General features: G+C 49.8%; 2 protein-coding genes and 2 long non-coding RNA genes across 4 annotated transcripts; 2 read left to right on the top strand and 2 right to left on the bottom strand.

Annotated features, from left to right (window-relative positions):
• Nucleotides 1-9,103: 9,103 nt before the first annotated feature.
• Nucleotides 9,104-28,994, bottom strand: LOC147575603 (uncharacterized). The gene is made up of 4 exons (XR_015242548.1): nt 27,671-28,994; nt 25,691-25,777; nt 15,930-16,082; nt 9,104-9,323 (listed from the first exon to the last, which is right to left on the bottom strand). It is a non-coding gene; the product is annotated as an uncharacterized LOC147575603 (long non-coding RNA).
• Nucleotides 28,995-31,322: 2,328 nt separating this feature from the next.
• Nucleotides 31,323-90,937, top strand: ST8SIA5 (ST8 alpha-N-acetyl-neuraminide alpha-2,8-sialyltransferase 5). The gene is given in 10 exon segments (XM_086682890.1): nt 31,323-32,286; nt 48,935-49,042; nt 63,521-63,613; nt 74,998-75,084; nt 78,754-78,775; nt 78,777-78,857; nt 78,859-78,900; nt 82,823-82,935; nt 83,731-83,823; nt 85,186-90,937. Coding segments are annotated over 10 exon segments (1,239 nt in total). The 5' UTR covers nt 31,323-32,155; the 3' UTR covers nt 85,655-90,937.
• A 17,687-nt stretch (nt 90,938-108,624) lies between these two features.
• Nucleotides 108,625-274,863, top strand: LOXHD1 (lipoxygenase homology PLAT domains 1). The gene is made up of 41 exons (XM_086682857.1): nt 108,625-108,820; nt 109,091-109,205; nt 115,948-116,028; nt 117,919-118,103; nt 140,078-140,176; nt 146,681-146,829; nt 162,779-162,902; nt 165,387-165,637; nt 174,072-174,207; nt 174,767-174,927; nt 175,912-175,998; nt 176,393-176,528; nt 188,849-189,003; nt 190,891-191,051; nt 195,629-195,705; nt 196,592-196,788; nt 199,170-199,362; nt 202,917-203,077; nt 205,439-205,913; nt 206,366-206,520; nt 208,444-208,577; nt 217,523-217,692; nt 218,491-218,595; nt 221,169-221,297; nt 222,458-222,622; nt 226,567-226,748; nt 230,908-231,024; nt 231,973-232,135; nt 235,823-235,977; nt 239,856-240,065; nt 240,172-240,307; nt 242,213-242,421; nt 243,279-243,464; nt 246,266-246,393; nt 252,682-252,799; nt 253,521-253,695; nt 255,312-255,497; nt 260,832-261,002; nt 266,123-266,255; nt 267,573-267,731; nt 272,689-274,863. Exons 1-41 carry the CDS (start codon nt 108,625-108,627, stop codon nt 273,167-273,169), a joined length of 6,906 nt encoding a protein of 2,301 aa, XP_086538983.1. The 3' UTR covers nt 273,170-274,863.
• Nucleotides 118,687-131,904, bottom strand: LOC147575602 (uncharacterized). The gene is made up of 3 exons (XR_015242743.1): nt 131,768-131,904; nt 130,702-130,795; nt 118,687-119,106 (listed from the first exon to the last, which is right to left on the bottom strand). It is a non-coding gene; the product is annotated as an uncharacterized LOC147575602 (long non-coding RNA).
• Nucleotides 274,864-285,911: the final 11,048 nt, after the last annotated feature.

Genomic DNA, 285,911 nt, shown 5'->3' with positions numbered 1-285,911 from the left:
GTGGGTTCAGACAAATGCGTAACCAGGTGAGTGCCTTCTGCTAAAACAAGCAACTTCCAAACTAGGAGGAGGGTGATGGGGATGTAAAAACAAATAATAATAATAATAATAGCTCCAACAATAGAAATAAAGGATAGAAATAGAAACATCAAAATTTGGGATAAATGGGAGGCACATATCTCAAAAACTACATACAGTGAAAATAGATTCTAAATCTCCACTTACGTGACAAAAGTGGTCAGATATGAATATGCTGTTTACAAAAAAAATCTGAAAGAAGAGTGCAGAAATATTGAACTTAAAAAGATAGCAAAAGATGTGCTAGGCATGTTCTAATACCAAGAACATTGATGTAGCTGCATTAATATAAAAAAAAAGCCGTAAGATTACCAGATAAAACAGTTTCAAAGCTACATGCACTTAGTAACATAGACAAAATATATATTGCAGAAAATGTCAGAACTGCATACAGAATTTTAAAAATCCAGTTGTGGGGCCCCCGGGTGGCTCAGTCAGTTGAGCGTCTGACTTTGGCTCAGGTCATGATCTCACAGCTTATGGGTTTGGGCTCCACGTCAGGCTCTGTGCTAACAGCTCAGAGCCTGGAGCCTGCTTTCTGATTTTCTCTCTCTCTCTCTCTCTCTCTCTCTCTGCCCCTCCCCCACTCACACTCTATCTCTCCTTCAAAAATAAATAAACATTAAAAAAAATTTTAAAGAATCCAGTTGTAATAAATAGTAGCACACCTGTCTTTGTAAGGAATAGAAGAAGTATATTCAAACGTTAGAAATGTACAGAATTAAATAACATTAAAAGCATGATTTAATGAATAGATACAGAACACTCTGTCAAATGTGCAGAATACACATTCCTTTTGAGCACAGGTGGGACCTGTCATAAAAACTGACCAAATTCTAGAGCCATAAATTTCAAATCTCAAAGGGTTGAAACAGGGAAATACGTTCTCTGACCACAATGTAATTAAGCTAGAAGCCAGTGCAAAAAATTCTATGTCTGGAAATTAAGAAACCTACTTCTAAATAACTCCCGAGTGTGAGAAGAAATTGTATTGGGCATTATTAGGAAGTATTTAGAATTGAATGATAATGAAAACACAATACAGCAAAATTTTGGGGATGCAACTAGAGTTAATATATATATATATATGTGTATATATATGTATATATATGTATATATGTATATATTTATATTATATATAAATATAATACGCACACACATATATACACACATATATATGCGTATATGTGTGTATAAATATGTGCGTATAAATATATATGCACACACATATATACACACATATATACATATATATGTGTATATATATAGAGAGAGAGAGAGAGAGAGAAAGAGAGAGAGAGAGAGAGAAGGGGAGGGGCAGAGAGAGAGGGAGACACAGATTCTGAAGCAGGCTCCAGGCTCCAAGCTGTCAGCACAGAGCCCAATGCAGGGCTGGAACCCATGAACTGTGAGGTCATGACCTGAGCTGAAGTCGGATGCTTCACTGACTGAGCCACCCAGGCGCCTCTAGAGTAATTAATATTTAGAGGGAGGTTTGCAGCCTCAAAGATGTACATTAGAAAAGCTAGGCTGAAAATGGATGAGACAAACATCCATATGAAGTTGGAGTAAGACTAGCATCCTAAGTCAAAAAAATAAGAGTTGAAATAAAAATATGAGGGCGTCATCAGTATGTTTTCATCCCACCCTACACCCTCTTCAGCTTCCTAACTTATCCTTCAGATTTCAGTTTGGCCATCCTTTTCTCTAGGACAGTGGTTCTCTAAGTGTGCACTCTGGGTATCTGTCAGAACTGGCACTGAACCAAGACTCTTGGGGTGAGGCCTCTGAGGCTCTACAAACATTAATCTGTTTTTTATGGAGTCCTCCAGAAGATTCTGATGGCTGTTTGAGAACCACTGTTCGAACCACTATTCAAACTTGAGTTTGTAGCAGGATCCCCTGGAGGGCTGATTGAGTAGATCTGGGATGGGATTTCTAACAAGTTCCCACAGGATATTAATGCTGTTCTTTGAGAGGCTGCTGTTCTAGGGGCTCTTTAAAAATTACTTAAGAGATTCTGATAGATTAGTGTGGGCGGTGGCCTGGGCTTGACAATCTTTTAAAATCTTCCCGCAGTTTCTAATGTGCAGCCAAGGTTAAGGGCCACTTCTCCAGGAAAACCCCAACAATCCCTGTCCTCCTAAGCTTTGGGCATGTCTCTGTCTCAGGAGCAATCCCGGCATCCTATGCTGCCCTGCCCTGGAGCAAGTATCCTGCTGCCCAGAACAGACAACTAGCAGCTTACCTGTCCTCTCACCAGAAGGTAAACCTCTTGTAGGCAAGGACCTTGCCTCCTTTGCTCTTTGACCCTCCATGCTTTGAAAGGCACTCAGTAAATATTCGTTGAATAATGACACGTGAAACACCTCTATTAGTAGTGCTCACAAGCAGTGGGGACAACACTCTCTTTCGACATCAGTAGAAACACAAAGGCCTGTGTTCTGTGGTTTGGGAGGAGGTTTCTGGAGGGAGAAAAACCGGAACGGGAGCTGAATGAGAGATGCTTCCTGTCACTTGGAATTGAGCACAGTCTGGCCAGCTCCCGTGGCAGTGGTTAAGAGCGTGGACTCTGGGGCTAGATTGGGTTCAAATCCTGTGTCCTCTCCACCACTTGCTACCTGTGTGATCTTGGCAAAGTTATGTAAGTATTCTATACTCCAGTTGCCCCTCGTGCAAAATGAGGATGATTGGAGTACTTTACTTCTGGGTTTGTCATTTTTGAGGATTAAGTAAAATACATGTAAAGCTATCAGAGTAATACCCAGCACTTAATAAGTACTATCATTTCACTCCCTTTCAATTTGCAGAAGTGATCGAAACGATCTGATTATTAAATCTCAGGTTAGAATAAATGGTTCTCATTTGCCAAACCCCTAATTAAGCCTAAATATTAAAATTTTTTCCTCCTGAAGGGACCTCAGATGTAAGCAAAATAAAAGTAGTGAAGCAACATAAGCTGATAACATTGTGAAACCAAAGGCATGAAAGTATTTGCTGCCTGAACTCATGTATTTCACTCAGTTTGAGTTTCTGGTTTGAAACCATTTTGGTTTTCAACAGAATGCTCTTTAGTATATTTTCTAATTAGATATATTTGGATATAATGTTACTACATTTTTTTGTTTTGTTTTGTGACTCACACCAGGCCTACATTGTGTTGCCTTTATTAATTTGGCAATAACCCCGCCAATTTCTTTGCGGTTCTCCTCAGAGCTTAGAGGTAAGATTACTGTAAGCTCTGAAGAAGGTTAAAGATATTAAAACATATCTCCTGTATTAGGGTATTGAATTTATTAGGGATATATAGAAAATAGACTTTTATATAACTTTTTTATCCCCAAAGAGTTATATCCTATAATCCCATGAGGAACAGATGGCAGAAATCTTCTCTCTCTCTCTCTCTCTCTCTCTCTCTCTCTCTATTTTCCAAAGGGAAAGTAGACTACAGAATATTAATATTCACCAAAGGTCAGACAGGACTCCAAATCGATTTCCAACCCAACACCTTTCCCTCGGGCCCTGCTGTCCTGGGAGGAGCAGTAACCATCCTACATAAAGCTCGAGAGGAGGTAGTGGCACGTGGGTGCCAAAGGACATTGTGAATTCACCCATTTCATCCAAAGCCACAAACTCCTAATCCATCGGTCCCCGGCCCTGGCTGCACATCTGGTCACTTGGGGAGCTTTTAAAAATTAACCTGTGCCTGGGCCCCCATCTGACCAGTGAAGTCAGTTCCTGGGGAATGGCGATCCAGCATGGGCACTTCTTAAAAGCTCCAGATGGGGGGTGGGTGGAGAGATTCCAAGGTGCAGCCAGGGCTAAGAACCATCGTGCCTGCAAGTAGGGTCCATATCTGGAATGAAGGGGTAGGTGAGTGGACCTGTAGGAGTATAGGAAGTTGCCGCTCACTGAGGCCCAGGCACCTGCTGTAGGGAAGGTTAATTATTCCAGAGGCTCCCTTGTACATGAGAGAGCACTAGCTGTGATGGAAAGCCTGCTGCAGTCAGCAATAGGAGTAGCAGAAGCACACGCAGAAGCTCCAATTCCTTTTCCTTCTTCCCCTTTCCTCCACTCCGTCTTCCCCTCGCACCCCAGCGTAACTGTGCACCCCAGGGGGTGCCAGCTCCTGGGCGCTTGTGCTAAGTTAGGAAGCTACCCTGGCTTTTGGCCCTTTGAGGGAGTATTGCTGCCGGGCCTTGGGGTGGTCAGGATGGTTTTCCCCACCCAGACTTAAGACAGCCTTCCAAGCGGGGAGAGGACAGTGGGTTTCTGATGGCGATCCGGTACAGGACAGCCAAAGGTGTGTCAAGAGCTCAGTTCCCAAGCATGTCCAAAGAACCTGCACTCCAGAGTGCCCGCAGGAGCCAGTGACTGGTACCTGGGACCTCTCAGACGCCAGTACCTCTTGGGTCTGGGTGTGGGGGAAGCTCACCACATACCTGAGGCTGAATTTCCTATCTGTTCCGTGAGTGGGAGCTGGATGGAGACACAAACAGGATCATATTTATTTAGACGAAATAAACACAAATGCCAGAGTTTATGAACAGACTTATTCCTGCTACGCATGCTGCCAAACAGAAAGGAATTCGCCTTCCTCCAGTCTCTAACAATAGCTAACATTTACTGACCCCTTACTACAAGCCAGGCACTGGTTAGCTCGCTTAATCAGCACACTGACCCTGTGAGGAAGGCACTGTTGTCTCCATTACACAATGGAGACATTGAGGAGGTGCCCAGAGTCACAAGCCAGTAGGTGGGGAAAACGACATTCGAGTTCAGAGCTCCTGGTTCCAGCATCTTACTCAGATTGCTGGCTGTGTTTTCACCTGCACCTTCACCGTCCTCAAGATAGCCTCTCAGGCGAGTGCATTTCACCCACTATCCATCAAGGAGACTGGGGCACTGAGAGGTAAACTTGCCCAACCCATCACAGCTATAAATGGGGGGGCTCAACATCTGTCTGGTGATAAATGCCAATTCTGACTCACCACGTTGCCCCTTTCTGTCTTCCCTCCCTTCCAGAGGGAGTAATGACAGAGCCAGGCCTAGCCTGGCCTAGCAAGGCAGGCACACGTGCATCTGAAATGTAACCAATGATGTTGTAATGTGACAAGTGCTAAAATAAAGTCAAGTGTGAAGTGTTAGGGATGGTGGGGGTAGGGTAACGACACTGCCTCGGAGGAGGGAGAGCAAAGTTCTGGCAGAAAACCGAAGGAAGTAGGAAATTTTCAGGTGTCTTGACTCATCCCAAGGGAAGGTATTAGCATGAGAAAAGGTCCAAGAGACCAGAGAACCTGTACTCAAGGGTAGATCCACATTTTTTTTAATGTTTATTTTTTATTTTTGAGAGACAACGCGAGTGGGAGAGGGGCAGAGAGAGAGGGAGACACAGATTCCAAAGCAGGCTCCAGGCTCTGAGCTGTCAGCCCGATGTGGAGCTCGAACTCACGAACCGCGAGATTGTGACCTGAGCTGGAGTCACTTAACTGACTGAGCCACTCAGGCGCCCCAGGGTGGATACACATTCTGTAGAACTTGAAAATTATGCAACTTTGAGGTCCCTCTTTGGGAAATACAGTATTAGGAATAGAAGGTTAGATGTGAAAGTAGATATTTACTGAGAATGAAAAAGATTATAGCAGTTCAAAATTTGAAAAGCTATGTTGCAGGTCTGCAGGACCACCCTCAGGCTCAGTGTTAAGCTAGAAGGACTCAGAAAAGCAGTTATGTTCCTAGTGGTGGTTTATTACGGTGAGAGGATGCAGATTAAAACCAGCAAAGGGGAGAGGCAGAGAGGGTGGAGTCCAGGAGAGACCAGATGCAGGCTTTGTTCTCTCCCGGGGGAGCTGCATGGGCAGCACTTAATTCTCCCACCCATGATGTGCATCAGCTTATGCAAAGTGTCCTGAGGCTTGGGTCTAGGGTTTTACTGGGGGGAGGTGTCAGTCACAGGGGCATGCAGCTCCCGGGCAGCTGACCTTAGCCGCTCAGTCTCCAGCCCCCCAGAGGTCAAACTGATAGAGTATTGCCCAGGGCTTTGGACATATAAGAGCAGGCATTCACTCTCAGTCTCACTGTTAGCATAAACTACCTGTTCAAACTGATAGAATGTGGCCCAAGGCCTCAGGTATTTAAAAACAACCGCCTATCAGGATATTCCAAGAGCTCAGAAATTCTCTCTCCGGAGGCCTTGAAGGGTTGAGAATCTTTTCTTTGGAATGTGCAGTCTGAATCTGTTGAGTTAACCCTTTACTGCACACTGACAAATACCACAAAGTCCAGAAAAAATTAAAAAGAAAAATTTTTCAATGTTTATTATTTTTGAGAGCGAGAGACAGAGAACAAGCAGGGGAGGGGCCGAGAGAGAGGGAGACACAGAATCTGAAGCAGGCTCCAGGCTCCGAGCTCTCAGCACAGAGCCCGACGCGGGGCTTGAACTCACAGACTAAGAGATCATGACCTGAGCTGAAGTCAGCCGCTTAACTGACTGAGCCACCCAGGCGCCCCGGGAAAAGATGCTTTTATTAATTGCTTGACATAGTTCTATAAAACAGTGTTCCTACATTACTGCATATTCTTGTCTTTTCATATTTTGTAATATTTTCTATAGAGAGAACAGAAAGTTCAGTTTTCTAGCAGTTGATCAGAATTTATTGCTGATAGTTAAGATGCATAAAGACGCAGCTTCACAAACAGATGCACCCATTGTTTGTAGTCCACTCACTATTGTTTGTGTTTGAAAAACACCAGAATTCTGATACACTTGATTTTTCACAATTCCCATTAAAAAAAATCATGCATTTATGATTGTAAATGTTGCATTACTTACAAATGTTACAAATGCATATGACTAGGTAAACACATTACTAGGGCCCTTGCAGGGCCTTTCAAGGGGTCCCAGGAACTTAAGTTTCTTCAGCTTCATGGTAAAGCCTCCTCTGGGTTAAAGAATTAGTCACTCGCAGCCTAGCCTATGCCCAAAGCAGTGCTGAGTTTTATGGGAGCACCAGAGAAGGGACTGTGCTGATTCCTGCGTATAAGTGTGCATGGTCCTGTTAGGGAGCCAAGTAGAACACTGCACAAATAAGGAACATGGACCCAATCTCAAAACTGACATCCTGGCCTAGGAGAATTTAGGAAGTGCTTTATTCTGGGCTGAATTTACAAAGTACCACTGAGTGGGTGGCTTACAGACAACAGACAAGTATTTCTCACTGTTCTGGAGGCCAGAAGTCTGAGTTGGGTCCGGCTGTGGGCCTGCTTCCGGATTGCAGTCAACTAACTTCATTGTAGCATGTGCTGAAGAGAGAAAGCTCTGGTCTCTTCATCCCCTTATAAAGACCCTCATCCCATTTTTGAAGGCCCCACCCTCATGACCTAATTGCTTCCCAAAGGCCCCACCTCCCAATACCATCACACTGGGGGTTAGGTTTCAACACAGGAATTCTGGGAGGACACAAACATTTAGTCTGTAGCAGGAGGTCTGCAAAGTTTTCTCCTTGAGGTCCCCTGCCCTAGGGTCCCACTCTTCAGATTTAGCTATGACCCAGGACCACTTAGGATCCAAGGGCAGAGGGGGGGCTAACCGAATAAAGTGACAAGCCAGCCAACTGCTTTATGATGAACAGAATGAATTTTGTGAAGTTCAAATCTCCATGCCTACTTCACTTAGCAAATGTGGTGGTTTTTTACCAAAATTATTTAGTAAGCCGTACTGAAACTTACTCAGTGTCCACTTGACCACTGGTTTGTTTGTATTTAATGGGTAAATGAAACAAATTATGGAAACCAAAGTCTACTATTATGATCAAGCTATCAACAACAACAACAAAAACCCCAAGGTTGACATATAAATTAGTGAATAAAAATAAGGTGCGTATACATTTTTTTTTAAGTTTTTATGTGAATTCCAATTAGTTAATATACAGTGTAATGTTAGTTTCAGGTGGACAATATAGTAATTCAGCACCTTCCATACATCACAACAGGTGCACTCTTAATCCCCATCACCTGTTTAACCCATCCCCCCAGCCACCTCTCCTCTGGTGACCATCCGTTTGTTCTCTGAAGTTAAGAGTCTGTTTCTTGATTTGCCTGTCCGCACCCCCCCCCCCGCCCCGCCCCTGCCGCCACCTTTCCCTTTCTCTTTGCTCATTTGTTTTGTTCTGTTTTGTTTTCCACATATAAGTGAAATCACATGGTATTTGTCTTTCTCTGACTTATTTTTCTGACTTACATTATACCCTCCAGCTCCATCCACATCATTGTAAATGGCAAGATTTCATTCTTTTTTATGGCTGAGTAATATTCCAGTGTGTGTGTGTGTGTGTGTGTGTGTGTGTGTGTGTGTGTGTGTGTACACACATACATACACATACCACATCTTGATCCATTCATCAGTCGATGGACACCGGGCTGCTTCCATATCTTCGCTATTGTACATGATGCTGCTATAAACGTTGGGGTGCAGTAAAGTGCGTATATTTTTTTAAATTTTTTTTTACGTTTATTTATTTTTGAGACAGAGAGAGAGCATGAACGGGGGAGGGTCAGAGAGCGAGGGAGACACAGAATCCGAAACAGGCTCCAGGCTCTGAGCTGTCAGCACAGAGCCCGATGCAGGGCTCAAACTCACAGACTGCGAGATCATGACCCGAGCCGAAGTCAGTCGCCCAACCAACTGAGCCACCCAGCGCCCCAAGTGCGTATATTTTTAAATAAACTAGGTTTAGACTGATAATTAGGTGGAAAACTACAACATATTACCAAGTTGGCTACAACGAAAGTGTTTTATTTTTTTTTTTTAATTTTTTTTCAACGTTTTTTATTTATTTTTGGGACAGAGAGAGAGCATGAACGGGGGAGGGGCAGAGAGAGAGGGAGACACAGAATGGGAAACAGGCTCCAGGCTCTGAGCCATCAGCCCAGAGCCTGACGCGGGGCTCGAACTCACGGACCGCGAGATCGTGACCTGGCTGAAGTCGGACGCTTAACCGACTGCGCCACCCAGGCGCCCCAACGAAAGTGTTTTAAAGGTGCCTCACGAGGCAGTGTGGAGACCTGAGTCGTGGAATGGATGGCTCTTCAGAAACAGCATCGGCCTGTGCTTTCTGGGGGAGGGGCAGTCGTGGAAAAGGAGAGAGGCAGCTATAACCCTCAGGGTCGGGCTGGGCAGCAGGGATGCTTCTTGGCTCACGAAGCCTGCTCACCTGAGAACTCCCACGAGGGATCGGCGACAACCCCTGTAATTTGAGCAAGCGAGTTATTAGGAAAAACATGGAGGAGGTCGGTCCATCTGAAATCAGCACTGGTAACTGAAGGCCCAGCTGCCGCCCAGCACGACGTGTCACCGAACAGCAGCTACAATGGGAGCATCCGAGGGTCTGAGAGCCTCATCCTGTCACCCTCACCCTGCAGGTTCTGATGACACTAATAGGTGACATTCACTGTAGCTTCAAAGCCCGTTTACATATATTCTCTTACTTAACCACCCAGCACCAGAGAACGATGTACCACACGTTATGGAAAGAAAGATGCCTTACAATTTATGATGGTCATTCTCTACCTTAGCTACATACTTGAAACAAACTGGAGGGGAGTTAAAAATCTGTGATGGCCACGCCGCACCCCAGGCCAGTCGGAGCTCAGGGGCTAGGAGCCAGGCAGAGTGGTAGCCGCATGGAGAGCTGCTCTCTGCTCTAACAGTAACTGGGCCTTGGCCTGTGTGAGGGGTGGAAAGGGCCTCTGGCCTCTGGACAAGCTCTGCCTCACTGCCCAGGAACGGCTGGCCCCGCAGAGGGAGGCACATGGAGCCTGAGGCCGGAGGGCACGAGGCAAGCAGCTTTGAAGGGCTTTCTGGTGAACGGAGACTTACTTAATGAAGCAGGAACTCAGCCTGCTGTCCAGCTGCCCCAAATTATCTGAATTTAGAAAAGAACACACGATTACGACAAGTGCTGTGTTTTATTTTAGGTCCGGCAAACCCAAAATCATGGGTAGAAGGAGAAAAAGTAGAGGCCCCATTCAGAGTGTACCTCCTCCAAGAATTCGAGAGATTTCTCATTTGTCTCCCTGTCAAGGATCATTTCACGATTCAGAGTAGCTGTCTCTCTTTTATAAGCTGTCTCCACTGTTTACCAAATGGCTGTGCATGTTTTGGTCTATTCCTGGACTTTCGATTCTGTTCTTTTAGTAATCTATTCATTCAAGTATCACTACCATACTGGTTTTTTTTTCCAAATGTTTATTCATTTTTGGGAGAGAGTGAGAGCGGGGGAGGGGCAGAGAGAGGGGGAGAGAGGATCTGAAGCGGGCTCTGCGCTGACAGCGGAGAGCCCGATGTGGGGCTCGAACTCCCAAACTGCTAGTTCATCACCTGAGCTGAAGTTGACACTCAACCAACTGAGCCACCCAGGTGCCCCCCTACCATACTGTTTTCATTATGGAGCGTTTGTAATGCATTGTAATATCTGGTTACACCCTCGTACTGTGCTGCTTTTTTTTTCAGAACGGGAGAAAAAAGTTTAATCCAAGTCACAAGTTTATCTACTCTAGATTTCATCTTTCATGTCCATGGTTTGCCCCCTGGTCCCTCTTCTCTTTCCTTCATCTTTGGTGAAACTTTGTTTCAAATGACATCTCCTAAGTAGAGGAAGAGGTGGAATGGGGGTGGGGCCCTGGGAGCACGGCCGCAGAAACCTACGCTTTGAAGAGGGTCTAAAAATCACTGATTTCTGTACTTAACACTGCATGACAATCTGCTAGAAATGGCAAAGCAGTTCTGAACAACTGCCATTAGTATCATTTTTATATTGACAACTCATTACATTTTTTTTCTCTTCTCCCTGTGTAAACACTGCAATCTATTGACTATTAATCGTAGTCTCTTAGCTGATGTCTCCATCTCTCTTTCCTGCACACCCACACACAGACACACACAGACACACATTTCAGGGCACAGACCCAGATCTTGCCCCATACTCCTCAGGAATAGTGCTAGGTATGGCATGATTTTAGGGCAACATGCCCGTAAGACCTTCTTCGTCTCGTTATTAATGCTTCTCATTTCTCTTACGAGAGAAAAATGTTTTCATGGCATAAAAGAAACTGGCAAGCATTCTTGTGAATGAGCTTTGCTTTCAAGCACAGATGATTTTTTTTTTTTTTTCCTCTTTTGGACAGCTACCAAGCAAAAAGATGAGAAAACCACGGAGGCCGCCTAGGGTGGCAAGGTCATAGGAAAGGGAGGGTGGGTATACAGAAGACTCCCAGGACTTCACAATTTTGTTGTGACCTCGCGTCATTATTTTTCTACCCGCATGTGTACAGAGAGAACTGTGGAGCCAGAAAGGTAGGGTTCAGCCTGGAATTATGAGACTTTCATTTTTCCTTGTTGGTAAACTGGCCTGTTCAGCTATCATTCTACCGTATGCAAGGTGCTGTGGAGAATACAGAGATTTAAAACCTCACGGTCTTTATGATTTCTTGGAGAAATAGGCAACAACCTCACAGAAATGCACGCGGAAGGCAAATGGGCTGAAAGATAACACAGGTGAAAATCTGTATGACCCTGGGTATGACGATGACTTTTTACCTACAACCTCGAAGGCGCAATCCACGAAAGAAATCGTTGACAAGCTGCACTTAATTCAAATGAAAAACTCCTGCTCTGCAAAAGACATTGTAAAGAAAAGGAGGAGCCGAGACACAAACAGGGATGAAATATTTGCAAAAGACATCTCTGATAAAGGATCGTTACTCTAAATATACGAAGACCTCTTAAAACTCAACAAGAAGAAAACAACTCGATTTAAAAATGGGCAAAGGGCCTCATCAAAGGAGACATACGGATGGCAAGTAAACATACGAAAAGATGCTCCAGATCATATGTCATGATGGAACTGCAAATTAAAACAACCTATTAGAATGGCCCAAATCCAAAACACTAACAACACCCAATGGTGGCGAGGATGTCGAACAAGAAGAAGTCTCATTCGTTGCTGGCACAGCCGTGCTGGAACACAGCTTGGCAACTTCTCACAAAATGAAACATCCTCTTATACCAGATGATCCAGGAACCCTGCTTCTTGGTATTTACCCAGAGGAGCAGAAAACTTGTGTCCACACGAAAACCTGCACACAGATGTTTATAGCAGCTTGAGTTATAATTGCCGAAACTTGGAATCAATAAAGACGTGGAAGGATAAACTGTGCACATCCAGACAATGGAATGTTTACTCAGCACTGACAAGAGATGAGTTACCGTGCCGTGAAAAGACACGGAGGAAACGTAGATGCATGTTTCTACGTGAAAAAAAGCCAATCTGAAAAGGCTACATCCTGTGCGGTTCCAACTCTATGACATTCTGCAAAAGGCAAAAGTATGGAGACAGTAGAAAGACCAGGGGTTGGTAAGGATAGGGGTGAGGGAGGAGACATAAATAGGTAGAGCACAGGAATGTTAGGGCAGTGAGACTACGCTGTATGATACTCAAGGGTGGAGACATGTCATTATACATTTGTCCCAAACCATCTACTGGACAACACCATGTGAACTGTTGTGTCATGAACTATGGACTGGATGATAATGATGTGCCTGTGCAGGGACGGGGACACACTTCCCTGCTCCGGGAGGGGGTGTTGATGGTGGAGGAGGCTGTACATGTGGGGAGGGGGTAGGCGGGGGGGGTGAATGGGAACTCTCTGTACTTTCTGCTCAAGTGAGCTGTGAGCCTAAAACTGCCAACTGAAAAATACAGTTGTGTTTGTCGTTGTTGATTTTTAAAGGCAGTGTCCTCAAACACTGTGAACCTCATCGGCTTAACAAAACTGCATGGAAATGCCAACTATCAACAGTTGCCTCTAAACAAAGGAATTCCTGGTGAAGAAAACATGAGTCCCAGACCTAACTGTAATACCTGAAATTGTGAAACTGACAGAAGAAAACAGGGAGAACATCTTTAAGCTCTTGTTAGGCAGGGAGTTTTTAGTCAACACCCTAAACACCCACTAGGAAAAAAGATACATTGAACTTCATTAAAATAAAGTTCTGGTTTTTTGTTTTTTGTTTTTTTTTGAAACACACCGTTGAAAGGATGAAAAGATGAGTTACAGACTGGGAGAAGATACTTGCAAAAAACACACGTGTATCTGGAAGAACAAATACAATATATATGTATGTGTAAACATTTAATCAAGAATGAGAAAACAACCCAATTATCAAATGGGCAAAATATCTGAACAGAAATTTCACCAAAGAATAGACACAGGTGGCAACTAATGTATACATTACCACGGATGTAGAGGGCGAATAAATCAATGGGGGAGGACAGATGGCCCATGGAGAAGAATTCCAAGTAATTTATACTCTACCCTAAGAGATGTGGGGCATAACTCTCCACTAAGTATGGCTGCACTTACTGACTTCTTTCCAAAGGGTCTAGTATGGAGGGGGGTGGGGGGGAGTAACTTTGCAGTGGAGAAGGCTGACCAACACTACCTCAGCCGGGTGACCAAGGTCAAAATCAACAGTGATTAGTTATGTTGATGATATGTGCTCTTGACACGCTATGATGAAAATGGCACTTTGCCTCCGTGGTCTTCTTGCCAAAAACCAATGAGCTCAGTCCAATCACAAGAAAAACAGCAGATGAACCCCACTGAAGGGCATTCTACAAAACGCCCGAGCCGTACTCCTCAAAACTGTCATCACAAACAAGGAAAGTCCGAGAAACTGTCACAGCCCAGAGGAGCCTAAGGACACTTGACAACTAAATGTAATATGGCATTCGGGATGGGATCCTAGAGCAGAAGAGGGATTTTAGGTAAAAGCTAAGGACATATTAAAAAATGCTAGACTCTAGTTAGTAACACCATATCAATATCGGTTCATTAATTGTGACCATAATTAGTGCACCACACTAATGTAATCTGTTCACCATAGGGGAAACTGAGTGTGGGCTATAGAGGAAGTCTCTGTCCTACCTTTGCAATGTTTCTTTAAATCTAAAGCTTTTCTGGGGCGCCTGGGTGGCAATTTTGGTTAAGCTTCCGGCTCAGGTCATGACCTCATGGTTCGTGAGTTCGAGTCCCACGTCGGGCTCTGTGCTGACAGCTCAGAGCCTGGAGCCTGCTTTGGATTCTGTGTCTCCCTCTCTCTCTGCCCCTCCCCTGCTCACACTCTGTCTCTCTGTCTCTCAAGAATAATAAATGAACATTAATAAACATTTTAATCTAAAGCTGTTCTAAGAATAGTTTATTCTTAAAATGCTATTTATAATATCAGAAAAAATAATTAGGAAGAAATTTAACAAAAGACACGGGAGGCCTTTATGCTGAAAACTACAGAACATGGCTGCAGCTCAAGGTATGAATACATGGAGAGGTATTCTATGTTCATAGATTGGAAGACTTAATTTGGTCCAGATGTCATATTGTTAAGATGATATCCCAATTATCATCCCATTAGGCTTTTTGCAGAAACTGATAAGCTTATTCTTAAATGTACATGAAATTGCAGAAGGACCTAGAATAAGAAAAACAGTCTTAAAGATTGAAGTTGGAAAATTTATACTGCCAGATTTCAAGACATATAAAATTATAATAGGTAAGACAATATGGTATTGGCATATGGATCACTAAATAGATAAATGGAATAGAATATCAAATCTGGAAGTAAACCCATATAGTATAACTTGCTTTTTAACAGAAACGCTAAATGAATTTAACAGGCAAAAAGAATGTCTTTTCTGTAAATGGTGTTGGAATACTGAATGTCCTTATGGAGCAGAAGTGGACCTTGACCTCTGCCTCATGCCATGCCGGAAAATGAATTTGAAGTAGGCCATAAATTTAAGTGCAAAAGGTGAACCTGTAAAGCTTCTATAGAAAACATTCTTAGAACACAAAAGTCTCCAATCATAACAAAAAAATGGATAGATTGGACGTCATTAAAATTAAAAATTTCTACTAACCAAAAACAACATTAAGAATTGAAAACACAGACCGAACTCCAGGAGGAAATATTTACAAGCCACTTATATCTGACAAAGAATGTGTACCCAGAATATATTTTGAAAGCCTCCTACAAATCAATAATAAAAGACAACAGTATAATGAAAAGAACCAAAGACCTATGTAGGTTCTTCATAAAGGAAGATATGAAAAAACTATCCATTTTTCTTCCCCTTCCTCCTACTCCTCCTACACCTTCTTTAGCCATTGGTACCAGATAAGTGTGTGTGTGTGGGGGGGGGGGGGTGGGAACGAGGGTAGAATCGTTCACTCAGTGTATTAGAGTTCTCCAGAGAAACAGAACCAATCGGGTGTGTGTGTGTGTGTGTGCATATAAAGAGAGAGAGTGTGTTTAAGGAATAGATTCTCGTGATAGTGGGGGTTGGTGAGTCCTAAGTTTGCAGGGCAGGCCGGCAGGCTGGAGATCCAGGGAAGAGATCTGGTTGCAGTTCTAGTCTAAAGGCAGTCCAGAAGCAGAATTTCCTCTTCCTCGGGGAAGGTGGATCTTTTTTCTCCTAGGGCCTTCAACTGATTGAACGAGGCCCACCCATATTATGAAGAGTAATCTGCTTTATTCAAAGCCTACTGATTTAAATGTTAATCTCATCTGAAAAACACCTTCACTGAAATATGTAGAATAGTGTTATACCAAATACCAGGTACTGGCCCCAGCCAAGTTGACCCATAAAACTGACCATCACATTCGGCCAAAAGCAACGGAACATAACTTCCCTAGGTATGCCCATCGGTGATACAGCAAGGAAGCCGCTATCTCACCATCGCCATCTGACAGGCGTGGCAGCTTGCACACACAGAGGGAGAAGCCATGAACTCACCCTGCAGGTAGGCATGAAGGAGTGTGGGAAAGCTTTTCAGGGGTCGTGACAACTGAACTGAGTCTTGAAGGTTTGTTGCTGTATTCGGAGCTCCTGGAACAGTGCTTGGCACATAGCAGGTGCTCCATAAATATTTGTGAATGAGGTTGGAAGCTGTAGAAAGAGACGTAGAGTAGGACAGTGATAATCTTTGCCTGGCTAAAGAGTTGACTGCAGTGGAGAGTGCCTGGTGGGTTGTTGTTGTTGTTGTTGTTGTTGTTGTTTTGAAGTCTATTTATCTATTTTAAGAGAGAGTTGGTGGTGGGGTGGGGGGCGGGGCGGGTAGAGAATCCCAAGCAGGCTCCGCACTGTAAGTGTAGAGCCCAATGCGGGGCTTGGATTCACAAACCGCGAGATCATGACCTGAGCCGAAATCACGAGTTGGACGCTTAACCAGCTGAGGCACCCAGGCGCCCCTGATGGGTTCTAAACAGTATGGCAGTGTGGAGAACAGACTCTAGAGGCTGGGGGGAAGTTGGAAGGGGACAGTCCAGGGTCTACTACATTAGACCAGGCACAACATATTATGAATAGGCAGTTGACTAAGGCATCGACAGGCCTAATTGGTGAGGGATGGAGAAGAGAGAGATTTAGGGGCCAGGACTGAATGCCGGAGAGGCTCCGGGCATGGACCCAGCTCAGGAAGGACCCTCACACATTCTTATTTTACAGATGAGGAGTCTGAGACCCAGAGAGGGGATGCAACTTGCCCATGGTCACACAGCATGCTGACAGAATGTATTAGGCCAGAACCCAGGTCCTATCTCTGGTCAGGTGCTCCTTCCATGCCAGATGGCCTGTGTCCTGCTCTCTCTTGCTCCCCTAGCCCACCTCGCCCGCAGGAAAGTTTCCAATGTCATCCCGGCCTCTGCAGTGGGAGGTGAGTCCCCAGGCCTCCTCGCTCAGCACTGCCTCCGCCTGCAGAAAAGGCCATGGTGCCGCTGATGGGCTGGAGAGTCTGGGGGATGGTGATGGGGCAGCGGTCACCCGAGGCTTCTTCTGGGCACAGTCCTTACCCTGGAGCAGCTGCCTGTGATGCATGGCTGAGGCTGACCCTGAGAGGTTGTTATTTTAGGTAATTCACGTTGGAGGGAGGAAGTGACTGAAGAAAATGTGAAAATGAGTAGCTATTGCAAGATGTGTGTGACAAGTGAAACGGGGAACATAAAGACAGACGAAGAGGCACCTCTGTTATTTTTGCTCCTTTTTATAGCAACCTGTAAGGCAGACTTCTCACACTGAGTAGGAACCCTTAGCCCCTGAGCAGTTTCCTGGCCCCAGCCCTCATCAGCCCCGATGGGAGCGGTGGAGGACGGTGGATGCGGCTGGGGCCGCGAGAACCCGCGTGAGCCCCCGGAGCAGCACCCCAATTCCACGCCCTCCCGGCAGGGCGGGAACCAAGGTTTTGTGCGGGAGGGGTTGGTGGCCCCTCCCCCTGCATCTATTGAAGGGTGGGGCTACCTCCGTCAGCCCCTAAACCCAGGGGCGTGTGCACTCAGCCTGCTCCTTATAAGCAGCCAGGAACTCGAAGGGGACGTTTCCAGAAGAATATGGACACGGTCCCCTCAACGTGGGGAAATACTGACATTCTCTCCCAGGTCATTTTGCCTCTTTGCAGAGGTGGGTGGTGCGCCTGGTGCCCTCGGGCCACTGTGAAGTCAGGACAGGGACTGGCACAAGTGTCAGGGGGCGCTGAGGGAGCCAAAGGATGCCGAGCTTTCTTCGGGGGGAATCGCTCTCTGTTCTGAGGCCCGTCAGCTGCTGGGGGGACCACTGCCCCTGCAGCATCCCGAGGCGGCCTGCTTGGGGCCTCTGACCTCCCCTGGGAGTCTCCTTTGGAGTGAAGCATGGATGCTGTGGTTAAAGACACAGTTTCTAGATGAAATGGGTAGTTGTTAGGGCCTCTCGTCGGTTTATTCCTGTTGATTGTAGGATTCAGGGGAAAGAGAAGGTCTGCTCCGGCCAGGGCAACGGTCACCTCTGTTTGCAGCTGGAGCTGCTTCAGAGGAGCGACAAGGGTATCTAAACAGGGGAGAGGGAAGGGGGAAGCGAGCCAAGGGTGGGAGGAGTGTCTCAGGAAAGTGACTGAATTCTTGGAATAACTGCCATGAGGCATATGCCAAAGAGAGGAAAAAAGGCCTTGTCCAGGAGTGTGGGGGGCTCAGCTGGGCCAGAAGCCACAGCCTACAGAGGTGTGTGTCAGCGTGATTGTGTGATTTTCTCCAGCGGCAGGCCAGCCTGGAAACAGAAGTAGATGGTGAAATCATCACTGGCTGTGGATTGGCCAGGGAGGTACAGTGGTAGGACCGTCCTCCCTCTTTTTCCCTCTTATTTGGGACAGGAGGTAAGCAGTGACTAGGTGAGCTTCTGTGACTGGGTTCAAGCTGATGGGATGGGAGAGGAAGGTGTTGGTTGGGGAGGCTCTCCTTCTCCATTGTGCTGTCTGGAATGGAGACGCCGTGGCTGGAGCTCTAACGGCCATCTTGGACAAGGAGACAATGTGCTTAAAAAACAACAACAACAAAAAACAGCAAGAGAAGAGGAGCACAGGTCCCTGAGGCACTTAGACCTACCATCCCACCTGTGCGCTAACTACTTCTGGATTTCTTTTATGTGAGAGAGAAAATACACTAATGATTTTAAGAACTGTTATTCGGGGTTTTCTATGATATACCACTGAAACTAATCCTAATAGAAACAGACCAAGCATGAGGAAATTGTGGGTAATTATAAGAATGTCAGTAAAGGGATCACCCGTGGGGTCTTAAAGGAGCAGGAAAGGACAGGAAGCCGGGGGTGGCCGATACACTGGAGAATGGGGACTCCAGCCCTTGGCACACTAGCACAGCAGAGTAGGCTACTGTGGGCAGAAGATCTTTAAGAATGAAAACCCAAGGGGCACCTGGGTGGCTAAGTCGGTTAAGTGTCCATCTTCAGCTCAGGTCATGATCTTGTGGTTTGTGACTTTGAGCCCCGCGTCGAGTTCCATGGCGACAGCTCCAAGCTTGGAGCCAGCTTCCGATTCTGTGTCTCCCTCTCTCTCTGCCCCTTCCCCACTCACACTCTGTCTCTGTCTCTCTCTCTCTCTCTCAAGTAAACATTAAAATTTTTAAAAAATTTCTTTAAAAAAAAAAAAATGAGGGGCTCCTGGGTGGCGCAGTTGGTTAAGCGTCCGACTTCAGCCAGGTCACGATCTCGCGGTCCGTGAGTTCGAGCCCTGCGTCAGGCTCTGGGCTGATGGCTCAGAGCCTGGAGCCTGTTTCCGACTCTGTGTCTCCCTCTCTCTCTGCCCCTCCCCCGTTCATGCTCTGTCTCTCTCTGTCCCAAAAAAATAAATAAACGTTAAAAAAAAAAATTAAAAAAAAAAAAAATGAATGGACAACCAGGGGCTCCTGGGTGACTCAGTCGATTAAGCATCTGACTTTGGCTCGGGTCATGATCTCACGGTTCATGAGTTCAAGCCCCGCATCGGGCTCTGTGCTGACAGCTCAGAGCCTAGAGTCTGCTTTGGATTCTGTGTCTAACCTCTCTCTCTGCCCCTCCTCTGCTCGTTCTCTCTCTCTGTCTCTCTCTCTCTCAAAAATAAATAAACATCAAAAAAAAAATTTTTTTTTTTAATTGAAAACGGGAAGTTGTGGTTAGAAAGTAGAATTTCTGATTTTATGGTTTCAGAGCTGGTTGACAAGTTGCGGTCACAGTAAGCACTAACATTGCCTGAATGCTTCCTATGCAGCTGACTGCCTTTTAAAGTAGGTGATAGTGGGCTCAATCTCAATCCCTAGCATAACTCTGGAAGGGAGTTTCTTTTATTAACCTATTTCATAAAGAAAGAAACTGAGGCTCACAGAGGCCAAGACACTTCTCCAAGGGAGCAAAACGTAACTGGCTGGGTCAACATTAGAACGCAGGAAGCCTGACCCCAGAGCCCAAGCTCTCGGCCACGCCGCTCTTGTGCCTGGCCCGCGCCGGGGCCACCGTGCAAGTGCAGAGAGATGGAGGCCCGTGAGGCTGGCTGCTGGTTGCATCCTCCGGCTGGCCACCCAAACCCTCAGCCTGGTGGCCGGCGGCGAGGCGGAGGGGAAGGCAGCCAGCCTCAGTGCCAAACACTGAGTTTACAGACCGGGCTGAGAAGAGGGTGGGACCTTGTGATGAGAGCCTTGAAAGGGTGTGAAGGGCTCAGTCGGGGCCACCCAGGAGCAGACTGACCCTGCCTTGGGCCCTGTGGTTCCGTGGCACCGGAGAGAACATGAGAATCGAGGGAACCAGCACCCTGCAGAGTGACATCAACACAGAAGCTGAAGGGTGGGCTCTAGGACCCGATGGCCTGGGTCCGGATCCCATCTGCTCCTCTTACTAGCTCTGTCACCTTGGATGGCGCATCTGTGCCCTCCTGTGTACAGGCAGGCTTGAGAATAGCTCCTCCCCTTCATCTACTGTCACTCAAGGGAGATTAAATGACTTACCGGCAGGGAAATACCACGAGCAGTGCCCATAACATGGCGAGTGCCTGTGCTGTTGACTTTGCCGTTCCACAGCCTCTGCAGAGAGCAGGTGAGGAGCTGTGACAGGACGGGGCCAGATGAGGAGAGGCTTCTAGAGTGGACAAGGAGAAGCCACAGGGCTTAGCCAGCTGCCTCCAGTGGAGGCTCTCATCCTTGTCCTCTGTACGTCACTTTGGACACATCCCTAGGCCTCCTCTCCTAGGGTTACCTGCTTGTCAGTCTTACGTCTCTAATATAAGGAAAGACCTGGCCCCTTCTAAATAAATGCCTCAACACCTTAGGGAGGGGAGAGGAATGCTCCTCTGAGCCCCCCAACCATTTGTAGCCAGGTATCACCCAGTGCCTTCCCCAGGGTCATTATCCGAGTCGTGTTTGTTGGGTAATGGCATGAATTGCCCCAGCGTTGCCAGCACGGCCGGGATGGGGCCTGACTTTGGTTCACTGTCCTCATCTTCCCGCCAGGTGCCCCGTTTGCCAGCTCCAGGCCCCGCCCCTGTCCTGGCTGCAGACGCTGCCTTGACCCTGACTGGCCCACACTCTGTCTGGTCCTGGAGGGTCCCACGCGCTCTTGGCACAGCCAGCCATTTGCTCCTCCGTGTCTGCGGTTATTATTAGGCACCCCTGGAACTCACTCCTGCTGAGGCAGTTTCTATTAGCAGGTGCCGTAAGGTTGGCATTTGTGTGTCTGTTTAGGAAACCTTCTGGCGAGGCTGAGATGACTATGAGGGTGACGGGGAATCTGTTGAAGAACCAGGCACCTCCGGGCCAGACGAGCCTCTGGGTGGCTGTGGGCCCGGAGGCACGTGCGATCCGCCTCCCCGGTCTCAGCTCCTCTGGGTCACGAGGGCTACGGCGCTAGGTCGTGCGCCGGCCCAGACTCAGAGCTCCGAGTCTAGCCTTCGCTGTGTCGCCGACCCACTATGCAGCCCTGGGCAAGTCATTTGGCCTCAGTGTGCCTCTTGGCACTAATCTGTGAAATAGAAATAACGAGTGTTGCCTCACAGGGCCCAACAAAAAGAATACAAATGAAAACGCAGTGACGGTCACATGGGCCACCGTGCGCGCAGTGCCCGGCATACTGCAGTACTGTGGTCTGACCCACCGGCCAGTGCTTGGGTAGGTGTTAGAGGGTTTCCGCCTCTTGCTTGGATTCACAAAACTGCTGATCAGAGGACCTACGATCTAGATCTTGGTAGATGTGGCTCCAAAAGTCATGCTATTGCCACTGTGCCAGAAGGCAAAACTGCCCCAACATATCACTACCACCACCACCTGCTCCCCGGGTTTCTGAGAGGCCGGGGGAGTGAGGCAAGCAGAAGAGAAGACAAGGATAGGACAGAGTTGAGAAGGAAAGAACCGGACAGGGCACATGAGACTGAGGGGAGCTCGAGGCGGGTTCTGGGGACCAGCAGTTTCCTCCTTTCCTTTTTCTTAGCGGTAGTGACACGGGTGTCTTCACTTTGTGATAATCCGTGGAGCTGTGTGCCACGATTTGCGTACTTTTCGGTACATATGTTAGACTTCTTAAAAAGGTCAAAAAGAAAATAGGAACCTTGCAGCATATAGTTATTGAGAACAAATGTATTTTTAAAGTTCATACCCGATTACTTATGCAGCTCTAATCTGCATCTATTCAAATGACATTAAAAGTTATGTTGAAGAATCTGGAGATACTCTGGTAAAATTCTCGAGAGTCTGGACCAATGTATAGATCCCAGAACTGAAATTCTGGGAATTGTTGCCCCCTCCTTGTGGCTGACTGGTTCCTGACATGGAACCCGCCACTGGTCACGGGTCCCCCCTCCCTGGATCTTCAAAGACTTTTTTGAATGGAGCCACTCTCCCAGCCTCACGTTGTTTACCTCTGAATATCTGTTATGTCACAGGAAAAAAAAAAAAATGTGTATATGAAGCTTTGTTACTTGAGGGATTTCTGTACCGGATTGTAACTCATTCTCCTCCCCGCCCTGTCACGTGAAAGACACGATGACTTTCCTTTGTCTTCCTTGGACCTCGCGGTTCACCATGGAGCTGATGGGAGCCCAGGCTTAGGCGGGTCCAAAGCTGGGAAGCCTCACCACCACTGGGTCACTCACCACCCTGAAAAACGCCATTAACTGCTTCAAAATTAGGCCCTATGTGAAAGCTGGATGGATAACCCAAGTCGAGTGATTTTAGGGGATCAGGGAGTCTCCCAATGGCCTCTTTCACGTTCATGGTGTCTGAAATTCCATCTGTATTTGTTAATTCATAAAAGCATACATCTATGAGAATGCCTACTTAAATACAAAATGATTCTAGGTGGGGGAACCATATTATAGTGCCCCTCACATTAGCGTGAAGTAATTTGTCTTAGAAGTAGAAACTGAGTTAGAGACTGTAGAGATGAATGGGCCCTTGCGGGATCATTTAGCTCACTGGTTTTCAAACTATGCTTTGGCAAAGCCCCTGCGCTGCCATTCAGGCCGAGAAGGGCAGGACGGAAGGATGGAGGGAAGGATGGCAGGCACGGAGCACCGTTTTTGCTTTGAAGCTAGGTTTCCACGCTGGAGAAAGTTTTAGAAAAACCACAACTGTCTTTTATTTTATAGGTTCAAAGTCCATGGTTACCAATAGGTTAATCTAGCCTAAATTCAGGTGGCCAGTTAGTGTTACAGCCAGATCTAGAATTCAGGTTTCTGACCCTTAAGGCTGTGCTGTCCCACCATTTCACACTTCCTTATGTTAGTTTCAGATGTGTGTTAAGGAGATGGGACAGTGAGACTTGAGATGGGTAAGTTTCGGGAGGAGGAGAGTGGAGGGGGCGGATCCGGGTCTGGTGGATGCTGTTATGGGCAGCAGACATTTCTGGGCTCTTGGAGTAGTCAGTGCTGCCGGGGGAAGACGGAGGCCGCTGATGACACCTGACCACCTTCAGAGACATGTTGAGACTCAACATCTGTGAAATCTCTATCTCCGGCCATTGTAAATAATGCTGTTTATCTTAGAGTTATACAGCTTTATAGCTTACAACATGCTTTTACATTTTTATACTTAATCTCACAAACTCCTACCTAGATACCATGTTTTCCAGTTTACATGTGAGGACGCTAGTGGGTTAGAGAAGGCAGATATCTTTCCTGAGCTCCTAGGGCTGTGACCTGAAGCATGTCTCTTCTGACTCCCCATCCTGAGCTCCTTCCTGCTGTCCTGCAGCCCCCTCCCACCACCATGCTGGCAGCTGCTTTCTCCAGCATGTCACAGCCTTTGCAGCCAAACACCAAGTCATTGAGACATAAACATAATCTGTTTCCACACTTGTCATTTGGCTGACCTGTTGCCTGGCTTCTTTCTTTTACTAATAGCTTGGTGATTATAGTCAGAGATGCTAGCTAGCATCAGTGAACCTGTAAGGTGTGTGTGTGTGTGTGTGTGTGTGTGTGTGTGTGTGTGTGTGTGTGTGTGTTTGGGGAGATGGACAGGACACAGGGCCACAGGTGATGCTCTTCATGGTTCTAAAACAACATTTTTGGGACATCAGAAGGGCACATCTTCTCACTGTCTTGTTTGTCGTCAACACTACTCAATCACAGCGACAGTGCTCCATCAAAAGGAGGAAAGGAAACGTAAGTGGAAAAAAATGCTGCTCTTGATTGGTGCACGTGGGGGTTGACTCTCCAACATCATTCCATCTCCATCTGTGTAAGCAGCCATGTGGTTTCCGGAATTGACCCTGGCTCCTGGGGAGGGTTCTCAGTAGACTAAACCAAGTAGGAGAATACCATCCTCTCATCAGTGATTGGCTCAGGGACCTAATGTAAGCCAATCAGCACATGGCATCCCTCTGGTGATTATTACTGGTCTAGTTTGGAGGGGTTTCTTCTCTCTCTCTTTCCTACTATCTTCCCAATTACTGATGGCAGCTATCATATGACCATGAGGACACTCTTACAAAGAAGCCTATTCTTTTTTTTTTTTTTTTTTAATTTTTTTTTTCAACGTTTGTTTATTTTTGGGACAGAGAGAGACAGAGCATGAACGGGGGAGGGGCAGAGAGAGACGGAGACACAGAATCGGAAACAGGCTCCAGGCTCTGAGCCATCAGCCCAGAGCCTGACGCGGGGCTCGAACTCACGCACGCGGGGCTCGAACTCACGGACCGTGAGATCGTGACCTGGCTGAAGTCAGACGCTTAACCGACTGCGCCACCCAGGCGCCCCAAAGAAGCCTATTCTTTAGATGGCAGAGTAGAGGATAGGAAGAATCTGGGTTCTAAAAATATTGTTTACCCAATTGTAGATCCTTGCCCCACCTCCAGTTTTTCTGGTATGTGGGATAATAAATTTCTCTGTGGCCTTTGTTACTTTGGTCAAAAGATCTTAACTAACACAATGACCTCTAGGACACAAGAATTTATTGTCTCCAGAAGTGAGATAGAGTCTCACCAAGCAACCCATCTATGTGTTCAGTAGTCCCTGGTGACCAGGGGCATGTATTTATGGAGCAGATGGTCAAAGTGAGAGGGCACTTTATGCATGGAAATGTCATCCTAGGATCTCCAGGCTGTACTTCAAGGGTAATTGAGTCTGTGCAAACGTGTTGATGGTGGATGACAGATTAACATGTTATAATTAACAGGCCTTTGTAGACATAATGCCTGAACATGGGGGGATGGCTTCCACAGTGACTCCTTAGTTCAGTGGGTAAGACTTTTTGCATGGGGCTCTGCAAATCACATAGTATGGACCCGGGGCAGCAAACTGTAGCCTGTGACCACCTCTGGTCACACTCATTTGTTTCTATATCGTTGATACGTTCACACTACAACAGCAGAGTCATGTGCAAAAGAAACTGTATGGCCCACAAAGCCTACAGAATTTACTGTCTGGTCCTTTCAGAAAAAGTTTCCTGACCCCTGGCATACACACTGTCTACTTGGCCTATGAGTGGTGGCAAACCCACAACACGGCTGGGCTCGGACTGTCACACTGGTGACCACACTTGTGAACGATGATCTGTTTCCAGGGCGTTCCGGCAGACTCCATCAACTCTGTTGTTTTTCCAATGTAAGTACTGACATTGTTGGCTGACGAGAAATTTCCTTTAAAACAAATCCTGTTTCCACTAACTGCTACTTATAATATCGGGTATGTATTTCTCTAGAAAACCACTCCCCGTTCGACTGCACTGAAAACATCTGAGGATGTGGTCAAGGTGATGGTCACCTGTGGGTTTCTTTACCTTGCTCTGAGTGTAGTTCTCATAGGACATCACCTTTATTACAGGCACAGATGATCCTTCGGGTTAAGCTTCTCTCCATCGGGAACACTAGGATATAAATGGAAGCTATCAGAGCCTTTCCCAAAGGCAGGGTTTTCAGAGGGAGGAGGAAGAGAGCATTTCTGCACCGGGAATCTGTGGAGCAGAGGGAACCCCAGAAAGTGGCAAAAAGAGTGGCCTAGAGACCAGCTCTGCGACTGCAGCGCGTGCAGTGGACGGGCGCTGACCACGCCTACCCGATTTCCATGACTACCAAACGAGTAGGAGGAAAAAGCGCTGAGTACAGAGACAGCTTTCATAAGGCAGTAATCCTGTGCCTCTACCCTCTGCCGGCTCCCCCTCTCTCTGCAAGGGGGCAGAGAATTCCTTCTCAAGCCGGTACCAGTACCGCAATGAGACAGAAATGGTGGGGCGGCCTGCCCAGGGCGGGTACGTGAGCCTGCGGCAGCGGGGAGGGGTCTGATGGCGGCCGGGGAAAAGAGAGGCTGTCACGTCCATGCCTTTTCAGGCGTTTCTCCCTCAAACTGCTCTCTACAGACCGGGAGGCTGGATTTAACTAACATGCAAATCGGGTCATATTATTCCCGTTCTTAAAGTCTTGCAATAGTTCCACCGATAAAATCCCAACTCCCATGCTGTGGCTCCTGCCCACTCACCCGGCCTCACCTCTCCAGCCACACTGAGCGGACGGGGCCGTGTCCCCCACTGCCAGGCTTTGTCCACATTGCTCCTCTTGCCCTACTCCTTGGCTCATCATCCTTCCGCCTCACAATTCACGGCAAGCACCACCTCTTTTGGACCCCTTCTTTGCCTTTCCTCCCGCTCCTCCACGCCCCACCCTGCCACCCCAGTTGGGTTAGAGGCATACTTCTACTAAGAGCTCTGTCTTCTTCACTGCCACATATATTCCTTCAAGAGCACAGACTGTGAATTACTGATTCTTATTTCCCTGGCACGTCACGTGATACCACATTGTGGACACTCCCACCACATCCACTGAAAGCCTGGAGCTTTTAGAACCTCGGACAGACGTGAAATGACACACACTTTGCTGTGGCCATGGCGTTGGGATTGGGAATCTCCTCTGGTGTTTTAGAAATGGATGATCAGGGGCTCCTGGATGACTCAGTTAAGCGTCCGACTTCAGCTCAGGTCATGATCTCTCGGTTTGTGAGTTCGAGCCCCGTGTCGGGCTCTGTGCTCACAGCTCAGAGCCTGGAGCCTGCTTTGAGTCTCTGTCTCCCTCTCTCTCTCTGCTCCCCTCCCCCCCATAAAATAAACATTAAAAAAAATTAGAAATGGATGATCATAGTGGGGCACTCACTCCTTTTTGCTTTTCAGGTGTCTAAGGAACACTAAACATTTATAAGCAGCTGTATTCACAGGGCATCCTCTTGAAATTTTAGTATTCTACAGACCCCCAAGGTGTCGAGGAGCCTGCACTGGGCTGGAAGTAGAAAACATTGTCTCAGCTGAATTTGTCAGAGCTCCTCGAAGGGTGGAACCTGAGCCCAGTGTTTCTACCCCAGGGCTTGGCCTTTAAGGTGAGCAAAGAAGATACCGTGTCATCTAAACGCGCTCGGAGTGACCTCATTATAAATAGGATAGCTGTTTCCGGCTACCTGTGGGAGCGTGACATTCCCAAGAGGGGAATGGGTCTTTCTGCTCTGCGATCCAGGAGCCGTTGTGGATTAATAACAAGAAGCATGTCTCCACCTGTGGGGTGGGTAAATCGGGGCAGGTGCCGGAGAGGAATCCCCGGGAGGTGGTGCTAAGACCAGAGGAAGTGCCCTCTCAAGGCTGGAGACGTGAAGGCCAAAATGTGACTTCATAGCCTTGTTCAGGATCACTTAATAAGTTATTTCGAAGACCCCTCGTACTTTGTGAGGGAACTGAACAAGGGGGTTTAAATTCTAGTTCTATTCTGTAATAATAACCTACTGAGAGCACGACGGAAGAAGCGGGATCCGGTGTCTGCATTTGGATCACGCGATGGCAAGCCCCGTCTCTCTAGAGTATGAGGTTATCACCGGGCATTTCTGCTCAGTGGCTGCAAGACAACTTCATCACAGACAAAGTGTCCCCAAACCAGGAATCAGCCTCTTGGAGCCTGTCTTGTTCACACAAATATAAAGAGGCACAAGAACAGCGTGTACTTATCACAAACTCCTTGAACACATGGTTGGAATGTCACTTACATAATCTGGCAGGCTGTGGTTGTGCCGTTACAGTACACACCCCAGCTTCCTTAAACCAGGAGGAATCTCTAAGGTCTTTTTTAAAAAGGAATCTTTTCATTTTCTATGGGAGACGATGCTCACAGCATGAGTAATGCCCATCAGTTATCAGTAATTTAGCAGATTGTGCCAGTGTTGACATTTGTTCTTGGCTTAATTGTGCGTGCGTGTGTGTTTTCAACAATGATGCAGCTGTCCCCGTTCCTGGCAATTAGGATATAAAAATGGTGTTCGCTGAATCTGGCATGGCGATCAGCTATCCATGTGTTTACTCTTTTGTTTGCGAGGCCTTCTGAGTGTTTGCTGCAATTCCACAACCAGAATATAAATTCGGCTTAAAATGGAACCTGGATCCATATTAATAGCCGCAACGGGCTGCAGACGTCCGTGTTTCGCGATCTTTGCTGACTCCACAGACTATGCTTGTGTTTGTGTGTACATTAAAGGTAATTCCCGACTTGATATAAAGATGGTGAGATCTCAGGCACCGTTAGGATTAGACGAGCCATGTCATCAGAGGCGCACTGGACGACTGCTGATCTCCTTGCCGGCTATCAAGTGGCCAAAGTCAGCATCAGCCTTCACTGCTGATCCCTGCAGGTGACGGGGCCGTTGAGAAGAGCCAGTACCCAGGGTTAAGTAGTTACTTTCTCTTGACTATTTTGGCTCTTGGCTCAGTGTTTTTTGCTTTTTGGGTTTTGTTTTTGGTTTTGGTTTTTTGCTGTTAGATTAGCTAGTTAATGCTATTGTCAGCTAGGGTGGGGCCCAATTGCTATTAGGTCATGGCAGGTTTGAATAATATACCTATGAAAAAAAAATAACCTGGCCCTTCAGGAAGCCGTTTGCCAATAATCACTAAAGTGGAACCTTCTGTGATCTAGCAGTTTCACTTCTGAATAGTGATACCCAATAGATATGCATGCATACAGTCACGAAAAGCATACACTGGAAAATTCCTGGAGACAGCTATCCAGGGGTCCATCCACAGTAGAACGGATAAGTAAGCCATGCTCCAGGCCAGCCATGACATTCTCTACAGAAATAAGATGGAACCAACTAGAAGTGTATCCACAAACTAAATGATAGCACACAAAGTACTTGCTTTCTAACACCGTGAAACAAGAGACCACAAACTTAGTGGATGAAAACAACACACACTTACCAGCTCACAGCTGCCGAGAAATCTGGCTTCTCGGCAGAGGGCCTCACAGGCTGGGGCTCAGACCGTCTTCCTAATTTTCATTCAGGTTGTTGGCAGAACTCAGGGCCTTTTTTTGTGATCGGAGGACTGAGGTCCCCCATTTCCTTGGGGCCTGTCAGCCGGGAGCCATTCTCAGCTCTCAGAGGCCGCCCGTACCTCCTGTCATGCGGACTCCTCTGTCCGCAAAGCCAACGATGAAGAACTTCCCTCGCGTCCATCTGTCTCATACTTCAAAGCTCTTTCGCCAGGAAGAGCTTAGTCCCTTTTAAGGGCTCATGTGATCAGGCCCACTGAGAATAGTCTCCCCTATCTTGAAGCCAACTGATTTGGGCCTTAATGACATCACAAAATCTCTTCACAGCAGCACCTAGATTCACGTTTGATTGAGTAACTGGGAGAAAGTGTGAATTAGGAGAGGATGAGGAATCTCCGGGGGCATCTTAGAATTCTGCCCACCTCGCCCGACAACATGGATGAATCTTCTAGCCAACGGCGAGCGGAAGAAGTCAGACACGAAAGAATATATAATGTATGATTCTATTTGTAGAAAATGCAAGAATAGGACGTACTGATCTTTGGGGTTAAAAGTCAGAATAGTGGTGGCTCTTGAGTACATTGTCACTGGAAAAGAGCAGAAGAGGGGTCTTGTGGGGGGGGGCGGCGATAATATTTTTGTTTCTTGATCTGTGTGCTGCTTACACGGGTGTGTTCAGCTCGTGAAATCTCAGCAAGCTGTGCATTTTTAGCATCGTTTAGATTTCTTATTTTAAAATAGATTCATTTTGTTTTTCCAAGGAACTGTGCATTAAAAGACAACTATCAGAGCGGGTACATGATAGGGGTGGGGAACAAGCAGAAGAAAGGAAACAAGAGGGTCTTGCCTGGAGTGGTGATGGTACCTTACGAGCTGCACAGGTGAGGACCAACCAAGTGGAACATCCGTACTCTATCAGCTTGGATGCATGCGCAGGACCCTCTGCCTCATTTGTGTGGCCTAGTGCAAAGCAAAGTGCGGGGTCTCCTAGTTCAAAAATTATTAAGAAGTTAAAGACGGCAAGAATGGAGCGTTGGGTGAGGGGTGAGGCGGTGGGGGAGGCCCTGGTCTGCCTCCCAGGAAGCCTGTGTGGGAGAAAATGTCACATCTCCCATTCCAAAGACTTCCTGCTAGATGAGCTACTTTGGGCATCTAGAACTTGGATCCTTTGGACTGTAAAGTGGGTTAGCTAGAGGCTGGGAGGCGCTAATTCAATTGATATGCGCAAGAGCAAGCACTTGTAAGACACCAAATAAATACAGGCGCGATTATAATAATGGGCCATCTAAATGGTTATGCGTTATTTCTTTAATTGGTTAAAAAGCCTACCTATGACCTCATAGCTAAATATCTGGTGCATAAACTCTTTACAGAGAGCACAGGGTCCGCTTCCACCTTGTCAATTAACACGCATTCCAAGTTATTGATGAATCCCCGATCACGAGATTTACCCCCGTGTTCCTTGCTCTTTCCGGCTGGAAGAACGAAGTAGCAAAGGGTAAGGCCGGAGCAGGGGAGTCCTCATCAAAGTTCTATTTGCTGGCTGCGGTTGGAGTCAGTCCCGTCGAGAGCTGAGTCCTTGCCCTGACTCCAGAACCTCCCTAGCGGCTAGAGGGCCCTGAGAAGCGGCGCCCTGAAATCATCCAGCGAGGTGAACGCCGCTGGCACGTGACACCCCGGGCCTCGAGAGACCGCGGTGTCAGGATGGCAGGGCTGTCGCCCAGCCCGCAGGGCGGGGTGTGATTGGGAAAAGAGGAGCGCATTTAGGGGATTGGATTTCTGAAGAGGCACGACTCTGGCATTGCATTTCTGTTTATTTTCCCTGGCGTGCACTCTGAAGCACAGACCTTTCCAGACTTACTGACTTACTAAAGCTTCTGGCGACCGTGGTACCCTAAGGCGGCTGCCTGCCTGACCTAGGCTTTACGAGCGGTTCTAAGGATGAGACAGGGTCCCTGTGTCTTGGTAACAACAAGGTCTTTGACGACCGGCCGCGGGCTGCAGCCTGGGGGGGAGGGAGGAGGCCTGTGGCCGGGGTGTAGAGCCTCGGAATTTTCTCCCGGCAGGAGCTGGGTGCCCGGAGCGCAGGCGGCAGCCCCGCAGGCCATCAGCATGCAGGAGCCGCGCGCGCCGTCCTTGAAGGGCTGCCCGCTGACCTTGCTCCGCTTTCTCCGGAGAAATCTCCCGGGCGCGAGGACGCGGCCACCGCGGTGACTCAGTGCCCCTGCGCGCCGCGAGCAAATGCTCCCTTCCAGCATGCCCAGCTCCGCCGCGGCTTCCCCTTCCTGCCCTCTTTTTTAATTCCACGATTCAAACCCGGCGTTTTCCGCTCCACCCCTCCCCCTCTCCACCGCCCTCCCGTCATTCGCCAGACTGTCCGGGTGTTTTGTCCCCCACCTCCCATCTGCAGAGCCGAAGGCCAACCTTCGCGCTCCCTCGCTGCGGGCCGAGAGTCGGACGGGGCCCGCCGGGGCAGGGAGCCGCGCTGGGCGGCCGCTACCCGAGCCTGGCCGGAGGGGGCGGTGCGCCGCGCTCGTGGGTGCCCGGGCGGACGGCGCGCGGGCCCCGCTCCCCATTGGTCGTCACCTCGGCGGGAGGGGCCGCCCCAGGCCCGGGGCACCTGGAGTCGCCTCTCCGCAGGGAAATCGGCGGCTGCCCGGCACGGGCGTCCAGAGGTAAAGGCGTCCGGAGGGAGGGCCCGGGGCTGCGGCCGAGCTCTCCGCGGCCAGCCCTGCCCTGCCCGCCGCCCTGGCGCCGGCCACGCTCGGATGCCCCCTGTGCCCGCCCCGCCGGGCGGAAACTTTGCCTGGCCACGTCCCCTGCCCGCCTAACAGCGCCGAGAGGCTCCCGGTCGGCGGCGCGCCCTCCGGGGCCGCGAAGCCCCGCGCGTGATTGCGGGGCCCGCCAGGCGCCCGGCGCCCGCCGCGCCCCGCCGTGCGCGAGCGGCCGCCAGGATGCGCTACGCCGACCCCTCGGCGAACCGGGATTTGTTGGGGAACCGAACTTTACTCTTCATCTTCATCTGCGCCTTCGCCTTGGTGACCTTGCTGCAACAGATCTTGTATGGCAGAAACTACATCAAGAGGTAAGAAAGTCTGAGCGCGGGCGGGGGGTGCACGGAGCCCGCGGGCGAACCCCCGGGTGGCGGCCACAGAGTCGGCCCGGGCTGAGTGACCGTGGCTCCGCACTTGGCTTCCAGCACTGCCGCGTTAGGTTTGGGTCGTGGCTCTCCGAAGCGCATCTCATCTCCCAGCGGGAGGAGAGCGCCTGCCCAGCGTGGGCCAGAGGGGTGCGACAACTTTGTTCTCTTGTGACAATGGGGGGCAGGTTGGAATTCCGAGCCGCCGAGCTGCCGATAAATCCATCTGAATGCCCCGAGGAGCCACGGGGTCAGATCGGAGTCGTCCACATCTACAGTGCCCTGGCCATTTGGTTGGAGGGGAGGCTCCCAGGAGCGGAGGACTCAAAACCCAATAGGATCACCCCGTGAATCCTGAACTTTTGGTAGGGCTTCCAGGTGGAAAGCATTCCCCCTCCCCGCAGGAGTGCAGGGTAAGGTGGGGAGAGAGAGGTGGGCGGGACGGTGCCACAGGGATAGGGAATTTTAATCACCCAGTAACCGCTGGGTGTGTGAAACTCACAACCCGATCCCTTCTGAGACAAATTGTTCTTTCTCCACCTTACAGGAAGGTCAGAGCTGCGGCAGAAGTTAGCTCTCCCCTCGTTGGCTCGCTTCCCACCCCACCCCGTCCACGCGCGAACTCCCGTTCAGAGAAAGAGAGCAGTGGGAGGGTGTCACGGCCTCGGTCGCTGTGTGTGCGAAATGCCAGCCGTTTCCTTCTGCTGGGGGGCGGGTGGGGGGGGGGGGGGAGACGCTTCGGGTTACTCTAGCTGGTTTCAGAGCTGCGGGAGAGTGCTGACCCTAGGATACTCCCACATCAGAGCCTCTTTTGGAAATAGCCTACCTCTCCTTAGGGCTGCAGGTCTTGGCTGCCGGTGCCTCCCCACATTCGCTCACTGCCCCTCCCCCCAGGCCGATGGAAAACAAGAGGCCTCTCCAGCTGCATACACGTCTTGTCTTCTCCAGACTTCCAAATATTAAAACTGTTGTTCTCTTTTCGTCGTTTGGGTTCCACATCAGTCACTTGTGCCTCTAGTTCGTGCCCCTGGTTTGGGTGAGGGTTGCTGCTGGGTTTCCTTCCAGAAGCAGGAAAGCCAGGCAGTTAGGCTATTTCCCCTTCCACGTCCCAGAGCTGGGGAGTCTGAGGTCCCTTGTCCAGGACGTTTGTGGACATTTGGCCTCTGCTCCTGACCTCCCCAGGCAGCACTGTTGCCTGGTTAAAAGCAGCTGCTGAGCTTTGCATGGTGCTGGGGGCTTTGAAGGACAGTTTCAGAGTTTCCTGGCTTGCCCCGGTTTGCCTCCTCTTCCGGCCACAGCTGCCCCTGCAAGATAACCCTACACAAGGGCCGCTGGGCCCCAAACGGCCTCCACCTGCACTTGCGATGCAGCGGGGTGGCTCTGGGTTCCTGCACCCTGCTGGTACCTGCAGCACCACTGGGGCTGCTGGGATCCCTGCTGCCTTGTCAACAGTGGGAAAACATCAGCGCCCAGGGGAAACGCCAGCTCAACTACTAACTGGTTGCTCTGGCAAGCCCTCCCGGGTGTCGGTGTCGGGTGGGGGTGCTAGCTGCCTCCCATCCCTCCCTCACACAGAGATCCTGACTCCCTAAATCTCAGCTGCCACCTCCCAGGCTGCACTCCATCGACTTGGGCTCATCCAGTCAGGCATACAGAACCTGCACATACCTGATCCTGGAAGGATGCTGTGAGGGTCTGTGAAGATGATTCCGCGGTCCTGGTGTTCAGGGGCTTTGAGGTCTCTTTGGGGAAACAAAAGGACCACAAAGGAGATAGATAAGTAGTCAGTGTTAATTCAATTGCTGGAGGAAGGAAGTTCCAGTGGACTGGAGTAGTTAGGGAAGACTGCCTGGAGGAGGTAGAAATTAAGCGGGCCCTTGAAGGAAGCAGAAGATTTAGGTGGGTGTGTTCGGGGCGTGGGGGGGGGGGGTGGAAGGGCTAGTGCACATTCCAGAACTGAAGAGGGTGCGAGCAAAGGCACCACACCCTTCTACATCTCCCGTGCCTGGACTACCCACCTACCTGTTTACCTGTCTCGTTTGTTACACATCTCATTGTGATGAACTGACCTGATGTGATTATTGGTCTGTGTCCTGTCTGGAAAACACTCCACACTTGAGTGTTCCCCAGACAGAGGTCTTGAGACAGCCTCATGAGAATCACTCACGGGGCCACTGAAATGCAGATTCTTGGGCTCAGAATCTGAGCCTCTGGGGATGGAGCCAGTACCTGCTTTTTTCATAGGCTCCCCAGCTGACTCGTAGCAAGTTCCCCCTGCCGCTCTAGATCCACAGTTCTCTGCGGGGAGAGGAGCGTTACCCCCAGGCAGTATCTGGGCACATTTTTGGTTGTCACACTGGGAGAGAGTGCTACTGGCATGTTAAGGGTGGGGGCCAGGGATGCTGCTAAAGATCTGACAGTGCATCACCTGCCTCCCACAAGAAGGCATCGCCCAGCCCCAACTACCAGTGCTGAAGCGGAGAAACCCTGCTCTAGACTGAAAGCCCCAGGAGGCAGGGATTCGCTCTGTTTTGTTCCCACCTGCACCCTGAGCACCAGATATGGTTGCCTGGCACACAGCAAGCTCTCGATAAATACTGGATAATGAGGAAATGATTGAAAGTGGTGTGTGTGCGCCCAGGGTAATCGGAAGACGAAGTGAAGAAATGGGTCCAGCTGGTAGAAGGCGGAGTGTGGACAAGGAGGACCGGATGTAACGTTGGGCGAGAAGCTTCAGTAGGTGCTTTGTGGATTGGGAAGGACAGTTTGAACTTGGTTCATTCAGTTGTAGGGAGCCACATGGGGTCTTTGAGTAGAGTAGTGATATGATAAAAGCCACTAGGGAGGAAGGTTTTCTGGGTTTTGTAAGGAGAGGTTAGCAATGGGGAGAGACTGGGAGGCCATTGTCACAACCTGGTCAAAAGCGAGGAGAATCTGGTGTAGGGGCAGATCCCCTTTAGACCTCGGGGATTCCTGAAGGCTGCTGCCCTTTGCGTCTGGGCTGGACTGGGTTGATGATGTATTCAGCAAAGCCTCCATTGTTAACCACCTCACAAAGAGCTCACGGGCACAAAGATAGCAGACTTTTTCAGTGAGAGTCAGGGACAGGTTTCACTAGAAGGGAGCGGGGGATGTGAGTGGATATGTGTTCTTTCTTTGGACGCCTGGCCTCTCAATGTGCTGTGCAGTGGTCACTTCTGGGAGTTCCCAGTCAGGACTCTGGGGACCCATCTTGCAAACACCTCTGGTGGTCAGGAGGGGAGAAGGGGGGCAGTGCAGAGGGCCCAGGGGGCATAGTGTCTCTAAGGAGACTCTGTGGATTGGGAAGAAACAACATGAGACGCAACTGCGAAGTTTGTCCTTGATGTTCTTGGCTTCCTCGTGTCTGGTCTTGGTTGAACAAGTACTTAGTGAAGATTTGCTGTATGCTAAACAGTGCACTAAATTCTGAGGACAGTGGTGTGCAAGACGAACACAGCCCAGGGGCTCTGGGGAGCGTGCAGTCTCTTGGGAAGACGGAAAGGCACATGATACATGCATAAGCCAAACTGGAGGTGTGAGCAAAGGACTCCAAAAATGAGTAGGGGGCCATAGTGGATCAGGATAGTTTCAAGGTACATGGAGGCATATGAAGGGAGTCTGAAAGAGAAATGACTACAGGCATAGGGGGAGGTGGAAGGAAGGGGGATGAAACCCAGCTTGGATAAGGACTGCAAAGTGCAGAGGGAAGCGAAGTAATTCTGCATAACTAGAATGTCACAGCTGTATAGTGGGGGGCGGGGTGCAAGGTGAGGCAGGCAGGGCTTGATTATGGAGAGTCAAGTAGGAGATGTGTGAGAAAAGCATGTTTGGAGGAAGGAGGGTAACAGATTTGAGTCTGGATCTGTTAAGACACTACAAGAGATCCACCTAGAGCAATCCTGCAGCTCCTTGGGAATGAACTCCAGAACTGGGGGTGGGGTGGGGGGGGCGGTCGGGGTGGGGGGTGGAGAGCCAGGCTAGCAATGGAGCTGGTGCAGTCACCATCGAAATCAGCATTTTCCCACCCTTTATCATTGTTATCCACAGTAAGAAATAGGCCAGAGATCTCGAACACACCCATATACACATCCATCTGAAACAAACATTTTGTGAAACAGTATTTGGCCTTATGATAAGAAATATGCTTTTGGGGCCCCTGGGTGGCTCAGTCGGTTAAGCGTCCGACTTCGGCTCAGGTCACGATCTCCCGGTTTGTGAGTTTAAGCCCCTCATCGGGCTCTGTGCTGACAGCTCAGAGCCTGGAGCCTGCTTCAGATGCTGTGTCTCCCTCTCTCTGCATCCCTCCCCCACTTGTACTCTGTCTCTTAAAAATAAATAAACGTTAAAAATTAAAAAAAAAAAAAAGAAAGAAAGAAATACGCTTTGGGCGCCTGAATGGCTTAGTTGGTTGAGCATCCAACTTCGGCTCAGGTCATGATCTCACAGTGAGTTCAAGCCCCACCTCGGGTCTCGCTGCTGTCAGCACAGAGCCTGCTTCTGATCCTCTGTCTCTCTCTGCCATCCCTCTGCTTGTGCTCTCTCTCCCTCCCTCAAAAATAAACAGTTAAAAAAAGAAAAGAAAAGAAATATGCTTTAATATTTTTTATTCCGCTTCACTTTAAAAAACAAATTCAGCCTTAAAAAGGAAGGGAAATCCGATGCATGCTACAGCGTGGATGAATCTTGAAGACATTCTGCTAAAATAACCAGGCGCAAAATGACAAATATGGTATGTTTCCCCTACATGAGGCACCTAGAGTAGTCAATTCATAGACATGGAAAGTAGAATGGCGGTTGCTAGAGGCTGGAGGTGGGGTGGCAATTAGTGTCTAATGGGTACAGAGTTTCAGTTTGGGAAGATGAAAAAGTTTTGGAGATGGAGGGGGGTGATGGTTACCCAACAGATTGGGTACACTTAATACCCTTGAACTGTAGACTTAAAAATGGCTACAATGGTAAATTTCTGTTGCGTATATTTTACCACAATCCAAAAACTTAAAAAATTCTAGGGGCAAACCACCCACACGATCTTATAACCTGTTGGTTTGAAACCCTTCGTTGGAAAAACACTGGTCCCTGTGATGAGGTTGGATGAGGTCACCCAGGAGAGAACAGAATGAAAGATGATGAAGGTCGGGGCACAAAGGAGAGCCTTGAGGTATGCCGGCACCTAAGGGTCTGGAGAGGAGAGCTGGCTCTGGAAACAGGCTGCATAGAGTAGAGGGGAACAGGTGTTAAGGAAACCAAGGGATACTGGTGCCAGGCAAGGAGCAGTCACCTGTGACACACGCAGCAGAGGGATCAGGTAGGATACCGCCCACTTGGATTTGGGGAGGATGGGTCAAACAAAAGAAGGAGTTTCTAGAATCAGGGGCATGAAAATTGTACCCTCTTCCTTTAAGCCCTCCACTGCCTCCATGCTCCTTTGTTAGTGAAGCTTTTACTTCACATAAACTTGCATCCCTAGAGTGCTGGGGACTTCTAGGACTTACACCTTAACAGAGGGTCAGGGAAAGGGCAATAGTTGTTTTTGTTGTTGTCGTTGTTGTTTCTTTTTTAGGTAGAAAGAAAGGTCATTGCAGATTTTTGTACAATCTGGTCTCAACCTGCCTTTTTTTTTTCACTTTAATTTTTTAATTTTTATTTTTTTAAGGTTTATGTATTTTGAGAGAGGGAGGGAGGGAGGGAGAGAGAGAGAGAGAGAGAGAGAATGAGAATGCAAGTGAGCAGGGGAGGGGCAGAGAGAAAGGGAGAGAGAATCCCAAGCAGGCTCTGCATTGTCAGTGCAGAGCCAGACTTGGGACTGGATCCCATGAACCCTGGGATCATGACCTGGACTGAAATCAAAGTCAGACCCTTAACCGACTGAGCCACCCAGGTGCCCCATAAAAACATAATTTTAAAAATTATATTTTCTAAGCACTTGTAGCTAGTATATAGAAATAAATTTGATTTTTTTGGTATACTGATTATATAATCAGCAACCTGGATAATGTATACATAAGGACAATAATTTATCTGTAGAGTCTTCTGGAATTTCTACATAGACTTTTTCTCTTTTATCCCAACCCTATACCTTAATTAGTTTTCTTGTCTTATTGAGTTGGCTAGGACCTTTGCTGTAATGTTCAATAAAAATGTCATAGTGAATATCCTGGCCTTAATCCTCATTTTTTCCTTCTTTTTAAACTTTGTTTTTAAATAGCTTTATCAAAATATAATTTGCCCACTTAAAGCGTACAGTTAAATGACTTGGGGTATATTCACACCATTGTGTGTCCATCACCGCCATCAACGTTAGAATATTTTCATTACCCCAAAAAGAAACCCAGGACTCCTTCACCATCATGACCCCTGGTACTCTCATCTCTCCCAGCTGTAGGGATATATACACACTCTAGTGTATTTCCTGTCTCTATAGGTTTGTCTCTTCTGGGCATTTCATACAAATGGCATCATATGCTATGTGTCCAATATGACTGGCGTCTTTCATTAAGCTTGATGTTTTCAAAGGTCATCCATGTTATGATATGCGTCAAGTACTTCATTTCTTTTTGTTTATCTTTTTGTTACTCAATAGGATTCCATTTATAAATAGGCCACATTTTGTCCGTTCTTCAGTGGTAGAGATTCGGTTCTTGTTTTTGCTGTTATGAATAATGCTGTGATGAGCATTTGTGTGCAGGTTTTTGTGTGGACATCCATTTCCATTTCTCTTGGGTATATACTGGCAAGTGCAATTGCTGGGTCATGTGGTAACACTATGTTACGCCATTTGAGGAATTGCCAGACTCTTTTCCAAAGTGGTTACACCATTTTATACTCCCTCCAAGCAGTGCATGAGCACTCCAATTTTTCCACAGTTTTTAAAACACTCATTATTGTCTATCCTTTTGGTCATAGCCATCTCAATGGGTTTGAAGCGGTATTTCGTTGTGGGTTTGATTTCGTATTTCCTTGATGACTAATGATGTGGAACAGACTTTCAAGTACTTCCTGGCCAATTGTATATTTTCTTTGGAGAAATGTCTATTCAGATCTGTTGCCCATTTTCAAATTGGATGAGTTGTCCTTTTATGATTGTGAGAGTTCTTTGTAGATTCTAAATATAAGTCCCTTATCAAATATATAATTTCTAAAACATTTCTCTCATTCTGGGGGTTGGCTTTTTTACTTCCTTTAAGCGTGAAAGTTTTTAATTCTGGTGAATTCTGATTCATGTATATGTATTTTGCTGTTGGTCTCTTGTGCTTTAGATACCGTATCTAAGAAGTCACTGCCCATGCCCGCTGACCAGCGTCACAAAGATTTACCCCTGTGTTTTCTTCTAAGAGTTTTATAATTTTAGCTCTTAGGTTGAAGTCTTTGCTCCACTTGAGTTGAGTTTTGTGTATGGTGTGACCAAATCTAACCTTAAGGGGAATGATGGTTCAAGTGTCTGCAGTGAGTATATCTGCTTAGTGTTTTGGTTTTTTTATAGATAAGCTCTAAGAGATTAAGACGACTCCGTTGTAGAATATGCCAACACATTTTGCTTACTTGTTTTATGGTATTTGGATATTCATTTTAGCAGATGATTTTTCTACCTTGGTTGGGTGATATATAGGTTTTTCTTGCCTTCAATCTTTTGATGTGATAAATTCCATTAGTAGATGTTAAACTTATAATTTTAGGGATAAACCCAGCTTGTTGATAGTGTATTATTTATTTTCTGTGACGTGAGGTTTTGTTGAGTAAAATTTTTATTTAAGATATTGTATCTTATGTTATTGAATGCTACTGGTGTGTAATTTTCGCTTATAATGCTGCCTTTGTCTTGTCTTAAAACCAGTCTTGTAAAAGGAGTTGGGGGATATTCCCTCTTCATTCTGTGGAATGATTTATGCAGGTTTGAGATCATCTGTTCTTTGAAAGCTTGGTAGAACTCGCCTGCACAGCCATCCACACCTAATGTTTTCCTTGTGGGAAGGCCATAAGTTACTAATTCCATTCCTTTAATGGTTAAAGATGATTTGGGTTTTCTATTTTTTCCATCACACAGGAGCAGAGGTTGGGTCTACTTTGTCCTGCCTTTCGTGGAGAAAACTCCCCTGTACGCTCTCTTCCCTCCAGCCTTGCTCTCTCCTGTGTCGGGAGGGTGCAGATCTGGGCTGCCTGCATGTGGCTGGTGCAGGCCTGAGACCTGAGGATATGAAACTGGGTCAAGGAAAAGCACAGCCTGACTCTGTGCTGTATCTGAAGTGTGTGTTTGAAGCCTCTCCTCGAGGAGCCACCCCTCCTTCTGTTCGGCTGCCCTGAGAAGCAGGCACAGCCCAGGAGATGGGACCACAGGGGCTGGAGGGTCTACCCAGGGGCTGGTTCTGGAGGGGAAGGGTGCCTAGTGGGGACCTGGTGGAGATGGACGGTCCCCCAGAGAGGAGAAAGATGCCAAGCTGACTGCCACCGGGGTGTGTGCTGTCCTTATCATTTCTCTGGTCATGACCTTATCATTTCTCTGGTCAGAGCAAGCTTGTCTTGAGCACCTGCTGCAGGGCTGGGACTCGGGTAAGGCAAGCCAGGCACCCAGGGGACAGAACTCATGAAGGCCTCCTCTTTGGGGTCTACCCTGCCCTTGCACGAGCCTGGGATCAGGGGCTGACTGCAATTTTGCACCCCGGGAGTCTTGCTTGCCTCAGTGCCGTCCCGCGTCTGACCTGCTGTGTGCCCCTTCCGCTCTTGGTCGGGGTGTCAGCTCCCCGTCCCTTCCCCAGAGGTCCCCCAGAGGCACAGTGCTGTTCTCTCACTCTTCTCCCTACCCTTTTCTCTGGCCAGTTCTTTTCTTTTTGACATCTGTACTTTTTCAGGGAAATTTTACCTCTTAGAGGACTTGGCATCTCTTCTTTGACTTATCCAGGCCCACTCACTTCTCATCTAAGACCCTCTCATCCAAAACATCTCTAGTTTAGCCCTTCACCCTGTGTGTAAGGACCCCCGCCCCTTCCCCACCACACACAGGGGAAGGATTCATTAGCTAATGATATTATTAACATTCCTTAAGGGTTTATGAGCCAGGCTCTGACCTTAGGAGATAATCCTAAAGGAGGATTATTTCATTTAATCCTTACAGCAGTCCTGCTAAATAGAGACAGTCACCCTCATTTAATACTCAGAGAGGGTGAGTAACTTGTATGAGGTCACAAAGCTTGTAAGACCCTTAAAAGAGGTGTTTTTTTTTTTTTAATTTTAATGTTTATTTATTTTTGATAGAGGGAGACACAGAATCTGAAGCAGGCTCCAGACTCTGAGCTGTCAGCACAGAGCCCAACGTGGGGCTCGAACTCACAAACCATGAGATCATGACTTGAGCCGAAGTCAGACACTTAACTGACTGAGCCACCCAGGTGCCCCTAAAAGAGATGTTTTACCCATCTCCCAATTCCCAGGACCCAGCACAGTGCCTGACATTGATCATTGAGTGAATGGATACATACAAAGGGAACCTCTAAACTTTTCCTAAAAACAGACAAACGTCAACTAAATGTGCACTCGGCTTTGAACCAGGGGGAGGAGGGGATGTTACCGAAGACTTATTAGATATGATACATGTTCTTAAGGAACTTACAGCACACTTAAAGAGACAGACATCAAAAATATGTAAACTGTATAAATAAGCCTGTAACTGTGTGGCATAGACGACAAATTTCGTAGGTTTCAAAGGTGAGAGCAGTTGGGATGATGAGTAGCCGGGTGGGACCTGATGTGGGCTTTGGAGAGCCAGTGCGCTCCAGGGGGGTGATTCAGGGGGCAGGCTGGGGTGTTGAGGCTGCAGGAGCAGGTGATGGAAACCACCGAAGGCTTTTGAATTTCTTTTATTCCCTAGTGCTCTGTGAGCCGGGGGGCCTCTCTGGTCTCTGCTGAGTCCTCTGCAGTGTGAGTGGATGGCCAAGAGGGCTGCTCTCTCTCTCCCGGCTCTGATGAGGTGGGCCGGCCCTTCCGGACAGAGGCTTGGGCCGGGCTTTGCCAATCCGGTTTGCAAGGGGCCCACGGGTCCTGCAGAGCCCCTGGATGGTGGGGGATGGAAACGAGGCTGGTAAGCCAGGAGATGGCGTGTGGGACACCGCACAGCGAGGGTGCCAAGCTTATTGGGAGAATGAAATGCATCCGTGCTCACCCCAGCCTGAGAGTGTATGCGATTTGTGCTGCTTCTGTTGAGTCTCTGAGCAAAGGAACCTAAGCCTCCGCCTCCACCCCCCGCCCAACCCCAGCTCACCATTCTTCCCCCTCCATTCTTCCCCAGCCCATCAGGCTGAGGATCAGTATTTCTGGGATCACCACTGCTGTTTCCCCAGAAATAAACCACAACCTTCCAAAAGAAGGCTTAAAGGAGGCGGGACTCGCCTAGTGTTTTCTCTTTCTTCCCTGTCAGGCTGGGCTGCTGTCCTGACACAGGTTCATGACTCTGGGTCCAGTGCATGTAGAGCTGATGTTCCCACAGCTCCCACCCAGTGCCCTCCAGCTGGTGGGGTGGGGGCATTCTGCACATCAGTCTCACTCAGCCTCGCGTTGGGTTGGTTGATTAAGTGCTTGCCTTCTCGCTTCATTCGTTCATTCGTTCATTCATTCATTAGTTTGTTCGTTCATTCAGCAAGCATAACTTCCGTGCCCTTTCTATACCAGACCTTTGGTGTCCAATATAATAGCCACTAGCCACGTGTGGCTGTGGAACACCGGAAATGAGACAGATCTAAACTAAGGTGTGTTCTGTGTAAGTATAAAATACACGCTAGATTTCAGATTTCAAAGACAATATGAAAAAAGATGTAACATATCCCACTAATTTTTAAATTGATTATATGTTGAAATGACAATTTTTTTGATATATTAGATTAAATACAAATATATTGTTAAAATTAATTTCACTTTTTTTTTTTTTTTTTTTACTTCGTAGAAACCTTTTTATTTTGAGAATTGTAGACCCACATACAGGTGTAAGAAATAGTCCGGAGAGAATCTGTATACCCTACTCCTGTTTCTCCAGATGGTAACATCTTGCAAAATTATAGTACCGATGTCACAACCAGGAAATTAACATTGATACAACCCATCAACCTTATTCAGACTTCACTGGTTTTACACACCACTCATTTGTGTGTCCGTATGTAGTCACTTCTATGGAATTTTATTAGGTGTTTTTATTGTGGCTAGCAGAACATTCTAGATTATGCTTGTGGCTCCTGGTGTATTTCTGTTGGATTGTTCGGCTCGAGATGTAGCAAACAGGTTCCCTTTCAAGGAGCTCATAGGGGGAGAGGGACCAACTACTCATGAAAAGTTCACAAACTCTGTTACGTTCTAACTCTCTCCAGGACAGAGAGACTCCTATGGTCTCAGTCCTTGTGGAAACCTGTGTCTTCAATGGATAAAGGAGACTACCGGTTTGAAACAGGGTGGGGGCTCCAGTCCCCCCACCTGGCTCCCTCTTCCTCACCCCCACCCTCCACCACGTCCCCTCCCTCCTCTGCAGAGTCTCACAGGGTACCCCAGTGCTCCACAGAGCCAAGCTTGGGAATCACTGGACGAGGCTGAGGATTTGAGGGGAGTCTTGAAGAAAGAGGAAGGTCTTGCCCTAGAGGATCAGAGAAGCAACCCTAGTCGGGTCTGGTGGAGCCGCTGTAACAAAGTACCACAAACTGGGCGGCTCCAACCGAAAGTTCTGGAGGCTGGAAGTCTACGATGAAGGTGTCAGCAGGGCTGGTTCTTCTGCGAGCTGTGAGGGGGAACCCGTTCCGTGCCTGTCCCGTAGCTTCTGCGGCCTTGCCTGTCATCTTTGGCCTTCGTCGGCTTATAGGGTCTCCCCCTTCATCTTCACATGGCGCCCCCCCGCCGCGTACGTGTCGCTGTCCGAATTTCCTTTTTTTATTTTTTATTTATTTATTTATTTATTTAAATTTTTTTTTTCAACGTTTATTTATTTTTGGGACAGAGAGAGACAGAGCATGAACGGGGGAGGGGCAGAGAGAGAGACACAGAATCGGAAACAGGCTCCAGGCTCTGAGCCATCAGCCCAGAGCCTGACGCGGGGCTCGAACTCACGGAACGCGAGATCGTGACCTGGCTGAAGTCGGACGCTTAACCGACTGCGCCACCCAGGCGCCCCGAATTTCCTTTTTTTATATGGGGGCCCACCCTACTCCAGTATGACCTCATCCTAATTTAACTAATACCGTCTGTGATTCCCAAGTAAGGTCACCTTCACCGGTAGTGGGGGTCAGGACTTCAACATACGAATTTCGGAGGGACGGATACAACCCGTAGCGGGAGCCAAGGCTGGTGCAGGAATGAAATGACTGGAGAAGTTCAGCCGGACGGGGTTCCCCAGGTTTGGGAGAAGAGTGTGGGCTGCTGACCCCGGAGACACGCGCCCACACAGGATCTGGGACACGTCATCAGAGGGAAAAGACAGAATTAGCGGGAGCTCTCAGAGCGGTTGGACTAAATGCATGGATGAGTGTTTGAGGGGACCCGCCCCCGATGTCTACATCACTCCTCTGCCTTCCAAGGAGCCAGGGGTCCCCACTCTGCTCACTGTGGTGTGCCATTTGGGCCCGGAGTGCCAGAGGACAGCAGGAAGGCTGTGTGTGTGCCCGCAGCTCCTCTCTCACCCCGTGCTCCACTTCCCTTGCCCTCCTGAGGTTCTTCTGAGGGGGATGTTACCACCCGGCCCTTCACAGAGAAGTAGTGAGTCACTGGTGAGTCAGGAGCGGGGACAGGCGAGGGAGCATGGGGAACCTGGCAGTTAGGCCCATTAATCCCACTGAAAAGGCTTCCCGGCTGGCAGGCGTTTCCGCTCTGATCCGGGTGGGAAGGTCCAAGCACCTTCTCGGAGAGGCCTTTTCTGACCAGTTCCTTCTGTGGACCCGGAGCTGGGGGAGGCCTGGGGGGCCTTAGCGCTTGCAGACTCCTGGTGGCCCAGCTGAGCTCTTGGCTCCTCAGAAGATGACATTGGTCTCATCTCCCTCTCAGATGGTTTTGAGGGACCAGAAAGGTGGCGCTGTTTCTCTGAATGGATGCCCCATCACCTGCCACCTGCCCTGTCTCACGCGGGGTCACTCTTGCCAGCCCCAGGAGAAGCCATCACCTCCGGCCTCGGGGCCCCTGCAGGTCTTGGCACTCTCCTGGAACATCCTTCCTCCAGACCCACCTGCTGCCTCATCACCCACTTCCTGTCCTGCCCCATATCGCCTTCTCAGAGACGCCCTGACCCGAAACTCCTTACCCCCTCGGCGCCCTTTATTTATTCCACGGCACCTTTCACCCTCTGACACACTGCACGTCGATGACCTGTTTGCTTATTGTCGTCCTATCCGTCTCTCTCTGGTCGAGGTCCCTCCCTCTGGGGCGGGGCTTTTGTCTTTACTTTGTTCATTGTTGAATCCGAGCCCCCAGCCTGGCAGGGCTGTTCGATAAACATAGAATAATATAATAAATATTTGGAATGTGTCTATGTATGTAATAAAATAAAAATAAAATAGCGTGAAGACAAAGGAAAGGTCTCCTCAGTCAGCTGTGAGGGACAACACAAGCGATTTGCTGGTTAATAATGGAAAAGTGGTTGTCCATTTCATTTCACAAACTTGGTGCGAAAGAGCTCATTTCCTTTTTTTTGTTGTTTTTTTTCCTTTTAATTAAACCTTATCCAGGGGCGCCTGGTTGGCTCACCTGGTTGAGCATCCGACTTCGGCTCAGGTCGTAATCTCACGGTTCGTGAGTTCGAGCCTCGCACTGGGCTCGCTGCTGTCAGCCCAGACCCCGCTCAGATCCTCTGTCCGCCTCTCTCTGACTCTCCCCTGCTCACATTCTCTCTCTCAAAAATGAATAAACATTTATTTCAAAAAAAGAAAAAGCCCACCTTATCCACCAGCTGGTGGGTAACTGAGTCTATCATCATGGAGGTGCCTTCCTTTTACCCCCCGCCCCCACCCCAGGGTTTGTGCGGAACAAACAGTTGGGGGCTCCCTAGCCACCCCAGCCTCGATCAGTCTGCGCACTGCTTTCTGGAGGCTTTTGGAGCCCTAGGTGCAGCTTCCTGGGGTGCCCCGAGCAGTGGGCTTTCTGAGGCCCTGCTGTCTAGAGGGGGAAGTGGTGGGGAAACCCCGGCCACCATAGCAGGCCTCCTGGACTTGAAGCATCTTCTGCCAGCCACCCCTCCTAGACCTGGGGGACCTCCTCCCCTCCTGGTGCCAGCTCAGTTTCTTCAGGGGGCTGGGAAGCTTCAGCCTTCACAACCCACATGGCCCTGAAGTAAGAGGATAAAAAAGCCCAGCTCCCTTCTTGGAGCGGGGGAGGGAATAAATAATTCAACAGATTATCCTCCCATGAAAGTTACATACTGATGTTTTCTGAATGACTTTCTTCTTTTGTGGGTTTTTTTTTTTTTTTTTTTTTTCACATAGAGACAACTCAAGGTTACCTTTGCAATAATAGCAGGTCAGGCATGTGGATTCCTACCGCACGCTCCATCAGTGCGCGAGTGGGCTGAAAGAGGGTAGTCATGGGCTCCGGAAGGGAAGGGTGCTCCCCTGGGCTCCCCGGAGGGGGTGCTGTTGTGGCGGTGAACTTGTGCACTGTGCATGAGGCAAAAGGCTGAGGGGGCTGACCCAGCCCCCGGGACGGAAGACCCTAATGCGTGCTGTGTGCGGCCGGCTCCCGGGACAGGATCCAGAACGTCGGTGGCACAAGGACTAGACTGAGAGTCGGGACTCCTGAGTTCCAGGTCTAGCTTTGCCACCCGCTGGCTGAGAGGTAATTTCTCACCCAGTGCCTCAGTTTCCTCAGCTGTGATGGATGATGCACACTGTCTCCCTTATGCACAGGGGCTTCTGGCGGGGGGGTCCCCCAGACGGCATCCAGCAAGCAACATGGCGTACTTGGTCCGCACAGTGTTTCCACCTTGAATTCATGGGCGGCACTTAAATATTGGGGCGCCCTAGACTCCCAAGGAGGGAGCAGGGTGGGCATGGAGGAGACAGCTTAACTCTGTGATACTCTGGTCCGGGGCTCTGGAGACATCCGAGACAGCTCCCCTCGCCTGAAAGATGGGAACAGAATTCTGAAGATTTGCCGAAGGTCACCGGGCTCATTAGTGGCCGATCCAGGTTGACCAGACGGCAGCTCAGACAACCATCGCTGTCCTGTTCCTGTAGCTTAGAGGCTATGTATTTTAAGGGTTTTTATTAAAAATTTTGTTTCTTCTTTCATTTATCTCTTTTCCCCTGAGTCTCCCCCCTTTTTGCTGTTTGTTTTGTTCTCTGACTTTGAAGTTCAAGCTTTTCTCACAACGCCTGTTCATATTTAAGGGCAAGCCAGTCTCCAGAAGGTTCATTGGAGCCCTGTGAGGAGGGCATTGTCTTGGGACAGTGGTTCTCAGCTGGGAGGATTTTGCCTTGGCGGCGCGGGAGACATTTGTGATCGTCCCAATGGGAGGGTGGAAGATGGGGTGCTCCTGGAATCTAGAGGGTAGACACTGGGGGTGCAGCTCAGCCCCCCTCAATGTACAGGACGGTCCCACACCACAGAATGACCCAGCCCCAAATGACAGCAGCACCAGGTTGAGAGGCCCTGTGCTAGGGCGATCGGGTGACCCAAGCCCTATTTTTCCATGCCCTCCCCCCCACTCCTTTTTTTGACCTGGTCTGGTTCCCTCCGCAAACCCACCGTAGCCACCGGTGAGGCGGGGTGTGGGGCAGGTGGGTTTCAGATTAGCGTGTCCGTGAATCGAGGAGAACTGAGGCACTTCCGTGGGTCAGCTCCCCGTGGCACGGCCTCCTGACAGCCGTGGGGCGGGCAGGCCGATGCCACAGCAGCGTCCATGGGCACCTCATACGAACCTAGGTCCCCGGCCTTTCAGCCCCATTCCGCGCTCCTGCCTTCAGGGGCCTCGGCCCCCCGGTTTGAGAGCCTTCTTGAGTTGTGCACGGGGAAGAGATGCGCTCCTCATAAACGGGGCTCCACTCTCTCAGGTCTGAGGGAGTTAGTTACCCATTTGCTTTCATCTTGCGCGGTGCTGCGGCTGGCCTCTCCTGTCACCTCTCCATGCTCGTGGCCTTGTCTGTTCCTTTGCTATCATTTCAGTCAGGGTTGGGCAGGCAGCGGAAATAACCAGGTGTGTTGACCAGGAGAGCCAGACTTCATTAAAAGCTTTGCAGCGTGCCTGACCCCCGAGGACGGCAAAGTGCTGGCAGGCGGGAGCTCTTCTGGTAGAAGTCTCTAGAAGGTGGGGGTGGAGGGACGCACCACACAGGAGGTAGGAGAGCTCTGTGACCTTGACCTCGCCAAGGCTCAGTTTCCCTGTGTATCCAGCATGTAACCTCAGCTCTGCAGGCAGAGGTGAAGGGGGGGGGGGGTGCTGGATGTAAGTGAGCAGAGCTGTGGTTTGTTACCGTCAGTCATCCTCGTGGGTAGACGTCACCTCTGTCTCCAGCGAGTGCGTGGTCAAGGCGATGTGTCACTTGGTACAAGAGAAAGTGGCTCTGTGGTAGATGGGTTTAACCCGGCATGTGGGCCTTGAGTACCGACTGCCTCGTTTTCTTGCCAGAAGCCTCCAGTTTGGTTGGCAGAGTGGCGACCAGCTGGCCAATTGGACGGGGCTCTTTAATGTCACGGACGACCCAGCAGTGCAGAGCGGCAGTGACTCCAGCTCCAGGTACAGACCCCCGGCGAGTGACCAGGGAGGGGGGAAGCCCATCCTGAGGTGACCTCGTAGCCCCTGCCCCATGCTCCGCCCCAGAGCTACCCTCAGGGAAGAAGCAGGCCCTAAGCTTACTGCCTTTTGGCATCGGCCTTGTCTCCTTTGCCGTGAGGGGTGAGGGCTAGACCCAACCACAAGGTAGGGACCCACTGGCCCCTCTCTGACTGGAGCTGGAAGGGGTGCGGAGTCTGGGTCTTGAGCTTTCATTTGAGGTGGGGGCTTCGGCTCCGTCCCTCCCACAAGGATTTCGGATGTCGCCCTGCAAGTGTGAGCAGGTGTGTGGGTGGCCTCAGGGCTGGGTGTTGGGCGTGGGTTCGGGTCCTCTGACATCCCACTGGGCAGGCGTTTCCTACTGTGCCCCCGGGCGGGGCCGACCTTGACTGGGGAAGAGCCATTCCCATCAAGATGGTGCTGACATTTGACATTCATACGGTCACAGGGATATTTCTACTTGCCCTGCTGCCGTGTTTGGAGTTCAGTCAGTAATGAAGGGCACTCTGTATGTTCCGGAGTTCAGTGTTTGTTGAATCCTCAGGTGGGGCACGCTCATTGCAGGGAAGGCGTCACGGGGAATTCTTCCAGACTGGCCGAACTCTCTCTGCTCAGAGCTGGGTGTGGCTGGAACCCGCCAGCTAAGGGTTTCCAGGGGCCAATTAAGTCGTTTGGTCCCTTCATTTTTGCATTTCTAAGTGCGTGCTAACTCTCAGGTCTGTCTCCCTGGAAAGAGGCCTGAGTTTTGTTGTTGTTCATTTTGACATCAGAACATTAAATGGACCCCACAGAGGAGAAGTAGTGTGTTTTTCAGGGATGACCCCCCCCCCCCCCCCCCAATATGTGTGATTTTGTTCAATGCTCTGAAAAAGTAAAAAAGTGGTGCCAGTGTCAGAAAAACATCAGTCGGGGCAGTGTCCACAGACAGGCCTTAGGACGTGGGGTAGCCTCGGGGACCTGGTCTTATCCTGGCCTTTACTAGTACGGTTCTTTCCATATATGAGTGGTAGGAGCCCTGGCCGGCTGCTGGGCCCCTGGGCTGTCACCCGGTGAGAGCAGGGAGTCAGGGAGTCCAGACTTGCCCCTTCCAAGCACTGAGCCCCCAGTGTTGGTCTTTCCGTTTCCTTTCGTGACTCGCTCGCCTGGATGGCGGGCGGTCTAGGTGTCCACCTTCCTGGGAAGGACTCTGAAGAACCCCCTGGGAGAGGTTTGGCTAGAAGGTGCTAATGAACTGAGCTAGGTGGCACAGGCATTTCCGGGGGGAGGGGAGACTCCAGCAAGAGTTCTGTTTCCTCCTTTTCCGGCTGCTAACAGCCTTTCTCTCTCCTCCTTTCTCTGCATTTTGTTGCTAATTTCTCTGCCTCCCTGCCCCACCTCCTCTCCCCTCCCTTTCTTCCTGCCACACTTTCTTGGTTCCCATTTCCTGCTTCCCTCCCACCTCCTTTCTTAACTACTCCCCCTCCCAGTGACCCAGGCCAGCCTCCCCTCCCCTTTCACCCAGGATCCCCCAGGGTCAGGGTCACTGCTGGCCTCTTCCATTTGGCTTTGGAACTAAGGCACCCTTTGTTCCACATCCTCCCCAGCTAGCTGAGTTGATTTCCTCCTGGAGGGCTGCCATTTGACCCAGAGCCCCCTTGGTCATGGAATAAATGTGATGACCACACATCCCAACTTCTTCTGGGACAATCCCAGGGTCAGATCCCAATTTCTGGTTGACCCCGCAAAGTAGCTACTACGTATGTGAGAAACCACAATACGTACAGTTCCCATGTGTCGGAAATAATGGTTAATGTAATTAGAACTGGACTATATGTTGGAGCTTCTGCCCTTCTGCCGTCCTTAAAATTGGTAGGACAGCTCTTGGCAGGAGATTTGCAGGGCTTGGGGAGGGAGCTCACGCTGCTGTGGAAAGTGCTCTTCCGGGTGAAAACACCGCAGTGAACAGCCCTCCACGCATGGAACGTGTGCTGTGCCTCGTGGTATTATTCACCTAGTGAGTAATTCAGTGCGTATGCCATATTTTGCTCGCTATAGTTGTGTGGTGTGTCGGAGTGTGGTGAAGTGTGTTATTTATTATTAACACGGTTGGAAGGGAAAGTCAGGAGTTACCATATATAACCAGAGGACAAGAAGAGGCAAAAAAAAAAAAAAAAAAAAAAAAAAGCGAATGACTCATAAATTGTATATTCAACCAGGAGCCCAGGAGAAGGAGCAGGTCCAAGCGATCGGTCTGGAAAGCTCCAAATAAGACCACACAGAAAACCCAGGCCAGATAGAGCTCCTAATGGCTGCGGTCAAGTGTTGTCCAAGGAGAAGACCAGGGAAGGCCAGGCCGAATTGGAAAGTGTGTGAGTCGTAAAATATACATCGACATATAGCTTTATTAATTCAAGTGCAGGTCTAAAAGTGTCCAATAGGAGTCCTTAGGGGAACTGCTTTAGGGAGCCGATAGGGATAATTTTTAATCAGCAACTGCTGCTATGTAAGTGGGGTGCTTTGAACAAGCAGGAAGATCTTAGGAGACCGTTCTCATCACGTTCCAGTTACGTGTTTATGTTTCTGTCTCCCTCACTAGACAGTGATTGTGCTTCTCCACCTCTGAATTCTCAGCAGCCAGTGTGTAAGTAGAAGGGGCTCAGTAAACGTTAGTTGAATTACGAAATGAATTAAGCAGGCACGTAGTCAAGGCTATTGGTAAAAAAGCACACTTAGATGTCAGTGTGGCCGAATTCTCCCTTAGAGATGTATTCCTTTGAATCAGTCTGTCTCTGGTACTGGCTTTGAAAATTAATCCCCAGAGGGGCCGCACTTTGAATCACAAACTCGTTCACAGTGTGGAATGATCTGAGAAGAGCAGGTGGTAGGGAAGTCTGGGCATTCTGGGCAGCCGGGTGGGGAAAGGGAGGCTGTGGGAGGGGGAGAGGGGCGGCTAAGAAGTAGAGAAGGCAGTGAAGGCAGGTTGTGTACTTGTGCAGTAACTGACTGAGAAGCCCTCCCAAACACCTCCCACAGAGCATCGTGGCAATTGTGGGACGCGGATGAGGGAGAGCTCTTGTCCTCCATGGCCAGCTCAGTGCTTTGAGCCACCTCGCCCGGCCCAGCCGCCTGCCTTCCCCGTGACCACCCAGAGGGCCGGGGAGGCAGCAGCGCTCTTGGCGGTCACGGTCCTGCAGGGTGGGCAGTTTTGCTTCCACTGCCTCCGCGTGTCCCAGGGAAAGGACCGGGTCAGGGGTGCCGAGGGCCGCTGGGGCAGGAGTCAGTCCTACAGGTGCTGACTGTCAGCCAGGCCTGCGGCCGCAGCATTAAAGGGCTTGGCTCAGCTGCTGCCAGCTGGACCCCAGCCCCACATCAATTCCTTATCATCCTGCCAGTATCCACCTCCCACCCCACCTCCTCCTTGAAGCTTTCCTGGATAGCCTCTCTATATTCTATAAGAAGTATCTGCACAGAGGAATGCTTCTATCATTTCACGCCAGAGAACTCTCCAGCAAGTGCACGTACACAGTTCTGTGTTTGTTCAGGTATCCCCCAAATCCCAAGAACGGTGCGTGCATCTCCAGGGCCCTCCAGACCCTCCAGCTTCAGACACAGCCCACAGGTGCCCTGACTGGCCGGCCTCATCCGCCCATCTCCCAGAGTCTGCACTGCCCTGGCCCTCCTGGTCTGGGTGATACGGCAAGAGCCGGTGTCAAAGACGATTCCAGGAACTTTTCCCTCTGATGTCTAGAGCAGAGCTGGCCCCAGGCCACTGCCCATCCAAGCTGCCCGTTCCTGGGACAGCATTCTTCCTGTGCTGCTGGGCTTCCAGGTTGGGGTGCAGGGGACCTCCCAAGTGGTGGTGGGGGGGGGGGAGGGTAGCACCAGCCACGGGACGAAAGAGCAAAAGCCCCCAAACTGACGTGACGAGAGACTCTGTTCCGCAGAAGAGCGAGCCAGCTGAGTGCCCAGGGCCTGGGCCAGAGCCCTTGGCTCTGGGGTGAGGTCTGTGTGCGTGTCCAGCACGGCCTCTGCAGTCCAGGGTTTGGGGTTGTCATTTTTCAGAGCTGACATTCAATTTTGCATTGTGTTATGCCGTATTCGGCTATTCCCCAATTGTTTCAAGACAGTGTGTAATCAGGTACTACATTTGCGTGGCACGGATGGTGGGTGTGCCAAGAGCTCAGTGTGGAAGTCAGAGGTGCTTCCGTGGGGGGCAGAATCGGGCTTGGATCCTGACAGGCGATGCCCACGGGCAAGTGCTCTGGGGCCTGACGGGGTGCCCGACGCTGTGCCGGGCGCCTGCCCCCCATCCTGCATTTCATCCCCCTCTCCCTTGTTTGAGGTGGGTACTGTCATTGCCCTCATTTTACAGGTGAGGAAACCGAGGCCCTGCAAGTGATGGGGGATGGAGCTGGTCACACCATGTGCCGTGTGACTCCAGACTCCCCGGACTGACAGCCCGTGCTAGACGGAGGGATTGTTCTTTCTGGACTGTGGACAGGTCAACCCGGGTAGGGTCGGGTGTTCGGGTACCTCTCTAGGGTCTCTCAACCGCCCCCCTCCCCGCCATCTCTTTGCCGCCTTTTATCCTCTGTGTCTTTCCCCCACCCCCTTTGTGGTTAGTGCTTTCTTGACTGTTACCCCTGACAAATGCTTCCTCCTACCTGCTCCTGGAGGCTCCACATTTCAAAGAGGAGCCCTTGGGGGCAAGATTAGCCCGAGGGAGGGGCGCCTGGGTGGCTCAGTCGGTTAAGCGTCCGACTTCGGCTCAGGTCATGATCTCGCCATCCGTGGGTTCGAGCCCCGCATCGGGCTCTGTGCTGACAGCTCAGAGCCCGGAACCTGTTTCAGATTCTGTGTCTCCCTCTTTTCTCTGACCCTCCCCTGTTCATGCTCTCTCTCTCTCTCTGTCTCAAAAATAAATAAACATTAAAAAAAAAAAAATTTAAGATTAGCCCGAGGGAAAGAATGTTCGTGCACTGCGCCCTACACACCTGACTCGTGAGTGCAGTCTGGTTTAGCATCAGCCTTTCCGGTCAATTTTTAAGGCTGTGAGAAAGGACAAAAAAATAAATAAAAAGACGGCCGGAGTTTTCTCAGGCTCTATCCAGCTGGGAAGAATTTGGGGGATCAGGTTTAGCAGAATGTTCTGGGCTGGGTGCTGGAAGAGCAAAACAAAGATGGTGCAGCTTTCGCATCTCCTCCCACGTACCTGACGTGGACCTCTGGTGGACAACAGGCAGGAGGCTGTCTGTGGAGGCCAGGTCGTTGGCGTCCTGGGACTCATCAAGTGGTGGTGTCCCGTGTGGTAAAGTCCCCCTGGCCCTCGAGCTTTGTGGCCCTTGGTTGAGTCTGAATGGAGTCTCCTGGGCAAGTGACCACTTGGGTGCATGGGTCTGTGCCCCAGTTCCCTCATCCGTTGAACTGTCACCTTGTTCAGGCACTAGTGGTGGGGTCCCCCGAGAGGACCTTCTGGGTAGATCTGGGCCCCAGCTTCATCCTGACTCATGGCTGAGTATGAGGACTTTCTCTCTGAGCCTTGGTGTCCAGATCAGATGATCGAAGGTGCCTGCCAGGGCCTCCCCCAGGTCTGCTCCCAGAATGCCAAGTAAAAGGGGAGTGGGGTCAGGCTGGAGGACCAAGCATGCACCCGTGATCAGCAGTTTAGGGGGCTCCCGGATAGGAAGGCGCCCGAGGCCGTCCCAGTTTCGCACTCCGCGTAGCCATGCACACGGCCGGCACCTGCTAGGTTGATGGCCTTAAAGACTGTGCTGGGGCGGGGGTGATGGGGCGATGGGGCTCACAGAGGCTGTCCTCCCGCGCAGGCCTCCTTGTACAGATGTAAACCTTCCCCCCCTCACCCTCCACCGGGGCTCCTACAGAGCACTCGGGTCTCTTCCTTCTTCCTCTGGCGGGTCCCTCACACGCAACTGACTGTCCCTCCCAGTTCTGCAGGCTGGTTGTTTGAGATCAGGAGGAGAGCACAGTTCAGGGTCAGTTGCGAGCCCACCCTGCCTTGCACACCGTCATCTTCGTGCTGTGCCCTCGCCTGGTGGGAAGAGGGTGAGAGAGCTCTGTAGGGTCCCTTTTATAAAGGCACTGATGCCATGTGTGAGAGCTGCGCCCTCATGACCTAATGGCCCTCCAGTGACCCCGCCTCCTAATGCCATCACATTGGGGGGTTAGGTTTCAGCACGTGAGTTTGGGGGGGGGGCACACACCTTCAGCCCGTGGCACTCACTCTGCTCGTCACGCAGACTGCCGCGGTGACCGTGTCCAGCACCTCCCACTTCCGTCCTCACCTCAAGCCATGCCAGTGGGGCGTCTGCCTCCCGGCTCCCCTGAATCTGCGCCGGTCAAGGTCACTGATGACCGTCTGGTTGCTAGGGCAGCAAGACCTCATCCATCCTCCTCTTCCTTGGCCTCCATTAGCTCTGGACAGAGCCGACCCTTCTGTCCTGGAAATGTTCTCTGCTCTTGACTTCTGTGGCATTGGGTGTTCTGGGTTTTCCTTGTTCCCACAGACTTCCCTTCTCAGTCTCCTTCCGTGGCCCCTTCTCCCCTGCCACCATCTGAATGTCGGAGCTGACTGCACGCGCCCCTCTGTGCTCTGCCCTCCTCTGAGATCTCACTTCGTCCTTTGTGCCTTGACTCTGGAACATGTATCTCTAACCCTGGCCTCTGCACTGCACTGCTGACTGCCTACTTACGATGTCCTCCCGAATGTCTGAGAGTCCCAGCAGCCTTACCGTGGCCCGGGGGCTTCTGACTTCCGCCCACGCTGTTTATCTTCATCGTTCCCTCCTCTCGAAATGGCTCTGTGATGCAACCAGTTGTCCAAGCGAAACTCCTAGGAGTTACCGTTGATTTCTCTCTTTCTTTGTCGCTGCGTAGATCTTGTCATCAGCTTATCCTTAACCCATTTCCTGCTCTGTCGCCTTCTCCCACGTCTTAGCTGCCACTCTGTGCAATCCCCCTCTTCTCAGGCGGCAACAGTCCCGTCTGTCTGTCGCTTTACAGTCCGTCCTCCCTGCAGCGGCCAGAGGGAACTTTTCCATCAGACCGTGCGATTCCTCTGCTTCAACGCCCGGCTGTATTGAGGGGCCCACAGGCCCAGCCTGACCTGGTGCCGCTCGCCTCTCCGGCCTCATGTCCTCTGCCTGTCCACCCCACCACCCCCACTGCCCTGTCCCTGCAGCCCGCTGGCTTTTTCCATCCTCGGGGTATTTGTGTTTATTCGCCCTTCCCTGTCTGCAATGCTCTTCCTGCGCTCCTGCTGAGGGCTCCATTTCTGTTTGTTCAGAGAGGCCTTCCTTGACCTCCTACCAGCCTTCCAGGGACCCTCCAGCCCCCTGTCCTGTTTTACTTTTATAGAGCTCATTACTACTTGGCACTATGTTGCATTAATATTTCATTTGTCTCCTCTCGTGGAAGTCCAGGAGGGCGGGGGGCGGGGATTGTATCTGGCTTGGTCGTCAGTGCATCCTGGCCTGAAACTGTGCCTGGCGTGTAGCAATGGATCAGTAAATCTTCGGTGAGTGAAAGAGGAGAAGAGCCATCCGTCGAGGGGAGCTGCACAAAGTCCAGTTTACTAAGGGCTGAGCTGGGGAGCGTGCCGGGGGCTGTAGGCACGTTCGAGGCAGAACACAGAAGGCTGCCAGGAAGCTGGCCTCTGATGTGCAAGCAGGTAGCAGCACAGAAGACACGGTGAGGAAAGAGCGTTCTCGACAGAGACAACCCTCCAGTGGGAAAAGAGGACCGATTCACGCCCCTGGTGCCGGGAGGGAGAGAAGGACCCCGAAGGGAGCAGAGGTGGCCAGCTGGGGTGGGGAGGGGAGGGGAAGTACGAGGAGGCCAGTAGGTCTCAGCGTTTAGCTTGGGCCCCCGGGGCATGGTGGTGAGGCGCAGAGGGGCAGTAGGGCGGTGTCCGGGTGGAAGGCCGACCATGCTCGTTTAGACACGTGGAGGTGTGCCGGGTGATTGGGCCGGATTTTAGAGGGGAGCTTTCCAGGGCTCCCTGGTGCAGCGCAGAAAGTAAGGCTCCCGCGCGTGCACTCTTGCGTGGACTGTCGGCACACTGGGTGTGGGGCCCTGCAGACCCACAGGGCGGGGGTGGGGGGGTGGAAAGGAGGAGTGGCAACAGGCTTTTGCCCCTGACCCCCCAGCCCCCACCGCATGCCAGGAACGACCCTCCAGGGAAGCTCGCGCCGACAGTGGATGGATCACGGGACTATCGAGGGTTGTATTCAGAACATCAGGCTTTCTTAGCTCTCCGTTCTGATCCTTCAACCCCCTCTGCAGATTCCCACGGATAAATGAGGAAATGGTGGCCCAGGGAGAGCCAGCGTCCAGCCAGGGGGCCGAGTCAGGTCTCTCTGCCACCCGGGGAGGGGGGAGTGTCTCCTCTGGGCAGCTGTGACCTGCAGTTGACAGCCCAGCTCTTCTTGGTTCTCTCTGCACCTATTTGAGAAGACGCCGCAGTCCTCTGAATTGTCAGGCTGCAGTTTCCAGACTCTGGTTTCTGTGCGTTTGCTCTGACGGGTAGCGCGCTGTCTCGAGATGGCAGCTGTTCTGGCCCCGAAATAGCACGGAGCTCACTGAAGGGGACGGGGTTGCTCGCCGAGAAATCCCCCCCACCCCCCCATAACCGTGGCTTGTCAGAATCAGGGAGAGGGAGTACACTGCAGTCAGTGAAGAACATAGGTTCTGGGCTCCTGAAAGCCTGAGGTCCCCTTTCCAGCACCCCCATTTATGAGCTGAGTGACTTTGGGCAAGTTGCTTTTCCACTTACAGTCTGAATCTTGGGTATAAAAGTGGGGAAACAATGCCTGTCCTCGTAGGGCTGTCGGGAGAATTAAACAAGACAAAGTTAAAGAGTCTAGTCTCAGACTGCCACATACAGTTGTGCAGGATGGGCACTGCACAAAGAACCCAGCTAAGGGGTCAGGCAGGGTTGACATCCAGCTCACTCTCACTTGATAAATCATGTGACTGGCATGTGGCTTAATTCATCTGGAGAAAGAGGTACTTTTTCCTAATTTGCACAGAGGTGCCATACCCTCACTGTATTCCTACCCAGCGTGGAATACATAAACCACTCTGTGGTCCTCTGAAACTCTGTACCAGGTTTGAGAAGAGTGCAGGGGTTCAGATTGCTGAGCTGGGGCCGCTTCCCTGCTCTGGGCTGGTGGAGGCTCTTGAAGGACATAGAGACCTCCTTGGGCTCCTGTCCTCTTGAATACCATCAGCACCCGGGGACGAGGGGCAGTGTTAGATAGAAATCTGAAGGCATGCACCTTATCTTGTTCCAGCCAGGTGCTTGCTGGGGCTCAAGTTCTGGGACCTCCAAGAAAGACCCCACAGTCTAGGGTGCCTGCGTGGCTCAGTCGGTTAAGCATCCGTCTTCGGCTTAGGTCATGATCTCGTGGTTTGTGAGTTTGAGCCCCACATCAGGCTCTGTGCTGGTGGTGCAGAGTCTGCTTGGGATTCTCTCTCTCTCTGTGTCTCTCTGTGTCTCTGTCTCTCTCTCTGCCCCATCCCTACTTGTGCTGTCTCACTCTCAAAATAAATAAATAAGCTTGAAAAAAAAAAAAAAAAGACCCCATGGTCCTGATGAAGCTCCTGAGAGGGTTCAGACCAACAGGAGGGCCCTATGAGGGGCAGGCTCATGGACAAAGGCTGGCAGGGATGCATGAGGGCCCCCGGCCACGCTGACAAGAGGCCTCCTCAGCCTGCAGAACTGGAGCCCGCGTCTGGGTAGGAGGATGGAAACTAACACGCAGGACTGCCGTGGTCACCTCTGAGTTTGTCTTCTCCCTTAGCAGAGGCCATCACCTGCTGGCTGGGCAGCCTGGGCTGCCTGGCCCTTCCCCCCCCACCCCCCATGGTCCCTGAGGGCACAGAGGAGGGGGCAGGATGGAGGCAGCTTGGCGCCCGCCCCAGACTTGACTGCCGGAAGCCAAGTGGCATCTGAGATGAGCTGGTCTGAGCAGCCGTGACTATTCATACCCGTGAGGTGCCGAATGCGATGCCGGGGCCCCTCCCTCTGCGCCGGGCAGAGATCGGCTTTCGAGAATTGGACAAAGAGACAGCGACTGACTCACCCTGAGAGGCCAGTGGAGTCCAGAGAGTTGGAGAGACTGCTTCTCTCAGACTACTGGCAGTTTGACGGGAAGCTCGAACTGTTTCGTGGGAGATCTAGGACTTAAATAAAGGGGCATCTATTAGTGCTTTCCAATAGCGAAAGAGTCATAACCCCATTACAGAAAACTTACAAAAGTACAGAGAAGTGTTTTAACAGTCATTCACAATCCCATTATTCAAAGAAGCCGCCCATCAGTGCTTTGGTAGGGCCCTTCCCTGCGGCCTGTCCACTCACAGATGTATATACCGTTCTTTCGGGAGATCACAGTGCTGTAGCTTGTGTTTCCCGTTCAGCATCATCCTGGGAGCGTCTTCCCACGTCATTACACAAGGAGACGGAAGCCTCACTTGTGACGTCCGCATCAAAGTCTGTGTCCCCGCCAGACAGGGATTACCATGCTTTTTCCAGAACGCAGTCCTTGGGTGTCCCGTCAGAAGCGGAGTCCGGAGGGGGGGCTCTCGGCAGCGGTTGTTATGATCTTGCTTCCTCGAGTGTTAGCTTTAGAGACGGAGATGAAGCAGTGCAGCTCAAAACAGCAAAGCCGGGTAGGATGGAGACAGGAACAGGGCCATTGGCTCCGTCTTCAGACAGGACACCTGGGGCTGTAGACCCCGGTGTGGGGCGCTTTTGACAACTTGGCTGAAGCATCACGTGGGGTGTTTTCGGGGTAGCTGGGGTTCGGTATCGTCACGTATGGCAAGACTCCACGGAAGTGGGAGTCAATGCCACGAAGGAGGAAGACTTTATACTCACAGATCCGTAGACACAGGAGGCACGTCGCACCGTAAAGGCCACATAGGGGACCACCAGGGCTGGTCAGGAGGCAGAGAGGGTGAGAGGGGAAAGTGGGCAAGAGCCTTCACAGGGGTTTCTGGGGAAGAAACAGCTGAGTCAGGGGCACAGGGATTGGTGGACTCTGGGGCCTAAGGGCTGTCCTTAGCTGTGTGGTACCTGGTCCTGGGATGATAAGGGCAGGGGGAAAGAGGCCCTGAATGTGAGAGGAGTGGTGGTGGTGGGTTATGAGCTCTGGATTGGGTTGTTTGCGTAGGAAACGTGCGCTCACGGGAGGTTACCGTCTGGAGGGATTGGCTAGCCCCAGGGTCAACAAGGCCCCGGATATTAAAGCATCCGAAACACATATAGCTTCGGCACGGAGTCTGCCGCAGAATTGGGTGATCAGGGACAGTCCCATGTCCGGGCAGAACACGTCATGGGCTTTATGCGCAGGGTGGCAGGGGAGAGGTTTACCAGTAGCAGCGGAAGGAGGACTCCAGCCGGTCCAGATGGCGGAGAAGCTTCCTGAGGTTCGTCGTGCCTGACTCAGCTCTGCCATCAGCCAGCTGAGGTCCAGAAGCAAGTCGCTGACTCTCTGGCCACTCCTGTCCTTTGATGGCAGGAGAAAGGAGAAAGAACGGAACAAACATTTCTTGGGCTCTTGCTGCGTGCCAGCTACTGTGCCGGGGCTTTCCGTGAAATTCTCATCGCTATCTTACCTCAGCCCTGTCACACGTGCACTGCCCCTTTCTCGTGTGTGGATTTTACAGATGAGGAAACTAAGGCTCACAAAAGCGATGGGCCTAGGGTGGCTTGGGCCGGGGGGCGGGGGGGTGGCAGAGAAAGGACGTGACCCCGTTCTGAAGGCCTGTCCACCTAATAGCCACCAGACACGAGGCGCGAGACCATTTGGAGTCACGGCACTGCCTGGTTCCCTGGATGGGTGAGGCTGGGGGTTCAGGACAGCAGGAGACCGAGTGGAGGCTGGCAGAGGTAAGGCAGAGATGGCCTCATGGAGGCGGCGGAGGGGCTGGCTGATCTTCGCGAGCTTCTTCCTCGTGTCGGTGGATCATTCATCCACAAACTGTGTCTCACTCTGGCTTGGTTAGCGAGTGGGAAACACTGAGGGAGACTTGGGATCATATTGTCGTGCTGGCTGGGGCCTTGGCTACCACCTAGTTTAAACCGATTGTTTTCAGGAGGAGAAAGAAGAGGCCCAGAGAGGGGAAGCGATTTACCAAAGTCACACAGCTGGGTTTAGAGGCATGTCCACGATGTGTCTGTAAGACCCCCAACCCCCTGAGAGCTCTGGGCTAAGTCTCCCCCGAAATAACCCCTGCACCATTTGAATCTGGAGCTTTTCTTAGCAGCAGCCTGAGACCACGGCTTCAGGTGACCCAGTGGATTCCAGAGGACCTAGTGGCCCTGGCTCTGGTTGCAAACAGTGATCTCCGTGGTAAGATGCCACACCTCACTTACTGTTGTGTGACTGGAAAATGACGTGAGTTACAGCCAAGGTCGCAGGCTTTTCTGGTGGCCTCATGCTGACCCCCTGTTCTTAATTGCAGATAACAGAGCCCATTTAGCTAGTGAAAACAGAAAGGGATTATTTAGGGCACGGCTAGCTCGGAATCTTTGGGAAAGCTGAAGAAAGACCGAAGGCTGAGCCTCCCCGAACTGCACCGTGAAACGGGGCCACCGTGAAAGCTGCTGCCCCTGATGTAATCAAGAAGGTGCTGCTAAGCCTGCAGTTTCCAAGAGCCGTGCCCTGTGCCCTTCCGCCACACTCTGCACCCGCAAAACAATGCCTGGAGCCTTGTCATTGTTCACCTCTAACCCAGCTCTGAGTCAGTCTCGTGCAAATGCTTCTGATTGGTTGAACCTAGATTCTATCCAAACCCTAGCTGCAAGGGAGTCTGGGAAATGTAGGTTTTAGCTTTCTGGCCTGTAGTGCAAAAGGTACAGAGGTAGCAAAGACAGAAGTCAGACGCTCAACCGACTGAGCCACCCAGGCGCCCCTGCCCCTGCCCAACCCCTTCTGAGCAACCTCCAGAGAGAGGCCACTCCAGAGAGAGAGAGAGGCCACGAGGAGAGGCCCCGTCCTGCCTCTGGCCGAGCCCAGCAGTGAACTGCTGTGTTTCGTCTGCAGGAACCCTCCCCCCACCCAGGCCCTCTTCCTGCCCTGGGCTGGTGAAACTTCAGGTGCGAGGAGGGTGTTTTTTTTTTTTATTTTTTTTTTCAACATTTATTTATTTTTGGGACAGAGAGAGACAGAGCATGAACAGGGGAGGGGCAGAGAGAGAGGGAGACACAGAATCGGAAACAGGCTCCAGGCTCTGAGCCATCAGCCCAGAGCCTGACGCGGGGCTCGAACTCACGGACCGCGAGATCGTGACCTGGCTGAAGTCGGACGCTTAACCGACTGCGCCACCCAGGCGCCCCAACGAGGAGGGTGTTTTAAAGGTCTCCTCACCCGGTGGCTGCGGGAGGCCACAGGGCCCTTTTCAGGGGCCACCAGCTGTCCTCGGTGGAGCGTGGACAAGAGCAGCCTCAAGTCAACGTGTCGGTTCATGCCCCAGCTTTGCCACCTACCATCTGTGCGACTCTGGGCCAGCGAGTCAACCCCCGGGGCTTCTTCGGGATGCTTGCGATGGTCAGTTGCCTCGTAGGCTGGTTCTAAAGATGAAAAGGGAGCGCATCCAGGGCAAGCGTGTGGCCCGAGGAAAGGGCTCGGCAGGCGCTGGCCAAAATTGGCGTTATTCTGCGTGGAGCTGCGGAAGGGATCCCGAGGTGGCTCTGGCTGGGGGAGCCAGCCAGCCGGTGTTGGAAAGGGCGTGTGCCCCTCTGCGGTGGGACCCGGCCCGAGCCTGACCCTGCCCTACCGCTGGTGTGCCCTGGAGCTCTATCTGTTTAGCCTCAGTGTTCTCAGCTGCCAAATGGGGAGAAAGAAACGTCAGTCTCACCCAGTCACGGTGGGAGCATGAGAGTCAAGGGGGCTAATGAGTGTAGCAAAAGCAGAAGATCTTGGCCGTGTTTGAGGCTGTCCCCGTGTGGCACTTGCCCAAGGGGAGGAGAAAGGGGCAGGAAAGGGCAGGACCGGTTGAAAGTCTGGGTCTCACTGCCCAGACTCCCAGCACTGCCTCCGGCAGGGACCGATCACAGGAAGCTGGAGAAGGACACGGTACTCAGAGCGTCTCCCCCCCCCCCCCCCCCCCCCCCGCTTCCCTTCTCCTTTGCAGCCACTAGTTTGGAACCCAGCCTGCTTCAGAATGCCATGATTTGCCACGATGAGTTCATCCCTCGTAAAGCCTTACACTCCTGGGATAGCGGGGTGCTCTGAGTAGTCAACCACCCGGCGATCAAGCCAGAGGGCCCCCGAGGTCCTGGTGCCCCCTCCCACTAGGTCATCTGCTGGGTGGCATTGATGTGCTGTATGTATTTGACCGGCTAATAGACACACCCCCACCCCCCACGAGAACCCCGCAGTCCCCCAAAGGTCTGGCCGGCTTCTCTGCATAGTAACCTCTGTCCCTGTTGGTTCCCAGGTACTTTGAGTTTTACGAGGGCCCGTTTGAGTATAACTCCACAAGATGCCTGGAGCTGAGACACGAAATCTTGGAAGTGAAGGTGCTGTCCATGTGAGTGTGGCCGGGGTGGGTGGTGGGTGACGGTGCACGTGGGATGGGGCAGGACCAGGGGGCAGGGTGGGGCACGGCCGAAGACAGGAAGGTGGCTGATCTCAGCAGAGCAAGAATTAGGTCCTCCTTCCCGCCCCCCCCCCCCCCCCAGGGCCTCTGGCATTTGGAGAGCAGGGATAAAATTGCATTTAATGAAAAAAAGGCCAGGTTTGCACGTCCCCAGGACTCTGGGGATTCAGTCCCTGTCTCAATTTCCAGTCTCCGTGATATCATCGCCGGGCTCCTCTTGTACAGAAACCGAAGAGGGCACAGGAGCATCTCACCTGAAATCCAGTACTCCGAGCGGAGGCTTTAAGCATGGCCCTTTGCTATTGCCTTTTAAAAATTTTATATTGATTGATTACATTTCTTACCAAATGTTGGTGTTGGAGTGATACAACATTCAAGTAGTCCAAAAAGGTACACAGTGAAGATTCCCCTGCTCAGAGCCCCCCGTTTCTTGTCAGAGGCGACCAGCGTGTCCTTGTGCGTCTTCCCAGAGAGTCTGCGTAAACCAGCCTCGCGCATGGATCTATTTCTTTTTTCTCTTTTTGCACACATCGCGGAAGAACTGTACTTTCTGCTTCGCGCTCAACAATACGGCGCCTATGGCTCTTTTATAAGCCACGGGAGGAGAAGCGCATCCTGTGCGGAACATTTCAGCGCGTGTGCTCACCCCCTCCTTCTCTCCCACACGGGACCACCATGAGTCCATCGTCCCCCCTGAGAGGGACTTTGTTGTGTGAATCACGATACTTAATTTCTTAAAAAAAATTTTTTTAAACGTTTATTTATTTTGGGGACAGAGAGAGACAGAGCATGAACGGGGGAGGGGCAGAGAGAGAGGGAGACACAGAATCGGAGACAGGCTCCAGGCTCTGAGCCATCAGCCCAGAGCCCGACGCGGGGCTCGAACTCACGCACCGCGAGATCGTGACCTGAGCTGAAGTCGGACGCTTAACCGACTGAGCCACCCAGGCACCCCACGATACTTAATTTCAAATAAAATTCCTATGTGTTTGAAAACGGTTCTAGCTGGGTGTGGAAGGAATATGGTTTATTCGGGGTCAGGTGGTGTTGGATGCTCTTGTGGACTCGTGGGCCCCTGCCGTGATCGCTGGGACCACTGTCCATGGCCCACGGGCAGGAGCCATGGCTCCTTTAGCTATTTGACATGATTTCCATGTGGTGTGGAAATCAGGTCAGAGCATGGTCCCCGGGGTCTGGCAGGCCTGGGATCTTACGAGCTCTGCATCTTTATACAAATTACTTAACCTCTCTGAGCCTTTTCTTACCTATAGAAATTGGGACACTATTACCTAGCTTTGAAGGGTTTCCATAAAGACTAGATGAAATAACATGTGAGAGCAGAGAGTCCACATCCATAGTAGCACACAGAGGTGCTCGATAAACAAATAAATGTGTCTCCCTCCCTTTTCTTTCCTTTTTGGAGCCACCACCAGCAGCGGCAGCTTTTCTGGGCTGTCATTCAGAATCCTTAAGCTTAGTAGCTGCAGGAAAGCTCCAAGAAATCCAGCTGGGAATAGCTGCGTTGTTTCTGGTCCCTTTGCAAACCAAGGGTCTACGTAACCCTCTCTAGAGGTCAACGTGTGAGGCAGCTCAGCCTCCCATCAACACCACCCAGCCCTCGGCTGCACACGCACCGTGGTCTCTGCCCTCATGGAGCTCACAGCCCGGCAGGGAAGCAGACATTAATAACTACCCTAGAGAGACAAGGGGATGGCAGGGAGCTTGACTTGGGCTCGGGTGGGGAGGGGGTTGTCAGGCAAAGCTTCTCTGAGGAAGGGATGCCGGTGCTCCCATCGGACGAGCAATAGGAATTAAGTAGGCCAGGAAGGTTCCAGACTGAGGTTCCAGTCTGTGCAAAGGCCCCTGTGCCAGGAGGAAGCCCGCTGTGTCCCAGGCTCTGAAGGGGAGCTTGAATGCCAGTGTGAGAGGGGGACCCGGAAGCCATGTGGCTGGAGGGGCAGATGGGGGCCCGACCTTGTGAGGTCTAGCAGTGTGGTCTGGGATCCAGATTCTATCATCATCTGAGGGCCGTGGGAACCCGTGAGAAAGCTTTAAGCAAGTGGCAGTGCAAGTGCATGTGATGTGCTTGGTTGAGGACTTGGGATTTAGTGGCAAACGTGGCCACCGGGACCTCAGGCGCGAGCCAAATTCATCAGCTCCTAAGCAGAGATCCTTTGTCTTTTCCCAGAATTCAAAGACCTCAGGCCCTTAACCGTGTCATTCTGGAAAGCCAGAGCGCACCTGTTGACAACATTCCTTAGTGTTTTCAAAGGCAAATAATTACTTTTTAAATTACACAACGCAGATAGTCTCTTCATGGTTACTTCGTGGTCTAGACTCGGAGATCTGAGAGACCCATGAGTTGGTCATCCTTCTACATAACTTCCTGTTCCACAGGCCAGGGGCCTAAACAACGGAACTTCATACGCCACAGTTCTGGAGGCTAGAGGTCTGAGAGCGGGGTGCCGACAGGGACGGCTTCTTCGGAGGCCTCTCTCCTTGCCTTGCAGATGGCCGCCTTCTCCGTCTTCACACGGGCTTCCTCCTGTCCCTCCTGTCTGTGTCCTAATTTCCTCTTCTAATGAGGACGTCAGTCATATTGGATTAGGGCCCACCCTAATGACCTCATTTTAGCTTAACTACCTCTGTAAAGACCTTGTCTCCCAAGACTCACATTCTGAGGCCTCAGGGGTTAGGATTTCAACATATGAGTTTTGAGGGAACGATGATTCAGCCCATAACAGTCTCTGTTGCAGCTTCCATTCGGGGACGAAAGTCAAAATGACCCAGGCCCTACACCACAAACGTGGTGGGGTGGGAGGGAGGAACCTCGCGCTTCCGTGATCTGTGCAAACCTTTGTCCCATGTCGTGGATGCGGGTTCGGTGCTCCGCATGTTTAGCTCGAGCTCTCATCCCTGCCCTCGGGCGCCCTCTCTGGTCTCCTGAGCTGAGCAGCCATCCGAGCTGGTGACCCCTGGGCCTCGCACTACCCCATTTCTTCCAGGGCCCTGGATCCCTGTGGTACCCGGGCTCTGAGGGGAGAGGCAAGACAGAGGCTCTTTGCGGGGCATCGGCTTGAGGCTGGTGGGACGGTTGGGAGCAGCGAGCCTGCTGTCTGCCAGCCTGGCTCTGTGAGCCTCAGTGGGCTCTCCAGGGCTGAAATCAGAGAGCCCAGAGGCCGACCTCTGATTCGGATGGTTCTGGCATCACCAGGGCACCCGTGGGCTTTACTGTGCTCTGGCCCAGAGCCACGAGCGGTGCTCGCAGCGGAGACTCTGAGTCATTGGGGAAAGGTTAAATCGCCATCTGTGAACGGAGGGGGCTGGACGGATGGGCCGCGAGGCCCTTTGGGCGTAAGAATGTCAGCTGGCGTTCTGAGGAGACAGGGAGGGGTGTGAGTCATCTGGGAATGATTCCGATCCAGAATTGCTCGGAACGCTGGTAGAAACCAGTCAGCCGGAAAATTCCCACATGGAAAAGGCCTCGGTCCCTGACAATGTCAGACGCAAGAGGAATTACTCCATGGCCATTTATCATGAAACGCATTGTCACGAGGGCTTGTACAAGTTATTTGTTTGCATGTGATCGTTCTAGAGTCTCTTTATTTTAGTTTGGTTTAGTTTTTAATTTTATTTATTTATTTAGAGGTTCTTTATTTTTAAGCCAGATGGGGGTGGTACCTGGGACGTCTCCCCGGGGCCTCTCATGCCACTCCTCCTCCATCTTTCTGGGGCGGGCAACCTTGCACTAAACCCGGGAAGGGAGGCTGGGAGCAAGGGTTCTCCAAGGGCTGAGAGGCCCTTTGGCGCCCAGAGCTCTCTGGGTCCCCCGAGCGAGCGTGACCCTGCACGGGCTTAGGACGTGTTTGTTACATGAATGAGCGGATTGGGCACGTGTATACCCGAGAACTGGGTGGAAACGGGAGGCCATCAAGAAAAGGGGGAGAAAGAAGAAGGAGAACAGAGATGGCCCTTATCGCCTAGTCATTACCCTCATGGAAAATCAAGTAGGATACAAAAGCTGGTGATAATAAAAAGCCAGGTCCCTCCTGCATACCTTCTTCCACCCACCCTGCTCCTTTGACTCTTGGCTGTTTCTTCCTGTAATTACTTCCACACCTATTGGTAATATGCACCTGCTGTTATTTCTTGACCCACCGACCTACCAAGTTTGCACAGCGTGCACTCGCCTCCTGCCTCAGTGGGTGAGGATTCGGCCCCCTTACACCCCCCCCCCCCCCGCCTCCTCCCCTCTCTTCCGGGTTGAGAGATATTGCTATTTTTAGTTCTTCTGTCTATAGATTGCCCGAGGAACCTGTTTCTTGTTCTACCAAATACTGGCAGTGTCTCTTGATCCCGTACTTTGTGAGATGAGGCTATTAAAATTATCCCCTTGGGGCGCCTGAGTGGCGCAGTCGGTTAAGCGGCCGACTTCAGCCAGGTCACGATCTCGCGGTCCGTGAGTTCGAGCCCCGCGTCGGGCTCTGGGCTGATGGCTCAGAGCCTGGAGCCTGTTTCCGATTCTGTGTCTCCCTCTCTCTCTGACCCTCCCCTGTTCATGCTCTGTCTCTCTCTGTCCCAAAAATAAATAAACGTTGAAAAAAAAAATAAAAAAAAAAAAAATTATCCCCTTATTTTGGTTCCAGCCTCTGGCTCCAGTCACCCACGGGTTTACCTTTAAAAGGTCAAGGCTGATAACATTTACATTCGGTTTGTACCCATAATGAGTCGTTTCGGGGTTTTCTCGGTAGGTTGACTCTAAAATTTCAAGATCAGAAAATAGTGATTCTGCTTCCTTCCTTGTACACTCCCCTTCCCCCTTTTTCCTGGAGCTTCTTGTCATTTTTTCCCTCTTGAACTCTTTGTCTCTTTTATGCCCTATTTTGGTTTTTAGCTTGCCTCTCCCATCAGCCAGGCCTTCCCCTCAGCTTTTCCCTTCATCGTCTTGCTCCAGCATGGACAGGCTGCTCTCTTGGTGGGTCACACGCGATTGTCCTGGGAACTTCCCTCCTCTGCCTCCTTGGGTTGGATTCACTTTTGCTTAGAACCCATAGCTGCTGCTTGTTTACTCCTTCATTTTGCTTCCCACTCATCTTCTGGTAATCTCCCAAAAAATGATGCATCAGGGGTAAGGGTTTTGAGTTCTTTGAGTTCTGTGTCTCAATGACCTAATTCTACCTTTATACCTGATTGCTGGTTGGACGGGGTTGGTGTTTTAGGGGCGAGTCGTTTAGAATGCCGACGGCTCTCCCCATCACCTTTGGGCATCCTGGGCTAGAGGAATGTGTTGCTAGTCATTCCTTTGGAGGTGACCCGTTTTCTTTTCTCTGGAGTGTTTCCGGAGCCTGTGGTTCTGAAATGTCCCAGTGGTGTCCTTCGGGATAGACACCTGTGGGGACCTCTTAATTTGGGGCTCATGTCCAAACTCTTAAATGTTCTTTTGGATTTTTAAAAATATTTCCTTCTCTCTATTCTTCTCTACTTCCTTTTTTTTTCTAGTCCCTCTAAGAGTTGTACAGTGGACCTTCTGCATCGCTCATTTGATCTCAGCTTTTCTGTCCCTGCCCATTGTTTCCACTTTCTGAGACGAGTCCTTGACTTCATCTTCCAGCTCTTTGAGCAAACTTGTCTCCCCAAGAGCTCCTTCTTTGTTCTGAGTGCAGTCTATTCCTGTCTTTAAGGATGCCGTGTCTTCTAGACTATCTCTGGAGACACTAAGTAGAATATTTTAAAGTTGTGTTTTGTTCCTCCAGCATTTTTCTCTTTGTATATTTTTTTAAGGGAGGGGGAGAGTCACTGAGGGGGTAGGGGGCGGAGAGAGCGAGAGAGAGAGAGAGAGAGAGAGAGAGAGAGAAAGTCCAGCAGCCTCCATGCTCAATGTGGAGCCTGCCATGGGGCTTGATCCCATGACCCTGGGATCTTGATCTGAGCTGAAATCAAGAGTTGGATGCTCAACAGATTGAGCCACCCAGGTGCCCCCTCTTTGAATATTTTAACTAATGGTTTGTCTTCTGTTTCCATCCAGTTGACCAGGTGATTCTAGGTTATCTATTCATATTTAAATTTAGAACAGTAAAAAGCTGATAGAAACTGACAGCAGGCTTTCCTTAAGAGTTGTTGTTGGAGGGGCGCCTGGGTGGCTCAGTCTCCCTTTGAGCACGTCCCACTCTTGATTTTGGCTCAGGTCATGATCTCACGGTTCGTGGGATCGAGCCCTGCGGCAGGCTCTGCTTTGACAGCACAGAACCTGCTTGGGACTCTCTCTCTCTGTCTCTCTCTGCTCTTCCACTGCTCTCTCTTTCTCTCTCTCAAAATAAATAAACTTAAAAAAATTAAATAATAAAAGAAGAGTCACTGTCGGAGAGGCTGCTCCTTTTGCTGCTAGAATGTCCAGATCTTTTCCCTGGGAGTGACCGCTTTTGGTCTTTTGTTTAGGGACTGACTGACAGTCTGGTTCAATCCCTCCCCTCCCTTTGCTGGACACTAAATATTTGGCTGCTCTGGGGGTGGCTTCGATGGTTCCAGATACAGACTTACAAATGATGCTCATTTCAGCACCGTGCCCCTTCCCCACCCTCCACCCCTCTTTAAAATATCCCATGAGGTTGGACTCTGTCTCTGGGCTGTGTCACCCCTCCTAATGTCCCCCCTCCTCCTTCTACACACTTGTCAAATCTCTCTTCCATTGGACTCCCCCCATCCCAGTCATTCTATTCATCCGGAATATTAGTGGTATCTTGGGAGAAAGGAGATAAGAGCCTGTGATCAACCCCTCATCTTTAAACTCAAGATGATCTCTGCTTTGGTAAAGCAGTTTATAAAATATCGTTATGTACATTATCTCATTTGATCTTCCTGACAACCCTTGAGGTTAGCAGGGCAGAGATCACTGTATCTGTCTTACAGATAAAGCACCTGAGTCTCAGAGAGATTAAATGACTTGTGTCAGGTCACACTGCAAGTTGGGGCAGAGCCAGGATTCAAGGTTGGGTGTTCAGGCCCCAGCCTTGGTCCAGTGTGTGACAGGCATTGGAGGCACATAGAATGGGGCCCAGACACTGGTAACAGTTGGAACTGGGACCCTGGCCTCAGTCTTGCCAGGGCTGTGTTTCTAGAAGGTGTTTGGGACATTGGCCATGTAGGGCACTGCTCTAAGGGCCTGGAGGTTGCAGGGTGCAGGGGAGGGAAGCAGTGGGTGAGCCAGGGTGGGGCTGTGTAATGGCACCCTCGTCTGATGTCACATTAGCCTGAGATGTGACGGTTGCTGTGGGAGCTTTGGAAAAACCAGAAGGAAGGCATCAGGATGGAAGGCTGGGTTCCTTCCAGCTCCTTAAAGCTACCAAGTAAGTTCCCAGCCTTGTGCCTTTGCACTCACTTTTCTCTTTGCCTGGAATACTCCTTCCCCCGGATAATTTGCATGGCTCACTCCTGATCATTTCAGTTCTGTGTGCAAAGTTCGCCTCTTTGGGGAAGGCTTCCCTGACCAACCCTTCTGAAGCGGTCCCTCGTTGGTTCCTTGGCCTTGCTTCATTTTTCTTCATGGCTCTATCAGCTGTTTCCTTTTTCTTAGTGGGCGAAAGAACACTTCACATGAGATCTACCCTGTCAACAAATGCTTAAGTGTTTAATACGGTGTTGTTAAACGTAGGCACTAAGCTGTACAGCAGATCTCTAGAACTTAGGCATCTTAAATAACTGAAACTTTATATACATCGAACAGCAAGCAGCTCACCATGTCCCCTTCCCAAAGTCCCTGGCAACCACCGTTCTCTTCTCTGTTTCCATGAGATTGACTATTTTAGATACATCATGAGCAGAATCATGCTGTATATATCCTCTGTGACTGGCTTCTTTCACTTAGCATAACGTCCTCCAGATTCATCCAGCTTGTCACATGTGACAGATTCCCTTCTTGTAAAAGGCTGAGTAGTATTCCATTGTACGTCTATAACACATGTTCTTTATCTGGTCACTCGTCAGTGGACATTTAGATTGTTTGTCTTGGTTACGTTGACTAAGGCTGCAGTGGACATGGGACTGTATGTAGTTCTTTTAGATCCTGATGGCCATTCCTTTGGATATATACCCAGAAGTGGGACTGCTGGGTCACGTGGTTGTTCTTTTTGTAATTTTTCGAGGCACCTCCGTATCATTTGCCGTGCTGTCTGCACCATGTTACCTTCCCGCCAACACCGTGCGAGGGCTCCTTTTTCTCCACATCCTCGCCAACACTTGCAATCTTTTGTTTTTATTTTTTTGTTTTTTTTTAAAAACATGTTCATTTATTTTTGAGAGAGAGAGAGAGCGAGAGCAGTTGTGAGGGTGTGTGTGAGCCAGGGAGGGGCAGAGAGAGAGAGGGAGACAGAGGATCTGAAGCAGGCTCTGTGCTAACAGCAAGAAGGAACCTGAGGCGGGGCTCGAACTCACGAATCGCAAGATCATGACTTGAGCCGAAGTCAGACGCTTAACTGACTGAGCCACCCAGACACCCCTTTTGTTTTTTTTGATATTAGCCATCCTAACAGGTATGAGATGCTATCTCATTGCAGTTTTGATTTTCGTTTCCCTGATATTTAGTGATGTTGAGCACTTTTTCATATGTCTGTTGGCCATTTGTATGTTTTCTTTGGAGAAATGTCTTTTCAATTCTTGTGCCCATTAAAAATTGTTTTTTAATGTTTTATTTATTTTTGAGGCAGAGAGAGACAGAGCATGAGTGGGGGAGGGGCAGAGAGAGAGAGAGAGAGAGAGAGAGAGATACAGAATCTCAAGCAGGCTCCAGGCTCTGAGCTGTTAGCACAGAGCCTGATGCAGGGCTCGAACCCATGAACCGTGAGATCATGACCTGAGTTGAAGTTGGATGCTTAACCAACTGAGCCAGCCAGGCACCCCATCTTATGCCCATTTTAAAATCAGGTTATTTGGAGGTGCCTGGGTGGCTCAGTCAGTTAAGCGTCTGACTCTTTTTTGTTTTTAATTTTTTTTTTTTAACATTTACTCATTTTTGAGAGACAGGGTGCGAACAGGGAGAGAGAGCGTGAGAGAGAGAGGGAGACACAGAATCTGAAGCAGGCTCCAGGCTCCTAGCTGTTAGCACAGAACCTGAAGTGGGGCTCAAACCCACGAATCGTGAGACCATGACCTGAGCCAAAATCGGACACTCAACTGACTGAGCCACCCAGGCGCCCCAAGCGTCTGACTTTTTTTTTTTAATTTTTATTTTTTATCATTTATTTATTTTTGAGACAGAGGGAGACAGGGCATGAATGGCGGAGGGTCAGAGAGAGGGAGACACAGAATCTGAAACAGGCTCCAGGCTCTGAGCTGTCAGCACAGCTGACAGTGTGTCGAACTCACGGACTGCGAGATCATGACCTGAGCCCAAGTCGGCCGCTCAACCGACTGAGCCACCCAGGCGCCCCAAGCGTCTGACTCTTGACTTTGGCTCAGGTCATGGTCTCACGGTCATGGGATTGAACCCTGCATTGGGCTCTGCACTGAGCGTGGAGGCTTCTTGGGATTCTCTCTCTCCCTCTTTCTCTCTCTCTCTTTCTCTCTCTCTCTCTCTCTCCCTCTGCCCCTCTCCTGCTCGTGCACTCTCCCTGCAAATAAATACACATTGAAAAATAAATAAATAAAATCCGGTTATTTGGCCTTTTGCTATTGAGTTGTAAGAGTTCCTTATGTGTTTTGGATGTTAACCCCTCATCAGATAAATGGCCTGCAAATAGTTTCTCCTGTTCTCTGTGTTGACGTTGTACTCTGTTGTGGTCCTTCGCTGTGCAGACGCTTTTTAGTTGGACGTAGTCCCACTTCTCTATTTTTGCTTTCATCGCTTGTGCTTTTGTTGTCATATGCATATGTACCTGTTTTCCACTTGCCTCCTTCCTGCTATTTAAGCTCCGTGGAAGCAGACAGTTGTCTTGTTCACTGCTGTATCCCCAGTTCCCGCTACAGAGAAGAGTTCAATAAATAATTATAGACTCTCTTGGAACTCAGACTTCTTGGTTCATTCACCAGTTTATTAATACGCTCAACACATATTTACCGCACGTCGGCCGTGTGCCTTCGCCCTGGATTTATGGCGTGAACTCAGGCGTGATCCCCTGCCCCTCCCGTTACTTACTGTCTTGTGGGAAGGATCAGGAGTGAGTAGGGATGGGTTATGGGTTTCACAAAAGGGGAAAAGTCCAGGGGGCTGTGAGCGAGCAGAGTCTAGGCAGTGCAGTTTAACCATAACGATAGCTTACATCTACCAGGTACTTTCCGTGTGGACTTCCTATGCTTAGGCCTTTATTGCATCACCTTATTTAATACTTTTCACAGATCTGGGACAGTGAGTGATAATCTATTATTATGCCCATTATATAGATGAGACTCAGAGAGGTCGAATAACCTGCCCGAGGTCCCATAGTTAGGGGGAATATGAACTCTGAGGCCCAGCTCCTCTTCTGAGTGCAAAATCCACATACTTTGTCGCTATTCTGTATTTCTCCTGTACTCACCGCTCCCCCATCACCCCTCCCCGTACCAGTCATGTATGTGTTCCTTCTGTGGGTGAGGCTTGCCCTGTTTGGGAACAACCCTTTCCCCTCCATTTAAACACAGGGGATCTTGGGGCGCCTGGGTGGCTCAGTCGCTTAAGCGGCCGACTTCAGCTCAAGTCATGACCTCGCGGTCCGTGAGTTCGAGCCCCGCGTCGGGCTCTGTGCTGACCGCTCAGAGCCTGGAGCCTGCTTCGGATTCTGTGTCTCCCTCTCTCTCTGACCCTCCCCCATTCATGCTCTGTCTCTCTCTGTCTCAAAAATAAAGAAACGTTAAAAAAAAATAAAAAAATAAATAAACACAGGGGACCCAGCTCTGCATAATGAAACTGGTTTTTACTTTACAGTTAAGTGAGTGTTTGTCCTGGTTTTGGAATCAAGGACCTCTACGGGAAGCCGGTGAAAGCTTCAGATTCTCCCCAATATATGCACATGGGCAGACAGAAATGGCATCGTGCCTGTAACTCGGAGAGCTCCTGGGTTCCCTTAAGGCTGGTGGCTCTGTTGATAAAGGAGGCCGTGAGGCTTTGGGCTCAGGACGGGCTGGTTTGCATGTGGAAGGCAGGCTTGGAGGAGAGCGGTTCACTCCCTCTAGGAGTGAGCAAGACCCTGGGTGCCCGAGCATCGAGGACACCAAAAATAAGAAACCACAGTTAGCGTAAAGGACCACACCAGGATTGGGCACATGGGGAGCAGGAAGGGGTGATCGCGAATGCCGACGCTCTGCCCAGCTTGGCCCTTTCACGTTCTCTTCTGTCTCTACTCCCAAAGGGTGAAGCAGTCGGAGCTATTCGACAGATGGAAGAGCCTGCAGATGTGCAGATGGGCAATGAATATCTCTGAGGCCAACCAGTTCAAGTATCTGTGACTTGTCTGCCCTCCCCCGCCCTCCCGTTGGTGATGTTCTCCTTCCTGCTGCCCCGTCCTGCAAGGCCCGGCCCCGGGGTCGTCTTTTCCCCGGAGCTGGCCCTGGCTGGGCTTTGGGATCTGGGCAGCGGGGAGGTTCTGACTCAGTACACAGGCCGAGGTGGGCACCCTGCTGGCCACGACCCCTGCATTCCGGCCCCTAGGCCTTGCGGCAGCCCCGTGGGGGGGCTGGGGGGGTGCGGTGTGGCCACTACAGCTCCACCTTGGTTCCAGGTCTCCAGCAGGCTTGAGGGGTGAGGTGCACTGAGCCTTCTTCTATGGCCGCGCCCTGTCACCAGCCCCTCCGGGGGCAGCTTGCTTGCACCAGACGCCTGAGGCCTGCTGTAGATGAGCTTCTAATTACTCCCTGACCCAAAGCGATAGATTATAAACTCCCAGAGAGGCAAGAGCCATAGTTTAAGGTTCCCCTGTCTGCAAGAGATGAGCAGATTAACGTGAACCGTGGATTCATCGCTAAAATTCTGTGAGCTCACGGTGGGATTTTAGTGCAGACAGACCTTACCGAATGGGACTGATGGGACCCCAGGCATGTGGGTATAGACCGGATGCAGGCTAGTCAGGCTGAAGTTTGGATGCAGTCAGGAGCCATCAGCATGCAGGAATCCTACCCCGGGGAGGGGGGGGGGGGGGCTGTGAAAAGCAAATGACACTAAGCATTTTGTCTTTTCCTTATGAGTCATTTGGTCCAGTTTTCTGCAATTCCAGGCCACGTCTAGAGACTGAGTAGTAGTTTTAAGTGGCACATTTTTAGAAATGTGGATGTTTAAAGTGATAACCCCGGAAGAGCAGGTACCAGCAGCTGCAAACCAGAGGCCTCTGTGAGACTGCAGACTCCCAGCTAAGGCCCAACAGGAGGGCAGGAAGACCCCGCCTCGCCTCCACTCCCCCCCCCCCCCCCCCCCCCCCCGCCATCATAAAAGTAGAACATGAACTTGAGGAAAGTGCTGGGAGGCGGGAACAGGTCCAAGGTCTGTGCGGCAAGTGCCACCCCAAATCCAGCCCTTAGCAAGAGGTGTTAGTGTAGGCACTGCCCTGGCAGACGCCCCCCGGGGGTGGGCGGGGCCTGAGCAGGCTGATAAAACACCCAGCGCAGAGGTCAGCGAGGTGCAAGGAGATGTTGTCTGGGCTAGGAGCTGCACAGAAGTGTCCTCCGTGGGAGTCACATATCTAAGGAGATAACGAAGCAGCAGGAAGATGATATGGCAACAGAAAAACAAGGATTAAGTGTGGGAGCCTTCGGCAGGGATCAGCCAGCACTATCCAGCAGAGAGGCTCCGGGCGCGGGGCGGGCATGCTGAGCCCCTTCTCGGGGTGGGGGGTAGGGGCGTAGTTTCAGGTGTGGAAAAGGGAGATGACATCAGGTCTTGCCAGGCTCCAAATGGAAAAGCCTTCAAAGCCAGTCGGTTGCCTCCCTTTGCTCTCATTACAAGCTCATTCAACGATGATGAGATCCTTCATTCAGGTTTGCAAGACCCTGGTATGGTGAAATGGGGAGGGGTGGAGGGAACGTGCTAGAAGGAGTCCTGTAACTGAGGCCTTCCCTCACCCTACTGCCTACAAATGGACGTGTTGGCATTCTGGTTTATAGCTCCGTCACTGGTAAGCTTGGTTAATATGAGAGAGTTTCCATCAGTGGTGAACTCTCCAGCTGGCTGGCAAGATTGAGTTTCTGGACCAGCAAAGCTAAATGGGCCAGTGCTGACTCGTGGCCTCTGCTGGCCGGGTCCCTGGCCTCCCCTCTGAGAAGACTCAGTCAACATTCTGAAACTCATCACTCCACAGGAAGGCCCTCTCCGATCAGCAGCCAGCTGAGTTTCCCCAATGAAATCCCTACGAGAAATAAAGTCATAAAACATAATTTTATAACCTTCCTGGCTTTGGCAACCTGGAGTCGCAGAATTATAGAGGCTCAGAGGGAGAAGAGCCAAGACTACATTCTATGGATGAGGCGGTGGAGGCCCAGAGCCCAGAGCCCCACAGCTGGCAGGAGCGGAGAAGAAACTAGAACCCAGGCCTCCTGACACTGGGTTGGCAGCCCAAGTTTCCATCCCAGACCCTGGATGTGAACTCTCCCATAAGCCCCTCCTCAAACGTTTGTGGTCGTTGTCATCCCGGCTCTGTGGAGGTGTCCCGTCCCTCTTGGGGCCGCCTAGACACTGCACGTGACAGTGCCTGGAGCCAGTGTTGGCGGGAGGAGGCCAGTGTGGACTCAGCATAACACTGCTGCTTTGGGAGAAAACGGAGCCTTGCGGGCTCAACTCCCCACCCCACCACGTGGGAGAGCAGCAGCTTGCCTGCCTCCCGTGTCAGGTCCAGGCCCTGGGCAGCCAGGGTGGGGGGCTCTGGGCCCCCAGGGCAGGGGAGAGCAGTGCCCAGGACCCCGCCCCTCAGCAGGCCTCGGAGAGAGAGTGACCCGGCAGAGCACCAGCTGAGGCAGAGGGAAAACTCAGCCTTCTCCGGCCTGGCCGACTCCCAGGTCGGCCTCAGCAGCCGCCTTCTCCCTTGGAGGGCTTATTTTTATTTTTATTTTTTAGTTTTGCAAAGGCTGCTTGCATCCTCTAAGCTTTAACCCTTCTGTGGCTTGTGTTTGACTGCTCTTGTGAGTGAAAGCCACAGGGCTTTTTTTTTTCTTTCTTTCTTTTCTTTCTTTTCTTTCTTTCTTTCTTTCTTTCTTTCTTTCTTCTTCTTTCTTTCTTTCTTTCTTTCTTTCCTTCCTTCCTTCCTTCCTTCCTTCCTTCCTTCCTTCCTTCCTTCCTTCCTTCCTTCCTTCCTTCCTTCCTTCCTTCCTTCCTTCTTTCTTTCTTTCTTTCTTTCTTTCTTTCTTTCTTTCTTTCTTTCTTTCTTTCTTTCTTTCTTTCTTTCTTTCTTTCTTTCTTTCTTTCATGGACTCCTGAAAACCTCTTTAGGAAGTCAGGCTCCTCTTTCTGCAGGAAGTCACCAACCAGCACCAGCCCACTTCCTGACCTCCCCTGTTCCTCAGACACTTTCTAAATGCTTCTGTTGACCATCGGTGTCTTGGGTTTTTGCCCCCGTGGGATAGGGGTAAACACCTTGTCTAAGGGGCCAAGAACCCTCTGTGTCCCCGGATTTCCATCAAGGCTGGATAAAGAGTGTTTCCAGAAAGTAGTAGAATGCCTGGCAGATCTTGGCAAACGCCTGACTGAGGCATGACTCATCCCACGACTGGCCGGCAGCTGGCTGTCGAACACCCGAACCATCGTGCGACTGACACCGTGCAGGATCCGGAGAGGCAGGGTGCCTGCCATCAAGGGGCTTTCGTTCAAGTGGGGAGGGGGTTGGTGGGTGACGAAGTGGGTGGTAGCTGGGTCTGTGCTCCGGGTCCTCGGAGGCCAGTGAGGTCAGTGGGGTGGGCAGCTGGGAGCTCCCGGAGAGAAAGGCAAGTGTGAGGAGGGGAGGCATGTTGAAGGGGGAGGGGACAACATGAGCAGAGGCGAGGGGGTGGGAGTGAGTGTGGGAAGGGGTGGGGGGGAGAGAACGGCTCACCCCGAGGGGCCGCAGCTCCCTGACCCCTCTGTTCTTCCAGAGGCTTTGCTCTGCCCTGTGTCACCTGTCCCTCCTGCTGTGTCTCCTGCCTGGCAGGTCCACTCTGTCCAGGTGCTGCAAACGCCCCCTCCTTCCTCTTCACGACGCAGAAGAACACGCCCCTGGGGACGAAGCTCAAGTATGAAGTGGACACCAGCGGCAATCTACCACATCAACCAGGAGATCTTCCGCATGTTTCCCAAGGTGCTGCTTGGGGCAGGGCAGTCTGGGCAGGGCAAAGGGGCGACCTCACGTAGCCCTCTGTGGCCACGCCCACGCAGTGTGGCATCACTCTGCTGTGCTCTCTGCACCCGTTGTCCTGGCTCGGGGTGGCTCAGTGGACTGTCCTCCGGGGCTCCCGTCTGGGCAGAGTGAGTGCCAACTGGCTATTATTTGAGCGACTTCTGGCAAGAAAATGGTGTCAAATTTTGGTTATTGCATTGCTTGCAGAGGACATCCCGAAGATATCTGGGAGAGTGATTAGGCATTTGTCCCCCACTGGAGGCAGGCGCAGGAGCAAAACCATTCACGCAAAGGTTTGCATGCACGAGAAATCACGGACCAGTAGAAAGCAAATCGAGAACGATTTGATCTCACGTTGGATGACCTTGGACGGTTCTTATATCTTCCAAGGCCCCAGTCTCCCTGTCCATCACACTGGACTGATTTAGGCTAGGAATAGGTTTGGCTGCTTATAACAGAAAATCTAAGTAAAACAAGATAGACGTGAATTGTTTTCCTTCCGCATAAAAGAAGTCGGGAGGGCTAGTACGGTGGCTCCCTGGTCATGGGGGACCACAGGATAAGTGATCTCATGAATGAACGGCTCAGGGCACTGAAGCTCTGGCTTCACTTGTGGCCTGATCACAGCGTCAGAATCTCAGAGAAAAGGGCCTGGAACCTGCCTTTTCAGCTCATTCTGGTGGTTATTACCATCTGAAGAGGAAGAAGGTTCCACTGGATGTGTTCATAACCACCACCTGGAGAGCAATGGGTCCAAGGCAGGGCTTAGTGAGCCCAGTTTGCAGAAATGCTGAGTCAGGTCTTTCTGGATGAAATCTGAGGGCCTGGGCTGCCCTGCTTCAACGGGAATGCTCATGAAACAAAGCCCACGGGTCCCTGAGTTCTGTTACTTAAACGGAGGGTGCTGATAAGGTTGGGCCTTGTGGGGGCAGTGGGGAGGAGCCCAAGGTGGAGAGGTGTCACACATTCTCTCCCCACGTCACTGGGCTGGAGGATGATGGGGATAAGCCACATTTACCAGGTGGGTCTTTTTTTTTTCTTTTTTTTAATGTTTATTTTTGAGAGAGAGAGAGAGAGAGAGAGAGAGAGAGAGAGAGAGACAGACAGACAGAGTGTGAGGGGGGAGGGGCAGAGAGAGAGGGAGACACAGACTCCGAAGCAGGCTCCAGGCTCTGAGCTGTCAGCACAGAGTCCATCACGGGGCTCGAACTCCCAAACCACGAGATCGTGACCTGAGCCGAAGTCAGATGCCTAAGCGACTGAGCCCCCCAGGCACCCCTACAGCGTGGGTCTTGCAAGGCCTGGAACAGGAGGCTGATGTCCGACAGGTGGACTTACATCTCATGCGGGTCATGCCAGTGGGTGACAGTTCAGTTATGACATATGGGTCCAACAAGGGCCGTGGGTATAGACGGCCGAGGCCCAGGGAGTGAGAGCAGGGCTGCCAAATGTTCTCTGGAAAGGGCCAGAGAGCAAATATTTTAAGCCTTGCAGGCCATATGGTCTCTGTCACAGCCACTCACCTTTATGGTTCCAGCACAAGGCAGCCACGGACCTTCACAAACAAATGAGTGTGGCTGGGCTGCAGGAACACTCTAGTTCCTATCAGACACTGAAACATGAACTTTACATAATTTTTACGTGTCACGAAGTCTTCTTCTTTTGATCCCCACCCCCAACCATTTAAAAATACAAAACCCATGCTTAGCTCGCAGGCTGTACGGAAACAGGCAGAAGGTCCAAGGTGGCCCGCAGGCTGTAATTAGCCACCCCCTGAGTTAGAGCCCGTGACTTAGAAGGATTCATACCCTCAAGGTAAGTACTTCTTTGGGATTGTATAAAATTCAGCTTCTCCACCTCCTCCCCCGACCCTGGAGATTCTGATTCCATGGTTCTGGGAAGGAGCCCAGGAATTTCTATTTCCAGAAAGTACTCCAGGTTGTTTTTGATGTACAGAAGTTTGGGAGACACTGACATAGAACATAAAGGCCTTTGAGGATCTCTCCAAAGATAACTTTGGTTTTTTCCTTTCCCTGGTAAAAGTCGAACAGTGCAGTTTTCCCCAATGGCTGTGAGACACCCTTGTTTTCCCCATCCTGGCCCCTGGGCCTGTCCCTTCAGGGACAATGGGCCTTGAAGGACAGTCTCCCACAGACGGATGCAGCATCTTCTTCAGATTTAGTCTCCTTCCTGAGGACCCACTGTGGTGTGATTGCCCATGACCCCACCGGGAGGCCAAGGTGCCGACCGGGGCCGCTGTCATTCAGGGCTGGCCAGGTGATGTGTGCTGGAAGGGGAGCTGTCCAGTAGGCTCCTGGGGGGACGGATCGTTGGGGACTAATGACAGTAATAATCTGGTCCTCCTGCCGAGATACCTCTGGGCCAAGCATCACCCTGGATAGGCTTTTCATTTACACTAGTGGTTCTCAACCCTGGGGACATTTGGCAACGTTTAGAGACATTTCGGTGGTTATGATTGGGCGTTACCCTTGACATCCGGTGGGGAGAGGCCCAGGGATGCTGCTAAACATTCTGCAGTCCACAGGGCAGCCCCCTCCCCCCCCCCCCAGCAAGGAATGAGCTGGTCCAAAGTGTCAACGGTGCCAGATCGAGAAACTCTGCTTCACGTTGTCTCACTTTTGAAAAGCACGACATACACATGGAATTATCCTAATTTTACAGATGGGAAAACCGAGTTGCTGAGAACTCAAAACACTTGTCTATGGTTCCTTCACCTCATTATCACGCAAAACCAGGGCTGAACCTGGGTCTTTTGCCTAGGGGACCCCATCCTGGTTGGTCCCGGGCTTTCCTGGTTTGACCCAAGGGAAGCCCTGCATCCCGGGCAGAGTTCCCCAGTCCTGGGCACACTGGGGGTTTGGGCACCCTGCCCTTGACTCCAGGTCTGTGCTTCTTTCTGCCTGTGCCATGCATGTGGCTGCTTGGTTCCATCTGCCTTAGGTTTCCTTGGTGGGGGGGTGGGGTGGTGGGTGGATTATGACCCAGAGCAGGGACGGGACAGAATTGGGACCCTTAACCCTCAGGCCAGTGTTTGATTTTTCCTGCTGACGTGCCTGTGGTCCCCTGGAGAGCATGCCCAGGGAGCCTTGTGGGGAGCCGGTGCCCAGACCAAGGTAACCCCAGCAGTCAGGGTGTGACAAGGTCAAAGTGCCGTGAGATGGTCACTCCCAGGGCTCCCGCAAGTGTGACTGTCACTCAGGCTAAGTCCCGGGCTCCTCTGCACTTAGCAGAGATTTCAGGAATTTCCGGCCTCTCGCTGTTCCCCAGTGTGGCCTTGCTTACTCAGCCCTTGGTCTCTTGTCCCTGCTGCTGCCAAGTCCTGCCATGTGTCCCGGTCCATCTGATCTTTGAATCCCAGGCACATGTGCCCCCCTGCAGAGCAGAGGGAGGGTCTGTACCATGTCCTGAGCTGAAAGGGGTGAGAGCCAGGTTTAGGGCCCTGGTCCCAGGCGGCCCTGTCCCCATCTCTGCTGCTGTCACCCCCCAGAACATCTGCATTAACCAATAAAACATGCATACTAGAAGTCATAAAGATGAGCTTCCCAACATTGGCAAAACCAAAGGCAAGCAGGACTAGCCACAACCTGTACTCTCTTCTTTCTGGAAACCTGAGGCATCCCAGAGCTTATTGAAAAAGGTTGTGGAGACCTGGCTTCTGTTCCAGCTCATTCGTGCTGGCCAGTGGGACTGAGAACAAGTCTCCTGGCCTCTCTTCTCATCTGCAAAGTGGAATAATAACCACTTTTCTCCCACATTCCCTGCAAGGCTGGCTCGTAGACCTGATCATGGGTACAGGGGTGAGGGCACCCAAAGAAGGCAGGGAGGGCATTGCCTGTGACAGCCGCGTCCCTGTCTCCCCCAGGACATGCCCTACTACCGGTCCCAGTTTAAGAAGTGTGCAGTGGTGGGCAATGGAGGCATCTTAAAGAACAGCCGCTGTGGGAGAGAGATCAACAGCGCTGACTTTGTCTTCCGGTAAAGAATCCCCCAGGCTCTGCACCTGCTGCTTCTGCCCCCACGGCCCTCCGGCTCTGTGCCCTTCCCTCTTGTGGTGCCCCACCCCCATCCCCCAATGCTGTCCTTCAAGAGATCAGCCTCCACTCCCCAGCCCTGCACACCCTCATGCTCTGGGTTGTTTCTTGCCCTCTCCAGCCCTATCCCTTGGGGCCAGTGGCCAAACCTCTCAGGTCCTCTGTCTCCACGTCTGCGGAATGAGACGTGTGCAAAGAACACCTCTGTTTTCAAAATAATTAATTTTTTTAAAAAGAGCATAGCAGCTATATGAAGGTCTGTGCAGATCTGTGGGTGTGCAGAACCCTCCCCAACTGGGTTCTTCTCTTCCAGAAGCAGGGCTTGGAACAAGGGCGGCCTTGGGGCTGGCACCAATATTGGCTTCGCCCTGGCTTTAACTAAGTCAGAGATGGGTCCTGGTATTTCTTCTTCCTCAGATAGAGCCCCTTCTAGCCTCTTTGGGTATCCTCGCTTACATCTTTAGCCTGGATAAAGAAGATGGGTTGAAAATAAAGGCTTCATGCAGAGGGATTGGGGTTGAGGCTGTCCACCATCATTGTGCCACTCGGGGGAGGGGGGAGGAGTAAACTTGCCTCTCTATGCACAGGCCACAAAGATTCCATCCAGCTGGCTGCCTCTGCCTCCCTCTGCCCATAGGAGCAACATCTCCTCCCTCCCCATGCCCTCCCCCTGCCTGCTCTCCAGCTGTGTCTAGAATGACTGAGCACATACGGCCTGGGTGCCTTGTCTCTTGTGCAGGTGCAACCTACCCCCCATCTCGGAGAAGTACACCATGGATGTGGGAGTGAAGACGGATGTGGTCACTGTGAACCCCAGCATCATCACCGAGAGGTAACTGACCCTCTTCTAGACTTGTGCTGTCCAGTATGGTACCCGCTAGTCACATGTGGTTACTGGCCACTGGAAATGTGGCTATCCAGATTGACATGGGCTGCCTATAAGTGTAAACACACACCCGATTTCAAAGACTTAACATGGAAAGGAGGATGGACCATATCTCATCCATTGTTTGTATCGATTACCTGTTGAAAGAGTCGTATTTTGGGGGCGCCTGGGTGGCTCAGTCGGTTGAGCGTCCGACTTCGGCTCAGGTCACGATCTCGCAGTCCGTGAGTTCGAGCCCCGCGTCGGGCTCTGTGCTGACTGCTCAGAGCCTGGAGCCTGTTTCGGATTCTGTGTCTCCATCTCTCTCTGACCCTCCCCCGTTCATGCTCTGTCTCTCTCTGTCTCAAAAATAAATAAACGTTAAAAAAAATTAAAAAAAAAAAAGAGTAGTATTTTGGGTACAGCAGGTTAAATAAAACATTGTGAGCATTAAATATAATATAAAAATTAACTTCACCCACTCCTTTCTACTTATTTAAATATGATCATTAGAACATTTTAAGTGAGATATGTGGCCTCAGTTCTATTTCTTTTGGACAGCACCGGTCTAGACAGTCTTCACGTAGATGGGCCAGAAAGCTTTCCTGAGTGTGATGGGGGAAGACAGCTCCCTACCCTGGTGTATCCAGGGGGCCCCGGGAGAAGACTCTTAACAAAGATCTCAGTCCCCACCTAGTTCCCCTCCTGGGGTTTGTCTGCCTGGGAGGCCTTGGGGACGGGGGTCAATGGGTTAAAACAACAGCCAAGGGCCTAGTCACATCATCCAGGTCAGACCAGGGGTAAGAGAGGGGACAGCCAGAGACCAGAGGCCGAAGAGTTGGTAAATCAGGCGAGGAAAACACGAGTGAGGGGCTGCGGGGCAGGAAGGAGAGAGCAGGCACACTCATTTGGGGTACTCATTGGGGATCTTGGGAAAGAAAGTACACGCGTCTACCCTGAGGGCCCAGGGAAAGCCTCCACTTCCTCCCTACCTCCCCACCGAGTCCCCCCTTCCCACCCCCACCCCGCCCCCGCCCCCGGATGCTCTCATCCCTTTGGGTTAAGCATTGCCCTCCCTACATGGTCGTCCCTTTGGACTCAGATTGCTTCTACTTAGAAAACAGAAGGCAGGCCATTCATCTTAGGAGGTGAATGAGATGAAAGGAAGCAGGGTGGCCTTGAGTCCCCTGCATTTTCTGGAAAGGCCCCAGGGTGCCGGATGGGGGCAGCAGGGGTGGTGGGGCGGGGGAAGAGGCGCACAGGCACGTTGGGGGTGGGGGTGGGGTGGGGGGAGTGGGCCGACCACCCTTCTGCTCCGGCCCCGCCCAGGTTCCACAAGTTGGAGAAGTGGCGGCGGCCCTTCTACCGGGTGCTGCAGGTGTACGAGAACGCGTCGGTGCTGCTGCCCGCCTTCTACAACACGCGCAACACCGACGTGTCCATCCGCGTCAAGTACGTGCTGGACGACTTCGAGTCGACGCAGGCCGTGTACTACTTCCACCCGCAATACCTGGTCAACGTGTCGCGCTACTGGCTCAGCCTGGGGGTGCGCGCGAAGCGCATCAGCACCGGCCTCATCCTGGCCACCGCGGCGCTCGAGCTCTGCGAGGAGGTGCACCTGTTCGGCTTCTGGGCCTTCCCCATGAACCCCTCGGGCCTCTACATCACCCACCACTACTATGACAACGTCAAGCCCCGCCCCGGCTTCCACGCCATGCCCTCTGAGATCTTCAACTTCCTGCACCTGCACAGCCGAGGCATCCTCCGCGTGCACACGGGCACCTGCACCTGCTGCTGAGGGCGGCACAGGCTGGCCGGACACCCCGGCAAGCAGAACCTCGCTCCTCCTCTCCTTCCTGCACCGGGCAGTGCGTGGGCCAGGAGGCAGGGATGGGGGGGAGGCGCGGGCACAGTCAGCTCTGTGCCAAGCCTCCTGGCCTCAGCCGGGGCCCTATGACCCCACCCTGCCCGTAGGTAGCATGCTGCTGGGCCACACCCCGAGATCAGGGGCCTTGAGGATTGCCAGTGATTAAAGCACATTTGCACTCAATTTTAGCATTCGGGAGAGTGCAGGCTGTAGTGGCCTTGTCGCAGCTAAAGAAAGGCCCTACGGAATGGAAAAGGGGGAGACTGGACGTGTGAGCATGGTCGAGATTTAATTCAGACTTTTGGCTTCCTGAGTTTTATACTGAGGCCTCAGCTGTGAATCGCTGTCTAGAATCTCAGAGCTTACAGAGCAACCCAGCAGCCAGACCTTCCTGTGAAGACAGAGTGGCTCAGGGGGGTCCAGGGTCTTAACCACACCCTTTCAAACACATCCTCACACACATGCACAGTCTTGGTGCCTCCGGGTTCAATCCTGTGTTTGATATTCTGATGAGAAGGACCAGCCATTTGCACTAAGGTTTCCAAGCCAATGTGATTGACTCAATACGTGCTTAGCAATTTGCTTCCTCTCCTGTCTCCTTATTTCCAGCTCTGTTTTAACCAGGAGTTATTTATAAGATCTGTTCCTCTTTATGCTCCAGAATCCTGCAGAATCCTGCTACATTGTGTTTCTGACCTGTGGGCTCCGGGCTGGAAAGCACTGAGATGCAACCGATGAGCTTTGCAGACGGGAGTGCATCATGGCCTCCGACACCAGCATCACTGAGGCTTCTGCTGTGAAGGCAGGACTTGGCACTTTACACAGCCGGGTGGCCTCACGCACACGGACGCTGTGGAGCGCCTGTGCTTTGGGAAGTTAACTGTGCCTGGGCCAAAAGGGGTTAACGTGGCATTTCACATCTGAAGTTCATTCCCTTTGCTCCCCGCAGGGTGTTACCACCACGAGCGTGGCTGTACCTAATAGACACCCACGGTGAATTGCCTTAGAACCTAGCTGCACGGACTCATAGAATGTTAGTTCTGGAGGGACTTAAGACTCCAACCTCTCGCCTTCCCTCCCTCCCTCCCTCCCTCCCTCCCTCCCTCCCTCTCTCCGTTCTTCCCTTCCTCCCTTAGACACTTCCGAAAGCCTATTCTGCTTTGGTCTGGGGTTGGCCTTGGGAAGACGTGATGACAAATCAATTCAGTATTGCTTTCTCCTCGGGCCGGAGGGCAGACCGTATGCAGGCCCGAACCCAGCTGCTGGGTGCTCTGGGGAGGATGAGGGGCTGTGAGGTTTCAGCAGGGAGTGCGGCCTGCCATCTGATGGCCTCCTTGTACAACGCAGAGCAGCACATCCCGCCAGTGAGACACAGAGGGGAGCGTGGGCCTGGTCCCAGGCCTCCAGGCTCCCGGCGCACGGCTCCTTTCTTGGCAAAACCGCTTTGTTTGGGCTTGTGTTCCACGCTGGTGGGTTGTCATGGAGTGCATGCTTCCGCCTCTGTTCTGAGCCCTGATCCTGACCGGGAGACCTCGCGCTGCTTGTCTGTAGGGCAGGGAAGTAGCCACTGAGACTAAGTAGACCCTAGTACGCCATGAACTGGGGAAAACTCCCCAGGGCCGGTGGAGGGCTGCGCTTTCTTGGTCTCTGCCTGTTCCTCCCAAGGTACTTATGGAGGTTTCCAGCCACTTGTTTGTGGCTAATTGAGTGCAGTTCTTGAAACTGTGGAATGTTAAGACTGCAAGACTCCTAAAGACCATTTTGTCCCATTTAAGGGAACAGACCTAGAAGGGGGAGGGGGCCTGGGTCGTGTCTGGGGCTCTACTGAATGGCCAGAGCCCCTGAGTGACACTTCTGTTCCAGGTGGGGCAGGGCTGGGGGGCAGGAGCCGCGGTGAATCAGACATCAGGGTTCCCACCGCTCGAGGGTGCTGCGGGTTGGCATCTGCCCCAGCAGGGCCCTCGTAGGAGCTGGCGATAGGACATAATGATCCACACCCATAGAGGAATCGGGACTCGTGGTCCCATTTCTGCCTGCGGGTCTTAGGGTGAGTTGCTTCCTCTCCCCACAGATCTCACTTTCCTCATCGCTACAACTAGAGGCTTAGGAAAGATCTCTGGGGTCCTTGCAATCTCTAATTTGTTGTTGGAGGTGTTCCTGATGTATGGATCTGAGCCACAAATAGTATTTGTTATTACGATAGTTAACATTTAGTGTGTTCTCATTCTGTGCCAGGCCCTGCACAAAGCACTTTCTTTGCATTATCTCCTGTGATCATCACAAGACCCCGTAGGTAAGAAGGCTCCCATCAGGTGAGGAGGAGGTCAGACACCCAGAGGAGGAAACCACACCCAGGCGTGTGGAACCCCAAAGCCCACGCTCTGGACCTCTGTCTTAGCTGCCTCTCGGCCAGTGTCACAAGGGCTGGAACCAGAGGGATCCTGACGGAGGTGGCGCTGCAGGGTGGACCCTGCTTCAGGGACACATGCTCTGGGAGGCCGTCTTGGGTCCGAAGGCAGTCTCTGCCTGGAGTTGTCCCCCACCCCCACCCACAGTGAACGTGTGCTGTCCTGGCACTGGGGGTGGGGTGGGTTGAGGGCATCTCTACGTCTGCAGGTGAGGAGAGATGCCCAGGAAGAGTGACAACATGTTGACTGACTTGTCCAAGGCCCCATGGCCAGCTAGGGCCTCGTTTGGGACTCACCTGGTCTCCTGACTTCCAGGCCATCCTCCTTCTCCCGCAGTCAGTGTTTGTGGGGAAAACATTTTTTTCAAAGGCTTGGAGAGACCTGGGCATTGATTCAGGAAGCCCCCACCATGCTCCTCGAAGCCCCGACGCCCTCCCACCGTGCAGTGCAGACTAGCAGTTTAAATCCTTATTTAAGGGAAATCGATTCCCCACAAATAAAACAACCCTCGTGTCTTCCTTTGTGCTAAACCCACGGCTCCAGGGTTGAAAGGCAGCAGAAACAAGTAAATGACTCAGTGCTTAGCCAAGCAGAACGGAAGGTAGCTCAAGGTCAGATGCCGCCTTTGAGGCGGTTTAGCAATGCTGTCGAAGCAACTCTGCCCACCAGTCACCTGGTGCCACAGAGAGCAGAGGGCCTCACGGCCCTTGACTTTGCTGACTGTGGGGAGGGGGCAGGGATGGCACTTCCTGACAGTTGAGGGAGGGCGCAGAGCTGGCTTCAGCCAGGCCTTCAACAAATAATTATTGGGCACTCACTTTGCGCCAGGCATCGTGCTAGGTGCTGGGGGATGAACGATCGATCGAAATGATCAAAACGTAGCCCCTGCCCGTCCCCGGGGCTGACAGCCTGGTGGGCGTGTCCAGACACTGAACCAGGATCCCACACGTGTGCTAAAAGCTGGCAAGTCCGAGCTCGGGGACAGTTACCAGGGAAAGAGGACGAGGGTGTGCTGGAGTTAAGCTGGAATTCTGCAGGCTGGTGATTGCCAATGCAGCGGCTGCTTCTCAGGCCTCATCCTTGAAATCCGTGTGACATGTGACAAGGGTGGCTTCGCTGTCCTTTTGAGTCCTCTCCTCCTTTGTTTCCTAACAAACCACTCTCCCCTGACTTCCTTCCTGTCTCTGAATGCTCCTTCTCAGGCCCCTTTGTTGACTCATCTTCTGTGAACCTCAGGGTTCTCTTCTCTCAGCAGGAGAGAAAGCTCATCTATTCCCAGCCTGTCTCTCCCGTCCTTGCGTCTTAGCCCCCTTACCTGCAGGCTGGTTCTCCCTTGGATCTTCGGAAGCATGCTCACCGCGGCCTCCTGAACATCTGTCCCTGCGCTGCATTGCAAACCTCATCATGTCCTCAACTGGCGTAGTTAAAAGGACACCCTGGATTCAAGGTTGCCTCTTATCACTTACTAGCGGCGTGACCCCGAGGGAGCTGCTGAAGTCCCTGGAGGGTCTGATTCATTATCTGAGGAGCGAGGCCAGGACACCAGCCTCTCCAGCTGTGGCGAGGGTCAAGTGAAATAGGGCTGCACAATGCCTAGCACAGAGCCTGGCACAAACTAGACACTCGGTGAGCCCAGCTTCCTCGGCCTCCTCCCTCCCCCAACCCTCCCCCAGTGAATGGCTCTCCTGCACTGGTGGTAGCTCACCCGAAAAACCTGGGTCACGCCTGGCTCCTCCTTCTCTGTCACCTTCCATATCAGCACAGCTGATGGAGAACCACACTCTGCAATGCCTGCCATTCAGTGGCGGCTGCCCGGTGAGTGGTGATGTCCGGCGTGGAATTCAGACGAGATAGCGTCTTAAGTGAGAAAAGAGTGAAAATGAAAATCCGGCACACAACCCCACTTCTGCCCCTCTGTGAAGACGAATATAAGATATAACCCACTATTAAACTAGCAACACAAAAATAATTGCTTGGGAATCGATTACATTTATGAAATCTGTTTTGGCCTTGACACGATCAGAGATTTTTTTTTTCTCTATTTTTGATTGTAGTAAAATACCCATGACATGAAATCTACCATTTGAGCCATTTTTAAGCACACAGTTCAGTAGAGTTAAGTACGTTCACGTTGTTGTGCAACCAGTCTCCAGAACACCTTTCATCTTACAAAACAAACTCTATGCCCGTTAAAGGACAGCCTCCACTTCCCCTCCCCCAGCCCCTGGAAACCACCACCCTATTTTCAGTCTCTGTGAATGAGATTATTCTCGGTATCTTGTATAAGTGGAATCATATGGTATCTTTTTGTGACTGGTTTATTTCATACAGTATCATGTAGGTAGGTACAAGCTGTTCTCAGATGGCATTCGTTGTTTTCAGTGTCTCTGTAATACAATTCTGATTTTCCTTTTGGTCCGGAGCAGTTCTCCTGAGCCCTTGGTCCATCCCTGGCTTCTGATGACCTTGACACCTTTGCTGAGGCTCAGCAGACCCGGTCTGCTTTGCTAGCTGGGCTCAGCTGTCCTGGCCACAGCCAGTCTCCTGAGAGGCAACAGCTCTGCCCATCTTTTTTAAGTCATTAGATGTTTCCCCTGCAGAGTCTCTTCTGTGAACCCTCCTTCTTTTTTCATTTCAACAAGCAGAAAAGGCAGAGGGAGAGCGAGAGAGAAATACACACTTCAGTCAGTGACTTAGCGCTTGGCACAAAAGCCAGAAATCAGTGACTGTCTTTCTTTCCATTCGGGGGACGGTTCCCTTGGCAACTAAGTAACTCATTTCCTTCAATAAAAATGACTTGCTCAGCTTTGGGGTAAAAGTTTTATTTCCTCTAGAATTGTGGTTCTCAGCCTTGTGTGCACATTAGAATCACCCGGGGATCTTTATAAAATAACCCTCACGCCGGGTCCCAGAGATTCGCCCAGAGAATCTGATTCAGTTGGCTTAGGGATAGGGCCTCGATCCTTTCAAAAATCTTACATGACTCTGCGGCACAGTGGTTAAGATCCACTGTCCTAGGGCGGAGGGGCTCTGCCTCGGCTGCACTTTGCAGTCATCTGAGGAGCTTTGAGAAATACTTGTGCCTGGACCCGGTCCGTCCCAGAGGCTCTGATCCAGTTGGTCTGAGGTATGACCCAGGTAGTCAAGTCTTTCAGCCTCTCCCCATGACTCGAATACGCAGCCAAGGTTGAGAACCATATTCTAGAGCAGTTCTTGAACCTGAAGCTGCGTCAGAGTCACTCGGAGAGCTTGGGGGTTCCCGGGCCCCAGCCTGCGGTCTCTGCTTCGGTGAGCTGGCGTGGGGCCTTTCTTGCCGGCTCCCAAGTGATGGTGATGCCGGTCCAGGGATGAGGGGGCCCCATCCTGGTTGGCCTCAGATTTTCCAGGTTTGACCCAAGGGAAGCCCTGCATCCTGGCAGAGTTCCCCAGTCCTGGGCACACTGGGGGGTTTGGGCACCCTGCCCTTGACTCCAGGTCTGTGCTTTCTGCCTGTGCCATGCATGTGGCTGCTTGGTTCCATCTGCCTCAGGTTTCCTGGGGGGTGGGAAGGTGGGGGTGGATTCTGACCCAGAGCAGGGACAGGACAGAACCGGGACCCTTAACCCTCAGGCCAGTGTTTGCTTTTTCCTGCTGACGTGCCTGTGGTCCCCTGGAGAGCATGCCCAGGGAGCCTTGTGGGGAGCCGGTGCCCAGACCAAGGTAACCCCAGCAGTCAGGGTGTGACAAGGTCAAAGTGCTGTGAGATGGTCACTCCCAGGGCTCCCGCGAGTGTGACTGTCACTCAGGGTAAGTCCCGGGCTCTTCTGCCACGCTGCACTCTTTAGCACAGAGTTCCTGGCCCACTGAGGGTGGAAGCTGGGTGCAGTGATCTGTCCCTATCCCCCACCACACCCGTGGAAAGCAGGAAGGTGGTGATGAGGGAACGTTCCGCAGAAATGGTTCATGTGACCCAGGGACTAAGTTCCCTCCCTATTGCGCTGGGCTCTTCCTTCCTTTTCCACCTGCCTTTGGAAAAGGTTCCAGTTGAATCCATCATCTTACCGTCTGGATCCTGCCTCAGTCCCTCCTCCCCACAACTGGAGGCAAGTCCCTTGCCCCTTCCCTCTGGAGACGCCTCCAACGATGTGGTCCCAGCAAGAACTTTATCCGCATAGCAGCTCAGAAGCCCATATTCAACGGCAAAGTTTACAAGACCCACTGAACACCTTGCAGACTTGTTAAAGGAGACTATGATTACTTTCTTACTGAAACAAGGTCAAAGCACACCTCACTTCCCGGGACCACTTACCCAAGCAAGCTCACTCAGCCCTTAGGTAGCTGGGGACTCAGATGAAGGAAAATTGATTTTGAGCCCCTGAAATAGATGCTGTAAAGCTCTGTGTTAAAGACCAAACATTCTGCAAACAGCGGATCCCTTGTGGCGTTCGCTTTAATTTTAAATTCAATTCTAGGGAACTTGATTCCGGTTTCTCATAATAAAGTGAACGAAGAGAATGACAACAGGTGCTAGATGTAGCAAGAAATGGCAGCTAGTAGCCTAACAGTAATGGCATTAAAAAGACCAAAACTCGACACATTTCGGAAAGCAGCAAGTGATCTGAGGCCGGTTAGTGGAGGTGCAAATGTGCTGTGGTAGCCCCGAGGGCCCAGAGCATCTTAGATCTGCTCACCCTGTGATGTCGGCGACCAGACCGGGGGAACGGGAGCAAACAGCCTTCAGTATCCTGTGTTTAAGAAGGCGGAGGAGCAGCTTACCCATTTCGGAATTACTTCCGTTCCCAAACACATACAACACAATCCTAGAAATCTTGGTGCTTAAAAGGTTGGCCCTCAGATCTCTTGAAGTTCGGGTGGGTGCAGTAGTTCATTATCTGAGAATGTAGGGTAAACGAGATAGGCAGACTCACTCTTTTGGACCGGCGTGTTCCCTCTGACTCTTCCCCCAAGGAAAAGAAGGCCGGGGGGGGGGGGGGATGCGCCCCTTCCGCTCCCCCCACCAATCCCTGGAAGGGAGCTTCGCAGCGTGGTAGATGGTCGTTGCCACGACATTCTCTCTCTGCACCTCTGCTTCCGCCGGTGGTGTCCTGGTCACGCTGGGGCCAGGGCGGTCTCTGCAGTGACTCCGGCCCGGAGTCCTTTGTGAATTTAAGAACACGACTCTTTTTCTCCGCCCGCAGATGAGCACTTCTTGCTTTCCAGGCACCGTCGTCCTCGGTTTTCTCACCAGGCCTCCCTGTATTCTTCTGAGAAGGGTGGGGCGGTCAGGGGGCGTCCCGACCTCACTGGGGCCCAGAAGGACGACTGTGGCATGCCCCCGGTCACATGGGATTTGTGGTAGCATTCTGGGGTCGGGCGCCCCAGCTTCCTGAGGGGACAGGGGGGTAGTAGCCATGTCCTGCACTAGCCTCTCAGGCTTCTCTGCTTTCTTCCCGCTGAGGTTGCCAGGCTGATTGGAGTCTGGTCCAGGCCTGGGCTTTACCCCGGGCCTCGCACCCTGCCTCTGTCTGTGGAGGGCTCTTTGTACCATTCATTCCTCTCGAGGTCCTGCGCGCGGGGCGCCCAGAGCCGGAACACCGGGTGGCTGTGCTGTACTTGGCAGAGGGTCGCCTAAGGCCACAGGTCTGAGCAGAGGGGGACTGTGGAGCAGGTCAGCATCAGACCCGTGGCGCCGTAGCTATTTGGGAGGAGGCTGGTGGGGGCCCCAGCGACAGGTCCTCCCAGCCCATCCCGGAGCCAGCCCTCCCACACTCTTCTTCAACGGGACCCTTGACTCTCACCGTGGCCGCCTTCTGAGCATGCCCTCCTGCCCAACGTTGCTTTGGGGGGCAGCTAGTCCTCCCTGGGGGCTCCCACACTTTGCACAAATGTTTTAGGGTGCAACAGGGTCTTCTTGGTCGCCTGCAAATTTCATTTTTGGACCCAACCGCCCTCCCCACAGAAAGCTGTACGTCTTCTTCAAAGCTGTGTTGTTTGAACCGTGAAACGTATGGAGATATATCATTATTATTTTTAACTAACACACTATCTCAATGAGCACACGCCGGGTCGTTTAGTGTTAACAGTGTGGAGTCAGTCCCCTGCCACCCTGCTGCCCGGATGAAGCTTGGGGGTGGGGGCAGACGACGAGGCCAGCAGAGGAAACCTGCCCACCGCCCCGCGGCCGTGCTGGCCCTGCTTCACTTTGCAGGGAGCCCTGCCCAGGGGCTCACGTGAAGGCAGAGGAGTTTGTCCCCGAGGGCTTGGTGGCACCGACGCCACTCCGAGTGGCCTGCCGTGTGTGAAGACAAAGGGGCCACGTGGCCGTGACCTCTGGGGGCTTCTCGGCCCGTGCCTCTCTCGCTGTCCTTTCCCAGGAGCTGAATCACACCGCACGTGCTCCACGGGGCCGTTCCCACCGGAGAAGCAAAGGGAGGCCGAGGTGTCACTTGCTGGGATGCGGAGACGGGCAGGCTGAGGGCAAGGGGGCTGATGCTGAAGGACGTCCCTCTCTGGCCCGCCCGGCTCGCTCCCTCCGCCACCCTGAGGCCTGATGCCTCGGAGGGAGACGCTCCTTGCCGGGTGGAGACGGGGCGACGGGGAGTGCAGTCCGTGCGCAAGGGCAGGGGTTCATCCAGGGGTACGGCCAAAGTACATCCGGCCAAAGTACATCCATCCAAAGTATAGCTGTGTGCGGCCATCCCTGAGGGATTCGGAAGTGATGACTGATCTGTCCTCGGAGTATAATGTATAATCAGGGCACTTTGTATCTGTCACTGTGCTTGCAAGGCCCTCAGTTTCTACCCAATAAAACCAGTCACGTGGTTCATCTAGCAAAGACTGGCTGTGGCGGTGTGTGTGTGTGTGTGTGTGTGTGTGTGTGTGTGTGTGTTTGGAGGCTTGGGCTCATGAGGCACAGCCCAATGCGAAGAGGCCGCCGGGACTTGGGAGGGACCTGTGGCCTCCCTGGGCATATCTTTGGGCGGTCATGTGACCTGTTCCTGTCTGAGCAGGAGAGCAGGTGGGCTCAGAGACCAGATCCAGACCAAGTCGGTGGGGTCCTGAAGCAACACCCCACAGGCCTCAGGAGGACACGGAGAGGGAACCACAGGCTTGTGTCTGCGGAGGGAGAGTCCCGGGGAGGGCTGGAGGGCCGACCGAGCAGGTGGGGTATCAGACACGCTCATACCTGGAAGCTACACAGCCCTACCTCTCTTGAAGCAAAGCAGCCGTCAAGGTCTGGAGTCACATCAAAAGGCATTGGAGCACAAATTACCTTCTTATAAAGTTTTTTTTTAATGTTTATTTATTTTTGAAAGAGAGACAGAGAGCAGGGGAAGGGCAGAGAGAGAGGGAGACAGAGAATCTGAAGCAGGCTCCAGCGCAGAGCCCAGCGTGGGGCTCGAACTCAGGAACCATGAGATCGTGACCTGAGCCGAAATCAAGAGTTGGACGCCTAACTGACTGAACCGTCCAGTTGCCCCTAAAATGTTGTAAAAAGCTCTTTCCATGACAATGTCCATGAGTGTGTTTAAAATAGGATTATATAGGGGTGCCTGGTGGCTCAGTCAGGTAAGTGTCCGACTTTGGCTCGGGTCGTGATCTCACGGTTCATGAGTTCCAGCCCCTCCTCCAGCTCTCTGCTGTCAGCACAGAGCCCACTTCAGATCCTCTGTCTTCCTCTCACTCTGCCTCTCCCCTGCTCACACTCTCTCTCTCTCAAAAATAAATAAGCGTTAAAAATTTTTTTTAAATAAAAATAAAATAGGTTGGGGCGCCTGGGTGGCGCAGTCGGTTAAGCGTCCGACTTCAACCAGGTCACGATCTCACGGTCCGTGAGTTCGAGCCCCGTGTCGGGCTCTGGGCTGATGGCTCAGAGCCTGGAGCCTGTTTCCGATTCTGTGTCTCCCTCTCTCTCTGCCCCTCGCCCGTTCATGCTCTGTCTCTCTCTGTCCCAAAAATAAATAAACGTTGAAAAAAAAAATTAAAAAAAAATAATAAAATAGGAGTGTGTATATATATACGTATATATATACATACACATATATACATATACATATATACATATACATATATATACATATACATACATATGTAAATACATATACCTATATATGTGTGTATATATGTATGTATATATACACACATATATACACATTCTTTTTTTTTTAATTTGTGCACAAACAGCCTGACTGGAGCTCACCTATGGAAAAGACTTCCCCAAATCTGCATCTTGGGGAGGTCCAAAGCCTTCCCTGTGCTTTCCCATTAGAGAAGATGATGTGTAAACCCTCAGAGGCTGGCATTCATTCAGACTCCTGCTTCTGAACATGTTTTGGTTGCATATCCCTTAGCCACCCAGGTACTAGACGTAGACCTTTCCTTGATATCCATGATCATATAATGTATATACAGTGATGCGGGAGGAGAGGAGAAAGCGATGGAAACCCCTTCCAAACAAGCAACCTCAAATGGAATGTTCAGTGCCCTCTCGGCGTCCCCAGGCTAACATGTCCTTGGCCAGCCCAACCGCCTGCCAGCCTCCCAGTGTGGACACTGCACGTGGCCCCAGCCTCAGCCAGCCTCTCTGGCCCCTCCTCTTCTTGTCCCTTCTGTGTCTCCCTGTCCCCAGTTCCTCAACTGTGTCCAGGGGAGAACACGTCTCTGTGCACTTGGTCTCCTACCGAACTGGGATCTCAGGTCACACTTCGCCTTCCTCCTAACAAGAATTTCCATGCCGGCTGCAAGATGTTTAAATGTTTCTTATTACAACTATAAAATGCCAAACACTCAAGCAAGCAACCGTGGAATCTAAGGTTGCTATTTGAGGGTTAGCCCTGAGACCCGGCACTGTATTCTAGTCTATCTTCATAAGAGAAAGAGCTCAGGGTCAGGGAAGCAGCAGTTCAAAATATATTTTTGAGTGAATGAATGAATCAGTCAATCCATCGATGAATCAATCAATCAAATGAATCGGTGAGCTGGGGGACAGAAGTTGAATGTAGTTCATTGATTTATTTAATAAACACTTATCAGACACTCACAATCGGATTTGTTTTTCAGTAAAATCCCTCGGTGTTTGTGAGCAGGGTGGATCGGAGGGGGCAGAAGTGGTTGAGGGTGAGCTTTCCTAATACCCCGGGTAGCCTAAAGTGAAATGTTAGTGGGAACTAACATTTCAGTGACACGGGAAAACCACCAACCTCACCACACTACATCACCTGCTCTGCTTCCAGAATAGGGGTGGTTCATTTTGAGATATCGGACTAGCTGGTTCCCTTGGGTGGGAAATCGGGCACATGTGGTGGTGGGGAGCCACAGGTGGGAACCAGAACAGGGAACCAGAACAGGGAACAGGTGGGAACCAGAGCTTCTAGGACACGCCCTCAAGTTCCTGGGACTTCTTACATGGACTCTTTACACCCTGCTCACCCCAACACACACACTTGTAATTGGCTCATTCCTTCAACATGTCTTGAGGGCCACATTCATACTCCAGTGGGCACTGGGGATGCATGTGACTTCCTTAGAAGGGAGCGCAGACTGGTGGAAGGGAGAACCCTTTGCTGTGTCCACACCCTTTGCTATGAAAGTTTAAAGCCTGGGCCTCTGGGCTCAGCCACTTGTATTGCTTTGCGTGGCCCAATGATGTTAGCAGCTGTGATGCAGGTGGAGGCCTCAAGGGTGCTGGCAGCACCAGACTCACCCCCATGCCCTTCCACCATGGCCCTGAGAAGTGCTCTCCCGGCAGCAGCTGTTCCTTCAGCCTGGCCCCAGGGTGAGCCTCCCCAGCCAAGTTCAGCCAGGCCTGTAGATTGACACAGAGCTGCCAGCTGAGCCCAGGGTAAGTGAGTCACCCCAGCCAAGCCCCAGCCGTGTGACACTTGCACCACTGAGTTTTTTGTGATTGTCTGTTATGTAGCAATAGCTGGCTGATACAGAAATACACGCTACAGTTCTGATGTCAGAGTGAACTAAGGCTTGCGGGAGGAAAGTGCCCAGGGACGTCTTCAGTTTAACTACAATGTTAACTCCCCTAAGCGGGAGGTTGGGACAGATTACAGAGGGCCTCTGATGTCAGCTGGACATGCTAGAATTTAATTTGTGTTGGGGACATTTGTGATTCTTTCCGCAACCTAGCGTCTGAGCGCCCTTCTAAAGTTTGAGGAGAGGACAGCTCCCAATGTAAGAGCTGAACATGCCCCAAACTCACTTTCCCAGCCTCCTTTGCTGCAAAGTATAGGCACATGACTGAGGCTCGGCCAATCAGGTGCACAAGCCCCAGACTCTGAATTGGCAGAAGTCAGCAGAGTCTATTCTGGAAAGGTTGGCATCAGCAGGGGCAGCAGGGGCCAGTGCTGAAGCTTGGTACAAACTGTGTGTCCAGGCCCATCACTGGGGGCAGTAGGGGTCTCCCTGGGTCAGGTATCCTTTCTAGGGAGCAGCTCCTAAGACCTCTCAGAAATTCTGAGACCCCCTTGCCCCGATATTAACTTTTTAAACAAATTTTCTACTTAAACTAGCTAGTGTTAGTTTCTGCTGTTTGCATTCCAGAATCTTCGCTGATAAAATTTGTTTGCACTGAGGTGTAAGTGAAGGTGTTTGAACTGGAAAGTGACATGACCAAAGGCAAGCTTTAAGAGAATTCATTCAGCAGCAGGAGGATGCCCTGGAAGGAGAGTGAGGCTGGGGCAATGAAATCATTCTGTGTGTATGTGCATGCATTTGTGTGCATGTGCAAATGGTCTGTGGGATAAACAGCCCCTTCCCTATAATCAGAGGTTTGGGATTCCTATAATTGCCATGTCTGGTCTTGGTGTTTTTACCAGTACACAAGAAACTGATGGGAATCCAAGTGTCAGCTTTATCATTTAGGGTACAGAATCACCCTATACAGTTTAAAATGTTTTTGTTTTGTTTTGTTTTTTGTTTTTTTTTTAGTACTTATTTATTTTTGAAAGAGAGAGAGAGAGCAGGGAAAGGGCAGACAGAGAGGGAGACACAGAATTGGAAGCAGGCTCCAGGCTCTAAGCCATCAGCACAGAGCCGGACGCGGGGCTCAAACTCACAAACCATGAGATCATGACCTGAGCCGAAGTCAGTCGCTTAGTTGACTGAACCCCCCAGGCGCCCCAAGAACCACCCTATATAGTTTGGACTGGAGGATGCTAAGCCTAGATTGGAGGAAGGGGCCGGCATTGACCTTGGCCCTGCCTGGAAGGAGAGTGGGTCTGCAAACCCGCCCTGAGCCCTGTTTCCCAGCCAACCACACACAGGGTCCTAACACCACAGAGCTTGGGACGAGGCTCAGGTCAGCGGCCAGGCCTGCATGGTGGGCCTTCCCCCGATGGGCTGGCACCTGCACGAGGCAGGACCAGGAAGAGAGGTAGGGGGGAGCCAAAGCGCTGCCTCCTTGTGCCTCTCGTGTTGTGAATCCCCTGCCCCCCGGCCCACCCCCTACCACCATTGGTCCAGTTTTAAATCTCCCAGAATGTCACACAAACGTAATCACGCAGAATGCAGTTTTCTTCTGGCTGGGTCCTTTCACTTGGCTTAATGCTTTCGAGATTCGTCCATACTGTAGCATGTCCAGCACTTCCTGCCTTTTTGTGGTTGAGTAGTACTGGCCAGTTGATGGGCGTGTGAGTTGTTCCAGGTTTGGGCTCTTACGAATAAAAGCTTGTGTGAACATTCACATGCAGCTTTTGTGTGGACATGTATTTTCATTTCTCTTAGGTAAATACCCCGGAGTGGAATTTCTGGGTTATGTGGGAAGTGTCTGGGTAGCTTTATAAAACAGGGCCAACTCTTTTCCAAAGTGGCTGCACCACTTACCACTGCCACCAGCAGCGTGAGGGCTCTAGTCGTTTCATGTCCCCATCAACACGTGGTACTGTTTCAGACCCTGTTCTCTTATCGTGTTTTAATGCCATGGATTTTCTCAAAATATTTTATTTTAAATGTTTTGAAAAAAAGAACAGTCCAATAAGCATTTTATTATTATTTTTTTTTAAATCTAAACCGTCCTGCATGCAAAATGAGCACTTTGTTTTATTTTTTTCTCTGGACGGATAGTATTTGCCATAGCAATCCTAGTAACTTCTCTGTACTCTTTAAGGTCTGTTTCTAAAGAACCCAAAGGTAGAATTAACAACACAGGTCAAACCACATGCTGCCAGCAGGGGGCGCGCATCGTCCACGATTGAACTTCGCTCTTCTTCCCTCACAAGGACTTTGGGCTGATTCCAGGGCGATCCTTCAGCAGAACAGGGGAAGAGGTGAAGTTGATCTTTCCTGGGTGACGACTTTGGGGTCAGAGATGCCTCCTCATGGTGGGGACGCGGGTGGTTCGAGAGAACAATGCTGCCCCAGACTCTGGGGAGGGGTGTGAGTGCTGACTGCTGACTGCTGCCTGGCTGTCCCGCATCTGCCGGGAGCTTCGGAAGTTCCCTGCGCCCAGGCTCCACCGCAAACAGGGACAATCGGCATCTCTGGGGGTGGCACCCAGGCATCGGCATTTAAAAACCCTCCAGGTGACTCCAATGTGCAGATAAGGCTGTGTGTGGCGACGGAAGCTTGCTGAGCCCCTCCCCTTAGCCCAGGTGAACTGATCAAGTTAGTGAGTTCACCTGGGCAGGTATCGGCCCTCTTGCTCTCTAATTTTAGGACATTCCCCCATCTCCCCTCCTCCCCCCTGACGAGAGGGGCTTGTCGAAACTCTGGATCCCCAAGTTTCATCTTCAGAGACTTGGACTCGGTAGGTCTGGGGTAGGGGTGTGGGGTCAGAAATCGGCATTTGGTGAATCCCGCGGGGCTAATCCAGGCATTCTGGAATCCGGCTTTAGGAAACATTGACCTTGACAGAGAGCGTCTCAGAGGGAGAAGACCCACAACAGAGAAGGTGAGGTGGTGGCCGGGGGTCCTGGGCGCTGGGGCTCTGGGCTAAGGGCACAGTCCGTGGACTCAGCTCTGGGCCGAGAGGTGGTGGGACACAGGGGTGACCAAGGAGGAGCTGGTGAAAAGTCGTGTGGTGCTGGGTGACCTGGCATGGTTCCTCCACTGTCTGTTTGCACCTGCCATCCAGCCTCCTGGAGTATCCCAGCTCCCGGATGGAGGGCGGTCCAATCCAAATCCACAGGGGCTGCTGGAGCGCCCCCTGCTGTAGGTCATGAGCGATGCCCTCCAGCCACAGTGTGTCACCCAGGGACCTCTGGCCTGGGGGGGTCCCATCCTTCTTCCCGGATTGGGTTGAAACCTGCTTTTCTGTAATCACCGCCCACAGCCACACGGATTAGTCCAGTGCTTGCTCTACAGGACAGTTGTTCACATTTGTGAGGAAGTGACCTGTTCTCTAGGCCTAATGTGCTCAGAATAGTACCCATTCTGGGACACTCACCCTACCAACATATCATTGAAAGTGACTTCTCTTCAGCCCATACTGTTTTCCTCGGAAACAGAGGGCCTTGTGTTCATGGCTGCTTTATAGATCTGCCTGCAATTTGTGCCTTCATCCACTGAACTGATGCTTACCGAAGCCCGCCGTGTGCCAGGCATATGATAGGTCCAGGACAAGGGGGCGTGATGCCTGCCCCCTCAGAGCTTGTGGCTGGGAGAGGCGGGGGGAGAGACCAACAAGTAAACGGACATCTCTGCCCTATGTTGGAGGACACAGATGATTCAGCGTGTTCACCTGTGGTCTCTGATGTGCTGCTTTGGACTGGGCCCCACGGAAGAACGAGAACACATGGGGCCAGTCCTTGCACAGGGGACCCAAAGGGGGGCTTCTGGAACAATCTGAGATGATATCAAAGCATTGCCTACCCCCCTCCACCCCCCATACACACACACCATGCAAAATAAGAGAGAAACACTCATTAGGAGTCACAGGCATTTAGTAAGCCCCTACTGTGTTCCAGAGGCTTCTGCTTACTGAGCACTTTCTCCAAGTACCCAATATGCCTTCGTGGGTCATTATTCCCCTTCCACTGATGGGGGGCCAGGCCTCCTCTAAGGCCATACAGCCAGGAGGCAGTGAGGCAGTTCTAGCCTCTTGACCTCACACTGCCAAGACAGAGAGATAGGAGTTGCACGTAGACTGGAAATTTCTAGCATTTGGGGATTTACACAGAAAATTTACAACTCAGGTTGTAAGAAATCTTAATAAAATTAAGGCCAAAGTGCTTTAATAAAATCTTAGCAAAATAAAATAAGCAAGGAAGAGGAGTCCAGTGGGCCTAAGGGAAACTTTTCTTGCTGATTGAGGGTGGAGAGGGGTCCCTGGGACTCGGTTCTCTTGCCCCAGCTCAGAATCCCCCCTTGTGGGGCCATGGTTGGGGGAATGTCAGCCAAGTAGAGGGGCTCAGAGGGCTTGTACCATTTCATTTGAAAGTGCAGAGGGCAATGTGGGCCAATGGAGAGTTCCGGTTAAAACAGATGCTGGCTAACCTTGACTGGCCTGTCCAGGCATTGTGGGGGTCACATATGATGCAGCGTGACTCTCCAGCGTCCATGGCTCTGGCCTGGTGGTACCGGTAACTCACACCTCAGAAAATGCTTTGTGGATTATCTGAGTGCTGGTTGGAGAAGCGTCTCTGAAGGGCAGCAGGGTCTCCTCCAGCCAAATGGTCTCTTCCAGAAGCCAGCGGTCACGAGGAGATGGAAGCAGAGAGACGGAACGAGAAGGATCCAGTAAGAACCTTGCCTGCTTTGTAAGGCGAGCAGAGGTCATGAATAATGGAGAGAAACAGAGGCCTCTGAGTCCTGGGAGCTCAGACGATTCCGGGCCGTGCCCTCCTTAGGAAGGGCCCCAAGGCCTGGGGACGTTGTTCACAGCTCTAGCTGTGAGGTTAGGGGATCTCCATGGGGGAGGCCCCCACCTACCCCTGGGATGACCTGGAGAGGCCCCAGGGGGCCCCCTTGCTGTGAGGCCAGGTGGGAGAAGATGCCAAGGGCTTGATGTCACCTGATTCTCCATGAGGGGAGGAGAGGGGCGGGGTAAGGAAGACAGCGTGCCCGCAGTCCCCATGAATAAGAGATGAGGCCCAAGGAGAAACCCCAGGGCAGGTGCACAGGGTGGCAGAGAGAGGGGCCAGGGACAGGAAGGGCAGAGATAGGGCACAGGGGTTCTGCTCAGGGGCCTGAGAGGACAGGGGAGCAGGAGGGGGCTGTAGACACAGGGGACCCAGAGGTGGGCGCCGGAGCTCAGGGAGAAAAGGCCTCGGGGCCAGGAGGGTGCGAGGTGGTGGGTGCCGTCAGCCTGCGAGTGCCAGGAAGGGGCAGCCGGCAAGATGATGCCCCAAAAGAAAAAGAGGAGAAAGAAAGACATCGACTTTCTCGCCCTGTACGAGGAGGAGCTGCTGAACTACGCCTCAGAGGACGACGAGGAGGAGCTGGAGCACGAGTACTACAAGGCCAAAGGTGCGGGCGGCGGGCAGGGCTGCGCGGGGCCCTTTCCTGTGCTTGGAGGAGGAGATGCGGGTTCCAACCCGGCTCCTCCCGCGAAGTTTCCTGCTGGGTCTGTGCTGCGTCGCCGGGAGTGACCGGGCAGGCATCACACGGGGTCGCCCCCTGTACAGAGTCGAGGCCAGCTGCCCTTAGTCATGTCTCAGGGGCACAGAATAGACCCAAACCGCGGTGCCCATGCTCTCCAGTCCTATGCCTCCCAAGAGCCAGGCTCCAACCTGGCCTCCACCCTGTGGTCTGACGGCCCAGAGCCCCTGCTCGGGCTGTGGAGGGGAGAGAGAGGGAGGCCTGACCCCTCACGGCTGGCCTGGCGGGGTGGGGACGGCTGTCACCACAGCGGTGGAGATGGAGCCTGGGGCTCAGCAAGGAGGACGCTTACTGATCTGCACCCCGGGGCTTGCTCTTCCAGTCTCTGCACACCCCCGCCCCCACCGCCGATCGGGGTGGATGGGGCTGCTTTGAAGGGTTCTACCTTCTTGCCAGATAATCAGAGAGGGCAGAATCCGGGGTCCAGAAAGTAATTTTGGCCCGCAGAGGGTTGTCATTGGTTTGGTTTGATGGTGTTCAGGGTTTTTTTTTTTTTTGCCGTTACCATGTTTTCAAAGGTTTGGCCTGTGAACGCCTATAGGCTGTGGACATCCAATTTGTGGACATCACAGTCTCCACTGCTCTCTGTCGCTCAGACTAGGTCCGCTTCGCCCATGGACGCTGCCTGCCTGGCCCCTGAAGGCATTTAAATTCTCCGTGCTTACTCCAAAGTGGCTCACTAGCACCACATTCATTCATTCACTCACCTATTCATTCATTCACCCATCCATCCATTGAGACACCAAATATCCATTGAACGCCTGCCCTGTGCCTGCCCGTGGACTTGCTCACCCTCCCCTTTCTCCCTCTTCCTATCTTAACTTTGAAAGCCCAGCTCGGGTCCCCCTCCTCCATGAAGCCTTCCTTAATCCCAGCCCACCGGGAACTCCTTGATTACATCCACTTCTTCATTGTTCCGCTGCTTCACGCAAGCCTGGAGTGTCGTAGCCTCTTAAGCCTCAGCCACACCGCCCTCCATGAAGGTGGGGCCCTCCTTCCCTTGTCCTCACTCCTCCCCCAGCTGCCAGCACAGATCCAGGCTCAGAGAAGGTGGTCGCTGCATGCAGGCCGTGGCTCAGCTGGGGTCCCTTTCCCAGCAGGATGTCCCGGGTGCCTCCTGGGGTGGAGGTGGGGAGTGGGGGCTGCAGGAAGAAAAGATGTGCCTGGACGAGTGAGGCATTGCCGCCCTCCCCCAGCGCAGGTGCTACAAGCCCACACCAGTTGGGGGGGGGGTGTTTGCAGCTGGATGTGTGTGCAGCACCCTCGGCAAGTACTCTCAGCTCCCCAGTGCACACGGCTGCCTGCCGGGAAGCACATTCTCAAAGCTCCCGGACCTGCCACCCTGTCCACTTCTGTTCAGGGGCTCTGCACGCCTGTGTGACTATCTGGTCCCTCACATGTTTGCTCTTCTTTTTACCCTTCGTGAAGCCATCTTCGTTTGATCTCGAAGATTCCTAAGAACAAGGCAGGTGTGATCAGTCCCAATTCACAGGTTAAGGACTGAGGTCCTGAGAACTTAAGTGACTTGAGCAAAGTCGCAGGCGGGAGAGAGAAGAAGAGTTTAAAATATCCTTTCTCAAGGCGAGTCCCCCCTTGACCTCTCAGTGCCGCCAGACGGAATGGTGCTCTGTGCACCGGGTGCATCGAGAGAACTGTGCTCATACTAACCAGTGTGATCCTCATAACCAGCCGAGGAGCAGGTGGGGTCCTTGTCCTTTTTCTCAGATGGGGAAACTGAGGCGTGGCGAAGTTACATAACTCGCCCGAGATCACAAAGCTACCAAGTCCCAGTCAGAATCTGAATCGAGCTGGTCTGGCTCGTGCTTGCTCTTGTGCAGCTTGACCTTGACTGTGGTACCAGCGCTTGGAGAAGAGCAAGGCGAGGTGGGTGTAACGCTGACATTTCTAAGAGATGTGGGTGCACAGGCCTCCCAGTCAGGTGCAGGACACTGGCAGTAAACGTGGATGCTGCTAATGGTAGTCACATGCTGAACCCTCGTGGTCACTGCTACTCTCTCGCTTCTAGAACAACATGTCTCCCACTCTTTTGAACTCCAGTTCTTGCATTATTGGGAGACTGTTGGGGAGTGGGATGGGGAAGAAGAAGGAGGAAAAGGAGAAAGGCCTCGGTGTCCGTCTCTGTTCTTCAGGTCACCTCCAGGCTACAGTGGAGCTCAGCAACAGCCAGTGGGAGCAGAGCGGCTCCATCAATCCTCTGAGGGAAGGCTGAGCCCCGGCATTGGTCTGTCTCCTGGCTCGGACAGGGCCATGAGGGGAAGAGTGTGACTCATTTCAGAACCTGAGATCCAAGGGACCTTGGGGGCCATCCGGCACACGCTTCCAGCCCTGAGACCCTCTCCTCTTGTGCAGCCCAGACAGGCTTGCCCAGCATCGGTTGCGGTACAATATCCCAAGAAAGCCTCCCTGAGAATTTTTAATGGGGATAATGGCGGGCATGATGATGATGCCTTTGATGCTGGCAATGGAGATGATGATGACCATGATAGGGATGATGGTGATGATGGTGGTGGTGATTATGAGGGCAGTCTACCACTCGAGGAACGCATATCTTTTATCCAACTGTGGAAGAGCGTCTGTAAGATAAGTTCCTCAAAATGCAAGTGATAGAGTCAGTGAAAACGAACACTGAAAATTTTGTTTTATTTGATTCAATCCTGATCACAATCCTTCAAGGAAGAAATTGTTCCTGCTTCAGAGATGAGGCAATGGAGGCTGTGTACAAAATTTGGTTGCTATCACATAGCCAGTAATGGTAGAATTGGGGGTCAGATATTGGTCACTTGAGTTCCATAGTCTATGTTCATTTCATCGATTGACACGTTCATTTGCTCATTCATTCCCCCAGGTAATTATTTATTGTGCACTTCCCACGTGCCAGGCTCTGTGCCAGGAGCAATGCTATGGTGCCATTGATGGTTCTTTGTGCTGAACAGGGAGGGTACTTTGTTCGTTGGGGTCGTCCCCTCTGGAGCCAAACAGAATGTTGTGTTTTCCCCGGGATATGTGTCCTCCGCGAGATCGTTCTTTGGCCATCTGAATTAAGTTTTTTAATTAAAAAATTTTAAATTGGGGAATAATATATATACAGTATAAAACTTTCACAAAGATACAGTTGGGTGACTTTTCAGGTATGTGCGTGCTTGGGTAATTACCATTCAGATCAGGACACGTTCTTGCCAACACTTAGCACTGTCAGTCTTTTTAATTTTAGCCATTCTGGTGGGGATATAGTAGTATCTCATTGTAATTTCAGTTTGCATTTCCCCGACGAACAGTGATGCTGAACACTCTTCCATATGTTTATTGGCCGTTTGGATATCTTCGCCTATGACTTGCCTACTTAAATCTTTGGCCCATTTGTCAATTTTATTGAAATACAGTTTTATTGAACTGTAACTACTTTTTAATAAAATGCATCAATTTTACTTTATTTAAAAAAAATTTTTTAATGTTTATTTATTTTTGAGAGATAGAGAGAGTGAGAGAGACAGAGCTTGAGAGGGGAAGGGCCAGAGAGAGAAGAAGACACAGAATCTGAAACAGGCCCCATGTCTGAGCTGTCAGCACAGAGCCCGATGCAGGGCCTGAACTCATGAACCGCGAGATCATGACCTGAGCTGAAGTCAGATGCTTAACCGGCTGAGCCACCCAGGTGCCCCAAAATGTATCGATTTTAAATGTGCTGTTTGATGGGCATTGACAAATGTACACCTCTGTGTGACCATTAGCCCAATCTATGTATAGAGTGTTTAAAGTATCCCCCAAAGTTCCCTGAGCCCCTCCTCAGTCAATTCTCCATGCTGCAAACTCCAGGCAGCTGTGTTCCGCTTTCTGTTAAAATAGTTTACTCTTTTTAGAGATTCATGCAAATGGCATTATAGTGTGCAGTGTCTTATGTCTGACTTCTTTTGCTCAACATAACCTGCTTGAGATTCACCTATATTGCATATAAGGGTGGTTCACTCCTTTCTGTTGCTGAGTAGGATTCCGTCGTATGGTTATATCACGATTTGTTGATCCGTTCACCTGCGGTTGCATATTTAGGTTGTGTCCAGTTTAGAGCCATTATTATTGCTTCTCGGCCTTTTGGCTAAGATCAAGTGTAGAGCTGTTGTGTACAAAGCTGCTTTGAATGTTTGTACGTGGGTCTTTGAGAAGGCATGTTTTTATTTCTCCCAGGTGAATACCCAAAGTGGAATGTCTGGGTCTTCTTGTAAGTGTGTGTTTATCTTTTAAACAATTTGTTACCCTAATAGTGTGGTATCTGTTTTCCTTATTTATTTGTATGGCTTCTTTATATCTTCTGCTTATGAGTCCTTTGATAGCCATATGCGTTCCAAATATCTTCGCCTTTTCATTCTCATGATGGTCTTAATTTTCACTAAGTCCAATTTATCACATTTTTTTATGGCCAGTGTGCTGTTGAAGGAGCTGTGTGCCCTTGAAATCAGCTTTTGAGGCAGCTTCCTCATCCCTCTCGTGCCCCAGACTCTCCTTTTCGCCAAACCACACGTCTCCAGGCCTCTGTCTTCTCGCAGGTGATGTGGTCCTGGGATTTCCACCATCCTGCTCATTCTTCTGTGGACCCTCAGTTTGGAAAGGCCCTTATGTACCTGCAAAGCTGTGTGGGCAACGCTTCAGGCCCCGGAGTCGTCCAAGGAGGGCTTGTGTACAGATCAGGCACCCTTGTGGTGTAGGCTATGAAGAATTAGGATTTGTTTGTCCCCAGAGACAAGGAGTTGTGCAAATGTACTGCTGCTTCCTTTCTTGTCTTGTAGTGCCTTGATCGAGACCTTCATCAGAACCAGGGACTTCAAGAGAAAAGGCATCGACAACAAACAGCACAAGGTTCTAGGAACCTCAGAGAAGGGAAATCAGTGCCCCTGCTAAGAAGGGACACTGGACAAAGCTCTGCTCGGCTCTGGGATGCCTTGTCTGGAGCCTGTGATGGCAGCGCCCGGGAGCTCACGGGAGACGAGGGCTGGCAATGCAGCTGTGTTCGTAGAGGGCAGAGAGGAGAGTGAGGGGCAGGTGCAGGCTCTGAAGAAGGCCAGGTCTAGGAGGCACATGAGTGCCGTGCTGGAAAGATCACAGACCAGGCCTCCAGAGGCCCTGGGCTGGGCTCTAGTGCTGACACCGAGTGGTATGTGACCTGGGCTTTCCCTGCTGCCTGCAGGCTCCTCACCTGTAAGATGAATGTGTGGCATTAAATGGGAGGTTTGGGTCTTACACGGGAGTTGGTGTGGCTCTGACCATGGCTCAATGGCTTGTGGGCTGGAGCGGGGTTTATAGAATAGACGCCTTTGTGGCTGGATATCCTCTGCACAGCTGGCAGGAGCTGTGACTTCTCCAGGCCCCTGTAGGATTCTGGGTTTTCTCAGAAGCCTGTGATGTGTTCTCTTTTCTCCTCCAGTCTACGAGGTGGTCATAGCCACGGGGGATGTTCGCGGCGCAGGGACAGATGCCAATGTCTTCATCACCATTTTTGGAGAGAATGGGCTCTCTCCCAAGCTCCACCTCACCAGCAAGTGAGTACCAACTTGGCCTTAGTGGGGGTCACGGGCCATCAGTCGGGGTTGGTGCCGTTCTGGAGCCCAGGGAGAAGACCTGTGTGTCCACAGGCATATTAGGTGGCACGGGGCCTCTGTCAACCAGGTCTCTCCCAGTGATCTCCAGCCAATATTCCTTAGCTCCCCTGTTGGCTTTTGTGAGAAGTATCGCCCACTTTGGATCTCTGACTTCCCCAGGAACTTATTAGCTGTCCCTTGCTTTGGGAGAGGACACTCAGGACTAAGAAACCTGGGTCTAGGTCCAGCTTTACCACGTGGTTGCCATGTAACTTTGGCCAAATCTCTTTGCATCCAACGGCCTGGCTTCCTCATCTAGCATCTGGGAGTGAGAATTCCCCTTTTACCAAACTTACAGGGCGGTTGAGAGGAAGAAACAAAAGCATACATTCAAAGGAAGCATGAGCTTAAAGTGCTCTGCACCTGTGTCTCTCCAGGGGCCCAGTGTCACACTAAACCTGCTAACGCACACTCGAGTCAGCCGTATAGGCTAGCATGTGTGCTCGTGTGCGTGTCTGTGTAGACGTGCTCTGTGTATGTGTTTGTGTGTGCACCTGTGTTCCCCATATCATTGTGATCCATTGACAGCAGGGGCTGCTATCTCTTTGTTTTGACCCTGTCCCCCGACCGCACACAGGTGCACACAGATATACCCAGAGCAAAACATGGGAATGCTTTGGCGGAATTCTAGCGTTCTAGAGCTTCCCAGGGGCTGCAGGCGTGGTCTAGGCCCTGGTTTTCAATCTGTGCTGAATGGAACCAGGGATCGGTCCGTTGGTTCTGGGCCCATCGTGCCTCCATCCTTCCTGCAGAGTAGCTCACTGATGGTTGTCTTACCCACCGAGTTTCGGAGTCAGATTTTATTTGTACCGAGAGTTCTATAGCCAAGAAAAGTTTGAAAAACCACTAAATTTATTTCAACTTATTCATGGCAAAACTGAGGCCTAGAGAGGAATGGAGATTAGCTCTGAGCCATGGAGCTCCTAGATGATAAAGCTGGTCCTCAAACCCCAGGTACTTGATGTGGACGTTTTCCTCAAGCGCTGGCCCTGTGGCCCAGAGGGTGCGTGGGAGCTTCCCCTGCAGGCTTCCAGGTCGTCACTTCCAAGGGCGCCGGGGAGGCTATAGAGGGGTGGGGACCACAGGCCAGGACATCCCTGAACTCTGTGCTTCACAGACTGACCTGGCCCCGTGTCCCAGGTTTACCCCGAGCGCGGGCTGTGGTATAAGTGCGATCCCATCGAGGCAGGCATAACGTCCTATTTTGTCCATTTCTGCAGAACGGGGTACGCGCCTTCTTGTACTGCTTACACTGCAGAGTGACTGGCTTGTGGAAGTCTTTCTCACCAGTGATGTGGGCACGGTAAAGGGAAGACATGAAATGTCCATCCTCTTTGCCATGTGACCTCCCCCGAGCACACCGTTCTAGGGAGAAGCCACTAGGCTCTGGGAATGCAGCCAAGCTGGTTTCTAGCATCCCCAGCCTGCCCCTTTGAAACAAAAAGAGCCATTTTCTCCTTTCATGGTCATTTCTCACTGTCTTTCCCACTTTCTTGCACCCAGTGCCCTCACTCTTCCCCCTCGGCCTTTTCATTTGTCAAAACAGCCTCTCGGGAAGGCCCCAGAGTCACCCTTCATGAGCTGGTGTGAAGGTTTGTCCCTGAGTCCCCATTTCCAGGAGTGTGAGATCCAGCCTTCCTTCTCAGTGTGGAAGGTACTACCTCACAGCAGAGGGGCTAAGACACGAGCAGGGCCGGGAGGTCTCCGGGCGTCACACACAGGCCCTCCCGCCAGCCCCGTGGACAGAAGTCAACACCCCTTCCCCCTGCTACTCCGAGGTCTCTCCCGTACCTGTGTGGTGCTCCAGGTGGGACAGCAGGGGCACAGGTCTGGCCAGGACTCCGGGCAGGCTGGCCTGGAGGGCTCTGCAGGAGCCCATGGGGAGTGGGTGGTTTGGGAGATGGTCTCCTTTTGTAGCATCAGCATATGTCCTGGGAGGCTGGAGAGGTGACATGCACAGGGATGCCAGGTGGAGGGGTGATGAGGGGAGTCTGCTTCATCCCTCTGGCCCCTCTCCCAGTTGTTGGCAAACAGCCAGGGCTCAGGAAGTGTCATACCGTCAGGGCGGCCAGAGTGGGACTTTATAGGGAAGGGCAGGTGATCTGGGCCTTGGGTGAGGGAAAGACTCAGATGAGAGGGGCAGGAGGAAGGTAGTTTAGACCACGGGGAACAGCTTGCAGACACATGGAGGCAGCAAGGGGCCAGGAGGGGAGGACAGGCTGTGGCAGGCCTTGCTTGCAAGCTGATCAGCAGAGGCCCGATTTACGATGCGGCCCAGAAGGATGAATCTGGCTGCCGCAAGACCCCAGGGAAATGTCTGCAGAGAGAATTGCAAAGACACAGTCAGTTCTCACCATCTAAGATGCATTCAGTTCAAGACGGAGACCTTGGGCCTGGGAGGGGAGCACCACTTTCCAAGGAATCCCAGGCTGCCTGGGTGACCCAGATGCCAGGGCCGCAGAGGTCACCATGCTCTGTGCTATTTAGATGCAGGTGTTCCAGCCCACCCCTCACCCCCACCCTCGCCCTGGGGTCTGGCTCAGAATCTCTCATCTCGCTGTCTGCTGCTGGTCCCTCCTTGCCACGCTGTGTCACCCAAACCCAACTCGCATGTCAACTGGAACTGAGCTCCTTTTCCTTGCCTTACACACACACACACACACACACACACACACACACACACACGGGCTACAAGGTGTTTTTGAGTGCATCAGACTTCACCAATACTCAGGGCACCAGAGGGAGTTCCCAGCACAGCCAAGCAAATGGCTTAAAATGGAATATTAGACAGACTCCCTCATCTTAAGATTAAACCACTGCCTATCCTGGAATTTCTTCCTGGCTGCTTTCTCCACAGCGTCTGGTCTTGTCCCCTCACCCCACCGTCCTCTCCCGCTTCGCCTACATCCTCTCTTTTCTCCCTTCTGTTCCTGCTCCGTCTTCTGCCTTTTCTCCTGAGCCCCAGGACCTCCCACATGGCTTCTCAGCATGCTTATTTCCCAATACAGAATCATTCTGCTGCAATTATTTGGTGCCTGAGGTTAACATGCTGATTGTGCTTATCCTCTTGGTCTAGTGTCTAAATTCCTCCGTACACACTGGCCCGTCTCTTGGGCAGCAAAGAGTGTGACGTGTTCACTTTGATCCTCTGTTAGCTCCACCCCAACCCCAGACCAAGCTGAGTGTCAACAGCCCTGGGTCCCACAGGAAGGCCCCCATATGCTGGGCGCCCTTCCCGGTGACCCAGGACCACTCCCAGCACTGACTGGGTCACATGTTCAGAATATGGCAAAAGGATGGGATCTCATGCATCTTCTGGAACACGGATCTCCTGTTGAGAATTCGCCAGCTGAGTGTCAGAGAACGCCTGGCATTTTAGCCTGCTGGCCCTGCCAGGCTGGCGGCTAAAATGCCCTGTGCAGCCTGTGAAGCCTCTCCTGGGTAGGGGTCCCCGCTGAATGGGCAGGTACGGACAGGGAGGGGGCTGGGTACTGCATTACGCTTCATTTGCTGAGTGTCCAGGAGCCCCGGTGAAGCCGCAGTCTCCACAAAGAAACGAGCGGTCTGCATTTCTAATGTTTCCTTTGACAGGGGACCCTCCATGCTTTGGTATTTCCACCTCACCTCCAGCTTCTGAAACCCACCGGCATTGCATTCTGACTTCCCAGACGTGGGGATTCGGGAATCTGACCCCAGTGGGCTGAGGTTGGGGTTTGTTTGTGATTATCCTGGCCGCTCCCTGCAAGAAGAGAGTCCGGGTAGGCCTGTCTCCACAGTCCTTCTTTTCGTTCCTCTGAGGACAGGCCCTCACAAGGCCTTCCTCTCGTCTTCCGGAAGATGTTGACACTGCAGACAATCACTCCACATTGTGTGATGCCCTGGAACACTCGGGTGTGGTCCTGAGACCCTCTGCCCCCACTGGTAGTTCTTTCTCTCCTGGTCCCCCTCCTTCCGCTTTGCTTTTCGCAAAGTGTTTTCCATGAGACAGTGAAGCATGGCGGTCAACTATTTAACAAACACGCTAGAACGCATGCGTCCACATTCTCCCTGGCCCTGGGCTCAGGGCCTTTGTGCAGGGCGCAGGGAGCTGTCAGTGCTTCTCCAGAAGGAGCTGTGGTCAGAGGCCCCCCAGGACACCAGCTGCTCTCCTTCCAAATCACCCTCCTCTTCCCCTGCTCATGGGCACTCGCCGTTTTCCAAATTCCAGGTGGCTCAGCAGATGAAGCCTGACAAGCCTCGAACTCATCCCCCAAGGATTCAGCCCAGGCAGCTGCTGGCCTCGGGGCATGGGGGGCTGTGGAGACAGGACCTGTCGCCGTGTGCATAATCACAGATCGAGATGTACTCCCTTTGGCAAACTTAGAAAATACATACACGGACCAGAAAACATAAGCAACACTTCATAATACTCTTACCATCGAGACATGATGTTTTGTATAAATCCTTCTTCTTCATTGTTTTTTTTTTTTTTTCAACATTTATTTTTGGGACAGAGAGAGACAGAGCATGAACGGGGGAGGGGCAGAGAGAGAGGGAGACACAGAATCGGAAACAGGCGCCAGGCTCTGAGCCATCAGCCCAGAGCCCGACGCGGGGCTCAAACTCACGGACCGCGAGATCGTGACCTGGCTGAAGTCGGATGCTTAACCGACTGCACCACCCAGGCGCCCCCTTCTTCATTGTTTTTAAAAGCAGCTGGCCTCCCGTGGTGTTCCTACATTTTCTTTTGCAACTGCTTTTTCTTTTAAGCCCATATCATAAACCTGTTCCTGTTCCATTAACATTATAATGGGAGTTTTTGGTGGCTGCGTAATATTCTACCTCACAGCCTCCCAGGGTGGCTATTTCTTAGGGTATTTATCTGGTGTAGAGACCCTTGTCTATTCTACACATTTATTTCCTGGTCTCATAGGTTGAAAATACCTCTTGTTCACTTCCTTATATCCCACCCACACAAGCCTGATGGTGCTTAGATTTGACGTTCCTGTGTTTTCCACGTCGTTGCACATCTCCTCTTACCCTGCAGCACAACATGGGGTTGTTGTTCATCACTTTTGGAGATAAGATTCTCACAGGTATGTGCAGCAACCCCAGAGAAGGGGCCCTTTCACTCGAGCAAAAAGCCAGAAGTTTCCATCACTTTCTCCTCCTCCCCCTCGGTGCCCAGACCACAACTTGGGGCCTCTTTCCCCCCAACAAGCCTGCCTCAGGGTACATTAAAAATTTTTTTTCTAATGTTTATTTATTTTGAGGGAGAGAGAGACAGAGTGCGAGCAGGGGAGGGGCAGAGAGAGAGGGAGACATAGAATCCGAAGCAAGCTCCAGGCTCCAAGCTCTCAGCACAGAGCCCGACGCGGGGCTCAAACCCACAAGCTGTGAGATCATGACCTGAGCCAAAATCGGATGCTTAACTGACTGAGCCACCCAGGCACCCCTCAGTGTACATTTTCCACTTAATTTCATGAGATCTGCCCTGCTTTTGGAGGACCTTAGGCCTCATGTCTCACGACATGCCCACCTGAAGGAAACTTCTCGGGACAGACTATTTGCTAAAGTGGGTCTGTTTGCAGAGAACCACAGCTTTGGAGTGTGCAGAACTTATAGGCCTTCTGTTACCAAGTCTGAGCCTTGTTGCCTTAGAGGGAAGGCTCTTCCCCTCTGTCTTTATTTGGAAGCACAGTGATGGCCTAGTTATTATATGTGTTTGTCTTCCACACTTTTCTTTCCCGTGGGCTGAGTGCTGGTGACGAGAGCCCTGGCTGGAAGCCCCGGGGGAGGTCGACGGCTCTCCGGCCTCCGGGGGAGGGCGTCGCTGTGTGGGCAGGAAGAGCTGTGAGTGGAACTGGATGGCCGGGTCCGAGCCCACACAGAGGACACAGCAGATGTCCGTGCGAGATTCAGGTTTCTGCTCCCGGAGGACTCCGGGTGAGGCTGCTCCAGCCCTCCTGTGTCTAAGCTGATGCAACCTAGGATGCTCCAGAGTCTGGACCCACCCAGGCAGCTCGTTGAGGAACATCTCAGGTGTACTTGCTTTTGTTCACACCGTCTTTGTGACGCCAGATACGCATTCCCTCACCACCCGCCTCCCTGGTTGCTGGTTTTTTGGTTGAGCGTTTCCTTTCTTGTTGGAATGGCAGGACCATGGGCCACCACCCAAGCTCCACATCCGCTTGGAGCTGCCATTGCAACTCCCCCCAGCAAGAGCAAGGCAGGTGAGGAGAGGCCCGGGGGCCTGCAGACCCAAGAGCACCATGGCGTTCACTATGGCCTCCTTCCTCCTCCGCTGTCCCAACGCAGAGCAGCCAGAGGGCATTGGGTCATGACTTTGGGGATCCAGGTTCTGATCCCAGACCTGCGATCAATTGGCAGTTTCCTTGTTTGTAAAATGGGGCTAATTGTTGCCCACCATACCTGCCTTAGTGATGTGTGGCGAACATCACAGGACAACTTGAGTGTGAAAGCAAGGAACGGGTAGTAACCGACCTTGCCCTCTGTCAGAAAGGAGTCTCAGAATGGGAGTGGTTACTCATAGCACTTCCCAGGACTGGGATGGTGGAGGAAGAAGGGGGATGCCAGCCCTTGGCTCTCCTCCCAGGCTTGTGAGCCAAGTGCAGATTACTAAGTGTGCACGTGTTCGTTGTAGGAGTGAATCTGCCTTTGAGAAAGCCAATGTCGACGTCTTCCGGGTGAGAACCAACAACGTGGGCCTCATCTACAAAATCAGGTCAGAATCTGGCCCCTGACCAGGAAGGAAGTGAGATGAAAACCAGTAGATTAGGAACTGATGTCACTACTGACACTTTCTGGATGTCAATTACTCCCTGGTGTCATTTGAGGGGTGACTGAAGGCCCAGATCTTTCCCACCCATGCTGAGTCATGGCTCCCTAAACTTGCCCATTAGAGATTCACTTCTCTGTGTTGAGACTACTTAAGACAATTTCTCACAAACTTGGGAAATATGCTCTAAGAGGCACTAGCATAGTGGTTAAGAGTGGATTCTGAGTCCAGATTGCCTTGGTTCAAACTTCTGCCTTTCCATTTGCTAGCTGTGGAACTTCGGGCGTTTCCTCTCCAAGCCCCAGTTTCCTCATTTGTAATAACGATTCCTACCACCTAGAGTTAGGGAGGACTCAGCAAGTTAGTGCTCAGACGGTAACTGGCACTCAGCAAGTATTAGAGATGCTGGGTCACATTGCAGGGTGCCTTATGACAGAGAGCTTGCCTCTCTCTGGGGGCGTCTGTGTGAGTGTGCTGGGAAGGATAATTCTATCAGCCTGGTTGCCAAGGAAGAGTCCTCAATTGCCCTCCTTTCCCCCCTCCTTCCTCGCTCCCTACGACCCACACCCATTCAAGTTCGTGCCCATTTGTCAGAATGTCATCATCTGGGGTCTGATTGCACCCAGGCTAGGGCCTGGCTGCCTCAGTCCTAAGTTGTCTTCCTCCCACTAGAAAGTATAGGACCATGCACTGTCTTTCTTGGAAAAAAGGGACAGATGAGGGCCCCGGCACTGGTGTGTGAGGGAAGGGTGTGACAAACAGGGAAGGGGAGGGTCGGGAAGAGGGTTTTGCTGTGGGGAAAGGCAACCGCTATGCTCAGGTCCCACTAGGTGCTGGGCTCTGTGCCAGACAGAGGCACACATCCTCAGGCACGTCATGGGTCATCGGTCCATTGGGGCTGTGTGCTGTGAGCTGTGTCTGTCCCATGAGGGCCTGCAAAGATAAGGCCCCACTGCAGTGCACAGGGAGGTGATGTTTGGCATAAAGTGAGGTTATGCAGGGGTCAAGGTCTGGGGGAGAAACTGACCTCAGAGAAAAAACTGGGATTGCCAAGGATAAGGGGCACTATCAGAAGTGCAGGAAATTTGGGGGGCCAGATTTTGAACAGTGTGGATCAATGCTGCCCGATCCAGTAGCCCCTGGCCACATGTGGCTCCTGAGTGCTTGAAATGTGGCTACTCCAAATTGAGATGCACCGTACATATATGAGCACAATGGAGTTTTGAAAACTTAGTATGATAATATAAAATATTGCACTGATAAATTGTCACACGGTTGCATGTTGAAATGACAAATGGATGAAATAGAATGTATTATTAAAATGAACTTCACCTGTTTTTTTTTTTTTGTTTTGTTTTGTTTTTTTTTTTTTTTTTTTTTTTTGCTTCTAGATATCTAGAAAATCTAAACCTATGTACATGGCTCACACATGCAAGCTCATGTGATATTTCTGTGAGGCAACATCAGTGTAGATGGCTACAGGGTATCCTCTGGGTAGAGAGACTAAGGGGAGTGTCTGGGGGGTCTCTGGGGGTCTGGGGATCAGGGAGAGAAGTGAAGCTCAAGATGGTCCCACTGCAAGCCTGGGCAATCCTGGACTTTCCGCGGAAGGCAATATTACCTTGCAGGTGATGTCACAACGTTAACACTCATTAATAGGCACATCTACCTTGCAAGGTATTCCTATTTTGCAGATGAGGAAACTGAGGCTCGAGGGGGAAAGCGACCGCGACAAAATGAGGGAACCTCTCTTTGGAGTGAGCATTTGGGTATGCCAGTGTGGAAGGGTGTCATCTCTTGCTGCCAATGACATGTGGGTGTCTGCCTCTGCCCCAGGATCGAGCATGACAACACCGGCCTGAACGCCAGCTGGTACCTGGATCGTGTGATCGTGACCGACATGAAGCGGCCTCACCTCCGCTACTACTTCAACTGCAACAACTGGCTGAGCAAGGTGGAAGGTGACCGCCAGTGGTGCCGTGACCTGCTAGCCAGCTTCAACCCCATGGACATGCCCCGAGGTCAGTGCCGAGGCGGGCCTGCCTGCCGTCCTTCCCTGCCTGGGCTGGCCCCCATCCCTGTCTTGCTCTGGGCAGTCCCGTGTCCCCTTTGCCACTTGTCCAGGGTCTTCCAGTCGGCTGGGGCCCAGCTGAAGCCCCATCTTTTCCACATGACCTCCCCAAGAGCAAGCTTATGTGCTCTGGGGACTCAAGGAAATGGGAAATGCAAACGAACCAGGAGGCATGATGGAGGGGTGGGAGCAGCCCTGGGCATATCCTGTGTTTTCAACATTTCTTGTTGATGGGTATCTACCTAGAGTCCTCTCTGAGTTCAAAGGCAGCTGCCTCCGTCTTCCTATCTCTTAGCCCTTCTTCTGATGCCCAGAAGAAGGTGAGCTATGGCCAGGGCAGGGCAGATGGGAATCAGAACTCACAGCTACAGGGGCTCCATCAAGCTGTCCCTACCTCCTCCTGATTCTATGAGGAGGGAAACGACTAATTTCAAGTGCATCTCTGGCCAAAGGCCTTAAATTCGGGCATTTTAGCTCAACAGGAGGCGGGGGAACAAATCATGTAAAAACACACACCGTATCCCGTGGCCTGTTTTAATCACACTCTGTCCCCTAAAGTTCTGACCTCACCTCACCTCATTATTGGACATAGTTGCCTTTCCAAAAACGGAGACATAACACGTGGGCACCACCATCATAGCACCTTGCTTGCAGAGTGTCATAGACTTTTGGAGGTGAAGGCATTTGATAGCCATGTGACTTTGCCGGGGTCGCTCAACAGAGTAACAAAAGGCGGACGCACTCCTTAGATTCTGCCTTCCAGCGTGTGCCCTGTCATCTCCAGGTTCCGTCCTCTCTTGCAGCCCAGCTGGGCAGAAATAAGCATATTCTGTGTCCACTGGGCTTCAGCTCGCCTTTCTCTGTCTACCTCTGATTTCCTACCTTCCAGCTAATCTTGAACTTGCCTTGTTCCTCTGTGGCCCCCACCATAATTCCTTGCAACTTCACTGTTTCTTTAAAAAAAAAAAAAAAAAGAGTTGCTATTGATCTTTCTCTTATGACAAAAGCCAAATTTGACCATTGCAGAAAATTTAGAAAACAGAAATATGCAAACATTAAAAAAAAAAAAAAAGAATACCTGTAATTCCATCATCTGGAGAAACATCACTGGTTACATGTTTGTGCCCCCATTTCTAGTCTTTTCTATGCATAGTTTGAGAGAATGGACTGGTACCACATCCTGTTTTAGAGCATGTTTGTTTCAATGCCATTAAATATGGCTCAACACCCCTGCTTGCAGTGGCTGTGAAGTGTCCTTGTATAGAGGGGCACCATCATCCATTCACTGAATCCCTTATGTTGGACATTGACATCGTGTCCCCCTCTAAAATTTTATTGTTGCTATAAATAATACACCCAAATCTTTGCACAGACAAACGATTCTTTCCTTAGGATAAATTCCTAAATAGAATTTCCAGGTCAAATAGAATGCACATGGTTAAAGCTTTTAATGGGCATTTCCAAAATGCTGTAGAAAGGGTACATCAGTGCACAACCCCACCAGCTATGCAAAAGCACCCACTTTCCTCACCCTCAATTCTTAGTATTGTTTAATTTTCTAATTGGCTAGGAAAGGGGGTTTTACAATGTTCTCTCTTTGGTTATTGGTGAGGCTGGATATTTTTCATGTGTTTATTGTGTTTATTGGTCATTGGTATTGTGTTGTGTGTGTGTGTGTGTGTGTGTGTGTGTGTGTGTGTGCGTGTGTGAATTATCTGCCCATACCCCATGCCTGTCTTTTCAACTGGGGTGAATTTCATAGATTTTCGTCAAAACTTTACGTATCTTTACTTCTTGATCCAGTCTCTTTACTAGGAATAATCCTTAGCAAGTTGTCAAGCTGGCTATCTTCCTGTCTATTCTCCCAGGCTCCCCCTTTTTTTTGGCCTTTTCCCACTATTTAGTTCTTCATGCTACCGTTTGCTTTGGTCACATGAAAATCTAGGGTTCCCCTGTTAGAAGAGCTTATGAGAAGTCACCATTAAGAAAGAATTCATGTGACCCCATAGTTCCCCAGCTTTCCACAAGAATCATCCAGGGTAGTGTTCTTGCCTCTTAAAGGAAGGACAAAGACACCCGCTGACCTTGTCCCTGAATCAGACCGCCTGGGCCCCCTGCCCTTTTATGAGCTGGAGGCACTGGAGTTTTAGTAATTCCAGGCTGGATTCTGAAAGAAGGAATGAAAAAAGGAATCTTCGAATATTCAGAGGACTGCATTGGTAAACAAAAGGTAAACTCTCTTTGCTTTTCACCTGGAATTATACCCACTTGATATGTGGTTGCTGCAGGGGAGCCTCTAATGGTCAAAATGGGGAAGATAATTATTTCTTCATCCATGCAGTTTGACAGATGAAAATACTTTAAGTCGTGGGATGGCGGCTTAAGAAGAGGACTTTTTAGTGCATATTTCATCCTCCAAGGGTTAGTGAGTCATTAGCTGGGTAGCTTTGCTCCTCTCTCCCCACCTCCAGGACCATCTCCTGAAGCTCTGTCTGATAAATAGCTGGAACCTTCTTTTGTTCCTGCTCTTCAAGGAGGGTAGGTGTTCTAGGCTGACCGACTGACCTTTTGGCCAAGGTGATCAGCAGAAAATGGCAGGGGCAGAGGGACTGGACCTTGATCAGGTTTCTAGATGGTTCCTCTATAGGGGATCTCATATATCATGCTTAGTTAGAGACACGGCACCTGTGGTTGCTGGTGAGCTGTCTTTAGGACTGCTGCCCTGGCAAGAACATTACCCTTCCTGCATGACGCAGTGCCTGACGTTTGCCACGGAGGTGACTTTTCCTTCTCTGGGTTCTCTTTAAACATGGGAAAATGCCCCGCATATTCCTAGTACGTCGGGGTGAATGCCTGGTCAGGGCCACCCTTTTCCTTCATGGAGCCCATAGGGTAAAGGTAGCCATGAGAAAAAGCAGGGACAGGAGGTTCCAAAAGAAGGAAGGGGATGATGACTAACTCAGTTAGTGTGGAATGAAGTTGTGTGGGTGGAAGATCCTAGAGCCCAAGTTCAATTTCTCAATTGTTCTCAATTGGTTGGTAAAATCGCTACACCTGGCACCTTAAGAAAACCAGGTAGCAGAGCCAACCCAAACCCTTCACCTTTTGGTTTTCTTTGTATCTGACTGCCAAACCTGGGGGGATCTGTTGCTGGGGACCAGGGAGACAGGCTGTGGTATCCCCTCAACCACTGGAGGCTCCCGAACCCCAGCCATTCACATTCCATCTTTAAGAGTCTTGTCTTATTCAAGTAAGCAATTTTCTTTGTTTACTTATTCTTCTTTAACTCACTTTTGGCAACTTATATATTTACTTGTAGGTTTATTTTTAAAAGAAAGCAGTATCACTATCACAAAAAACTGTTATCAATTCCTGTAAATATCAGCACATGTGAAAACAAATACGTAACATTAGATAACCCTCCTGTATCACCATTAGCATCCTGTGTGCCACCCGTGGTGTGCAAACTGCACCCTGGGAAACACTACCAGCCCTGATCTGTGAGGAAGGGAAAGTAGAAGTGGGGAGGAGGGGAGAAGGGCTGGTAGGGTATCTGGGCTGTCCTCTTCAAGAGTCCTTGGCTTCACTTCATCCCTAGCACACTTCTGGGGGAGGCAAGGTGAAGGATGGCAGGCAGGGGTTAATTGCACAGAGGACTGAACTGAGGGCTCAGAGAGGTGGTGATTCATCTAATACCAACCAGCCAACCACTGATAGAGCTGGGACTAGAGTGCGAGGCTCCTAATTCTTGGAATGGGCTTCCTGTGTCTCCAAGACCAAGGGCAACCAACCTGGCCCCTAAGAGATCAAGGCTTGAAGGATCACAGCTAGGGCTCATGGGGGTTAGTAGGACCAGTCGACTGTCACAGGGATCCTTTCCACAGCGTCCACATCAGTTGCTTCTCCAGCCTTGGTTTGAATCCAGCCTTTCTTGACAGTGGGTGGTTCCCAACCACCCAGCTCAGCCATCCCAGTGCTAAGGGGCACTGGTTTTCAGAAAGCTCTTCCTGCAATTAAAACCCATACACTCTCCCTGGGACTTCTGCTTGTCCATTGCAGTCCTCTGCTAACAAACACCCTGGATGTTTTCATGTCTGCCTTTCAGCCATGTGAAGAAAGGCTGCCCTCCTCTCAGGACTGCATCCCCAGGTTCCTTGGCCTCTCCTCTTGTGGCTTATGCCCAGTCTGCATCCCTGAGTAGCTCTGGTTTGTCAGTGATCCCCAAGAATATACCTCCTAGGCAAGAACCCTATGTTCCGGATTGGCGGGTGGTGGGCGGGGGTGGGGGGGCGGCGGGGGGAGTGGACTCCTCAGAACAAGAGTGCATAGGTCTCCCTGACTCCATTATCCTACTTCTTCTAAAAAATTATTACTATTGCAGTAAGACATAGATAAAATTCACCATCTTAACCATATTTAAGTGCATTATTCAGTGGCATTAAATAAATTAATTATTGGGTATCCATCACCACCATCCATCTCCAGAACTTGCTCCTCTTCCCAAACTAACACTCTGTGCCCATAAAATAGCTCCCCTTTCCCATTTCTTCCAGCCCTGGGCAACCTCTGTTCTTTCTTCTGTCTCTATGAATTTGACGACTTAGGAATCTCATATAAGTAGAATCATACAATATTTGTTCTTTTGTGACCAGCTTATTTTACTTTAGCGTAATGTCTTCAAGCTCCATCCATGTTACAGCATGTGTGGGAATTTCATTTCTGCACAGGGCTAGATGATATTCCATTATATGCGCAGCCCCTATTTTATTTATCCAGCCATCTGTCGATGGACATTTGGGTTTTTTTCCACCTTTTGGCTATTGTAAATAACACTGCTATGAACACTGTGTACAAATTGCTGTTGAAGTTCCTGCTTTAATTTCTTTTGGGTACAGACCCAGCAGTGGAGTTATTGGATCGGGTAGTAATTCTGTGTTTAGCTTTTTTGAGGAATAGCCGTACTGTTTCCTACAGCAGCGACATCATTTTGCATTCCCAGTAACAGTGGACAAGGGTTCCAACTTCTCTACATACTCACCAATACTTGTTATCTTCTGGGTTTTTTAAATAATAACCACAGTTAGTGATGTTGAACATCTCTTCTTGTGCTTATGGGTCATTTGTACATTTTCTTTGGAGAAATGTCCATTCAAGTCCTTTGCCCATTTTAAAGTTGAGTTGTCTGTTTTATTGTTGAGTTGTATGGGTCCATCCAGAATATATTTGGGGGTATTAACCATTTATCAGATGTGATTGATTTACAATTATTTTCTCCCATTCCATGGGTTGCCTTTTCACTCTGTTGAAAGAGTTTTGTTGGTGCACAAAAGCTTTTAATTTTTATGAAGTCCAATTTATTATTTTTTCTGTTGTTGCCTGTGCTTTTGGTGTCATATCCAAGAAATCATCACCAAACCCAATATCATGAAGATTTTGCCCCATGTTTTCTTCTAAGAGTGTTATACTTCTACATCTTACATTTAGGTCATTGGTCCATTTTGAGTTAATTTTTGTGGACATTATAAGAGTCCAATTTCATTTTTTTGCACATGGAGAACCAATTTTCCTAGCATCATTTGTTGTAAAGACTGTCCCTTCCCCCACTGAATGGTTTCACACTCTTGTCAAATATCATTTGGCCATATTCACAAGGGCTTATTTCTGGGTTCTTTATTCTGTTCACTGACCCAAATGTCTGTCCTGAAGTCTACTGCACTGTTTTGATTACTGTAGCTTTGGACGGAGTTTGGAAATCAGGATGTGTAAGACTTCCAACTTTGTTCTTTTCTTTTAAGATTGTTTGGATATTCAGGCTCCCTTGATGTCCTGCTTCTTTTCATCCATCCTACATTTTCATTAACCGTTTTTCACAGTGACAATATATCACATTGACTTTGAGGCCAAAGGGCTCTTATTCCCCCAAAAGAAAAGATGAAAATGCTGTCTCCACCCCAAGTCCTCAGTTCTTGCCCAGGACTTCAAGGCTTCTGGAGAAACATCCTGGATTGTCCTGACTCATTCCCACATGAGTCAGCAGGAGCGGGTATCCCATTCTTGGCTGGCTCCCCTCCACATCTTAGTGGGAAGGTCCAGGAGACACCACACCTCCTGATTAATAGTCGCAGACATACATGCACACTACTAGGGAGCTAGCAGCCATCTCTATGGTCATCTCCCTCTTAGAGTGGGTGTCAGGGGTCCTGGCACCTTCTCGGGTCTGGGGAGGGTTGGCAGCCATTTTTTCAGCATGTCTGCATCGACTATCCCTGGGAACACAGTCTTGGCTCTCGAACCACTCCAGAATTGTAGTGAATTTTCCCTCCTGCCATCTGCCTCTTGGCATCCCCCCATTGCCATGCATGCCTGACTCTCTTCCGAGAGGATTTCCACCTAGAATGGCTGCCCCTCTTGACAACCCAGAACCCAGAGGGGCAGGGTAGCTGCATTGACAGCTATACACTGAGGGCAGCCCCTGGCCAGAATCTCAACACAGTCTCCCAGGCCTCGAAGTGAAGCATCACCATTAGCAGCTGTCATTGGTCATGCCCTTCTGCTCCCCAAGCTGCTCTTAAATGCTGAGTCTGGGGTAAGGATATCACCCTTGCCTTCCAGTTGCTTGGAGTACAGTGAGGACACAGACCATCATAGTATGAGCTACCCTCAAGGGGAGTGGAAGGTATCACATGGTCCACAGCTCCATGTCTCAAGTCATAAGAGTCCTAGGTTCAAATCTCCAAACGCTACCTTCTAGCTATGTGACCTTTGGACAAAATACTTCTGTAGTCTTGTGTCTTCATATGTATACACTGTACAAATCCACAGCACTCCTAGGAGGTAAGGTCTATTATTTCCCCCATTTTCTACCTGCAACAAAGGTCAAGATGAGCATGCATAGAGCACTTCCCACCTCTCCCTGTGTTCCTTAGTCCCATTCTTAGTCCCAGTTCCCATTTGTCAACGTGTTTGCTCAGATCGTGTTGGCTCCAGTGTCTGGCAGGCGGTGTCTCTGAAAGCTGTTCTCTCCAGCACTAATAAACCATGAGGAAGTTTCAAGGGACCCATAGGAAATGGGTCTGAGAATGAGACATTCTCTCCCCACCTGCTCCCAGATTGTGGAGAGAAGCCAGACTGCTGACAGAAGTTTCTGGGGTTTGGGCCCTGTCCCATCAAGCCCCACAAGGACCCAGTAGGACTGCTCTCCCCAGAGCCCCAGAATCCTGCCTGCCTGCTGCCTGGAAGGGGTATCCTTGCTCTCACGCTTCTGTGTCAAGTTGGTTAGAGAGAAAACTGTGGATCTCCTACTAAAACATATCTCAGAGTCAGGAAATGTCAGAGCCAGTGCCTTCCTGGTCCCCCTCCCCCCACCTGCTCTCTTTTATCCTATACTTCAGTCTTCTCTGTGCTACCCAAACCCCACTGCGGGGGAAGCCCCAGCCTCTCTGGAAAGCACTGGCTGCTCCCTCACCTCGGGTGTTCCTCCTCCAAACTCTGGAGAAATTGAAGTCTGTGCCATCCACTGAAGTGGATTTTCAGGGGGTTCCCCCAACCCAACTGCATCAAGGATGTGTAAGGAATCTCAGGGCAGAGAGGAGGAGCTTTTCAGCCTGCTCCTTGAGATGTAGGCATGATCCGGCCAGTTCGTAGCCAGAAGGAGCCACCATAGCTGATGGGGTGGTTGTAGCCCCCAGGGATTTTGAGATGGCTAAATGGCTGAGACACTCTGTATCTCAGGGACTGCTGTTGGCCTCTTTGGGTGCTAACTGCTGACTATGTGTCTATCTGGGCTCTCCAGCCAAGCTCAGGTTTCTCTGGGCATAACACTGGGGTCTACCCACCTGGTGATTTATTTCTCTTGTACCTGCCAACTTGGTCACTGGCACTAAGGGACTTGAGTGAAGATTAGTAAGAAACAGGCATGTGTGTGAGTGTGTGTGTGTGTGTGTGAGAGTGTGTGTGTGTGTGTGTGTGTGTGTGTGTGTGTGTGTAGACACAATCACTTATGAAGGCCAGCGGCAGAGATGAGTGAAAAGAGCTCTACCACGGAGTGGGAGGCAGATAACAGGCTTCTAGTCTTGCCCTTTGGTAACTGTGTGCCTTAGGCAGGTTACTTGTCCTCTCTGGGCTGCTTCCTCATCTGACCAGAAGGCTGGGCTAGACGTTCTCCGAGGTCCTTTGTATCACTGGCTTTCTCTGGTATTCTGCTAGCTAAATGCCTCCTTGTCTCTGTTACCTGGCTCCGGGTCTCCCACTCCCCGAACTCACTCCCTTGATGAACCTTGATGTTGTTACTTCTGGTGTGACATTCATGGGCACGGCACCCAGGTGCAACTGCTGACTGTGCTACAGAGTTGCACAGGCTGAGAGCACAGGGCTGCCCATCCTTCTGGCCCCAGGGAGGCTCAGAACACATCTCTGGGGCTGAAGAGGGCCAGACCTGTTTAAGACAGACCATGCCTGGCCTTCTCACTGCCAATATGATGTCATTTCCTGCTTCCTGGACAAGTAATTGTTCTCATCCCAGCACCAACCCACAAACCCGCCCACCTTAAAAAGCACTGAGATGATCACGTGGCTGAAATTAGTACTGAGCCCACACCACATTGCTTCGGGAAAGTTCTGCCAACTTGGCAATGCGACAGGCCTCTGAAGCCAAGAGCTGAGTTCCAGCTGGCCTGGGGGCTGTTCACACCCCAGGGCTGTCAGAACCCAGGCACAACAGCTCATCGATGTTGCAGACCCAGGCCTCGCAGACAGCGGAGGAGGCCCTGCATTCAGAAGGGCCCTGTCTGAAGTGGGTCCTGTCGCTCCCCATTCTCAGTGGAGCCTGTTCCCTAGGCTTCCTTTGGGACAATCCTTTATCTAAAGGAGCATTTATCTTCTTTGGTGTGTTAATAATAAACATGGCTGCAGCCAATGTTGTGCTGTGTCCCAGAGAGACCGAGGGGCTGGCCGTTGAAGGGAAGGGGGTCCATGAGAAGTTGCAACCACTGGGGAGGTGGGCCTGGAGCGTGCAGGTTGGGGAGTGGTGAATTCCCCCTTTTCTTCCAGATTCCAAGTCTGGGGCTTTTTCTTTCTTCCTTCCTTCCTTCCTTCCTTCCTTCCTTCCTTCCTTCCTTCCTTCCTTTTTTCCTCCTCCCCATCTTCCTTCTTTTTCTCCTCCCCCTTCTTCTTCCTTTCCTTCTCCTTCTTCTCCTTCTCCTCCTCTTCCTCCTCCTTCTCTTTTGCTATAGCAAATAGGACAGCTAATGCTGAGGCTGAAAGCTGCCCATAGGCCAGCTAGAACAGGTAGAAATGGGACTGTGTTTGTCCAGCATAATCACTGTTTCCACGCCCAGTGATTTCATCGGGCAACTGGGTTATAATTTTGTTAGAGCCCACACTGTGCTACACAGTCATTATCACACAGCTCCAGATGTGCACCCAGTCTTGGCAAGACCATGCTGGGCATGGTGCCCACGGTGCATTTGAAGAAGTGATTGGACGAGAAAGGGCTCATGATTAACATTTTAGGGGCATGTGCACATTTCGCTGACCTGTGGTGGATTATGATGGGCCTTCCTGAGAACTGCCTGGTGCCAAAGCAGATGCAGCATGAAAGCAGCCTGGGTGATTGATGCAGAAAGCACCTATCATGAGGGCTCTGTCACACAAGCCAGCAGCCCTGACTTATTTCCACATTCTACAGGATGACACCACAGAGTAATTAAATCATTGATTTTAAAAAATATAGCTCTCTGGCTCAGAAAGCACATGAGACTATATACCTTGAGTTCTAGTTCTCGCTTTGCCACCAGTAGCAATGAGACCCGAGGCAGATCTCAGTTTTGCTCCCATCCTCAGTTTCTTCCTCTATAGAATGGGTGCATTAGGTGGCCTCTGGGGGTCTTTTTAGGATTAGTAGAGTGTCATATCCAAAGAGAGCAGGACGGGTCTGGGGCTAGCCCTCCTCCATGGGGCAGGGGAAATTGGCTTTCGGTGACCTCCCTTCTGCTGCGGACACTTCTTCCTCATTCCACTCCCACCCCAATACTTACTATTCTTCTGCATAGTGTCTGTCTCCCCACTGTGGGCTTGGTCCCTGGACTCCCCCTTCTCTGTGGTCAAAACCTGACCCTGCCACTCTACTGGTTGGGTAAGCATGAGCAGATGTCTTAAGTTCTGTGCCTCTATTTCTTCGTCTGTAAAGTGGGGATAACACTAATTCCCACTCATAAAGTGGTTGGGCTGATTAATTGGGGAAATGTACATAAAGACTGACTGTAGTGCTGGACGTAGAGTAAGCGCTCAGTAAACGAGTATTGTGGTGGTGGTTATGATCCTGATGCTTTACCTTCTTCTTCCCCTACATCCAGGCTTATTCTGACTCTGAGTTGCATAGACTCAAGATTCTGGCCTTTCAGAATCAGATAGGACTTTGGAGCCACTCAGTGCCGGGATCGCCTCTAAAAGGCAGCAGGCTCATCTAGACAACTGGAAACAGGCTGATGACCTTGATTTCAGTTAAAGCCTGCAGGGAGTGCCTCTTTTCCAAACGCTTTTCCTTCTCCCCGATGTGTCCCCTCAACTCAGCTCAAACGCTATCCAAAGCCCTCTGAGCTAGATTTGCTGTGGACGCCAGTTGGGAGTTACTGTTCCTTTGACCTCTAGGGAGGTGATCCTGGGCCCATGGACTCAGAGCTGGACTCAGAGCGAGAGGGCTTTGGGGTGGGGGGAGCTGGGCCAGTCCTGCAGCGCTCTCCTCCTCTGAACTTCCCAGCAGCTCCCCGCCCACCCCATCTGCTCCCACCTAACATTGCAGAAAATCATCTCCGGAAAGAGTGGGAAGAAGAGAACTGTTTCCAATGAGGCCCCAGTGACGAGTATCAGAGAATTTCAGGACCAGAAGGGACCTTATCTGCTCTTCCTCCATTTTGCAGAACACAGAAGCCTTGGAAAGTTAAGCCACCTGCTCTTGGTGCCACAGTGTGGGCAGAGCTAGTGCCCTGGGCTCCAGATGCCACCTTGTGCTCCTCCGATGTCATTCAGTGATTCAATGGGCACTATTTGGGAATCTTCTATGTACCAGATCCTTTGCTCAGGATAAATATGTACAGACCTTTCTCTCTAGGAACTTAGCAACTAGAGGGGAGAGGGTCAAGCCAGGAAATAGTGAGTGCAAAAAGATAGAATGTTCTTATTAGGGACTGACCTGTATCACTAGAAGCATAGAGGAAGGAGGAATCAGTAAGGCTTCATAGAGTAAGTGATGCCCAATTGAGACTTCATAGTTGAGACGGAGTTTGCTAGGCTTTCAACAGAGGGAGGTTTTCAAATAGGTGTTTATAATAACACTCCCCCCATCCCATTTATGGAGAGTACTTTCTCAGAGCTGCATTTTGTGTGCATGAAATCAGAACTTATGATACAGACGTTGCCTTGGGTCTGATCCAGCTGTGGGTGTCCATTCCAGCCACCAATGTTTTCCTGCTGGACCCTTCCCCTGAGCCCCAAGCATCGGCCAGGGTGGTGCAGGGGTGTCAGAGAAGGGGTTCCCACCTACCTGGAGCTGAATGTCTATCAGGTGGCCCCTGCCTTTGTTTTTTCTCTTCCTTCATCCAGTCCTCAACCCTCCCCCTAGCCTCCTAGCTGCCCAGACCAGCAAGCTCAAAGGTTTCTGGTACCAAAGCCAGCTTGAGGGTGTAAGGATGTCCATCATGTGCATGGGTTTTCCTCAAGCTGGCAGTTCTCAACAGCTCCTTCCAGACTATACAGGGCATGAGTTATTCAAATTGAATATTCAATTGAAGTTTAGGTGACTTCAATCTTTAGTTTTCAATTGCAGGGAAAAGAAAAATGGCTGTTCTATAAATTATTAAAAGTACAAATAAGCAAGAGTTTGAAGAAGAATAAAATCTTCCATAATCCCATTACCCCAAAATGATAATAGCTAAAATTTATTGGGCATTCACTCAATGTCAGATATTGTTCTAATCACTATCTATCTGTCTAGCTCATCTTCACAATACCATGACAGATATATTATTATTATTATTATACCCATTTTATGGGTAAAGCAAACTGAGGCACAGAGTGGTTAAGTAATGTGCATACAAGTGAAGGGCCCAAGAATAAACCCAGAACCTTGAACTTAATCCCTGTGTAGGAGAGCCTCGGAGACACTGCTGTTAACATTTTGGTGAATCTCCTTCCTGTGCTTTTTTATGCATGAATGCATTAAACACTACATACTGACGGAAAGTAGTGTTGTATCACAGTCGACTTTGTAACTAGGTTTTTTCACTGAATACTAAAACATTGAATAATCTCCTAAACCATTATTTTAAATGGCCACATGGGTGAATATCATAATTCACCCCAACAATCCCCCATTCTGGATATTTTTAGGTTGTTCTCAATTTTTTTGTTATTAATGATGCTGTGATAGACATCTTTACAGGTCATCTGTGAACACAAGTATTTCCTCATATAAATGAATTGTTAGGCACAGGGACTGAATTGTTAGCTCCGGGATTTGCAGAATGTTAAGCCTTTTGACAGGCAGTACTCACCTGCCCTCCAGGAAGGCTGTGTGGTGTTCTGGTTCCTCCAGCAGCATATGAGAAGTGCATTAGAGGACGATAAGCTCCTGCAGCAGAGTGGAATCTGGGTTGGAAAGGGAAGAAATGGACGAGATTGCTGGGGTGTGCAGGTTGAAGGGGAGGGTCTGCTGTAGAGCCACATGAGGGGGAGCCAAGGGAGACGAGTGACTGAGGGGCGTGTGGAAATAGCTCTGCGGGGCTTGGCAGTGAACTGGATAAGAGGGGCTGAGCGCAGTGAGATAAAAGGAGAAAAAGCCTACCTACTCCATACTCTTTCAATACCTGATCACATCAGGCTTACGTCACAGCTTCCCAAAAAGATGTGCTAGCTGTCTATGATTTGAGGGTAAAACAAAGGACGGAGTATTTTTTCTTGATTACCACCCGGGAGCAACTGTTAATGACTGAGCAATGTTTTTTTGTTTTTGTTTTTTACACTTTATTTATTTTTGAGAGAGAGAGAGAGAGAGAGAGAACAAGTGGGGGACGGGCAGAGAGAGAGGGAGACACAGAATCCAAAGCAGGCTCCAGGCTCCGAGCTGTCAGCACAGAGCCCGGTGCGGGGCTTGAACCCACAAACTGTGACATCATGACCTGAGCCAAAGTCAGTTGCTTAACCAACTGAGCCACCCAGGCACCCCGGCTGAGCAGTGTTTTAATGTCCTTGTGCAACCAGGCTCAGCTGAGTTCACCCCATGGCCTGTGCTTGAGCACGTGTTAAGTGCCAAATAAATGATACAGGCCACAGGAGTTCTGGAATGGAACACCCTGGGCCTGGGAGGTGGGCTTTCAGCTAGACCTTGTGGGGTGGGCGAAAGGACAGATGAGAGTGAACCCTCCTGCCTGGACCTCTTGAGTCCGGGCTTCACCCTTTCTAACTGTGGGAACTTGATGAGGTTTCTTCACCTCTTGCTTCCATTCTCTTCTCAGTAAGCAGTGACCACAGTAGTAATAGGGTCTGTCATCGTGAGGATTACATGAGAAACAGATGTGACCGGCCCACAGTCAGTCCTCAGTAAGCATCAGAGGCTCTTACCAGCTTGCGGCGTGCATGTGTCTACAAGGGCGGCAAGATTGAGGGTATTCTCCAGAAAGCAGAGAAGTTCCAGTCCTACTTGAAGAAGCAGACGAATCTGGGTGAGCGATTCGGGCCTCTGGACCCAAGGGAAGGAAGAGGAAACGTTCTGGGGGCAGCAACAGGGGAGGGAGACTTGAGTCTGGGGACCTGGTTCACTGCTCAGTGGCCAAGAAGCAGTTCCCCACGGGTAGCCTTGCGGCCCATCCTTTGGGTCCGTGGACACTCCTCCCGGCACCGGTGCAGGCAGGCCAGAGGAGCTGGGGCCTTCCATGGCTGGGGGAGAACATTCCCCTCGCCCCCATCCCCAGGGCAGCCCCGCTTCACGTCTCTCGCCTGTTTCCGTGTTCTCCCCTGGCACTTCCCCAGTGCCTGGCTCTGGGTGAGTGGAAGTGATAGGTGCCAGGGAGCAGCCGTGGCCTCGGGTGGGGGCGGGAGGGAATCAGGTGCAGCCAGCCTCCTGCCACCCCTTCCCACTGCTCACCCGCAGGGCAGGGCGAATGAAGCCACTGTCTAAATATTCTAAATATGCACGACCTGAGAATGGGGGGCGAAGGCTAGGGAAAGAAACACCGTGCGGCAATTCAGGATCACTTCATTCATGATTCCCAGCTTCCTAAAAAAGCTTGGGCCACGTGAGCTACTGCGAGGCACAAATCACGTTGGGTGTGGGATGGTCCCTTCCTTGGCAAGCAGGACCGAGGCTTAGTTTCCGGGCATTTGCTTGACTCCTGTCATCGGGAACGTGACAACCAGCTTAGCCCAGCTCAGCGCCGAGATTTGGGGGATCCAGCCCACTCATGGCTGCGCCTCCCCCACGTCGCCCAGGGTGGTTCTCTCAGATGTGTCCTGTCGCTGCCGTGTGCTGACTGTTCCAGACAGAGCGCAGGCGAGGCTGTGGGGGTGGTTGGCGCACCAGGCGCAGGAGGCAGCTCGGGCCTGCCAGTGCCTGCCTTTTCTGGAAGCCCACACAGGCAGCTTCCGGCTGGCCCACAGGGGACACGGTTCCTGTTTAGAGGGAGCAGGCCTGTGCCTCTGCCATGGAGTCTACAGAGGAAATAAGGGGCAAGGCCGGGCTTGTGGATCCTCTGGGCAGGGCAAGCAGGGCACAGACAGCCATATGCTGTGGCCTTGAGGGCCATCTGTCTTTAGGCTGCTGCTAATGCCATCCGTGCAGTACCCCAACTCAATTCTGTTTGGCTCTGAGAGGTACCAAGTAATTACCTTAATCTCTGGTCTATTTCCCTTCTTGTATGTTGTTCAGATCAATGTTCAAACTACTTTGGTGTCTTTGAGCTCACACTGACCTTCAGCAAAAGGCAACTACTCCCTGAAAGGTAGTGTTCCTGGGTTCAGATATGCAGGTTGTGCACTGCACAATTGAGACTATGTAAAGAGACATCTTTCACATCATAGAGGTTGTAGGTTTGTGTATTTATGATGACAGTTATCCAACAGATGGCAGTAAAGTGTCTTGAGGAAGGAAGCCTTTTTCTAATTTGTCGAAAGGCACCCTATGAACTAATGGTAGCTCCCTAAAAGGCCAGACAGAAATCAGTTCTAGGGAGAATGTTAATAGCATTGATTAAACCACAGGCCGACCTCAGAACTGGCTAGGGCAACAATTCCTGTCATCCATCACTAGGTCATGTTGGTCCCACGCTTGCTCGGGAAGCACAGTGAACTTGCTAGCCCCTCCTCCAACTTGACCTTCCCCTCTCTTTTCATCTCTGTTCCTTGCTCACTGTCAGGCAGGCAAGGAGCTGAAGGCACAATACCCGAGGTTGCAGAACTGGTGCTGTCATCTGTCTCCACCTTTAGGAAACCCCAGCCGAACCCGCCCCCCCCCTTCTCCACTGCACTCAGGGGAACATTGAGCTCAGGCCAATGACCCAGCATTGAATGGGCAGGGAAAGCTGGCCCTGCCTACCCACACTGGGCACAGGACATGCTCCTTCTCACCCCCTCCAGCCCAACAGAAAAAGGGCAATAGTTCCCCAATCTTCAGAGCTTTGAGCTGCTTCGCTGGTGAATAGTGTGCTGTGATTACCCTGCGGCAGCATCAAGCCACTCGGATCCTGTTCCAGGCCGCAGCGCGGAGAGTTACCTAAAGTTCCTGCCTAGACACACAGAAGAGGGCCTGAACGCCCAAGGCAGCCTGGGGCAGCTGGTGGCCAACGACAAGTACAGTGGCCGACTGGGTGTAGCTTTGCGAGGATCTGGAGCTAACAAAGACGTTTTACATTTTTTAAGGGCTGTAAAGAACTAAAACAAGAACAACAGCTGATGACACAGGAAAGTTACACGAAGTTCCGAGGTCTGCTGCCCACAAAGTTTATGGCACAAGGCCACGCCCCTTTGCTGACGTAGTTTTTACGTAGCGTCGTAGCTGCTGTGTTTCCCTTCCCGCCTTTTGAGTTTCTCTAGGTGAACCCACATCCGGAGCGAGCGGATGATCCTCGCTCTGATCCAGGGTCGGAAGGTGAGTAGTAGCGTAACATGTGTCGTTCTCTTCCCTTCGTCATCACGCAGCTCTTATCCTCCCCCATCTTCAGGAGAAGGGTGAGTACAGGGCAGGAAGGAATTTTGAGAGAGGGAGACCGCGTTCACCTCGCTGTTATTACCGCGTATTATTACGGTCGTAACACGATTAGTTACTGTTGGTAAACTCTTACTGTGCCTACTTTAGAAGTCAGACTGTCACAGTATGTATGGATAGGAGAAAACCTAGTTTATAAAGCGTTCCGTGTCAGGGTTGCAGGCATCCTCCGGTGGTCTTGGACTGGCCCTGCAGGGAAGTGGCGGTGGGGGGCGTGGGGAAGGCGTGGAAGACTCCTGTATTGTGTGTGGGCTGCTTTCATGATACAGCCGCGGAGTGGAATAGTTGCAACAGAGACCGGGCAGCCTGCAAAGCCTAAAATATTTACCACCTGGCACCTTACGGACAGGTTTTGCCTACCCCTGACATAGAGACTGAGAGGCCATGACATGCTCTAAAAAAGAGCCCTGACTTCAGAGGCAGGAGACCTGGCTTTGAGCCCCTCTTGCATCATTTAGCAGCTGTGTGTCCCCCGGGAAGCCACCTTGCCCTCTGAGCCTCTGTTTCCCCATCTGTAAATGAGAATGTCAACAGTATCTGTCCTGCCTGTATCATGTGGCCGTTGTACGGCTCAGATGTCGTCGAGGACGTGCAGGGACCTCGTGAGCTGCAAGGCCTGGGTGACTGTTGCCTATTATTTGCCCTAGAAGGTGGGCCAGTCCTGGCCCGTCCTCCTTCAAGTCCTTCCTCCCATCCCCGTTCTCTGTCCTGCCTTGTTCCCTTCTGGCCCCTGGGGTGGGAATTTCTACTGGCCTTGGACCTTTCCCTCTGGCCCTGTTGCTCTCGCCAGGGAGGCAGCCACATTTCACATATGGGCATTTTGCTCTCACATGGATCACCAGATCCAAGGGATGAATTCAACACATAAAAACCCACTTGTGACCAGAATTACAAGTTTGTGCTCATTGAAATTCTGATCACGGGGAACTGGGGGGCTCTCGTGACCACTTGGGAGGAAGGCTTGATGCACTGTGCTGACAGTCTGGCAGCCGGGAGAGAATGAAGCCCTGCTTTTATCCCGTCTTGCTCTTTCCACTGTATATGCATTTAATCACAATTTCGGGTTGGCGCTGGGCCCTCGGCCTTGTTTGGAAAATGGCAAATCAGATAGTATGGGGGTTCTGCTTGAAGAGGAAATGTGGACGAAAAGCAGGAGAACAGTAATATAATAAGGCTCATTGTCTGTCTTCGGGACCTTTTACAGAGTGGTTTTGTGAGGTGTGCCTTGCCCGCCCTGCTGCAGCCCTCAGCCCTTCCCCAGTGTGGTCAGAGGTCATCTGGCACATGGCGGGGGGGGGGGGGTGTCTTGCTTCTCACTCAGCCAACTATGTGGAGAACCGGGCCCCATCTTGCCATAGAGAGTTCTGCAGAGGTGAGAGAACAGTCCAGCCTTATTCCAGAACCGATTTCCTACTGCATTCTGTTCAGCTGACTTTCTGACCCCTGGGCTTGGGCCCTTTGTCCACCTCAGCCAGAGAGTTCTGGAAGCTCCTTCCACCCTTGGCTTGTCTCCTACATTGCCTCATTCCAGCCCTGATGACTCCTTCTCTGGACTTCCCTGGGACTGGGATGCTGTGTGTTCCCTAAACCCTGCATAGGGTCCTGCTCCCCAGGCCTGCCTGTACCAGCCTTGGGCACCTCCCCTGTACTTTGAGGGGCCCCCTCCATCTCTTGGCTTCTCTCTCTAGTCTGCAGGCTGCCTTTCCTGGTCAAATGTCATGGAATTGCAGATTGAAAAGGACCCTTAGTGTTCTCACATTCTCTCACCTCTGGCATTTTCTTTACAGCCTCCCTGACAGATGGCTCTCCACCAAAGTGCTTGTCACAAAGTGACTGCTTAGATGTCTCTAGGGATGGGAAACTCACTTCCCCCAAGGGCATCCCATGCCTTTGTTGGATAGCCCCAGGTATTAGAAAACGTTTCTTTCGGTGAGCTAAAATATCTTTCTTTATAATTCAAGTGCTAAGTCTAATTCTGCCTTTTGGAATGATGCAGAATGTCTGCTACTCCTGCCCTGAGTGCTCTCCTACCCCCCCCTCATCCTTTCTCCTGCTGCCCTGTGCCCAGTGCTGTCTGGCGTCCTCTTGCCCTCTGACTGACTGATGCTCAGCGGTGGCCTTTAGCGCCTCCCCCACCCCCCTGGTATCACCAGCCAGGGGGCCCTGGGCATCTTGTTACCCTGCAGAGGGGACTTGTTTCTGTGTGAAGTGAGCCCCAGACTGGACCTGAGAAAGGATGTGAGCCAAAATGAAAGGTTCTCAGAGACCCTGCCAACCAGGAGAGGAGAGAACAACCCCGCAGCCAGGGGCCTCTGCAACTTGAAAGATGATCAGGAGCAGGGGCGGCTGGACATGGCCAAGGCCTTCTTGGTTCTTGGTCTCAGGAGCTTCCGGGGGTGGGGGTGGGGGGTGGGGGTGGGGGGAGGGAACCTGGAAATTGCCTTGTCAGCAAGCTAGCCTAAATATGGCCCAGATTTCAAGCCACTGACCTCGGGGTTGCCTGAATCTGGCCTCTTCTGAAGACCATGGTTCTGCCTCCCATTTCAGGGGGGCTTCATGGGGATCCGGGGGGGGGGTGAGAATCTCGGAGATCTTTGGTTGGGGACAGGATTGGAGGGTCTTCCCTCTCTCGTGATGGGTCTCACCGAGTGAGGTTTGAGGGGAGAATCACTGCCTCCTGGCTCAGGTTCTCAGCAGGTTAAAGATCAGCCTCAGGGCTGTGGCGTATGTCGGGGGTGTCCTCTGTGGGTGCCCTGCCACATTCTGCATCCTGTTGTCTCTAGATGGCAGAGGCGGGGCAGGATTCGAGATGGGGTTGGAGTGAAATTAGGTTTTCTCCTTGTCGCGCCCACCTCTCACTCCTTTGCACTGAGCAACTTCCCTGGGACTTTGAGCTTTAGGAAGTTCGACTCAAGTTGTTTCCGATACACTTAGTGAGGCTCTAGTATGTGCCCAGCACTGTGCTAGGGAACGTGTGTGGGGGGAGCCATATGTGAAAAGGAAGTCCCGCCCCAGACCTCTTGTAAATTCCTGAAAATCTTAGAAGCCTCACCTGCAGGAAACACCAGACTGCACAAGGCAGTCCTTGGTGAACTTGGAAATCATCGGCACAGACAACATAGCAGAACCAAGGAATGCAGGGGAGAAACCCCTAGGCCCGGGGGGCTAGGACATCAGGGAAGCCCCCAAGGAGGCCGTGGGCAGAGGGGCTGGAACTCTGGGCCTCAATTAAAACAGTTCTATTTTGTTTTTATTGAGGTGTAGTTGACATGAAACATTATATTTGTTTCAGGTATACGAAATAGTGATTTGATGTGTGTACATATTGTGAAATAATCACCCAAGTCTAGTTAATAGCCATCACCACGTATAATTACGACTTTTGTGATAAGAACTTTTAACATCTACTCTCTCAGTAACTTCACATATGCAATGCAGTGTTATTAATTATAGTTGCCATGCTGTACATCCCATGTCATGATTTCTTTACCTTATAACTGGGAGTTTGTACCTTTTTTAAAATTTTAATTTATTTTTTTTAAGTTTTTTTTTTTTTTTTTTTTTTTTTTTTTTTTAATCTTGAGAGACACACAGTGTGAGTGGGACGGGGCAGAGAGAGGGAGAGGGAATCCCAAGCAGGCTGCACACTCAGTGCAGAGCCCAATGTGGGGCTTGAACTCATGTAACTGTGAGATCATGGCCTGAGCTAAAACCAAGAGTCAGACACTTAAGCGACTGAGCCACCCAGGTGCCCCGAGTTGGTACATTAAAAAAAAAAATGTTTTTTTAATGTATGTATGTATGTATGTATGTATTTATTTATTTATTTATTTTAAAGGTTTATTTATTTTTGAGAGAGACAGAGACAGAATGCGAGTGGGTTGGGGCAAAGAGAGAGGGAGGCACAGAATCCAAACCAGGCTCCAGGCTCTGAGCTGTCAGCACAGAGCCCGACGCAGGGCTCAAACTCAGGAACTGTGAGATCACAACCTGAGCCGAAGTTGGACGCTCAACCGACTGAGCCACCCAGGCACCCCTCATTTATTTTTGAGAGAGACAGAGCACGATAAGGGAAGGGCAGAGAAAGAGGGAGACACAGAATCTGAAGCAGGCTCCAGGCTCTGAGCTGTTAGCACAGAGCCCAACACGGGGCTCAAACTCACGAACCGTGAGATCATGACCTGAGCCCAAGTCAGACATGTAACCGGCTGAGCCACCTAGGAGCCCCAGAGTTTGTACCTTTTGACTCCCTTCACTCATTTTGCACACCCCCTTATACCTCACCTCTGGTAACCACCAGTCTGTTCTCTGTATCTATGAATTTGGGTTGTTTCTTTTTTATTTTTGTTTTGGGGATTTGGGGGGTGTTTTTGTTGTTTGTTTTTTAGATTCCACATATCAGTGGAATCATGCTATGTTTGACTTTCTGTGACAGGCTTTTTTCACTTAGCAAAATGCCCTCAAGCTCCGTTCATGTTGTTGCAAATGTCAAGATTCTCTTCTTGGAATGCTGTTCGTGGCGGAATAGTATTCCATTGTAACAATTATAACACAACTTCCTCATCTATTCTTCCATGGATGGACACTTAGATTTTTTCCATGTCATGGCTGTCATAAGGAATGCTGCAGTAAACGTGAGGGTACAGATACCTTTTTGAGTTAGTGAAACACCTCTAATTTTTATTAACTTCACGTATTGGGAGTAAGAAATCTGAACAAAATTCTTCTACATAAAAAATAGAAAGTCTTTGAAGGAAGGGAGGAGGGAAAGGAAAATTGCCTTAGCCCTCGGAATTGTTGGGACCCAAAGAAAGTCTAGAGGAGTCTTCCTTCCCATACACACACCAGCGCCTGTCCTTTGCTCCCCATCCTAAGGCGGGCTCCAGCTGGGGAGACCTAGGTGGGCTCAGCATGTTGGTGAAGTTTACAGTGAGCCCATCTCCCCTACAAGGCCTTGGGCAAGGCTGAGGCATTTGTGGGTTACAGTGCATGGGTTTCCGCTCAGCAGTTGGGGGAAAGATAGAAGAAGCGATACAGATCTTTAAGTAAGGTAACCACGAAGCATGCATGCGCTGGCTACTCTTGGTGCCCTAGTCTTTGCATTGGTTATGGCCCTGACAATTTACATATAGATTTGATTTTCACATGCAGAATGTATTTTCCCAGAGTAATTTTTACACTGTGATGTATGTGGAGAACAGATTGGAGAAGGCAGAGTAGATGTGCAGTGGGCCCAGTAAGAAGCATTTCAATACCCAGGGCAGATTGGCTGGTGGTCTGGTTCAGTGTGGCATTTGGGCTGATTCTTGCATCCCAAGGCAGTATGAAAACAGAAGTTCCCTCTATCTCTGATTTATGCTCTGCACACCATTTAGCTTTAGCAGTGACCATTTGACTTTTCTTTTTTTTCCAGCTTTATTGGGATATAACTGACATATAACATTGTGTGAGTTTAAGGTGTGTGATGTGTTGATTTGATACACGTATATACTAGCAATGACCATTTGGAACCAATGTCAGGCAACTTGTTTCTTGCTCTGTTTTTGACAGCGATGGTGACACTTCCTGTATTGCTGGAGGGAAGGGTAGGTGATGTGGTAGCTGCCTTGGGGCCTTTGTTCTTCTTTCTCGAGGTCCTAATGAGCTGGGGCTTTCTCTGTCCTCATTCCCAGGTAACAAGTACGAAGTCAAGGTATACACTGGTGATGTCATTGGTGCAGGGACCGATGCTGATGTCGTCATCAATATCTTCGGAGAGTATGGAGACACGGGTAATGGGTTTGAAATCCTCTCTTCCCTAGCTGTGCCCAGTTCTGCTTCTTAGCTGGGCTTCCCCCCCCCCCCCCCCCGCCCACTCCTGGCAGAGGAAGGCAGCTCCAAGTCTCTTCTGTTGAGCAATAATTCTGCCTGTGGTGTGGTTTGTCACAGCCTTCCCTGGGCAGCAGGGTGCTCATCTTGTAAAATGTATGTGTGTGATGTGTTTTCAGAATAAGGTGTTCTTGGGTTCGGGTCTATTTAAAATTGTCCTTCATCCTAGACAAGAACAGACCCAAGCTTTACTTCCATCAGGGAGCTCAACTGTTACTTTCCTAACCTCCTTAAGCTCCATCTTGAGTTATATTTTGAATGTGGCTGGGCATGGGTTGATTCAGTGCACTGGCTTGATGCAGACCAGAATGGGATCAGGGGATAGAATTAGACTTGGCTTCATGGGTGAAGCAAGAGCTGAGGACACAGACATGGCTGCAGGTGTTGGGAGACCATTCAGGCCAGTAGAACTGGGATGGAGAGTCTCTCCTGCTTCTTCCAATTTTATGAAATAACAGAGGAGTCAGAAAATCTACCGAGGTGTGAACTTTGGACACAATGTATTAAAGAATTCAGAATGCATTGCTGAGCTTATAAGAGGAGAAGAGAAATCTCCAGGTGCCAGAAATGAAGAGGGAGCTCAAAACCAAAGTATTAGCTCTGAATTGGTGCTGTGGCTCTTGGAAGGAGGGACCTTTCATGTTCAGTTATCTACAGGCTAGATTGTCATCCCCATTTGGGGTCAGAAAATGAGATTTCGTCCTGCATGAAGCAAGACAGGCAAAATTAGAACCACATATAAAGCCAGGAGCCCTGAAAGTTCACAGGAACATCTTCAGTGAAAAAATAGGCCAGGAAAAAATTTGCTCAACAGTACAGTAACCTTATCTCTGCAAGAGCTCTAGATTGAAAAGACAGTTGCTGAGAAATCGATACCTCCTGCTTGCATACATGTGGGCTTGACCTCCGATTTTACACTACAGGTGTGATTTGGGAACCCCCACTCCCCCAAAGGACACAAAATTGGTTCCGTGCCAGTAATACCCTTGGGAGTTTACAGAAGCATTGTATAACATTCCCAAAGATAAGGTACTGGAGATGACTTCACCTTCCAAAATTACCAAACACTCAAGGACATAATCCACCATGACGAAACATCAGCGGACACAACAGATTAAATCCTGCAGAATTTCAGATAATAGAGTAATCTGAGAAAAACTACAGTTGAAGAATGTTTAAATGGACTAGAGACATGAACAAAACAACGGAAGAAAATAAAAAGGCCCCATGAAAAATATAGTAAACAGAAATATAGAAAATGAAAATGTAGTTACCAAATATAAACACTTAATGGATGTGCTAGGCAACACAATTAGAAACCACTGAATAGAGATTATAAACTGTGACACAAATAAGCGCAAAATACTCAGATATAGCAGAGGTATAAAGAGTTGGAAAATATAAATGAGAGGTCATGAGATATGTAGGACAGAGTAAGTTGTGATAGATGTTGAACAGGAGTTCCAAATAGAGAATCCATAGAATAAGCAAGAGGATATATTTGAAGAGATAATGGCTGAAACTTTTTCAAAATTGAGCAAAGATATGGATTTTCAGATTAAAGTAACAGAAGGAATCATTGAGCAGCATGAATGAAAACAAATCCACATTTAGATACATTGTGGTAAAACCAAAGGCAAAGGGAAAGATCTTAAAAGTAACCAGATTTGGCAGATTCTCTTCCACAGAAACAATTAGGTTGATAGCAAATTCCTGTCTGCTACCTACACAAGGTCATACGTTCATGGAATAATAGCTTTAGCGTTCTGAGCAAGAATATATATCAACCTAGAACTCTAGATCCAGTTAGGTTATCATTCCAGAGGGAGGGCAAAATTAATGAATTGCCCTGCAAACAAAGAGAAATAGTTACCACTCATAGACTTAAGCAGCCACTGAAGAATATGCTTTAAGAAAAAGGAAATCTGGGGCGCCTGGGTGGCTCAGTCAGTTAAGCATCCGACTTTGGCTCAGGTCATGATCTCGCGGTTTGTGGGTTTGAGCCCCACTTGGGCCCTGTGCTGACAGCTCTGTGCTGTCTCCCTCTCTTTCTCCCCCTCCCCCGCTCGCACTCTGTGCACACTCTCTCTCAAAAATAAACATTAAAAAAAATGAAAAAACATTAAAAAAATAGTAAAAAGAAAAAGGAAATCATGCCCACAAGACAGGTAAAGCAGGGAAGAAAGTGAGCAAAACTATTGATAATTATGTGACAAAGCTAACCAAGCACTGACTATAGTAAACAATTCTAATGACTATCATTAGGGCATGACAAAATGTGGACCCAAAATACTCAAACACAGTAATCTTAAGGAAGGTGGATAATGAAAGTTAAATCATAATTAGGTTCTTGGCCACAGTTCATTCCCCAAGTGATAGGAGAGTAGAGACATTGATGAACTTTAGACCTCAGTGAGTCCAGTATGCATATTAAAATTGTAAAAGTAACCATGCCCCCCCCCAATACAAAATGTGTAACTTCTAAACCAATAGAGGGAATAAAGAGAATAAAGCCTCAATAAAATGCAATAGAAGGCAGGAAATGAGGAAAGGGGAACAAAGAAAAAGAATGGCCAATCATAAAAAAATGTAAATGTATAATAATCACAATAAATACAAATAAACTAAACTCATCAGTGAAAGGATAGTGTTTTCATATTAAATGAAAAGAAAGAAAAATCCAGCTTAAACATGTGATGCCGAAGGGCTGAGAATAAATAAAATTGAATGACATGTGTCAGGAGCATGTCAGTAACACAGAAGATGGTTGTGTAGCCATATTATTATTCGCCAAATTAAACTTTAAGGCAAAAACCACTTTGTGAGAAATAAAAGTATATTGGACAATGACAAAAGGAACAATGAACCTACAAGATGTAATAATTATGAACGCTTATAAATTTTACAGCATATTCCCAAAATATGGGAAACAGAAATTAACTAAATTCTTGAAGAAACTTGACGAATGCATAAGTATAATGGAAGATTTTAATACATCACTCTCAATAACTGATAAGTAAAATGGATAAAAATTTAGTATGGATACAGAAGACTTTAACTACACAGTTAATAAGCTTGATCTACTGAATCTATGTAGATTCCTGTGTCCAACTGGTAGAGAATACACATTCTTTTCAAGCACTTAATGACCGCATACTAAACCACAAAGCAAATCTTAACAAACTGAAATTAAGCAATAAGACAGAGACAAGATTCTTTGATCACAGTCAGTAAAATTAGAAGAAACTCCAACCTCTGAGTCCATTTGGAAACAAATTTTAACTTTCATGAAAAATGATAATCAACTATAAAATTCAGGAGAATGATCAGAACCATGGGAGAGAAAGTTTAATAAAGATGCTGGGTACAAGATTAATAGATAAATCTTAATAGAAACAACAAGCAAACATTTAATTTAAAAATAAATTAATAGCAATATTAAGGTGCCCAATATCACCTTACAATGGAAATTATAAGGTGCCTAAGAAAAACTAACAAAAAGAGCTTTCTGTAAAGAATATAAATATTTACTTGAGGATATACAAGAATATTTAAACGGAGAAATATGCTCGTGGAGGAGAATGGTCTCAAATTCATTAAGAAGTCAAATTTTCCCAGATTAGCCTATGAATGCAATGCAATTTCAGTTACATTTCCAAAAGGCAATATCCCACAGTTTAAGCTGCTAATAAAATTGCCATCCATAAGGGCTAACTATTTCCAAGACTATTTTGAATAAGGAAAATAATATTAACAATATGACTAAGTGAGGGTATTTACTCTGATCTCTAAAAGATACCACAGATCTCTAAAAACTAAAACAGTGTGGTATTGATAGAAGGAGAAACAAACCAGTGAAACAGAATAGAGTCTAGACCCACACAGAGAGGTAGTGTTATAAATCAGAAAGAAAGGATGGAATATTCAATTATTGGTGTGCAAACAATTGTCTTACCATATGAGGAAAGATAAAATTAAATCTTTTTACCTTTCACCATACACAAAAATAACTTCCAGATGGGCTACAGACTTACATGTGTAAAAGCAACACTATGAAATTTTTAGAAGAAACTTTAAGAGCAAGTCTTTTGAATTTCAATTTAGGATGGAGTTTCTTGAACTATTCACTAAAAGCACAAACAACAAAGGAAAATATTTATAAAGTCTACTAAAACAAAAGAAGTGTCTGTATGATAAAAGACACCATAGACAGAGGAGAGGTAATAAAGAATATAAAATATATGAACAGAAAAAATTACAGAAGAGCAGGATCTAAATGGCCAACATATATGGGTATATCTCTCCCCCCACCCAAAAATATAAATGTATATGAACAGTATATATTATAATCTCTCCACATAATCAAGAGAATATAAATTAAAATCACAATGAGATACTATGGTATATATATTGATATAAACTTTTTAAGTATATATGTTAATGATGATTGTGGGGAATGGGACCCCGAATATACTGCTGGTGATAATTGATGTACAAGCATTTTGGAAGGTAATTTTACAATACCTAATACACCAAAGGTGAGCACACCCCAGGATCCAGCGACTCTTTGTAGGTGTCTACTCAGAGCATTTGTCACAGAAATGCAGCGGAAGGCAGTTATGAAAGAGTCCATTTCAGTGCTGTTTACAATAGCAAAAAACCAGGCACAACCAAAATGTCTATCAGCAGAAGAAACATTAATAGTATTTTCTTTATTCAATGACTTTTATATAGCAGTTCCACAAATGACCTCAAGCTACCAGCATCAACAGGGTAATCTCAAAAGCATAATATCAACTGAAAGGAAAGTCAGTTGCACAGGGTATGTTGACGACGATGGTAGGATGATTAGAGAGCGATAGCAACAGCCTCCATCACTAACATAACACTTTCCATGGGTGGGTGTCACCACCAGTGTTTAGTGTGTACCAGTTCAGTTCATCCTCACAGCAGGACCCTGTGTGGTGGTGCCATTATCCCCACTGTATAGATGAGGAACCTGAGACAGAGAGATATGGACTGCGATGTTATTTATGTAAATTCTAAAACATGCAAAAATAGCACGTTTTCTTTATGAATACCTCCGTGTGCAAACAAAAATTCACGGGGACGATACATATCGCTTGTGGATAGTGTTTATTTAGGGGAGGGAGAAGGCGGGGGAAGGCAGGATGGCCAGTGAGACTGTAGACTTACCAGTTATCTCTTCAAGACAGAGAAAGGTCTAAAGCAAATTAGACAAAGTGTTAGCATCTGTTCTGCCTCTGAAATCTGGGCAGTGGGTGTACAGATGTCTTCCTTTTTTTTAATGTTTTTAAAATTATTTATTTTTGAGAGAGAGAGAGGGAGCATGAGTGGGGGAGGGGGAGAGAGAGGGAGACAGAAGATCCGAAGCAGGCTCTGCACTGACAACAGTGAGCCCGAGGTGGGTCTCAAACTCAGGACCTGAGCCGAAGTTGGAGGCTCAACCAGCTGAGCCACCCAGGCACCCCTCTACAGATGTTTTATACTACTTTCTGTACGGTTTTGAGTTTTTGCCATTTAAAACATAGAAAGATTTAAAGAATTAAATTTTAGCAGAGAAGGTGAATGGATGGCATCAGCACGGAGCTGGTGCTTAGGTGGGGCCATAAGGGTTAATATGTAAGCTTGGGAACATAATAATGGAAAATTGAAAAGCAGAAAGAACAGGTTAGAATGGATCCTAATGACGTGCTTATCACCCAGTGTGACTTCCGACGTGTAATTTCAGTTCTCCAAGCTTGTTTCTTCATCCACAAGACAGAATTAATAATACCCCCTCGCAGATTGTGGTGACAAATAGAAAGAAAAGAAAAAAAAAAATCTATGTGAAACTAATGTGTCTGATGGTGGCCGTCCTGTTTTCCAGAAAAGGAGGCAGGCCTAAGGAAGTGTGTCAGCTGTCAGGGTCCCAGCACAATCCTGGACCAACTTCCATGGTTGTGCTCCCAGTTTGGGACAAGCAACTGGCACAAGCCAGGCAGGGCCTCAGCTCCAGGGATGGGGGTACACATGTGGTTACCAGGATGGGAACTCCAGACTAAGATAGAAATCAGAAGCCCAGTTCTGGGACCTGGGCACAAGCCACACACAGGACAAGCTTGACTGGAGGTTGCCACGAGAGATTTACAGAGCCCAGAGATCTCAGGGTAAAGCTATTCTTGTTGACTTAAAAAAAAAAAAATTAACATTGTTGTTAGAGTAGTTTTAGGTTCACGGCAAAAGTGGGTGCAAGTACAGATAGTACCTATGTACCACCTGTCCCCCACCCTGCCCGCCAGCCTCCCGCCTTATTGACTTTTGAGACTACCTTCAGCGGGCAAACCATTGGTTCTTTCTCCTCTTCGGGTCTCCTTTGTAAGTTTCTTGCCTGTGTGTGTGTACAGGGGAGCGTAGGCTGGAAAATGAAAAGGACAACTTTGAAAGGGGAGCTGAAGACAAGTTCACACTGGATGCTCCCGATCTGGGGCAGCTGATGAAGATCAATATTGGCCACAACAACAAGGGCGGGTCTGCAGGTTGGTTCCTGTCCAAGGTAGGTTCACCGCCTGTCTGTGGTTCCTGTGGCCTGGGAGGGGGAATTCTGGCTCTTCAGAGGGTATATTTCAGCCCTGACTTCCCTCTCTTGGTCTGTCTGTCTCCACTCTTCTACCTAAGCCTGCTGGCCAACCATACTGCCCGACCCTGCCCACATTACCCCCTTCCCAGAAAGCCCAGGTCTCCCATCGGAAAGTAACCAGGGCCTGATCATCCTTCAAGACTCTGCCGTGAAGCTCTCCCTGACTTGCCCACCAGAACCTCTCCCTCCCGTGAATGTTTATAACCCTGCCTGCTTAGAGCATTTGTTGGTCCCTAATCATAAGCTTTCTTGTGACTTATCTTGGGCTGTTGCCTTGCATCTTAGATGCCTTGTAGTCTCACCAACCCAAGACAATGGTAAGAATCAAGAAGAAAGCAAAAAGGCTTCTGGGAAGCTAAAACAGCAGGTTCAGAGCTCGTGAGGTGAGCTCATGCCCCTGGCTTTATCTTGCCCTGCCCTGATTTTGAAGGAGAGACCCCCTCAGACTCTCTCTCATAGCCTAGTGCTCACTTACAGTCCCTTCTAGCAAACTCTTGCCTGCAATTTTAAACCTAAAGTAGAAGATTAGAGAGGGAAAGAGTCCTTGTATTAGGTAGGCCTGTTGAAAACTGTAATGGGGACTCAGAGAAGATAGAAAAAGCCAAAAAATAATTAAAAATCCATAGAAGTCTGAGGTCACTTAGAAAATGGGCTATCAGCTCTTTGCAGATACTTCCCTTCATGAGGCTATCAGTATATTTCAGCTCATTCCAGAATGATAGGGAAAGGTTATTGTATAACATAGTTTTGAAAAATATTTTGAAAAAGCTCTTAGCGCTTAAAACAGAAACCCTTCCAATTTGAGACAGTTTGACAACGGAGAATGAGGCTGTCTGATAGGTGAGGTTTTGTTATTGCTTAACTTCATTTACTTCTAATGTCAGCAGTGGTTGACCTGCAGTTATCAGAAGACTTCTCATCCACACAAAATCCAGATGTGGCAGCTGCTTTCTAGGACACCTGCTTTTTTGCTGTGTCACCATCCTGGGCACTGTGGCTTTCGTCCTCTACCTTGTTGCCTCACGATCACATGATGGCTGCTGAGCCTCTAGGCATCTTAAGTGTGTTCCAGGCAGGAAGAAAAGGGAAGACCCAAGGGGAAAACCACTTTTTTTTTTTCCTGGCAAGCCTTTCTTTATTTTGAGAGATGCAGTGTCCTCCTTAGGCCTTTTGTCTACATTTCATTGGCCAGAAATGAGTCGTGTGACCAACCTAGCTACAGTGGAAACTGGGACAAATGGCTGGCTTTCCAGCCTTTATAAGAAGAAGGTGATCGGGAAAGGGCTGAGAGCATCCTCTCATGTCTGCCACACTCCTCTCCGTAACTAGCCTGGAAGTTCCTTGAGGGCCTCTCCCCAGCTCTTGGCCTGGGGTGGGGCATGAATTGGTGAAGTGAGGAATGGCCAAGGTTCCTTTGGAAAGGAAGGGGTTTGTTTGGCCGTAAGAGCAGCCAGCCTGGTGCTGAACAGGGTTCTAGGAGGCTAAATGCTGCTTGGATTGCAGAAGAAATGGGGCAGGGGTCCAGAACGAGAATAGCCAATGAGAGGCCGGGGTGTGTCTCCAGGTTGGAGGAGGGAGAGGAGGCAGGTGCAGTCTGTGACCTCAGCCGGGATGAGGCACGAGCAGGTGCCTCGAAGCCCAGTTCCCTCATCCGGGAAAGAAGGACCATCTGAGTGAAAACCCAGGGTTAGTGCAAAGAGCTGCAAGGTGCACCCCAGGGCCTGGGTGTGGCCTTGACAGGTTTTCCAACTGCCCTCTCCTGAGGTCAGGTTCCTTCTTGGCCACATGGGCCCACTCACCCCACTTCTGTGCTCTCAGAAACCTCATGAAGGAAGTGGGTTTTCGTGCCAGAACAGGCCCCTTTGCAAAAGGAAGGGGCAGCTTAGCAGAGTGAAAACATTTTTTTCTTTTTTCTTTTTTTTCCTTTAAGGTGTTGTAGATCTCGTTCCATTGCCTTCTGAAATTTGATATTGAGGCCAAGGAGATTTTTGTTTCTTTCAGGATAATCTGTTCTATTTTGTTTTTCTAGCCGGGATGCTTGCAGAATTTTTTTTTCTTTATATTTATAATAAGTCTCAACTGGGGGGCTCTGTTAGTTCATTTATGCCCCCATCCTCCTTCCCTCCCTCCTTCCTTTCATTCCTTCCTTTCTTTTGCTTTTGTTTTTGGTTTTTCAGGGACACGATTAGTCTTTACTTTTGTGCAAATGATATTTATTTATTTATTTATTTATTTATTTATTTATTTATTTTATTTATATATGAAATTTATTGTCAAATTGGTTTCCATACAACACCCAGTGCTCATCCCAAAAGGTGCCCTCCTCAATACCCATCACCCACCCTCTCCTCCCTCCCACCCCCCATCAACCCTCAGTTTGCTCTCAGTTCTCAACAGTCTCTTATGCTTTGGCTCTCTCCCACTCTAACCTCTTTTTTTTTTTTTTTTTCCTTCCCCTCCCCCATGGGTTCCTGTTAAGTTTCTCAGGATCCACCTAAGAGTGAAACCATATGGTATCTGTCTTTCTCTGTATGGCTTATTTCACTTACCATCACACTCTCCAGTTCCATCCACGTTGCTACAAAAGGCCATATTTCATTTTTTCTCATTGCCACGTAGTATTCCATTGTGTATATAAACCACAATTTCTTTATCCATTCATCAGTTGATGGACATTTAGGCTCTTTCCATAATTTGGCTATTGTTGAGAGTGCTGCTATGAACTTTGGGGTTCAAGTGCCCCTATGCATCAGTACTCCTGTGTCCCTTGGATAAATTCCTAGCAGTGCTATTGCTGGGTCATAGGGTAGGTCTATTTTTAATTTTCTGAGGAACCTCCACACTGCTTTCCAGAGCGGCTGCACCAATTTGCATTCCCACCAACAGTGCAAGAGGGTTCCCGTTTCTCCACATCCTCTCCAGCATCTATAGTCTCCTGATTTGTTCATTTTGGCCACTCTGACTGGCGTGAGGTGATACCTGAGTGTGGTTTTGATTTGTATTTCCCTGATAAGGAGCGACGCTGAACATCTTTTCATGTGCCTGTTGGCCATCCGGATGTCTTCTTTAGAGAAGTGCCTATTCATGTTTTCTGCCCATTTCTTCACTGGGTTATTTGCTTTTCGGGTGTGGAGTTTGGTGAGCTCTTTATAGATTTTGGATACTAGCCCTTTGTCCGATATGTCATTTGCAAATATCTTTTCCCATTCCGTTGGTTGCCTTTTAGTTTTGTTGGTTGTTTCCTTTGCTGTGCAGAAGCTTTTTATCTTCATAAGGTCCCAGGAATTCACTTTTGCTTTTAATTCCCTTGCCTTTGGGGATGTGTCGAGTAAGAGATTGCTACGGCTGAGGTCAGAGAGGTCTTTTCCTGCTTTCTCCTCTAAGGTTTTGATGGTTTCCTGTCTCACATTCAGGTCCTTTATCCATTTGGAGTTTATTTTTGTGAATGGTGTGAGAAAGTGGTCTAGTTTCAACCTTCTGCATGTTGCTGTCCAGTTCTCCCAGCACCATTTGTTAAAGAGACTGTCTTTTTTCCATTGGATGTTCTTTCCTGCTTTGTCAAAGATGAGTTGGCCATATGTTTGTGGGTCTAGTTCTGGGGTTTCTATTCTATTCCATTGGTCTATGTGTCTGTTTTTGTGCCAATACCATGCTGTCTTGATGATGACAGCTTTGTAGTAGAGGCTAAAGTCTGGGATTGTGATGCCTCCTGCTTTGGTCTTCTTCTTCAAAATTACTTTGGCTATTCGGGGCCTTTTGTGGTTCCATATGAATTTTAGGATTGCTTGTTCTAGTTTCGAGAAGAATGCTGGTGCAATTTTGATTGGGATTGCATTGAATGTGTAGATAGCTTTGGGTAGTATTGACATTTTGACAATATTTATTCTTCCAATCCATGAGCAGGGAATGTCTTTCCATTTCTTTATATCTTCTTCAATTACCTTCATAAGCTTTCTATAGTTTTCAGCATACAGATCCTTTACATCTTTGGTTAGATTTATTCCTAGGTATTTTATGCTTCTTGGTGCAATTGTGAATGGGATCAGTTTCTTTATTTGTCTTTCTGTTGCTTCATTGTTAGTGTATAAGAATGCAACTGATTTCTGTACATTGATTTTGTATCCTGCAACTTTGCTGAATTCATGTATCAGTTCTAGCAGACTTTTGGTGGAGTCTATCGGCTTTTCCATGTATAATATCATGTCATCTGCAAAAAGTGAAAGCTTGACTTCATCTTTGCCAATTTTGATGCCTTTGATTTCCTTTTGTTGTGTGATTGCTGATGCTAGAACTTCCAGCACTATGTTAAACAACAGCGGTGACAGTGGGCATCCCTGTCGTGTTCCTGATCTCAGGGAAAAAGCTCTCAGTTTTTCCCCGTTGAGGATGATGTTAGCTGTGGGCTTTTCATAAATGGCTTTTATGATCTTTAAGTATGTTCCTTCTATCCCGACTTTCTCAAGGGTTTTTATTAAGAAAGGGTGCTGGATTTTGTCAAAGGCCTTTTCTGCATCGATTGACAGGATCATATGGTTCTTCTCTTTTTTTTTGTTAATGTGATGTATCACGTTGATTGATTTGCGAATGTTGAACCAGCCCTGCATCCCAGGAATGAATCCCACTTGATCATGGTGAATAATTCTTTTTATATGCCGTTGAATTCGATTTGCTAGTATCTTATTGAGAATTTTTGCATCCATATTCATCAGGGATATTGGCCTGTAGTTCTCTTTTTTTACTGGGTCTCTGTCTGGTTTAGGAATCAAAGTAATACTGGCTTCATAGAATGAGTCTGGAAGTTTTCCTTCCCTTTCTATTTCTTGCAATAGCTTGAGAAGGATAGGTATTATCTCTGCTTTAAACGTCTGGTAGAACTCCCCTGGGAAGCCATCTGGTCCTGGACTCTTATTTGTTGGGAGATTTTTGATAACCGATTCAATTTCTTCGCTGGTTATGGGTCTGTTCAAGCTTTCTATTTCCTCCTGATTGAGTTTTGGAAGAGTGTGGGTGTTCAGGAATTTGTCCATTTCTTCCAGGTTGTCCAATTTGTTGGCATATAATTTTTCATAGTATTCCCTGATAATTGTTTGTATCTCTGAAGGATTGGTTGTAATAATTCCATTTTCATTCATGATTTTATCTATTTGGGTCATCTCCCTTTTCTTTTTGAGAAGCCTGGCTAGAGGTTTGTCAATTTTGTTTATTTTTTCAAAAAACCAACTCTTGGTTTCGTTTATCTGCTCTACAGTTTTTTTAGATTCTATATTGTTTATTTCTGCTCTGATCTTTATTATTTCTCTTCTTCTGCTGGGTTTAGGCTGCCTTTGCTGTTCTGCTTCTATTTCCTTTAGGTGTGCTGTTAGATTTTGTATTTGGGATTTTTCTTGTTTCTTGAGATAGGCCTGGATTGCAATGTATTTTCCTCTCAGGACTGCCTTCGCTGCGTCCCAAAGCGTTTGGATTGTTGTATTTTCATTTTTGTTTGTTTCCATATATTTTTTAATTTCTTCTCTAATTGCCTGGTTGACCCACTCATTCGTTAGTAGGGTGTTCTTTAACCTCCATGCTTTTGGAGGTTTTCCAGACTTTTTTCTGTGGTTGATTTCAAGCTTCCTAGCATTGTGGTCTGAAAGTATGCATGGTATGATTTCAATTCTTGTAAACTTATGAAGGGCTGTTTTGTGACCCAGTATATGATCTATCTTGGAGAATGTTCCATGTGCACTCGAGAAGAAAGTATATTCTGTTGCTTTGGGATGCAGAGTTCTAAATATATCTGTCAAGTCCATCTGATCCAATGTCTCGTTCAGGGCCCTTGTTTCTTTATTGACCGTGTGTCTAGATGATCTATCCATTTCTGTAAGTGGGGTGTTAAAGTCCCCTGCAATTACCACATTCTTATCAATAAGGTTGCTTATGTTTATGAGTAATTGTTTTATATATTTGGGCGCTCCGGTATTTGGCGCATAGACATTTATAATTGTTAGCTCTTCCTGATGGATAGACCCTGTCACTATTATATAATGTCCTTCTTCATCTCTTGTTACAGCCTTTAATTTAAAGTCTAGTTTGTCTGATATATATATGGCTACTCCAGCTTTCTTTTGGCTTCCAGTAGCATGATAAATAGTTCTCCATCCCCTCACTCTCAATCTAAAAGTGTCCTCAGGTCTAAAATGAGTCTCTTGTAGACAGCAAATAGATGGGTCTTGTTTTTTTATCCATTCTGATACCCTATGTCTTTTGGTTGGTGCATTTAATCCATTTACATTCAGTGTTATTATAGAAAGATATGGGTTTAGAGTCATTGTGATGTCTGTATGTTTTATGCTTGTAATGATGTCTCTGGTACTTTGTCTCACAGGGTCCCCCTTAGGATCTCTTGTAGGGCTGGTTTAGTGGTGACAAATTCCTTCAGTTTTTGTTTGTTTGGGAAGACCTTTATCTCTCCTTCTATTCTAAATGACAGACTTGCTGGATAAAGGATTCTCGGCTGCATATTTTTTCTGTCTAGCACCCTGAAAATCTCGTGCCAATTCTTTCTGGCCTGCCAAGTTTCAAAAGAGAGATCAGTCACGAGTCTTATAGGTCTCCCTTTATATGTGAGGGCACGTTTACCCCTTGCTGCTTTCAGAATTTTCTCTTTATCCTTGTATTTTGCCAGTTTCACTATGATATGTCGTGCAGAGGATCGATTCAAGTTACGTCTGAAGGGAGTTCTCTGTGCCTCTTGGATTTCAGTGCCTTTTTCCTTCCCCAGTTCAGGGAAGTTCTCAGCTATTATTTCTTCAAGTACCCCTTCAGCACCTTTCCCTCTCTCTTCCTCCTCTGGGATACCAATTATGCATATATTATTTCTTTTTAGTGTATCACTTAGTTCTCTAATTTTCCCCTCATACTCCTGGATTTTTTTCTCTCTCTTTTTCTCAGCTTCCTCTTTTTCCATAACTTTATCTTCTAGTTCACCTATTCTCTCCTCTGCCTCTTCAATCCGAGCCGTGGTGGTTTCCATTTTGTTATGCATTTCGTTTAAAGCGTTTTTCAGCTCCTCGTGACTGTTCCTTAGTCCCTTGATCTCTGTAGCAAGAGATTCTCTGCTGTCAGCTATACTGTTTTCAAGCCCAGCGATTAATTTGATGACTATTATTCTAAATTCACTTTCTGTTATATTATTTAAATCCTTTTTGATCAGCTCATTAGCTGTTGTTATTTCCTGGAGATTCTTCTGAGGGGAATTCTTCCGCTTGGTCATTTTGGATAGTCCCTGGCGTGGTGAGGACCTGCAGGGCACTTCCCCTGTGCTGTGGTGTATAACTGGAGTTGGTGGGCGGAGCCGCAGTCAGACCTGATGTCTGCCCCCAGCCCACCGCTGGGGCCACAGTCAGACTGGTGTGTGCTTTCTCTTCCCCTCTCCTAGGGGCGGGATTCACTGTGGGGTGGGGTGGCCTGTCTGGGCTACTTGCACACTGCCAGGCTTGTGATGCTGGGGATCTGGCGTCTTAGCTGGGGTGGGTAGGCAAGGTGCACAGGGGCAGGAGGGGCAGGCTTAGCTTGCTTTTCCTTAGGTGATCCACTTCAGGAGGGGCCCTGTGGCAGCAGGAGGGAGTCAGATCCGCTGCCGGAGGTTTGGCTCTGCAGAAGCGCAGAGTTGGGTGTTTGCGCGGAGCGAGCAAGTTCCCTGGCAGGAACTGGTTCTCTTTGGGATTTTGGCTGGGGGATGGGCGGGGGAGATGGCGCTGGCAAGCGCCTTTGTTCCCCACCAAACTGAGCTCTGTCGTCAGGGGGCTCAGCAGCTCTCCTTCCCTTTGTCCTCCAGCCTTCCCGCTTTCTGAGCAGAGCTGTTAACTTACGACCTCCCAGACGCTAAGTCGCGCTTGCTGTCGGAACACAGTCCGTCAGGCCCCTCCGCTTTTTGCAAGCCAGACTCGGGGGCTCTGCTTGGCCGGCGAGCCGCCCCTCCGCCCCGGCTCCCTCCCGCCAGTCCGTGGAGCGCGCACCGCCTGGCCGCCCTTCCTACCCTCTTCCGTGGGCCTCTCGTCTGCGCTTGGCTCCGTCGACTCCGTTCTGCTAATCCTCTGGCGGTTTTCTGGGTTATTTAGGCAGGTGTAGGTGGAATCTAAGTGATCAGCAGGACGCGCGGTGAGCCCAGCGTCCTCCTACGCTGCCATCTTCCAAATGATATTTATTTATTCACAATTTATTTAGTTGTAGCTCAGGAAAGAGAATCTCCTGTTATATGCCATGTTCTGGCTTGGATGGCATTTGTTCTGGTCTCTTCTTCAGGAGTCACACGTAACCATTTATGGGCTCTCCATTCTCTGTTTTCCGAAGCTCTCAGCTTCTCTCTTGTTCCTTCCACTTTCTGTTCTTTGCACTCCAGGAGAACGTGTCACATTCCCTCACCCTGTCCTGGATTGCTCCCCCATGCCATGCTGTCGAGTCCCTTCCTTTTCCTACCAGTGTGCATTCCATTCTAATTCTGAGTGTTTCTCAGATTTACATGTTTGTTGTAAAAGGTTAGGAACATTTACATGTTCATTGTAAAAGGTTAGGAAATAGCAATAAACAAAAAATAAGGTAAACCTAAACCACCACGGTTTTACCACCCAGAGATGACCAGTGTTCGTGTTTTGATGCAGGTCCCCTCCAGCTATTTTTCTATGAATTAATATACATGTATCATTTTTTAAAATGGGGTCATATCATAAACAGTGTTTTACAAGCTGCAGCGTCTCCACTTTGAAATAGAACATGCATATGTCCCCACATTATTTAAATAGAGTGACATGAGGGTTTTACAGTGCAATTTGTTAATGAGTCCTAGAGTATTTCTTTTTTTTAAAATTTTTATTTTTGACAGAGAGAGAGAGAGAGAGACAGAGCATGAGCGGGGGAGGGGCAGAGAGAGGGAGACACAGAATCGGAAGCAGGCTCCAGGCTCTGAGCTGTCAGCACAGAGGCCAACGCAGGGCTCTAAGTCACGAACTGTGAGATCATGACCTGAGCTGAAGTCGGACGCTTAACCGACTGAGCCACCCAGGCACCCCTAGTCCTAGAGTATTTCAATGCACAGATATAACATGACTTATTGAATCAATCTTCTTTTGTTGAACATTCTTTTCCTCAAAATTATTGATACTATAAAGAGTGCTGTCACAAACATTCTTATAGCTTATCTTTATGCACATCTAGGATTACTTCTTACAGTAAATTCTGAGGAGTTGGGTACAGTAAATTCTGAGGGCTTGCAGAATTGTGAGAGCCTTGACAGATTTGCTGCTCTCTAGTTTCCTTGATATTTTTCCTTCTTTAGTCTGGTTCCCTTTTACTATCATCTTTTGCCTTTTCTTTTTTTTTTTTTTTTTTTTTTCCAACGTTTATTTATTTTTGGGACAGAGAGAGACAGAGCATGAACGGGGGAGGGGCAGAGAGAGAGGGAGACACAGAATCGGAAACAGGCTCCAGGCTCTGAGCCATCAGCCCAGAGCCCGATGCGGGCCTCGAACTCCCGGACCGTGAGATCGTGACCTGGCTGAAGTCGGACGCTTAACCGACTGCGCCACCCAGGCGCCCCTCTTTTGCCTTTTCAATGCGGCCACTGCTATCTTAAAGATGTTTAGTCCTATTTCATAAAGACCAGTCTTCTTGTATTCCATTAAGCGTGTGTGTTTTCCTCAGTTCTTGTACTGTATGCAGCGTGAGGCCCTTTGCAGAGTTCTCCCCTTCTTCTGGTTCTTTGGAATGATGTTCCCACCTTCCCTCCCTTCTTGTCTTCCTGCTTCTTTCCTTTCTTTTTCTCCTCTTATGTGCTAATTAGGCACTATTTTCAACCAGAAGGCCAAGCACTTGGCTCCTTTCAGGATTAGATTGGTTGTTCTCTGTGCAGCCGTATTGTGTGCAGGGTGAGTTCAGGGTCTGGTAAGGCAGGCCTCCACCCGTCCCCCCCAGTGCTAAGGTGGGTGTCCTCAAAGGTTCACGGTATTCTGACAGACTCCTGACAGCCTATTCCTGTAACTTAAGCCAAACCAAAATGCTTCCTGGGGATAAGACATGAAACTAAGTGCTTCGTAGGTCAGTATGCCTGGATTTACTTGATACTTTCCTGAGGAAGAGAGGGAGGAGGGGTTTAGATCTCAGGCAGGGTAGGTGCAAGCCCGAAGCCAGAGGCTGGGGGAAAGCACTGTGTCACCATACTGGGGACAGCCAGCTCTAGTGTTCTGCCTCCCCCATCTCTGGCCATGTTCTGCCCCTCCACAGTTTATAAGGACTGATCTGCTGGCCCTCAGGTCCCCAGGGACACCAGTTAAAGGGGCTGCTGAACTGCCTGAGTTTCCAGATTTGACACTTGCACAGAAAGTGCCCTTCTTCCTCAGAGTTGCCAGGCTGGTTGCCTTGGACTTCACAGGACAGTTGCTCCTTGGGTATTTACGTTCAAGGGCTTGGTGGATAAACCTAAAAGCCAATATAATTATCCACTTCACAGGTGGTCTCCCTTCTAGTCAATTGCCCACATATGCTTCTCAGCCCAGGGGTATGGCCCTCGGGGTGACCAACACCCCCTGTCCCCTGTGTTGCACCCTCTCCTGGAGCATAGGGGGCTGGCATCCTCCCCTCCCCCGGCTCTTGCCCCGCGACCCATGGCTTGGGCCCTCACGTGGGGTTAGTCCACAACTGTGATCAGCTCAGATGGTCATAGCGCTTCAGAAGAGCAACAATCACAAAATGGCACGTCACACTCCAATGGGCCTTGTCCTTGGTCCATCTGCTGCAGTAAAGAGACTTGCCCAAGGCCTTGCAGCTCTTCAGTGGCCAGCCTGGCACTTACCCTGGTCCTCCGGACTCCAGGTCTGGACTCCCTCCCCTGCGTCACGTGTTAGCCCGTCCAGGTCGGGAGATCGATCACCCGCTGCATGCTGTAGGCGGTGTAACGGCAGCCCGCACCACAGGCTCCAGGAGGAGGAGGAGACCAAGGCTCATGGAGCTGATCTTAGGGACATCAGGAAGCTCAGTGTGTCCTTCTGTTACCAGATAAAACTCAACAGTCAACAAACATTTGTGTGGCTACCAACGGCAGCTGTTGTGATAAACCTCATTCTTCTCTTTTTGCTTTATTATTTTTGAGAGAGGCAGCACAAGCAGGGGAGGAGCAGAGAGAGAGGGAGACAGAATCTGAAGCAGGTTCCAGGCTGTCAGCGCAGAGCCCAATGTGGGGCTTGAACCCACAGACTGCAAGATCAGTGACCTGAGCTGAGGTCGGGCGCTTAACCCACTGAGCCGCCCAGGTGCCCCAAGCATCACTCTTCTTGAAAGAATAAGACAAGTCCCTAAATAATTATACTTACTATACCCATATACCCCTAAATTTCTGGGAGAGTCCAGCTTTCAGTGAACATTCTGTCATGAGAGTCCCACAAGTAAAGTAATGTCGATCAGGTCAGATTTCCTGGCTTGAAGAGTAGAAATCAGAATTACCATGACTTTAATGCCAAGCAGGATGAGATAAAAGTCTTGAGTAAGGAACACACCAAGGTGGTGGGGGTGAGCTGCATCTCACTGGGCAGCAGGAGTGCCCTGGAGCTGGGCCATGAAGATGGGTAGGGGTTTGCCAGGAGGGGCAGGGAGGAGGACTCCTGTGGTCAGATGAGGAGGAGCCAGAGGGCGAGGCAGGGATACCGAGTGGATCTGGGCCAGAGCACAGGGCTCAGAGGACTGAGAAGTGGGAAGTCATGTTAGGGAGGAAGGTGCGGGTAGGACCACTACAGGCCCTGAACATAATAAGCCATCAGAGGCCTTCACTGAGCAGTAGCCTGAGGTGGTGGGGGGTGTGTGGGTGGGCTCAGAAGAGAGGGAGTGCAGAGGGTGGAGAGAATGCTAGGCTGTCACCATTCAAATGCTGCCATTTACACTTATTTATATTATGGGACATCGTTTTATAGTTTTTCAGTGTGATGGCTGAGACCTGGACCATATGGGGAAGGATAGCCTCTTGACAGGGAGAAGATCTCACCTTCCTTTGGTGGGCCTCAGTTTCCCCCAAGGAACATTCATTTGCTTTTCCACAAGCTAGATGCTGAGATTTATTTTAGTGGGTTCATAAACTCCGAAAGTCTTCCTCCTTTTTTCTCCTGTGTCAGAACTTACCTGGTCTTTGCCCTTTGATCTTAGAACTCTGGAAGGAAGCCACAGTTCTCCAATGGTTCTTGAAATGTGATGATGGCTGCTTATGGGTCACAGGTTACTTTTACTGGATAACATATATGCATTTTTAGTCTTTATTTATTTTGAGAAAGAGGGCACAAGCGCAAGCAGGGGTGGGGAAGAGAGAGAGGGAGAGAGAGAATCCCAAGCAGACTCCATGCTGTCAGTCCTGAACCCGACCTGGGGCTCGATCTCATGAACCATGAGATCATGACCTGAGCTGAAATCAAGACTCGGATGCTTAACCGACTGAGCTGCCCAGGTGTCCCCATTTATGCATTTTTAAAGGAAAGATTGAAAACCCCTTGAAAGCAGAGGCTTGTTCTACATTCTTTGCCTGCCCTCATGCCTGGTACATAGTGGGTATGCTGTGTGGACCACTCAGATTGTGCACATCTCGGGCACCTTGGTGCATGAGTGCGAGGGAGGGGACCCTTCATCCTCCTCAAATTGCTGTGTGTGTGGGTTTCACTTCTGCCCAGAACAGGCCTCTGTTCTAATAGGTTATATAAAATTGGTGCAAATTTTTTCAGTGTAGAGCAGGGAGAGCTGTCATGAATCATACGTGACACTCCCCATCGATCTAAAATCTACTGACTCCAGGACCCATGCCATGTGCTCACACGGGCACGTTTACCTTGCAGGATGGGGCGGAAATGAAGGCCCCAAGGCCCTGGATCATCTGAGTGTATCTCTAAACCATTGGGAAGAATAGGGAAGAAATGACCCCTGCTTGGGCAGCTCCATCTTTTCCTCCTCTTCTTTGGGGTAGAAGAATAAGCTACTTTTACCATTGGCTGGTCTGATCTTATGACTCTGCTGTGTCCTTGTGGCTGCTGAAGACAGTGGGTTCCACCGTGGACAGGCCTGCTGTGGCTGTGGCCTCATCTCCCAGGGGGCTCGTGACCCCTGCTTGCCCTCTTGCCTCTCAGAAGGCCAGCGCTGCCTGGGGGCTTTCTGCCCATGGAGAGTATTCCTCCAGGAGATAACGGTTCTTGCTTTTTATTAGGTCATTGCTTCTGACTGTCTGTCTGTCTCTCACACACACAGTGTCTGTCTCTCTCTCTCTCCCCTTTCCTGCCTCCAAGTATGTGCTTCTGTCAGTCATAGTGAGGGGCGTTTCTATTTCCCCAGTCCTATTTTACAGCGGTCGCTGCCACAACCACAGGATCTGGGTAACAGTGGTCTGGAGGGAACACCACCATTTCATTCCCTTACGAAAACCATTCCTGACAGGTCCTGGAGTCTTGAAAGGAACTCCATGAAATCCCAGAGGTGTGTGGGCAACTTGTAAACGGAAGTGGGAAAGCCGCTCACTCCTCCCTCGGAAGGGGCTCTTGGTTATGACCGTCTAAGCATCAGGGGTCATGAGTGAGCCACAACCCACCCAGCAGGGGCCAGGACGCTTCTGAGAGAACCCACTACCCCCCCCCCCCCCACACACACACCCCTGTACAGTCTTTACGTATGGCAGTTGGCGCGTGGTCATTTCCCTCCCTGCCTCCGCTTCTCTGCTCCTGCCCACTGAAGGATCACCGTCTGCTACCAGATGTGCTCCCAGATACCCTGCTCCCCGGGAGCCAGCTTCCTCCAGCCTCATCTTGTAGACCTTGGGGCCAAAAGTTTTGATGAATAATTGTTTACATATTTTAATATGCATCTAGAAAAGGTTTTTTTCAATTTTTTATAATTTTTTTAATGTTTATTTTTGAGAGAGAGAGAGACAAAGCAAGGGAGGGGAAGAGAGAGAGGGAGACAGAGAATCCCAAGCAGTCTCCCAGCTCCGAGCTGAGCTGTTGGCACAGAGCCTGACACAGGGCTCGGACTCATGAGCCACGCAAGATCATGACCGGAGCTGAAGTTGGACGCTTCACCCAGGCACCCCTAGAAAAGTTTAAGACCTGTTCATGGACTCTGATACTTTCTGCACCGGTATTTAACCTCTCATCATCTCTCTTGGCCCTTCTTTGTATTTAGTATTTTGGAAAATCTAATTTTTCCAAAAATGTATTCAAATATTGTCTCTTTCCTTCGTGGCTCAGCTAGTTTTGTCTTGTAGAGGTAGTTAATGATACACGTTCTATTTCTCAGATTAGCTAAACTTCTCAGGTGAGGAATTTCCATCAGACACCAGGCCAGTAGGGGGCCCTTTATTGATGACAACTGTGAGGGTGGTATTGATGATGAGCTGTGAGGGTGGTGTTCTCGCTCTTGAAACCGTGGCTGGTACGCTAGTCTGTGAACACTGAAAGACAGAGATGGTGAATCTGTATGCCAAGGTTTATTAGTAGGCTTGATAGCTTCTCTGATAAACGAAGTCCTGTTTTCCTTCACTCTGCTTTTCCAATTTTGTGGGAGCCAGAGTAAAGGGGGTTAGGAGGCGGGCTGAAGCCTCAGACCTTTGTCATTGACTCCCCAGTCTCCCCCTAACATGGAGATGAAAGCCAGCGAGAAATGTGCAGATAGAAATGTTGTGAGAGGCTGGACTTTGACAGCAGAACCCTCTCTGGCCTGTGCCACAGTGGCCTCCAGGTGCTCAGCTTTAAAAGTACAGACACTCCATCAAATCAGCAGGCTCTGAAGGGTGACTCACACCAACCAAACTCACAAGGGACTGATTTATAACCCAAAGCCTGAATGCTGGATATATCTGAGGAGAGAAGGCTGGGAGGACAGTGGCTTCCAGTCACTGGTTCAGGCCACCGGCTTTTCCCTAGTGGGTGGTATCCTTGGGAAAACAGCTCTTAGCCCAGAAAGTTCTTTTTTTGAAAACGGGATTAGAATAGGGTGAGATGGCTTCAGGCAGCCCAGTGTGTGCCCTGTTTCCACACTGCAGACATTTTGATCTTAGGAAGGGAGTCTTTCATTGAAATCGCCACCCCCCCCACCCCCCCCACCCCCCCCCCCCCGCCGCCCTTGGGCAATCTTGGGAACACCTGGGCAGACACTTTCACTTTCCAACTCACCCTGTCTCCAGATGCTTCTGCCTTCACAGGGCTACAACTGGGGGAGAGATTCTAGTTATTGATGAGTCTGCTTATCTTAGAGTGGGTTTTCAGTTGGGTTCCTGGCACGCTTGAAAGGGCCTTTCAGCTCCTTGGTAAACTCTGAAAGACATTCTTATCTCAGCCTCGCCAGCCTGGCCCACATGTGAGTGCCCTGTGGGAGGCTTTGTAGACAGCCACTTCCATTATCCTCGCTATCAGTGGCTGATGTTTTCTGACCTGATCACCAGCCCCTGGGATTCTGTGTGCCTCATTTGGGGCTTGTAATTCTCCTTGTGTGGACTCGGCTTCTCACCGAGGGTAGGGTCCCAGGCTTCAGCAGGTGGGGAAGGCAATGCTCTCGTTGCAGTCTGTAAATACAGGCTTCACACCCGGGTCTCACAGGGCACATCCTGCCAAATTTCCTGCACTTAGTTGTGAAAATGATCTGCAGCAGAGGAGGGAACAGTGGCTCAGTCATTCAAGTAGGAGGTACTTGCCAGTCGTCCCCATGTGCCTCTCAGTGCTTTGCAAAAAAAGGCACGTGCTTGTGCTAAGCTTTCCCTGGGCCACAAAGAAGGTGAGAGTGTATTCTTAGAGTGCATTCAAGTGATGGAGGTATTCGATCACCGGGTGCGCTGTTAGTGACCCTTGCCGTCCCCGCCCTCTCTTCTCCTTCCCAGATTGTCATTGAAGATATTGGGAACAAGAGAAAATATGACTTCCCTCTTAACCGCTGGCTGGCCTTGGATGAAGACGACGGCAAAATCCAAAGGGATATCTTAGTGGGCGGAGCTGAGGCCACAGGTAGAACTGAGAAAGGGGAAGCACGATTGGCTGGTATTTCACTTTCTGCCTGAGGTTCAGTGTTCTCCTTGGTGGGCCTGGAGGCCTGTGATCCAGCAGGAGCCAGCCACTCCTCCTGCTCTTGAAAGTGTTCCGTCCCTTTGTGCTGGAGCCTGAGGCTCTGCTGATGCCAGAGGAGGCGGGGGAGGTGCCCCTGAGCAGATACTAACTTTCAGGGCAGAAGAGATTAGCCACTGGGTGAAGCTGGAATGTGAACTCCTGTTCACAGTGGATGAGGGTGTGGATTTACTCTTAGCTCCTCTTACTATTGCGTGCTTACTGTATGCCAGGCACCCTAGGCACTTGACCCGTTTTGTCCCCTTTAATCCTCACAAGGACCCCGTAATATAGAAACTGTTATCATTTCCATTTCACAGAGGAGCAAACTGAGTCACATAGGCATTGAGAGACCTGTCCAAGGTCACGCAGCTGGCAAGTGACAGATCCGGATTCGGGCTGCCACCTTAGTCTCCACCCTGTGTGGATTCCACAGAAAACCCGCACCTCCCAGCACGGGAGTTCGTGGATGTTCCGGAACATCAGTGTCGTGCATGTGCCCATCTGAGAACGTGCTCTGCTGCACAGCATCCTGTTGCTTAGCACTGCACAGAGAAGAGGTCCAAGTCCTGGGGCACAGTATGCAAACTGCTTCATGGTTTGGCTGCAACATACGTGTCAGCTGAATCTTCCAACTTCTTGTCTCACTTCCAGATGCTCACCTGTCTCGCTCCACCTCATCAGCACACCTTTGCTCTTTCCTGAACCTACGCCCCCTTTGCCCTCCTTCTGCCTCATCCACTTGTCTTCTGCTTCTGCTGGGGGGGCGGGGGGGAGGGAGCTTCTCTCCCCTTGCCTGGCCCTCTCCTCATCCGTGCCTTCCCCCGCCCCTCCCTGAGCTGCTGGCCTTACTCTTTCTCTCACTTTATCTTTAGAATATCTTTCTCCTCAGCCTGTAATGCCATTTCTCTTCTCTACACTCCTCAAATTCCTGCTCCCTGTCACTCCCTCTGAGCCCTCCCTCCTTCCTGTAGACAGGCACTCCCTCCCTTCCTTTGCACCAGACACTTGGGCAGACCTTGACTGCTATCAGTTAGGAAATCACACGTTCCTCTGCTCCAGCACTTTCCAGCCTTGCACGTTATTTGTAACTGAAGCTTGCGTGTTATTTACTCAGAAACAGATAGGAGGGGCGCCTGGGTGGCTCAGTTGGTTAAGCATCGGACTCTTGATCTCAGCTCAGGTCTTAATCTCAGGGTCGTGAGTTCAAGCCCGGTGTTGGGCTCTGCACTGGGCATGAAGCCTACTTAAAACAAAACAAAACAAAACAAAACCAGATCCCAGAATGGGTCTGCTCTGACCCCTTTAACCATGTTACTCTTACTGACCTCCAGTGGTAGAGGAGAAGGAGAAACGTCTGTCAAAGGCTGGGAATTACTGGTAGCCTGGGCCATGGGAGTACGTACTGGGTGTGTTTTGGAGAAACAGAGCTGGAGACACCATTTGTTCATCTTCTAGTCTCCCTGAGGCCTTGCATGTAGTAAGCACTCAGTCAGCGTTTGTTGAACAAAGGAAGGTGTAAACGCTTCAATGAATCAGGCATCCCGTAGCTGCATGTGGCTAGCTCCAAAAGACTTTCAGGATTTTCATTTCCCTGGGTCCGGGGCTAGGGGTGAGGCAGGGGGTGGGGTGGAGGGGTGTGTGCCTGTACACCATTGCCTTAGACCCCAGAGCAAAATGGAGGGAGGCCAGACCTGAGCAGAGTTTCCTGTCCAGATGCTGGTCTTTGGTGTTTTCTCTTACTCAGTCCCACGTCACAGCTTAATCTCCCTTTGCTGGCTCTTGCCCAGAACTTCATGTCCTCGTCTCACCTCCCGACTGACCAAAACCTCAAATGGCCTGACCACAATGTGCTCTCCTTCCCTCACTCTTTCCTCAACCCACCACGTCAGGCTCAGACATGAGTGCCCTCTATTAAAAGTTATCTTTTTAACTTATGAGCAAAAGAGCAAGCGAAATGAATCAGCTAGCCCCGAATATAAATCTCCATTAATGGAGTTGACTCTTATAATTAAATCAGACATAACAGAATTCGTCCGGCAGCTATTAATAATATGCACATGGTAATTAACATTAATAACAAGTACTATTCTTAGCCAACTCAAATTCCTCCTTCTCTCTGTTAGTTTCTTGTAATCAGGGCTGGCAGCTTCTTAGGGTAATACCTGCAGTTTATTCCTAAACTCAGATACATTGACACACAAACTGAAAAAGAGCACAAAGCGGAGAGGCGCACTGGAGGTCATCTGGGGAAGGAGGACGAGGGGGGAATGAGGAAGCGTGGAAGAGGGAGGGCCTAGGGAGGCGGTAGCCAGGGAGGGGAGACTTGGGTGGGATTTTGTAATCAGCTGGCACTAACTTTCTCCTTCCCTGTTGCTTCCACACCAGCTATTTCATATATTGTCACCGTCTTCACTGGGGATGTCCGGGGTGCTGGGACCAAATCCAAAATCTACTTGGTTATGTATGGGGCCAGAGGGAGTAAGAACAGTGGGAAAATCTTCTTGGAAGGCGGTGTGTTTGACCGTGGCCGCACAGACATCTTCCACATCGAGTTGGCTGTCCTCCTTAGCCCCCTGAGTCGGGTCTCCATCGGACACGGCAACGTAGGCGTCAACAGAGGCTGGTACTGTGAGAAGGTAAGGGATGCCCCAGGGACGGCCCTTTCCTGATTCAACCCCTCTCTTCTTTAACTTGAAAATACAAACTCTGACCTGCTTCCTGCTTCCTGCTTGCTTTGGACCAGCTACAGAGCACATGGGCAATCCCTTTCATTGGGCAATTGAATTGGTAACATGCCCGTCCATCTTGTTCTGCTTATGGTCAGGAATGAGGGCTGCACTGTGCACGTATCCAAGGGCCAGACTGCAGGATAGCTTATCCAGAGGTAGTAGTTGGTAGTTACAAACTATCCTGGTTCTTGGTGTAGTGTTTCACTTCACCTTATAAATCTGTCAATCAGCAAGTATTTTTGAATGTATGTTTGCATTGTGGAATACTTATGCTTTAAAGCATATACTCAATGAAAGTAAACTATAGATAATGATAAGAAAACAAATATACATTTTGTCTACCACCCTACTTAAGAAATACTTTTCCAATACTTTTGAAACTCCACTGTGCCCTTACCCAATCATAAAATTTTCTTTTCCCCAAAGAGCATACACTATTATGAATTGTTACCTATGTATATATTATTTGTATGTAGCAGTTTTCATTCAACACTATGCTTTAGACATTCATCTGAATTGGTAACAGAAACTGTACTTCATCAATTTCACATTCATTCCATTTCATGAATCAGTCACCATTTATTTGTTTGTTCTTTAATTTACAGACATTTTGGGGTTGTATTTCTTGATGTTTGCTAATATAAACAATGTTGCCATGACATTCTTATACATCTTTGTACAAACATCCAGTTGGTTGATAGTATATGTTCAAGTATCTTTTCGTAGCTTGCCTACGATGTTCTTTGAGCAAGGGAAGATTTAATTTAGAAGTGCTTTATCCAGGGGCACCTGGGTGGCTCAGTCGGTTAAGTATCTGACCTTGGCTCAGGTCATGATCTCATGGTCCACTGTTGGGCTCTGTGCTGACAGCTCAGAGCCTGGAGCCTGCTTCGGATTCTGTGGCTCCCTCTCCCTGCCCCTCCCCTGTTCACGCTCTCTCTCTCTCTCTCTCTCAAAATAATAAATACAAATTAAAAACAATTAAAAACAACCCTGTAATTCTTTTAAAAATATAGATTCCTTGACTACAATGCAAGTCTACTGAGTCAGAATTTCCAGGTAATTGGGATATTCAGATAATTCTTATCATTAAGGAAGTTTCAGAATCACTGATTTAGTAAATAGTAATTCTTTCTCAACTGTTCTAAAAAGGCAATTTAGTCTCATCAAATTCCCCAAATGTATGGTTTTGCCTCTGAGCTTTTTTGTCTGTTCCATTTATTGATTTAATTTTTTCTGACACTAATACAATACTTACTCTCATCATTTCATATCTTTATGTAAGTCTTGGTATCTTCTAGGACAAATTTACTCATCGTATTCATCTTCCTTAGGATTGTATTAATATTCATGGCTCTTAACCCTTCCATAGAAATTTTAGAATTTTCTTGCCAAGTTCCATGAAGAATTATGTTCAACAGAATTCAATTGGATATGTAGATCCATTTGGAAGAATTGATATCTTTACTAAGTACTTTTTATATGTATGAGCATTATGTACCTCTTAAAATTTCGGTCTTCTTTAATATTAGGTCTTCTTTAATATTTCCCCTTTTTTTCCCTTACTTTAAAAGTTTATTTATTTTGAGAGAGAGTGAGAGAGAAAGCACATGTGTGTGTGAGCCGGAGAGGGGCAGAGAGAGAGGGAGAGAGAGAATCCCAAGCAGGCTCCCTGCTATCAGTGTAGAGCCCAACAAGGGGCTTGATCTCACCAACTATGAGATCATGACCTGAGCCGAAATCAAGAGTTGGATGCTTAACCGACAGAGCCACCCAGGAGACCTAGTGTTTTTCTATAGTTTTATATCTTTCTTGATAAAGATCTTGCACGTCTTTGTTAGATATATTCATAGAGGCCTTATAATTTTTGTTCCTATTATAAATATCAATTTAAAATTATATTTTTAAACTATTTGTTTAAAATAGAAGAAATAGAAATACTCTGTAGAAATAGAAGGACTTTCGTGCATTGAGTTTACAAATAGCCATCTTACTAAACTTTAATTAATTATAATTTGTCTACAGATTTTGGGAGAAGTTTCTTTATAGAAACTTTGTTGTTTGTGAATGGTGACAGTTTGGTTTCTTTCTTTCCAAAGCTTATATTTAATTTTTTTTTTTTTTTTTTTTTTGTATTTGACCACATGGGCAGTACAGTACTGAACAGTAGGGTTAATAGTAGACATCTTTGTTTTGGTTTTGATTTTACAGGAACTGCTTCTAATTTTCTGTTGAGGTAATTATGATTTTTGAGGGGTTTGGTAGATAGTCTTAGATTAGATTAGGAAATCCTCTTCTATTTCTGTATTGTTCAAAGTTTTTATTATTTATTGTTGAATTTTATCTAATGCTTTTTCTGCATTTAATGCTCTAGTCATGAAGCTTTTCTCTTTTACTTGTCAATTTGGTGAATTAGGACTGCATTTTCTAGTGGCAGACCAACTCCGAATTTCTTTAAGACAAACTTGGTCATAAAAGGTTTTAATTTTACATGCTTCTGGAATTGGTTTGCCAGCATTGTATATAGAATTTTTGTGTATATGTTCATGAAGGGCATGGCCCTTAATTTTCCTTTCTCCTATAGTCCTTGGCAGGTTTGATCCTGGCATGGAATGAGAAATACTGTCTTTCCTGAAAGAGGGTGTATAAAATTGCAGTGATCTGTCCCTCAAAGTTTGGTTGCAGTCTCTTACAAAATTGTGTGTGTGTGTGTGTGTGTGTGTGTGTGTGAGAGAGAGAGAGAGAGAGAGAGAGAGAGAGAGAGAGAGAGAGAAATTACTGATTTAAAAAGTTGTTGTGTTTGTTTTGTTGGTTATAGAATTATTTAGGCTTTCTATTTCTTCTCAAATGTTTTATTTATTTATTTAAAAATTTTTTTTAATGTTTATTTATTTTTGAGAGAGACAGAGACAGAATGCAAATGGGTTAGGGGCAGAGAGAGAGGGAGACACAGAATCCGAAGCAGGCTCCAGGCTCTGAGCTGTCAGCACAGAGCCTGATGCGGGGCTCAAACTCACGAGCCGTGAGATCATGACCTGAGCTGAAGTCAGACGCTCAACCGACTGAGCCACCCAGGTGCCCCATCTTCTCAAATGTTTTAATGAGCTGTATTTTTCTTGGCATTTGTATGTTTATAGGTATCAAATGTATTGGCACTTACAACGTTAGTCTTATATAGCATTCCCTTATCTTTTTAACTTCTGCTGCATCCATAATTATGATTCCCTTTTTATTTCTAACATCATTTGTGCATGCCTTCTTGCTTTTTAAAAATAGCATTCTCACAAAAAGTGTGTTTAGTCGTTTTAAATAATCAACATTTGGCTTTGTTTATAGTCCATTTTATCTCTATTTCCATGTTGTCGGTTTCTGTTCTCTCTCTTAATTTCTCTGGGTTTCTGTTGCTATTTTTCTAAATTCTTTTTTTTTAATGTTTATTTTGAGAAAGAGCATGTGAGCGGGGGAGGTGCAGAGAGAGAGGGAGACAGAGGATCTGTAGTGGGCTCTGTGCCAACAGCAGAGAGCCCGATTGAAGGGCTCAAACTCATGAACTGTGAGATCATGACCTGATGCGCTGAAGTTGGACTCTCAACCGACTGAGCCACCCAGGGGCCCCATTTATTTTTCTAAATTCTTAAGTTGGATTCTTAGCTCATTAATTTTTAGTCGACTTGTTTTCTCATATAAGCATTTGATACTATAACTTTGCCTCAGAGTAGTGCCCTAGCTGCACCCCACACATTACAGTATGGAATATTTTTATTACCATTCAGTTTAATTTTATTGCTTCATTTAAAAATCAACTTTGTTGAGGTATAATTGACATAGAATTATACTGTGCAGTTCTATGAGTTTTGACAAATTCATATACCATGTAACTATTACCAGAACCGATACACAGAAATTTCCATCACTGCAACCTGTTTCTTGTGCTCCACCCACCCCCGTCAGTCTATACGGCTCCAAACACTAACATGATTTCAGTCACTAAAGATTAGAATTGTCCTTCTTAGCATTTAATATAAGTGGAATCATGCAGCGTGCACTCTTGTGTGTGTGTATGCGCACGTGTGCGTGTGACTTCTTTTACTCAGTATAATATTTTTGATATTTATCTGTGTTGTGTTGCATATTAGTAATTTATTATTTTTATCACTAAGTATTATTTCATTGTTAGGGTTTACAAGTTTGTTCATCCATTCAACTGTTTGTGTACATTTGGGTCACTTCCAGTTTTTGTTCTTTGTCTGCTATTATGAACAGAGCTGCTATGAAAAATCATGTACAAGTCTTTGTATGAGCATGTTTTTAATTTTTTTGGGTAAATACCTAAAAGTGGAATATCTGGATCCTATGGTAGATATACACATATCTTTTTAAAGATCTCCCAAGCTGGTTTCAAGTGGCTATACTGTTTTGTATGCCCATCTGATGTATGAGAATTCACTATCGCTTGATATTGTCAATCTTTTATTTATTAGCTATTATAATGGGCATATCATGGTATTTGATTGTGATTTTAATTTACATGCCTCTGATTACCACTTATGTTGAACATTATTTTCATGTGCTTATTGGTCATTTGTATATCTTTTGTGAAGTATCTTTTGACTATCTAAATTTTTTTTTGTCTTTTCATTACTAATTTATAAGAGCTATTCATATATTCTTGATAGAAGTATTTTGTCAGATATATCTCTATATGTTTGTGGTGTATTAAGTATAATCTCCCAAAGTGTGACTTACCTTTTCATTTTCTTTTTTTTTTTAAGTATATTTATTTATTTTGAGAGAGCAAGAGTGAGCGAGCAAGGGAGGGGCAGAGAGAGAAGGAGAGAATCCCAAGCAGGCTCCACACTGTCAGTGCAGAGCCCCATGTGGGGCTCCATCTCACAAATTGTGAGATCATGAACTGAGCTGAGATCAAGAGTTGGATGCTTAACTGACTGAGCCACCCAGGTGCCCCTCCTTTTCATTTTCAGGACAATGTTTTCTGAAGAGCAGAAACTTTCAATATTGATGAAAGGCAATTTGTCAGCTTTTTCCTTTATGCTTTTTTATTTTTGCTTTATGCTTAGTTATTGTTCTACTTAAAAATTTTCTGTGACCCATTAGCTATTTTGAGGTGTGATTTTTAGGTTTTAAATACATGTTCTTTTGTTGTGTTTTGTTATTTATTTCTAATTTAATATCATTTCAACCAGCAAACATAGTCTGTATGATGCCATTTAAGGAGATTTGAAATTTACTTTACAATGCATGTTCAATTTGCACATTTGTTCCTAGAGTTGAATTTAAGATTTTGAGTTTATATATTAAATTCAGTTTATTAATACTTTTATTATTTGAATTATCTATTTCCTTACTAGCATTTTATTTGATCTATTAATTACTAAGAAAGATGTGTTGAAATTTCTCACATGAGTGGTAGATATTTCAATTTCTTATGGTAGAGCTAACAGCTTTTGCTGTATATAGTGTGAGGCTATGTTATTAAGTGTGGAGTTACTATAGCCTCTTGGTGAATTAACTAAATCTTTACCATAATCCAGTCTGACACCATCTGTCTTTTCACTGGCAAACTTAGTCCACTTATATTTATTGTACTTTCTGGCATGTTGGTTTTTCTACTTTTATAGTTTTTGTTTCTTGCGGATTGGTTGTTTTTTTCCCTTGATACTAAATTAGAAATTATATTCTGTTTCTGGTTTGTTTTGTATTGTTGTTTTACTGGTTACTCTTGAAGTTTTACCCTACATACTTAATGTGGCAAACCCAAAATTCAGTTACCATCTCTACTTTTTTTTGGCAAGGACCTTGAAAATCTCTAATGGTAATAACCCTGCATCTGGGCCTCATGCTATTCTCGCTTAGTGTTTTAGCTTATTTTAAATTATTTTCAAATCCACACGTGAGATACAGTTTTGTAGAATCACTGTTTAGATTTACCTACGTGCTTGCCAGTTTGTTTGCTTGCCATCCCTTCTTGCATCAGAGACCTTATTTCTGGTGTCCATTTTCTTCTTCCTGAAGTTCACACTTTAGAAGTTCCTTTGGTTAGGGTCTGTTGGTGGTGGGCTGTTTTTGTTCATTTGGGAAATGTTTTTATTTCATCCTAATACTTGAAAGATAATTCTGGAGTACAGAATTCTAGATTGAGTTATTTTGCCCCTCCCCTACCCCAGGCATTTTCTGGCTTCTGTTAGTCTAATTGCTGTCAGCTCTCTTTTCTGTTCTGATGCTCTTATCTTCTTTTTGTCTTTGACATGCTGGTGCTTCTCTTTGACACATCTAGGTGTCCGTGTATTACTACTTATTCTGCCTGGGACCAGGCTTATGGTAACTAATTCTCAGGGAAGATTATTATTATCTGTCTGGAGCAAAGGCAGAGAAGATAGGATCCCTTTGCAGATGTTCCCCTCTCTACCTTTTTTCTGAGGGAGCAGCTCCTTCAAGTGTTTCTGCTTATTCAGGATTTGTAGTTCAGATCCTCCAGTTTGCAAAGCCCAAGGGCTAGCCTCCTGCTTCCAATTGGCTGTTGATTTCCTGATCTCTGAGTGTCTGGTATTGTCTTTTCGCTTTTGGTGCAGCACCAACTTTAGCCTTCACATATATCTATTCTCTTGGCTTCTGCTCACTCTGAATTTTGCTGGCTCTTATGGCCTTTCTGTAACTTCTTGTCAGCTCAACAATGTATATAAAATGATATTTCCTGTTATTTATATGGCCTGTGGGTATTTTGCAGTGGTGAGAGGCTTTTCAGACTACCTTGTTTGTTGGACTACCTATTTCAGAAGTAGAACTTTTAACAAGAATTTTTAAGTACTTATTGTATGCTTAGAGCCATCTTTGGGGGAGCCATAAGGGGTGAGAACATACAACCTCAGCCTTTTAGGAGTTTGCTCCTCCTATTGATCAAACAAGACTAATACACATGTAAAAACTAGAGAGCAATTCAGGAGTAAACTAAGAGGAAGTAATTGCAGGATTTGTTCAGAGGGAAGAAAGAAAGGCTGTTAAATAATTGTTGGTGATTATTACTTTCTGTGCCCCTAGACCACCCTCTGTGGGTGCCCTCCATCTTTGTGTACAGGTAGGTCCACTTCTGAATGCATGGTTGCATAGACTCTTCAGCATAAAAGATGGCGTGCAGTAATGGGTCCCAGGGGACCTCAGCCTTAATAGGAATCCTGAAATTCTTGCTGATGGGTGTAAAAGGCCCCTAACTAATAGGAGTCAGGAGCATTTATGCTTCTGGTACTGACACCAACTAACTCCAAACTTGGGCACTTCATTCCCTTTTCTGGACCTCAGCTTTCCCATATGTTGAATGCATGTTGGAGTAGACTCTATGAATTGCTAACACATTTGTGTCACAGGACTAAATTGTTCGAGGAGGCTACTGCCTGAGGCTCTGAGACATCATTTATCTCTAGGGAGGAGAGTTTCTCTGGGAGATTGAGGGTGTACACACTCCCCTCCCCCACCCTAATCTTTTATCTTCCTTCCCCTTGGTTATAAGGCAAGGTTTCATACGGCTATGACAGTCATACAGTATTAGTTGAATTCTCAGAGATATCTGGGTATATCTAAGTGTAATAATTCAATCCAAGGAAACTATAGTCAATGGTAATAACCATAAACAACTGACAACAAACACCCAGTAAGACAGTAGCTTGTCAAAATGCTTGATCAGCGCTAGAGTCAAATTAGCTTTCAAGTTAAAAAGAAGATAAAGCAGAGAATCTAGCAATGTGAATAGTCAAAATTTCTTGGTTGATAGAAAATCTTGTGATGTCACAAGAACATTCCTTTGGACATCTCTAATGTGAGTGGCCTAGGCTGGATACCCTTCTGAGTTCTAAACTCATGAGTTCAGAATGTGATTAGAGAAAGTGTAGGAAAGGTTTAATGAGGCTCAAGCCCCAAAGAGAGCAGTTTGTTTTTGTATTAAATTCCAGATACACATTGCTCTCTATGTGATTGACCTTTTCCCTACAAGACAAATGTAGGGAATTAATGTTGTATTCTAGCTCATTTGGTTTGGTCTGAGGTTTTATGAAGCGCGTGAAGAAACACAGGGTTCAAAGAGTATGTTATATATAGGGGAGGATTCGGGATTTGGGCTGGTAAATTGGAGGACGGATAATACCTACTTGGGAAGACCTCTTGTGGGGGGTGGGTATTTCTTGGTCAAAGATTTAATGAGGCAGAGAACAGTAAGAGAAGTGCCATTCCTTGAGGAACCTGATGTAGACGACCCTCAATATGAAGAGGCTGTCAAACTTTGTAAGGGTCCCAACCCGGGGACCTGCTGCAGGAGACTCATCTGCCCTCCCAGGTGGTGATTCTGTGCCCCTTCACCGGCATCCAGCAGACCTTCCCTTGCGGCAACTGGCTGGACGAGAAGAAGGTGGACGGGCTGATCGAGAGGCAGCTCTATGAGATGGTGTCTCTCAGGAAGAAGAGGCTAAAAAGTAGGTGCAGGGGCTGCATCAGAGGCTGGTGGCCTTTCAGACAGGGCCAACAGAGGCCAGGATGTCAGACCCCTGGGCAAGAGCTTCACCTCGAAGGAGTCCACTTCTGCTTCTCAGGTTTCCTCTAGAAAGGAAGGGAATGGGCCCCGCAGAGCTTGGTTCTCCAAGATACAGGCTGCGTGCCCGGCATAGAGTTACATACCCGGCACCAAGGCCTAGTACCCCTGTGACCCCAAACTGTATAAGCTGCTGTGAGGGGCTAGATGTTAAACTGAACGGTTTAACACAGTGCACTCTAAATATACAGAGGTGCAAGGTGTCAACTCTTCTCCCTACTTAAAACATACTAATAGACTTCCACGTTAAAAGGAACATTGAGGTACCCTCTTTCAAATAGCAGGGAATCCTTGGGTTCCTAATACTGGCACCTGTTAGAGCGGGTTTCTGAGAGTGGGCCACACTTGTGCATGGTCTGTGCTTCATTCCTGAGCTCCTTGGATTTGCTCGCCTTCCCCACTGGTAACACGAAAATCTCTTTATTCTTGACCTGTCTCTGCAGAGTTCCCCTGGTCCTTGTGGGTCTGGACGACCGACTTGAAGAAAGCTGGTACCAACTCTCCAATCTTCATCCAGATTTATGGGCAGAAGGGGCGGACAGATGAGATTCTCCTGAATCCCAACAACAAGTGGTTCAAACCAGGCATAATCGAGAAATTTAGGGTAGGAAGGAAGTGTAATGGGCTGGGAGGGATGAAGGAGGAAGGGACATAAGACGTGTTTGTCATGGGGATGGTTTTCTAAGCCAGATTTTGAATCCAGTTTGAGGACAAAAGGGTGCAGTGAGAAGTTCAGCTCCTTGCAAGGGGTGCCAGAGTGATTTACAGGCAAAGTATTGATTGAATGGTGTGCACTTTGGATCTGGCCCTTCACCTGAATCAAACACTGCAGAATCAAACCTGGGGGACAGAAGCAGGTATGAAATGCTCTTGGGGAGCCTAGAATCCTGGGGAATCATAGTAGAACAGAGACCCTGAGCCCGCAGCGTCAAACCACCCCATCTGGAATGAATTAGAAAGGAGCAAATTTAAGGTAAATTGTAAGTTTAACGCTAAATTTCTGGTGCATATTTAACCGGAGCAAGGCTTATTTTGCCAACAGAAGTGTGCTCTGACCTTTAGGTGAGAATGATTTGTAATTTTCAGCTGTCTTCCCAGAGCACCCCGCTGGTGCTTCTGTTATGCACTCAGTTCATTGCTCTTCATGTATTTGTCTCCCGGCTAGACTGCCAGCCCTTTGGGAAAGGGCGTGACTGCTGTATTGATCTTTGCATCTGTTTCAGTGCCCAGCAGAGTTCTGGGGCTGTGGGCCTGTGCTAATTTACAGGGTTGCCATATGGGTTTTGTTACTGGGAGTTTACTGCTTGGAAGATTTTCTTTATTCTGGATCCTACTGTGGGTCAGTTATTTTTGTTCAATTTCACCAGGGCAGACTGAATCCCGGCCCTACATGGCTATCTTGCCCTCACGTGCCCCTGGTCGCAAGGTCACGAGAGGACAAAGTCTATGAGGGTGGCTTGAAGCAAAGCCATCCTCACTGCTGAAGAAGTGGCCCAGGGTGGGTGCCCTCCAGGGAGGGGGTAAGCTGTGAGGATAAACACATTTCACTTGATTATGTCCACCCAAGGCTTGTTATTTCACCCCATAGATTGAGCTCCCGGATCTTGGCAGGTTTTACAAGATTCGGGCATGGCATGACAGAAGGAGCCCTGGTTCTGGCTGGCATTTAGAGAGGGTGAGATGTGCCATCTTGGGGCTTGGGAGGTGGTTGGGAGAGGAACTCTTTCTAATGACCCTGTCACATAAGTCTGTTGGGAGTTGGGGTGGGTAAGTGTGGGTCTCGAATTTGGACACACGGGGACTTCCTGAGGGGAGAGGACCTCCAAAGCAGACTAAGAAAATGCACAGGTGTTTAGCAGACTTGCATTCTTCCCCGGTCACCTGGCTGCTGGGCAAGCGTGGGTCTCCAGGGACCAAGAGGGACAAGTGTTAATCTGGCACTCCGCTTTCCACAAAAATCCTCTTGACAGGATGGTTGTGGCCTCCCTTAGATGCAATAGCAGAACAGGGCCCCCAGGGCGTGGTGTATCTCTGGGACACCCCCTTGCTCACCCAGGACTTCATTCCAGATGACCCTGATGAATACCCTGACCAAGGACAAGTATAACTTCAACTGCAATCGCTGGCTGGATGCCAACGAGGATGACAATGAGATCGTGAGGGAAATGACCGCAGAGGGCCCAACGGTGCAGAGGATAATGGCCAGTGAGTACCCACCGTCCTGGGGGAGGCAGTGGAACTCCTCCTCGGTGTGTCAGCAGGGGGCTGGCCCATGAGCTGGTAGTCTTGTCTGCTGTACCTCATCAAGCCCCCTCCAAATGCCGGGTGAACTTAGTTCTCGGCCTTAAGACTGGCTTGAAGGAGTCATCTCTACAGCATGGTACCAGCGCTCTATGATAGTGGGTGTGGGGGAGCGAGGTGACGTTTATGGGTCTTCAGGTGGGCTGTGAGGGGATGAGAAGACTCTGCACTGAGCAATGTTTCTCCACAGCCTTCCTGACATTAAAGAAAACATCTTCTTCAAATTATGCATGAAATGCTCCCCCAAAAGGAAGGCTGTATCTGGTGATTGGCTACCCCTGATGAGTCCTCTATTTCTATTTAAGGCCAGTAGGAGAGGGACTAAGCTTTTAATCTGGGGCCCAGGTTCCACATTGAAAGGGGCTAAGGGAGATCATTTTACCTCTAGGTTCTAGTAGCAGAATAGACAGAGACACAGCACATGTCCTGCCTTTGCCCCTGGCAGACATTACTGAGTGATCACAGCATTCTTTCCCATTGAGTCTGAAATGAGTTTCAGCGCTCTTGATATAGCTCCCCAAGCAGACATTAGCAATTGATCAGAATTGGCACTTAAGATGATTAATCTATTTGCTATCACTGTGGTAGTCCTTAAGTTTTTAATAGTATAGCAATATTGCAAAATTACAGAGTTAAGAATATATAGAAAACAATGTCACTCATAGTTGCAGTAACCCTTCTAAATATTTGGATAGTGTCACTTCTCAGACATTTGTACATCTAATAGAAGCTCTGTATATGTTTGTTGAATGATTTAAATAGAGGTAAATACTCAAAAACTTAGAAACCCCACATAGCAAATATCAACTACAAAAGCACCCTGTTAGCGTAATTAGGCAGTGCTTGCAATTATGTATCATCTACTTTATGGTTCTTCTTCATTTTTAAATAAAAATGTGACCATAGAATATTTGGGTTCAAGGCCTTTAAAATAGCCTGGTGCAGTTCAGGAAAGTGAGGCGTTCTTGCCCTGATCATACAGTCAGAGAGAGAGTCAGACCTAGAGCAAGGTCTCCCACCTCCTGGTTCAGGGTCTACACTCTGTCTTTTCACGTTCAGTAATGTTTTCTGTGGTAACAAGGCAATCATGTCCCTATGGACATGGTCAATAACAGCATTATGCCCCAAATTGAGACTTACTATATAACATGTAGCCCATCAAGGCAGAAATAAACCTGCTCTTATTGGATCTGGCCCCTTTGTGCACCAGAAATGAGCCCGAGAGGAACCAGTGGGGCTGGGGTCTTAGGACTAACCCCTTCCTCAGTCTTTCTAACCAATTCTCACGACTTTAGATCCTCACTCCCTGTTTCTGAAGTGACCCTGCTGCTGTCATTCCTGAGCCTTTTTGCTGGTTGCCTCTCAAATTGCACAAGTGAGAGCTCTGATCAGTTCTCTCTGGTCTGGTAAGTCAGGGCTTCTCAGACTTCCCTGTGCATTATCACCCAGAAGGCTTTTGAAAACACAGCGTGTGGGCCCTCACCTGCAGGGTTTCTGATTCAGGAGGCCTGGGATGGGACCCAGGACCTGTTTGTCTCACAGATTTCTTTTTTTTTTTTTTTTTAATATTTTTTCAACGTTTATTTTTGGGACAGAGAGAGACAGAGCATGAACGGGGGAGGGGCAGAGAGAGAGGGAGACACAGAATCGGAAACAGGCTCCAGGCTCCGAGCCATCAGCCCAGAGCCTGACGCGGAGCTCGAACTCACGGACCGCGAGATCGTGACCTGGCTGAAGTCGGACGCCTAACCGACTGCGCCACCCAGGCGCCCCTGTCTCACAGATTTCTAAGTGGTGGCCCTGCTGCTGGTGAGGAAACACTGTGCTAAGGCATTAATCACCTTTCCAGGGGCTCTCAAGCCCCCAAATTCTTGTTGCCATTGTCTGTACTTGTCCCTCTCCCCTAGCTTTATGGATGAAACCATTTTTTGTTTGGTTAAAACTTGAAAATACTGATAGATTGTCATTTCAGTGAGGTTTTTCTACTTAGAATGCCCTGGATGTTCTTTCCCTCCACCTCCTCCTTACCCTGACTGAAGCCTGGCTTCCCCGTCCATCCGAACCTGTCTTCTCTCCTCACAAACTGTGGGGCCCGGGGGAGGGAGTTCGCCTGACTCCCTCTGCACTCTCAGACTTGGGGCTCACACCATCTCACAGTGTTGCCTCTGCCCCCGATCAGTCCCATCTTTTGGTGGCCTCTGCTCACTTTCCTCTTTCGCTGAAGGTGATGTGGTGTGCCCCTCGGTCATCGTCCACACCTCCACCTCTTGCCATCGTTCTGGGGGCAGTGTTGTTAGTCTGCTCGGGCTGCCGCAACAAAATACCACAGACCAGGGGCTTAAACAACAGAAATTACAGTTCTCACAGTTCTAGAGGCTGGAAGTCCGGGATCAAAGTGTCAGCAGGGTTCGGTTCTCCTGAGGCCTCTGTCCTTGGCTTGCAGACGGTGGCCTTCTCTCTGTGTCCTGACACGGTCTTCCCTCTGTGTGGTCACGTCTGTGTCCTGATCTCTTCTTCTTATGTGGACATGAATCGCATTGGGTCAGGGCCCACCCGGAGGACCTCATGTTATCTTAATCCCCTCTTTAAAAGTTCTGCCTTCCTATCTTGTCACATTCTGAGGTACTTTGGGTTAGGACTGAAACATATGAATTGGGGAGGGGACTCAATTCAGCCCCACCCCAGATATGCTGATGAGACTCTCTGAGGCCTGTGCCTGGTAATCTGCATTTTAATCAAGCATACCAAGCGATTTGTTTGCACATCAAGACTTCAGAGCCTCTGTGCTGCTTCTTTCAATGTTCATGTGGAAAATCCCTTTACCCACACCCTGGTCCTCATCCACTTTGCTGATCGCTACCTCTCACCCACTTACCCAGTCCCCTCCGTCCCCGTGCCTCACTCAGGATCAGCCCATGAAGCTCCTCTGAGCAACACGTCCCACCTCTGGCTCAGGCTCCTGCCTCCCAGCCCTCCCATGACCTTGATGACACTGCACCCTGTCCTGAAATTCCTTCTAGCTCCTTACTCCCAACACTTCTCCTCGTCTGTCTCACGGACGTGTGGAGGATGGATTTTAGGGGCGAGTCTCTAAGAAGTCATCAAGGGCAGAGAAAAAGAGGTCCTGGGACTGGGCAAAGATTGGCTAGACTAGAGAGAGGATAAATCCAAGAGAGAGCTTGAAGGTGACTGTGGCGGGACTTGGTGAAAGAATGCCATGGGAACACAGCGGCGAGGTGAACTTTCTGCTCAGGATGTTGGGAAAAACTGTAGATGAGGTGCCATTTGAGCTAGGTGTTCTCTGAATAGGGATGTGACAGATAAGGAGAGATCGTGGCAGGAAGAGCATGTCTGTAGGTTATATATGTAAATGTGCACGTAACATCTTTAAACAGGGTATGAGATGTGGGGCTATCATAGCTGTTGGTTTTGTCTTCTGTGATGCTGCTAAAGAACCCTTCCAATGAAAAAAGTCTCTAATGAAGAGCTGAATCAAAGAGCTGTCTGTCCTGGCTCTAAAGGCAGTTTGGGGCCTTCTGGGGGTCCTTGGCAGTACTTCTGAGCCCATGTCAACTTGGATTCCTCGCTCCCAGATGTTTTATCTGGCCCACATAAATTTCTCTTGTGCTGGGAACACCCACCCTGGTGTCCTTACACACCTCTACAGGAACTTGGATCTCTTTTTTTGGTCTGGATACTTCTCTGTAACAGTAAACAGAGCTGGTGACAAGTGCCACGTCCCCCATTGGTACCACGGTATAGTGGATAATGTGCAGGGCTTCCTGGCAGTCCCTTAAGTGGAGCGTCTTAGACTCATAAGATAAGTCCCAATTTAAAACCAGTTCTCTAACTTTGAAATTGTGTACTCCTGGTTTACTACATACATACATACATACGTACATGCATCCTAGGGCCTTTCAAAGAAGCAGTTAATGCCATGTCTGAGAGGGAAAGCCTTTCGGGAGCGGCCTCGCTGACTCACGCAGCCCCGGGACACGGACTAGACACACCGCTTATGATGTATGTGCACCCTGCCCTCCCTCAGGAGCCCGGTGAGATGTAGAAGCAATGCGATCTGCAATCCCTACTGCAGGCCCGGCAGATGTGATGCCACACCGCTGACGAGTGGGCGGGAGACCACTGGACTCGAGTGCTGAAAATCGAAGCTTCTTGTTAATCAGTCCGAGCTGTAATTTTTAAATTAAAGTACAAGAGGCTCTGGTAGTATGTACCCATCTGTTGGAAGTCTACGCTGCTGATAGCTAACAATACAGCTAGTTTTAATTGTCCGTAGACTTCCCGCCAGGATGGAGCTTGAGGATGGACCTCAATGGCTGGTGGTCTGGGAGGGGCCCCTGGAGAAGATCGGGAGCCCCGAGAACTTCCAGCCAAATGGGCCTCAGCGCTCCTGCACAAAGAGGACTGGAATTCCCCGGGCGAAGGGATGGCTGCATTCCCTCATCAGTTTGCTTCTGGGAATTGCCGGGTGGTTACAGCTAAAACTGCAGAACTGTCCATCAGAATTAAGAGTCAGCAAGGCCGGTGTTCCTTCTTCCCGTTTGTGCTTCCCCATTTCAGTACTCACTCCACTTCATGCCGTTCATCCCTCTTGCTGCTACCAGTTCTGTCCCTGGGAGCTAAACAGAGAAGCATCAGCTTCACTTACGCAAAGGCTGAAGGTTGAAGACACTTCGTGTTTGCATTTCAGCAGAGGTGACTGGAGAAGGCAGAAAGGCTCTAATAAGTTCAGGGGCTGTGGCCCTGTGAAGAGGCAGAGTAGGGGCAGGATGCTTTTGCCCCCACCCCCCTTGGTTCCAGTGCCCGCCTGTGCCAGCTCTGTGGGCAAGCAGTCATTCTCTGCCTGTCCTTCTGACCAGAGCTTTGGCTACACACACTGCGTCTTCACAGACCCACATGTTTAATGGTCAAATGTGACTTTCAGATGTCTCTACATCTCCAGATAAAAATGGGTATATTACTGAAAACGTAATGTGTGCATTGTCTTTAACTTTTTGGTGATTTGTCTCATTCCTGGCATACTTTATCTTCATTTGTAGACGAACCATCCGTGAGTAGTGTCCATTTTTCAAAACAGCAGCTTTATTGCGGTATGATTCACGTCCCATACAATTCACCCCCTTAAAGTGTACCGTTCAGTGGCTTTTAGTATGTTGATAAAGTCATGCATCCGTCAGTACTGTCAAATTTCAGGACATTTTCATCACCCCCAGAAGAGACACAATACCCATTAGCAGTCACACTCTCCTCCCTCTACCTCACTCCTCAGACTCTGACAACCAATAATCTATATATTTTTTTGTCTCTGTAGATTTGCCTATTCAGGACATTTCATGTGCGTGGAATCATATAACAGGTGACCTTTTGTGTCTGGCTTCTTTCACTTAGCATATTTTCAAGGTCCCTCCACATCACAGCTCCTGTTAGTACTTCATTTCTTTTTATTGCTGAGCAATATTTCATTGTACGGATAGATCACATTCAACTGTTGATGGACATTTGGGTTGTTTCTACTTTTTTGGCTATTGTGAATAACGCTACTATGAACATTCAGGTACAAGTGTTTGTGTAGACACATCCTTTCACTTCTCTTGGATATACACCCACCAGCGGAATTGCTGGGTTACATGGTTACTCTTTGTTTTTCAAAATAGGTGCACCATTTTGCATTCCCATCAGCAATGTGTGAGGGTTCCAATTTCTCTGCATCCTTGCCAACGCTTCTTCATTAGTCTTTTTTCCAGGTTGTTTTGGCCATTCTGGGTCTTTTTCAGTTCCATATGAATTTTAGAATTGGCTTTTCAATTCTAAAGGATTCTGACAGAGGTTGTATTTCATCTATAGATCCATTTGGGAAGTATTACCATCTTAACAATGTTAAGTCTTCCAATCAGTAAACATGGGATGCTTTTCTAGTTATTTACATAATCTTTAATTTTTTCAGCAGTAGTATTTTATAGTTTTCAGAGCAGAAGTTTCTCACTTGTTTTTTTAAGTTTATTCATATGTTATTCTTTTTATGCTCTTTTGAAGGGAGATGTTTTATTAATTTCATTTTCAGATTGTTTATTGCAAGAGAAATACAATTGACTGAGTATATTAATTTAATACTCTACAACTTTGATGAACTCATTTATTAATTAGTTCAAATATTTTTTAGTGGAATCCTTATGATTTTCTATATATAAGATCATGCCATCCATGAATAGAAATAGTTTTACTTCTTCCTTCCCAATCTGGATGCCTAACTGCCTTGGCTAAAACCTCCAGTACCATAATGAAAACAAATGTTGAAAAGCAAATACCTTTGTCTTATTTTGAGCTTAAGGAAAGCATCCGGTCTGTCACCAAAAATTCTGTGTTAGCTGTAGGGTTTCATAGATGACTTTATGGGTTGATAAAGTCCCCTTTTATTCCTAGTTTGTTGATGGTTTTCTTTTTTTGTCATAAAAGAATGTTAGATTTGGGAGCGCCTGGGTAGCTCAGTCGGTTAAGCATCCGACTTCAGCTCGGGTCATGATCTCATGGTTTGTGAGTTCAAGCCCTGCGCTGGGCTCTGTGCTGACGGTTAGGAGCTTGGAGCCGCTTCAGATTCTGTGTCTCCCTCTCTCTGTCCCTCCCCTGCTCATGCTATGTCTCTCTCTCTCAAAAATAAGTAAACATTAGAAAAAAATTTTTTAAAAAGAATGGTAGATTTTGTCATATGTTTTTTTCTGAACCTATTAAAATGTTCATGTTATATTTGTTTTTTATTTTATTGATGATACATTACATTAATTGATTTTCAAAACTTATATCCTTAGGATAAATTCTACTTTGTCAAAGTATATAATTCTTCTTTATGTTGCTGGATTTGGTTTGCTAATATGTTGTTGGGGATTTTTGTATCCATATTCATAAGATATATAGGTCTGTAATTTTCTTTTCTTGTGATATCTGTGTCTGGTTTTGGTATCAGAGTAATGCTGACCTCATAAAATGAGTTGGAAAATATTCCCTCCTGTTCTTTGGAAGAATTTGAGAAGAATTGGTATTGATTCTTCTTTGAATACTTGGTAGAATTCAGTGGTGAAGACATTTGTGCCTGAGCTTTACTTTGTGAGTAGTCTTTAGATTACTGATTTAATCTTTTCACTTGTTATACGTTTATTCAGACTGTCTGTTGCTGGTGGCCAGTTCTGGTAGCCATTCTTTTACTTTCATCCTATTTAGGTCTTTGAATCTACAGTGTATCTCTCTATATAGCAGATAGTTAGATCCATTATCAATTTTGCCAATCTCTGTGTAACAGTGTGACTTTTTTTGATATTTGACTGCTGACAACTTTCAAGTTACACTACCCCCCCCCCCCCCCACTTTCTGCCTAATATCTGGGCAATTTGATAAAAAGACTGGATGCTTCCTCCCTTAGCACTGGTGGAAAGTTCAAGCCATGCAAGCCCTGACCCCCACAAGGGAACTCTCATCTCTTAATCACCATAAAATCCCAAGCTAGTCATCCTTCCCTGCTGTCTCAAGCCATTTTTGGACCTTCTTGGGAACCTACCATACTCTCCCCAGAACTCATTATGTGAATAATACATCTTATGTTCACTCTTGGTACATGTGTAGCGTCATCAGCCTTGATATCTGAGCAAATATGGGGTGAAAAACCCATCCTGTTTCTGCAGGATGACAACCACACTCTGCCTTTTGATTAAAATATTTAGTCCATTTACACTTAATGTAATTACTGATATGGCAGGATTTATGCCTGCCATTTTGCTATTTGTTTTCTATGTTTCGAATTTTTTTTTTGGTTCCTGTATTTTTACATTACCACTTTCTTTTGAATTGAATAAATATTTTCTAGAATACTGTTTTGGTTCCCTTGTTTCTTTTAATATATACATTTTTTGTAATTTTTTAATGGTTTCCCAGAGAATTACAACTAACAACTTAATAGCAATCTAGTTCAGATTAGTACCAACTTAATTTCAATAATGTACAAAAACTTTGCTCCATTGTAGGTTTGTTCTCTTCCCCCTCCTTTGTGCTATACTATCATATAAATTGCATCTTTATACATTTTAAATCCACCAGTGAAGTTTTATATTTACTGCTTTATGCAATTGTCTTTTATAAGATATGAGAAGAAAATAATTACAATAAAAAATCACATGATACTGTCTATACATTTGCTATGTTGTTACTTTCCCTGGTGCTCTTATTTCTTTGGTTGAATTCAAGTTGCTGTCTAATGTCTAATGTGAAGGACTTCCTTTAAATATTCTTGCAGGACAGGTCAACTAGTGATGAATTTTTTTCACTTTTTGTTTATCTGGGAGTATTTTAATAGCTCCTTCAGTTTTAAAAATAGACTTTATTTTTTAGAGCAGTTTTAGGTTTACAGCAAAATTGGGAGGAAGGTATAAAGATTTATCGTACACTCCGTTCCCCCATACATGTATACCCCCTCCATTATCATCATCCCCTACCAGAGTGTTACGTTTTGTTATAATTAGTGAGCCTACATTGATACATCCTTAGCACCCTGAGTTCATAGTTTACTTGTGGAGCACTCTTGGTACTGTACATTCTACAAATGGTTTGGACCATTTATAATGGTCCAATGGTTTGGACAAATTTATGATGACATGTATCCACCATTATAGTATTATACAGAGTAATTTCACTGCCCTAAAAAATCCTCTGTGCTCTGTCTCTTCTTCTGTCCCTTCCCTCCTACCCAATCTCTGGCAACCATTGATCTTTTTACTGTCTCCATAGTTTTCCCTTTCGCACCCTAACATTTTTTAACTGCATCAGGACCTTTAATCCACTCATTTTATTATCACCTCTTCTTGTACTTAGTTTTTTCTGTACCTGGATGAGATTGCATGGGCCACCATTATAATCTACCTCTAAACATGCCCTTATCTTTTCTTCCCTTATATCCCTCTATTATGCTTGCCTGGATAACCTTATCCTAGGTGAAGCCAACAAGTGACCTATTCAGTTATTGTAGATTTACTGTAGTACAACATGCAGCCTTGCGAATGGCCTCATTTTATTTTTATTAAAAAAATTTTTGTCTCAAAAATAAATAAACATTAAAAAAAATTAAAAAAAATAAAATAAAAGGGAGAGCTTGGGTGGCTCAGTCAGTTAAGCATCCAACTTCGGCCCAGGTCATGTCTCACACTCCATGAGTTCAAGCCCCATGTCGGGCTCTGTGCTGACAGCTCAGAGCCTGGAGCCTGCTTCAGATTCTGTGTCTCCCTCTCTCTGACCCTCCCTCATTCATGCTCTCTTTCTCTGTTTCAAAAATAAATAAACATTAAAAAAAATTAAAAAAAAATTTTTTAATGTTTATTTATTCTTGATAGAGACAGAGCACTAGTGGGGGAGGGGCAGAGACAGAGGGAGGCACAGAGTCTGAAGCAGGCTCCAAGCTCTGAGCTGTCAGCACAGAGCCCAATGGAGGGCTCGAACTCACAAACCATGAGATCATGACCTGAGCCAAAGTTGGGTGCTTAAGTGACTGAGCCACCCAGGTGCCCCAGGACTGGCCTTATTTTAAGTTTATGACTCAGTATATCTCAGTTTGTACTCAAGGCTCTCCCACAACCTGTCACTCCTCTGAGGCTATACCTCTGCCCTCCTTGCAGTCTCCATAGTTGTAGTTTCTTGAACCCTGGAAAATCTAGTCCTTTATCTATGCTCTGGTCATTCTTCTTCTTCCTCTCTAAAGAACTTCACCTTCTCTCCTGCATCATCATTTCTTTTCTCTACAGGATCATTCCCACTTAGTATAATAATCTAGTATCTCACATCTTAAATATTTTATAATAAAGCATCTTTAAACCTAATCCCAACTCCAACTATTATTTCCCTTTTGTATTCCTCTTTACAACAGACTTCTTGAGAGAGGTCTATCCAGGCATCCAGGTGCTGTACCCACTTTCTCACTTCTTTCTCACTCTGTTCAGACTTTGCTGGAGGGATTCTTCCCTTCCCCCACAATTTCACTGAGGCTGCTCTTGTCCTCAACACAAGTCCTTTCCATGTAGCTAAACCAAAGATCACTCTCTATCTTTCGTGGCATTTACTACTGAAATCATTCCTGCCTTCTCTTGGCTACAGAGACATGTCCCCCCTGCTTCCATGGCTGCTTCTCATCTGAGTTGCTAACTTCTTCTGGGCTTGATCCCTAATGTTGGTGTCCCTCTAATCCTTGTCTACATCCTCTCCATGGGGGATCTAATTCCCATAGATTTCAGTGGAATCCATGTGCCAGTGATGACCAGTCATGCCAACAGTCCTGACTCCCCAGACACACATGCAATTGCCATCTTGGCCTCCCTTTATGAACATCTAATAGACACCACAAATTTATAATGTACAAACAGAACCATTGATCTGTATCTCCAAACCTATCCTTCCCCCTAGGCATCCATACTTCTTATTGGGAACAGTACCCAGTTGCCCAAGCCAAAACCCTAGGAGTCATCCATGATTCCTCTTTCCCTCAATTACTTATCCAACCCATCGCCAAGTACTGTTGGTTCTCCCTCCAACGTTTATTTATTTTTGGGACAGAGAGAGACAGAGCATGAACGGGGGAGGGGCAGAGAGAGAGGGAGACACAGAATCGGAAACAGGCTCCAGGCTCTGAGCCATCAGCCCAGAGCCCGACGCGGGGCTCGAACTCACGGACCGCGAGATCGTGACCTGGCTGAAGTCGGACGCTTAACCGACCGCGCCACCCAGGCGCCCCTGTTGGTTCTCCCTCCAAAATAGATCTTTAATCTACTGGCTTCTCTCCATCTTCACAGCACCCCAGTCTTAAGCACTCTCCTCTCTTTTCTAGACAACTGTAATTATTCTGTAACTGGCCTCTTTGATTCACTCCTACAATCAGTTCTCCACATGGCAGCCAGAGTACCCTTTAAAACATAAATCAGATCGAGTTACATGCTCACTAAAAGTGCTCTAATGACTTCCCATTAGAAAGTCACGCTTTTACCTTGACCTGTCATACCCCCAGTGCTGGCCTTGGCCCCCTTCTGGACTTCATCTAACTCCCCTCCTCCCCTCCCCAAGATATACTAGCCTTCTCTCTGCTGGAACATTTGCTACTCATACCCATCCCCACCCTGGTGCTCCATACTTTCCTGTACCCTCTTCTCTCAGAACTTCCTGTGGTCCACTCCTGTCATTAGCATTTTGCCAGACATCACCTCCTCGCTGAATCTCTAAATCCTTTACACTCACTCACCACACTCCCCCTCCCCACTTCCATTCCACTTTAGGGCACCCTGCTCCTATGTAATCTTTGTTGCAGATGTAACTCAGAAATTTCCCCGGTTATAATTTGTTACGATTTTGCTGTCCATCTTTCCTCTCCACCTGCCCCCTCTCAACTCTGCTGTAACCGTGGGGACAGGAGTCTGTTGGACTTGCTCGCTGCTGATTCCCTGTCCTATCATGATGCCAAACACCGACTGGGCTTCAGTCAACATATGCAGGACCAATGAGTGAATGAGTGAGTGAATGAGTGAATGAACTTTGCTTTCTAGCTTATTTGAAGTGAGAAGGGAGGCTGTGATGTGTGGGGATGCAGTCCACCTCCTCCAAGGTACATTTTCAACAGAGAAAGGACCTGCTGCCCCTCCCACGGTGGCTGCATTTTGTGCCTTTCAGTTCTGAAGAAAAGGGGGGCTCAGTTCTGTTTCACAAAGAAAAATTCTCTTACTAGGGAAGACAGGACACATATGAATTGGAGAACAACCTAAGACAAAAGAATCTGCTGGGTTGGATGGAATCAAGTGTCGAAATATTTGAATCAGACCTGTGGTCCCCAAACACTGCCAACCCCATCAGAGTCTCCTGGGGGAGCATGTAAACAAAGCAGTTTTAGGGATCCCACCTCTGGAGACTAAAACTTGGGAAGCCTAGGTGGGACACAGGAATCTGCATTCTTCAAGAATTTCCCAGGGGATTCTGATGCTTGACCAGGACTGGGAGCCTCTGGTTTATGTGGGAAGAGGGACGCTGATCCTGGAGTGGGTTGAGTCCGGATTTGTGTAGCTGGGGAGGGAGCAGGGCCAGCCCAAGCAAGACCTGGAGGGAAAGAGGGAGGAGGCACTTAGAGGCAGGAGCAGCAGGGCCAGTGCTGGGAGCAGGGGGTGGCCAGCCACTATGTCCCTTTCTCTACCTGACAGTGGCCCGGTACCGTGTGACCGTGTGCACCGGAGAACTCGAAGGTGCAGGAACCGATGCCAACGTCTACCTGTGCCTTTTTGGCGACGTGGGGGACACCGGGGAGCGGCTGCTCTACAACTGCAGGAACAACACCGACCTGTTTGAGAAGGGCAATGTGAGTGCAGCCGTGCCCCTCCCCCATGCCGCTCAACTGGTCCCAGGTCCCGTGCCCTTGTCTTCTGTCTTCCCTTCTCTGCTAAGGTAGAGCTGATATGGGTGCTGGGGCCCAGCTGTCAGAGAGGCTTGCTCAGGGGAATGGCGAACTAGCATGCACGACACCCTCCAGGCTCCTGGGACTGTTCAGCTGGGGCCTGAAGAGCCACCCAGGAGGGGTCATGGTCCCTTCCCCACCTTAAGCATTGAGAAGGGGGCAGAATAGGAGGACATTTGAGGAAGTATGAGTGGCACCTTTCTTCCCTCAGAGGTGGCCAGGTAGGGAGGAATGCTGGGCACCTTGTGTGTGGACCGGAGGACACAGGCTAGTGGAAAGCTGGGAACTTTGCCTTCTCTGCCCGACATGACCACTGAGGGCACCTTGTCGTTTCCTTTTGAAAGAAAAACCAAGAAAGCACTAAACATGGGAATGGAAGAGTTGAGATCTGCTCCTAGCCTCCTTACTGATGTGCTGGGTGCCCCCCTCATTTTCAGCATCTGTCAGATGGGTTTCCTGGGGAGGCCGAGTGGGGCAATGGGAAAAGGCCGAGTGGGGCAATGGCGGGCAGATCTGGGGGCAAACCCAGCCTGGGGCCAGTAGCTCCCTTCCCCCAGCCTATTTTCCCATGTCTAAAATGGGGAAGGGATGGATGCCTACCTGTAGCCAGCTGATGTGAACATTAGCGATGCGCATATATTCCCCCCCCTCCCCTCCCCCCCCCCCCCCCCCCCACCAACAGACCTGGCCTGCAGCACAGAGCAGGTGCTCAGTAGAGTGGTTGTTGCAGTAATGGGAGGCTGGAGGTGCTTACCAGGTGAAGCAGATTTGCAGACTGACCTCACATAAGTCTTGGCTCTTTCCCTGCCTGGCGATGGCAGGACAAGCCCTGGAACTCGAGTGGAGGTCTCTCTGAGGCCAATCCAGGCTGGCCTGGTTCTTGGGTGGCAAAAGTAATCTGAGTGTTGTGGGTACACGGAGGTTCATTGGGGAGGGATGGAGAGGGAGAGTTCACATAGACCAATATGTTTCTTCTCTCCCTCCCACCTACCCACCCTTTCTTAACTTTTTCCTTCTACCTCTTCTGACTCCTTTGTCCACCAGTCCCACACTAGTGTTTCTGTTCCTGGAGGCTCCCAGATGTGCTCATGTAGGCTTGGCAACTCTCCAGCCCCTACTGTATTTCTGCTGCCCCATTAGTGGGCAGAATGGTGAAATTAGCAAGACCACTGGTCCCCCAGTCAGTATCTTTCTGTGGCAGGAGCCCAAGTTGATTAGCCAAGGAATTAATTCATGATAAATGGTTAGTGACTGGTAACAGCCTAGTGTGTCCATCCTCCTGGGAGATCTGCCATTTAGAAGGAGATCATAAAGGGACGCATGGGTGGCTCAGTCCATTGAGCGTCCGACTTCGGCTCAGGTGATGATCTCACGGTTTGTGAGTTTGAGCCCCGTGTCGGGCTCTGTGCCATCAGCTCGGAGCCTGGAGCTTGCTTCAGATTCTGTGTCTCTTTCTCTCTCTGCCCCTCCCCCACTTGTGCTCTGTCTCTCAAAAATAAATAAATGTAAAAAAAAATTAAAAAAAAAAGATCATAAGGAATGGCCATTGTTTAACCAAAAAACATAGACTTCCATTGTTGGGAACTTGATATCGAGTGACTTCCCAGTGGGAGCAGTTAGAGAAGGGGTAAGACCTGTTCTTTCTAGGTATCCCCCAGCCCACCTGTGAAAGACCAGTAGTCCAACCCATCAGCCCTGGCTTTTTTGATTTCTGGGCCCGTGTTTTCCCTTGGTGTTTGGGTCATAAGGGAGCCACTGTCCAACTGACCGTGCTGTCTTCCCCATTTGAAGGCTGACGAGTTCACCATTGAGTCGGTCACCATGCGGAAAGTGAGGCGGGTGAGGATCAGGCACGATGGCAAAGGTGGGGGCAGCGGCTGGTTCCTGGAGCGCGTGCTCGTGAGAGAAGAAGGGCAGCCCGAGAGCGACAACGTAGAGTTCCCGTGTCTCAGGTGCGTGGGGCCTGCTGCTGCTGGCACTCTCCCGCCTCGGTCCTGGGCCCCCGCCTTGGGAAGACTCAGCCCTACCCACCGCCGTGGACGGGGGAGTGGAGTAGTGGCTGAAGGATGTAGCTGGTGCGAGAAAGAGATGGCCCTCCCGATGGCGCTTAGACCTGCGTCCCCACCCCACCTGCAGGTGCGGAGACCCGGTTCAGGTGTCCCGGTGCGCGGCTACTGTGCCTATTTATGTACCAAAGCGTTCTTACTTTTTAAAGATACAATATGGCAATTGCAGAATGTAACTGAGTTACCTTGGAGTGTTAGTCTCCCCGCTCAATGAAACTTAAAAAAAAAAAAAAAAAAGATTTAAGATTTAAGATCAGAAGAGCAGAGGGTGGAGGGATGGCAAGGAGCAGAGAGGGTGGTGGGTCCTCCAGGCTGGAGAGGTGGCATGAGGCACAGGACTGAGGAGGGGACTCATGCAGAGGCCGGCAAGGGGCTGATATGCACGTGGGGATGAAGGACGAGGTGGGAGAGTTCTGGTCACCCACTCCTTTCCCCCCTACTGGACCAGGAGGCTGCCTGGCTGATAGCTGGATGGAGCAGACTTATTCCCATCCGCTCAAAAGATATTTATTAAGCACTTGCTCACACTTGCTCCCTGACCTCATGCAGTGCGTAGCCTAGAGGGGGACTAAACAATAAGGAAGTGAATAAACGATGAAAGCTGTACCCATGGACTGTGAGGAACGGGATGAAGGAAACGCACGATGGCGTGGAGGCTGCTGGGAGCAGCCACACTGAGGTGGGGTGGCTTCGAGGTGGGGGCGCTGGGTAAATTTCTGTCTGCAGAGCGGACAGTGAGGCTGACTTCCGGAGGAATAAAAAGGAAAGCAGCAGGGCTTCTGCATGGAAGGTCCAAAGGGGAAGCGAAGCCTGATAGGAAGCTTTGCGGGGCCCATGATGTATTAGTTTGCCGGGCTGCTGTAATAACACGCCACAGATCGAGTGGCTTACACCACAGGATTGTTGACGCATAGTTACAGAGGCCAGAAGTTCAAACTCAAGGTATCAGCAGGGCTGTGTCCCCTCTGAAGGAGCTCTGCACAGGGTTTGCCCCATGCTTCTCAGCTTCTGGTGGCCACAGGATTTCTTGGCGATTAGATGGCCACCTTCTCCCTGTGTCTTCACGTTGCCTTCCCTCTGTGCATGTCCGTGTCTGTGTTCACATTTCCCTTTTTTATGAGGATACGAGTCATTTTGGAGTAAGGCCTGCCCTACGGTGACCTCATGTGAACTTGGTTACCCCTGTAAGGACACTATTTCCCAATAAGGTCACATTCTGTGGTACTAGGGGTTAAGACTTTAACATATCAGGGCACCTGGGTGGCTCGGTCTGTTAAGCGTGTGACTCTTGATTTCAGCTCAGGTCATGATCTCGCAGTTCATGAGTTGGAGCCCTGCGTCAGACTCTGTGCTGATGGCTCGGAGCCTGGAGCCTGCTTCAGATTCTGTGTCTCCCTCTCTCTCTCTGCCCCCCCCCCCCCACTTGTGCTCCGTCTCTATCCCTCTAAAATAAATAAACACTAAAAAAAATTAAAGAAAAAAAGACTTTAACGTATCACTTTGAGGGGATGCATTTAAACCTGTAACATGGCAGCTCAGCTCTAGGGGGTCGCAGTGGAGGTGGGGAGAAAGGGCCACACTGGAGGCAGATCCCGGAGGTAGAGCTCATAGGATGTGCCCACAAGAGAGAGGGGAATTGGAGACCCCAGGTCTCTGCCTTCGGCAGATGGGCAGAGGTCATGCTCTTGCTGAAGTGGGGAGCCTGGGGAGGAAGGGTTCTGGGTGGGGAGGGGGGGGAGGAAGGTTTAAGGGTGGAGATGGGCTGGACTCGGGAGGTTTAGCTGGGGCACGTTAGGTTTGAGATGCTTGTGACTCGAGTAGCCAGAATCAGGCCATGAGAAATAGATCCAGGAAATGAGAGCGTAGTGATGGAATTTAAAGTCAGGGAAATGCATATAGGATCCTTCAGGGACAGCATGGATAAAGAATGGTGAGGACCGAGCCCTGAGACAGGCCAGTAAGAGGATGAGGAATCTGGAAAGGGGATGAGGAAAAAGTTGGTGTGTCCACACTGCCTGCCTTACCACACGCATGATGCAGGGGGAGTGTGGGACCAGGAGTCTTAGCCATTTCCCTGCTGTGTGGCTTTGGGCAAATTTCTTAACCTCTCTGGTCTTCTGCACTTCCTGCCCAGCATGTGTCTTACGGTGATGGGGAGGATGGAATGGGATTGCACTTTGAAAGGAGCCAGTCTGCCAGAGGCACAGGTGATGCTGATTGCAGGGCACAAGGCAAGCTGAGGCCCCCAAACACCCCAGAGCCCTCTCTGCCCCCAGACACATAAAGCGTTCATGCATTTTTGAGAAAATGGCTTCTCGTACCTTTCTGAGCCATGTGGTGATGGCATTTGCCGACTCGGGACCCAGGAGGACTTTGAAGAAGCTGGAGGCGGGGCTGGAGCTCCACGCTGGTTCTTTTTTCACCTGAGCTGGGAGAGGAAAAACCAGGCCTCTTTCTCCCAACTTCTCTGCCAGGGTCAGGTAGGGTGAGCGGTTTAGCTCTGGCAGGTGTGTGTGTGTGTGTGTGTGTGTGTGTGTGTACACGTGTGTGTGCGTGCTTGTACATTCTTGTGAGCCCAGGGAAAGAGCAATAAAATCACCTGTAGAGGGGCTCACCCATTGAGCAGCCTCTGGGTGCTGGGCCCAAGCGTCTGAAGCTGAAAGAAAACGGCTGTATTTGGAAATCTCGATCGATACCCTGCAAGTACTTCATTGGAAACTGAAATGGCAAGCCATGGTGTCCCTTTACCGCTGTGGTGGGCCTGGGGATGGGTGAGTGGTGGAGAGAAGGTTGGGAGGGAGCATAGGTTTTCCGATGGCGGAGGGCCTGCTGGCTCCATCCTCCCCGTCCCCGTGAGTGGTGGCCAGAGCCACACCCTTCTCTGCAGTCTGCATCTATGGGAAATGCTGGGTGACCTCTGCAGGCGGTGACCTCCGCAGGACAGGGGTGGCGGCTCCTAACGGAGGGGCTCTAGGCAGTAGCCCCTGCTCACAAATATCTCTCCCTGAGCCCCACCCACGCTGGTGTCAGCCTCAGAATTTTACAATTGTGTCTTCACGTCTTGGAATCCCTAATGATTGTGGCATTCTAGGCTCGCAGCATTGAGAAGCCCATGGCGAGTGTAGCCACTCAGCTGCCAGCTAACATTTTGTGTGAGCTAACAGCCGGCGTGTAAGTTCGTGTGCTTGGGGCAGGGGCAAGAGAGAAGGGATGGGGATGCCGACACTCAGGCGGGGGTATATTGCAGAGAGACCATGGTTCCCAGAGGCCTGAGCTCCGTGTCAGGAGGGCTGGGGCGGAGGCACGCCTTGGCTTCCTTCGATGGCTTCTGTGGCCAGGGAGGTGCCTCCCTGCCAGGAGTATAACAGGGCTGGGTTGCCAAGACCAGCTGTAACACAGAGGCAGATGGGGAGACACTGGTCAAGAGAGGAGTGCCTTGGCTTCCCCGTGGTGCTGGAGATCACCGAGGGTGTCTCTTCTGCTGCCGTCACCTATATCACAGACCCTCGTGAGTACTGGGGCCTGGGCACCTGGTGCTTGCACGGTCGTCTCATTTCTCAGGCTGCATCCCATGCTCAGGGCAGATGGCGCTTTTTGGGTGACCAGTGCAATATGTTGCCCCCAGGTGGGTGACCAGCAGAGAGCTGGGGCCATGGCCCACTCTGACGTATAGAGGAGTCACCACCATCAAACCCAGCCCTGTAGGATCCAGACCCAACTTCTCCTTATTGGCAAATCTCATTCTTCCTTGAGGACTCAGAGCAGAGCCCCTTCCCCACAAGCTGTCCTCATTGCTCTGAATTCCTGTTGCACTTACTCTGGTTCGACAGCCATCCTTGTCCTGGTCTTCAGCACCTTGGCTGGTCTAGCCTGTCTTCTTAACTGGGCAGTAGGTTCTCTAAGGGCCGAGCTGTGTCTTTACTGATCTCCGTGCATCATCTCTGCCGTCTCCCCTCCCCAGAGCCCTCAGCACACTGCCACGCACATGGTAGGCTCTCCCAGAACGAGGTGATTGTTTATGATGATAACAGTGACACCGGTGTTCATGACTTTCAGGACAAGCTCTTTACTGTAATTGCCAAGGTCCTACATCCTGTGACCCTTCCACCTGTCTAGCCTTCTTTGCTGCAGGCTAGCTGCCCTTCCCCTGCTGCCTTCCATCCACACTGGCCTTCCACCAGCTCCCAGAGGCTCTGCTCTGTCCCAACATTTGCTGGTCCCTGGAGATGGCACCTTCTTCTTCTCCCAGCTAACTCCTTGTCACCCTTCCAACATCAGCCAATACTGCCTCCTCAGGGCTGTCTTCCTCCCCAGTCTGGGCAGGGACCTTTGTTCTCAGCCCCCCTAGAGCCTTTTCCTTTGCTGAATTCCCAGTTTTGGCCTTTCTGGTGACTCTCCACGAACAGTGTGATGGCTGGTTGTTGGCCACTCAAAGAACTAACAGCCCCTTGTCTGCCCAACAGGTGGCTGGACAAGGATAAGGATGATGGTCAGTTGGTCCGAGAGTTGCTGCCCAGTGATAGCAATGCGACACTGAAGAGTAAGTTGTCCCGAGACCAGGTGGTGGGTGTGCCCCTGATGAGAGAGGCATCCTTCCGGCTCTTGAACTGTTCACATCATTCCTGGAGGGCAGCAGTGGGGAGGGTGGAGGGGAAGAGGCTCTGAGGGAGGATCTGGAATCCTCTTCTCTGTAGTCTCTTTGTGGCATTGGGTATGGGCCCCTGAGTGCACACAGGCCTCTGTTGATGAGAGCAACAAAGGAGGCAGCATCAGCCAAACAGACGTGTCTATCCTCCCTTGTGCACCTACGATGCAGACCTTTCTGGGTGATAAAATGGAAGAACACCAACATGGCATCCTGTTTTGTGACAGGGAGCTTCGGGCCCACATGAGGATTTCACTCCTGGCTGGCTACTTCTGAACTATTGACATCTTGAGCCAAACATGTAACCTTCTAAGGCTCTGATTCCTCACTTGTAAAGCCGAGATCAGAATACATATACAGTGCATATATAATGCGCTAAACACGGTCTGCAAAGCTTGACGTTCCTTTGTTTCAGTGTCTTCATCCATCAGATGAGAAAGTGGACAGGGTGGTTGTTTGAGGTCCTTCATTCAAGTCTTTTACACTCAGTGGTCTTTGAATGCTTTCCTGTTGTCGGCATGTTCATACCTTGCGGGCAGGCCAAACAGGGATCAGCGTCCCAGTGTTGTTGATGAGGGGACCTGGCAGAGATGAAGGGAGCCCTGCCCCATCACAGAGCAACTTACGGAGAGCAAGGGTTAGGCTGCTGACCACCACCACCCCACCCCCGCCCCCCGTAAACCAGTGTCCCGCCCTGGCTGCAGATTGCCCTCCTGCTGCAGCCCTTTCCATCCACCCTGCACTAATCCCTCCCTCCCTGCCTCCCACCTTGGACTCCCAGACTTCCGCTACCACATCAGCCTGAAGACCGGGGACGTCTCTGGGGCCAGCACAGATTCCAGGGTCTACATCAAGCTCTATGGGGATAAATCTGACACCATCAAGCAAATTCTTCTCGTCTCTGACAACAATCTGCAGGACTATTTTGAACGTGGCCGGGTGGATGAGTTCACGCTGGAGACCCTGAACATTGGAACTGTAAGTCTCCTTCCCAAGACCATGTGACATGCTCTCACCCACCCCGCATGTGTCCACGTGTGGGTGCACGCACACACTCACGTGCACACGCACTCATGCACACATTGCACACTCACATACACACAAACACACTCTCACATGCACATGGGTGAACACATTTTAAAGGGAAAAAATGCCCTCTTGGGGGTTAGCGAAGTACATTACTTTCCAGCTATGACCCGGAGCAGCAGAATATATGTGAACAGTGGTTAAGCTCCCAGAGTCCGTTTAGGGACAGAATGTGTATTTTTGGTGTTCCAACATTTCCTTTACCTACATAGGCAAGACCAATGTAGCTGGGTCCCAGACACTGGAGAAGGGGACACAGGCATGTGGGGAAGGAAAAGAGGAGAAGGGAAAAATGAAAAGAGGGGCTGAAAATCTTCCTAATTCCAAACTTGAGTATCCATCTATCTGAATTATGCTCAGGAAACCTGTTACAATGTACAACCCCAGCAACACTGGAGAGATACTACCTTAGAAGATGGCACCTGAGGGTGTCCCTCTGTCAAGGACCCAGTGGCCCGGCTGCTAGAAGTCTGAGCAGTTCATCTAGAAGAACACAGATCTAATGCCCTCAGCCAGAGTGTTGGAAACTTTTCTGGAAATGTCCAAGCTGGGCTTCTTGTTAGCACCTGCCCTTCTCAAGGTGTGGCTAGTAGGAATTGGGATGCTGACAAGCTCCCATCTGTGACCTTACTTTCCTGTCCCTTTCCCCTCTCTCTAAGCCTCACCATATTTCAGGTACTCCATCAAAGTGCTCTCATGTCAGTCATTTATCCCTTGATGGTAATGAGCTTAAATCACAGTCTTCCTTCCTCAAAATGTATTTACATTTTCAGCTGAATTAATAATCGTGGAGTGAGATGCTCTTCCCTTTACTGAGGATTTCTGGCAACCGCCCCAGATAGATGAGACATCTGAGGGGAGGGGAGTGGCATCTGGGGACTTTCCTTGCTTTTTTGAAACCCCCTCAACAAGCAGTGTGGCCAAGAGGCTGGGAGAGCCAGCTCTGGCTGCTGACGGCCCAAGGCTCCATGTTTCCACTTACCTGCTGAGCCTGTAAGTTTCTTCACCTTTGCTTGTCCTCATTCATAACAACAGGGGACACCAGGGGGATTGTTATTGGCATTAACCATGTTGATAGCACCCACGTGCCCACAGTAGGTGCTCAGTAAGCTGGCGGTTAATCAACAGTTGCGCCATGTAGGTGCTGGGCATTCTGGAATTGAACGAACTTCAGGAGTTCTGTCCTTAAGGAGCTTCCCATCCTGTCAGGTAGAAGACACTTGTCCCTGTCTTTATTCTTCCAGCTGATCCCATTGCTGTCCCAGCACCACAGACAATGAAGCTCTCCTGTGGCCCTTGGCACTCACCCAGAAGGTTCTCAGGCTTTGTAAACAAAGCTTGTTTCCTTCCTACAATTCCAGGGGACCCAGGCTACATGCACTCAGTTCTGATGCTATTTTCATTATCAGCCGCAAGAGGCACTTAGCACTCATAAGAGCGAGAACAGGGCTTAGAGGAACAATTTTCTAACTCTAGCCTTCTGGCACCAGACTCATGGCTAGCATTACCCCTTCAAACCATCACAGAGAGAAGCTGAGGGGAGGGGGAGGGACCAGCAGGGATCTCAAGGCTATTTGATAATTCTGTCTAATGTTCGAATCGCCCCGTAAACAGCATTAAAAAAAACAAAACACACTAAAGGGATTTGAACATTGAAGAACCAAGTACTCGTGAGGATGGTAACATGATGATCTATGCAGTGGTCTGTGTTAAATGTAAAGATGTTAAAATGTAAAATAGCAAAGCAAGTGGACTACTGAGCGTTACTGGAAAGAGAAAGATGTTCCTCAGGGCCAAGAGTGAGAGAAGGGATTGAGCACAGAACCGAGGGATACATCAGAGAAGAAATGCAGAAATGGGTACGGTACTGTCTTGTTTAAACAAAGCAAAGCCAAACCAATAACACGGCTACCGAAGCAAATGGTTAATGTTTTGAATGTTTGCTTCCTTGTGTGGCCACCACTCAACACAATCACAGACATACTGGAGTCACACCCGCTCCCCAACTTGCTTCTCACAACTACCACAAGGGTGAGCTCCTCTTAAGAGGAGGGAACACAGGCTCCGGGCGGGAGAAGTGCCCCGACTGGCTGATGGTGGACAAGACTGAGAACCAGCCTCCTCCTGCTGAGCCCCCCTCTTCTGGGGAGCTGGAGGTCTGGGTCAAGGAAAGCAGTTTGTACCAGTGTTGGTGGTGGGTGGGAGGTGGGTGGAAGCACGGAGATTTCTGTGCACCAGCTCTTTGCTCACTCGCACCCTGGGTTTCTTTCTAGATCAGTCGGCTGGTGATTGGGCATGACAGCACAGGCATGCACGCCAGCTGGTTCCTCGGCAGTGTCCAGATCCGCGTGCCCCGCCAAGGCAAGCAGTACACCTTCCCTGCCAACCGCTGGCTGGACAAGAACCAAGCTGATGGGCGCCTGGAGGTGGAGCTCTATCCCAGTGAGGTCGTGGAGATCCAGAAATGTATGGAAGCAGCAGTGATGGGACCACCAGCATTGTTTCCCTGTAGGATGGGGTGTGGGGAAGGAGAAGGGACTGTGGGGTGACTTAACTTGATTCCAAGGGGGAGGCTTAGGGGAGATGATGGTGCTTCTGATTGCCTGCGGTGCCATGGTTCTAGGAGGGGAAAAGCGGCTCAAATTACAGATAGGGAAAGTGAGGACTCCGTGGATGAAATATTTTTTTCTGGAATAAAGGCAGCAAATGATTCTATTAAGAAATGTACATTCTCAGCCCTGTGTACAGGAGTTTGAGACATAGTCTGTGTTTTCTTCTGGGAAGACTGGCTGAGGAGATAAAGCTGTTTATTTATTCATTTATTGAATAAGTATATATATTGACCGTTTCTCTGAGCCAGCACTGCCCTAGGCACAAAATAGGCGAAACTTGCCCTTGTGGAATTTACATTCTACCAGGGGAGGCAAACAATAAATATATAATACAATGCCAAGTAAGAGCTATGAAGAAAATGAAGCAGGATAGGATGTTAGTAATGACATGGGGGTGGGGGACTTTTTTGGATAGGATGACAACATCTCTGAATGAGGGTGAAGTTCACAGTGATCTCTCCTCAACTATCCTGTAGGTTTCTTGAGGGCTGTATCATATACACATGCTGTGTAATGGTACCTGCCACTGTGAAGAATCAACTCTTTCTCTTTTTAGAAGTTAGAACTTGATTTCCATCACAATAATACAGGTACTAGTTAATAAGATACAGATTTTTAGAAAGCAGTAGTTCCCTTCTCCTTACCATCTCCCTTCTTCAAAGGTAACAATTGCTTTCACTTTACCTCTGAAGTTTATCTCCATATTTTTAATAATTTGCTTGCCAATTCCTTGATTATTTTATTCATAGACATGAACTCTTGACTTCTTACAATGGAAGAGGAGGGTTTAGCTCTTTTAACACACATGAATGTGTGTGTGTGCGCGCGCGCATCCATTCCTCCCAGCCTTCAATAAAATTAAATCAGTATTCAATTTTTACATTATTATGACTATGTAAATATTATACATTCTGAAACACATACTGTATGATGATTACATTTCAATTTTTGTACAACTCTTTGTTTTTTCTGGAGTTAATGATAGCCTCAGTTTTCATCTATATAGTTTTCTATATATCCATCTGTATTTCTATATACCCACCTATCTGTATTAGTTTGCTAGGGCTGCCATAAAAAAATACCACAGAATAGATGGCTTAAACAACAGAAATCTATTTTCTCACAGTTCCAGAAGCCAGAAGTCCACGACCAGGGTGTCAGCAGATCACATTTCTTCTGAGGCCTTTTCTTTGCCTTGCAAATGGCTGCCTTCTTGCTGCATGTTCACATGGTCTTTCCTTTAGGCATTTGCATGTCTGTGTCCTAGTATCTTCCTCTTATAAAGATACCAGTCATATAGGATTAGGGCCTCACTTTAATGACCATAATTGAACTTAATTTTCTCTTTAAAGGTCCTATCTCTAAGTCACATTCTGAGATACTAGGGGTTAGGACTTTAATACATGAATTTGCGTTGGAGTACGAGACAATTCTCCCATAACATCATTTTATCTCCATCTCCCCAATAGAACTAAAATTCTTTTCATAATTCTGTTTCCTCTCTACCTCCTTCTGCTCACTCCTTGCCCCAAGACATTCCTTTAGGAACCTCTGTCCTTCTGCTCTCTAGGCTGCCATGAAGCTGTCCTTTTGGGACTTCCTTTTGCCCATCTTTTTGGAAATTCCTTTCTTTTTTGATTTCCTATTTCCTGGACTTCATGTCTTTCTCTTCTTTGGTTTCTTCCTTCTTTTCGTTTCTACTGGATAGCTTCCTGAGAAAATGTGCATGGAAGAGAAAAGTTGAGACCTTGCATGTCTGGGAATGTCTCACAATTGATCAGGAATTTGGCTCATTATAGAATTCTTAGTTAGAATTCATTTTCCCTTAAAGTTTAGAAGGAATTATTCTACCATTTTCTAACTCCCAGTGTTGCAGTTTGGAAGTCTGATACCATTCTGTTATCCAACCCTTTAGGGTTTTTTCTCTCTAGAAGTTTATAGGATCCTATTTTTTATACCTGGCATTCTGAAATTTCATGATGTCCTCACTGCCTTTTGTGATCTGAGTTTCATCCATTACTCTGGATTCATCACGGGCTCCTTCTATGGAGAATTTTTTAATTCTGAGACTTTTATGGGTATTTCTTTAACAATTTCTAACTCTCTATCCTCTGTTTTCTTGGTAAGATGTTGCAATTCCTCTACTTTTCTTACCTTTCTATCATTTGTTATTTTGTTCTTGAGAAATTTCCTCTATTGTTCTTATGAGCTGTCCTTGACTTTATCCTTACTATGGGCCATTTTATTTCAGCTACCACATGTTGATTTCCAATAGCTGGTTCTTGCTCTCTGAATGGTCATTTTTATCATAGTTTTGTGTAATTCTGGCTGCCTATTGCTCTAGGATCTGACAGAGGGAATGAGGTTGTGGGTTCTGTCCATTCAGAATGCCAGCTTTTACTGAATTCCCCCATTGTGCAAATGCTTGCCTACCCTCACTCCCAGCTGATCCTGGTATCTCTAGTTCAACTTCTTTAGGCTTTCAGCCAGTCCTCTTATTTTCTGCCCCAAATCTCTCATATTGCTATGGTAATGGAAGAGCCCCCATCTTGTTGAAAATAACAATCTTACCTTGAAAATAAAAATCACGATATCATCTTATGGCATTTCTGCGAGGGTAAGTCTTAACAGTAGTCACTGAAAAACCATGATCCCACAGTTCTGGAAGACATCTCCCTCATCGTCAGAAATGGTGCACACCTAGTGGTGCACACCTCGAACACATTTCCACCCTCTAACTGCTTACTATCATATTACTTCAGGACACAGACAACTCTCTCTGGGTGTAGATGTATCTGTTGATGTCATCTGAAAGGTGCATATATTTAAATAAAAATTATAATTTCAGGGGTCCCTGGCTGGCTCAGTTGGTAGAGCATGCAACCCTTGATCTTGGGGTCATGATTTCAAGCCCCATGTTAATGTATGTATTTTAAGAAAAGAAAGAAAGAAAGAAAGAAAGAAAGAAAGAAAGAAAGAAAGAAAGAAAGAAAGAAAATTCTAATTTCAGTCCCATGTCCTTTACTGAACATAAGGAAGCCTTTGCTTCTTTCTACTCCATGGTGTCTGCCCAGGGGCCGGCAGACAGCAGTGAGTGCTCACTGGTATATTAACGACTCCTCATGCCTGGCTCCGGAAGTCGCGTGTAGTACAGTGGATCACTGGGCTCTGGAGTCTGATTGCTTGAGTTTGCCATTTCGACCACCCACTCAATTCCTTTAAGCCTCAATTTGTCAGCCTGCAAAATGGCACTGATAGTCCTCATCTTGATGCTGCGGAGAGGGTTAGATGAGATGGTGCCCGTGAAGCACCAGGCGTGGCACAGGGTCAGGAATGTTGGCTTTGCTGCTATCACTGCTATTATTAATATTACCGAATATGCTGTTTTCTCCCCACATGCCCACCCAGTGGTCCATTATGAGGTTGAGGTTTGGACGGGGGATGTGGGCGGTGCAGGCACCACTGCCCGAGTCTACGTGCAGATCTATGGCGAGGATGGCAAGACAGAAGTGCTCTTCCTGTCCAGCCGCTCGAAAGTTTTTGAGCGGGCATCCAAGGACACGTTCCAGGTGTGTGTGGGTAAGGCAGCAGGAGTGCCCACAGAGGGCCAGGGGATGCCCCAAAATGAAGGGATTGGACTAGCTCAGTGGTTCTCGTCCCTGGCTTCTTAGAATCACCTGGAGAGCTTTAAGAAAAAAAAAAAGTGCTGCCTGGCCCACATCCGGATCAGTTAAGTCAGAACCTCTATGGTGGGATGTGTTTTCAGGGTATGCTTCTGAAAGCTCTGCCGGGAGGCTAACAAGCTGCCAATTCCGAGAACCGCTGGAGTAGATGATTCTAATTTGACAAAATATGTCCTGAAGCCCCTGGTTACTGCATCCACTGCCAGCCTGTGATTCTACAGCTCTCTCCGCCTGTGGGCAGGGCCACGCTTCGAGGCAGGATCTGGGGAGGAGCCTCCTGGCTGCGTTCTCGATGCCCCAGGATTCTGTACTTCCCTTTGAGTAGAGAAGAAAAAGATGAGAATGTGAGCATGTTGTTGGCAGGGGAGGAGAATGCAGGTGTAACGCCCTGTGGGGGACACATGAATGTTTCCTGTGGGATACTAGTGCGTGTGAGTGAGTGTATGTGTGTGTGTGTGTGTGTGTGTGTGTAAGCAGGTATGTGTGTGCAGGGAGCATATTCATGCTGGGTGCTCTGTGTGTGTTTGTGAGCCTCAGGTCACTTGGCCCTCGGCAAAGAGTCCTACCCCAGTGCCCGGCAGGGTCTGATTGAGCTGGGTCAGGGCATATGGAATGTTGGTGCTAGAGGGGGCCTCACTGAGGCTAACCCCCCATAACACTGCTGAGAAGGTAGAGGCCCTAGCATTTCACCTCTCTGAGCCTCAGATTCTTCCTCAGTTCAAACCTAGCCTTAGAGTGCCTCCCTAGCCTGCTTCGAAGTCCTTAGAAGGGTCAAAACGGTGAAGGTCAGGGAATGTACTCAGGAAATTGTGGCCAGTTGTGGGGGTGGAACAGAGCAGAGCGTCTTCCAATGCCAGCATGCTGTGTGGCTGGAAGTGATGCGGTCATGAATGCGGTCATGGGAGACGCATGGGTGCTGAGAAGACAGATGTGGGAGGAGGGGATGGTGAGCAGGCCCAACTGGAGAGGTTGAGGGCAGGGATGCTCTGACTTGGAAAATGCTGGGGAGGAGATCTAATGTGCTGAAGAACGAACTTACCAGGCCCAGAGCCCATCCCCTAAGTAGCTGAGAGGGAAAAATGCCTCTCCCTCAGGGCTCCTGGGCTCTCATTTTGGCTGATAACTTTCTCAGAAAGGTGGTTTTGGCCTACATTGTGGCTTCATGAACAGAGTCAGAAGACCTGAGTTCTCATCTAGGCCTGGACTCCAGTTATGGGGCACTGAGAAACTCAGGTCCCCCGTCACCAGGACACATGTGGAAAAATTGGTGGCACCAGGCTTTGAAAAGTGACAGACACCCAGAAGGGGCCCATCAGAATGGGGAACAGAGTGGCTCAACCAGCAGGTACCCCATGTGGACCCTCCCCTGAGCTCTGTGGGGCTAGACCTCACTGCAGGGTGAGGCTTAGAACAGAGTAAGTAGATCGAAGGCCGAGGACCTAACCTTCTGAAGAAAAGCTAAAGCTAAATCCATCCACGCTCTGCCAGACCGTGCTGGAGAGAAGCAAGAAAGAACAGTCCCTGCCTCAAGTAATTCCCCGTTCAGGTGGGCGGGGAGCAGCTCATGTGGACAGGGAGGGCATCCAGAACAGACCAGAACCACGGCCAAGGTCTGGGCTCCCTCTGCACTGCCAGGGAAAGAAGCCTGAGCTGGGGGAGAGGCCTGGGGTCCCTGGGGACATGGGGGAGGGGGTTGGGTGTATTTTTGAAAAATAACACGGTTTTCTTGCTCATTACATACAAAAGTTGTGTATGATTCATGCTGAAAAAAACTTTGGAAAGAGAATGCAGAAAAGCACAAACTGAAAAGGAAAGTAGTAATGAGGTTCAGGAAATGGAATGAATGGATTTCCTTGGAGGCAGAGGAAGGAATAAAGGCGCTCTGGGTGAGGGGAGTGCATGAACAGAGGTGTGGAACCAGGAGTGACAGGAATGAGTGCGATGTGCATGTGTGTGTGCGTGCATGTGTGGATGTGGGGCGGGGTGAAGGGAGAGAGGCAGGGAGACCATCCTGACCACACCCAGGGGTTAGAAGGAAGTAAGTGTGGGTGGAAGGAGGGGCTGCAAGAGGTCCTGGAAGGCCGGCCGAACAAGCAGGCTGAGAGAGAGGGAGCTGGTGGAAGCTTGTGAGCTCGAGGCCCCGGGCCTCCCCACTGGGGCTCCGCACATAGGCCCAGGCCTGGCTGCACAGGGGAGGCGGGGAGGACGCCAGGGGCCCCCCCAGCCACTGCCCTGCGCTTTGCACAGCTGGAGGCGGCGGACGTGGGTGAGGTCTTCAAGATCCGGCTGGGGCACACGGGCGAAGGCTTCGGACCCAGCTGGTTCGTGGACACGCTGTGGCTGCGGCACCTGGTGGTGCGGGAGGTGGAGCTCACGCCCGAGGAGGAGGCCCGGAAGAAGAAGGAGAAGGACAGGCTGCGGCAGCTGCTCAAGAAGGAGCGGCTGAAGGCCAAGCTGCAGAGGAAGAAGAAGAAGAAGAAGAAGGGTAGCGACGAGGAGGACGAGGGGGACGAGGAGGAGGAGTCCTCGTCGGAGGAGTCCTCGTCTGCGGAGGAGGAGGAGGAGGAGACCGAGGAGGAGGAGGAAGAGGAGGAGTTTGGGCCGGGGATGCAGGAGGTGATTGAGGAGTACAAGTTCGAAGCCCACCGCTGGCTGGCCCGGGGCAAGGAGGACAATGAACTTGTCGTGGAGCTGGTGCCGGCAGGCCGGCCGGGTCCTGAGCGTAAGCCCGAGGAGGGGTCTGCAGGTCCGCTGAAGGGGGCCCGGTGAAGGGGGGTGTCTAGCTCGCCAGTCACGTGGCAGCCCCATAGCGGGGCACCCGTCATGGTTCCCAAGTGGGTCTCCTGACCTGTGACAGGCCTCTGCCTGGGGTTAGCTCTGCCCCCTCGGGCGGCTCTCAGGGGGAGCGTGGATGTAGCTCGCGATGACTGAAAGTGGGACGTAACGTAGGAGGGCGGCCAAGGGCGTCTCCCCTTGACTCTCAGGCTCCTGGGCCTCATGGCAAAGAAAAGTCTTGAGCAGTGGGGAGGGATAGGTTCTTTCCAGGTTAGTGCAGATGTGGAGGAATCTGTAGGTCCTTCCCGCTCCCACGAGCTGGCTGGATCCGAGAGGCTGAGCCTCAGGTCCGCCCCGAGGCCTGCGTGTCCTCAACGCCACGTTTTTCTCTGTCCCCAGCCAACACCTATGAGGTCCAGGTAATCACGGGGAATGTGCCCAAGGCCGGCACCGATGCCAATGTCTACCTGACCATCTACGGGGAGGAGTACGGGGACACAGGCGAGCGGCCCCTGAAGAAGTCGGACAAGTCCAACAAGTTTGAGCAGGGCCAGGTAGAGTGGGGGCTCTCTGGCCCTTGCGTGGGTGGTGGCGACTGCTGGTTCCGGAGGCCATACCCCCACCAGCACGGTGTCCAGCAGGGTGCTTTGTTGAGTCCACCCAGATGTAATCGAAGTGGTTCCTCTGTGAGCTCCGGCGCCTTGTGGTGGGGGGCATAAGATAGGCCGGGGAGGGGAGCGTCGAGCACCACGAAGCCCACAGGAACTGACCAGAGATATTACAGGTAGCAGACGCTCAGGCGCTGAGGGGGTGGAGCAGGGGGGTTCAAGGAGGAAGTGCCCACGGCGCTTTGGGGAAAACATGGTAGGAAGGAGAGCTGTGCACTGGGCCATGGTGGGTGAGTGTGGGATGGGTGCCCACGATTACCGTGAGAGGTGTTCCCCGAGGATGGGTCCGGGGGACAGAGATGTGGGGTGGAAATCTGGAAGACCCAGCTCGAGGACAGGGAGTCTTCCCACCGTGCTGTGTTAACGCTGAGCCAGGGGGCACACTGCCTCTGGGAAGCTTGATGGTCCAGTTAAGGGGGGTGGGGCATGAGAGCCTTGAAAGAAGGTTGAGAAGCCTGGACTCAGTCCTGGTCCTGCCCCAGCGGGAGCCACGAAGGCTTTTGAGCGGTGAGAGAAATGCACGCACACCCCTCTTCCAGGTATCGTGGGGAGAGTGTGAAAAATCCAGCTGTCATCTTTGTCCTTCAAGATGTTACAATATTCTCTGGCTGGAAGACTGTCCCCAGCTCACCTTTCTCATTCCTGCCCCTGATCCCAAAGCCACATTTCCTCATCCACACAGAGGAAGAAGAGAAACCAAACCCATGAAAGTACTTCTGGGCTCCTCTGATTTCTTTCAGAGGCTGCCTGCTTTTTCTTTCAACACTGCCTTGCCATGACTTGAGGTTTAGGATTTATTTCCATAGCCACTATGATCCTGGATTGGAAGAAAACTGTCATAGAGGACATAACTGGTACAATGGATGAAATTTGAGTATGGGCTTGTATGTTAGATAATAGTATTGTGTCGATAGTATTGTGTTTCCTGAGTTTGGTAATTGTCCTGGGATTGTATGAGAATCACCTGTTCTTAGGAAAGCTATGATGAAGAATTCAGAGGTGAAGAGTCATGGTATCTGCCATTTACTTTTAAACGTTTCGGAAAAATAATAGCAAAAGAGAGAGACAGGGAAAGCAAATATTGCAAAATGTAGGTGAAGGGCATATAAAATTTCATTGTATTGTTTCTGCAAATTTTCTGTAGACTTGACTGTTTTTCAATATAAAGATTTTAAGAAGTTACAGCCAAGAGGAATCCCTTATCAGGTCCCAATGTCGCCTGCCTCCTGCAGTGCAGACGCGTATATTGGGCTACGCTCACGGCCTTCCTACTCACATGGTGAGGGAGTGCAAGTCTCCTGTTCCTGTGAATCACTTTGGATTTACACTTTGAATTCTGTAAATCACCTTGGATTTGCACTTTGGCTCATCCCAGGTGCTTAGAATGCGTGGCTGAAGGGGCTTATGCACACATGTGCACACATAGCACAGGGTTTCAGCACACACCCAACAACGGGCCCTCCACAGGCGCACACACACACACACACACACACACACACACACACACCACAACACAAACGCGGGTTTGTGCCCCTCTGCCCCTCATGGTCACCTTCCTGGCCTTCCCACTCCTCCTGCCACCCTTTGGGACACAGAGTGAAAAGACCCCTGGTGTGGGCAGGTTATAAAAGAGTGCAGATCACACACAGTCAACTGGCTGCCACAGGTTTCCACACCCCTTTCCCTCAATGGTTTGGGTCTCCCTGCCGGCCCCAGGATCCCCCAGGTGCTGATGTGTAGGGGGGGTGGGGCGCACCATGTCTCGGGGCGGGGGGGCATCCCTCTGAGTGCTTCTCTGGCCCTTCCCAGACAGATACCTTCACCATCTATGCTATTGACTTGGGGGCTCTGACCAAGATTCGGATTCGCCATGACAACTCGGGCAACAGACCGGGCTGGTTCCTGGACAGAATAGACATCACCGACATGAACAATGAAGTCACGTGAGTGGGGCTCGAGGGGAGGGGGGGAAGGCCATGCCTGCTTCTTAGTCCTGGGAAGAGGGCTGAGGGTGGGGTGGTTGGGATGTCTGAGGCTGGGGGGGCGGGTGGTGGCTGTATGTTAGTTTGGCTCCTGTGGCTGGCTGGGTGGGCACTGCCTCTCTCTCTCCCCTCTCACTGGGCAGTCCCCTGGAGTTCCTGCCCTGGCAGGTGACAGGACCTCCAATCTAGTTCTTGATATCCATCAGTTCAGAAGGTCGGGTTTCCTGTCCCTGTCAGACCTCCACTGGCCTAGTCTCCATGCCTAGACTTAGTCACTCATCCGTGTCTCCACATATGAAGCGGCTTCCAGTACAATGTTTTAATGTTCTAGGCCAGGGGTAAGCACACTTTTTCTCTAAGGGCCAGATAGGAAATATTTTAGGCTTTGGGGCCATTTGGTCTCTGTCATAATTGATCTATTTGACTTTGCAGCAGGGTAGCAGCCACAGGTGATACTTGGTGGATGTGGCCGTGTTCCAATAAAACTTTATTCGTGAACACTGAAACTTGAATTTCATGTCATTTTCACATGTCACAAAATAACAGTGTTCCTTAGATTTTCTTTTTTTCAGCCATTTTAAAAATGTAAAATTCAGGGGTACCTGTGTGGCTCAGTCGATTAAGCGTCCGACTCTTGGTTTTGGCTCAGGTCGTGATCTCGAGGTTCATGGGTTTGTGCCCCACAATAGGCTCTGTGCTGACAGGGTGGAGCCTGCTTGGGATTCTCTCTCTCCCTCTGCCTCTCAAAATAAATAAACTTAAGACAATGTAAAATTCATGCTTAGTTTGTGGGATGTACATAAACAGGTGAGTGGGCCGCATTTGGCCCACGGGCCATAGTTTGCTGGCCCCTGCTCAGGATTCCCAGCTACCACCAGGAGCTAGGTTGAGGAAGGCATATTATCCTCCTGACAGGTGAAGGAACCATGCCCCAAGGAGGTGAAGCCGCCACACCCCCAGAGCCCATTCATGCCAGAGCCAAGGTCAGAACTCCAGACCATCAATGATGAGTCTGGTGCGTCTCCATCATTAGGCCCCATTGCCTCTTGAGCAAAAGGGGCCACGGAGCAATAGACATGAAAAAAGGCTGGAGGTGTGATGGGGAGGTGCAGGGGGAGACAGAGAGGAAGGCAGGCAAGATCCTGAGTGTGTTGTAGGGCTGCTGAGTGCCCGCCAGTGTCCGGAATGTAGCATGCACCCAATAAACAAACATACGTTGACTTAATTTCTTGGTCTGCAGTCTGGTGTCTCTTAGAGTAAGCCCTCTTCTTGGGCTACTCTCTGTGCAGGGCAAGGGGTGAGGAGGCTCACCCCATCTCCCACCTCCACCCCGCCCCACCAGCTCAAGAGACTGCCTCAGATGGGGACACCAAAGCACACCTCTCACGTGGCCTGGTGTCCTGGCTTTCCGTGAGGTCATTGTGACGGCGGAGAAGGGCAGTGGGACAATGCTGTGGCCGGGAACCAGGGTCCTGAGCTGTGGTAGTCCTCTCTCAGAAACTTGCTAGGTCACCCTGAACTAAGTGCTCCGTGTCTCTGGGCTTTCATTCACTCTTCTGATAAATAGGCTTAATGATGTCAGCCCAGCTTACTTCTCAAGCTGTTCTGAAAATCTAAGGCATTTAAGCTGGAAAAGGATAAAGTAGTGGCAAAAACAGAAGGACAAGAACAGACCAAATATCCCTGGCTTCCCCTTAGAGCTCCGTTAGGGTCAGTTAACTCTGTTCCATTGATTTGACATTTCTGGGCCAGCCCAACAATTTGTAAATTATCGTAGCCTTATAATCTATTTTAATATCTGTCAGTACTTGTCCTTTTTCATTATTCTTTAAAAATATTAGCTTTTCTTGCCTTTTCAAATCAAGACATTAAGTGATTTGAAGAAAAAAATCCCGTTGGAATGTTGATGGTTATGCCATTAATCGTATGTGTGGAGAATTGTGTATTTAGAATATTAAGTGCTGCCCCAGGAGCACATTTCCATTTATCCAATTGTTCCTTCTGGTATCCCAGTGATGCTTTACAATTTTCTACAGTTGTACTAAGTTTATGCCTAAATATTTTCTATTTTTATCGCTCTCGTGAATGGTATCCTCTCGTTCCTCATCCCCTTTCTTCCCTCCCTTTCTCTTTTCCTTCCCTCCCCTACTCCTGGCCCCCTCATCGCCTCCCCCGCCCTCGTCATCCTGTCTTGTTGGTGTGAGTCAAGGTCCACCTCCCCATCTTCACCAGCCCTGGTCAGAGGCTCTTGCCTGGTCCCTCTGCTGCACCCTGGCCCCTCCTGTGTCAGGGGTGTGTTCCTCCTCTACTCAACAACCTGCAGAGGCTCCCATTCACCCCCAGGTGAGAGCCAGAGCACTTCCAGTGGCCTGCCCCACACCCCCTCCTTAACTCTTGGTCCTGGTCTCCCTCCTGCTCACTCCTTGCTGTTCCTTGAGCCCAACAGCCAAGGGCCTTTGCATGTGCTGTCCCTTCTCCCTGGTCCTCCTTCCCCTAGTGGCTTACTCATGCTTTCTCTGGGTAAGGTCTCTCTCTGCTCAACAGTCATCTGCTCAGCAAGCCTCCCACCCTGGACCTTTTATTTCTCTTCCTTTGTTTCTTTTTCTGCACGTCACTAACGTTTGACCTACAATCAACTGCAGTATTTCATCAGTTCCTTTCCCCACAACTGAATATAAGGTCCCTGCCTAAGGTAACGATTTCACCTGTCTTGTTCCCTGCAGCGTCCTCTCCAGCACCTAGAAGAGGGCCTGGTGCACAACAGGCTTGCCATAAATGCTTACTAAATCAACTAATGAATACAAACCACATTTGCTGTGTTGACTCATTCATTCATTCAGCAAACACATGCCATACTAAGTGCGGAGAGTCAAGCGGCTAGTTCCGACTCTGCCCCTGAAGAGCAGAAAACTGTGATGGTCTAGGAGGCAGATGTTTTAGGTTCATTTCCTGTCTCTTCCTTTCTTTACTTGTGTGGCCTTGGGAAAGTCACGTAAGCCCTCTGAGCCTCAGTTCTTCCATCCATGAAACGGGATAATAAAACTCCCACACAGCATTAAGATAACCCGTGTAAGGGCCAGGGCCGGGCCTGGCACCCGGCAAAAGGTAGCACCGTGGCAGTAAGAACCCAGTCAGTTGGCATCTAAAAGTGGCTGCATAGCTAGGAAGGAACGGGCATGAGCAGGATTATGAAGGAACTCCTTGGGCAGCAGGAAAGGCAGAGCGAGGGGGCCGCTGTCTCAGGGCGGCACCCCCCAAATGGGACTCAAGGACTGGGGGGTGAGGAGGGGGTCAGGGTGCTCCTCTGTCCGAGGTGACATTTCAGATGGGCCTTCACAAACCGTGATGTTTGGTGTTTGGAACAAAGGGCACTAAAGCGGCTGAACTGTGTGATGATGTGGGAGCTGAGGGGCAAGAGGGGCATGAACGGCAGGTGGTGGGTAATTCTGTCCAACTCGTGCATGAAGGGAACAGGACAAGAACTTTGGGAAGGGAGGCCGGGGTGGGGGGTGCCGCTCCACAGCCAGAGGTTCCTAGGTGGCCAGCTTTTCCAGAAAGCCTGCTTCTTAATTTTTTTTTTTTTTTTTTTTTTTTTTTTTGAGAGAGGAGGCAGGGGGGCAGGCAGAGCGAGAGGGAGACACAGAATCTGAAGCAGGCCCCAGGCTCTGAGCTGTCAGCACAGGGCCTGCCATGGGGCTCGAACTCATGAACCACAAGATCATGACCTGAGCAGAAGTGGGACGCTTAACCGACTGAGCCACCAAGGTGCCCTTCCCAGAGAGCCTTCTGAGGCTGAGGTAGGAAGACAGAGAAGGAGCAGGGAGGCACTCATGAGAGATGTTGGCCTGGGGGCAGAGAGATTAAAGAGGATGTGATCTCCGGAGCCCCTGCTACCACACTGAAGTCACCCAAGCAGGATTCAGAGTGGCTCAGGGCTCTGATGCCCCGACAAGGCTAGCGGTCAGCAGGGTGGCAGCGGGGCCATGCCCAGTCCCTTTGGCCTCCAAGGCTGCCGGTTCTGGAGAGCAGCCGAGCCTGACTGGAAATACCTGGAGGAAGGGCCAGTGGGAGGGGAAGGGCAGAGGTGGATTGATCCACAATGCAAATTGCCAAAAAAGGAGAGCATTCTTTCTCTTCAAGTAGGGAGTGCTTGAGGTCCTTTGTAGGAGTCCCAAGCTGGCAGGAGGCAGTCAAGATGATTCAGAAAAGGCTTTTGAACGGTGGTTTGCAGCCGAGGGTGGCTTTGAGTGGGTGTTCCTGGGGTCTGAGGTCCCTCGTGGGTGGACTGGGGCTCCGCACACAGGCTCACATTCCCTCAAGAAAGGACCTCTCTGGTCCTTTGGGCTAGTAAGAAGATGGTGAAGCTGGGGAAATTTATCTGTGGCTTCCTCCAGCCTCCTCTAGCCTGGGAAGCCCCACTCCTTCGCCACTCTGAAAAAAAAAAGTTAAAAAAAGTGTCAGATTGATTTTGTATTGGTAGCCGTATTTGGAATGCAGAGAGGCTGTTCCCACCCCCTCTCCTCTGCTCAGATAATTCCTGGAGCCTTGGGTTGGCTTTAAGTAGCACGTTCTAAGGGGAATGTTGAAAAAAAAAAAAAAAAGAAAAAATGCATCTTCAAGGAAAGGATATTGGCCGGTTAAGAAACTTAGAGTTATTGCAAGAATTTGAAGGAGGAAATGAGAACATTTCACCTTGATAGGAGATAGTGCCTTCCAATGCTGTGGATACTTATGGCTGCCGGTGTATGTGGGGCTGTGAACATGGCAAGAAGCAAGAAGATCCCAAGCTCAGGGGGTTAGTTTGCCTAATGGGGGACACAGACAGATTTATGCTCTCTGGGCAAACTCTTCCATCCTCATCACTTCCGTGACCATTTATTTGAGAATAGTGCCCACAATTTATATCTCCAGTCGTACCAGTCAGAATAGTCTAGGTTGTGCTGAGTAGCAAATGGCCCTAAAATGTCGTGTCCTAACACAATAGAAGCTTATTTCCTGCTCACACCGCATGTCCAGGACAGGGCATCGGGGGACTCTGCTCAATGTGATCGCTCAGCGACCCAGGCTGATGGGACGTTTTCCTCAACACATGTGTCCACGGTCATTCTTATAGTGGAAAGAGGTGTGACAAATCACCCACTGACTTAAAGATTCCTTACAGCCCAGAGATTCTAATCATATTAGCAAGGACTTAAAAACTTCAAAGTCCTCCTAACATCCAAAGCTATGAACCTCGGATGTTTGGATTTCAGAACACATGACAGAAATGGTGGGATTTGGCAGGAGGGGTACATTGTTTTGAACTAGCACATCTTTGTTAAGTCGTTGACTCATCGGGCTCTGCTTTCTCCCTCTTTTCCATAGCTCTTGACTTGTTGAGGAAGTGAGGTTGTGTCATGTCTTCCTTCCTCCTTTAAGAGGTTAGCTGCTTTTTTTGATCTGCATTAAAATCTAATACACTCAAGTTCAAAGAGGAAGAGGCAAATGCCGCAAAAGTTAGGAATATATTTAGTGTCCCGAGTTTGCCCATATTCAGCCTGATATATTTTGCTTTCTCTACGTGTTTTCCGCCCGAAGATAGAGATTCCCATTCTGATTGGTGGCTTGAGGGTGTCATTAGATCCTCATTAAAGACAGATGCTGTTGGGTGGGCTTTTCAGTGAGAGTTGAACAGAAAGCTTGTTGGACTTCTTCCTCTGGAGTTTCATCTGACAAGATGTTCTCTGGAACCCCACACTCTTTCAGGGCCCTTGGAATGTTGAGACACAAAAGACCTCGCGGATGATTTTATCCAGCCTTTGTAGTGGTGGAACTCAGGGCCTGGGGCCACGTAGGTTTATAGGGGAAGAGTAGAAACACAAACCCTGAATTCCTGAGTTCCAGATTCATGCTCTTGTGGCCATGCCATCCCACCAGTATCACCTGTTGACTTACACCTGATGTGGTCCAGCACTTGTGCACAAAATGCGGAAGGCCATACCAAATGACGTACAGTTTACAACATTAGGTTTTTCTGTCTTCTCAGTTTTTACTTTTTTTATTTAAAAACATTTTTTAATGTTTATTTATTATTGAGAGACAGAGAGAGACAGAGCATGAGCATGGGAGGGGCAAAGAGAGGCAGAGACACAGAATCTGAAGCAGGCTCCAGGCTCTGAGCTGTCAGCACAGAGCCTGACGCGGGGCTCGAACTCACAGACCGTGAGACCATGACCTGAGCCGAAGTTGGACGCCCAACCAACTGAGCCACACAGGTGCCCCTTAGTTTTTACTTTAAAAAAAAAATGGTTATTTATTTTTGAAGGAGAGAGAGACAGAGCATGAGCAGGGGTGCAGGAGGGGAGGGTTCGGCAGAGAGAGAGAGGGAGACCCAGAATCCAAAGTGGGCTCCAGGCTTTGAGCTGTCAGCACAGAGCCCAAGGCGGAGCTTGAACTCATGACCCATGAGATCATGACCTGAGCTGAAGTCATACACTTAACTGCTTAACCAACCGAACCACCCAGGCGCCCCTCAGTTTTTACTTTTGAGTGAAACTTCTTAAGATTTGCTCCAATAATCAGTGTAAACCTCCTGCTCACCCAAGCCCTCCCTTTCCTTCCAGTGGCCTTGTTTAAGCAGGGCGGTGGCCACACCTGGCCAGCGCACCTACTCGCCACTCTTCTCCTTTGCTCCTTCAGAATCCCTGGCAATTTCCGTCCCCGGTACCCAGAGACCTGCTTGAGCAGGACTTACTGCTGTGGGAGGAAGGGGAAGGGGAAGGGGAAGGGGAAGGGGGGGAAGGGGGAAGGGGAAGGGGGGGAAGGGGAAGGGGAATCCTCTGCTAAACCTTCTGTGGGTGCTTGTTGGCATCATGGGGCTAGAGGCTGAAGGCCCAGCACTCAGGCCAGTCCCAGCCCCTGCTCTAGTTCTGCCCTCCAGGGCGATGGATCTGAGAAAAGAGATGGGAAGAGATGCTGCCACTCTGGGCATGCCGAGGGGCTTTAATGTCCCAGTACAAGTATCTTGGGGACACTGGAGAAGTCGCTCCATGAAAGCCAGCCTCTGCTTCCCAAGTAGGCACACGCTCAGCAGGTGTGGGCGGGCTTGGGCCTTACCCCTTCCGTCTGGCTGACTTGTTTCTCTCTCCCGGGATAAGTCGCCCACTCTTTCTTTGTGTCTCTCTCTCCCTCTGTCCTTGTTCTGCTCCAGCTTCCCACTCTCCTTGTCTCCGCCTCTGCCGCAACCCCACTCCTTTCTTTATTTCTGTGGCTCCTTTAATTGGCCATAATTAAGAGCCAAAGCCTATTATTCATAAGTTAATTGGTTGAATAAAAAATGTAACTTTCCCATTCATAACTTAAAGACTAGAAAGTGGAACAATATACATTTTTCCCTTAAACCCTAATTTAAAGGCAATTTAATCTATATTGCCCTTGATTGAGCTCCTCCCACCCTTTGAATCCGTGTCCATGAACACAGAATTGCTCCTCTGCACCCCGTGTGAGCCCGTGTGTGGGCTGAGGTTCTGCCTCTCTGAAGTGTTGGCGCTAGGAGGCAATAATGTCTCTAGAGGAATGTGGGACTCTGACAGGGATGAGACCCCCAGCCTACACTGCTCCCTCCTCTCCAGGAGGGACTTCCTTCTCTCCTCAGGGACTCTGATCAGTCCCTGAATGCATCTTAAGCATCCAGTCTGGCAGGAAGGGGTGGAGATTGGGTAGAATGGCCCCAGTTTAGACATGGGCTGCATCCACCAACCCTCTGAGCTGTTCTGGGAGCTTGGGGGCCCAAGGCCAGCTGTCCAGCCCACAAGCTCCATAGACCCCAGGCATGGGCAGGGGAGAAACAGGGAAGTACAATAAGAGTAACAACAGCAATAGTACTAGCAAATTCTTACCAAGAGCCAGGCATTTTTATAAGCACTTTAAAACATTTAACCCACGTAAACCTCATAACAACTTTGACATAAGCAATATGATCTTCATTTTACAGAATGGCAAACTGAAGCACAAAGTAGGGTTGCCAGGTAAAATACAGAATGGCCAGTTCAATTTGAATTCCAGAGAAGCAGTGAGTAATGTTTTAGTATAAGTATGTCCCAAATATTGGGTAGGACATACTTACGCTAAAACGTTATTCATTGCTTATCGAAAACTCAAATTTAACTAGGAGCCCTGTGATTCTGTTGGCTAAATCTGGCAACCCTAACACAGAGAGGTAAAGAAACTGGCTTAAGGTCGCATGACTATAAGTGGCAGAGCCAGGATTCCAACCCAGTCTGGCTCCAGAGGCGAGTCCTTAATTAGTTCATGTTGCTACCTCCATCATCCCTGGACCCCCCTTTGCTTTGTTTAGGTGTCTTCATTTTAGCTGGGCTCAGCCTCTACACTGAGGAGTCTAACGTGGACCTCCCTTCCCTACATGGTGCCAGCTGTCTGCTATGCCATTCCTTAGCCACACTTTCTGTATCTTCCAGAAGCATAATTGGGTATCATTCCATTAAAATCCATTTACTCAACCCTTAGGTATTGAACACCTACTATGTACAATACTCTCTGCTAAAGTGGCTTTGGCTACCAGGTTAATTCTAGAAAAGGCTGGCACAGTCCCTGGAAGCACTTCTTCTAGATACCTCCAATATGACCCTGAGTGAAGGTTTAATATGCTCCAGGCAACTCTTACGCAGCCATTTTCAATGGGGGGGCCTTGAAACCGTGTCCCCATGTTTGTTTTCTGCTCCATGCAAGTGACTCTCCTAGGGTGACCCCCAGGCTTGGTAGGATGGGAGGGCCATGCTTTTGGATGGGGGGCAGATAGGGGAGTGTTGGGGCCTCTGAGGGCCTGTCATTTTGCAGCCCAGGACTGCTCTTTAATGAAACCTTTCCTAAGAGACGTTCCTAAACTCTCCTCATTCCCCTTCCTACAGGTACTACTTTCCATGCCAGCGCTGGCTGGCAGTGGAGGAGGATGATGGCCAGCTGTCCCGGGAGCTGTTGCCAGTGGATGAGTCCTATGTGCTGCCCCCGAGCGAGGATGAGGGGGCCGGGGGAGGTGGTGACAACAACCCCCTTGACAACCTGGCCCTGGAGCAGAAAGGTTTCCTAAACTAGAGCTGGTTTCTTCCCTCCAGCCTCCCTCCCTCGGTCTCCATGTTCCCTTCCCCTGTGGGTTCTGAGCAACCCCTCCTCTGGCAGTGTGTCTGTACCGCCCTTATCCCTCCATGGCCAGAATGGGGAGGTGAGGAGACATATTCCCACATGCCTAGCATAAGGCTGGGTATAAAGCACATGACTAGGCATGGAGCTATGGTCAGGAATGGAGTGGAATGAAATAGGACAGGATGAGATGGAATGGAATGGAATAGAATGGAATATAGAACGGAACGGAATGGAATAGAATGGAATGGAATAGAATAGAATAGAATAGAATAAGAATAGAATAGAATAAGAATAGGTAGGGTTAGTTCTGTGTTCTCCCCTCCAGACACACCATAAGCCCTCAATACATTTTTGTCAAGGGAAAGAATGAACTTTCAAGAATTCTAGGATGCTTCCCTTCCTTGAAACTTACATCCCTAAAACTTCCCAGTGGAGAAGTCAGACCAGGCTCCTGGCTGATGAGCCTCCGACTCTCAGTCACCCCAAGTCTCCCCTAAACATCCTACAACTCTACTAATTGAGAGATTCCTATGTGAGCTGGAGGCGGGGAGACCTCATCTCTGCCTTGAGGAAGTTTCCAGACTACAGGCAACTGCAGAACAACACATGCTACAAGTAAAGGGATTCCTAGAAATGGTCACCACGCATGTAGAAATGTACTCAGTACGTTTTCTCCCTCCTCCCTCCACGAGAGGGGCAGTCTACCACTCACTTCTCCACACTCCTCTCCCTGCAGACAAATCTACCACATTCTCAGTGACCGTAAAGACTGGGGACAAGAAGAACGCAGGCACAGATGCCAATGTCTTCATCACGCTCTTTGGCACGCAAGACAACACTGGTAAGAACGCAGCATGGGGCCGAGCGAGACTCACCCACATTCCTCCCCGGGGAGACTAGGAGACTCAGCAGAACTTTCCAAGGAAATCCTGGTCATGCCTCTGTTTTTCTCTCTTCAAAGAAAATAATTGAAGAATTCCCCTGTGTTGTTTTACTTTATTTTATTGTTTTATTTATTTTATTATTTTATTTTATTTATTAAGAGCACTTAACATGTGCTCTATCCTCTCAAATTTGAAATGGATAATGCATCACTGTCGACTGTAGGTATGGACTGTATGGCAGGCCTCTGGAGCTCATTAATCTTACTAACCTGAAAGTACGCTTGTTGCTTAATAACTCCCCATCCTCTCCTCTCCCCAGCTCCTGGGAACCACCATTCCAGCCTTTGATTTTATGAATTTGGCTATTTTGGATACTTGGTATAAGTGGAATCATGCTATATCTGTCCTTCTGTGTCCGGCTTATTTCACTCAGTGTAATGTCCTCAGGGACCATCCGCATTGTTGCAGATTGGAGAATTTCCTTCTTTTTTAAGGCCAAAGAGTGGTCCATTGTATGTATATATATATCAACATTTTTTTCTATCTTTTCATCAGTTAATGGACATTTAGGGTTTTTTTTTCCCCACATCTCAGCTATTGTGAATAGTGCTGCAGTGAAATGGGAGGGCTAATATCTTTTCAAGATCCTGATTTCAATTCTTTTGGATATATACCCAGAAGTGGGATTGGTGGGTCATATGGTAGTTCTATTTTTAATTGTTTAAGGAACTTTCCTACTATTTTCCATAGCAACGACGCCATTTTGCATTCCCACCAACTATGTACGAGTGTTCCAATTCCTTCACATCCTCACCAACAGTTGTTGTCTTTTCATTTTTGGTGGCAGCCACCCTGTCAGGTGTGTGGTGAGATCTCGTTGTGGTTCTGATTTGCATTTCCCTGATGCTTAGTGACAATGAGCATTTCGTTCATATACTGTTGGCCATTTGTATGTCTTCTTTGGAGAAATGTCTGTTTACGTCCTTAGCCCATTTTTTAATTGGGTTATTAGCTTTTTATTATTGAGTTGTAGGATATTATGGTAATGAACCCCTTATCAGATATATGGTTTGCAAATATTCTTTCCCATGCTGTAGGTTGCCTTTTCATTCTATTGATCGTTTCCTTTGCTGTGCAGACTTTTTAGTTTGATGCAATCCTCCTTGTTTATTTTTTTTTAATTTTTTAATGTTTGTTTATTCTTGAAAGGGGGGTTGGTATGAGCAGAGGAGGGGCAGAGAAAGGGAGACACAGAATCCAAAGCAGGCTCCAGGCTCCAAGCTGTCAGCACAGAGCCGGACATGAAGCTCGAACTCATGAACTCTGAGATCATGACCTGAGCTGATGTCAGACGCTTAACCGACTGAGCCACCCAGATGCTTCCTCCACTTGTTTATTTTAGTTTTTGTTGCCTGTGCTTTTGGTGTCATATCCATGAAATCATTACCAAGACCAACGTCACAAAGCTTTTCTCCTATGTTTTCTTCTAGGAGTTTTACAGTTTCAGGTCTTATGTTTAAATCTGTATCCATTTTGGGGCTCCTGGGTGGCTCAGTAGGTTGAGTGTCCAACTTCAGCTCAGGTTATGATCTCGCAGTTCATGAGTTCGAGCCCCACATCAGGCTCTGTGCTGACAGCTCGGAGCCTGGAGCCTGCTTCGGATTCTGTGTCCTGACAGATTGCATGCAACTAGTGCTGTTGGAGGAAGGCATATTCCCTTTTTCTTAAAAATCTCCATGCGACGTGACTTGTCTACCTGGATAGTAAACATTGGTTCCTTTAGAGATTCTTCCTAAAGCTTACTAAGCCGGTTCTCCTGTACACCAGGGGGCAGAGAGCCCCCTGTCCCCTCTCCCGTCTTCATTCCTCTGTCTACCACCTCAGAAGTGTTTGGAAGCCATATGCATCCTCTTCCCTTCAGCGTCCTCTCCCTAAGTAATGGTGCCTGATCCTATGGTCATTCTTTCTCCAGGCCTTCCTGAAACTTTTTTGCCATTTCTTGTACTCTTGCTGGAGGCATCACTCTGTTTACCTTTTAAAACCACAGTGAAGGGCCTCCCAGTCCCAACAGTGACTGGTCTCTTCTCCGTGACTCCTGCCAGCTTTCTTCTTCTGTTCAAGGCTGAGACCCCAGGGAGCACGGGGCTAGTTTTGTCCCTGGCTTCCTCTGCATGTAGAAAAACGTGGGGGATGTGGAGGCACAGTCAACTGACTTAGGACCCCACCACTTTCTCCTGGATGGTCTTGAATACGGTACTTCACCTCGTGGTGTGCCTCCTTTTCTTTAGATACAAACTGGAAATAAAAATACACACCTTGAAGGCTAATTACAAAGCTCACTAAAAAGACACACACACACACCCCAAATTGTTAAATGTGCAAAGGTTCCCGGTGGATAGTAATTGCATGCTCTAAATTTTATGAGAGTTAGAAAAATTTGGTCATTATGAGGAGGGACCCAAAGGGGTAGTCCAGCTCGGTTTAAAGGTCTCAGGTTCAGCCAGTCATATGGGGGCCATTTGGTTGACAGGAATGACCCTCCTGAAATCCTCCAAGACCAACAGCGACAAGTTTGAGAGGGACAGCATCGAAATCTTCACCGTGGAGACGCTGGACCTGGGAGATCTGTGGAAAGTCAGGATTGGCCATGACAACACAGGTCTGGCTTCCCTCCCCCTCTGTTTTCTGCTAAGAATATAAGGCCCACACACAGGTCCCTGTGGGTCTGGGAAAGAATACGCAAGAAACTTGAATGTCATCTGCCTTCCACGATGACACAACTTCCTCAAACCCTTCAACCCAGTGGAACCCTAGCTGCACGCAGAATATTCTGGTCTCGTTGGCCTGGGCTGGGGCCTGGACACCAGTGACTTCCCAAAACCCCTACTCTCCGTGGTTGCACTGTGCACCCACCTTTGAGAATCCCCAGTGTAGCTCAGTGGTTCTCTGACCTGAGAACCAGGAGCTCCTGACAGGTTCTGTTGCTTAACAGAACCACTTCGGGGGGTTGTTAAACATAGGTTTCTGGGCCTCATCCACGCAGGCGTTGATTCAGTAGGTCTGGGGTGGGACCGGAGCATTTCTGCTTCGCACACATGAGGCTGCTGGTCTGGGGACTCCACTTTGAGAACCATGGATCTAGTCCGTTCTTCCCAGAAGCCACTGACACTACAGCCAGACAAAGTTTGTTCTCTTAGTGAAGTAGGACATGTGTTCTTGGTCTTTAAGTATTTTAAGGCTAGGGAAGGAGGCCACCTTCCCAGCCCCTGGGATGGAGAGACGGGTTCTCTGCTCAGCTCCTACTTCCTTCTTTAAACCTGATCGCTCATTTTTCCAGGGAAGACCCTCAGTCCTTCACAGACTTCCCTTTCCTTCATGCACCACAAACTGGCAGGAATGACCCTCCTGGAATCCTCCAGGACCAAAGGCCAGAGAGCTCACAGTGTCATCCTTGTCGCTGGGTGAAATGACAAAATCCCCATTAATACGAGTTCTCTCTGGCATCTCTGAGCTCCCTTTTTAGAGTGCCTTCCACCCTGGACAGTGTGCTTGCCGTCACCTCCTGTCACCTCTTCCCCAGGCTCCTTTGCTCTTGTTAATTTCCCCGACAGCAGCCTGGAGTGTGACCCAGCTTCAGCTGGGTGCACATTTCAACAGGAGTCATTTAGCAATGCTATCAGGGAAAGGAACCGCGTGGGCACGGGTGCAGCTGTAGACGTCAGCCACGGGCAGGGGAGCGTGTCTGGAGTGGCTGAGGTCACCCACAGTAAACCATCTGTGTAGAGCTCCATGGTGGGTTCCGTGTCTCCTTCTCTGCAGGCAAGGCTCCAGGCTGGTTTGTAGACTGGGTAGAGGTGGACGCCCCGTCTCTTGGAAAGTGCATGACATTCCCCTGTGGCCGCTGGCTGGCGAAGAATGAAGACGACGGTGCCATCGTCAGGGACCTCTTCCACGCGGAGCTTCAGACGAGGCTGTACACACCATGTAAGAACTGTGCACGGCATGGCTGACCCTCTTCCCAGACCCCATCGCCCACTACCCCGTCTTGGCCCCAACCCCTCCTCCAGCCCCGACCCCAGGCCAGGTGTACCTCCTCTCCCCAGTTCCCTGGGCCTTGCGTGGGCTGTGGGCAGTGCCCTGGATCCACGGTAAGGAAATAGAGAATTTAGTCCCACCTCCACCCCAAACCAGCTGGTGACAACAGGCAGAGAGCCTGGCCTCTCTGGGGCTGTTTCCTCATCTGCAAAATAGAGATAATAATACAACATGGTCATAAGACCCAAAAGGGAAGAAAGACAAAAGTCTAACTGTGAGAAGTCATATGGGCCCCATCACCGGTGTTCAGTCCAGTCAGTAACGTGACCAAGAAATCACCGCTGTAAGATTTTATCCTGATTGGGAGTGGAGGGTGGAGACTTGAAAAGATGATAAATGTAGGCCTCTCACCAGCTAAAGCAGGGGAGGAAAGGGAACAATTTGGTGAAGTTTTGACACTTCCTTTCCAGTGTCATCAGAAATTATGGATTAAACGTTCATTTACATGTAGGACATACTAGGTACTGAGAACCAAACTGAAATCAACCAAACTATAAAAATCTGTTTAAATGTGCTAAAATCAGAACCAAACCCAGAGAATATAATTTTTTTTCTAACCAAATAATTAGCTATACCAAAAGATTTCCCCCAAACAGCTCATAATTACATGATATGATTCAGTGATGACTTTTTTTTTTTTTTTTTTTTTTTGCCTAAAGCAATTAAACTGGAAATGACCCGATCCATCAAGATATTTTCTGGTCCAAAGCCTGAAACAAAGTGACATTTCCCTCTAGTAAAATCTCTGCATATACAAAGCAAACCCTGGATGTAGACACTGCCCCCAGGAGCCGCCTGCAGTCTAGGACAGACACACTGACCTGACAGATGTACATAGAGCTGGCAGCATACTGGGTGAGACACTTTAAGACAGAAGTAGCTGTTTCTCCCTTCGTGCCCTAGGACAGGCCTGAATTTGTATGGCCTGACCTTGAATACATTCAGCTCTAGCCTCATACTAAAGCAAGCCCATTTGCCCTTTGTCTTAGACTCAGTTCACACGCACACACAGACACACACACACACACACACACACACGCACACACACAAACAGCGCAGGAGAGACTTGCCTTTCTGACTAGAGAGCTGTGGAGGCAGCTTCAAAGTGCCCCTCTCCCCAAGTAAGTGCCCAGAGAGGAGGGTCTGCTGCTCAGAACCTATTTCCTTGTTTGGGAAAGGTCTTGAGGGCCCAAAGCCAGGGAGCTCCCAGGGATGAGGAGCTGCAGTCCCAGGAGTGGTGCCCAGTTGTCATTCTCAGGGGCCTGGAAGGCTTAGAACTAGATTTGGCAGTTCATCAAGGCTGCCCAATACACGTGAAACCAAAAGAACACAGCAAGATGGCACTGCCTCCTGGCCGACTGAAATGTGCTGCCCACACAGTAGAGATGGGGCAATTAGGAAGTGGACCAATATGATGGTCTGAATTTACAGGCTCCACGTAGCATGGAGCCCTGAACGTCAGAGTCCTGTTAAGGCTGAAGCCTGTGTTCTGGGGATTGCTGGTATCGAAGCGGGTGTCTCAGGGCAGCTGGTGCAGGAAGGGAAGGGATGAGAGGGAACAGCTCCCCAATTCGTGCCGTCCGGATCTACTCCTCAGCTTTAAAAAGTCAAGTTTTTTCAGAGCATTCTTCCCAAATGTATTTTTTTTTAATTTTTGACGTTTATTTTTTGAGAAACAGAGCATGAGCGGGGGAGGGGCAGAGAGCCAGGGAGACGCAGAATCCCAAGCAGGCTCCAGGCTCTGAGCTGTCAGCACAGAGCTCTCTCTACACGGAGCCCAAACTCACAAGCTGTGAGATCATGACCTGAGCTGAAGTTGGATGCTTAACCAACTGAGTCATCCAGGCGCCCCTTGTCCTAAATGTATTTTTCAGAACTCCACAAAAGTTCTCCACTGAAAATTAAATTCAGTTAAATAATCTGAAAACCACAGATTCTATGTCAAACCCTCTCATTTCACAGACAAAGAAAAGGACCCAGAGAAGTATATCCATTTGCCCAAGGACACACAGCTCCTCAATGGCAGAGGCAGAACTAGAAATCAGGAAGCAAATCTGAGCTCAGGCCTAGGCATGAGGGCTGAAGGGTGGGCTGTTCCTGCCCAGATATTTTTAGGGCTTCTCCTGCTGCCAGAGAGTCTCAGGAAAGTTCAGTTCCTCCTGGCCTTAGACCAGGGAGACACCCAAGAGACCTCAGAGGAAGTTGCCTCTATTACTGCCTGATGGCCTGTTTCCCTTAACCTTGGTGAGGGCCCGGTTCAGGCCATTGTGGGAATGGCGATCACCCCCGTAGGCCATAGGCCCTGTGACTTGTAGGTAGCGAGCAATATTCGCCTCCAATTCACGACAACAGCACCCTTAGAGGTTGACCACACAGGATTTAGGGGTCAGACAAGCCTGGGCTCACACTGGAGCTCTACTTCTGACCAGCCATATGATCTGGGGCAAGTTACTTTACCTGTATGAGCCTTGTTTTCCCCATCTATAAAATAAAGTACAATGATATCTCCTCCGGAGGTCATTGTCAAGGTTATAGGGGATGAGGAAGGTAGAACGCTTAGTAAAGAGTCTGGCACCTGACAAGTACTCAGCAGATGGCAGTTATCGTTAATACAGGTGTTATAGTTCTACAGCAGAGTAACCATCATACTAAATGAAAAGAAAATTCATTGGCTTTGGAGCAAATTTGGGGAAGGTTGGGGCCACCTGTGAGAAGGTGACTTTTAAATGTGATTCCTTTCGAGGTCAAGACCACAGGATAGGGTAGATTTCCACTTAAACGGTTTCTCTGGGTTTTCAATGTTTTTTTATTACTGTGACTTAGAGTAAGTGTATATACCTTTATATACATATGAAACAAGTGTCACAAAAAATTTTTAGCCTGTGTGTGATGTCCAGTGATATTTTTTAGTCGATTCTATTCAATTCCATATATTTTTTAAAATACTGGTGATGACTCACTAAATTTATTCCATAACCTGCTAATGGATTTCAGTCTGTAGTTAGCAACATACACTTTTAAACTACTGGTCTCAAACTGCAGTGTAAAATCTGAGTTAAATATTTAGATCAGTAGACTCATCCCATAGAGAATCTGAGGAAAGGTTGGGAATCTGGGTGTTTAATAAGTACCCAAACAGTTTCTGAGGTGAAGGGCCAGTGACCCACACACTGGGCAGTGCTGGCCTCTAGCCAGGCTGGCAGGTGCCCATCGGGAAGCTGCTTGCCAACAACACTGATGGGTCAACCTCCCTTTTAGGAGTTCACAAGGTCACCACCACCCCCCTCCACCACCCACATCCAACCCAGCAAGGGCCAGATGCGTTATGGACGGGTTAGGAGGGCAAGCCAGTGTGGAGCAAGTGAGGGTGAGAAGAGAAAGGATTCTCACCCTGTAGACTGCTGATCTGATTGGTCCCTTGCCCCCTGAAATATAATCCTCCTGTTTATAGTGTCCACAGCTAAGGAGCATGATGGACACTTTACAGAAGAGGAAACTGAGGCTCCTGTGACTTGCCCAGGTCACACAGACGGTCAGAGTAGATTCTGTGCTTTCAGCCAAACTGCTGTACCAGCTCTGTGTTGTGAGAGGCACAGAGACCCTGGTCTGAGGTGACAGGCGCTGCCTGTGGGCACTAGGCGTGACAGGACACTGTCTCCCCCCACCCCTGCACCTGTGGTTGCTAAGCAGCCACGTGAAGGTCCACGTCCCTGGGCAGCAGCTCCCGGTGACGGGGCCTGGGACCATGGTGCCGATGAAGAACTTGATCTTGTCCACGTTTGTTTTCTGTTCTCACCTCCCCTCTGACTTCACCGTCTGTCCACCACCCTCAGTTGTCCCTTACGAGATCATCCTCTACACGAGTGACGTCTTTGCTGCCGGGACGGACGCCAACATCTTCATCGTCATCTATGGCTGCGATGCAGTGTGCACCCAGCAGAAGTACTTGTGCACCAACAAGAGGGAGCAGAAGCTGTTCTTTGAGAGGAAGTCAGCCTCCCGCTTCATTATGGAGGTGCCTGGGATCCATAATGCCGGGAGGCTGCCGGGGGAGCTGGGACTGGGAAGCAGGGGGCACCAGAAGAGGGGAGGAGGCACCCTAACGGGCTGCTGTGGTGAGAGGGCCAGGCAGTTCATCCAGCCTCACTGGGCCTCACTCAGTACATCGAAATAACCAGGAGGGCAGGCACCTCACCCGGCCCCACCGGGACTACTGTCAGGATCTAAGGAGACAGTGAGTGGACAGGGCTTGAGGAAAATAGAGGCACAATCCCATTTCCACTGGGGCCACCTCCAGGGCCAGCGATAACACATGTGTATCCGTCGAGAGCTTGGCTTCTGGACATCCCAAATGGTCTCCTGCTCCCCTCTGGCCTAGGGGTTTGCTTGTTCCATGTTTACTGTAGGCGTCGGTCACAGCACCTTGGCGTCCTGTGCACTTCAGCTCAGCGTCTCCCCTGTGCTCTCCGCTGTGTGTTAGGTTGGGTGGGAGAGGTAAAAGAAGGGGAAGGCCCAGACTCTGTCTGCAAGGGGCTTGCAGTCCAGCTGGAGAACCCCAGACCTCCACACAAGGCCAACAAGAGAGAATAACTGATCCTGTGGGTAAGAGCAGTGTCACAGGGCTTTATCTCTATTAACTTGCTTAAGCCTCATAGCAGCTCTGTGCTGTTATTATCCCTGTATAAAGATGGGGAAACTGAGGTACAGAAAGTTGAATAGCTTACATAAATTCACACAGCTAGGGTATAATGGAACCAGGATTCAAACCCAGGAGTACTGGCTCAAAATATGTGCTCTTAGCCCCTGCAGGTCACTAGCCCATGGTGATGAAGGCACATGCGGGACTGATCGAGAATGCAAAGGAGGGACAAGAGGGGGAGGCATTCCTAGCAAGGGGAACATCATGGCCAAGGGCCAGAGCTGGAAATAAACACAGCATGTGGTTTGGTGGGAGGGACAGGAGGAGAGGGACATGACAGGTAGAAGACCAGCTGAAGCAAGACTTGGAGGGGACAGCTCTGAAGAGCTAAGCGGCTCACGAGGCTAGACTCTCCAGGTAGCAGGGACCTTTGGAGAAGTGCCCCTTCTGATGGGAAACAAAATCCAGAGCCCCATCCTCCTTCCCCGGCCAGTGTCTGTCCTGGGGGGCTCCCTGCTCCCTCTCCACCTCCTCTGGGAGCAGTCAGCACTTGTGGGAAGATTGCCACCTTGGTGGAGTCTTAACAAAGAAAATTCAAGGCTGATTCATTTATCCACACGAAGCGGCAGCTCATCCACCCAAGATGGCGTGGTACTGAGTCATCCAGCCCTGACTCCGTCAGCGGTGGGGCTGTGATCACACCTCGGCACGGCTTCCGTGGAGTTTTATCAATGGAATGCCCACTAACGGCAGCTATAGTTGGCCAGTAGTTTGTTGCTGTGTTTTTTTCTTTCTTCTTTTCAAATCTTTCTGGCTGCTGGGGGAGTGTGAGGGTCCGGAAACAAATGAAAAAGCTTTGTGTCTCTGTTTCTCCGTGTCTCTGTTCGGACTGGTCTTCAGGTAGGACGCAGAGGGCTGGGTCGTAAGCACATAGCCCTGCATCCTGGTTCTGGCTCTGGGCTCAGACGGAAAGTCATGAGCAAGCCACTCCCTCTCTCTGTGGCTTTGTGCTAAGACTCGGGGAGTGGCCGAGAAAATAGCAATAATAACTAGAATTTATTGAGCGCTTGCCTTGTGCCAGCCCTGTCCTGAGCCCTTCATGTGCATCAGTTCACGGAATCCTCATCGCCATTCCAAGAGTTGCTAGTACGATGATCTCTTTTTACAGCTGAACTGGCATGGGGAGGATAAGAAACTCGCTCAGGGCGTCATGATTTACAAAAGGCAGAGGCAAGATTTGGACTCCAGTTCAATTCCAGAACCTTCTCTGCTTAGCTCTTCCACCTCTTGGGAGGATGTTAAGGTTTCTTCTGATTCCGAGTCTATTCCTGAGGCCCGTCATCCATGGCTCGCGTTCCCCTGAAGGCCTCCTTGCTCCCTGAGGGTCACAGCTAAGACGGCCACCCTGACGTGGCATCCCTGACTGACTGGCTGGATGATTAAGGTTCCAAAAGTACCATTGAAGCCAAGGTCCACACATCTGGAACCTCAGAGATGGAATGGGGAAGGAAGAAAAGGGACCTCTGGACAGAGGGAGGGGCAGGGGAATCTTCACTGCCCAATGCATCTGGCAGCTCAGTGTCCGTAAGTGGACGTCCTGTGGCCACAGATTTCCCCCGCAGCTCCTGTGTCTCTCCTGTTTCGAGAAAACGAGGCCTTGTTAAAATGCCCAGAGCATGAATGTCAGCCTGAAGTCACCAATCTTTGTTCGGGGATCAGAATGGCCCTCAGGGGATCACAGGGGACAGCGCTTCTCTGGTGAAGTGAGAGTGAGCTGGCTGGAGGGGGTGGGGGGCTGCGCTGCAGGCAGCAGAACCAACCTCAGTGGCAGCACCCTTGTCGAGTCACGCAGGCTCCAGCAGTGACGTGCCATGCTGGTCACTTGGAAGGAGAGACGAGGTGACAGAACCATGGCTGTGATCTTAGACCTGGAAGTGACCTCAAGGGGTCACCCCACCCACGCCCCTGCCTTCAGCTGAGTAACACATGACTCCCCCCATTTTATAGAGAAGAAAGTTGGGGCCTGGAAGGTCAAGTGCCTTGCCTCAGATGATACAGGTGGTAGGTGGGAGCACCGTGGCTACAACTGGGAAGGATGAGGGTGGAGACAGGAGTGCGGGCAGGTCCCCCAGCAGGGCTGATGGGCCCGTCCTTGGCTGCCAGCCGTGGGTGGGTGTGTGGGGAAGAAGGAAACCAGTGGTTGGAAGCTGTTCCGTTTCGTTCAGAGGTCACCTCCGTGTGCGGTTATAGAGGCTGTGCATTTGATGAATGACTTAATCTATCATTCAGATGCCGTTCCCTCATCAAAAGCCCTTGCCTGCCGTGGAGCTGACTCTGCTGTCTCCTAGCACTGAGAACTTGATGGTGCCGGCCAGGCGGCCAGCTCCGTAGAGAGGCTTCGAGGACACTCCAGTCAGCACATCCCCCCTTGCCTTGTGTCTGGCTTCTTTAAGGGATGTGGAAGGATCAGGGCATCAGTCATTCCTGACAAGAGTCCCTCCCCTGCACCCTGTGCCATAGGCTCCAGGCAGGAGAGACAAGACATGGTGTCTCCTGAATTTCAGACACAAGCATCAGCTTTTCCATTCAGTGAGTCTTCCACACGTACGATCATGGTTAAGGTCAACATTGCACATGACAGAACCTGACTGATACTGTCACACCTGTTTTTCAGATGAGGAAACATTCTTTCATCCTTTCAGCAAAGGTATCCTGAGTTCTGGGGTTCACAGGCTCTGTTCTAGGTTTTAAGGATAGAATGATGGGCAAGGACAGGTGCAGTGCCTGCCCTTGTGGCTTTCAGTGGTAGAGAAGACGATATTACACAAATGAAGGCAAACTTCTGACTGTGAGAAGTGCAGGGGAGAGGGGTGCTATGGGATGCTGTAAGAGCTTCTCATGAAGAGATTTGAGTTTCTTGAGGTGGTGAGGGGGGCTTCCCTGAGGAAGTGATCCTTGATCTGAGACCTGAATGATGAGGTTGAGGTTTAGCTAAAGAAGAGGAGAGTGGAAGAGCAGGAAGAGCCTGTGCAAAGGTCCTGTGGCAAGAGAACATCAAGTCTGAGGGACTGGAATTTGAAGGATATAGAAGAGGGGTAGCTGGAGACAGAGGGGCCCTTAGGGGCCAAGGAGAAGGTCAGGCTGACAAGACAGGGCATGGGCAGAACCAGAATTGCTCTTCTGAAACCCAAATCAGTTCTCAAGCAGGGAATGAACTACCACAGTGGTAAGTAATGGAAGACAGAGAGGTGGACTCCACCATGAGAAGGAGAACAGCCTCCCAGAGGTTGATGGAACTGCGTTCTGGAATCTAGGCTGATTTTAAGTGGGGAGAGAGGAAGGGAAGCATGAGCATGGTGTGTGGAGAGGAGAGTGGGGGCGGGCTTGGCTGGACAGTGGGGGCATACTGGGAGAAAGCGGCCCCTGGAAGTTCAAAGGGACTCAAGAGTGGATGCTCTGGGCAGACAGTATGTTGCTGAGTTTTACTTTCCTGAACTTTTCTACTACCATCTGGTGCATTTTCTCCTTTCCACAGTTAGAAGATGTAGGGGAAATCATTGAGAAAATTCGGATCGGCCATGACAACACAGGCATAAATCCGGGGTGGCACTGCTCCCACGTGGACATCCGCAGGCTCCTCCCTGATAAAGATGTGAGTTTCTGACCAATCTGTCCTGCTGTTTCTTTTGCCCCTTTCCAGCGGAGATTCAAGGCGGATTCCTGATAAGAATCTGCAGCCTTATTAAGTTGAGGTAAAATCTGAGGACAGTTCACCCAGTTCACTCAGAGTACAGGAACCAGCTCAGGTCCAGGACAGAACCTTTTAGAACCTGGTTTAAGGGTCAAGGAGGAGCGTCTGGGCAGCCCCGTCTCTGTGCCCCACCCCCAGGGCCACATTACTGAGTGACCCTCAGTATGTGAGTGACCGAGTATGCCCTTCCCACTGCTCAAAGTCAACTCACAGAAAAAAACTCACCAGAATAACTTGGCAAACATCCTGAAGCCACACAGTTCTAAACGTGGAAGGCAGGTTTCAATTGTGGCTGTGGTTGAGTGACCTGAGAGCAATTTAAAAATACAGAGCCCCTCCCTTTACCCACTGAATCTGAGTCTGTGGGATGAGGTTCTGATGCCTTTTTTTTTTTTTAATTTTTTTTAATGTTTTTTATTTATTTTTGAGACAGGGAGAGACAGAGCATGAACAGGGGAGGGTCAGAGAGAGGGAGACACAGAATCCAAAACAGGCTTCAGGCTCTGAGCCGTCAGCACAGAGCCTGACGCGGGGCTCAAACTCACGGACTGCGAGATCGTGACCTGAGCCGAAGTCGGCCGCTTAACCAACTGAGCCACCCAGGCGCCCCACTGGTGCCTATTTTTAAGTTACCCTGGGAACCCCACCGTCAAGAGCCAACCCCCGATGTGGTTGTTGAAGTCTTTGAATATGACTGGATATACTGGCCTCCCTTGGTGGCTTTTGCATTATCTGTGGGGCTCAATGACCCTTGTCATTGGTCCCCATGAGTGTTGACATGCTGATGAATCACTGAAGTCAGAAGGTTCCACACAAAGGGCTAATTTTCCTCTTGCCTCCTCACCCCAGGGCACAGAGACCTTGACTTTCCCTTGTGACCGATGGCTTGCCACGTCAGAAGATGACAAGAAGACCATTCGAGAACTGGTTCCTTATGATATCTTCACTGAGAAATACATGAGAGATGGGTCCTTGAGGCAAGTCTACAAGGAAGTGGAGGAACCTCTAGACAGTAAGTGTGATGCCCTCCTCACGGTCAGCAGCAGCCCTTCCTTGTAGGGCACCTGCCCCGTGCCAGGCTGAGTCTTTGCACCCCAGAAGGCAGGGTCTGTTATTATCCCCACTCCGTAGAGAGGGCACCTGGGGCCCACAGAGGTTGCCTAACCTGCCCAGGTTCACACAGCTGATAAATGGCAGGCTCTTCTTCAGGGTCCCGGCTGTGTCACTGCATGTCTTTCCGTGGCCTGATGGTGACACTGCATCCCATGTGTGCTCTGTGCCTGGATTCTCCTGATCCTTGTGGCCTCCCTCCTCTTCGTTTACTCACTACTCCTCTGCAAGGCTTGGTCCTCTCTGCCCTCACAGGATGCGTATGATTCAAGAAGCATCCTGGACTGCTTTGTGTGTGCACGCGAGTGTGTGGGCACGCCCTTACACAGGCACGCATTCCTCCTGGACGACAGGGATAGTCACACCTCTTTTTTGAGCAGCAATGCCACTGTCCTGTCAATCCCCAGGTTATTCAGTCAGCCCTAAATAAGCTTTAGCTGTATCAAAAATCAAGTTTCCTTGCCAAAAACAAGCTTTCTACCACTGGAGAGGTACAAAATACCACAGGCTCCCCATGGGGGCGGTCTGCATGGATCAGAGATGCCCCGAAGGCTTGGAGACTCGGCTCATATATGTTGCCTTGCATTCCTTCTGGAAAAAACTGGACTAAAATCCAAGATTCCCGGCCCCAGATGGAACCAGGGGGATGTAAACCAGCTATAGCTCTAACATTTCCTTTGATCTCAGTCGCCACTCGGTTGGAGATAAAAACAAGCGTTGCCTCCGCAATGTGCCTTTCCCTACCCAAATCCCTTTGCTGTTAAATCTGGAGGAAAATTCCCTCTTCGACTTGGGTCCCAGAGGATGCCCTGGAAAGCTGTCCCAGCGGCACACTCGGGCTGTTCTGTATTAATAACATGCCACAAACCCACTCGGTGCCTGGCGATGTTTCTAGGGAAACATCTTTCCACCAAGAGCCGTGTGGCTTGGGTGGGACAAGGGAGGGAGGAGGATCCAGAAATAGCCGGGTTTGACTGCACAACTGCATTGCTCAGCGCCCAGAAGCGGAGTCAGCGTTCCATTCCCCAAGGACTGGAAAGAGCAGTGGGGGTGCAGGAGGGGGAGAAGGAGGGCCATCCATCCACAGCCCCTGGTGACACAGCACCCCACTCTGGGATGAGGGCTCCTAGCAAAGGTCCTACCTCAGTGTGGAGCAGGGCTGAATGCACGGCTGGGAAGTGGAGGCGGAGAAAACATGAAGGGGAGGACAGTCGATTGTGTCTAAACTGTGACAGGATTCCTAATGTCACCTCATGTCAGTGTCAGCCAGACAGACTTGGGTAATGTTGACGCTCAAACACCAAAGAGAAGGTTTTATTTATTAATGCAGCACATGAAATGCTTGACAGATGCCGTGCTGAGCTGAGCGAGGTAGGGCCCGAGGGCAGTGGGCCTGGTTCTGGTTCCCGCCCTGGCTGAGGGGGCAGGCTCTGGGGAGCTGTGCTCACGGGGCACCTCGGAGGTCAGAGGTCGGCAGAGCAGAGCACTGGGCAGGGAGGGTGGCTGGGGAAAAGGTTTGGAGAAGGGGCTTGCGGGAGGGGGCTGAGCTCAGGTTTGCATGTGAGTTTGTGACATCTAGTCAAGGCGGACGTGTCCCCCAGGTGACAAGGCTGTGGATCCAGGGCATAGGAGGGAACTGGGTTGGAGACACAGGCTCGGGGAACTCAGAGAGGTCAATACCCAAAGCATGCAGGAAGGGAGCTGAGGGAAGCGGACAGAACCAGGCATCTGGGGGGCGGGAAGAAGATTAGGAACCCGGAAAGCCGCTCCAGAAGGAGCGATCAGAGAGGCAGATGGAGAGCAGGAGAGAATGATGCTGTGGAGTCCAAGGGAAAAAGAGGAAAATAATAGGAACCACTCTGTGGGCGTGAACGTGTTCCATAACCATGGGTATGAGTAACTCACATCATCTTCCTTTTTTTGATTTAATTAAATGTGGTCTGAGCCCACTTTGCAGGGGTTGGTGAGAAAGTCCATCTCCGTCACTGCAGGGAGCGGGGGATCCCTCTTTTTCGGCTTCATAAGAATCCTGAGCCTCACAGGAGGGGCCTGGCCCTTAGTCCAGGGCGGGTACCACCGACACCTATGTCCTCCCAACACATGGTGACGGTTGGTTGCTGCTGGTTCTCCGCAGACACGCGGGTCGGCATTTCTCTGTGTGGCCAGAAACACTTCAGCTTCATCATGAGACCCTCTCTCTGGCCATGAGGCCTCCTTGCTTCAATTTCCCAGATAACCACCTCAGCCTTCTCCCTGCGGGGACTCTGTGTGCAGATGAGGGGTTCCCGCCACCCAAGCAGACTCCCGAACCCTCACCCCCACGCAGGCTAGGGAAACCAACCTTCCTCCAGGCTGGCCACTCCTGCCCTTCACCTCAAAGCCACAATCTCCATCCCTCCCCTTGGGGATAATCTGGCTAAGTCCCCTCTTCCTTGGCCTGAAACTCCAAAGCTTTTAGGACAGAGGAATATGGAGAGGGGACAGAGAATTCTTAGCCACATAAAAATGCACTTCTTGCCTTTCCCCTAGGGGTGGAAGTTGGAAAAAGAGATACTTTATTCTTCCTGGATGAGCCCGCAGCAGCAAAACAAAGACAAGACAGCATTTGTTTTTATTTTCATGAATAACTTTTAATAACTATGGCACCAGTATTTATCCAGCCCTTCCCATGGGCCATGGGAGCTGAAGAAGAGGGTGTCAGTCACTGGGGCAGGTGCTGGATGGCAGGGAGTTGGAGAATAAAGGAAAATAAAGAAATGGGGCAGCTGGGTGGCTCAGTTGGTTAAGTGTCTGACTCTTGATTTCAGCTCAAGTAAATAAATATTTTTTAAAAATCAGGAAATGGACACTATGGGGAAGCTATACTTTCAAAAACATTTGATTTTTTTCTAAAAACCACTTAGAAGGAACTGGCATGGATACTAGTCACCCTCAAGTAGGAAGGCATATTATTTTTTTAATTTATATTTATTTTGAGAGAGAAAGAACAAGAGCAGGGGAGGGGCAGAGAGAGAGAGAGAGAGAGAGAGAGAGAGAGAATCCCAAGCAGACTCTGTGCTGTCAGCACAGAACCCAACTCAGGGCTTGAACTCATCAACCGTGAGATCATGACCTGATCTGAGATCAAGAGTAGGATGCTCAACCGACTGAGCCACCCAGGGGCCCCGGGCAGGCATATTGTTGTCCGTGTGTCAGGGAAGGTAGATTTAGTGACCACAGCGTGCACACACGTCAGGCAGTCTCTGGCATCTTCCCCCGCTGGAAGCACAGACAGCTGGATGGGTGGATGGCTTGAGGGCTACGGGGAGGAACCTCCATCCTCTGGGTCTTAGGGGCCACCTGTGTCCAGATCAGATGGGCAAACTTCCCACTGGTGAATCTGCAGATTTGTAGCAGAAGGTCCATAATTGACCAAATAAAAGGAAGACACTAACGCCTCCTCGAGATGTGGGCCAGGAGCTAAAGGAGCTCGAGATGTGGGCCAGGAGCTCCTGTGGGCCAGGAGCTAAAGGATTCCTTTAATCCTAAAGCCAATGCCACTCTTTTCTTCCCTTTGTCTGTCTGTCTGTCTGTCTGACTGCATGCCCAGTTGTGCTGTACTCGGTGCAGATCTTTACAGGAAATGTTCCTGGGGCAGGGACGGACGCTAAGGTCTACATCACCATCTATGGAGATCTGGGGGACACTGGGGAGCGGTACCTTGGCAAGTCAGAGAACCGCACCAACAAGTTCGAGAAAGGAACGGTATGCGGGGCACACAGAGTTTTTACCCCCTTCCCTTCCCCTCCGGGGTCCAGGTGTCTGGGGGCCAGCTCTTGGTCCCTGAAGCTGTCTGTGAACCTTGTGGGGTGTCAAGCTCCCTCATGTGGGCGGTTGGCCTTGCACTTCTCCCTGCAGAGCAGCTGGTCCCCTCTCTGAGCCTGTGCATGGGCCCTGGGCCCTGCATCTGGGGTGGAGGTAGACCAGAGGGTAGGGTTTGGGCAATGAGAAGCCTGTTTGAGTTGGCTGTACTGGGGCGGGGCGGGGGGGGGGGATGCTGGTCGTCATCAGAAAATCCAGCCCACTATGGGCGGATCATGAGCATGGGGGTGAACATCAGAGTGGCAGGGGCTGGAGGCCTGCCTCTCCTGTCAGCTCCTCATCTGGTTGAACCTGTGTGGACTTGGTTTCTCCATCTGTAAAATGAGGAGCCCGGTGTGAATCAGCTGAGGGGTGTTGTGCAGAGCTCTGGGCAGAACTGAGGCCCATGGGAGCCACGGAGGGATTAGAGGAGCAGACAAGTACCCCGCTCTCCCAGCTAAGGTCCGCTTTGACCTGAACTATCTATGGAAGTGCCAAGAAAGTGCTCTATTAGGCAGAGGGCTCTGACCTGCTGGGGTTTTAGGAAAAGGAAGACCTCTGTCCCAGTTTCTCTTCTCAGCCCCTCGACTTCCCTCCTCTCCCCACGGTAGCTCTGCTCTCTCCCAGGCCCTTTCTGCCTTACCCCCTTCACACAGCCTCAGCCTCTTTGCCTTCACTCCATTCACCTAAATCTGCCAGAACTCCCCACAGACCAGGCTGTAGCTGCAAGGTGATCAGAGCAAGGTAACCCGATCTGTGGTCTTGCCTTTGGCTATGCACATGCAGGGGTTTCCTGTACTGAGCAGTGGGTGTTTAGTAGGGGTCTGTTTAAGCCTGACTCTCAGCCAGGCATGATCCTTGGCACTGAAACATTTCCTACTTGTGAGGAGGAAATGAGCTCTGGAGCAAGGATAGCAGGTGTCGTCTAAGCGGGTCTGCGGCCATCTGGTGACCTCATGGGCCCCGCCATCTGGAAGGAGTCCAGCCTTGGCCTCAAGGTCCCGGGGAAGTCAGGCCCTGGTGCTCCCATCCATTTGTTCCATCATCCAGATAGGAACCATTGACTTTTAGCTTTGGTTTACTGCTTTGGAAGTGGGAGTAGCAGTATGATAGCTACTTAGACCCCTGGGCTGAAAAACAGGACAAGAGATGTAAGAACACTTTGTATCAGGGAGAAATAATTTCACACACACACACACACACACACACACACACACACGCGAGATATAATGGTTTGCTGCACCAGTAAGGTAGCTACTAGGAGGCCTATCCATTTTGGGGAAAAACGGAATACAGAGAGGTACACTTAAGTGGCTCACGCGATGTCCCGGACTCTATACTGGGGACAAGTTCTGTCACCTATGCTGTTGTGGGATGTGGCAGTGCCATTCAGCAGTCAGCCCTGTAGCTGGGGCCAGATCACCCATGTTCACATCCTGGCTCTGACACTGACTAGCCCTGTGGTCTTTGGCAAGTTTCTTCGCATCTCTGTGCCTCAGTTTCTTCCACCGTAAAGTAGGTTCACTGAGTTAGAAACTCTGAGGTGCCTAACTCTTCATCAGTGCTGAGGATTGGGGAGCTCACCTTCGGCTGCCTTCGCTGATGCCCGGAGCCAGCATCTGGTGATTGCACTGTAAGACAGCAATGTGCAGAGCTGACAGGTAGATGTTGGTTTGTGGCCACACCCACGGAGCCGGGCACAGAAGAGGCACCATACATACTCATAAATGAATGAACTTATAAATGAAGGTGATGCAGTCCATTCCACCTGGATTCAGAGTCAGATTTTTTTCTCTCTAGGCAATTGTTATGTCACGAGAAAAACCTTTGTCCCGTTCTACACCACTTCTTCCCTTTCCTTCCTGCCAGTTATGATGTCCTATCAAGGGAACTGGAGCTACTTCTGGCTTAGTCACGGATGATTTACATGACTTTAAGTTCACTGCTGAGCATCTAGCAGCTTCCATTTCTCTAATTATCTCCTCCAGAATATAGAAGTCCCCCTTGACACCCTCCCCCACTCAGCATCCCCCCACCCACATCTAGTCCAAAGCCAGGTCTTGGAGAGTCTCCCTTCCACACGGCTCCCAGACCAGCCCTGTCAGCTCCTTAGCCCTTTCTCAGCTTACCTGGCTTCCTGAACCACCCTGGCTGCCTGCCGCACCTCCTCATGTCACCTAGCCAAAGGTGACAGTCACTCAGCTGGCCAAGGGCTCTCCGCTGATCCCCAGATCTGGCCTGGGCCCTTTGTAGGATTCACAACCTTTCATGGCCCACCAGCCAGCCTGTATGGAGTGTCCACAGCAGAATACCCCCATGCTCTCTCCTGTTTCCAGACCTTTCTGGGCATCTTCTCTGCATCCATGTACGTGTGCCCATAGAAAATCCATATATATATATATATATATATATATATATATATATATATATGACATCATTCCTATACGAATGCTTCTCCAGCCTGCCTTTGGCGTGCAATCTCCCTATGTCAGGATATTCGAGTGTAGATGAAGCTGGCTCATTCTTTGGAACCACCACACATGTGACATTCTGCACACAATATCACCATGGTTATTTAGCCGTTCCCCAAACACTGGACACCAGATGGCTCCCAGTTTTCCACTGTAAAAATTACCCTGCAATAAGCATCCTTGTGCACACATAAAGTTGTCCCCTCCTGAGGACAGAAGGAAAGAGGTGGAATCGCTGTGTCATAGGCTGTGCCTGTTTTTGCTCCGGTGATCTCAGCCAGGTAGTAGGGCCCTGCAGCCTGCAGGGTCAGCCGCGCACTGCCCACCTGCAGTTTCCTCTGCCTGCAGTCACCTGCTGTGGTGCCAGAAAGGCCCGGCCCCCACCCTTAGCTTAATGCCACCTCCTGGAGAGTCTTCCCAGCTCCGCCTCTAGTCCCCAGGCAGGTGGCTGCTCCTCACCCATGGGCTGTGATTATCCACCTGGCCCTCTCCCTCTCTGGGCCGTGAGGTCCCAAGGAGGGGCAGACGCTGCCTATCGGATTTATCTCTGGGTTCCCAGCACTCAGCAGTGACTCAGCACATCTTCCACCTTCTGGAAGAAAAACACTGTAGCTCAGGGTCACCGGCCTCTCCTGCCCTGCTTCACGGTTCTGCCAGCCACATTCAGCCTGTGTTTTTGACCATACCTCACTCAGGGCCTGGATCTCCACATCTCACTGAGCAACCCCCAAAGTGTCCAAGTGCCCAGGAGTGTAAGGACACTTTATGGAAGGGGTAATCGGACCCAGAGGACCTTACGTCACACCCCACATAAAACCACCTGCACCACAGCTGCTGTCCCTGAGCCCTCAGCTTGACCTCCCCCAGCTCTGTCTCTCTTCTGGGCCTGGTCCAGCAGCAACTCTGACTGCCTCCCAGCTTCCCCCTGGGCGTTTTGAGCCCCTCCCCGTTACTCCCTCCTGCCTCCCACCTGAACTGGTGCTGATACTCAACATAAGCAAGGAACATCCAGGTACCAGGGCCAGGCTGAGCGCCCTCGTCTAGCCCACTCCTGCCTGCGTTCCATCCTCCAAGCATCCACAAGGCTTATCCCAGGAGGAACAGGACTGCAAAACAGGGCCGCTGTGGAAGTGAGGGAGGCCTCAGAATACCAAACGCTCAATGGTAGGGACTTGGGCCTGGAGGGTTTCCATCTAGGAAGGTCTGTTCAGCCCCACAACAGCGGGGTATGGAAGGTACTGGATGGTCGGGGTTGGAGTGGGTGCAGGTGGGGCACACCCCCACCCGAGTCCCCACACCTGGACTCCGCAGGCCGACACCTTCATCATCGAGGCCGCTGACCTGGGTGTCATCTACAAGATCAAGCTCCGCCACGACAACACCAAGTGGTGTGCAGACTGGTATGTGGAGAAGGTGGAGATCTGGAATGACACCAATGAGGATGAGTTCCTGTTCCTGTGCGGGCGCTGGCTGTCCCTGAAGAAGGAAGACGGGAGGCTCGAGAGGCTCTTTTATGAGAAGGTGTGGGAAAGGCGGTGTGGGGTGGGGGGACTTGGCTCAGCCGTACCTCGTACTGTGGCAGAAGGGGCCAGAGCCGTAATGGGGACTGGGTCACGCTCCTGGGCAGGAGTACACTGGGGACCGAAGCAGCAACTGTAGCAGCCCGGCTGACTTCTGGGAGATCGCCCTGAGCTCCAAGATGGCCGACATCGACATTGCCACAGTGACGGGGCCCATGGCTGACTACGTGCAGGAGGGCCCAGGTAGGCCAAGCTGGGGGCTCAGCAGAGGGGAAGCAGGCACCGGGACGTGTGTTCAAGCTGTTCTTGGACAGGCCATGCATTAGCCCCGCCGTCATGTGACTTCTACCTAGCGCTTTGTAATTCACACCGAGTTTTCCATCCCCACAACAGCCCTACAGGGGCAGCCATCAGCCCTGTTGCCGATGGAGAAACGAAGGCTAAGAGCAGTCAGGGTGATGGTACCCTTAATCCACTGACCCACTACCAGGAGGCTGTCACCATGAACTCTGCCCTCACCCAGACTCTCAGGATGTAGATTCAGCCCCGTGGGCCTGGGACAGTTCTCTCCAGACCCACACAGCAGCAGTCAGAACACTTTGCATGTCAGGAGAATATCACACAGAGGACTTCAGCCGTGTAGACTTAAGGCACAGTGTGATGTGGTCAGACAGAGGAAGAATTTCTAAGATGGCTTTAGGGGGATTTAAGTTCCATTTCTGGTTTAGACAATAATATATGTGACCTTGGACAGTCACTCTTTTGGCCTCAGTTTTCCCCTCCTCCATAAAGTGATGGTGTAATGCCCTGACAAGCTCATTGTTCCAACCAGAGGTTTGAGAAAAAGTAGTTCTGTGTTTGTCTATTGGACATTTAAAGGCACTGCCTATCTGTTCAGCTCTCTTAAGCATAGAGCATGACAATCACTGTATTCCTCCCCAGGAGACAATGTGTGTGTGTATGGGGGGGGGGAGGGGGTGTCTCTGGGGCTGGCCAGAGTGCGTCAATCATTTTCTATTCTACCTTCTCATTATGTGAATAAATGACAGGACCCACAAGAAGTATTTCTCCTGAATTAAGCACTATGATAAACTGTGAAAGGCCAAGGGGATCCTCCTATAAAGGTGAAATAAGGCCACTGGCAGGTGCACAAAACAGTACTGGTAATTCCAGCCAAGAAGGTCTAGTTTGGAAACTTTCAAAGAGATACAAATTACATAACCTGTAACCATATAACCTCTAACCTATACCAGAGCATTGTCTCTCAAGATATTCCCAGAGAAGGGTTTCCAACTTGTATCAGTTAGTAACTGCAAGTGACATAGACAAGATAGTAGCTTAAACAAATGAGGTATTTTCCTTTTTTCACACATAAAAGTTCACATATAGGCAACGAGACAGGCACAGCAGTTCCAATAAAGTCAGTGACTTCCTTCCTAAAGACTGCCCATGGTTCCAAGATGACTGCTGGAGTTCCAGCCATCACACCCACATTCCAAGCAGAATGAATGCAAGGATAAGGGGTAAAAGGGTGCTCCTCCCAGCTGAGTCAGAAAGTTCCCCCAGAAACCCGCCCAACAATATATCTGGTTGCATTTTATGACCACCCCTAGCTGCAAGGAGAATGGGTACTCATTGGGCAACTAGAACTCTATGCTGCACTACCTGAGCAAGGTTTCCTGCGGGTTAATCTAGTCTGTTTTGGAACTGGGGATGCCTTCTAGAACTTTCATTCACCATGCTACACATATAATGCTATTTTATTTTTCTTCCCCAAATTCCTACTTTCTGTGAGGCCTTGTTTTTAACAACCTTATTTTCGCTGACTGCAGTAAGCTTTTCAGGCATCTAACCCCTGTACCTGGTGAAAGGTTATTTTCTTACCCTACTTCACAAGGGAGTGCTGGGCACAACTGAAATAATTGGTCAATGGGGCTTTCCAGAAGTGTCAAGGATGCTCTTTTAGGATGATCTTCGCTTGGGAGATACCGATCTCTCATCCCCCGGAGAGTAGACGCTCATCATAGATAATTCACCAGTCTAGAAAGCTCTGGTGCACTTTGCTCTCCAAAAGTCATTTCCAAATCTGTGAGCCCACCCCGAGCCCACCTGGCCCATTTTGAGGCTGGGCCCCCTGATCTCTTGCAGTGATTCCATACTACGTGTCAGTCACCACCGGGAAACACAAGGACGCAGCCACTGACAGCCGGGCCTTTGTCCTCCTCATCGGGGAGGATGATGAACGCAGTAACCGCATCTGGCTGGACTTCCCCCGGGGGAAGAAGGGCTTCAGCTGTGGCTCCGTGGAGGAGTTCTATGTTGCTGGCTTGGATGTGGGCATCATCAAGAAAATAGAGGTGCTGGTCCCGGGGTCCTGGGATGGTGCCCACCCCGAGGGAAGGAAGGAGCCAACCAGTACATAGTGGGAGGGAGTGTGGAGGGCAGGCCGAGCAACCAACCTGGAGCTCCACCTCAGAGCAGGTAGTCGGGGAAGGTCCCTGGCCTCTGTCATCAGCTGGCTTGGTAACCTGGAATGAGTCACCACCCAGCCAGGTCTTTTTCCACCCACCCAGTGAGGAAGCCTGATGTATTAGTTTTCTATTGCCGGGTAACAAATTCCCGTGACCTTAGCAAAAGAACACGCAGATGTATTATTTCCCCGTTTCCCAGGCCAGGAGTCCACATGCGAGTTAGCTGGGCCTCTTTCCAACATCTCATTGGGCTTGAATCAAGTTGCTGCTGGGGCCGTGGTCTCGTCTGAGGCTCGGGGTCCTCTTCCAAGGTCACTGGCGGAATCCACTTCCTGGCAGCTGTAGGACCGAGGCCGCCAGTTCCCAGAGGCCATGTGTGTCCCTGCCACGTGACCTTCTCCAAAACATGGCAGTTTATTTTTTCAAGGCCAATAAGACACAATCTCTTCTGCTTCAGATCTCTCTAACTTCTCCCATCTCTGACATCGGGACCCTTTTCTAAAAGGCTTGCCTGACTAGATCAGGCTCACCCAGAATAATCTTGGATTAACTCAAAATCATCTGATGAGGGGCCTTTATTTTATCTGCAAATTCTTCACCTTCGTGGGAAAGACCTGGGTCAGTGCGTGCAGAGCACATTGGGAGGAAGCACCGAGGAAGGAGGGTGCAGAATGGGGAAGGGGATGCTGAGTGGCGAGGGCTTCCTTCCCAGACCCTCATGGCCCTGGCCTGTCCCCTCCCAGCTGGGCCATGACGGGGCCTCCCCGGAGAGCTGCTGGCTGGTGGAGGAGCTGTGTTTGGCCGTGCCCACCCAGGGCACCAAGTACACATTGCGGTGCAACTGCTGGCTTGCCAAGGACCGAGGCGACGGTGTCACCTCCCGTGTCTTCGACCTCCTGGATGCCATGGTGGTGAACATTGGGGTGAAGGTATAGGGGGGACCTGCGTGTACATATTGCGTGGCAAGGGCAGTGCATGTTGGGGTCGGAGAGCAGAAGGGGAGACAGAAGTGAAGGAAGAAGGAGACTCGTGCTGGGGCACCGGCAGGGGCTGCAGCCTGGTATACTAGCCACATTCACTTTGCTCAGGCCTCTTTGGGTCTGCTGCTGGGTTACCTTGGGCAAGACGTCTGGCCTCTCTGGGCCTTGGTCTTCTCATACAGTACATGGAAGTAACACTTCCCATCTTGTTCCACGTGAGACCTCGATGAGCATGAATGAGATCATGAATAGTCCACGAAGAACTTCGCAAGCTCTGCGTAGATGTGCGGAGTCATTTTTTTCTGAAGGCTCCCTCAACACCCAAAGGCAGGGGTGGGAAATGATAGCATTTGGGATGCTGTGCACTTCGGGATCTTGCAGTGCAGTTAGAGCTGCTTGCACGGGACCCTCTTTAAGTGGAAAAGGCTGGAAGGCAGGAGCTCTGAGCTCCTGTCCAGGCCCCACCTCTAAGTGGCCAAATGACCGGAACAAGTTGTTGTGTAAACTCACAAGTCGGTGCTAGGCAAGAGTCGGGGTGCCTGAGTGCTGGTGCCCAAGGATACGTGGCCCGTTGGTGGCTCAGAGGCCTCGGTTCACGTGCCCGTACAGGCTTCTCCTTCTCCCCAAAAAGCTGTGGCATCAACAGGAAGCTCCAGCCCTCATCTCTGTTCCCAAATCCAAACCAACGAGCTACTAGATTTAGGTCAGAAGGTGTCCCACAAAGATAAGAAGAAATCACCCTAGACCTGAGGGTGCCCTGCTTATTTCTATATGGAAACAGAAGGAAGGGCTGAGTTTGGGGCTTTGAAAACCTGGACAGGCAGGAGGGTGGATGCCTGCCCCTCGCCTGCTTGAGAGCCAGAAAGCAGAACCTTCTACAGCACAGATATCCTCCCCTCCCTTCCCCAGACATCTCCATCTGTGGCCAGACGGATGGTGTGGGTGAGCACACAGTTCATCCAGGGACCTCCATCCTGACCCAGTTCCCAGCATGCGCGTGGGTGTGAGTGTGTCTGTGTGTGTGTGCTGCCCCCCCCCCCGGCACACACATGCACACCCCACTCAGTGCAGCCGCGTCTCCCCCTGAGCCCTTTAGTCTGTGGAAATGTAGACCCACGCCCCTATTATTCATGTGACAAAAGAACATAGGTTTATCAGTTTGCAAAGCACCACAGGGTTCTTTGGACTGGCCATCTCCCCAGGAGATATCGGACCAGAATTATAAAAGCCCTGTTTCTGTGTCTCTTTCTGGAAACAACCTCTTACCTAAAAAGAGATGTGTCCGTGTAAAGGAGAAAGAAGTGGGCCCAGAGAACACAAGAGTCCAGAGGGACCAGCCTTAAGGGGCCAGTCTCCATACAGTCGCCAAAGCACTCATTTTGATCTATTTTTCATGCCTGTCTGACTAAAAGCAAAAAGTGCCAGGCTCCTGCCTTCATTCCCAATAGCTCCGCCTGCCACCATGATGCCCCTGTTAAGGTCTGAGAGGATTTTCCTGGTAACGCAAGAGGCTCTTCAATCATGTCCTCAGCAAACAAGTGCTAAACTTGTCCTCTGGGCCAGGCCTGCAAATGCCACTTCTGACCTTAGAGCATCATGGTAAAGATTCTAGTTACTGTATGCAAAGCACCCAGCACTCAACAGGCACAATGTCAGGGGCATGATCACTGTGACAAATAACTTGGGCTCTGAGTTGGAGGGCGTCTGGGTAGTGGGGACCAGGCACCTACACAGGTGATATTGCAGTGTGGCGGCCACAAGGGGAAGGGAACGGCCAGACGCGTTCAGAGGAGACGGGTCGGCCCGGCACTTCCCTGGCCATGTGTGCAAACTTCTCCCGAGCTTATGCTGGTCCTTGGGCACCTGGCAAGAAGGAATGGAGTAAGAAGCCAGGACCAGAGGACGCCAGAGAGGCGGTGAAGGTGGCCACCCTTGCCACAAGGCTGCTTCTTGGAGGAAGAGCCCAGCGAGGGCAGCGTCTAGGAAAGAGAAGGCTGCTCCCTCCCCCTCCAGTGAGTACACGCAAAAGGAATACATTCTCTCTGGAGCAAACCTCAGGCAAAAGGGCAAAATCCCAACTTGACTAGCAAATCGTGGAATCGGTGGTTGTCCTACCTCCCAAGTGAATGGAGCCAGAGCTCCTTCAACAGTAACTGCTCATGAAGGCTCAGGATGTGCGCTGGCCACACAGGAAGCAGGGATGGACCCGGAATTGCTGCTTCCGGGCCCATAGCACACGGAAGGCTGGGCATGGGCCCAGGTTTACCTGTCTGCGGCTCTCACAGTTCTGCGAAACGTTTATCCCTTTTTCTCAGTGGAGGAAGCAGAGGCTGGCCAGGCTGGAGTGTCTGCCCAAGTTCAACAGCTGGCAGGTGGCAGACTGGGGATGCAGATGACTGGGTAGCTCCAGAAGCTGCTGTCCCGCCATCACGTGCTGCTCAACTGCATGGGCTTGAGCTGGGATTTGATTGACAAAGAGATCGGTGAATGCTGGGGCTTTCAGTCATGCTTCTGTGCACACACGTCCTCTGCAGAAACTGAACTCCTCTCTAGCACCAAACTGGACACAGCTGAGGACATAGAGTAACAAGGCCTGACTCTTGTTCTCCAGATGATAGCGATTGATCAGGGGCGGGATTCTTTTCAGAGCCATAGAGCTGGCAGCTTGCCCTGCCCTGGAGAGAATGAGGCAAGCCGGTGGGGTTGGTGGGTGAAGCCCAGGGTCAGGATCCGCATCCCTCTCCCTGCAGGTGCTCTATGAGATGACAGTGTGGACGGGTGATGTGGTTGGCGGTGGCACAGACTCCAACATCTTTATGACCCTCTATGGCATCAATGGCAGCACAGAGGAAGTGCAGCTGGACAAAAAGAAGGCCAGGTATCCAGAGGTGGCCTCTGACCCTTGCTGCTGCACGCATCCAATCCCCCAGCCTCCAGTCCTACCCTGCCTCCCTCACTCTCCCCTCATGCCTTAGGGACTTCCAGCCTCCACACCTTTATCCATGTGATTCCTCCCTCCCAGAATGCCCTTCATCCATTCTCTTCTGTCTCAGGACCTTTCTCTTCCAGGGGCCAGCTCAAATCTACCTCCGCCAGGAAGCCTTCTTTGATCACCTTCTTTGATCAGCCCCACAGTCCATCCATTCGTCCCTTCCTGCCTCCCTGCCTTCCTGCCTTCCATTCATCCATCACTTAAAAATGTTTATTGTAAAGCCTATATATTTATTAGTTGATAGCACTGTATCCTGTGAATCTCCTGCTTTCATTCACTGGATGGTGGTGATGTAAGATTTAAGATTAGGGGAAGCTGAGTGAAGAGAACACAGAAACTCAGTTCTATTTTTGCAACCTTCCTACACGTCTAAAATGATTGCAAAATAAAAAGCTAAAAGAATTTTTTAAATAGTAAAAAATGATTGAACCCCTAGTATCCATCAGGCACTGTCTTAGACACTGGAGACGGAGTACAACCAGGAAGAGAAGACCCCCAAGTTCACAAGGCTTAATACCTGAGGGAACCATAGCAAGAGCACGAACACTGTTGTGGCCTTATTGTGTGCCATGAGTTTTTCTAAGCCCTTTGAATGTGTTGGCACACCTTGCCCTCCCTACAATTCTATGAGGACCATTATCATCATCCCCGTTTTATAGGTGAGGACACTGAGGCACAACAAGGTGAAGTCACACTGTCGAAGGCCACATGGCCGGTACACTGTGGCACTGGGAACTGCACCCATCCCTAGTCTTAAGCATTAGGTTCTATTGCCTCTTAAGTGAGTGGTAAGGATGATGATAGTGGACCTCCCATAGCCCTTACTGTCTGCACCTTTCGTCGAATCCCTGACTCAGTCCTGGGTTTGGGATGGTTTTCTGTGTTCAGCTGTTGTCCGCCAAGCCATCCCTGGCCCCTGATGTGTTGAGCAGCAGAGGGGAGAGGGGGGAGACTCAGAGCCCAAGCAGGCAGTCATGGACAAGTCTCGACCACCGTAGGCAGTGGTCTGGCTGCCTGGGATGGTTGCCACAGAGCTGTGGGCCAGAGATCTGCTATCTTGCATGCTGTCTGTTTGGATGTTCATGCTCTTTCAGTCCTCACTTCTATACTCTGACCCTTACTTCCATCCCAACCTCAAAGTCCTATGGTTGCTGTTTTTTTTAATTAATCATCCCATGTCACTGTCCCACCTTATTTTTCAGACAGAGAGATAGACACCTTTCTGGTAGTACTTAAACTCCAAAAGTGTTGCTCAAAAGCCACATTATAAGTATAGCCATATCATAAATGATTTGAGGCACCTTGTTACTTAAAGTATTTTGTTTTTCTGAATAAAGACTTGCTGTTTGTGATGAGAGCCATCACTGGTTTGCAAGCTCAAATTAAACTTTATTTCATTTGCAAGTGGCTCTGTTTGCCCCATGCCTTGTTCTGGGTGTCCACATCTTGACTCAGGGACTTGGATAGTAAGACTCATTTGTGCTTGTGACATGTGCTGCAAGGAGATGCTTCCTCCAAGTAATGGTGTGCGACCAGATAGGAGGGAGAAACATGCACGCATACACAGAGAAGGTCTTATGTGGGTTTGCCTGCTGCAATTGCCCTGTTGTCAAATGCTGTTATACCCAGAGGCCAAAGTTGATAGCCATGCACTCACCCCACTCCCCAGCTGAAGCCCCAACTTCTTATCTTGCCACTTTGGGGGAGGCTGTTGTGGTAAACTAATTCACACTGAGATGCTGGTGAATTAATGTGGCATCCAAAAGAGGGGTCATCCTCAAAAGGTAATGTGAAAACTAAGGAATGAGTCCCTAATGGTGGAATTGGAGTCAATTGATGTCCAGTGGGCATAGGTGCTATTTTTAGACAAAGGTATGTGAGGTTTTTTTTAGGGAAGTAAGTGCCTGTAAGGAATCATTCCTAGGTCTAGTAGAGAACTCATGTCCTGGGAGATTCCTTGGTCTGGAAACAAAAGGAATTCAGAGTTCTGTTGGGTCTGACCAACAGAATGGCCCCATGGCTTTCACTAGCCCTCAGTACAAAGAAGAGGAGGAGCTGAGCTCAAGGGAATGCTAGGGTTCTAGCTGCCACTTCAGGAGGCAGTTTGGAACTATTTGACCAGTGACCATGGCCAGGGTGGTGATAAGCTTGTAAGTTTCGAGTCTTCCTTCCATATCTTTATCATTTGGAACTCATACTGCCTGGTTAGCATTAAAACTCTGAGAATGGAAAGAGCCCATCTTTGGGGACTTCAGGGGCAGAGGAGTCATTGGTGAGGCTGAGTCCTTCTCTCAGTTGGGCTTGGAGACAAGTCTCAGGGGACAGAAGAGGAATGCAGGTTGCCTTCGAGAGCACCCAGGTCAGGCAGTTGGAAAGTCCCAGGCCCGCCGCTGGGTGACCCCTCCAGACACATCACCTTCAGCTTGGAGGTCACAATTTAAGAGGGCATTGGCAGATTTGAACAGGTACTCAGCCTGATTCTGGCATTTGAGAATGATAAATATTTAAAATCTGTTTGAGGTTTCTTTGGCTTTGGTCTGCACTCAAACCTCTGCAAGCATACTCACGCAATATGGATGCAGGCAGGTGGGTGCAGCTCCCTGTTGCCACCTTCTATCTCATGGGGGCATGTGCCATGTTCACTTTTATCTCAGCGGTCCTGAGGAGGGATCTGAGGGGCCAGGGGCTGTTGGCTTTGCCTTTTACCCCCCCAGGCACGTGAGCACCCGTGGACACTGACACCACCACCAAGGCAGTCATCCCGCTCCTTGGAGCTCCCCCTATGCAGATCATCTGCCCCCCTTTAGGCCCCAAAGTGCTCCTTCCATGCCTCTTGGGCTTGTGGCAAAAATTTACTGCAAATCTAGTGGCTTAAAACAACAGGAACATATTCTCTTACGTTTCCTGAGACCAGGAATCTGAAATCAGTGGCATTTGGCAGAAATCAAGCCCAGCCTCACCCCCTTCAAGGCCTCCGGGGGAGAATCCTTTCCTTGCCTCTTTCAGCTTCTGGAAACTGCCAGACTTCTTTGGCTTGTGGCCGCATCTCTTCAGTCTTCAAGGCCAGCATCTGTCCAGTCTCTCCCTCCCCATCTTCACATCATCTCCTCCTCTGCAGATGTGTCAAATCTCTCTTTGCCTCCCTCTTACGAAGACACTCGGGACTGCGTTAAGGGCCGTCCTTGGGTATTTGTCAGCCTACCACAAGGGCCATGACCCACAGAGCATGGATCTGAAAACCCTGTCATGTAAGGAATAGCCAAAAGTTCCAGGGACATTTAATTCCCAAAAGAATTTTATTTTGAAACATATATGGGTGGGGATACATCTCCTTCGATGACCTGTATACTTTAGTGACTTCATGCCTCTTTGGCACAGATTGATCAGAGAATATAGTTGTATTTATTTGTATCCAGTCATCCATTCACATATGCATAACAAATGTGGCATATATAACATACATTTGTACCTAAATCGTAAATACTTATGGAACAACCTATGCAGCCACCCCCTAGGCCAGGAATTGAACACTTCCAGGTCACGCTACCCCCCCCCCCCCCATCCCTAGAGGTAACCGTTATGTTGGTTTTGAAGGTACTTTTTTGCTTTCTTTCAACATTTTCCCCTACCCTGTGCATGCCTCCCTAAACAATCAGCTTCCATTTCGTCTTGATCTCTGGGTTACGGAAGTGAATCAGGCTGCAGGCATTTTATGTGTTATTTCTTTCCTCAACGTTAGGATTTTCAGATTTCTCTGAGCTGCTGAGTGTGGCTGTGATTTATTTGCTCGTCTTCACTGCTGCTTAGTATTCTATTGACGGAGGCCTGGAGAAGAGAGGCCAGATGGCCTGTTGCAAGGGACCGGGGAGGGAAGTTGAGGCACCAGGTGTGGCCGAGCTGTTGCCAATGAAACAATGAGCTGAGGTGGGCAGAGCTGGGGCCAGAGCTGGGGCAGAGCTGAGGGGAGGCCCAACTCAGTGTAAACAGAACATATCAGGAGTTGGTGACCGCCATCCAGAGAGAGAAAGAGCTGCCCCAGGCTGACGCAGGGGCCATCACTGGAGGTGACAGGGGCATGAACTAACCCTAACCCTAACCCTATTGGTGTGGAGAGCCCAGCCTGGAAGCAACTTGGTCTAGCATGAAGCTGCGGCTGAGGCTTGACCCCGGCAGTTCCTGGGAGCCCCGGCCATGTCTCTTAAGATGCACAAAGGCAGACTGCCTAAGCAGCTGCCCCCAGCAAGGCTGGTTTTGGACCCCACACCCTTCTTCCCTGTCTTCCAGCCAGTCCCTCCCCAGGCTCCCTACCCACACACCTTCCCTAGCTTCTTAGCAGTGTCTCAAATTCTTCCATTAACTAATTGCTTTTCCACACAAAAGCCCTGGTCCTGGTTAGCTCTCCGGCTGTTCTGAGTCACAGAGACCAATGAGTGGCTGGGTGCCAGGCCCTTTCCCAAGATGGATGGTCCTTGCCAGGGAGTAGGGAACAGAAGGAAACCAGAATAGGAAGGGATTGAGGGGAGGCCAAGGTTGCAGTCCCCGAACTCCACCTCTTTAGCTGCTGAGTAGAGGCTCCTTGGAGCAGATGAGCAGGGTACATTCTGGGCCACTGGGGCGGCCCTGTCCTCCTGAGCCAGAAACAAGGGGGACCTGGGTCAGAGGCTGACTGCCTCTCCAAAGGTGCCCCTCAATGTGTGAGCCCCTCTGAGTGTCAGCTGAGGTGTCCTGAGGGGCTCTGCGACAGCAGGAAAGATGTGGTTGGTGAGTCACGGAGGGATGAAGGGTCACGGAGGGGCTCTCACTTTGGTTGCGGGCCTTTCTCCCTGAGAGAAGGAGGTCCATCCGGATGTAACTGGGGTCTAGTCCATAATAAAGGTGAAAGGGCAGAGTCATCCACTCTGGAGTCTTCTAGAAGAAAAACTTATTTCTTTGTCCCTTTTTCCTTATACCTGCCCCGCCATAAAATCTCCATAAAATAGGGATTCTTGGCTAAATTCAAAGGGTGGTAATTAACGAGAAGCGTAAAGCCAAGAATTCTAAATTCCTTTGATCTGCAAAATTATACACTTGGTGAGGAGTCAACTAGTTGAAAGATTATTTGAGGGAATTTCTAGTATGTGACATGAGCCTGATGAGGGAACTAGTGAGCACCTCCTCCTAGCTTCTGCAGACCAGAAGGACAGACAGGGCTTAAATTAGAGCAGGAGGGATTTAGGGCAGACTTTTGGAGAATGTTTTCACTTATAATCATAAAGTGCACATGAGTATGTTATCGAAAAGGATTAGGCCTCTGTCCCACCACTGCCTTTAAGGCAAAGAGTAGTTCTTGGTTTTCAGTCCCAGCCACACTGGCGGTGGCCTCTGTTTTTAAAAATACTTCCTGTATACAAGGAAGCATAATTGCCATGCAGCATCCTATCTTCAGTGCCACTTGCGTTACCCCAGGGGCTTATCAACAGCAGCATCTGGAATCAGTCAGCAGTCAAGCAATCAGTCAGTATGGAAGGTTGCATTATACATGCAGCATTGTGGGAAGAGGAGTAAGATTATCAAGATAGAGCATCTCACAGATGATGAGGTCATTCACCAGAAAAACAGTAATAGCAACAAACGCAATGTACCTTCTGTTTGCCTGCCTTTTAATAGTTATTACCCAATCTAAGGCCACTGCTTTTAGTTTTACAGATTGTGTATAGAAATATATCCTCTAGAGCTGAGCAGTGGATAACCTGCCCCACCATTCATGGCAACCCTGTCACTCATAGAATATCATTTAAAGCTTTGCAGGTATAGAATTCCTTTTACATTTTAAACTGACTTCACATTCACTCGGTCCTCCTGACAGTTTTGTGAGATTGCAGGGTCCGTGTCGTTTCCCCCAGACTACAGATAAGGAAACCAAGTCCCAGAGAGAAGCTTGGACTGCTCTAGGTGGCTAGAAGAATAAGATTAGGAACCAGAGCTGGTAGTTCTTGATGCAGGGCCATTGCTGTCAGCCACACTCACTTAATCCAGGCTTTCAGGAACACATCTGGGGTGTAAGAGACAGGCTATTGGGGAGTCACTGGGAGCTGAGATAGGAGCTGAGTAAGGGCCTCCTGTACCCTCCTCACCCCTGCCCAGCCCCTCATGGTAGCTAGGTCCCCACTTTATGCCCCTCCTCTCTTCCCCTAGATTTGAGCGGGAGCAGAATGATACCTTCATCATGGAGATCCTGGACATCGCTCCATTCACTAAGATGCGGATCCGAATTGATGGCCTGGGCAGCCGGCCTGAGTGGTTCCTGGAGAGGGTAAAATGTCTTCCCTCCACCCTTTCGGCCCAGCCCTTCTTCCTGCTCTTCTGTGTTGTCAGTGGACCTGATTAAAGTGCAGATGTCACTTTAGAGGGTTATTACACGAGCCAGGCTCCCAGCAGGAACTGGGGCAGCAGAGGCTTTAATGGTGGGCACTTCAGGCAAGAAGGCAGGAAGCTTTCGGTTGCCCCTGTAATCGCACATTAGGTAGCTGCCTCTTTTTCCATCTTGGGCTCTGCTCTCCCCCACTCAGTCCTCTCCTCTCCCATCCACCAAAAGCTATCTGTTTTGAGTCCCCTCAGGCTCCTACGTCCCTGTTCTGCCATTAACAGATTTTCCTTGAACCAACAATATGGTGCCCACACCAAGGACAGTCTGGCAGACTTCAGGTGTTTATGGCTGACAGTGGTTTTGTTCGTCCGTTCTTCTGTGATTTGCTCTGCAAACGTTCCTTGTGCACAGTGATAGGTACCTCTCAGAAACACGTTTGGATTAATTCTCCATTTCCAAATTTCCAAACTAAGGTGGTCACAGTAGGGGCTTCGGACCCTGTGCAAGTCATACAGAGCAGGGTCTTTGTTTGGAGAGTCTAGGTCAAAAGAACTCATCTCAGGTCTGGAGTCGTGGGTCTTTGGGGTTCAGCCAAGGGGGATGCATTAGCAGGTGGGCAGCTGATGGAAGTGAGGGCAGGTGTTCCCACACTGGCTCCCTCACCCAGATCCTACTGAAGAACATGAATACTGGAGACCTGACCATGTTCTACTATGGAGACTGGCTGTCCCAGCGGAAGGGCAAGAAGACTCTGGTGTGTGAAATGTGCGCTGTCATCGATGGGGAGGAGATGATGGAGTGGACCTCCTACACTGTCTCAGTTAAGACCAGTGACATCCTGGGTGAGTCGGTGGGGCCCTCCCATCTCCCAGTCCCACATCCCACTACCCTTGCCCTTCCTCAAACTCGGGCCCAGGCCAGGGCACTTTTCTTTGGATGACCTTCCAAATGTTAGTCAACACAAGTCCTTTCCACCATATGTCACTGTCTGTCTGAACAAAGTAGTTCTCCCAGTTACTGAATTGGCTCTGTCCCCCATCCCCCAAGGCAGTCTGGGAGAACATGATGAGGCAGTGTGGTCAGAACTTTTGAAAGCTATGCAGGAGCTTAACTCAGAGGCCCTCTGTCTTCCTACTGCTGTCCCATGCCTCTCACGCAGATGCTGTGCATCTCAGAGGCCCTTGGGTTCCTTCCCACATCTGTGTGCTTGGCAGCCATCTTCTGTGTGCCAGCTTTAGGCCTTGGGTCTTAGGATGGAGATATGACCCTGGGCCCTTATGAATCTGACATTCTAGCACAGCCGTGACATGAAGCTCTGCCCAAGGTCTGCATAGGAGCTGGGGAACTCACAAGAGGGTGCCTTACCCGGTTGGGGATAAAGGGCAAGGGTCATGGAGGGCCTCCCAGAGGCAATGCCAAAGTCTAGTTCAGAAATACAGACAGAAGCCACTGAGGCAGATGGAACACCAGATGAAGGGTCTTACGAGCAAAAATACTAGTGTTTGCAAAGGCTTGAAGCTGAGAGGGAACACGCTCTTATGGAGGCAGTGTCTCCCGCCTACCCTTCTCTATATCAAACCTGCTCTCCAGGAGCTGTTGCGAGGAATATGGCAAACTCATTCACACTGATTATAAATGACTAGTGAGGGATGAGCCTGTTTGGTCCTAATAGCTTACATGTTCAACAGAGAAGCATTTAGCCAAAGAAATTAGGCTCTCCTGGTAGGATCTCAGGCACAAGTGATGGGTTATATAGCTGGTAAATCTGTTGGCACCTCCCTTCCTCCTTGCTCTTGACAGTGGAACCTTCACTCCTTTTGGTGGAAGTTCCAAGTGTCCACATGTTTTGCACCCTCCATCTCCTCATGATGTGTTCTCAGAAAATAGTTGATAAGTTCCTTAATAACCATAGGGGGTGTGTGTCAGGAAACTTTCATGGAGCCACCTCTTCCAGAAGCATCTCTTTTTTTTTTAACTAGGGTCAATACCTCTATTTGGCTTAAGCAGATGCTATGAAGCTCTAGTGTAGACTGTCAACCAAGCGTAGATCTGGGGAGCAAGGAACTTTCCTATTTCCCTCTGAACCCACATTGTGCAGGAAGGAGTCTGTATTTCTAAACCACAAAGCCAGTCTTCATGGCATACCTTTTAAGTATGGGTGCATTTCCCCCAGAAATAAATGAGTTCTTGCACTAAAACCACTCATACTTGCTAACCAGGACTCCAGTTAGCTCAACAGCATTTACAAGGTACAGAGATAGGACGAAGGATAGAATTGGAGACCCAAGGGTCCCAGGAAACTAACCAGCCCTTTCCAACCTCACCCGTGGCCTCGTCAACATTAAACTTCCCATCCGCACCACTGGTGCTTCCGAGGAAGCCAGGATGGAGACCTGGAGAGTAAGTGGGCTGTGCGTTGGAAAGGCTAGCAGCTAGAGCCTCTGTCTTTGCACCCCAGGAGCAGGCACCGATGCCAATGTGTTCATCATCATCTTTGGGGAGAATGGGGACAGTGGGACCCTGGCCCTGAAGCAGTCAGCCAATTGGAACAAGTTTGAACGGAACAACACGGACACGTTCAACTTCTCTGACATGCTGAGCCTGGGCCACCTCTGCAAGCTGAGGGTCTGGCATGACAACAAAGGTAACTCCTGCTCAAGGTCAGAGGTGGTGGGGATGGCAGGCCCCAGCTCTCCACCTGAGCCCTTTCCCGTCCCCCTGGCTGCATGTTGACCTTTTACTGCAGGGTGACAGGCAACTAAAAACTGTTGATTGTCACCATTTTTACACTTGCATCAGTTAGAAAATGTCCTATGTTTCTGGACAAATTTTAGAAATCAAGCTTCGTTCCTAACACCATTTTCTTGTTCATTGCTCTTCCCCTAATGCCTATCACATTGCCTGGACTATAGTAGGGACTTGATATAGTTTTAATGGAATTTATTTATAGCCATGTTTCACTCTCTCAGATCCATTTCTGGTTTGTTCATGCCTCAGTCACAGGAAACCCACATTTCTCTGGAAACAGAGTTTCCCCCATGCCTAATACTTCAAAAATTGAGTCCTGGCCATGAATCTCAGGATCATGATTAGGTCCTCTAATACCAGCTTCCCCACCTTTTCCCCAGCACTGACTGTGTACATATCTAGACTTGCTCATTTTTCTTGGTGCATTTTTCTTTTATGCCAAAACTTGACTGCCAATTATTTCGTATTTCCTCACAGTCAAAACCCTGAAAGAAAAGGGAGGCCCCTCAGCACCACGGACAGCTGCATACAGGTCCTACTGTATTGTTGGCTGCTGCTTACTGTGGTTTATTACATGCCATACTCTTCAAAAAGCTTGGTTCCTCTCTTGGTAACTCAAGACTATCTGATTGCCTTCTTCCTATAATGGCTCCTGGGCTTAAAGAAACCCAGAGGCACCAATATTATCCTCATTCCTTTGAAAGCAGAGAAGTGGGCCTCCTCGCCTCCAACCAGAATTTGGATCTGAAAGCAGGGAAAGGAAGATGTCTGTATCCTCACTGAACCCAAGTGGTTGGGATACTAGGGTCAGGAGAGGTACAGGGAAGTCCAGGTTCTGTGCTTAGCTTCCTCTTTATAGTAACTTTCTCCTCCATAGATGGAAGCTTAAATGTTAATATAAGCCAAGACAGCTAAATATGTCCTTAAGCGCTCTCTCTATGCCACATTTTTTCATATTTAGTTTAAAAATATTCAAGCTACATTATGCTTCCCTTGCATAGCAATTTATGAGGACAAAAATATTTCATTTGAGAGCCTTCCACCAAAAAAAGTTGTGGATCCCTGAACAGATACCATATAAGTTACAAACATTTAGTTAACTTAATAGTATGGCAGTTATCTCTTTCCTTGATTCTACCTTTCCATCTTTTCTGTTTATCCAGCAATTTTTTAATGAAAAGATTTAAGCCTGCACAAAAGTGAGGGAAATAGTATAATCAACTTCCACATACCCATCATGTAGATTCAACAGTTATGACTTGTCATACTTGCTTTTCTCTTTTCATTTTTTCTTTTTCTTTCTTGTTTTCTTTTTGGTTACTATGTTTCCCTTTTAAAAATGGACACTTCTATTTTTTTAACGTTTTTCCATCTCCAAGAGACAGAAGGAGACAGAGCATGAGCAGGGGAGGGGCATAGAGGGAGACACAGAATGCGAAGCAGGCCCCAGGCTCCAAGCCGCCAGCATGGAGCCTGACGCGGGGCTCGAACCCACAAGCCGTGAGTTCATGACCTGAGCTGAAATCAGCCACCAACCAACCAAGCCACTCAAGCGCCCCAAAAATGCACATTTCTAAATGAAATCCAGTGCCACTACACTTAAGCATGACTTCCTTGTGTCGTCCAGTTTCCACTCCGTATGCAAATTTCCTTAATATGAAAAATGTCTTTGTATTTTGATTTTGCTTGAATCTGGATGAAAATAAGGTCCACACACACTGCATTTATCTGTGACTTCCCCTTAGTATCTGTTAATGCAGAGCATGCTGACTCCCTTTATTTTTTTTCATGCTATTGGCTTGTCGAAGGAAGTGGGCCCAATGATCTGTAGCATGTCTCTATTCTGGACCTGCCTGTCTACTTCTTCATGGCGTCACCTCCTCTTTATTCCCCATATTTCATACAATCTGGAAGTCAGCTCTAAAGGCTTGCCTGGATTCAGGTTCAACTTTCTTTGGCAAGAATACTTTATAGGTGATATCAGGACTTCTTTACAATGGGAATCGTGTATTTCACATTACACCACAGCAGCTCTACTCTTCCTGATTCTCCCATCCAACAGTGGGTGCAGGGACTGTCAGCCTGGTTACCCCAACCACCGCCCCCCACCACCAGTCCCATAACTCTTCATCTAATGGCTTCATCCAGTAATGATCAATTAGGATTACGAATGGTGATTTTCTAATTGTCCTTTCTTATCCACTTACTAGCTAGAATGCTTTTGTAAAAAAAAATAAATAAAATATAATTTTACAAGAGGAGACTGTTTAAGAAGCAGACTCGCTCATAATAGGTTTCAGATGACTCGCTGTGGATCCCCAGGGTCTCCACTCTCAGGCTAGTGCTGGCCACACAGTTAGCCAAGCTGTAACTGTGGGTTTGTCTTCACTAGTGAAAGCCAACCATGTGATATCAGCCTTCCCAGAGCTACCTGTTCCCAGCTACATGTTTGATAAGTTCTTCGTGGAGCTAGTTGTGGTAGGATCCCTGTCAATCACATCCAATATTTTCAAAACAAGACAACTAAATCAGCAATGAAAAAAATGCTGAGGGTGAAGTGTGCTTCATCTTAAAGGAGTTAGAGTTTTTACCATGGTATTTACCATGAAAGGAACGGTTTGTTTATTTTCATAGAATTCTAACTTGAGAAAAGAATTTGGGATGGGTGAGGCGATGCCATGCTTTCAGAGGACAAGGTGAAGGGAAGTGCAGTGGGTTGGGAAGCAACCTGCCACCAAGCACCAGGGCAACATGGGCCAGGAAGAGTCCTTCTCTGGTTGTCCATGGATAGAGTTAAAGCCAGCCCAGAATCCACCCTTCCCTTCAGCCGATGGCTTTCCTCTGTCACCACCTTGCTTGGAATCCAGGAGATGAAATTCAGGAGTGAAACCTACCTGGGGTGTAAGGCAAGATGAATAGTGTGTTCCAGCAACAGAAATGATCTCATGATGACCCACCTCTCCAATGAATGCCATCCCTCTCCACCAACACTCATGCATACACACACACTCACACACTTATAATTCCCATTGACTCCCACTGGTCATTTTGTCATGATGTGATATGATAGAAAGACCATCATCCTGGAGTCAGAAGAGATGGCATTAAGCCAGTGATTCTCAGGGTGTGGCTCTGGGACCAGCAGCATCAGCATGACTGGAGAACTAGTTAGGGATGGAAATTCTTGGACCTCACCACAAACCCAGTCAATCGGAGTCTCTGGGAGAGGGGGGCCTCAGTAATCTATTTCCACAAGCCTTCCAGGTGATTGCACTGCAGGTGCTAGTTCTCAGCCTTGGATACACATTGAAATCACTGGGCAGCTTTAAGGACTATTGATACCTCGGTCCTACTCCAGAGATTCTACTGTAGGTGATTTGGGTAAGGCCTGGATAGTAGAATCAGCCTCTCTCTCTCTCTCTCTCTCTCTTTCTCACACACACGCCTTCCAAAAGGACCAACATTTTGGCTTCTCATTCTCTGCCTTCCTTTTTACTTGCCTCACCCTTTCTCTGTTCCACTCTGGAATCCTGTAAGAGCCACTCCAGCAGGTCTTATGGACATCATTTCCAGACTGAACACATTGGGGATTATTAAGCAGGTTAATTAGTTTCATGATATTATCAGGAATCATCTCAGAAAGCAACCAATTTATAACCTTATGGGCGGAACTGGCCCTAGTGTAGAAAAGTAAAACGATTATTGAGATTTTTTTAAAAGTTTATTGATAACGTAACTCACCACTCTTTTAACTCAACAGAAGTGTTTTAAATTTTAGCATAATTGTTTTAGCACTCATTGTTTTCCACTTCAGTTGAGATTCACATTTAAAAAAATATATGAAGTACTTTTTAAACCCAGAATTGAAGTATCCTAGGACTGCCAATATGCATGCCCTGCCCAGAGCCTCCACATCTGTCACCCACCCCAGAAGTCCCGTGACTGAAGTGTGTGCCCATCTTTCTGTGTCTTTGTGCTTGTAAGACCTTAATGCTTTTGGATCTACAGATGTTGCTGTCAGCAGATGTTGCCGTGGGCAGTGTCCAGTCCTAGAGAATGGCTTTTTGGTGCGGACATTGGAGTGGTCCCCACACCCCCTGGTGACCTTAGAGGGCCAGACATTAGAGTAGAGCACATACAAGCCTTCCTTGTGAGGTTGCCTTGTGAACATACGTTGAGCAGCACGTATCATCACCATAACCTGTCACACCACTGGATTTCCCCCCACTGGTGGCAGGTGCTTTGGCTCTCAGAGTGCTCAGGGACTTGGAAGGGTGGAGAGTAACTGAACTGGTGCATGGTACAAATAATACGCAGCTGCCACAGCAAATGCACACGGACTTATACTTGATGGCTGTGATCTGGGGGGAACACTTTTGAAGGACGCCCTGCCAGTTAGAACAGAAGTAGCTGTATGTTCAATATTAGGCCAAGACCTTTCAAGTTTCACATATACCCTGACGAAATAGCAGCTTCTTATTCATTCTGTAACTGCCGAACAGCCAAGGTCCTCAAAGTCCTAACATACACATTCAGCATCCACTGAGCAGGTACTACCTGCCAGTCGATATGCAAGTCATTAGGGAAACAAAAACAAGTAAGACCAGGTCCCTGTCCCCAGAAGCTCGTGGTCAGGAGAGGAGACACATGTAAACAGTGATGACACAGGGTGGTCAGGATGTGGCCAAGGCAGGTGCAGGGAGCTATAGGAGCAAGGAGGACATCAGATACAGGCCTCCTGAGCAATCAGGGGACACCAGGGAAGGCTCCCCAGAGGAAGTGATGCCTGCAGTGATTCTGAAAGGCTAATGGGCATGAACTAAGTGGATACTGGCGTCAGGAAGCAATAGGATTCATCGTTCAGCTGTGTGAACTCCCAGGAAGTCAGTGACCCCACTGTGAATCTGACGAAGGCCATGAGCCCTCTCCCTGGTGAATGTGGAATTATGTATAGCACAATTTCTCAGGGCCCTTAGACTGCTTCATGCCCATATGCAAATCCTCCAAGGGCCCATGAACCCCAGGTTAAGGATTTTGCAAAGAGAATTATATGCTCGGGGCTAGAGGAGCCCTCAGAGATCGTCTAACCCACCTCCTCATTTTGTTAACAAGGAAACCAAGGCCCAGAGAAGACAGAGAACTTGTGCGGGGCCACACGGCCAGTGGGCTGGGGGTAGCAGAAAGGTGAAAGCGCATTCATCTCCCAATCCCCATCACGTATTTTCCCCAGGGATCTTTCCTGGCTGGCACGTGAGCTACATCGACGTGAAGGACAACTCGCGTGATGAGACCTTCCGCTTCCAATGTGACTGCTGGCTCTCCAGGAGTGAGGGTGACAGGCAGACGCTCCGCGACTTTGCCTGTGCCAACAACGAGATCCGTGATGAGCTGGAGGAGACCAGTACGTGGCGGGGTGGGTGGGGGTGGGCACCCAGGTGTGATTCCTGGGCTGAAGCTTCAGAGTTAAATGCGAGGTAGCTCAGGACGGGATGGAAATGGTGTTGGTAAGTCTGAAGGAGAGACCCTTATAGCTGGAGGGGAATCAGACGTGCAGTGAAGGAAAGAGTCTTGGGAAGGTACATAAATAAACACCCTAAATGTTACTCGGTGAACTTGGAACAGCCAGGACACTGCTACCAAATCTTGGCCCCAATCACGGGGATTAATTAGGTAGCAGGAAAAACACTGGGGACAAGCTTACCCTGTCCCGAGGGCCAGGCGGGGCACTTTGGTGGGAAGCCTTCTCTGGGTTGTTTTTATATCATGGGCTCCATACAATTGGCACCTGTGGCCACAGCTGACAGATCAAGACTTCTGGAAACAGAATTTGCAGGGGGAGCCAGCATCCCCATCGGCCACTTTCTTTGATCCTTCCTCAGGTGATATTTAAAAGGAAAGAGTTTAAATTGATCCCTAAAGTGGCTGGCCATCCAGGACTGGGGAGTTGTTTCTTTAATACAGATGCCGGGGTCTGGGTCCAACAGATTCAAAGAAACCTTATCAAAGGCAGAGCCTGGTGTAAAGAAAGGATTTTTTATCCTTAGTTTTTAAGGGAACACTAACTGCAGTAAGGGGTGAACCCTCAAATCTCAATGGCTTAACAAACCAAAATGTATTTCTCACTCATGTGATAAACCATACAGTGTGGTTGTTGGCAGGAGACCTTCCACGCTGTGATTGGGGGACCCAAGCTCTTTTGATCTGTGTCTCTGCCATTTTCAACATTCTGGGAATGTGGACTCCCAGCTTCTGTAAACCACACTCAGCTGAGGAATTACTGGGTGCCCAGTTTCATTGTAGATGCTGTGAGTGGCACACACCACTTTGTGACCTCCAGTTTGTGTTGACCTTTGCACATGGTAAGTCTCCCTGTACAATTATAAGCTCCCAGAGGTCAGGGACAGAGTCGCTCATTGTTGTAGCCTTCTGCAGCTCTGTAGGCTTTGGGACTTGGTGTGCTGTCACCGCTCAGGGGATGGAAGAAGAGGCGGCCCTTTTCCTTGGAGCCTCATAATCCCCTTAGAGGGAGACGCTGAAGCCCCTTACGCGGTAGGAATGCTTAAGCCCCTGACCCACGTGCCCACATAAGCGCTAGAGGCTCCTCGGGCCACTGGCGTCCAGGGGAGGAGAGATTCGTGATGCTCAGAGCATAATCACTGCGTCTCCTTCACAGATTTCCTGCCAAACAGCTGCTAAGACCTGCGAGGGTTGAGTTGGCAGGGAGATTGCAGAGGGGAGGCGGCACTTGCGTTAGTTCCGGAAGGATGTTACAGACTGGAGATTGGACGGCAAGGGCACGGAGCCCGGGAGCCGGCCTGGATGACTGGTCTTTACTGAGAGGCTGTGGAGGGCAGAGGGGCACCCTCTAGGAGTCCATAGAGGGACAGACGGCCACACCTGTGTCCTCAGATTGGAGGGTCATCCTGGGGAGAGCCACGGACACAGCCGGAGCCGAACATCCCAATCCTCAGCTACCTTTATTTAACCATTTGGCAAAGATTTACTGAGCACCTACTAAGTGCCACAGCCTATTCTGAGTTCTGGGACACACCAGTGGATAAAAAAAAGACCCTGCCCTTGTGGCACTTACTCTCAGTGTCTGTGACCCCTGGGGCGCCTCTGAGCACTCAGCTTGTGAGAACAACACCCTCTCATACTCAAACAGCTTCATATGTGCAAAGCACTCTACACCTCTGTTCTCATTAGATCCTCACAGTCCTACTCCCACCCCGTGAGCTAGATAGGGTACAAATTCACACCTCTATCCCATGGGTAAGGAAAACAAAAACCCAGAAAGGCGAAGTGACACATCTAAGGCCCATTCACAGCTGGTACAACCCAGGTGACCTGATTCTTAGACCGGGGCTCGCTGCACCGCTGCTGGCTGCTTTGTCTTTATTGGGCCTGGCTGCTACTCCAGATAGGTCGATTGCCCCACCTGCCTCGGCCCCCTGTTCCCTACCTTCACCTCCAACTCCTGTTAGCAGCTCCAGAAGCTGCTCCCAGCCCTCTTCAAGCACCTGCCTCTACAGATGACTCCAATGCGCAGCAGAGCTGAAAGCCATTGGCAGCCTTTAAATAACACTGACATCTGGGTCCTACTCCCAAATTCTGTTGCGATTAATCCGGAGTAAGGCTGGGCAATAGGATTACCTGCTCATGCGTGCACACACACATGCATGCACACTTGCACATGTGCCCACATGGTCACGCTCACGCGCGTGCACACATACACCCTTGGGAGGACAAAATAGATCTGTCTCGCTGGGACGTCCTCCAGCAGGACCGGTGCTTCCCTCTTTACAGCCCTTCCCCTCCCTGTTCTCCCTCCCTTGACACCTTTAGGGCTGCTCAGTCAGCCTTCTCTGCAACATTTCCAGACCAAATATAGTCCATTTTGATGGCCAGCTCCCCAGGGGTGGGGGACTTCACCGCATCACCGGGCAGCTCTAGAAGATGCTGGAAAACCCATCTTTATACTCACGTTCTTGAAGCTTCCATTCTTTGGCAGTCCCAGTGGAGTCAAACAGAAAATTTCAGGAGTGGCCAGGACTCGTGGCTGTGTGCGCCTGAACCCCAGACCTAAGCTGGCTCCAGCAGAGAGGAAGCGTGTTGCTTCCCAGAACTCCAAGGCTCGGGCGGAGCTGGTTTCCACTTGGCTGTCTCCAGAGGCTCCAGTCATTTCAGTACATCCCCGTCTCCCCTTTCGTCTCAGCTCTGCTTCTTCCTGTGCATCGTGGGAAGACGGCCACTGGGAGCCCCAGCCCCACAGCCTTCTTAACAGCCTCAGTGGAAGGGGAGAGTGTCTCCCACGGGAAGATTCTGGCTGGCCATGCAAGCCACACTGCAGGAGCTCCTTAGAGTGGAGACACTCCTGACACTGTGAGGTGGGCAAGGTGATCTGGAGCAGGAAGTTCCGGAAGCCCACTGCCGTCCTGCTGGCACTCCACAGCGTCATGTGCCCCTGCAGTTCTTGCCTCGGGACGAACACCTGTTTATCCAGTACCTGCCCACATGATGGGGGGGGCCCTCAACTATTTGCTCATCTCCCTCTGCAGATGCCATGCCCAGAGCAAGATTTCAAGGGTGGTCTGCTCTCCTCTCTCCTGTCTTGCCACTTGAACTACACTCATGCCCCAAGAGCCTGTGGTGGCTTTGCTGGCAGCCCCTTAGTGCTGGTGCCTCACACGATGGCTGCTGAGCCCCTCTCTCCAGCTGAGCTTGTCCTGTGGGTGTGCTGGCCCCACGGATGACCTTACACTGATCCCCACTAGCCTGGGCTCCCCACTGCCCCCATTCTTTCAGGTCCCTAATGCTCCTCTGTCCGTTTCCCCCCAGCAACATAGACACAAAGTTGAGAATCACGCCGTCCACATTTGTATCAAGCTGTCGATGAAATACTGGGAAAGGGGGCAAGGTGAACTACGCTCATTGAAACTTCTTCTCCTCAAAAGACGGCAGATGCCCCTGGCAACATTTGTTCCTAATCTCTCTAAACGTCTTTGCTGATGTACTTTAACCCAGGACCATCAGGGAAGAATGGTCTGTTTGCACCCCATCTGCATTTTTTCTCAAATCTCAGACTTGAGTTCACCTAGTGAGCCCATGGGTTCCTAGCGCCCCTGCTTCCTCCCCCAGGCGCTGACAAACCACGTCCTCAACAAAGCCCAGGACCCACTTTGAACTCACGGGTATTGGGTTTGCAGAACTCACCCCACCCTCTGTGGGGAAAGCGGACCGGCCGTGAGACCTGACCGTGGCTCGGCCATCGGTCGGCCCCAGCCTCCTGGGCTGGGGTCTATATGGACCCACAGAGCCCCACCTTCTTCAGGAGTTCTGTGCTGTCCGTGGCTTTCCTGCCCTCTCGTCGGCGACCTGCCTCTTTGTCAGAATTGCTTCCACGCGTCTCAGCAGCACGCACTGTCCTGGAGAGAAGCCGCCAGGGCAGAAGGGCTAGCGATACACTGAGCTACAGACACAGAGGCGCCTCGTCTCCGTTGTCTGTATCACGTCCCTGGGAGAGCCGGGCGGAAAGAGCTGTCCTGTGCATCCAGAGTCCCAACCCCTCAACGAGTCCTTTACTGTGGCAAGAGCCATATGCACAGGGGACACTCTGACCGACATTGGTTGTGTCCCGTGTGCCAGCTCTGAGTCTGGCCTGGTCCCTTGGGAGTGGGAGCCGGGTCCCGTGAACTCCCATCCCCTCCCCCCCTCAGTCTTTGCCTGCGCTCCTCCCTCTGCCTAGAACCTCCTTTCATCTTCCGCAGACGGGAATCCTGGCTCCGTCTTCAAGCACAAGGGACCTCCTTCCTGAAGCTTCCTGTGGCCCAACCATTCATTCATTCACTCCACAAATACTTACTGAGTTCCTGCATGCCAGGCACTGTTCTGGGCACTTGGGATCTATCAGTGAGCAAAACGAAGTCCCCTGCCCCCCTGGAGCTCACATTCAGGTGGGAGGGGAGTACAGGAAACAATAACATAAGCAGCAAACCACATAGCCTGTTAGGAGGTAGCAGGTGATAAAGAGAATGTCATGGAGCCCCTTAAGGCCACCTGGGGGCGCTGGGGGCAGGCGAGTTGCCATCTTAGGGTGGGTGGGGTGATCTCCACGAGCAAAGTGTGTGGATAGGGCTCACGGCTCTCCTGGAGTCTGGACTGCCTGTAGCTTCCCCCTCACTTCTCCCTCTCTGCCCTCTTTCTGCACAGGATCTCCGTTTTGCATCTCGGGGTGGGGTGGGGGTTGCTGTCCATCCCTGAGATCCAGCCCCAGCACCTGTCCCAAAAAACTCCCCACCCCCTGCTTCCTGGTGTTTCACTCCCAGCGGCTCCATGGTCACCAGGCAGAGTGGCTGCTCTATAAATAAAAGACATGCTTATGGTGGCCAGACTGGGGCAGGTTTTTGTGGTAGTGCCTCCTTGTGGGGACTCCAGCCTATCCCCAGGCTGTGGTCTAAGATCAGATGGAGGACAGAGAAGCTGCTTCCCCCAGCTGACCTTCTCCCACCTTCTCCGCTGCAGCCTACGAGATCGTCATAGAAACAGGCAACGGAGGCGAAACCAGGGAGAACGTCTGGCTCATCCTGGAGGGCAGGAAGAACCGATCCAAAGAGTTTCTCGTGGAAAATTCTTCCCGACAGCGGGCCTTTAGGAAGTAGGAAGAGGGGGTTCCCACTGGGGAGTGAGGGGGGTAGGGTGGGTAAGAGAGGGACCCCCCAAATCAACCCCCTTGGTGGGTGCCCTAAGTATGCAAATGGGCCTAAACTGCAAGCACTTAATTGAGTACCTACTTTGTGCCAATCCTATGCGAACTCCTACGGATGGATGAAACAGGAGATTTATAAAAGGGAAAGGGGGAGATTGCCACGCAAAGAGAGGCCAGTATAAGAGAGGAGAATTTAATTATTCCAACCACTAAAAGGAGAGGATAATTCTGTAACCAGAGGTGCCAATATCACCACCGTGGCAATCCTACTACAATATATCAATATATTAAAGTAGCACATTGTACACCTTACATTTACACGGGTTTGTGTCAAATATATTTCAGTTTTAAAAAGTTAATGGACAGCTACAGCAAACATTAGTAATTAATTAATTAAAGAGAGCCCGCTGTGCGGCAGGACCAGGAATCATTGCGGACCCCATCCAAGTCCGTGCAGACCTCACAGTCTAGTCTGCAAGGGAGCCGTGTAAGACAGCACAGACTAAGTTCTACTTAGGAGGAGGAAGGGAGGAGAGAGCCTCTTAGATGCTTTGTAGGAAAATCAAAATCGGGTCTCGGGAAAAGGTGCTTCTCACCCCTCCTGGTTGACAGGCACAGCCGGGAAACCTCAACTTCTCCTCCACACCAGAGCCACCCCTGAACTGCCCAGATGCCCACTTCATTTCCCCGCTCCCCCAGAACTGCTTACAGAAGTCTCCCCCTCCTGTGACCCACTGCACCTTGCATTTGAACTCCCTCTGCATCAGGATGAAGTATGAGCTCCTTAGACTGGCACCCGCAGACCACCACAGATGGCCGCACCCCACCTTTTCCATGGCGGCTTCCCTGACTGGACCCCAACTGCAGCCGAGCCAACACGCCCCCCACAGATGCCTCCTTGCCCTCAGTCCTCATCCCATGACTTCGACAAGTCCACCTCAGGGGCCTCTTCCCTCCCTCCCTTTGCTGTGCTCTCTGAATCCCCACCACCCTCCCCAGCCTAACCCTCAGGGCCTCGCCCTCCTCCCACCTCTGTCTGCTTCGTGATGTTACCACCCCCTCCTGCTGGGACCAGGCTGTGGTTGTCTTGTTCCAGAATGACACTGAACCCCTCCAAGAATGCAGGGCTGGCATCAGGTCATGGTTGCCATTCTATCCCTCCTCCTTAGACCAGTGCCTGGAATGCAGTAGGCTTTCAATAAAGGCTCACTTCCTACAGCGGACATCGGCATCTCTTATTAGAGGCCATGCTTTTGTGTCCTGCAGGGGGACCACGGACACGTTCGAGTTTGACAGCGTCTACTTGGGGGACATTGCCTCCCTCTGCGTGGGCCATCTCGCCAGGGAGGACCGGTTCATCCCCAAGAGAGAGCTGGTCTGGCACGTCAAGACCATCACCATCACCGAGATGGAGTACGGCAACGTGTATGTACCGTGCCTCCACCGCTCCCCCCGGAAGGGCTGCTCTCTCCGCACAGAGGGACGGGGCTAGACCACGGGCAAGACGCCAGGACCCAGGGAGCTGTCCCCTTCGAGGCCACCTCGTTCAGGAAACTTACGAGATAGGGAGGGAAAGGCAGCCGTACTGTTTTGGAGCTTTCTGAGCCATAGGCCTACCCTCAGAGGCAGGGACTCGGCCAGATGAATCTGAGGGCTCCAGCCCTTTAATCCAGGGACGCTTCCTTGGAAGAAGTAAGCCAAACAAGACCAGACAGCGGACGCTTCCCTTCCCTCCCCCTCCCATCACTGTGCGATGACAAAGAAATACAGCTTTGAAGCCTGATGCTTCCACTGGCACAGTGAAAGCCCTGCCATCCTTGTGGGCAGAGTGGGGATCCGAGCCCAACTGGAGTAATCCCATGGCCCACCTGCCTCTGAGGACCCCGGATAAGGAGCTTTGCATTTCCCCCACCGGGGCCTTCTGGAGACTCAGGCATTTCTGAAGGATTAAGGGTTTTAGTTACCTGGGTAACAGTCCACAGCCATCAGTTTTTCTAATTAAAACCACTTGGTTACCACATTGGATGCCAGAAAGAGCCCCGAGGCCCTGGAAGGCAGGAACAGCAGTGTGAAGGCACCGGGAGAGGAGGAAGGGGAAGCCGAGGGCAGTGCTTGCCTCTGGGAGGCTAGACCCGAGGAGTGAGTGACAGGTGACACGTGCAGCTCCCGGGGCCAGCCTGCCACTGCTCGCTGGGTCACCCCCCAGAGCTGCTGCCACCCGCTCCCCGAGCTGGCCCTGCCCCTGGCGACGCCTTCACGGTGAGCACAGCAGACCGGTGCAGGCTCAACCGGGGCAGCGCCCTCGGCTGCCCTCTCTGGCCTCAGGAGCTCAAGTCGCTCAAAACAGTGTCTGTCCACGCTCCACCTGTGACAGTAGGCTCCCTGGGATGCCCAAGCTTCCCCTTTGGGAATCGGTCAGGAAGCGTCCTGACTTGTAAACTTCTGTCTTGACCAACTCAGGCTGCCGTATCAAAATGCCACAGACAGGGTGTCTCCAATAGCAGACCTCTTTTTCTCGCAGTTTTGGAGGCTGGAAGTCAGAGGTCAGGGAACCAGCATGGTTGGGTGCTGGTGAGGCCTTTCTCCCTGGCTTGCCGCATCGTCATGGCAGAGAGAGAGAGAGAGAGAGAGAGAGTGTTATCCATTGCTCTTTTAGTGAAAAACCAGCCGGTTACAGTAAATCCTGCCAGACTTGCTGGTCCTGGCTGCCTGGAGCGATTACTGATGGAGACTTGAGAGCTGAGACATAGAGGCCCAGAGGAGTTACCAACTCACCCAGCAAGCCGGGCCCAGGGCAGAGCCCCTTCTGCAACCCAGCACTAGTGGCCTGCCGATCACATCGAGTATTGCTACCGATACCACACCTCTGCAAGCCCCACCCCCCAAAAAAACCAAAGGGTACAAGAAAATACAATATAATACAGTGCAACACTATGCAATAATAAGAAATAGTCTTCCCTCGAGTTAGCTTTAAACCAGCCATGGTGGCTGTAAGAAAGACACAGAGCCAAAAATCTCAGCACCACTAAGCACCTTCCAGTCTCAGAAGGAAGGGGAAATACAAGCTCAGCCCGGGAGCTTCCTACCCCACAGTCCTGGGGCCGAATTGTAGAATTTCTCATCCAGGGAAAGAAACCACCATTCCCACACCCTCAAAAGAGGGTGGCCTTTTGTCAGTATGTCACTAGGCCTGGAGGGGGAGGAAGGGATGTCCGTGGAGTGGGGGCTCTGCCCAAAGGGAAGGGGGTGCAGAGAGTCCAGACCCCGAATACTAGAACTGTCACCAAGTCAGCTGTGTGGCCTCAGGAGGTAACCCGTCACCTCTCTGTGCTGTCTCCCTCCGGGAAGAGAGCTGGATGTTCACTGGAGTCTGGCGCTGGGGGAAGGACGACAGGGGTCCAGCTCAGGGAGCTCTCGGAGGTCATAGTGCACCGGCCTGTGCAGGTCTCGAGCTTGGTTCCTTCCTGATGGATGGCATACATGCGTCCACAGTTCCTTTCCAGCCACCACATTAACCGTACCGTTCGGACTTCCAGGAGTTACAAATGAATTTAATCTCACTCTCCTGTAAACACAGGAGTCTCCAGTTTTCATCTTTCAGCCGGTTCCAGTGGTGACTCCTCCTTAGGGTGGGCCGTAACTTCTAAGGTTCTCCTTTGCACTGAGATCCTCCGGATTCAATGGAAGGCCACACCCAGGGGCTTTTGTTTCTTTCTTTCTTTCTTTTTTTAACCAAATATAACTTCATTGTTTTATCTCAATACCATATATAATACCCAGCCATTATAAAAATTCAAATAATACAAATCGTCTTTTAAGTAAAACTTCCTGAAAGCCCTACCCATCAGAGACAGCCACCATATGAGTGTTTGGTGACCCCGCTCTCTCTGACACTTTTCTAACATCTCACAAACGCTGTTCACAGAAGTGTGATCCTATTTACATGTTTTTCAAATATATTTAATTTTTCATTTGTTATTTTTTACTTTTGTCATTAGTCTTTCTGATGTCCCTACCCTCCTCTCCAGTGGATCCGCACCTAGAGTCATGACCCCACGGAGCCCTAGGGTCCCACATCTTGGTGATCTTATATGTATGAGAAATGTTTTCCTTATGGGTCTACTAGGGAATATTTTTCAGCCATTAAAAATAATGAATTAAATATGTACCAGATGACTTGGAGCGATTCCCGGGAAAAGCAAGATATGGGAAAACACATATTATATGATGCCATTTTGTAAAGGGAACACTGACATCCTACATATGTCTGTGTCTGTGTGGGTCTGTGCATGGTTGGGTGAAATGGAAGGAAATCTGGCAAGATACACCCGCAACTGTTCCATGGGTTATCTGAGGTAAAGGTGGGATGTGGAAGTGGAAAGGAAGGAGGGAAAAAGGAGAGAGAGCCAAGCGAAAAGGGGAAGAAGAAGAGTGTATTTAGAAAAACACGCATGTGATCACATGATTTGTGCATTTATAGAGAATTATGTATATCAGTCAGCATTTGCATAAAGAAATACATTTTTAAAGAACGTCTAAACAAAGATTGAAGTTATATCCCCCTCCGAGAAAGTGTGGTATGTAACAACAATCCGAATTTATCAAGTGATGAACTGGGGGAAGAGAGATCTCGAAACAGAATATGGATTTCCTGCCAGTGTCTTTCCGTGGCTGTCTCCTCAGGTGGCGAGGCAGGCTGGCTCTGGGCCCGCTCTGGCTCATCTTGGGCAGTGACTTAGTTTCCCCTTCTGTGAAATGGGAGGATGATGCCTGAAGCTCCGGGTTGTCATGGGAGCCGACGAGATGCAAGGGTGCAAAGCCCCGGTCGGCACTGAGGAAGCAAGCAGAAAATCCTGCTTTTTTTGCGGTTATGGATTTTCATCTAAAACGGGTCTGACTTTGCACCACTGGGCACGCCCTTTTAGGGATGCATTCCTGAAGTCACCAGTCAGTGCCAGGACGGCTTATTTCCAAAGCTGTTATAATATCAGCAGTTGGGAGTGGGAAGAAACCGTAGCAGTTGTTCAGTTCAAACCTCTAGCATTGCCTATGGGAAAATCAAGGTCTGGGTAGGAGACGCGGCTTGCCCAAGGTCACAAGAGTAGCAGGTGGCAGGGCTGGAGTAGACCCGAGGCCCCCTTGCACTCCAGGCAGCATTTTCCCACTGTGCCTCCTGACTTCCTCCTTGTAATCAATTATTAGACTAACTACCATTACGCAGAGGGTAAAATTGAGGGTGTGGAGGGTGGGGATAGAGAGGGGACATTTTGGTCCAAGACCATGACTCTTGGCCCTGTACTTGCTTCTGCTTATGGCACTGCTTCAGTAGAGGATTTTCTCTTACCCCTTGCACCCCTCAGACCATGAGCACGTGCATGTACGTGTTTTCACGCACACACTCATACTTTAACTCAGCCCAGCGCGAGGGATTTGGGACGTTTCCCACTTGGCTTTGCCTGGATCCCGCAGCTGTCCCTGAAGGTGAGAATACCAGGTACAAACATTCATCAGTCCCTTTGAAAGAGCAAGGGGACCAGCACGGTTGGCACGGAGTGAGCTTAGTTAGACAAGGCCAGGTGCTCGGTCAGAAAGGCAAACGGCAGGCAGAGGGTCCAACCACATAGGGTCTTGCAGCCCTTGGTAAGGTGGTGATTTTTACTTAATCTAAGAAGCCATTGGAAGGTTCTGAACAGAGGAATTACATTCTTGGACTTACATGTCCACGGGGTCACTTGGCTGCTGTGGAAAGAATGGACCACAGATAGCAGAAGCAGGGAGACCAGCTAGGAGGCCGATCTAGGAGGGAGGAGGTGGTGGTGACTTGGACCAGACGAGGGGCAGGACAGATAGTGAAATACTGCATACTTTTTCAAGTGGCTGATTCTGGACCTATTTTAAAGATGGGATTTGCTGGTAGATTTGATGTGGAGTTGGGGGGGGGGGGATGGAAACGAAAGAATCAAAGAGACACTGGAAGGGTAGAGATGCCTCTCGCCGTGGATTTTAACACAAACAAGACCCATCCTCATATTTTTTTATTTTTTTTATTTTTTTTAATGTTTATTTATTTTTGAGACAGGGAGAGACAGAGCATGAACAGGGGAGGGTCAGAGAGAGGGAGACACAGAATCTGAAGCAGGCTCCAGGCTCAGAGCCCGATGCAGGGCTAGAACTCACGGACCCAGAGATCATGACCTGAGCCGAAGTTGGCCGCTTAACGGACTGAACCACCCAGGCGCCCCCCCCATCCTCATATTTTAATGCAGACATTTCCGATCCCATCTCCTGCCACCTGAGGAAGGGATCATTCATGGCCCAGGGGGCCCGGGGGGAGGGTGAGAGCCTTGGCTGGTATCGACTGAGCCTCCTCTGTCCCTGCTAGGTACTTCTTCAACTGTGACTGCCTCATCCCCCTCAAGAGGAAGAGGAAGTACTTCAAGGTGTTCGAGGTCACCAAGACGACCGAGAGCTTTGCCAGCAAGGTCCAGAGCCTGGTGCCGGTCAAGTACGAGGTCATCGTGACGACGGGCTACGAGCCGGGTGCAGGCACCGACGCCAATGTCTTCGTGACCATCTTCGGGGCCAACGGGGACACGGGCAAGCGGGAGCTGAAGCAGAAAATGCGTAACCTCTTCGAGCGGGGCAGCACCGACCGCTTCTTCCTGGAGACGCTAGAGCTGGGCGAGCTGCGCAAGGTGCGGGTGGAGCACGACAGCAGCGGCTACTACTCGGGCTGGCTGGTGGAGAAGGTGGAAGTCACCAACACCAGCACCGGAGTGGCCACCATCTTTAACTGCGGCCGGTGGCTGGACAAGAAGCGAGGCGACAGGCTCACCTGGAGAGACCTCTTCCCTTCCGTCTGAGGGGCCGGAGGCTCTCGATCCCACCGTCTCGCCGAGATGCTCCTGACCACAGCCCGCTGCCTCCACCTTGGCTTTCAGCAGGCCTTTCTCAGAGCCTCCTGGGACCGGGACTGGGCGCCAGAAGGGTGGCATGGGTGGCACGGTGGCCCGGAACTTCACGGTTCTCCGGAGGCCGCTGCAGGGGATTTCTTGTGGGCCCCGCCCCTCCTCAGTCCCCTGGACCTACAGGAACCGATCACCGCGTGTCGGAATCCCTGGCTGCACAAAAATAACTTTCTGCGCTTTCTTTTCCAGTGACAGCAGTGGCCAGGCTGAGACTTGCCAAGTGTAGATGGGAAACTGGGGCTTCACCCAGGGGATAGAAGTGGGGAAGAGGAGGCCGTCGAGGTGGTGTATTTGAAGAGAAAACTAATTAACACGTTTTTCCCCCCAAAGCTGGGCTAATTAAATTTTTTACTGACCACACCCCACGAAGAACTCATCTTGGCATCTGCTCACGAAGAAATGCATCCTTTCCCCCAGTTTCAATGACTCCAGTGGCAAACAGAGAAAAGCAGCAGGAGGAAGTGTTTTAGCCCTGGCGGGGGGTGGTTTATAAGCCTGCAAAAAGGTATGTGATTCTGTCCATCATTTACGGGAAACTCTGTGCCAGGTGCCCACTGGTTGTTCTAACCTGTGAGAACACAGTTGAGACCCACAGACCTGAACAGAAGGTGATGGGGCTGGGGGGGGGGGGGACAGAGAGGGACACAAAATAAAGGTGCAGTCTCTGCCCTCCAAGGGATATGACCTTGATGACGAGGCTGCAGGAGAAACACACACACACACACACACCCTCCCTCGTGGACAGTCACGAAGGGATCTGCAATGCAAGATCCTTGCAAGGCAGCAAGAGCGCCTCAGGTCTCAGCACCTGACTTCTGATTTTCCTGCCGAAGCAGGACTGAGTGGAAAGGAAGTCTTCCTATAGGAGGGCACCCCCCCACCCCCATCACCCTGTGTCCTGTAGCCCAGACAGGTGTAAACTCTTATCGAGGCTGATGGGTCTAAAGCAAGTTCCAGGAGCTCCCAGAGACCCTTGGAGAAAGGCTGAGTTTGCAAGCGCTGGCTCAGAGGCAGCCAGAGAGCTTGGGCGAGCTTGGGCACATTATTTCATCTCCTGGGGCCTCAGTTTCCTCACTTGTCCAACAGGGACAATGATAGTAGCTACTGCATAGGTCGTCATACAGACTAAATAAATTAACCTGCGGGCAGTTTAATTCAGCACCTGCACTGAAGGGTATGTCCATCATGTTGAACAAGCGGGCCTCCGGGGAGCTGGGGTGATGGGGGTGGGGGAGAAGTAATCATGAAACACCTTTATTTGTATCTTTTTCCGTGGAACTGGCCTCCGCCCAGCCCCCACCTCCCCAGCACCCCCATGCCCCCGATGAACACTTAGCCAGGCCTCGGCTCTTCTGAACTCTTAGGTGGTAAAAAGTGCAACCACCACCTTAAAAGTCACAAAGCCCATTACAGGTGTGCAATTTAAATGTCTGGCTCTGGGGGTGCCTGGGAGGCTCAGTCGGTTGAGCGTCAGGTCATGATCTCATAGTTCGTGAGTTCGAGCCTGGCGTCGGGCTCTGTGCTGACAGCTCGGAGCCTGGAGCCTGCTTTGAGTTCTGTGTCTCCCTCTCTCTCTGCCCCTCCCCCACTCACACTCTGTCTCTCTCTCGAAAATAAATGAATATTAAAAAATAATAAATGTCTGGCTTTGATGTAAAGGCCAAAGTCAGGCTCAAAATTCATCTTCTGCCATCCCCCAACTCAGTGCTATCACAGGGGGGACCAGAAGTGAAGGAGAAGGACACGCGTGTGTGTGCACACGAGTGCAACTGTGTGTGCAGGTGCGTGTGCGCACACGTGTGGGTGCATGGGGGCGCCCCTCCCCCACCTTGCACTGTCACTCCTGCCCCCCTCTTGCTGACCACAGGTTCCGATCCCTTGGAGAAGGAAGGAAGGGAAGGATGCCTACGGGGGTTCTTTCTCCGTGCTTCAGCCTCCACCTGCCTTGTTTTTAGGACCTAAGACACCCAGATAGTTCCCGCGGCATCCTTTGCTCTGACGAACTCTGGGCATTCGGGCCACTCATCTCTGCTTCCAGCGGCCAGCCAGCCCATCCTTCATCCCTACGGTTTCTGTGGATGGGGCAGGATGCTATGCCTTCAAGCGAGGTGGACACATCCCCTCCCCGGGTAGCCCTGCGGAAGTCGCGGTCACTAGCGTTGGGTAAAAGGGCAGCCAGGAGGGAGGGGGTACTCCCAGGCCACCGACAGCAATCTTTGCGTGTCCTGTTCCCGTGGCCACGGCCTCCTCCTCAGCCTCTCCACTGTGTCTGAACCAGCTCAAAGTTGAAAACAGTCTTCCTCCATGCCCCCCGGCAAGCACCGCGTGCTCTCGCTGTGGAATGCGGCAGCTGTCGTCCGGTTGATCCTCCTGAGCTGGCACAGGGATAGCCCCTGTTATCATCCTGCTGCTGCCAGGTCCAGGGTGGGCTCACTCTTACCCAGGTGGGGCAGGCCTGGTTTGCCAACACAACCCACGGCCTCATTAGCCCTTTCCACCCCTTCCCTGCCTGCCTCCTCTGCCCCCCTAACAGGTGGCCTGTTGAGACCCACGACCCTGCTGCTGTGAAGACCCCGTAAACAGTGGTCACACCTTTGGTGCACGAAGACGCACTTTGTTACCCACGAGGCACGTTCCCCCCAGCCCGGTTCCCTGAGTGCCGGGACCTGGGCCATCTCCATCAGGGGCGAGATGCCCACAGCTCCGGGTCCCGCGGGCTCCCCTCCAGCACCACCACACATGCTGTCCTCCCTGCTGGGCCCCTGCTGAGACGGCGCCGTCTGCCTCAGGTCTCCTGCCGCCCGCCCAGCCACCCATCCTTCCACCATGTTCCCAGGCCTCATGCTAGTCCACTCTCTCTGCTCTGTAGGGGCAGAGCGGGCCTCTGACTCGCCCACAGGTCCCCAGGGGCAACGCGGGGCTTGAACCAGGCCGTCCGACGCCCTTCACACTCCATGGAGGAGGTGGAGGAGGTGGGGGGAGAGGTGGATAGCCAGGGGAACACAGGGGCTTGCAGAATTCAACACCTGGCAGGTCCAGTCTCCACAGCCCTGCTTCTGTGGGCACCACCTTGCCCGAGGGAGTGTTGGGGCCCCCGGCCAGTCATGTCGTACCGCCCTCCTTTCTCCATCAGGCTGTGCTGAGGATGCAGGCAAAGGTGGGGAGCACCCCCTATAAGGTGGTTGGGGAGAAGGGCACTCTGCCCCGAGGAAGGAACGAGGGACACCCACGAGATGCTCTGCCTTTCAAGTCTGGTCTCTTCCTTGTAGGCTGTCCCAGGAATCCTCCTCTTGGAGGGCAGAAGGCAAGGCTGGGGTTAGGATAAAGCAAACAAGAAGCTTTAAGGGAGCTCAGCCTCAGGCTCGTGCAATGGCAGGGCTGCACCTGAGAGTGAGGCCCCTTAAATGTTGCCCCCCGGGCACCCGCCTTGCCTCCCCCTAGTCCTGGCCCCAAGCAGAAAGTTACTCTACCCGTAGCAGTGGCCAAGCTCTGTACCCCAGCAGTCCGAATTCTGAGGCTGAGACCCAGCAGCCAGCCATGGCGAGGGTGAACCCTCTTGGGACGGTCCCTCCTGAACCCAGCTCGCCCGAGGCCGGGCTGCCACCAGAGTCCCAGGTCATTGCTGGGCAGTCGGCCACGGGCGGGAGGCGCTACACGTCAACCCTCCAGCCAAGACAGAGCCCCTCACTAGAGCTCAGGGTGAAGGAAACGAAGGAATGGTCTCTGCCTCCCCCAGAGCCTCCTTTCCGTTCCTTCCGATCTTGCCAGGGCTGCTCCTTCCCTCCCCAAATCCCCCTGGCACCCACAGCTTGCTTTGCTGGAAACTTCTTCCTTATAAGGTTGGCTTCTTGACTGACAAGGTTTTCTACCAGCTCCACATTTCCTCTCCTGATTTAGAGACAAGTCTCCATTAAAGAATATTTGGAGAGAAACTTAATTGCACTGCTTTCGAGTAACTGCTAACAAAGTATTTCCAAATAAATATCCCCAGGGGCCCACATCAAAGAAAAGATAAGACTCATTTGCAGTTAGCACAATCTATTTACATACAAACTGTTGCACCAAAGTCTAAAAAACACTTCTGCTCTTAAGTAGGTTAAACAAAAACCTTCCAATTTTATTCTCTCAGCTTTTTGGTTGAACAACCTTTTTCTTCCAAGATTTCGAGAAAAGTAAACTCAGTTTACTTTTATACGCCAGTTCAGTTACACGCCTTCTGAATTCTGATTGTGTGGGGTCCAACTAGATGAGGTCAGAAGTAATGTGGGTACCCCCTGCCCCGAGGACCCCTGGTCCTGTGTGTGCATCCTGAACAGGGGCCCCCATTTATCCAGCCCCTTGAAAGAGCATGGCACCAGGCGTCGACCCCTGGGGGGCACCAGGAGAAGGAAATGCCCTGAGCCTTCAAAGGCAAGGTAAGGGGCTTCGGAGAACAGGTCAGGGAGCCTCAGTTTTGGACAAAGGAAGTAAAGAGAGCCTATGAGAAAGAAGGAAGTCTTGGACAGATGGGCCTGGAGAGTAAGAGAGGAAAGAGCATTTTCGTCCTAAATTTAACAAGGGGGATTTGGATGGGGCACCTGGATGGTGGGAGAGGTGGGGTTGCTTGTGAGCTGGAGAAAAGAGGAGTTCTGTGCTTCTGGCCTAGGAGCCTCAATGTGGCTTTTCTTCTAGAATCTCCCAACCGAATGAGGAAAGACTGTTACAAAGCGGTGATTCCAGAAGTCTTGGCTTTGAGGCCTCGGCTACTGGCTCTCCTACTGGACAAGCCATTGCTGGTGGCTGACCACGGGGGCGGGGGGGGGGTCGGCCAGCGGGGAAGAATGCACATTGATGGGGCCTGGAAAACTCTCTAGGAAAAGGAAAGGGAGGGGAGAACAAGAGGACCAAGGAGAAAGACTATGGAACGCAGGGATTTTTTTTTTTTTTAATGTTTATTTTTGAGAAGAGAGCAAGCGTGAGCGGAGGAAGGGCACAGAGAGAGGGACAGAGGATCTGAAGCAGGCTCTGTGCTGACAGCAGCAAATGAGCCCGACACAGGGCTCGAACTCATGAACTGTGAGATCATGACCTGAGCCGAAGTTGGACGCTCAACCGACTGAGCCACCCAGGCGCCCCAGGGATTTTTTTTTAAATCATCATCATTGTAGCTAATGTTTATATAGCGCATACTATATACCAGACACGTGTTAAAGCACTTTAGCTCATTAGATCCTTATAAAGACGTACGAGGGAGGTCCTGTTATGATCTCCATTTCATAGACAAAGACACTGATGCACAGGCAGTTTAAGTAGCTTGCCCAAAGGCACACAGCTAACAGGTGGCACAGGAAACCCAAGGGCAGGGCTTTCCTCAAAAAAAAAAAAGAAAAAAAAAAATGCTGGATGAGAGCTGGGTACATAAACCAGATGAAAGAACAGCTGCTCTGGCTGATGTGGGGACAACCGGGGCGGTTCTGAGACAGAAGGCAGATCAGCACCGTGCAGGGCAAGTGTGGAGAAGAAGTGTTACTTGCTGGGCTTCAGGCGGCTGCATAGGGCCTGCCACTGAGGGCAAGGGGAGTGGGGAAGATAATGCTCTGGCAAGAGAATTCCTTGTTTCCTGCTTCCCAGGAGCGGTGGGGGTCTCCCCCCACCCCCACCCCCCAGAACAGGGAGTGCTGGGGAGAAACAGGAGGCCCGATGTGAGAGGTCTCATTGCAGGGCAGGGCTTGGAGGGAGGACAGAAGCGGCTGGGAGACAGCCAGGAGCCTGGGGGTGAGGTGAGGGCGATGTGATGGCTCATTCGGTTGGCCGTGGGGTACCCCGGTTCAATGTTACTTGGGACGTGCCTGTGAGGGTTTCCAGATGAGATTAGTACTGGACTCATAAAAGTAGACTGCCCTCCCTGGTGTGGGTGGGCCCCTTCCAACGCCTTGAGGGCCTGAACGGAACAAAAAGCAGAGGAAGGAAGTTGTCCCCTTCCTGCTCACCTGCTCCAGCTGGACTTGGGTCCTCTCCTGCCGTCGGACTGGGATTCTCACGATCGGCTCTGCCGGTCCTCAGGCCTTTGGACTCAGAGTGGAGCTTCATCACGGCTTTCCTGGGGCTCCAGCCCACGGGCAGCAGGGGCCGGACTCAGCCTCCAGAAACACGCAAGCCAATTCTGCTCAATACATCTCCTTTTGAATATATCTCCTACTGGTCTGTTTCTCTGGAGAACACTAATAGAGACTCTTCTTCCTTCACTTGACCTCCTGGGGGAGCGTCACAGCGCCTAGGAGTCACAGGCCTGTGCAGAGTGTGAGCCTAGATGCTCTCTGAGATATTTCTTTCCTCCCTGGCACTGCCTTAGAAAGGTGGGGGGAAGCGAGGTTGGAGGGGATTGGGAAGGGTGTACATTTGCCCATTGCGGGGGGGGGGGCATAAAATCCACAGAAAGAGAATTACTGTCCCAGCCCCCTGCCCCCACCCCAAAGCTAGCCCAGACCTGTCCTCCCAGGGTCACCTCCATTGCAGGTACAGAGACTGAACAGACAAGGATAACGGAGGGACGCAGGGCCTGTATATGTAAATAGAAACCCGTGGAATTCAAACACTGGAAGGAGCCGGGTCCGCCATCCACGTTTTTATAGTTTGCAAGACCAGGGAAGGGAAACGTCTCTCCCCTGTGCACCTGACGGTTAGTGGTGAGTGGTGAGCTAAGGACTACGGAGCCCCAGTCCATGGACCAAGAAACATACATGGAAATGTGTGGAAAGCTACAGCATTTTGGATCACTCACCGGCACAGCAAGCAGGGATTTGAACATTCATCCGTCTAATGTAAACTATGGGCTTTAGTTAATAACAATGACTCAATATTGGCTCATCCGTTGTCACAAACCTGCCCCGCTAAGGAGAGATGTTAATAGCAGCACCTAGGTGAGATAGTACACGGAAACTCTCTGTACTTTCTGCTCATTCTTCTGTCGACCCAAACCGGCTCTGAACAGTGAAGTCCATTACAACAACAACAACAACAACAAAAAGGCTTATTAATGTGGGCTCTGTTTCCAGGTGATGCAAGAGAGTCACCTTTCAGTTTGCTAATCCACACACTGAGAAACGGACTTTAGACGATGCAGAGTATCTGGGTTGGGGCTCTTACAAAGAAATGAGAAATCCATGACAACCGCTGAAAAGCCGACTCCTTCTCTGTTAAGAGCAACTGGGGAGCCCTCTCGTTCAGAACACCAGAGGCTACATTTGAAACTTGATCAAAAATGAGAACTTTCCCCTTTAAGATTCCTAAACTAAAGTTTAGGAAACAGGTTAATGAGATCCATGGCATTGAACAAATTTCTTGAGAGACGAAGAGGTAAAAAGGAATGATAAGAGGGAAGGAGTGGAGGAGGAAGAAGGCGGCTAGGAGGGAGGACAGAGGGAGGTGGAGGAAGAAGGGGGAAGGAAGGAGGAAGAGGTAGGGGGAATAGAGGAGGAGGAGAGGGGAGGGAGGTGGGGGGAAGAGGGGGAGGAGGAGAGGAGAAAGGAAAGGGGAGAGGGGGAGGAGGTGGTGAGGGGAGGAAGAGCCATGAACAAGGAGGAGGGGGAGGAAAGGGGAGGGGGGAGGAAGGAGGAAGAGATGGGGAGAGGAGAGGGGGAGGAGAAGGGAAACAGGTGAAGGACAGTGAGGAAAATGGATGGGGATGGTGTTACCTAACTTCTTACACAAGACAGGTCTGCGAGAGGCTTCCCCCAGACACGCCCTGGGTACGCGTGGAAAGAAGCACCCTGCACCAGCGAGGTGTAGTTAGCAATGCAGTTCATTTTTATTAGTTATAAATAAAGTACAAAAAATCCACCAAAAGTGAATCTAAGCATTTACACAATTCCTAATGTCTCCGCCTTTTCATTGATGCACTATTGCTTTAATATTCATAATAAATATTCTTCTAGCTTTCTGCTATAAAATAGTCTATGTAGCAAAATGTTGCACAGCACAACAGAACAGAACAGCAGGAGGATTACAAAAAAGGACAATCAACACTGAGGATAATCCTTTCACTTACCAGGGGCAACCAAATTACCCCAGCGGGCCTGGCGCCGGGCGTGGCTGGCTCTGGAGCTGAGAAATGAGCCACGTCCGAGGCCAGGGTGGGGCTAGGGAAAGGCGAGGGGCCGGGAGGAGGGGGGGGGGGGCACAGGCCAGCCAGGGCAAAGGGCCCCTTCCCACTCTGACCCCGCAGAGCGGCGTAAGGCATGTCCGTCCAGGAGCCCTGCCGAGGGGGCCGTGTCCGCCGGGCCTGGCAGTGTGGTGGCCATGCCGTCTCCAAGGAAAAAGCAGGAGAACACGGCTCCGGGGCAGAGGCGGAAAGGGAAGCTGGGCCGGCAGCAGGCAGGAAGCCCAGGGAACGGGGCCCACAGTCCGGCCGGAGCAAAGATGGGGCTCAGGGACCCTACGAGGCCTGGCCACTCCTGCAAGCCTGGGCCGGCGGTGTGGTGGGTCTGGGCCTCCGCCTCCTCCCCCATCAGCACCATCCCGGGGCCTCATGTGGAGGATGGACTTCTCCACCAGGCAAAGGCAGTGATGTCAAGAGGCAAGAGGGAAGGATGAGAAGGAAAAGAAGGGAAGGAGGACAGGAGGGGTCCTCCTTCTCCCAGCCAGGGTCACAGCCCCGGCTCAGAGGACCCCCGGGGGGCATGGACCTCCTCTCTCTCTTTTTGGCTCAGAGGCATCTGGGCTCACAGCATTACCAGCCTTGGAGGTGACCGCTTCCCCCAAACCCTCCCCTAATATTCGTGGTCCTCAGTAGTGAGACCGGAAGGCCCTCCAGTCCTTCACAGCAGCCCCTCCCCTCCCCACAGCCGTGGAACAGGGGCAGAGGTGGAGACGACGCTGGGAGGAGAGATCGTGGGTCTGAAATCCTTGTCCCAATCTGTTGTCCAGGGTACTGCGCAACCACAGAGGCTCCAAGAGAGGACAGGACGGGTGCCAATCCCAAAAACCACACTTCGGGGCTGCTGTTCTGCCTATGCGCTCCCCACATCTAATGAGATGTGGACTTCAGCTCACTCTGCAAATGACCACGGAACCCCGTGAAAGCACACGTCCTGCGTCTGGGGATGTGTCTACCTATCCCGCCTCCCTGACTCCCGCGGGATGCTGCATATAAAAGGACAAAACCCTTTCCCGGTGTCTACTGTGAGCAAATCCACTGAATAAATTCTCAGGACGCTCTCTTTCTCTCCTTTTTTCTTTCATCTCCTTCTCTCCACCCCTCCATCCTTTCTCTTCCCCTTCCTTCTCTCCTGAGAGGTTGAGAAAGCCCAGCGAGGGGTCCCCACTGGGTCTGTATCCTAGTCTATCTGGGTCTGAGGGACCCTAGACACCCTCCCTTTTGCCTCCCTCACCTCTGCCCAGAACCCTGAGACTCAGGGAGGCCAAGCGACTTGCTCAAGGTCACAGGCAAGTTTGCAATAAAACTGGTCTGAGAACCTGAGCCTCCTGACTCCCCAGTCCAGGACTCTTTCTAATAAATCAGGCTTTCAGATTTTGGCTTTCAGATGCCCCAGCTGGTAATGTCTGAAGGGCCCAGTTCTGGAACCAGAGAGATACGGAGCCCAGGTGGAGAGAGTGACCCCTAGGGGCCCCTGACCTTCCTCGGAGGCAGGGTCGGCTGAGGTCGTGGGAAGGGTTAGGGAAGAAAGAAAAATAGGTTAATGGTGAGGGGGCTGGGGAGGGGGCAGGGGTAGCAAGTGAAAGGATTACCCCAGTCTGCTGACGAGTGCAAATTATATTTATATATGTGCTAAATACAGTCACTATATTGGAGTTTTTCACTAGGTCACAGCATACAGAATCAAAGGTTTGCATTTCGTATGGAATGTATCCAAAGAGGCCAGCACCACAGTAGGACAGCTTGCAATCACACACCCTGATAGTTTGGACGAAATAAAGTTCGCGGAATTTTATTTAAATTTTTTTTTCGTATTCATAGTTGTTTGTCATCGTACCAATGCATGCAAAGCATTCCACTCCCAGAAACAACGCCAAAATGAGGTAATAGGAGTAATAAAAAAAATTAGTATCCTTTCTAAATAAATAAATTATAATTAAAAATGCAAAACAACTATAAAAATAATTAAATAAGAACCCACGATATCTACAAGTTAGTCATAAATTATGATTGTTAAATATAAGGCATTTAAACTCACAAAACCCTGTAAACTAGCAACGTGCCATGTTTTTTGTTTTTTGTGTTTTTTTTTTTTCATTTTTGTTTTTCTATCAGCTGAAATCGCTCTAGCATTTGCTCTACGCGCAGGAGATGAAACACGACAGGGGACCTGACAGACGTTGCTACAGCCCCACGCGGGGAGTGTTTGTCCCGCCGGCGGGCGGGGGGCTTGGGGGATTTCTTCAGGAAAAAAAAAAAAAAGAAAGAAAAAAAGATCTGGTGCTTTTTCTTCACCATTGAAAAAACTGTGCTTGTTCATTAGGCGTAAAGAGTTGAGAATACTTGCAGGGAGGCTGGGACATTTGCAGAAGAGTAGCTTGAGTCCTGTCACGACTGCTGGGCCAGGGCCACGGGGGCCAGGTGTCCGGGCCAGTAGAGGAGCCCCGCGCCCTGGCCCGCCCCCCTGCTGGCGCCAGCCGGCGCTGGCTGTGGCTGTGGCTGTGGCGTTGGTTTCGTTGATTGGCGTCCTCTGCAACCCGCTGCGGCCAGGGCTACACTGCGGCTGGGAGGCCCAACTTGAATCCTGGGGTGGCTCTCGCCCCAGAAGGCACTCATGCGTCTCAGTCAAGAAAGGGTCTGAGTCCCTTGAGTTGAGCAGTAGGAGGACTACCGGGGGTCTCCCCTCCCGGAGGTGGTGGGTACAAGATGCTGAGGCCCAAGCCTGCCTCTTCTCCGTCTTCCCGGGCTCCTGGGCGAGGGAGAGGGGGCTTCCAGGGAGCAGAAGCACAGACCCCTCTCCTGTCTTCTCACCCAGAGAGCTGCCCGGCTAAGGAGCCTGGAGCTGGCAGGAGCCTGAGTCCACGTCCCCTCCTGTGCCCCCCCTGCAAGGTGCGAGGGCCCCAGACAGATGGGGAGGGGAGGAGGGCTTCAGGATCCACCCCCATAGTCAGCGGCTGACCTCTCCCCACTGGGTGATGCCCACCCCAGTTAGTGCCTAGTGTTGGCCTGGGGCACTCAGAGCGTGCCCAGAACAGGGAGGAGGAGGGGACCGCACTCCCACTCTCAGCCCCTGAGACAGATGTTGGTGCCCACAGGAAGTTGTTTTCAACAGCTCGGTGGGCACGTGGCCCTACCACTTGAAGGATGTGTTGATGTCAGGGAGGATCAGAGAATGTGAGTGTCAGAAGGAAATTTAGCAAGCATCCGATCCAGACTCCTTGCGTCGCAGCTGAGGAAACTGAGGCCCAGAGAGAAGGAGGTTTCCAGCATTACGCGCTTGGTCACTGAAGAGCCAAGACTAGAACCCGCGGACACCAGCCCTCGTGCCATCTGGCTCCGCACCGACTCCCTCTACTTGCTAGCCTTCTGAACCAGCCTCAGAGAGAACAAGAGTCCCAGACTAAGAGGGGAGTGACCTTCCCTAGACCACCCTGGCTGCCTCCCGGTCCAAAGCAAGCTGGGGAGAAGTCCCAGCTTCCTGTGGCTACTAGTGATGAGCTTTCCCCCCCCAAATCCTGATTGGGAAGCACTTTCTGCACTGGTGGGTTCTCCAGCCTTCAGCCCTGGAGAGAGTTCATGCACTGAACTATGGAACTGGACGACGTAATGCTCGCTGCTGTTAACCCTGTGTCAGTGACTCACCACTTTTGTGCTATTGTACGTGTCTTGCCTCCTTGGCTAAACTGTAAGCTCCTCAAGACAGGGACACTGTCCCCTCTCCCAGCACTGAGCAGGCACTCAGGAAAGATTTTATAGAACACGAGAGTATTGGTGCTGGAAGAGGCTTCAGTCTGAGTAAGATCCTTGAGTAACCCTTCCCCCAGAAGCCACATCCCCATTCTGTGCCTGCAGGTGTCCAGAACAGCCATGCCTCTGCCCGACAGCTCTGGTTGTGCTAGAAGGTTCTACCTCAAGCCAAAATCTGCCTCTCAGTCATTTTTAACCCATTGGTACTGGTCGTACCCTTAACCTTACAGAATTTCTTCATATAGGGGATAAGTATCCTGTCCTGCTTAGTCTTCTCTTACTGAGATGAGGGCATTGAGATGGGGGAGGGGCGAGGAGAGGGGGAGGCTTCGAGGGCAGTGCAAATAAGGGAGGGGGAGGGGTAAAGGAAGAGAGCAGAATTTCAGCTAGGCTGGGGTGTTCTGCACATGGATAAAGAAAGCTGGGTTGGGGTTGGGGTTGGGTTTTGGTGGATTTTCCCATCTCCATTCTTCTGTCCTCCCATCTCCCTGCTCCCTTTGAGGTTCAGAAAAGTCGCGGGGTGGTGCAGAAAGACACATTGGGTGGTGTCGCTTGGAACTTCCGGATCTCTGTCTCTCACCACTCCCATCCCTAAACCCCCAGGAGGGTCCCAGGACACAGCACAAATGCGTTGAGTGGATGGTTATCAGTCCTCACAACATGTAGGTGAGGGCGAAGAAGTGGAGATAGGGAGGACTGTCATTTCTCCCCCTTTCAGGAGAAGGCAAATGAGGCACAGAGAAATAGAGGGACTTG

The sequence above is a fragment of the Puma concolor genome, chromosome D3 (assembly GCF_028749965.1).
Source record: "Puma concolor isolate L17-30 chromosome D3, mPumCon1.1.hap2, whole genome shotgun sequence".
Taxonomy (NCBI): Eukaryota; Metazoa; Chordata; class Mammalia; order Carnivora; family Felidae; genus Puma; species Puma concolor.
Note: the sequence above shows the minus strand (reverse complement) of the source record. Positions and strands in the feature narration are given on the sequence as shown.

Excerpts from the sequence above, each read along its gene's own strand:
- LOXHD1 (XM_086682857.1), top strand. The coding sequence starts at position 108,625 with ATGGCAGCGCCCGGGAGCTCACGGGAGACGAGGGCTGGCAATGCAGCT. Across the intron at positions 189,004-190,890 it reads ACCTGTTTGAGAAGGGCAAT|GCTGACGAGTTCACCATTGA; the intron begins GTGAGTGCAGCC and ends CCCCATTTGAAG. Across the intron at positions 231,025-231,972 it reads GGCTCCTCCCTGATAAAGAT|GGCACAGAGACCTTGACTTT; the intron begins GTGAGTTTCTGA and ends TCCTCACCCCAG.